Here is a 243793-nt window from a genome sequence, read left to right as displayed (position 1 = left end):
CTTGCGCCCAGGGGGCATGACTACCTGTCGATAACCCTAACATAACCTCTCCTAACGAGGGCCCTGTCCTCGGCCCAGGCATTATAAATGGAGTAGACAAATTCAAGTATTCTATAAAACCAAAGTTAAAAATGTGTGACCCATACCAACACCTAGGTGTGTTTAGCAAGCATAATGCAAAATATAAATATATAAAACTACGAAGTTACAATCCCAGCAAGTACTAGGTAACTAAGTAAAATGACAACAGAAGAAAACCCCGCTCTAAAAAAGATAAAACAAAACAAAAGAAACCAAAGAGAGAGTAAAGAACAAGTGCCCCCCCAGAGAAAGATAATGGAAAAGAGGTGAAGAAGGAAAAAAGGGTAAACAGGGGGGGGGGGGGCAAAATAAAATCATTATTCATACGGTTTAAGTCCCACAGACTATTTAAGGAAGTCCAAGAATTCTTTTGCTTTTTCTGGTGATTCAAAGTTATATTCGGAACTGAAGCGCAGCGTTGCCGGGTAACGCATGGAGTATTGAATATTTAGGTCTCTTCGCCTTATCAAATGCCTTCCTGTTGCAGACCATGGCTTCAGAGAAGTCCTGAAACAACATTATCCTGGAACCCTTGTACATCATGGCCTGGGGATCTTTCCCCAGGGCTCTGGAGGCTTCCAGGGACATTTTCTTTTCTCTATAAAATTGGAGTCGGAATAGAACCTGGCGGGGGCGCTGGTCCGACCCGGTCCTGCATACAGCAACCCAGTGGGTCCACTCCACCTGCACCTGGCTTGGTCCCGAGTCCAACTTTAATATTTGTGGGAGCCATCACTCCAGCAAGTCTACAAGCTGGCCTTCCTCTTCCCATTCGGCCCAGCAATGGAATAGGAACCGTCGGTGTGCTCCTCCAAGGTCCGGATTCACTGCTCGAGAGCCTGGACCTGACCCACGGATAACCTGGCAGCAGTCTCCGAAGCCACGGCCCATTGCTCCACCCCTGTGACACGCTGTTCAAGTTTTTCGATTTCTCGGTCATGCTTCTGCAGCATTACTGAGGACGACTCCCACCTGGACCTGGATTCCTCAATAAAGGCGTCAATCTTCTCTTGACGTTTGTTGATGCAGGAGATCAGACTCCCCTCTGCAGGTAAGTCCCCCGAAGTGGCCACAGGTGTCTCTGCTGCTGTAGGAGAGATCCCTGCCTGTTGTGAACTGCGGGAACTTTTGCCCTTAGTCATTTTAAAAACAACACCAAACTGTTCAAATTTGATGTAAAATGACTAACTATGCTGGGAAAAAGCTATCTTAAATGATTTAAGGGGTGTGGTGAAGGCAGGTGCCCCACTTTGCCAGAGTCTTAGGCAGAGCACTACAGACTCAGATTTGCTGGGTCGCTGCCATCTTGAATCTCCCGTTGTGTGATTTTTAATTTTGGTTTGTCATATTTCAACAATACTGAAACAAAGAACACAAGAACAAAGAGTAGCTGTTTGTACATTTTTTTGCTGTCTGATAAGGTCAAGCTGATGTGACTGTGGGGCTCAATTCCACTCTCCCGAGTGCCCAATCCCCATTAACCATTTCATCCCTCCTATCAAATACCCATCTAACTCTGTCTTGAACAAATTCAGCAACCACTGATTCTGGGGAAAGTAGACTCCACAGCTTATTGTCTCAGTTTTAAATGGGTCTCCTCATATTTTTAAACCAACCTCTGCACCATTCAAGATTGCTCCTGGAGGAAACATCCTCTCAGCATCCACTGTGTCAAGTACCATCAGAGTCTTATAAGTTTCATTCTTCTAAATTCTATTAAGTATTTGCTTAACATTTCCTCATCTCCAACGAAGGTGGGATTATTGTGAAAAGTAAGGCTGATATCTGTATGCATGATTGTGTCTAAAGAGGGTGTCACAATGTAATGTACCACTTCTGGACCAGACAACCCAGGTGAGAATTCCAGCAGTATCAAAGGTGTAAAAAATAAAAGCTTTGACAAAGGGTCAGTTAGACTCAAAACATCAGCTCTTTTCAGATGCTGCCAGACCTGCTGACATTTTCCAGCATTTTCTCTTTTAGTATCAAAGGTGAGTTCTAACCTGTACTATCATAAGACCTTAAGATTTAGGAACAGGAGTTTCTCAAGCCTGTTCCACTATTCAATATAAGCATGGCTGGTCAGACATCCTTCATGTTCACTTTTCTGCCTAGTCCGCACAATCCTTAATTCCATGATGAATAAAGAATATTACCTTAGCATTAAATGTACACATGGACTCTGCCCCCACAAGTCTCCGAGGCAAAGAGTCCACAACCCTCTGAGAGAAGCAGATCCTCCTCATATCAGTCTTAAATTGGGGTCCCTCTAACCTGAAGATATGCTCTTCGTTCCTAAACTCTCCCATGAGAGGGAACAACCTCTCAGTATACAACCCTGTCAAGCTCCTCAAGAGTCCCATATGTTTCATTGAGATCACCTTCAAAACTCCAGTTTGGGTATTCCCTACTTGTGTTATTTACGAGTAGGTCAGCTTCTAATCACCACGTGATGCCTGGCTACTGGTCACTCGCCATTTTCCAGAAATTTCTGATGTGACGCCACAGGCCAACAGCCGCGCGACGTCACAGTGACGTAATAACTGCCAGACGGAAGTGACGAAACGGCGTTTTTTTTCCCCCTGTCTCATTCGGCGGCCGGTGGATGTTTCTAGACCAGGAGTTGGCGGTGAGGGGTAAGGCCGGGCTGCAGTTGACTGGAGCGGGCACACGGAGCCGGGAGGTGAGAAGGAAGGCGGCGGCATAACCTCCCGCCGTATAACCGGTTGCGGGTGCCGTCGACTCGCATTCATGGTGGACGAGGGCAAAGAGGCTGATCTGAGGCGACGGAGTGGGAGGAACAAAGTTGGGGGGGAGGAAGAGGGAGAAAACAAAATGGGGGAAGCGCTACCACTGTGTTTCGGTTTATGTAAATGCAGCAAACGAGGGCCTGTCAGCTGTGGTGGAGTAAAGCTAATTTCGTTTGAGGAATCGGGTTGAGAGGGAGACCGGATACTGACAGATTAAAAACAGATTTTATTCATCCCTAACCCCCCCCCCCAACTCTCTTGCGCGAATTCTCCCAACCCATTCCCCCCCACGTCGTCGCTTTCCCCCTGCCCCCCCCCCCGCTTTCCCCCCCCTCTCCTTTCTCCCTTCCCCCCCCACCCCCACAGCTCCAACCATCCTCCCCGTTGCCCGTCCTTTGTAAACATCGCTGTGCTCCGGTCGCGGTAACCCGAAGATCTTTAGCCCCAAGCGATCTGAAATTTATTAGTGCGACAAAATCGGCCTCATTCGGAGATCGGCATGACCGACCGTTCGGGGCCACTCACTCTCATGTAGTAGACATGGTGGTATTCCGGTCTCCAGTCTTTCCCATACTGATTGCCGACGGTATTCCAGCGTTTGCTGCTGTTTCGATACGTTTTATTTAAATTAGGTGTTTGCTACTGTCGAAACGTTTCCTGGCTACCTTTGTGCTCACTGCAGATCATCAAATAACTCTTCGCTGTTCGTTGCTCTTTCCTACCCCGAAATGCGAAATTTATCGAATGGAACTGATGGATTCTCTCTCTCCTTCCTTCGTGTCGAGGTTTCATCAGGGACATCCTGTCCACTTTGATAATGCGTTAATTTTATGGTGTCGAGTGAGTGTGTTGCAGTTCCTGGCAGTTGGGCTAGGAAATAGGCTTTTAACAATAAATTTCCCATCCGAAGGTGCTTTGTAAGAGTCTCAGGCAACTTTTGACAAGGAATCATGAGTTATTAGGGCAGGTGACCAAAAGGTGAGATTTTATCGATCATCTTAGAGGGGGAAAAAATAGGTGCTCCAAATTAAATTAGCATTTGGAGCTTCAGATTCTGGAACTTGATACTGAATAATTTGGAAATCATAGGTTTGCTTGAGAAGCTTTTTTAATAAGTAGTCACAGATTGGCAGTGAAAATGTTAACTTATGCACTGAAACTTATTTTTACTTGTACATGATCAATTTATTTGACTTAAGTAGGGAACCTGTCTTGCACATGACCTGAATCATAAAATTCCTTATAGTGTGGAAATGGGCAATTCACCCCATCGAGTCCAGACCCACATCCTGTCTTATCCTTGACGTTTCGAGGAATTAAGGGCTATGGGGAGAATGCGGGTAAGTGGAGTTAAAATGCCCATCAGCCATCATTGAATGGCGGAGTGGACTCGATGGGCCGAATGGCCTTATTTCCACTCCTATGTTGTATGGTCTTATGGTGAAACTGTATTTCCCATGGCCAATCTTCCTAACTGCTCTTCTGTGGACTGTGGCAGGAAAATTGGTGCACCTGGAGGAGACCTGCACAGACACGGGAAAGATGTCAAACTTCACAGTCATGAGGCTGGAATTGAACCTGGGTCCCTGGCACTGAGGCAGCAGTGTGAGCCACAGACGTGCAGCCCAATAAATTGTCACTCCCTCACTGAAAGAATTGTAGTTTATACTAGATCTTAGAATTTCTTCCTTTATTTTTCTCAAGACTTCTTGTTTTGAAGCAAAAGTCAATGGAATGTTGGCCTTTATTTAAGGGGTGGTGTATAAAAATTCTGCTAAAAAGGTACAGGCTCCTAGTCAGACCATACTTGGAATACTGTGAACAGTAAAGATTCCCTCATTTAATGAAACTTGAATTGAAGGCAGTCTAGAGAAGATTCACTGGTCTGATTCTGGGTGTGGAGGGGTAATATTTCAAAAACTTGAGTCTGTATTCTGGAGTTTGGAAGATTAATAAATGGTTTTGTTGAAGCATACAAGATAAGGTAGTTGTGGAAAGGTTTTTGTTTCCTGATGGAGATTCCAAACCAGAGGGCATAATGTCAGAATATGAGATCATACACTTGCACAGAAACTCCTCTTCTGTCATCTGAGGGTAGTGAATCTGTGGAGCTCTTTATTGCAGAGAGCTGTAGAGGCTGGGCCATTAGTATATTCAAATGAATTTTTAAAGGACTCCAGTAAAAGAATAGAGGGGTGTGGGGGACATACAGGAAAGAGGACTTGAGGGTTATCTAGTCAGCAATTATCTAATTGGTGGTATAGACTCTAATACCTAGTGTTTGTGCGTTATGCTCTTGTCTGTTCTAGTAGTATGTCTAGAGTTGCCTTTATGTAAAGGTCTGTTCATTTTAATAAAAGCAAATGTGTTGGAAGCACTTGTCCATGTACACTGCCAGACAGAAGTTTAATGTTTCAGGTCTGTGACCTTTCATCAGGGCATCCTGTTCACTTTGTTCAATGGTGTTTAATTTTGTGACTTTTTTTTCCTGGCACCGTTTCAAGTTCTTCACTTAAAAAGTGTTATCTTTTGAGAGTGGAGAGGCACAGATTTGAAAACCTAGGCCAATTTGTAGTTGTGGGTGGTTGGGAAGGCAGCTAATCCATTGAATTATTTTTTTGGACTGCTTTTGAAATTGAGTTTGGGCTGGGAGGTCAACTTAATCATGATTCATCTTCTGCATACCTACCTTTATTGTACAAATGTGATCCCTGCATTAGTGAGTTGGCATTCATCTCTGAAACTGCTGGAGTGTCCTATAAGGCCATTGTCTGGCAAATGAGTTACCTCTGCAATTTTGGACAAGTTTTTTAGCTTGGATTGTGGGTCAGGTTGTAAGTTTGCTTGCTGAGCTGGTAGATTTGTTCTCCGCTTCATTGGAAGCTCATTGATGTTACCTAGCGTGATGATGAAACGTCTGAACAAATCTACCAGCTCAGCCAGTAAACTTATAACTGATTTACCTCTATACATTCAGCCTAGCCCCAGACAATGTTGTGATTTTGTCTATGCAAGCAGAATCTATATTGGGGAGAGATTTACGCTTCGGATCCAAGTTGAAAGGTAATTTGATAAAGAACGTGGAATAGAAGAACTAGGAGTGGGAGTAGGCAATTCAGCCCCTTTAGCCTACTCTGCCATTTAATGATTATGACTGATCTCATTTTGGCTTCAACCCCTCTTTCTCTCTGCTCTCCATATTCATTTAAGCCATTAGTAATTAATAATCCACTCTGGTAGTGAACTCCACAAATTCACAAGCTCTGTGGAAATAATTCTACATCATTTTTGGTTCAAATCTGCCAGTTAGCCTATACAACCAAAGTAAATAAGAAGAAGATTAGGCTGTTCAGCCCTTATGGTTGTTATACCATTCAATAGGATTAAATAACTGATCTAACCTTTCTCTGGTTCCCTTTATTCCCCTACTGATTCTGAACCTGGAACTCTGACCCCACAGCTCTCTGTGGTAAGGAGTGCCAAAGACACCCAGCCCTCATTTCAGTCTTAAATTGATGACCTTTTGTGGTCCTAGACTCCCTCAAGAGGAAGTATCCTGTCAACACTTATACTATCAAGCCCTTTAAGAATCTTTTATTTCAACAAGACCATCGCATTCTTTTAATCTCTTGAGTAGAGCCCCAACCTGTTGAGCTTTTGCTCAGAAGACAGTCTCTTCATACTGAGGGTCAATCTTGCGAACCCTTTCTCAACTGTCTCCAATGAAATGATACCTTTCTTAAATAAAGGGATCAAAACTTCTCCAGTACGCCAGCTGTACTCCCCAGCACCTTGCACAGAAGCTGTAACACTACTCCCTGCATCTGATCCCTTTGAAATAAAGGTCAATTTCCATTGCCATTTCAGATTCCCTGTTGTACTGGTGTGCTACCTTTCTTTTGTGCATAAATGCCCCCCCCCCGAGCATTTTCCTACATTGTACTCCATCTTTCTGAAAACTTTGTATCCCCCTCTCAACTTGTTTTTCCACTTAGTCAAATTTGCAGGCAAGACATAAATATGGTAAATTCACTTTTTTCTCCAAGTCATTAATATATATTGTAAAAATCATCGGCATCTCTTCCCCTCCACGTGCTGCATCTGAAAGGCTAACAGCATTGTGGAAGACCCTGCACACCCCTCACCAAACTCTCTTCCCTCCTGCCATCTGGCAAAAGATACTGAACATTTGGTTTGTCATGACTAGATTGTGCAACAGTTTCTTCCCCCAAGCCATCAGGTTCCTTAACACTGTGATTGGACTTTTTTTTTCATCCGAAATTTTTTGCATGACTTTGTTTTAGCAGGAATTCAATGTCTAATTATCATTTTTATTAGACTGTAGTTTGCATATTTTGCACTTCTATGCAGTTTATGCAGCCTTTTGTATGAATGTGCTGTCCAAGTCGCACCTCGTTCCTCTTGGAACGCTGTCTCATTTTTTTACTGTATCATTTGTATATGGTAGAAAAGACTAAAAATCTATTCTAAAATTGCAACAGTTTAGAGTACTGATTCATGTGGAGCCCAACTGATCACAGGTTGCCAACTTGAAAATGAATCCCTTGTCCCCATCAGTAGTAAATTGGAACTGAATGTGATATTGTTAAGCACTAACTGAATCCTGTACACTTACAATTGGTAAGTTTTATCTTGTAAATTCTTCTACATAAACAACCCATTTGCTCTAGATACTGCTTCATGGCATAGCTTGTGAATCTATAGGGGACTGTGTACTTGTATATGCAGCTGAATATGTGTTGCTGGTTAAAGCACAGCAGGTCAGGCAGCATCCAAGGAACAGGAAATTTGACGTTTCGGGCCAGAGCCCTTCATCAGGAATGTTCCTGTTCCTTGGATGCTGCCTGACCTGCTGTGCTTTAACCAGCAACACATTTTCAGCTCTGATCTCCAGCATCTGCAGACCTCATTTTTTAACTTGTATATGCAATCTTCTTTATGAATAAATATGAATGTTGAATAGTGTAATAATATAAAATGTTCTTCATTCTCCATGTACTTAAACATTATTTGCTCGTCGCAAGTCCCGTACCAGCGCTTCTAGATTTATCTAGTGTGTTTTACCAATATTGACAGTCTTTACAATATATTAGTATCATCTGCAATTTCTCCAAACACCCATATCTAGATCATTTCAAAACATTTAGTACGTTACTTGTTCTTAAACAAGCATAAATGAAAGATTTTCAAGGAGCATCTCATCTACCACCAGATGCAAGTAGACTTTTAATTCCACTTATGCAGCACCACTGTCCCTGTTCTATTTTCCACAGTCAGAGACAAGAATGTGACATTCTCCAAACCATAGAATTTGAATCTCCTGCTTTTGAGTGTCTCAGGAGTTTTTATTATAAACTTTCAAATTAATTAACCATGTTCCCTTACACAAATTCAAGTGGTTAGTAAATGGGCTACGGAATTAAAATATTTTCTGAAGGGTTAATGTTGAAAGATGATAAAATACTTGCAGCTAAGTACGTCAACAGAACAAAACTCCCTTGCGTCAGTTTTCGAACACCAATTTCTGTCGCAAGATATGCAATTTTTTCTTGTTCAACACATTATACATCGAGTAGGTATGACCCTGAAGCATTTGTTACCTTAAATAAAATGCAAAAGCTGAGTAACTTATCTTGTGAAGAAATTTCTATTATTCACTGCTGCAGCAACTGATCAACTGTGTTCTTGGTTTTATCTCTGATTTATGCAAAATAACTGGCAGAATAGGGTGATGAGTATAGTGAGGCCTATCTTGATGCAATCATCCTGTTTTATTTTTCATGCGTTTTACCAGTGGCCATTGAAGATCATAATCACACACCCAGCCTTGTTAACATCAAAACTTGCCATTGTAATATTCAGCCACTGATCTTGCCAAACAAGATTGATGTTGGGGAATATTGATCAAGAAATCAGTGAACACCTGACTGATTCAACTTGTTGCATGTTCAAAAAATCTTGGTGAAAACTGGGCACTAGCATCCTGTGACACTCCATGAACACTGGCTGCATGCACCATGTTTACAGATATTGTCCAAAGTGCCAGCCTCTAAGAATCCACATGACACATATCTGATTCACTTTCAAATCACTTTGTCACGCACCCAGCTCTTGGATGAAATGATGCTGCATCTCTGGGTTTTTGCTTGCTGTCGTGGTACTCGGTAATATCAAAGGTTGGGTGACAGTGAGCGGAGATGTTGCAGGCAATAATGAGAATATTAGAGCCAGAGTCTTGGTGAGAGGTGTGTAGAGCAAGCCGCCTTTGCAGATGGCTAAGACTGTTTTAGCCCAGGTGGCATCTAATCTCCTCCACCTCATCTCAAAATGATCCTTCCATACCTGGGGTCAGAATAGCCAATCTTGTCCAGGCTGCCTCCAGTGCAAGGGCATCTTTCCTCAGGGGCCTGAAACTCTTATTATTCAGCTTTGATCTGACTGGTCTTAACTTTAGCAAAACCTTTTTGCTTTTGGGGAAGAAAAGGCCAACCTTCCTTGGCACTTGAGTGGAATTTGGAGTTGCATTGTCAGTTCTTTCCTTTATAGGATTAATTGGCTTTGCATAAAGCCAATGTAAGAAAGACTGTCTGAAATAAAATAATGTTATGGTGCTGCTCCTTTAACAAGGTAACACTGACATTTTTTGAGGTGGTAAAAGATAAACTCCAAGAAGTTTAGTGGGCGGCACGGTGGCACAGTGGTTAGCACTGCTGCCTCACAGCGCTTGAGACCCGGGTTCAATTCCCGACTCAGGCGACTGACTGTGTGGAGTTTGCACGTTCTCCCCGTGTGTGCGTGGGTTTCCTCCGGGTGCTCCGGTTTCCTCCCACAGTCCAAAGATGTGCGGGTCAGGTGAATTGGCCATGCTAAATTGCCTGTAGTGTTAGGTAAGGGGTAAATGTAGGGGTATGGGTGGGTTGCGCTTCGGCGGGTCGGTGTGGACTTGTTGGGCCGAAGGGCCTGTTTCCACACTGTAAGTAATCTAATTTAAAGTTTAAGGGTTTTAGGGCCAATTTGATTATAGCTTAACAGGTACTGCCTCAGGAAGAAGGCTTGCAAGTTTTTAAAAAACTTGTGCAATAAAAGGGGAGTGGCTAGTTCTCCCACTCACTCGCTCTAATTTGGTTTGGTCAAGTTTTTCTCTCAAAGCAGTTAAGACCGTAGTGTTCTGAAGCTGCTTGACCCAAAGAAGCAGGTCTATGCTGGTACTCTCTAACACCCTTCCTGTAAGACCGTGTTTTAATTTTCTCTTTTGTGCTAAGGGATGTTGATGGGAATTGTTGCAAGTATTTTGAACAGCATAGTTAGGTTGGGATAATCTGGGTTTTGGGACAGGTTGTTATTCTGTATTCTATTCTCTTCTGTTGCTGTTTCATTTGCTAATATTGTAAATAAATCCTGTTTTGTTTAAAAATAAGTGGTTTTACCAGCCGCACATCTCCTGGAATATCCACTGTATACTTTCTTAAACAACTACCAAAGTTAGGACCTGGGCTAATGTTTTGAGGGGACCTGGTCTGTCCTGATAATTGAAATCACCTTCACATAAAATGGAAGAGTGAAAGAACTTTTGAATAATGACTGACCTTGTGATTGTATCGGGCAGCTAAAGCTTGCTTTTGTGTGCCAGCGTGACAACAAAAAAGTCAGTGTTTTCTTCCGTTTGTGTATCAAAATGGCATTTTGAATTTAAGGGGTATAAGGGAACAAGCAAACCAAAAGAGCTTAAAAGGGGTTGGTGGAAGTTTTGACATTTAAAATGTTGAGGTTAAGGTGCACTGTTTAGTGAATAGTGTGGAAGTGGCTGGTCTCATACCATTTGTTTGGCAAATATAGATGTACAAATTCCAGTATTAGGAAATAGTGTTTAAAATTGTCCTATTGGTTTTGATATTTAAATGAATTAAGTTAATATTTGGAAAAGGTTGAAAGGTGTTATAATGATTTTAAGGTTCAGTTTGTGTATGGAGCTGCAAATAGGTGGGAATAATGACCAATGAATTGTATCACTTGTTTTGAACAAACTGGCTTCAATATCATTTGCTGTATTAACTGGGATGTGGGCTGCTTTCCAAACCATAACTCCCAAGGAATGAAACAGGATACTGAGTCTGTGTTGAATGCATCTATAAAAAGAAATACTGTGCAGAATAAATTCAGAATGGTGCACTTAGTCCGAGCCTGTCCATCCTTTCGTTCGGCTGATTTTTGGCATCATTTAAGCATGTTGTAAACCTAAGACTGAAACCATACTTTGACTTGGGTAAAATTTAGAGCCCTGCATCTGAGATGGTCAGTATTTGGGGTGAGGTAAAAAATTGTTCTGATTCGGGATAGTCAACATGGCTTTGTGCGTGGGAAATCATGTCTCACAAACTTGATTGTGTTTTTTGATGAATTAACAAAGAAGATTGTAGAGGTTTACAAAATTATGGGGCATTAGATTAGACTTAGTGTGGAAACAGGCCCTTCGGCCCAACAAGTCCACACCGACCCGCCGAAGCGCAACCCACCCATACCCCTACATTTACCCCTTACCTAACACTATGGGCAATTTAGCATGGCCAATTCACCTGACCCGCACATCTTTGTGACTGTGGGAGGAAACCGGAGCACCCGGAGGAAACCCACGCAGACACGGGGAGAACGTGCAAACTCCACACAGTCAGTCGCCTGAGTCGGGAATTGAACCCGGGTCTACAGGCGCTGTGAGGCAGCAGTGCTAACCACTGTGCCACCGTGCCGCCCACCGTGCCGCATGGATAGGACAAATAGGCGAAGTCTTTTCCCTGGGGTTGGGGAGTCCAGAGTTAGAGAGCATAGGTTTAGGGTAGAAAGATATAAAAGAGACCTAAGGGGCAACTTTTTCATGCAGAGGGTAGTACATATATGGAATGAGCTGCCAGAAGATGTGGTGGAGGCTGGTATAATTGCAACATTTGAGGCGTTTGTTTAGGTATATGAATAGGAAGGGTTTGGTGGGATATGGACTGGGTGCTGGCAGGTGGGACTAGATTGGGTTGGGATATCTGGTCGGCATGGACAGGTTTGACCGAAGGGTCTGTTTCCATGCTGTACATCTGACTCTGACTCTATTTAAGTTTGTGATATTTCTTAATTTATCATGTTCTCAAGATTAGTTTCATACTTCAAAAATGTGAGCCACTTAAAGTTTTTGTATCAGAATGATTTAAAATTGGAGCCTTTTGCCTTTGAGATGCATGAGCAGGAAAATTAATCTTCAAGTTTTGTAACCAAATGCTTGGGAGCCAGCTATCTGGTAATGAGTTTTTTTCTTTGAATTTGATTGCTGTAGTTGGTCTTCAAATATTTCTTCTTTCAACATCCTTGTGTACTTGTCTGGTTTTCTTTCTGTGAAACCAATGCTATTTTGATTGTTATTCGGGCGCAATAGTTTCTATTTTCTTTTCCCTTCTACCACTGCCACTTCGCCAATAGCTTAGCTCAGGCTTTAATATATTAGTTGAGATCAAGTTGGAGCACCAAACAAAGTAAATCTGAAACCTTGTGCTTTGATATTGCATTAAATCCCAGGCAATCTATTTACACTATCATTAGGAAGTTCTTCATGCATTTTAATAATTGATTTCACAACTTAAAATTCATTTACCTCCATTGTTTCAGGGGAAAGTCTTCATAAAGTTTACTAGCAATCTGGGCTGATGCAATTGGTAAACATTTTCCCCAATCAAATTTCATTGTTTTACAGTTTCATTTTGTTTGAGTCAACTGGAATTTTTTTTACCCAAAGTACAGATGGTTTGGCTGGTACTGGTGTTCGTGCTTAAATAAAAATCTTGTCATCCTGGATTAGCTTTAGCAGCAAAACCTTCTCTCCTCTTGCCTTTCTGCTTATTTAGGTTTGTCTTAGTAACTTATTTCAACAACTCGACCACTTTTGCTTTAAGTTTCTTCTGAGTTCTCTTGGATTTATTGATCATTTCAAAGGCTTCCAGTGTGCTTGTTTATGTGGAAGTATTGTGTCAAAACGTTCATTATTTTAAAGGTACCCATTAGGATATCTTCACTTTGCTTTCAGCAAGAAAGCAACCCAACTTGTTCAATATTTGATTGCTGGAATCTTGTAGTTTTGGCATGATCTGCATAAATAATTTTTACACTTTTTTTCTTTACCTTTATTACAACCATATTAAAAGAGTATAACTGCACAATACACCTACCCAGTGTTTCATTCTAGTAGGTACAGAACTACTGGGAACTGCAAGCAAATGCTTTTCCAAAATTCTAGTTGCAAAATTGGGGTTACATTTGTTTCAATCTCATTTTTGTTTTAATCTAAATGCAAATGAAATAACACTAGGGTTGGACGACCTGTGGGACCTTGGTATGTTACAAACATCAAGATTAATATTTTATTCTGCTTAAAGGTCACGTCCTCCGATTTGTATTGTGTCTTTGACTTGTGATGAATTTACTTTTCCTAACTCTAATTTATTGGCACAATGCAGGTCTGGAAGACCTTGCTGGCAAAATAATGTAGCACTTCGGTTTTAAATCTGTAAACTATCAAGTTTGACAGTTGAAAGATGTGTTGAGAATGTTCTCCATATTTCACATGATTGATTACTAATTTGCAATCAGTCTGTGAACAAGGCTTTGCTTCTATTGTGTTATGGTATGTTGCAGAAGAGCATTGAGTTTCTGGCTCTTAAAAATAAATAGAAACTGCATATACAATGTGTACAACCTGTTGCAAAGCAGTTTTTCTATTCAGTAAAGTTTGTACTTGAACTCTCCACTCCATGCCTTCATTATTTTATTTACTGCAGATGTCAGTCAGTGAAAACCACACCCCTCAACTACAGAATTCCAAGATTTATACCCTCAAGGAAAGCTTTCTTTGAATACTAAAATGGCTAGCCCCTTATACTGCGATCAAGCCCTAGTTCCCCATATTTTGATGTACAAAGGGATCTGCATGTCATTGTACACTAGTCAAGGGATTCCTGATGAAGGGTTTATGCCCGAAATGTTGATTTTTCACCTGCTCCTCAGATGCTGCCTGACCACCTGTGCTTTTCTAGCACCACACTCTTGACAGTCAGTGATAGACAGGCAGGTGCAACAAGTAATTTGAATGGTAAATGGTACATCAGCCTTCAGTGCAAACAGTATTGAGTTCAGAGGTAATGTCTTCCTGTAATTATACAGTGCCTTAGTGAGACCACACCTGAAATTTTGCTTTCAGTTTTGGTCTCCTACGTAAGAAAGGATATGCTTGCCTTAGCTGAAATACAGCAGAGGTTCTGGGGATAGCAGGGCAATTGTGTGAGGACAGATTGATTTGACTATTCATCTAGAGTTTAAGGATGAAAGGGAATCTGTTTGAAACATGTATTCCCTGTCACCCAATAAACTTGTGATCTAGGTTGTTGTCAGGATTGGAAAACTGCCAGTGTAACACTTTTTAGATTAGATTTACTTAGTGTGGAAACAGGCCCTTCGGCCCAACAAGTCCACACCGACCCGCCGAAGCGCAACCCACTCATACCCCTTACCTAACGCTACGGCAATTTTAGCATGGCCAATTCACCTGACCCGCACATCTTTGGACTGTGGGAGGAAACCGGAGCACGCAGACACGGGGAGAACGTGCAAACTCCACACAGTCAGTCCCTTGAGGCGGGAATTGAACCCAGGTCCCTGGCGCTGTGAGGCAGCAGTGCTAACCACTGTGCCACCGTGCTGCCCTCAATTTAATTTTAAAAAAAAACAAAAAACTGATTTAAGACATTAATCTTAATGTCTGTTCTGTCTGAAATACACTCTAACAGAATTAGCATGGCTTCACAAAGGGGAAATAATGCCTGACAAATTTGGTAGAATTCTTTGAGGGAGTAATGAGCAGGATTGATAGTACAGTGGATATATTATGTTTGGACTTTTGTAAGGTATTTGGTAAAGTACCAAGCATTAGGCTACATAATAAGAGCCGATGGTGTGGAGATGGATGTTAGCCTGGATAGAGGATTGCTTAGCCAATTGACATTTGGAATAAAGGAGGTGGAATTCCAGGATTGCAACCTGTTGCCAGTGAAGTGCCAAAGGTATTTGCAACTTATTAATGACTTTGAGGACAGTGAATGTACTGTATCCATACTTATGGATGATTCAACCACAAGTGAGGAACTGAGTGGTGAAGATGACAGTCTACAGGGATATACACAGTTTGAGCAAATACCTTGCAGATGGCATATAACGTAAGAAAATGTGCAGTGGAGCACTTTGGCAGGAAGGACATCAAGAGTTGAATAGTATTGAAATAGAGAAATATTTTAGAAAGCTGAAGCATGGACTTGGGAGACCTTGTGCATAAATATCAAAGCTCGTATAAAGTTCAGGTAGTAGGGAAGACTATTGGGACATTGACCTTTTATTTCAAAGGGAATGGAATATGCGAATAAGAACATCTTATGAGAGGCTACCTTAGTAGAGGCTAGACTTGTACTCATTGGACTTCAGAAATGAGAGGTAACCTTATTGAAACATACAAGCTTCTGAGGTGACTTGATGGGGTAGATTCGTACCTAGTCATGACTCCAAATCCACGGTGATGTGATTGCTACTGCGGAGCATAGTTGGATCAATTAGGAATGGACAATAAATTCTGACCTCAATGGTGACGTGTGCATCAGTTGAAAAATAATTGAAGTAACTACTTTATTTTTCCTTTCAGTCCCTTACGTCTATGATGTACAAATCTCTGAACTCTTTTTGATCAGGCTTTGATTTCACCTTTCGTTACATAGCATCTGTTTCTTTTATTTTGAAAAGAGATTTTATATTTTTAGATTAAAATATTTTCATAAGTAGCAATTTGCATATCAGTTATAAACAATTCTGGCTGACTTTTTGTGCCATTGTCTGTCTGTCTGTGTTTTTAAATGACTGGTATAAGTGAAATCGTGAGCCCAAAGTTCCAAGGATCTCATTGAACTTTAGAATTCAGTATTTGAAAGAACCATGTATGGATCTATACTAAGCCTGGTTTAAGAATATAGATGTTGTGTAGCTCAATGCAAAAAAAACTCTGTAAATATGTAACTTTGTTCTGATCCACTTCTGATGGACTCTTTCAGTGCAGCTTTCTTTAAATGTTTCTCTTGCACTGTTTGTGCCAATTCTAAATGTATGGCGAAGTTACACCTAGGTTTGAAGAACAGCATTATTGCTAAATTTTTAATGTGAATTGTAGTTTTTAAAATGTGAACTTAATTTGAATAACTTTGTATCTTCTTTGTAATGCTCCAGGTTGCTTTACAGTGGGCTTGAGCCTAAGAGAAATACACTGGAAAGTTGATTGAGCATCTGGTTCAGAGGTAGGTTTTTAGAAAATAATATGGACCTGAAAAGAGTGCCCATTCAATACTATCAGTGCCAGTTCTACCAATTCTCCCTTGTCCTTGAAAATACTCTATCTAATTTTCCTTCCAATCCAAATTACTTGGGCATGTGATTATGACTTTATTTATGCAAGTGATAATAGAAACCATCTATTGTACTATAATTGTGGCATTTATGGTTTTATTCAAATGCCATCCTTCACTGTCCTTCACTTGCATTCAAACAATCTGCTTCCTGGTCCATCTTTTGTTTCCTCTCCCTCTTCATGATCACAGGTCTTGATTCCCACTCCTTTAATATCTCCAATTTGACATTGTTCAAATGTCTTTTATAGCGGCCTCATTTCTCTCTAATCTCTAGCAGCTCTCCAATTATCCATGGAAATTGTGTTTATTCTGCCTTTGCTTTCTTGTGTGTATTCCTTTTGTCCTAATGTTTGTAGTTGTGCTTTTGCCATGGAGACTTTTGTTTTTAAAGCAAACCAGTGATTTTAAAAATCTGGATTGTCCTGGTCTGCATTTTCTAGCATGATGATCACACCTCATTCTTGATCAAAGAGCTTTTTGTGGCGGATAAAAGTCTGAAAAATCTATTGATACGTGAGACAGAAGCTTGGTATTTCTACGTCATAAATAAAGTCTATGTACTGAATTTAGATATTAATAGAAGAATGTCAAAGTTGACCTAATTTGAGTATTGCTTAATGAAATCTGCTGTGTTGAAGCATTTCATCCTACATTCACCTGGATGAATGCAAGGTTGCCATGTTTTACTAGGAGCAACAATTTCTACTGTACTAGAAAGGATGCAGATTGGAAAGTTGACTACAAAATGTATCGCCACTGATTTGCATCTTTTGTAGCTGTATTACACCTCTATCCTTTATCCAGTCCTGAATATTCTTAGACATCCAGAGTTTCTAGCTTTTGCTCCTCTATATTTCAACCTAATGGGAGCGTGCCGGACCTGTACTCTTCATAATTCCTGTTTGAATGCCTCCCACCGTTCTGTTGTAAGCCAAGTAGCTGTTTCAGTCTACTTTGGCTAGATCCTGCCTTGGATTAATAAAATTGCCTTCTCCCAATCCAGAACACTTGTAAACTATCTTTTTCCATGGCGAGTTTAAAACCGATATCATGGTCAGTATCACTAAAATGCTCTAAAATCACTCACTAAACACTCCTGATCAGCCATAATGACTTGTCTTCATTGGTGTCTATATGTTAACAAAGTACCTGGCTCATTTTAATGTAGTTCCAATTTAAATTGATTGGGCTTTGCTGTTGAAAGCCTAGAATCTTTCATAACTTGAAGCTCCTTTATGGTAGTTTGCAGAAAAATATTTAAATTTAAATCAAAGATTTACTTTCTTGCTTTCAACAGACTTATTTGTACATATTTGCAGAAAAACTGTCCACTTGAATAATGCATATGTATCTGCACAAACAATAAGTGCATCTTTGGGTTTGAAAGATGCTTTTAAAAGATGTCTAGCAATATGCTGCTTGCTGTACATCATACAGTTCACACTGTCACTGCAACATTGGTCAGTGGGTCTTGGTCTTGGATTGTGTTTTTGAGTGTTGGAGCTAAGCTCATCTTGGCAAATGAATATTCTATCACAGTCCTAACTTAGCCTTTTAGGGAGTTAGCATTTTTAGCAGAGTTGAGCTTCCAGCTAGTTCTGGTAGCTGAAATATCTTTAGCTGGTCAGTTCATTTACTAGCTGGTTAATATCCAGGATGTTTGTTCAGGGGGTTTCAGTGATTGATTGGATGTCATTTCTTGACATTGGTTTGGCATAATGTTGCTTACCACTTAGCTGAAGCCTAGTTGATCTTGTCTATGGATATTGAATCCTTCAGTATCTGAGGAGCCACAAATTTTCCAATAATTGACCATTCCACTGATCCTGCAGGGAAGGCCATTGAAGCTCCTAAAGATGGTGGGCACAGGGCATTACCCTAAGGAATTCTTGGAGTGATGTCCTAAGTATGAAATGATTGACCTTCTAATAACACCCTTTTTTCTTCAGTGCTAGGTATGCACCTCTAATTTGGAGAGTTTTTACTGATTCCCATTGACTTTTGCTCTGGCTTTGCTTGGGCTCCTTGATTTCATTTTCTCTCAAATGCTATCATGTCAAGAGTAGCCTTTCTACCTCCCCTCTAGAGTTCAACTCTCTACTTCATATTTGACTGAAGCCTGTAAATGAGCTGAATAGTCCTGGTGGAAGAGAGATTACGCTTCAATGAGCAGGTTATTGCTGAATAGTCAGTTAAAAGGATAGATGACAACCCCTTCCACTTTACTGATTGAGAGTAGGCAGATGGAGTTGTAAATGGCTGGATTTATAGTGTTTTCTAATGACATGGCATACCTGGCTGGTTTGCCACATTGGACAGGTGCTATTGTAGCTTAACCGGAGCAATTTGAGTAGGTAAACAGTGAATTCTGGAGTCTTTCATACTATTGCTTGAATGTTGTCAGCTCCCATAGCTGAAATGATATATTCACATGCTACTCCTGATGATGATTATGAATATTTCAGCCTTGTCTTTTGCAGTGAAAGGCTAATCAGGAATGGAATATTTGTGAAGCCTAATTTTGTTTAATTGTCCACTGTCATTCTTTGCTGGGTTGCTGATTAATTAGTTGTGGGGCCATTTAACTCTGGAGAAAATTTGTTCCACTATTTGGCATGGAAGTAGTCCTAAATTGTAACTTCAGTTTGATTTCTCATTCTTGGATATGTTGGACATGTTCATTGGTATACTAATGACTGCCATCTTTGAGAGCATAGATGCAGTAGACTTGATTATAGTGAATTTTTTTATTGCAAGTTTAAACCTAACTCCCTCTGCACTGAAAACTAGAATCCAAGTTTGAATTTGACATGATGTTTCACCATAGTCTTGTGGTGTATTGTGGAGGTACACCAAATCCTCCTCCTTCTGTAGTCGGGGACCAGCGTGCAAGAGGCTAACAGCTGTCTTCTTGCAGATAACAAAATGTGTGGGAAATCATGTCTCTCAAACTTGATTGAGTGTTTTTTTTTGAAGAAGTAACAAAGAAGATTGAGGGCAGAGCAATAGATGTGATCTATATGCACTTCAGTAAGGCATTTGACAAAGTTCCCCATGGGAGACTGATTAGCAAGGTTAGATCTCATGGACTACAGGGAGAACTAGCCATTTGGATATAGAACTGGCTCAAAGGTGGTGGAGGGTTGTTTTTCAGACTGGAGGTCTGTGACCAGTGGAATGCCACAAGGATTAGTGCTGGGCCCTCTACTTTGTTATTTACACAAATGATTTGGATGCAAGCATAAGAGGTACAGTTAGTAAGTTTGCAGATGATACCAAAATTGAAGGTGTATTGAGCAGCGAAGAGGGTTACTGCATATTATAACAGGGTCTGGACCTGATTGGCCAATGGGCTGAGAAGTGGCAGATGGAGTTTAATTCAGATAAATGTGAGGTGCTGCATTTTGGGAAAGCAAATCTTATCAGGACTTGTACACTGAATGGTAAGGTCCTAGGGTTGTGTTGTTAAAAAAAAAAGACCTGTGCAGGTTCATAGCTCCTTGACAGTGGAGTCACATGTAGATAGGATAGTGAAGAAGGTGTTTTGATATGTTTTCCTTTATTGGTCAGAGTATTGAGTACAAAAGTTGGGAGGTCATGTTGCGGCTGTACAGGACATTGGTCAGGCCACTGTTGGAATATTGCGTGCAATTCTGGTCTCCTTTCTCTCTGAAAGATGTTGTGAAACCTGAAAGGGTTCAGAAAAGATTTACAAGGATGTTGCCAGGGTTGGAGGATTTGAGCTATAAGGAGAGGCTGAACAGGCTGGGGCTGTTTTCCCTGGAGCGTTGGAGGCTGAGGGGTGATCTTATAGAGGTTTACAAAATTGAGGGGCATGGATGGGATAAATAGACGAAGTCTTTTCCCTGGGGTAGGTGAGTCCAGAACTAAAGGGCATAGGTTTAATGTGAGATATAAAAGAGGCCTAAGGGGCAACCTTTTCACCCAGAGGGTGTAACATATATGGAATGAGCTGCCAGAGGATGTGGTGGAGGCTGGTACAATTGCAACATTTAAGAGGCATTTGGATGGGTATATGAAGAAGGGTTTGAAGGGATATGGGCTGGGTGCTGGCGGGTGGGACTAGATCGGGTTGGGATATCTGGTTGGCATGGACAGGTTTGACCGAAGGGTCTATTTCCATGCTGTACATCTCAATAACTCTGACTCTAAAATGCAGATACTATTAACATGTAACTCTACCTGCCATGAAGGATTGTGCAATGAGGGGGGAAGAAAGGTGTCTGCCCCCAACCTCTTAATGTAGATCCAAATGTAGTGAATTGTAATAGCTAGAAGATGGAGTAGGTAATTAGCTTGCTCTACAGCATAATCATAGCTGATCTTATCTTGATCTCAATTCTCTTTTCCTACTTGGCTTCCATAATCCATTACTAATCAAAATTTGAGTGCAAAATAAGGGAGTATATTTCAGACAAAAATGACAGCTCTATTTCTGAAAATTATTAGGGAGGTCGTAAAGCCTACGTAACTCAGTAAGGTTCTCCAATGTGTCATGGTCCTCCTCAGGTTTGTATCTAGTTAAAATTGAATGGTACGTCCAAAATCCAAAGAGGGAAGCTATGTCAAGTGTTATGAAGGTCTGGAGGTGTGCTGTATCTTTTAAATGAGGAAGCAAGCTAGGACTGACAATGCACAGTACAGAACAGTGTAACAATGTCACACTTGGTCTAAACAAAAAGCAGCAGCTGGGTTGCCATGAAACAAACAAAAATTAGAATTTGGCTAATCCATTTAAATTATGCTCCAAGTTACCAAAATCCAATGGAATTTGAATTTATTATTTTGATAATAAAACCAGTGAAGCAATCTGATGTTTTGGGGTATAAAGCTAGGCATTTTGAACAGGTAAGGGGAGACCACCAAATGTAGACTGCTCGCTGAAGAGCTGTCTGAGAGGAGTCTGCACAGCAGAACATAGAGGCCAACTTGGAGATAATCTGCAAAGCTCACTGGCTTTGCAAGGTTTTTTTTGTAAATCTTAATCAGGATTTTCCTTCTCTGACTAATATTATAGCCAGGGAGGTTAAAAGAAAGGAGTTGTAAATAGTTGGTGGTTTTAATATTCTCTGTTGGATTTAAAGAATAAAATTGTTAATTTTTACTTTAGTAACCCCTGGGATAGTTGTTTACTTCAAATTTTAGCAGGTTATGGTATGAGGTGAACTTTTTCTGTGTGGCTGGTTTAAATTGTTGTAACACAAATTAATGTGTGCAACTCTTTGCTTTTGGAAGCTGAGAAAGCGTGAGTTGCTAACCAACCACAGGCTTGAGGAAATGCATTCTGTCTACAGTGGATTTGTTGCTGCTCCACTTGTGGGAACTTAGTAGAAAAACTTTTTTTCATGTACTTTTTTTATTTTCACCTGCTAGTTTGTTTCCTTATAGGTCAGACAGCTTCTGTCAGAATTGAAGGGTTGACTGATTCATCACATTTTTTATCCTAGTTGATCAATAAATAATTTGTGGAGGTAATAGTAAATTGTATTTGAATAGAGTTAAAAAGAAACTAAATTGCCAAAGATCTGTTTTGAATCAAGTAATTTGGCATCTCATAACAAGTAACTGTAACAAGTTGACAAATGTGATTTGAGGGAAGCTGCTTTTCTGTTTTGTAGATAGCAGATTTAAACACCAGTATAATACCATGTTAGATAATCCAGTCGTTGCAACTAACTGCTTTTTAGTTGCAATGCCCACTATTTGCAGTATAGGACCGTTTTATCTTTGTAAAGAAAGAAAGAACTTCTCCTAGTTTACACATTTTACAGAGCAAATGTGAAGTAAAATGACATTCTGGGTTTGTCTTTGTGATTAGGTGTTTCTGATAGAATTTTTTTTTAACTCGTCCTAATTGCCTTGAATTGTGTGGCTTTCAGACTAATTGAAGGCACTGGAAAGTCGGCATGTTAGTGTGGGTCTGGTGTTAGATGTAGGCCAGAATGGGTAAAAATGGGATGTTCCCCTCCAAGGACAATAGCAAACTAGATAGGTGTGTATATATAGCACTCATAATTGTCTTGGTCTCCATTTGGTTCTCACCCTCATACCCCTCTTTATTTCATAACATGTTCACCAAAATTTCTTTCTTCTTTTTAAGATTGACAATGGATTGTCTAAATATAAGCCCTGACTGGAGCTGACTTTTTTTATGAAGTTTGGCTAGAATCGTTTTCTCTTGTGACTAAACCAGTGGTTGGGTATTTGTAAATGTGCAGTTAAATCCATGCATTTAACAGATTCTGCACATTGTGCAAAATAAATAACAACTACAGTTGCTTTGAAATATAACAAAGCTTTGCAGTCTTTTCTCTAGCATCATTTTTTTGCATTGTCTGACCTAAAGTTAGAAACTTCGCAGTGGTCTGTTTGAACAGTGTATTGCAGTCCTGAGGCCAGCTGTTTCAATATAATTAATTTGCTCTGCTTGTTAAATGTTTGCACTTCAAGGATTTTTACATTTTTCATCTACTGTTTCTTGACATTTGAATGTACCAGAATGCTTGAATGAAATTTTTGACTTGTGTAACTTTTTAGGGTTTTCATCCAGAAGAAGTAAATCGCTAAAAATGGTGGACTACTACCAGGTGTTGGGAGTACATAAAAATGCTTCTCAGGAAGAAATTAAAAAATCGTAAGTATTTTATGCTGAACCAATAATAGAATATTCTAGCATTAATCTTATTTTAATGCTTACTGATTCTGTGAAATCATCGGAGATGAGTTGGGTGGGAATATATATTTCAAAATTTTATAAATGAAGCTGATTTATTGTATAACTTTGAATATTTTAGTTTTTGTCCTGTCAGTTTTAATTAAATTTGTTCCAGTTTCCAACGACTTGTTTTCTATACTTGATTTTGCAACTGATTTTTAGTTCTAATTCCCATCTTGTCAGCTAATTGACACTTCATCCTAATTCAGTGCAGTCCCTATAGCCATCAAGCCTGCTGTACTGTTCATTAGGATCATACTAATCACTTTTTGATGCCAGTTTCCCATTTAATCCCTTGATTTCTGTAGCATGCATAATTGTTCTAACCTCTAGTATTCAATATGCTCATTGACGAGATATCCATAACTGAGTAGGGGGTTGCAAAGATTCTGTTTGCCATAGTCCCAGCTAAATAACCTTATCTTCTCATTTCTCCAGTCCCCCAGGGTTTTTAAGAGGTTAGTGTTCCTAAACTACAGCAAATGCTAGGCCTATGATTAGACATTTCTTTTCAAGGAGCACCCTCATCAGCGATTAATCCAGTGAGCCTTATTTCTTAGGAAGACAAACTATACGTTGTACTCGGTAATCTCACCAAAGCTGTCATAGAATTGCAGCAAAACCTCCTTTTAACGTTGCTTTTCAAGATCTGCCATACAAGTTATTGCCTCTGAAATACCATGTAATATGCAATTAACGTGATTCATGTATGATGATTTCAATATCAATATGTGCTAGTTTTTCCACTTAAACACTGCTCTGCTATTGTTCCAAGCAAAATGAATAACTTCACAATTGTGCTCCATTAACAAACTTGATGAGCCTTGATCCATTTTGCGGTCTACGTCCTTGTGACTTGCAGTCATTCCTAGTTTAATCAGTGAATGTTGATGAAGGTGGCTGAGAGCCAAGCATTGATTCTTGTTGATACTCTACACCTTGCAATTTTAAAAAAAAGTTCACTCTTGACCTCTTTGGTATACTATCTAGTTCTAACCCCATGCTCTTGTATCTTGAAACTTATGAACCGACCTCTTGTGTAGCACTTCATCAAATGCCGTTGGAAAAATTGAACTGTTTCATTCTCTGGTTTCCCTCCATGTTCTGCTCATTATCATTCAAAAATACATGATTTTGATTTCATAACTTTTTACTCTGCTGTATCTTGATTGTCAAGCCCTAATAGACTCTAGCATTTCTTTCCCTGTAATTGATATCAAACTGAAAAAATGAAGAGTTTGAAATAATTGGCTCAAGAAGAGCACAGCTTATTCCTTACTTGCTCATATTTTAAGTTTCCTGGTTTTCTTATTGTGTGGTCGTCGAAGCCCACTTTGAGCAGCATGTTTCTTAAAATTCAAATATGCAAGGACAATTCTAACTGGCAAATGTTTAGTTGCCCAGCTATAACAAATTGACTTTTTTTCCTTGTGAAATGCTCTGATGACATCTAGTGACAGAAAGAAGATACTGCTTGTATTTAACCCTAAACCAGATACTGACTTTTAATTATTCCCTGTTTGCATTTTGTTTAGAATTGGCTTTCGCCTTAAGTGGTTGTAAATGAAATTTTGGCTAAGTGCTGTTGCACAGGCTGCTTTAGTTCTTTATTACACAAGTCCAATTGTAAGTTGAATAAGGCTTCTGTCACTAATAGCATGTGAAAATAATCAGGGTTGTCTAATGTCAGTACATATCTATGCTTGTTTATTCCTGAAGGAATCATTAATTGATAAACAGGAAAACTGCAGGGTTGTTTTTTGTATGACAGAGGCTAGCAGCAGTACTTTTTAATGTTTCCTGTTTCTGACGATTTTGGAAATTACTCATAGAAACTTATTAGCAAGTTCTTCTGTTCATCTTTGCAACATCTTTCTAGATATGTGCTTTATTGATTCACATATCTTCTGCAGAGGTAATGCAGGAGGAAGTTTGTTATATCAGCCATAGTAAACTGCTTTTCAGTCTGCAGGCTAGGAAATGGATAATATGGTTAGTTTACATTATCAAGGGGGGAAAAAAATACACCCTTGGCAGCAGCCAGTTTTATTTTGATTTGTTTACGAGAGCTCCTAGGGAGCATAAAGCATCTGGCTACAGACAGCTTACTTTTGCAAGCATTGTCTTGGCTTGACAGGATGATGAATACTTGCTGAACAGGCCTGAGCGTATTCCAAACTGGATGTATTCTATCATGAAATTATAGAAACTTCTACCAAAGGACCAATTGGTCTTTTTGTGTTTAGATCTAGAATTAAGTTTTGGTTTTATTTTCAAGTACAGGGGTTGGACTGAAGGGTCTGTTTCCATGCTGTACATCTCGATCACTCTACAGTGAAAGGTGTACAATATTGCCATTGCTGGTGCCATTTTGGGTGCAAAGGTACCTAGGTGTAAAACCTTGGGTACAAAAATAGAAAAATACAAAAATACGTTAAAGTTTAACACTACAGATGTTAGTATAAAGTAGAGAAATAAAGTGAAGTTAAACCTTAGCCTTGGCTCTGCAGATGCTACATGCCAGGCTTTTCCTTCAAGGGCTCGCTCTACCCCACACTAGGCTAAGTCCTGCCAGGCTTGCTAGCCACCATACTGCCAACTGCCACTTCACATGCCAGCTGCTTTGACTGCCATCTGGGCTTGCCAGGCTTTGCCACTGATCACTGCTTCACCACTGCTACCTGGGCAATGCTCAACTGCTTATCTTGTCAGGCCAAGACAATGCTTGTAAAGGCAAGCTGCCTGCAGCCAGGTCTGTTGGAATCTTTGCAACAAAATCAAAATAAAACTCTGGCTTTCTGAAAACGAGGTTGTGCACCTCTGCTTTACTGTAATTGTGTAAGTTCCTCATTGAGTACTTGTGTGACCTATTTTCAAGTTACTTAAGAAATCTGCTTTTCAGGTTGAGGTTCTGATAGAGTCATAGAGATGTACAGCATGGAAACAGATCCTTCGGTCCAACCCGTCCACACCAACCAGATGTCCCAACCCAATCTTGTCCCACCTGGCCCATATCCTTCCAAACCCCTCCCATTCATATACCCATCCAAATGCCTCTTAAATGTTGCAATTGTACCAGCCTCCACCACATCCTCTGGCAACTCATTCCATACACATACCACCCTCTGCCCCTTGGGTCTCTTTTATATCTTTCCTCTCTCACCCTAAACCTGTGTCCTCCATTTGATAAATGTGGAAGTGCTCCAAACAAATTGTCTTATCAGTAGTTTGATTATTGTAACATTGTTATTGATCCACTTGCCAGAGATTGTGTTTTCACTATCAACAATCAGAACCCTTCATCTTGAAAATCTCTGGATGCATCATTTTTTTAGTCTCGAGGACAGTCCTCTAATGTTTCTGACCATATATAATCTCATCCATGATGTCATATGAGTAAAGGATCTCTATCTGTCTATCAAACAACAAAAGACCAAAGAATAGTACAGCCCTTTGGCCCACCAAGAATATGACACCTTTTTAAATTTAAAAAACCTCTACCTCTGTGGTCCACGTCCTTCTCTTACTTTCCTATTCAGGTATCTATCAAGATGCCTCTTAAACATTGCTGTTGTATCTTCCTCCTACCTCTGGCAGCACATGCCATTATTGGCAGTCTCTCGCAGATGAGAGGAGAGAATCATCTTCTGCATAGGTGGCTGTACAGTCTAATTTGGCTTCAGATTCTGTTACACTTGGGGTAGAAGGTGTGGGAAGGGATGGGTGGAGCATTGGTGTGGCAACACGCTCCTTGTGCTTTTTTTGTTTGGCTTCTGCTATTTCCTAATAGCAAATCTCGAGGTGCTCGACGCTGTCCCAGGTGCTGCTACTGTACTTTGGATTGTCTTGGACCAGTGATTCCCAGGTTTTGGTGGGGATGATGCACTTCACCACCAGTGAGGCCTTGAGGGTATCAATGAGTGCTTCCTCTGCCCACTTGGGGGCTTGCTTGCTGTTTTGGAGCTGCGAGTAAAGCACTTGGAATCTTGTGTGGGTCATGTGGATGACATGTCCAGCCTGTTGCAGCTGATCAAGGGTGGTCAGTGCCTTGATGCTGGGGATATTGATCTGGCAAAGGTTGCAGGTGTAGGTGTCTGTCTCATTCCAGTAGATTTGCAGGAGTGTGCGCCGGCAGAGTTTGGTGGTACAGCTCCAGCACCTTATGTTTGCTGTGGACACAATCCAGGCATTTACCACTTTTTTTGTAAAAATAAAATTTGACACACACTCTCATCTTTTAAACTACTCCATTTTTCCTTGAGCCCTTGTCCCTTAGATATTGACATTTCTACTCTGCGAGAAAAAAGACTCTGAGACATGAATAGAATGGATTTTCAATGTTGTAAACTACTTAGGTTGCCCCTCAACCTTCAACATTCAAATGAAAACATTCCAAGTTTGTCCAGTCACTCTTCATAACTGATACCCTCCAAACCAGGCATCATCCTGGTAAACAGTTTCAGTTCCCTCAAGCCTCCTGTCTTCTTTTGTAAGGTTGTGACCATAACTGCGCACAATATTACAGATGTGGTTTAACTAAAGTTCTGTACAGCTGCAATATGACTTGACAATTTTTCATATTTTATACCTGACCTTATCCATCTGTGTTGCAACTCTCAAGGAACTGTGAACCTAGATGCCTAGATCCCTCTGCTACTAAGGGTTTGCCATTTACTGGATACTTCCCTCCTGAAATGATCTTCAAAGTACATCACCTTTCATTTGTCTGGATTAAACCCCATCTGCCATTTCTATGCCCAAGTCTCCAGCTTATTTATATCCTACAGTATCCTCTGACAAGTCTTCACACTATCTACAGCTCTCCAATCTCTGTCATCCACAAATGTATTGATCAGGCCATTACATTCTCCTATCTATATACATCAAAACAAACTGGGGACCCAACACCGTTCCCTTTGGAGCGTTACTGGTCATCAGTATCCAGTCAGAAAAACACCCTTACACCGCTAAAAACCGAGCAGTCAGTATCCACTGCCTTGCCCACATCAATCATCTTTGTCACTTCAAGTCTCCAAGTTTGAGAAGCATTCTCTTGCCCGCACAAAGCCATGATTCCTATGGCTAATAGGTCCATATTTTTCAAATTACTTACTATTTTAGCTGAAGCGTAACTGGTAGTGGCTGTAAGTTTGCTAACTGAGTTGCAAGGTTTGTTTTCAGAAGCTTTGTCACCATACTAGGTAACATTTTTTTTATATATAACATTTCATGACAATTCAACTTTTTTGAACTCATCAGTTTCCTCTGTCACCATTAATATTGTGTATGTGAACAAAGTCGGGTGTTCAAACTGTATTTATAATATTCTTTGTCTTTGCACAATGCATTATCTAATGGTTGCATTGAACTGTTATGCTTCGTAGAATCAGTACAGGACAGACTCGTTGGCCTGTTGAGTCTGTACCACCAGAAGTACACTAGCTGCACTAAGCCCATAAACCTTGAATGTTTCAAGCACTCATCCAAGTACTTTTAAGATTGAGGTTTCCCACCTCCAATATCATCCATGAAGTGCATTCCAGACTCTCTCCATCCTCTTGATAAAAAGAAATCTTTCCTCAAATCCTCTCTAAATCTGCTTTTCACTTTAAAATTATGCATCCTTGTTCTTGCACCTTTACTAAGGGGAACAGCTGTTTTTTGTTTTTGTTCACCCTGTCCATTTCATCCTGTCAGTCATCTTGAAACCTGTCTTTTTCCTCCTCATCTATTGACTTTGTTTTGTATTTAAATTTTATAATGCTTCTCTCTACACCTGCTCAGTTTAAAACCTGCCAAAAACTGACCCTTTAACACCACTGAAATGGTTTTCCAGTCTGAAACCATTCATCTGTCAAAGAGATCCACACAAAGGGAAAGGTCTGGACTACCAAGTCTCTGCCAGTCAAGTACAATCCCTTAACTATTCTAATCACATTTTCTAGTATTGCGCCCATCAACTTGTATGTACTTGGATTTCTGTCTTAGTCAGTTTTTCTATTCATACTGCTATTTTCATCTTGGGTCTTTTGAGTGGCACTTTGAAATTCCAGAATGCATCTAACAACGTATAACAGGTCTTCACTGTGATCAATTTGTTCTACATTAAAGAATTCCTGCATTTCAGTCTGTCCCAATTTGCCTTTTCTAAATATGATGACTCTTTGATTAACTTTTTGCCTTTCCAAGATATGCCCCAGAAATGGTTTCCAATAACTCCACTGATCTTGGGCTCACTGGCTTGTAATTTTCTGAATAACTGTTTCCCCTTTCTTGAATGGTGCTGAGAACATCAGCTGAACTATCTTTTGCCACTACTGAATGCTGAGGATTGAAAGTTTGTCACCGATGCCTTTGCTATTTCTGTTCTTTAGGATATATCCTAGATTACTGGATAGTAATCAGGAGTAGATCATTAACCAACTTCAATAAGTCTTTTTTAGAATGTCTTTTGTTTCAAATATCTTGTTGCTATAAGCTCCAGCATGCCCCCCATACCTCCACTGCAATAATTCACCTTTCATATCATCTGTGTTTGAAGGTAAATGCAATGACCGGTATTGAGAGTCTCAAACCATCTCTGAAGGTTTATTTCTATTTGGGTTCTTAATTCCAATTCTTTTCCTACCATACTTTTTACTTGTTTCATTTTCGTTTGACGTTGTTTCACCCTTAATCTTAACCTGTTTCCTATACAATATTAATTGTGTTGCCTCTATGCTTTCTGATTTCACATGTGTTATCCTACATTTATTGCAAGCTTCCAATTTTGTTTTAACTACCTATGTCATTTAAAGCACTTCAACTGTGGATATTATGGTAACTTTCCCTTCATTGCCGTATGCCTAGATTTGCCCTGAAGTACCTTTTCTGAATATTGCCTCCTACTCCATTGCTGCTTTACCCTGCAATCTACCTGTGGTCAATTAAATTTCTTCAGTTGAGCATTTTAGCTGACTTTGGTTTTGAATACTGAATGTCGATTAGTTAAGTTTGTACTGACTCCACTTGCCCTACTGCATTTGAGCCGGATTCACCTATTCCTCCCTCCCCACCCCTTTTTTTTTTGAAGTTGAGCTATATTAATTTACTACTTTGCACACTTCAGGAACTATTTGTCTTTCCTATTCTACTGCCTTCAGTATATAGGAAGACCTTGCCCTCATTTTGATACACTTCTTGAAATTTACTAACAATTTTGATTTTGGCTTGAAGTTTATTAAGTTGCATTAACTACTATACTGAAAGTATAGTATTTATTCTTTGCCTTCATTATCCATGTATTAGATTACCTTCCTGCCTGGTGCTGCTTGGATCTACATTTGTCTCCTGCTTTTGTACTCTCTCTGTTCTACTACTGGGCTTTTTTTTTTAAAAAGTGACACTCCCAAAGTCTTGCATGTTGCATTTAGTCAAAGTGGAAGTATATTGCTCAGCTGTTAAGCAATCAGTTTTTTCTTCAAGCTGTTGCTTCCAATTTGGGCGAATGTCTTAAATGTATCCAAGCATATGGATAGTAGGTAATGTAATATTTCTACCTATTTCAGCCACGGTTTTAGCGCTACCAGAAGACTAACTTATCCAGTGTTTGAGCTGTAATTAGAAACAATATCTCAATCATTATGCACTTAATTCTTCATCACCTGAATTAACATAGAGAATTCAAGCTTTATTTGCTAGAAACACTGAATGACCTGAAGGTGGATAAAACACCTGGACCAGATGGACTCCACTCCAGAGTTCTAAGGGAGATAACTGACAAGATAGATCACCACTAAAGCCTTCTCTTTCAGGGAGGGTCCCATAGGACTAGAAAATCACTAATGTGACACCCCTATTTAAAAAAGGGAGTAGAGCAAAAGATGGAAAATTACTGACCAATTAGCGAAATCTTGGTCGTGGGTATGATCTTGGAATCCATGGGGGAAGGATGAGATTTCTGAGTACGGGGAAGTGTATAGTGAAATGGAGTAAAGCCAGCATGGTTTCATCAATGGAAGGGTTATGCTGAAAAAACATTCAAAGAATTCCTTTGAGGAAGTAATGAGCAGGTTACACCAAGGAGAGCCAATGGATTCTATCTACCTGGACTTCAAGAAGGCCTTTGACAAGGTGTCGCACGGGAGGCTACTGGGTAAGGTAAGGGCCCATGGTGTAAGAAGCAAGGTGGTAGCATGGGTTGAAGATTGGCTGTCTGGCAGAAAGCAGAGTGGGGATAAAAGGGTCTTTCTCAGGATGGCAGCTGGTGACAAGTGGTGTTCCACAAGGCTGTGTTAGACCACAACTTTTCACTTTACCTATCTTTGTATCATCTGCAAACTTAGCCAGAATGCCCTCCGTTCCTTCATTGAGATTGTTAGAGGGACAGGTAGCACTGAGGAGGCAGGGTGACTGCAGGAGGATTTGGACAGATTAGGAGAGTGGGTTAAAGTGTGAGGTTGTCTTTTGGTAGGAAGATTAGAGGCATGGACTGTTTTCTAAATGGGTAGAAAGTTCTAAAATGTAAAGTTTTCAGAGTTCTAGTCCAGGATTCTATAATGTAAACTTGCAGGTTGAGTCAGTAGTTAGGAAGGCAAATGCAATGATGGCATTTATTTTGAGGACTTTGAATATAAAAGCAGCAATGTATTTCTGAAGCTTTGTAAGGCTCTGGCCAGACCACATTTGGAGTGTTGTGTGCAGTTTTGGGCTCCAATATCTCAGGAAGTATGTACTGCCTCTGGAGTGTGTTCAAAAAGTTCACGAGAATGGTCCCAAGAACGAAAAGCTTAACATACGTGGAACGTTTGAGGACTCTGGGTATATACATGAGAGTTTAGAAGAATGAGGGAAGATCTAATCGAAACATACAGAATACTGAATGGTCTGGACAGAGTAAATGTTGGGAAGATGTTTCCATTGGTAGGAGAAACTAGGACCCTAGAGCCTCGTCTTAGAATAAAGAGAAGACCTTTCAGAACTGAGATGAGAAACTACTTCAGTCAGAAAGTGGTGAATCTATGGAATTTGTTGCCACAGAAGGCTGTGGAGGCCAGGTCATTGAGTATATTTAAGATTAAAGTAGGTTCTTGAGTATCACTGGTTACGGAGAGAAAATGAGAGAATGGAGTTGAGAAACATCACCCATGATTGAATGGTATAGCAGACTAGATGGGCTGACTGGCTTAACTTCTGCTCCATTGTCTTTATTTTGTTTGAACCTAAATCCTTTTAAGCACTATAATCTATCCTCATGGTAGTGATTCATAGCTTCACTTTGCCCAAATAACCACCTTGCAAGTACAGACAGTCCAAGGCTGAGATTTGTCTTTTTCTCACCAAGGCTGCTACTTTAATTAGTTTCCATTACTGCCTAGCTGAAATAGATTAGAAATTTATTCTAGGATGTTGGCTCAAAGAATTGTTCTGACACTTAATTCCTGATGTATCAAAGGCAAATTGTTACTGTTTCTTATTTTACCCCAATTTTCTCAAAATACCAATCGCCTAACTTTTCATACTGTTTGAATATATCTGAGTCGGTTACATTATAATTCATCATTCTGGAGACCGTATCATCATTTTAACTTGTTCAAACTTCACATTTTCAAAGTTTTAAAACTGTGTTCCAGAGTACTGTTTTTATTGGCTGAAATTGGGTGTTGATATTTCTGTGGCATGTTGAGTTTGTAATTCTACTGAATTAGAGTAAACTGGGCTGTCTGGCAATGAAATGTGTATTCTTGGTCACTTGTTTGGGGTAAAACCCCAATGAGGTTATTCTTGTTAGGGTATCCTAATTAAAGGTTGCTATGGGAGTAGCTAATGCATGTTGCACTGTACAAGCTACTTTGGTTGCTGTAAGTATAACAATTTTTAACCAGCCCTTGAAATCTACTTGGACAACTTCTTCGTAGAGCAATCTGAAATTTATAATTCCTCAGTGCGTTCTGAAGTCTTTTGTAGCAATGCTGGCAAAATGGCTGCGTGGCTGGGAAATCTGATTTAGGATGTAAAATTTGCATATAAATTGGTTTCTTTGAACAATCACTAAATGAATAAAGTTACACACATTTGACTGAGAGGGGTACAAATCTGTGCACTTGACTAAACCGTATAACCACTACTTAACAAGCAAAGTTATAAATTGATGGTTGCATTTTTTTTTAAAGATATCGCAAGCTGGCACTGAAATGGCACCCGGATAAGAATCCTGATAACAAGGAAGAGGCTGAGTCTAAATTTAAACAACTTGCAGAAGCTTATGAAGTTCTTTCTGATGGTAAGCAATATTGGATGCAAATATTTGATCTGAGTGGATAGTTCTGACAGTTGTGAGTGTTGTCAATTTTCTGGTACATTTAAAGGCACTTAAGATCAAATTGTAAAAATCCATAGAATGGGTTACTGTTGGATGGAGATTATCTTGGTGGTGTTGCATGTTGCTCTCTTCAATTAAGTTGACCTCCTTTTATCACTTTTGAAAATTATATTAAACTAGATAAAATTAACCACACTAAAATTTGAGATTCCTAATATCAGACATTTTTAGTGTAGACATATTTGCAGGCCTTCAGTTTGTGGCTTCAATTTTCTACGTTGCAACAGAAATGTTCTGCAACAAGCAGCCAACAACCCTTGTCCACCATCATAAATGTTCAAATATAAACAGTTATTGTGCAGGTACAGCAAATGCATACAAAGGCAAACTGAATGTTGATGCATATTGCTAGGGAAGACAATATAAAAGTTGAAACATCTTGCTGCAGTTGTATAGAATCTTTAATGATATTGCATTTGAAGTTTCACCTTTTGTTCTACTAAAGATAATTACATTAGATCTTGTGAAGGTTCACCTGACTCCTGCCACAAGGGGGGTTCCCTTGTGAGAAAATATTATGGGTTTGGGCCGATACAATTGGGTCCAGAAGAATGAAGTGATTTTATTAACTGTAAATCATGAACTTGGCAAGGTTTGTTCTGAATGTATTGTCCTACCTGGCCCCTCCCCCATCCCTGTTGACCTGCATTTACTACAGCTAATCCACCTGTCCTTCACATTCCTGCACACTATGTTCAATGTAGCATGGCTGTTCTAAGTAACCCATACATTCCTGGCCTGTGGAAGGAAACCAGAGCACCCAGTAGTAACCCAAGTAGAGAAACTCTGCACAGTCACCTGAGACCGGAATTAAACCCAGGTCCCTGTCACAGGCAGTAGTGCTAGCCACTGTGCCACCCTGTGAATATGTAATTCATAATTTACATGAATATATTGTAATATATGCATAGATGATAATTGCATATGTGTAATGAGACTGAGTGAAAATGCAGTTTAAATGTGGGTGTTGCTAGTTTGGCCAGCATTTAGTGGAGTAGAGATTGCCTGCATTGATGTCTGGAGTTAAATGCCCAAACCAGGAAAGGACTAGGTTTTCTTCCTCAAATGACAGAACCAGTTGGTTTTTATGCCATCTGCTAGTAGTTACCTGGCTGCCATAAAGCTAGCTTTTTGTTTCAGATGGTACAGTCTGACAGGTGGACTTTAAGCTCCTATCCCCAGACTATTAACCTGGAACTCAGGGTTTAATAAAGGTACCAGTGCACCACCACCTCTACTCTAATTCCTACCTTGTTTTGTAGATGACAGATAGGCATTGGCAGATCTGAAAGGAGTCTGTAATTCCCAAGCTGTGACCTAGTGTAAGCTATGTTACAAATGTGGGAGATTCAGTGATGGTAAAATCATTGAAGTTTGGGGGAGATGGCTAGATTCTTCTGTTGATAGATGTTTGACACTTGTGATATGGATGTTACATGTGCATTGCTGAAAAAAATTCATCAGGTAATAATTCACAAATATTAATATAGAGGAAAGACGGCATTGTGACTACTGATTGGCAGGAGGCTTCTGAGGATTATCATAAAGGATGCAGCAGTCACTTGTCACTTGGCTGACCAAGTCTGTTTCCCATGTCATGTTGCATGTTAGAATGGATAGCTTTAATATTAGATGTGTGATGAAGAGTAGTGAGTACTAATTATCTGCCAGTATGCCCACACCTGATCTTCAGGATGGAGTAATCAGTGAAGCAGTTGGAGATGGTTCGAACTTGGATTGTAAACCTCACAAACTGCAGTGATTTAATTGAATTAATTTGCCTTCAACACCCCAACCATTTTCCTTGGATATAACTCCAAAACAAGCAGTGATCTTAGACTGCTTCTCGTTAGCTTCAATTAAGACTCCTTAATGCCGCAGAGGTTTAGTTCCTTTGTCAATGTGTTTGGACAAAGGTTGTAAGTAGTAACTCTTGAATGAGTAAGTGCTGCTTTAATAATTAGTCTTTACTGCTTTGAGTAGGCTTTTTGGTTGGTATGTCGTGTTATCAGATGTTTTTGGAACAGGTAGGCTAGTTTTGGACTCATTGTCTCAGCTGTAGTACTGAAGTATTGTCAGGGCCTTGGAGTCATGACAACATCTAGTGCTTTCAGCCATTTTCTTGATGCATGGAATGAATAGAATTGGATTACATTTGACACTTGGGATGCAAGGCACCTTGGGAGGTTAAGACAAATCATCAAATTGGTACCTACCTGAGGATGATTGCTTATACTTCAGCCTTTTCTTAGTGTGATGTCTTTGGTTTCCTCCACTGTTGTAAATAGGGATATTTATGGACTGCTTCCTCTTGTTTAATTGTCCAGCAGCCTGAAGAAGGGCTCATGCCCAAAACGTCGATTCTCCTGCTCCTTGGATGCTGCCTGACCTATTGCGCTTTTCCAGCAGCACATTTTTCAGCATTATTCATGACTGGATAAGGCAGAACTGTTGAACCTTCTCTTGACCCATTGATTGTGGCATTGTTTAGCACTGTCAACTCAATTAAGCGTGGCTCCACAGCAGAAAGGGCTTAACGTTCTGTGCTTGAGTTTTTTTTAAAGTAAATGGGCTCCTGATCAGCTTTTATAAAATTATATATTTACCCAATGAAGCTGACCTGCGGTTCCACGGAGTAATTTCTAAAATCTGAGTTTAGAGCACTGTGGCTTGTAATAGCAGCTTTTTCATTAATGTGCTATCCAGTGTTTAGATATGAAGAACATATTATCTAAAGCAATTACAGTTTATAGCTAAAAATAATTAGCAGTGTTTTACAGCCCTGATACTAATTATCTTTTCCAACGCAGCTTCAAAACGCAATATCTATGACCGATATGGGAAAGAAGGCTTGACTAATGCTGGTGGAGGTAAGTAAACAACCTGAATTTTAAGGTTCAAAATTGATCAAATTAATACTGTTGTCATTTGATTGAACCTTGCTTCTAAGATACTTGTGATTTAGAGTGCTGTAATTATTTTGAAGCTCATCTGGAAAACTTCAGTTTGGTTATTTTAAATGTAGTGTTACAGTCTGTTTTGAGGGGTGAACCTCTGCATTAGTCACAAAATTTGAACTTTGAAACGAAGTTGATTTTTACCAGTTTTGTATCACATAGCTTAGTAATCAGAAATGTCAACCAGGCTCCTTTAGAATAATTTTAAAAATCAGTTATTGCAAGCAAACCTTAAGCCAAGATGTACATTTACAAACTATGCAAATATATATCTATAACTGCCTCTTAAAGTAATGCACCTCTATTGTGTAATGTTATTGTAGTATTTTGACTAAACAATAACTAAATTCAGGTGAAGAATTTCTTGCAAGTGGCCCAATTGTTGATCTGTGGGGATCATATGGTTGCCATTTGGGTATCTTCCTGGATTGTTCCTGAATTTGCTGCTGTGGAGATTGGTATGTTAGTTTTTTGGGCACCCTGCACGTTCATAATGAAGTTTTCCTGTGGTTTTGATGTGTATTGAGGTGGATTTGAGTGCAAAGCTTGTTTCTGTAAAGTTCAAATTCTTCACTTAATTACACAGTGGGTCACATCGTATCTCTGAAAATAGTGCACACTGACTCCAGTTGAGCAGCTTGTGTTGCAAATCCATCACTTCCCTCCTGCAGTTAGTCATCTTTGCCTTCCAAAGAGTCCATGGTATGTCGAGAAAAGTTATTCCAAACTGATATTTCAGATACCATCATGACTACAGTCTAACCTGCACCTGAAAGTGATTTTTTTTTAATCGCTGTGACTTTGTAATGTTTCCTTTTTTCATATCGCCTAAGTTGGCCTTTTTTTACAACCCACAAGTAAATTGTCCAGTGTAATTTTAAAATTCTCTTCACCCATTCCATTGTAAGATTTAATGGGCACCATAAAGTTTTCAGCTGTGATCATTTTATTATGATATTGTACATTGTACCTAAAGGACTTAAGTAAACTGTTAAAAACCAAGTTGGTTTAAGGTTATTCTTCAGTTTGGAATATATCGAAGTGAATGCATGTTTGGCTTCTCCTCCCCAGCATTCTACCATTAGTTAGTATTTGCAGATTACTTTGCAATTTCAAGCATTGTTTCGCTTGAAGCACTTTCAAGCAATAGTCAGAATTGACACTGATGTGTCAACTAATAAGAGCAACCTGCATAAAGAAAGTTGCTTTCAATTCTGACTTCTTGACTGGTGTTAACTGTAAATTCTTTTAAACCATTTTCTGCACTTTTATCCATAATTAGTTTAATGTGTTCTTCACTCCTATTCTAGGATGAAATGCAAGCAAAGTTGAATTGCATTTCTCTTCCCACTCAAATTATTTAATATTCTAATAACCAATGTTGACAATTCATTGAGTTAGAGTCCAAGTTTCTCTGCTCATGATATCGTGCGTTGAATCTGAATTGCCAAACTCCTTCATACCATATTTGAAAGGAAATTCATTTAGTATAATTTGATATTCACTGAAATTCTTAAGCATCAAAAGTTTAATTTAAAACACGTTTGGAAGATATTTGAAATTGAAATCCAAACTCTGGAACAACTGGTGTTTTAATGTAAATAATTTATCACAACTTTTGTGCCATATTCCATTAGGTGGTCAGTTTGGAGAAGGCTTCGACTTTGGCTTCACGTTCCGTAATCCTGAAGATGTTTTCAGGGAGTTCTTTGGAGGCAGGGATCCTTTTGCTGACTTCTTCAGTAAGTCATTTTATTGCTGAATATTTTAAAATGTGGGTATCCTTATAAATCTTACAATAAAGAGCAATGGATAGAATAGCACAAGTTTCACATTTCTAGCTTCACAGAAACAAGGAATAGGACACCTGTGCCATTCTATCTTTTGCTCTCAAACTGTGAAACTGGGTGTCTTGGTACAGTTTGAGCATACCATTGTTTTATGGTATTGGTCCCATACAGTACTATCCATTAATTCTTGTACCCACCTTTTTATTTTAACATCTAATGTAGAACGTTAGTGCAGTGCAGGCTTTTTGGCCTCTATGTTGCACTGACCTGTGAAAATCTGATGCCCATCTAACCTACACAGTTGCATTATTAACCATATGTATGTCCAACGCCCTTAACTTCGGCAAGTCTACTGCTGTTGCAAGCAGACCCTACTACTGTGAGTAAAGAAACTACCCCTAATATCTGTCCTAAATCTATCACCCCTCAATTTAAAGCTATGCCCCCTCATGTTAGCCTTTGCCATCCGAGGAAAAGGCTTTCATTGTCCACACTATCGAACCCTCTGATTTACCTTTATACATCTCAATTAAGTCACCTCTCAACCTCCAACAAAAATCATCTCTGTTCCCTCAGCCTTTCCTTGTAAGACATTCCTTCCATACCAGGCAACATCCTTGTAAATCTCCTCTAAACACTTCCCAAAGCTTTCACATCCTTCCTATAATGCGGTGACTAGAACTGCACGCAATACTCCAAGTGCGGCCTCACCAGTGTCTCGTACAGCTGAAGCACGACCTTGTGGCTCTGAAACTCAATCCCCCCTATCATTAACACCAATGCATCATAGGCCTCCTTAACAACCCTATCAACCTGGGTGGCAACTTGAGGGATTTATGCACCTAGGCACTCATCTCTCTTCATCTACACTGCCAATACTTTTACCATTAGCCCAGTACTTTGCATTCTTGTTACTACCTCTGAAGTGACTACCTCCTACTTTTCCACATTAAACTCCATTTACCACTTCTCTGCCCAGCAGTGCATCTTATCCCTCTGTAACCTGCAACATTCTTTGGCAGTATCCGCAACTGTGCCTGCCATAGTGTCTTCCGCAAATTTATAGACCCATCCTTCTATGCCCACATCCAGATCACTGTTAAAAATAACAAAAAGCAGTGGCCCCAAAACAGATGCTCACATTACACCACTGGGTAACTGAACTCCAGGATGAACATTTCCCATCAACACAACCCTCTATTGTCTTTCAGCTAGCCAATTTCTGATCCAAACTGTTAAATCAACTTCAATCTTTGATCTCCTTATTCTGTGCAATAGCCTACTGTGTGGAACCTTAACAAATGCTCTACCTAAGTCCATATACACCACATCAACCGACTTACCTTTATCCACCTGTTTTGTCACCTTTTTGAAGAACTGTATAAGGTCAGTGGGACACGACTTAACCTTCACAAAACCATGTTGACTATCCCTAATCAAATTATTTCAAACCAGATGATTATCAATTCTATCTCTTCTAACCCTTTCCAACACCTTACCCACAGCCGAAGTAAGGCTCACTGGCCTATAATTACCAGGGTTATCCCAACTCCCCTTCTAAAACGAGGGAACAACATTTGCTATCCTTCAGTCTTCTGGCACTACTCCTGTTGGCAATGATGACGTAAAGATTGAAGCCAGAGGCTCTGCAATCTCCTCCCTGGCCTCCCAGCGAATTTGAGAATAAATCCCATCCGGTCCCAGGGTCTTATTTATTTTCAGATCTTCCAAAATTGCTATAACCAGCTTTGACAACTTCAATCCCATCTAATCTTGTAGCCTGTAACTCCATATTCTCACTAATATTGCCCTTTTCCAATGTGAATGCTGACGAAAAGTATTTAAGTGCTTCCCCTATGTCGTCATATTCCAGACACCGTGTTCCAGTACTATCTTTGATCCTAATCTAACTCTAGACATTCTTTTATTCCTGATATACTTATAGAAGGCCTTAGGGTTTTCCTTGTTCAATCCACCAACAATGTCTCTGGTCCCCTTCTTGCTTTTCTTAGTTCTCTCTCTAGATCATTTCTGGCTAATGTATAGCTCTCCAGTCCTCTAATTGAGCTGTCACGCCTCATCCTCACAATCCGCCTTCCTCTTGTCAAGAGCTTCAACTTCCCTCTCTCTACAACTACCTCCCCGTAGTAGCTGTATCTTGAATGAGCTCCATATTTCGAGAGTGCACTCCCTACAATTTCTTTCCCCATCCTATGCATCCTAAATCTTGCCTAATCGCCTTTCCCTCAGTTATACCTCTTTCCCTGCGGTATATACCTATCCCTGCCCATTGCTATTGTGAACATAACAAAATTATGTTCACTATCGCTAAAGTGCTCACCTACCTCCAAATCTAACACCTGCTTGGGTTCATTCCCCAAGACCAAATCCAAGATGACATCACCTCTTGTGGGCCTGTCCACATACTGTACCAGGAAACCCCACATGTTGAACAAAATCTGACCCATCTAAACTACTTTAACTTCCCCAATATTGACTGCGAATATAATAAAGTACCCCATGACATCTACCTTGTTACTCTCGCTCCTTTCGAGAATCATCTTTGCTATACTTTCCTCTATATCCCTGGAACAATTCGGAGGCATATAGAAAACTCCCAACAGGCTCATCTCCTTTCCTGTTTCTTACCTCAGAACGTATGAGGGCTCATCCCCAATGCTGCTGTGATACTCTCCTGGATTAATGATGCCACCCCGCCCACCATCTGTTACTGCTGAAACATCTAAATCCCAGAATCTGCAACAACCATTCCTATCCACCTGCTAGCCATGCCTCTGAAATGGCCACAACGTTGAAATCCAAAGTACCAACCCATGCTGCAAGTTCACCCACCTTATTCCATATTCTCCTGGCATTGAAGTATACACATTTCAAACCAACATCCTGATTGCCGGTACCCCCTCATGACCTTGTTAACCTATCCCTGACCTCACTACCCTCAACTTTCTGGACACTGGAACTACAAATCAGGTTCCCATCCCCCTGCTGCATTAGTTTAAATCCTCCTGAAGAGCATTAGCAAACATTAACCTCCCTCCCTGTTCAGATGAAGGCCATTCTCTTTGTAGAGGTCCCATCTTCCCCAGAAAGAGCTCCAATTATCCAAGAAATCAAAACCCACCATCCCTGCAGCCACTTGTTCAGCTCCGTTGTATCCCTGTTTCTTGCTTCACTAACACATGACATAGGCAACAAACCAGAGATGACAACTGCTTGTTCTAGCTCAAAGCTTCCACCCTAGCTGCGTGAATTTCTGCCTTAGATCCCCACCTTCCTTACCACCTATGTCATTGGTGGACCATGTTCTCCTCTTCCGTCCCCCTATCACCACCCTGCCCACCTCCTCGAGGATCCCGAAAACTCAGAGACATCATGAATCATGGTACCTGGAAGTCAACCAACCAATTGAGTCTCTTTTGTTCTCATGAAAGCACCTATCTATCCCCTAACTATGCAGTCCCAAATGACTAAAGCTCTGCATCTCTTCCTTCCCCCCCCTCTGAGCAGTAGGGACAGATTCTGTGCTAGAGACCTGTGTCCCATAGCTTACCCATGGCAATGTTAACTGGTGAAATCAGATTGCTGTACAGGATTTTCATATAATTTGCAGAGTGTTAAACTGTAGTATGCACTCAGTTATATATTAAATCCCCACACTTTATTCTTGAGCAGAAATTCAAAGATTTGCCAGAAGTTGATTCGCCATTTTGTCACAGCACTTGGAGAAATGTAATTTTGTCATGTGCATATTATATGGCTGTGTAACCCAGTGTTAAAGCGTTGTTATTTTTGTATTTCATTTGTCATAAAACATTGTACTTTAGGAAAATGTATCCCGTTGCTCTGCTTTGCTCTGCATGCTGCTGGGTTAAGCAGAAGCTCAGGGTCAAAATTGCAAGTCTGTTTGTGTACTGAAAATTTTGTTGCAAATTCTAGTCAACTTAAGCTATAAAATGAAATTTGAGAATATAGAACATGCAATGAACATCCTCAATCCTTCACTTGTATCACATTTTGGTTCTGAAATTGAGGAAAGCTGCTCATAAGTAAAAACAGCAGCACAGCACAGGAATAGGCCCTTTTGACACCCCATGTCTGTGGAGCTTTAGCCAAAATAATTTTAAATTTGTCTAACCAGTCCTCTATAACTGTGCAGCAGGCCATTCAGCTCAAGTTCACCTTGACCCTCCAAACAGCATCCCTCTTGGACCCCACCCCCTTACCCTATCCCTATAACCCTACATTGCCCATGGCTAACCCACATAGCCTGCACATGCCTGGACAATTTAGCATGGTCAATCCACCTAAGCCGCACCTCTTTGGATTGCGGAAGGAAACAGGAACACTCGGACATGGGATGGTAGGTGCAAACTCCACACAGACCATCGCCTGAGGCTGGAATCAAACCTGGGTCCCTAGTACTGTGAGGCAGCATGTTAACCACTGAACCACTCTGCTACCCCTACATTTTTGGGAGCTATGACTTGCCCCAAGATCTCTTTATATATCAATGCTCCTAAGGATCCTGCCATCTATTGTATACTTCCTCTTGCACTTGACTCACTTGTCCAGATTAAACTCTATCTGCCAGTTCTCTGCCCAACCTTATAACTGATGGTCTTGACAACCTTTACCACTGTCCACAATTCTGGCAATTTTTGTCATCTGCATACTCACTAACCAGGCCACCTACATTTTCATGCAAATGAATTTTATACATATTTCAAACGAGGTCTCTGCACTGATCCTTGCGGATTACCACTGGTAGCAGACCTCCAATCATGATAGAACTGCAAATACCCTCTGCCTTTTATGACCTAAGTTTATTTTGTATCCAGTTTATCGACACTCCATGAATTCCTTGTGCCTTATGACCACTGGGAGGAGTTTAGAGGGGAATAGTTGTGCTATTAAGAAGTGGGGACCGATGGAATTCCAAACACATTTTGTAAGAATGTAAGCAAGTAAAAAATTCTTGAAACAATGTTAAAACAAAGAACAGCCAATGTTGTTTGTTGAAGGGTAATAGGGATAATCCAGGAAACAAAAGCTGGTGAGCCTTATCAGTCATGGGGAAATTACTGGAGAAGATTCTTAATTTAATTGCATTTGGAAAATCATTATTTCATTAGGGGTGGTCAATATGGCTAGGTCTTGTGTCTTAAACTTGGTGGTTTTTTTCTCTTGATTGAGGGTCAGGCAGTGGACATTCACTACATGGACTTTAGTGAAAGATTTAACAAGGTCCTTCATAGTATGCTGATCCAGATTATAATTATGGTTCCCAAAATATTCTCCCATTGAAACTTTGATCACCTGGAAGGCTCATTCTCCAATATAAGGTCCCCTTCCCTAGTTGACCTAGCTACATATTGTTTCAAGAAACTGGTAGTCTTTAATTTCTTTGCTTGCAAATTTCAAGAAATATAATGTTTGAAGTTCCATCTGTTCCTATTTGATCTTGAAGCACAACTGTGACCCTTTACACTGAGACTCACGTGCTTCAGCTAAGAGCTCTGCATTGCCAACAGATGTAAATTATCTTTATGCCATAAGCTAACATGTTGCAATGATTTCCTAAACTTTGCAACAATTCTTGAGTAAAATTGAGTTGAACCTTTTGTGGCTGCACATGATTTAGACTGTCAAAGCTCTATTTGCTGTTGAGTAATGCAAAAGTGATTTGCCTTTTAATCCGTCTTTTCTGCACAAGTGTGGGACACAAGTGAACTTTAAAAAAAGTTATTGGTTGTTCCTATCTCAGACAGAGCACCACATGGAGATCTAGCCAATCTCCGGAATAGGATAAATTTTTGATTGAAATTGTTTCAATATTTGCCAGAATTGCCCCTCATAAGGTCTGTTGGTAGCAACTAAAACCTGCAAGTTGTTTGTTTGTGTCCTTTTGAGTTATGTTGCAGAGTCATTGTGCTGTTACTTATTGTATCATGCCAAGTGTATAGATCATATCTCCCAGATGAAAAAGTGCATTCTGCAAGAAGTGTGAAGTTTTGTTGTTTAAATGCAAATGGTTAGTTGAATTAAACGTGGCCAAATAAATGAGAAAATGTTAAACCTGTAAGCTGTGATTTTAGATCATAGCTGCAGGTTAGCTTGGTTCATAGCTGTTTGCAACGCATAATGATACAAACAGCATGGGCTCTGTTTCCATACTGGCTGGAGTTACCATGGAGGGCCCTCCTTTTCAACCTGCAGTATGATGACCCTTGGACTAAACTACTACTAGCTGTCTATGCCAAATGAGGGCAGCCTATGACCCTGTAGAATGTGGTGACTTTATTGTTCCCTTGTCAACCAAACAAGGTTGATTGCAGGCCAGTTGGATCAGGTTTGGCAAAGATTGTGATATACTTTGAGCAAAATCTTTCCTGTTGACAGCCCCACTTCTAGCAATTACTTTTTTTAGTTTTTGTTTTTATTTGGCTGCCTCCAAGCCACTTGATTGGCAGTCTTTGGTTGTTGGAGTGTATGGTAACATGTTCTGACAATTGTCAGCATTTTTCTGCAGTGAATTTAAACAATGTATTTTGACATTTACAAGAGCTTTTAACATGAACATCGTTTTGACTGGATTTGTAATGAGTTGTGCATTGTCAGGATCTATCATGGAGACATTTTAAACCAAGAGAGCCTGCCCACTGTGGAAGATGTTCAGCTTGCATTATTTGCTCAACAAACAAGTAAAATATTAATGGTTTCATCTTGATTGTAGGATCTTTGTGTGCACTGCTTTATTTACTGTGTTATTGTATACTTCCAAGAAATTCAATGGCTGTGAAGCAATGTGGTGTAAAATTGTAAGTTTTTGTTATTGCACCTTTCCCATGATACCACAAAAGTATGTGGCGTCAGTGCCCAGATCTACCTTATGCTTCCTCATGTTCTTCCATTCACTCTGTATTGTCATTGTGCTTGTGTGAGTTCTACATTGAGTTTGTTTCCTCAAGTTATGTATTTTGTGGGTAATAAAAAATGCTAGATAACCTGAAGATGGGAATGTGTCTGGAGCATGCCCTAAATTTTTATTACACTACATTTATGTAAATGTGCTTCACTTTATATTGGCTGAATATGTTAAATATTAATATTTGTTACAGGCTTGATATTTCATGTTCCACTCTGAGGAGCTAAAAGTCTCTTTTTCTGGGATTATTGAATTTATTTTATAATTTTGGTTAAAAATTGCTTTCTGCATATTTTGAAGACTTTCAAAGCTTAAATTCAAAAACAATCAAATCTTCTCTCGTGTAAAATTTGTTGGAGGGAGAATGTCTGAGTAATTTGAGTTTTAAAAAGATTACTAAACCTGAGGGTAGTGCAGTTGATGTGGTTTACATGAGCTCCATTAAGGTATTTGACAAGGTCCCACAAGAAAGACTGGTCCAAAAGGTAAGAGCCCATGGGATCCAAGGCAAAAGGTGATGGAGGGTTGTCTTTATGATTGGAAATCTCTCACTAGCCATGTACCATAAGAATCAGTGGAACTCTTGCTGGCTGTTATGTACATTAATGACTTGGGTGTGAATGTAAATGTTGTAATTAGTTTGCAGATGATATGAAAATTGGTGTTGATAGTGAAGAGGGTGGTCGCAGCTACAGTCTGATCAGTTAGTAAATTGGGTAGAGCAATGGTTGTTGGAATTTTTAATCCTGGTAAATGAGGTGATATGTTTTGGGAGGTCTAATAAGAGAAGGATACACACATTGTATGGTAGGTCCCTATGAAGTACTAAGGAACAAAGGGACAATGTGAACAAGTCTACAGATCCTTGAAGTTGTCACAGGTAGACAGTGGTGGACAAGGCATATGGGATGCTTGTCGTCATTAGCTGGGATGTGAAATATAGGAGTGAGAAGTCTTATTGTGACTTAAGAGCTTAGGTTAGGTCCTAGGTGGGATACTATGTGCAGTTCTGGTGCCACACTGTTGAAAAGATTGCTTTTGAGATGCAATGGAGATTTGCCTGGGAGGGAAAATCTGTTACAGGAAGAGATTGGATAAATTGGATTTCCTTTCCCCAGAGTGAAGGAGACTGAGGGTCCATCTGGGGCATATAAAATTGAGACAGTGTATATGGGGAATCTTTTCCCCATGGCAGGCATGGCCTAAGATGAAAGGGTGTGAGTTTAAGGTAGGTAGTAGGTGGTTTAGAGGAGATCTGAGGAAAATGTCACCTTTTTAAGTTGATTGGAATGCGCTGCCTGAGGGGGTGGTGGAGGCAGGTACACAACATGTAAGAAGCATCTGGGTAAGCATTTAAGATGCATTGTTGTTTGTGGGCCTAGCGCGTGGAAATGGGGTTAATTTATTTGTGTTTGTGGGTTGGCATAGACATGGTGGGCTGAAATGTCTGTTTCTTTCCTGTATAACACTGACTCTGATTTAATTTGCTGTTCTTGGAACAGTGGATGATCCCTTTGATGACTTCTTTGGAAATCGACGAGGTAGACGAGGGGTTGAAAGAAGCAGGGGTGGCGGAGGATCTTTCTTTTCTTCTTTTGGGGGATTTCCTGCATTTGATTCAGGTAAGTAATCGCCATTTAATAAGTATATGGTAGAATATAAATGTCTTTATAATATGAACCAGTTGCAGCAAAGTTGTTAAAACCAAAATATATCAAACTGTTCTGGTGCTTAAGACTACCGACTTTTAACATGAAAGCCCGATCTTATTTTAAAATGTGAAGTACTGCAGTCCTGGAAATTTGAAATTAAAAATTCCTGAGCTGGCTGGCAACAAACAATGATGGTGAAACTGTTTTTTGCTCCTGAGATGTTGCCAGACCAAATTTGAAGTCTGAGACTGTTCACTTATACTAATCTATCAAATTTGATGGTTCTCAATATTTTGTTCAGGAATGGAAATTCCAATGGTTTAGTAGGGTTATTGACTGCTAAACCAAATTTAGTCGATCAAACGTAATTGAACTCTTGGTCATTTTACTGTTGTCATCTTATTGTTTTGGGATAGGTTGTTCAGTTGATGCCCTCTTTAAAATTAACCTGTAGAGGTTCCTGTTTGGAGGACCAACAGTGAAAGTAATTTTTTTTGGATTTAGGACGAACTGCACAATTTATACCTCTTCTAGTTTTGAAAAAAATGTTTTTGCTTTCCACCAAAAGCTGAATTAAAGCATATCAATCTACTGCATAGTATGTGATTTGTGCAAACACTTGAGGATATTTTAGTACAGAAATAATTGAGATTTTTAATTTGTATTAATTTGAAATCACATGTTTTTGTTTTCAGTATTTTAATGGCTTGATTATCGAGCCATTTCAGCTTTACATGTTAAAATGACTGGCTCAGTTGGATTTATTTTCTTGGATCAGAATTTGCAAGCGTTTGTATCCTAACAATTTCTTGATTTTTGACATTCTATTGAGTAAAACGAATGTCACTGTTTCCCTTTGTCTGAAAAATAACTCTGTGCAATTGCTGGTCTTGATGAAAGCAACCACAGCCTTAATGTTCATCAAGGATATGCTCTGAAGTAGATTAGCAAAGATTATGTCCTTGTACGTAATCCCTGAAAGTTGTCACTTATTTGAAGACATGCATTGTTTGAAACTAATTGAACTGTCTTGTGACTCAGTTTTTAATTTGATCCAATTTTGCCTTTGAAACAAATTCCCTTGTAGGTTTTTTTAATAAGATCCAGTTTATTTGAAAATGAAAGTGTTTAGGTGTTTGAGTTTTTGAGGAGGTAGTGCATGCTGTCAGGTGAACTGATAGATGTACTGTGGTTGAATTTCTAGAAGGCATTTGACTGTGCAATATTTCACACTGGAAAAAGACAACAGTGTTGTCGAGGAGAATATTGAGATACAGGCCACTAGACTAGATGGGATTGAGGTTCATAAGGAGGTGGTGTTAGCAATTGTAGAAAGTGTGAAAATAGGTAGTTCCCTTGGGCTGAATGGGATTTATCCTTGGATTCTCTGGGAAGCCAGAGAGGATATTGCTGAGCCTTTGATCTTTGTCGTCATTGTCTGCAGGAATAGTGCCAGAGATTGTTCAAGAAGGTTAATAGAGACAACCCTGGTAATTATAGACCAGGTGAGCCTGCCTTCAGTTGTGGGTAAAGTGGATAAAGTGTTATGATTATAAATCCTCTCTCATAATCCTCTTGAAAGGAATAAGTTGATAGTCAACTTCATTTTGTGAAGGGTAGGTCATGCCTCACAAACCTTAGAGTTCTTTTGAGAAGGTGACCAAACAGGTGGATGAGGGTAAAGCAGTTGCTGTGGTGTATATGGATTTCAGTAAGGCATTTAAGGTTCCTGATGGTAGACTATTGCAGAAAATATGGAGGTGTGGGATTGAGTGATTTGGCGGTTTGGATCAGAAGTTGGCTAGCTGAAAGAAGACGATGGTAGCTATTGGGAAATGTTCATCCTGGAGTTCACTTACGAGTGGCGTACTGCAAGGATCTCTTTGGAACCATTGTTTGTCATTTTTAAATATATAAATGACCTGGATGAGGGTGTAGAAGGATGGATTAGTAAACTTGCAGATGACCGTAAGCCTGATAGAGTTGTGGATAGTGCTGAAGGATGTTGCAGAGAGGCATAGATAAGGTGCAGAGCTGGGCTGAGTGGTAACAAATGGAGTCTAATGTGTGAAGTGAGATGTTTCACTTTGGAAGGAGCAACAGGAAATACAGAGTACTGGGCTAATGGTAAGATTCTTGGTAATGTAGATGAGCAGAGATCTGTGTCCTTGTACATAATTCCTGAAAGTTGCACCCAGGTTGATAGGGTTGTTAAGGCAGCGTACGGTGTGTTAGTTTTTAATTGGTAAAGGGATTGAGTTTAGGAGCCTTGAGGCTATGTTACAGCTGTGCAAAACTGTGACTGGACTGGAGTATTGTGTACAGTTTTGGTTACTGCATTATAGGAAGGATGTGGAAGCTTTGGCAAGGATTAGGAGATTTGCTATGATGCTTGGTATGGAGAGAAGGTCTTATGAGGAAAGGCTGAGGGACTTGAGGCTGTTTTTTGTTAGGGAGAAGAAGGTTGACCAGTGACTTAATTGAGACATAAAATAATCAGAATTATAGGTTGGACAGTGAAAGCCATTTTCCTCTGGCTTGCATAAGGCGACGTATCTATCACCCCTCAGTTTGAAGCTATAGGACAGATGTCCGAGTTAGTTTCTTTACTCAGTAGTGGCATGGTATGCCCTGCCTGCAACAGTAGTAGACTCGCCAACTTTAAGGGCATTTAAATAGTCATTGGATAAACATATGGATGAAAATGGAATTGTGTAGGTTAGATTGGCTTCAAATTGATTTCACAGGTTGGTACAAGATCGAGGGCTGAAGGACCTGTACTATGCTGTAATGTTCTATATTCTAATATTGAGATTTATTGTGAAAAATTAAAAGCGCATGATGTATTTGGTGCCATATTGGCATGGGGTAAGCTTGACTAGCAGGAAAGGCCTAAATAGTCTGCCAACTTGGGAGGATTAACAAATGGTGTAGAGATTGGTGCTGAGACCTTAACTCTGTGATTAGTGTCTATGAATGTGACTTGGATGAAAGGACAGATATAGTTGTGAAGTATTCTGAAACACGCAAGTAAGTTGCAAAGGTGTAAGACACGAGAAATTTGTATAGCCTAAGAAAGTGAACAGCGATCTGGCAGATGAAGTATAATGTGGGAAAATGTGGTTGACAATTCTGACAGGAAAAATAAAGCCTCAAGGCTCCAAAACTCATCCCTCTGCCATTTTAAACCGATTAGACCAACATTAAGGGTTGAGGCTCTTCAAAAGCCATTTCCTGAAAAGATGATTGAAAGATTCATTAGAGATGTACAGCACGGAAACAGACCCTTCCGACTAACTCATCCAAACTGACCAGATATCCTGACCCAATCTAGTCCCACCTGACAGCACCCAACCAAGTTTGGAGCATATCCCTCCAAACCCTTTCCTATTCATACACCCATCCAGATGCCTTCTAAATGTTGCAATTGTACTTAGCCTCCACCACTTCCTTTGGCAGCTCATTCTATACACGCACCACCCTTTGCTTGAAAACGTTGCCCCTTAGGTCTCTTTTATATCTTTCCTTTAGTTCTGGACTCTCCCACCCAGGGAAGAGACTTTATCTATTTATCCTATCCATGCTGCTCATGAGTTTATAAACCTCTATAAGGTCACCCTTCAGCCTCCGATGCTCCAGGAATACACCCCCCAATCTATTTAGTCTGCTCTTATAGCTGAAATCCTCCAACCATGGCAACATCCTTGTAAATCTTTTCTGAAATCTTTCAAATTTCACACCATCCTTCCAATGGGAAGGAGGCAAGAATTGCGCACAATGTTCCAAAAGTGGCCCAACCAATGTCTTCTACTGCCTCAACATAACCTCCCAACTCCTGTACTCCAGTAAAGGAAAGCATACCAAACACCACCTTCACTACCCTATCTACCTGCAACTTGACTTTTAAAGAGCTATGAACCTGTACTCCAAGGTCTGTTAAGCATCACACCCCTAGGACCTTACTATTGTGTGTAAGACTTGCTAAAACCTGCTCTTCTAAAATGCAGCATCTTGCATTTATCTAAATTAAACTCCATCTGCCGCTTCTCAGCCCATTGGCCATCTGATCAAGATCCCGCTGTAATCCGAGGTAACCTTCTTTGCTGTCCACTGCACCTCCAATTTTGGTGTCATCTGCAAGCTTATTAACTATACCTCATGCTCACATCCAAATCATTTATATAAAATGACAAAGTAGTGGACCCAGCACCAATCCTTGTGGCACTCTGCTGGTCACAGGCCTCCAGTCTGAAAAATAACCCTCCACCCACCCTCAGTCTTCAACCTTTTGTGCCAGTTCTGTATCCAAATGGTTAGTTCTCCCTGTATTCATGAGATCTAATTTTGCTTACCAGTCTCCCATGAGAAAATCTAGTCGAGCGCTTTACTGAAGTCCATGTAGATTACATCCACTTCTCTGCCCTACTCATTCCTCCTTGTCTCACAAACTGGATTGAGTTTTTTGAAGTAACATGATTTCCCATGCACAAAGCCATGTTGACTATCTCTAATCTGTCCTTGTCTTTCCAAATAGATGTACACCCTGTCCTTCAGGATTCCCTCCAACAACTTGCCTACCACTGATGTCAGGCTCACTGGTCTGTAGTTCCCTTACTTGACTGTATCACCCTTGTTAAACAGTGGCACCACATTAGCCAACCTCCAGCCTTCCGGCACCTCACATCTGACTATCAATGATACGAATATCTCAGCAAAGGGCTCGGCGATCGCTTTCCGACCTTCCCATAAAGTTCTAGGGTACACCTACCACATCCTGGGGATTTATCCACTTATGTTTCAAGGCATCCAGCACTTCCTCCTCTGTAGTACGGATGTTTTTCTAGATGTCACCATCTATTTCCCTACATTTTATATCTTCCAAATCCTTTTCCACAGTAAACACTGATGCACAGTACTTGTTTAGTATTTCCCCATCTATTGTGCTTCCACACAAAGGCTGCCTTGCTGATATTTGAGGGGCCCCAATTCTCTCCCTAGTTACCTGAATATTTTTAAGGCAGTGGTGGATTGATCTTTAAGATGGTGAAAGGTTATCGGTGGTAAAAGATGATCAGTGGTTGGCAGGAATGGACATTGAGGTTAGTCAGATCAGCTCTGATCTTATTGAATGGTAGAACAGGCTCAAGGGAATGAATCCACTATACTTGGTCCATGTTTATACAATTATGCAAGTTCAAATCACATTTGTGGAACAAAAGCCAAATAATGGTGACCATGTAATCACCATTTGATTTTTGTAAAATCTATCTGGTTTACTAAGTCCTTAGTTACCATCCTTGCCTGATCTAACCTACAAGTGACTGCAGAGCCAGAGCAATGTGGTTCACTCTGTATTATCTTCTGGGCAATTGAGGATGAAAGATAAACATTGGACTAGCCAGTGATGGTGTCATACTCTGAATGTTTTGAAAAAAAGATGTGGCCAACATGTCGTTTTAGTGGTCTCTTCTGTGTTGAAAATCAACAGTCATGTGACTGAGTTACTATCAGCCTTTTAAAATATTGTATTGTTTCTGTCTGCAAAAAGGGCTGAATATCTTTCTTGAATAAATATGACTAGTTTGCATTTCAATGTGGATTTGAGTTGAATTTTCTATTGGGTGAACCTGGTAGGTAATTAAATACATGGACAAAACCTGCATGAAATGCAATTTCTATTATAATGCTTATTTTAAAAATTTCATATAAACATCTTTCTACAGGTTTTACTTCATTCAGTTCATTTGGTAATCTTGGAACAGCATCATTCTCATCCTCTTCGTTTGGAGGTGGCGGAATGGGTAACTTCCGATCTGTATCAACGTCTACCAAGTTTGTTAATGGCAGGAAAATCACCACTAAGAGGTATTTCAGAAATTAATTTTAAGATTCACAATTGACTTTTCTGTCGTAACTAGCTAAATAGAGCTACTGAACTTGGTTTTTGACTAACAACCTTGTAAAAGCTATTGTGAACTTGATGCTTTTTATGCCCAAAGTCAAAGCTGAAGTTGAGTTGCTAGCCTTTTATCAGGTGAAGCAAATTTTGCATGAACTTTTATACTCCATAAATCAGCAAAAATTTTCTCAAATATTGTGAACTTTGCTGTATTATTCTGTCCAATTACCATCGTTTTTAAATTTATTTGCCTCCATGTCAAATTGTTCAATCGAATGGCCACATGAAATATTGACAGTTGATATAATTTCAAGTCAATTTCTCATCCAATACTGCAATCTAACAATGTCAGTTGTTGAGAGTGTGAGTGAGAAGGCTCTCTGGTAAGTTTTATTTAAGGCAAAGTTGTATTATTTGTAATTTATACTATAAATAAAGTATAACAGTGACATGTATATCCCCTGCATTACATTCCTATTGCTTTGTTTTTATACCGATAATGTGCACCTCTTGATTATCTAGAATATTTGAATCAACTGACCTGCTCCTTGTTCCATAAATGCCATTTAATAAAGTTTGCTGTATTTAGAATAATTCTATCATTTTTTGTTAATTTTCTGTTTTGAAAAAGTGAAAGTTGTGGTTTTCTCTTTCAGATAGTCATAGAGATGTACAGCATGGAAACAGACCCTTCGGTCCAACCTGTCCATGCTGACAAGATATCCCAACCCAATCTAGTCCCACCTGCCAGCACCCGGCCTATATCCCTCCAAACCCTTCCTATTCATATACCCATCCAAATGCCTCTTAAATGTTGCAATTGTACCAGCCTCCACCACTTCCTCTGGCAGTTCATTCCATACACATACCACCATCTGCGTGAAAAAGTTGCCCTTTAGGTCTCTCTTATATCTTTCCTCTCTCACCTTCGCCCTCTAGTTCTGGACTCCCCGACCCCAGGGAAAGACTTTGTCTATTTATCCTATCCATGCCCCTCATAATTTTGTAAACCTCTATAAGGTCACCCCTCAGCCTTCGACGCTCCAGGGAAAACAGCCCTCAGCCTCTCTCTCTCTCTAGCTCAAATCCTTGAAAGGGTTCAGAAAAGATTTACAAATTTCACAGCATCTTTCCAATAGGAAGGAGACCAGAATTGCACGCAATATTCCAACAGTGGCCTAACCAATGTCCTGTACAGCTGCACACTTTAATGTATCTATATTTCAAATGCAATTTTGTGGCTTAACCAAATATAACCTTTCTAAATTTCAGGATTGTAGAAAATGGCCAAGAAAGAGTGGAAGTAGAGGAAGATGGTCAATTAAAATCTTTAACAATAAATGGTAAGGAGCAGCTACTACGATTGGATAACAAGTAAATATTCCCTCATATTTAAGAAATGAAAATGGATGAGCATTCATGGGTGAAAAGATTTGAGTATCCTGGAAGGAACTTTGCATTATGCGTTACGTTGTTTAAGTCAAATTAGTTTTGCTGCTTGTTATGGCATCAGTGATCTAATGATGTTTATGCCATACTTGGAGTTTACTTTGACGGGACCACAGATTAGGACCATCTGGTATTGATTTGAGTTTTTGTATTATGAATTTATTGATGCACTTTCCTGTGTAACCATTTCCATTGACCATTTATTTACCTTTTTGAACCTAGAGAGATTCCACTCTAATCCAAATTTTTCTAGCTAAATGAATGCAAATTAGCTTTAACTTACAGGAGAATTTGAAGTGTTAAAATTTTTCTAACTCTTTTGTACTTGCTAGTAAATATAATTAAGACTATTTAATAATATAGTTTGCATTTCTCTTTGCTTGAAATTGCATCTTTTTGTGGTTTAGTTTTGCATGTATGCCACTTCGGTGATATTTTGGGAACTGTTTGTCTTTATGCTGTTTATAACCTGATCACTCCACGTAACATGATGCTGGCAGAATTAAACATTCATTGTTAACAAATGACGTGAAAAGAAATGTTTGTGGCACAACCATTAAAAGGGCATGGAAAAATATATTGCGTCTGTGGTGTTTTGAAGTTTGTTTGCAATTGTGCACACTTCCTTTTGTAGCAGTCTTACTAGCATTAAATGCTTGCTTATCACCTTAACGCGATGGAAAACTTGATTGCCATGCTGAATATATTTCCTGTCTTCTTCAAATTACACAAGTTCAAAATTAGACTCTCATTTATCCAAAGACTCAGGCTTTCACTTCAGTCAAAAATTCATTAGAATGGAGAAATGTACCTTGTATTTTCATTCAATCATTCAATGTTAAACTATTCTACTAAGTTTTAATGTTAACAGTGAGCATAATTCTTGATGACATTCCATGGGAAATATTTACATAATTTTAAAAGCAAGAATCCAAATATATTTGGGATAGTTAATTTGTATATGGCCAATAATTAATCAAAGAACTTTTATCATTCGAATGCTAAGATTGCCAGTTTTGAGACCAGATTTAAGTGTGCACTTAGGCCTTGTGCTCCAAGGTGTCATATTTCTGTTGAGTCACTATTGTTTTAACTATGGCTAATATAGATTCAGTACTACTTGACAGTGCAAATATAGCAACAGAAAATGCCCAAGTGGTCCATAAAATCTTTTCCTTTCAGTCATGTTGCAACTATGCAATGTTACTTTCAAAACATTTTCCTGAACAGTAATAAAGCAAGCTGTTTTTGGAAGGGTTGGTGTCTACAGTGTAGGGAGAGATGTTTTCAAAATGTCTGAAGAGAAATATTACATCAAGCAAATTAATATTACTGGCCTACATTACCCAGTAATCTAGCTATCTTTTTGTAACCTTTTGAAAAATCAGACAAATTGCCACAGGAGAAATATCAGTGTGGTAACACTGCATCCACTAAGTTACTAACTTATTCCACTTGACAGTTCTCATGTGTAAAATATCTTGACGTCTAAATTTTTTAGTTTTATGAATATCTTTTTTAACGTTGAGTTAATTCTAATTGATCTAGTTCAACCATCTTAGATAATTATTTATCAAATACATTAACAGGTTTCCCAGAATTTTGCTGTTCTACTTTAGAAATAGTATGCAGTTGATCTTTCGAGCCTCTTCAGGCACGGTTAAAGGTGCAGCTCAGCCAAACTCTCTCTGCTCACCTCAGTTCTGTAAGCCTTAATCTTTTCAAACAAAATCTCAATTTCCAGTTGGCTAACCACAGCATAGTGTCAGATGATTAACAACTTGGTTGAAAGTGGATTTTAAGACATCTTTTACAGAAGGACAGTAGAATAAAGATGTAGGGTGGTTATTTCAGAATTGATAGTGGAGTGATCAAAGTCTGGATGCCGGAGGCCAGAATTAAAGGAGCGCATTTTGGAAGATTGTGGATCCATAGGAGATTAATTACCGAGATGGGAAGATGTGGAGAGATTTGAAAACTCCGTACTGCTGGCCAAGCAGCTAATGCAAATGAGTCATGGTGAAAGGTGACTAGAGTTTAATGTGATTTTGTGGCCAACTGTGTTTCCAGATGCTTAAAATTGTAGATCAATGCATGTTTTGAAGATTAGTGCTAGCTGTTCCCTTGCTATCTATTTTAATCCTTTCAAAGATGGCAGTCAACGTTTTATTCGATCTAGGACCTGCCCTCCAAACACCATTTTTATTTGTATAACAAGGAGCTGGGAAAATCCCTTCGGTTTTTGGAGGTCCAAATATGGGCAATGTTGACCATGGTGCCTTCACCTATGAACCTGACTGACTTGATCAGATTGGTTTAGCAAGACTAATCTAATCTAAGACTGTCTCTTTTGAATGTTCAAGTTGCATGTTACGAATAACTTAATGCAATACATGTTTAGAGAGATGCTGGATCACCACATCAGTTCTGGGTAATTCAAGATGGAGGACTGTTAAGATTTCTGGCTGTAACACGCTGCTCCTTTTGAGGTATTTTAGGTGGTGGAGGTGATTTTCCTTGAATTCCAGGAGCAGCAATTACTGTTATGTGCTATTGCATTATTTTGGAACTTTGGAGAAAAAGTTGAAACAATGGCACTTTCAAGAGAGGAACAGAAAAAAGCAGCACAAAGCCACGTCAGTACGAGAAAGAAAAAGGGATCCACAGTAACTGTCACAGTAGTGAATCTGTGCAGTTACTGCCATTGCTGTTGAATTAATGGACTTTGGAGTGCACCTTGGAAAATTAGCAAAGTAAAATTCACAACTGATCTTGAAGGCCTGTTTGGGAGAGATCACAGCACAAACAGGTGAATAGTTTTAAGTGTGGCCTTGCTGTAAGTCTGCAGTAGTGTGTAGAGTGTTCTTTATTGATTTTGTTTTATTGAGATGACATAAGTGTTCAGTTATCCCGGAGCAGTGTTTTGTAGAGGAATAAGATGGTGTGACAAATTGTAAGAAGCAAAACTGGCTCTTAGGAGTATTATCTCTTGTCGGATGTGGGAGTTTAGGGAGAGTTTACGTGTTACTCAAGATTATATCTGCAATAAATGTCGAAGGATTTGCAACCAACCAATCACATCAAATGGATCAAGTGGAGTGATAGTTAAAGGCACTGAGGAATTTACAAGAGCAAGGTGGTGTGATGGATGGCAGTTGCAGATACAGTCACATGGATGGGTCAACTCCAGGGAAGGTAAGAGTTGGCAGGTAGTGCATGAGTCTTCTGTGGCCATCCCCATTTCAAACATGTATGCTGTTTTTGAAAATGTAGTGGATAATGGATTCTTGGCTGTTCGTGCTACATTTCCCCCAAGATTCTAGTGTCAAGACTGACTCGCACTAATGCAGTGAAGGGTACATTGAGTTCCAAGAGATCAGTTTGTGTTAGGGGGCTTTCTAATCCAAGGCACAGATGGATTGTTCTGTTCCCAGTTGTGAAAAATCAGAACGGTGTGTTGCCCCCCTGGTGCCAGGATCAAGGATGTCGTAGGGTGCAGAATGTTCTCAGAGTGGAGAGGGCACAGCAGGAGGTAATTGTACACTTTGGAGCTCATGACAAAAGAAGGGAAAAGGAATATAGTGTTAGGCAGGAATTTAAAAGGGAGGTCATCGAGTAGTAATATCTGGATTACTCGTGCTACGAGCTAGTGAGGGTAGGAGCATGAGGATAGAGCAGATGAATGCATAGTGGAGGAGCTGGTATATGGCAGAAGGATTCCCATTTTTGGGTCATTGGAATCTCTTCTAGGGTAGGCATGACCTGTACAAGAAGGATGGATTGTACCTGAATTGGAAGGGGACTAATACACTGGCAGGGAATATTTTATAGAGCTGCTCAGGAGGATTTAAACTAGTAAGGTGTTTTGGGGGTGGGGTGTGGAGAAAAGAGGGAGAAGGTGCAGTGGGACTCAGGGCGATAGTGAGGAAAGAGATGAACCAGATTAGTACAGTTGAGAAAAGAAGCGAACCAAGCAGTCAGGACAGGCAGGGACAAAGAACGAGGTAGGACTGCATTTATTTCAATGTAAGAAGCCTAATAGGGAGGGGAGATGAACTCTGGGCACGGGTAGCAACATTGGACTGGGATGGTATAACAATTATGGAAACATGGCTCAGGGATAAACAGCTTCATGTTCCAGGATAAAATGCTTTGGGAAGGATAGCAAGGGAGGCAGGAGAGGAAGAGGAGTGACCTTTTGGATAAGGGATAGTATTATAGCTTTACTGAGGGATGGTATGCCCAGAAATACAGGGAAATTATTTGGGTGGAACAAAAAAAGGAATGATCACCTTATTGGGGTTGTATTATAGACCCCCTAATAGTCAGAGGGAAATTGAGAAACAAATTTGTAATGAGATCTCAGCTATCTGTAAGAATGGTAAGATAGTTATGGTAGGGAATTTTAACTTTCCAAACAAGACTGGGGCTGCCATAGTCTCAAGGGTTTAGATGGAGAGGAATTTAGGTGTGTACAAAAACCATTGAGTCAGTATGTGGATGTACCTACTAGAGAGTGCAAAACTTGATGTACTCTTGGAAAGTAAGGCAGGGCAGGTGACTGAGGTGTCAGTGGGGGAGCACTTTGGGGCGAGCGACCATAATTCTATTCAATTTCAAATAGTGATGGAAAAGGATAGACAGGATCTAAAAGTTGAAATTCTAAATTGGAGAAAGGCCAATTTTGATGGTATTAGACAAGAACTTTCCAAAGCTGATTGGGGGCAGATGTTTGCAGGTAAAGGTACGGCTGGAAAATGGGAAGCCTTCAGAAATTAGATAACAAGAATCCAGAAACAGTATATTCTTGTTAGGGTGAACAAAGTCTAGTAGGTATAGGGAATGCTCGATGACTAAAGAAATTGAGGGTTTGATTAAGAAAAAGGAAGCATATGTCAGTTATAGACTGGATAGATTGAGTGAATCCTTAGAGCATAAAGGCAATAGGAGTATACTTGAGGGAAATCGGGAGGGGAGAAAAGGGACATGTGCTAGCTTTGGCAAATAGGGTTAGGGAGAATCCAAAGGGTTTTTACAAATACATAAAGGACAAAAGGGTAACTAGGGAAAGAATAGGGCCCCTCAAAGATCATCAGTTTGTGTGGAGCTGTAGGGGATGGGGAAGATAATAAACAAGTATTTTGCATCAGTGTTTACTCTGGAAAAAGGCATGGAAGATATAGAATAAGTGGAAATAGATGGTGGCATTTCAAAAAAATGTCCGTTACGTAGGAGGAAGTGCTGAATGTCTTGAAATATAAGTGGGTAAATGCCCAGGACCTGATCAGATGTACCCTAGAACTCTGGGCCGCTTGCTGAGATATTTGTATCCATGATGGTCACAGATGAGGTGCTGGAAAACTGGAGGTTGGCAAATGTGGTGGTGCTATTTAAGAAGAGTGATAAGTTCAAGCCAGGGAACCTGACAGTGGTGGGCAAGTTGTTGGAGGGAATCCTGAGGGACAGGATGTACTTGTATTTGGAAGGGCAAGGACTGATTAGAGACAGTCAACATGATTTGTGCATGGGAAATCATGTCTCTCAAACTGGATGGTTTTTGAAGTCTCAGGATTGAGGGCAGAGTGGTGGACGTGATCTATATGGACTTCAGTAAGACATTTGGCAAGTTTTCCTCATGGAAGACTGGTAAGCAAGGTTAGACCTCATGGGAGATCTAACCACTTGGATGCAGAACTGGCTCAAAGATGGAAGACCGGGTTGTGGTGGAGGGTTGTTTTTCAGACTTGAGGCCTGTTACCAATGGAGTGCTGCAAAGATCAGTGCTAGGGCCACAACTTTTCGCCACTATATAAATGATTAGGATGTGAGTATGAGAGGTATAATTAATAAGCTTGCAGATGACACCAAAATTGGAGGTGTAGTGGGCAGTGAAGAAGTTTACCTCTGATTACAGCGGGATCTTGATCTGATGGGCAAACAGGCTGAGAAGTGGCAGATGGAGCTTAATTCAGATAAATGTGAGATGTTGCATTTTAGGAAAGCAAATCTTAGCAGGACTTATACACCTATGGTAAGGTTCTGAGGTGTGTTATTGAACAAAGACCTTGGAGTGCAGGTTCATAGTGTCTTGAAAGTGGAGTCAAAGGTAGATAGGATAGTAAGAAAGGGTTTTTTATGCTTTCCTTTTATTGGTTAGAGTATTGTGTACAAGAGTTGGGAGATAATGTTGCAGATATTGGCTAGGCCACTTTTGGAATGTTGCATGCAATTCTGGTCACCCTACTATCGGAAGGATGTTGTGAAACTTGAAAGGGTTCAGAAAAGATTTAACAAGGATGTTGCCAGGGTTGGAGGATTTGAGCCATAGGGAGAAGTTGAGTAGACTGGGGCTGTTATCCCTGGAGTGATGAAGGCTGTGGGGTGACCTCAGGCTTTTAAAGTCATGAGGAGCATGCATAGGATATATAAACAAGGTCTCTACCCTGGGGTGGGGAGTCCAGAACTAGAGAGCATATGTTTAGGGTGAGGAGGGAAATATATAAAAGAACTAAGGGGCAATGTTTTCAGGCAGAGGATGGTACATGTTTGGAATGAGCTGCCAGTGGAAGTGGTGAAGGCTAAGTACAATTGCAATATTTAAGAGGCATCTGGATGGGTATATGAATAAGAAGGGTTTGGAGGGATATGGATTGGGTGCTGGCAGGTGGGACTAGATTCAGTTGGGATATCTGGTCGGCATGGATGAGTTGGACTGAAGGATCTGTTTCTGTGCTGTACATCTCCATGACTCGATCTAATAATTAAAATCTTGTCTTGCCTTTCTTGTAAGGTTGATAATTTATTGGACCCCACTGGGTATCTGGAATAATCTAATTGACTAAACAATTGTAGTTCTGGTAGTCTGTCTCGTTCCTAAATGAGACACTGCATTGGTAAACTGTTATCCATGACCTACCTTTTTTGATTGTACCATCTCTATTCTAAAATTATCAATCCATTGTTTGAGTTTTCTTGGAAAATATTTCTGGTCCAATCTAATTAAGATTTGGAAACTCTGTTCGTAACATTGGTATGATTTTCTTGTTAACTTTGAGAGATATGATTTGTGAAGTGAATGGTTTCAAGTATCTTTCATTTCTACGTAGGATTGATCAATAACTTCAATTAACTTTTCCAGTTGTACGAATTGATTCAAATGGTCTTGTGGTGTAGTGATAGTGAGCTTTCCTCGGAGACCGAAGATCAGTGTTCAGATTCATTGTGCCTCAGGCATGCCATAGCGTGTCTGAACAAGTTGATTAAAATAACTACAAATGGATTTGTTTTTGGAATCCTTTGGAATTTGAATTTTTGTACACTGGTCCAGACCTGTATAGTAAACAGTAGGCCCTAGGGAGTGTTGCTGAAGAAAGACCTTGGTGCAGGTGAGTAGTTCCTTGAAAATGGAGTTGCAGGTTGACAGGGTGGTGAAGGTATTTGACATGCTGCCTTCATTGGTTATGAGTATTGGAGGTAGGACAGCTGGATCTCAATGCTTTCCTAAACATCTACAGCATGTGATAAACCCACCTCTTCCTATAAGCTGTCAAATTTTTGCCCCTACAATTACATTCTTTTGCAGACTCTACAGCCTCCTGTTTTTCCATCTATTTGCATATCAGCAGATGTGGCTTGACTGATTGCTGAGAGAATATTCCCCTCAGGAGATTCTAGGACCAGAGGGCAGAGTCTCAGAATAAGAGGGTGCCAATTTAAGATTGAGATGGAGGAATTTCTTGGGTTGAGGCTTTGGAACTTGCTGCATGGAGAGCTGTGTGGGCAAAGACCTTGTGTATGTGTTAAGGCTGAGATTTTTGATTAGTAGTTGAATCCAGGATTACAGAGAAAATGCAGGAGAGTGGATGTGAAGAATGTCTGATCAGGCATTCTGAAAAATTGAAGGCTGTGGGTCGATTCCTGTTCCAATTTCTTGTGGTCTTATTGCTCCACTAATCCGTTTGTCAGCAGTTTCACCATCTGAAGGGCAGCTAGGGATGGGAATAAGTGCTGGCCTAGCCAATGACTCTTGCAACCATGCAATGAAAAAGGTAGACAGCAAAAAAGGTTACATTGCTTCAAATGGAAATTTAACTTGAATTCAGCTGCAATTAAGATTAAAAAACATCAAGTTGCTGTCAATTAATTTGTAAACTGCATGAGGGAGAGGAGACAGCAAACAACATTTTTGTTGTTGTGGTATCAAACCATGTAAGGAAATATAAACCGAGGCTGAGAAGCTGATAAGGTTTGTAGAGAGGGATCACAAAGTCTTTGGAAATGTAAAGAATGCTTTACAGTTTTGCTTGTATGTCAGGAGAGCATGTTTGACCTATTTATAAAATGTCAGTTGGAAATAGTGTCTGAAGATAAAATATTACTGCAGTTCATGACCATTATTTTTTTCTTGTTCCCTTTTCACATTCATGAAAGACATGAGGGCCAAAGTGGCAACTTGGGGTGCTGTTTAAAAAATAGAAAAATATTAAATCATAATTAAAGCTTAGTTGATAAGGCAGGCATCTCTAACATTTTTCATTTGTGTTCAGAAGGCATTAGCTCAAACAATTGTGTATTCTCGTGAATGCTGTTCAGAACTGGACTTGGGCCAACTTCCAGAGCTTTTTGCATGTGACTCTCTTCTTCAAACTGGAGAAAAGTCATGAGGTTCTGAATTGTAGACTTAATGGCCATACTTCTGCAGTTGGGGAAAGTGTTTCATAGTATTGAGGAGTAATACTTGGAGCACCTTGAGCTAATGTGAGGCAATTGGTGCGGTTTTTGATTAGATTAGACTTACAGATTAGACTTAGTGTGGAAACAGGCCCTTCGGCCCAACAAGTCCACACCGACCCGCCGAAGCGCAACCCACCCATACCCGTACATTTACCCCTTACCTAACACTACGGACAATTTAGCTTCGCCAATTCACCTGACCCGCACATCTTTGGACTGTGGGAGGAAACCGGAGCACCCGGAGGAAACCCACGCAGACACAGGGAGAACGTGCAAACTCCACACAGTCAGTCGCCTGAGTCGGGAATTGAACCCGGGTCTACAGGCGCTGTGAGGCAGCAGTGCTAACCACTGTGCCACCGTGCCGCCCACTGTGCCACCGTGCCGCCCACAACTTTAGCAGGGAAGGGGCCGAGGGTATGTGTGGGTAAGCTTCAAAGGTGTATTTTGAGATTGCAGAGTTAGTAGATAGGAAAGTGTCCTGGATTCCACCAAGGTCTTTTGCTTATGTCCCACAAAATAGGAGGTGTGATGTGAACTATGCGGGGACTTCAGTTATAGTGCAGGAGAAGTGATTTTGAGGTTTTAATAAACAGGTCATGAAAACCAACAGTCCAGCATTCCTTTGACAGGTGCTAGTCCTGTCGTGTCCAAAGCAGAGTGTATTTAAAACTCTTTTGAGATTACATTTGCAGCACCTGTGTTACTGGCTGGGGAATGAAAGTAAAGTTTTAATTAAATGTTACTAACTTTAGATGATCATGAATAACTAGATTCCAGTGTGATTATTTGTATTAGATTTTCCATATTATAATTTGATAGTTTTATGGCTGCATAATTTACTTTTCCACTTAATGTATTACTAATTTGTCAAATTAGCAAATTGTCTCAATTTTGCAGCACCTCACACTCTCGCACTCTCACTCACACTCTCACTCTCTATCCCATCTTCCATGTGCTTATCCAAGGATTGTTTAAATCTCCCTAATGTGGCTGAGTTAACTACACTGGCAGGTAGGGCATTCCACGCCTATACCACTGAGTAAAGAACCTGCCTCTGATATTTGTTTTAAATCTATCGCCCCTCAATTTGTAGCTATATCCCCTCGTACAAGCTGACTTCATCATCGTGAGAGGAAGGCTTTCACTGTCTATCCTGTCTAATCCTCTGATCATCTTGTATGTCTCTATTAAATCCCCTCTTAGCCGCTGCCTTTCCAATGAGAACAGACCAAGTCTCTCAGCCTTTCCTCCATAAGACCTTCCCTCCAGACCAGGCAACATCCTGGTAAATCTTCTCTGCACCTTTTTCAAATGCTTCCACATGCTGCTTGAAATATGACGACTGGAACTATACACAATATTCCAAATGTGGCCACACTAGTGTTTTGTATAGTTGCAGCATGACATTGCAGCTCTGGAACTCAATCCCTCTACCAATGAAACCGAACACACTCTATGCTGCCTTAACAGCACTATCAACCTGGGTGACAACTTTAAGGGATCTATGTACATGGAAACCAAGATCCCTCTGCATATCCACATAACCAAGAATCTTTCCATGGACCCAGCTGTTATTCTTCCCATAGTGAATCACCTGATTTAGCTGCATTGAACTCCATTTGCCACCTCTCAGCCCAATTCTGCAGTTTATCCAAGTCCACCTGCAACATTCTTCCAAATTGTCCACTATTCCACAGACTTTAGTGTCATCTGCAAACTTACTAACCCATCCAGCTATGCCTGTATGTAAGTCATTTATAGATATGACAAATGGCAGTGGTTCCAAAACCGACCCTTGTGGCACAACACAAGTAACTGGACTCCAGGCTGAATATTTTCCGTATAGATACAGCTTCCTAACATTCAAGAAGGTAACATTCTTGGATAATGATTTGGAGATGCCGGTGTTGGACTGGGGTGTACAAAGTTTAAAAATCACACATCAGGTTATAGTCCAACAGGTTTAATTGGAAGCACACTAGCTTTCGGAGTGACGCTTCATGATGGTGGAGAGCTCAATCCTAACACAGAATTTACAGCAAATATTTAGTGTGATGTAACTGAAATTATACATTGAAAAATTGATTGTCTGTTAAGCCCTTCATCTGTTAAGCCCTTCATCTGTTAGAATACAGTGATAGTTTCACTTCTTTCATGTGTAAATCACAAAAGCTTTTTTTTTAAAAGTTGCATTCTCGGGTTAGCTGTTAACAACAATGGTGATAGCTAGACAGTATGTTGAAGGTGTTGGCCCCGTGTTCTCTGTCTATGCTATGATGTTTAGATTGATTCTAATCTAAAACGTGAGATAATGGAGTTTTACATGAATTCATGTTCAGTATTTGAGCTCAGTTCTACATGAATGCATGCAGTTTTTGAGCAAAGTACAATGTAACCCTGCAAGTACAAATTCACCCCACAATGTGTGTGCATGTGGGTCTTTGTCTATGTGTCGTGTGTGTGTGTCTGTCTGTCTCAGTTGAGTGTGAGAAAGTGTGTAGTGAGTGCAGAGTGTCTTAAGTCTGTGAGGGGGAGCATGTATGTGTGTGTGTAGGAGTATCTGTGTGTATAGTGCAATGGTGGTTACCTGTAGTGTGTCATGAACCCAAGGTCCCAGTTGAGGCCCTCCCTATGGGTATCAAACTTGGCTATCAGCCTCTGCTGAAGTCTGCCTTGGAGAGTGGTCACCCGAAGGTCCGAGCCTGAATGTCCTGGACCACTGAAGTGTTCCCCAACTGGGAGGGAACCCTCCTGTCTGTTGATCGTTGTGCGGTGCCCATTCATCCATTATCGTAGCCTTTGCTCGGTTTCCCCAATGTACCATGCCTCCGGGCATCCTTGCCTGCAATGTATAAGATGGACAACGTTGTCTGAGTCACAGGGGTGGAGGGGAGGCGGGGCAACACCTTCTGCATATTGTCTAGCTATCACCATTGTTAACAGCTCACCCGAGAATGCAACTTTTTTAAAAAAAAATTTGATTTACACATGAAAGAAGTGCAATTATCACTGAACTCTAACAGATGAAAGGCTTAACAGACAATCAATTTTTCAATGTATAATTTCAGTTACATTACACTGTAAATTTTTGTTAAATTCTGTTAGGACTGAGCCCTCCACTATCACCTGATGGAGCGTCGCTTGAAAGCTAGTGTGTTTCCAATTAAACCTGTTGGACTATAACCCGGTGTTGTGATTTTTAACTTCATTCTTGGGTAAGATCTGTTGTATGGGATTGAACTAACTTGAGCTCTGTACTTAGTGATTGGGCAAATATTCCTTATCTAAATTAGCTTTTAGTTCTTATTCAGAGCTATTTGGTCATTTCACTTATCACTTTATCTTGTTTAAAGAATTCTGCTTTGGAGTCAGTATAAAGGGCTTCACAATTGATCTCCAGACTCAAATGCAGATACCTGCATGTTTTAAGACGTCAGCTTACCTATCACCATCTTAGTGACAGTTGAGGATGTGAGGGACACTTTGGTCTTATCTGTTGACCCTCAGGGTTGTGAATGGCATCTCAGTGGCTTGGCTAGGTGCGGCTAGGAGGGAACTGCTGATCATTGGTGGCTTTGGCAGGCAATCTGAAGCCAGATGGTGGGCTCTCCCTGATGCAGACCTCCAGCTGCAGTGCAGCGTATGATATGAAAGTCGGATTGCTGGGAACAGCCTCATGTCTAAGAGAAGGAGAGCTCAGGTCAGCATTTTGCCAATCACTCCAGACACTACAGTATTCAACCTTAAGACAAATTTCATGACACAAATTTCAGGCCTCAAAGTAACAATGTTAAAATGAAACAAAACTTAAATGCGCTAAGTACAACTCAAAATGATATCGCAGGGATTTGTTCAGAAATGAGGAACTTGTGGAAGACAGGTATGTTTCTAATACTCAGTCATATTTGGTTGAAAGTAAAGATTTACTTGTATATTACTGATTTTAGATATTCTTGAATAATTAGAATCCAGTGTGATTTTTTTGTATTAGAATTTCCATTTTATAATAGTTTTTTGGCTGGGCAGTTTACTTACCTGCTTAATGCATTACTAATTTGTCAAATTAGTATTGTCTTAATTTTGTTACAACTGAAATGAACCCTACTGTTATACTCAAGTAGGAAAGCATATAGTCCAAAGATGAATCATGGCTATTAAAATGAGATGTTTCCAATATAGATACAGCTTTCTAACATTGAAGGATGAAGAAAACATTCTTGGGTAAGGTCTGTTGTATGGGAATTACAATAAAGCAATAAGCCTCATTGATTACACAATACTTGACACTTCTAGTTAGATCACAACAGCGGATATCATAATCCATATTATGTCACTTCAAGTTTGAAAGAATGCACAAACATGCGTAGCATTGTTGACATCCAAGTTCATCACGTAAAAGGCCAGGCAAATGTAATGGTGTTTACTTCAAAGGGAATGGAGTAGAAAAGTAGGTAGCTTTTGCCAAAACTGTACAAGGCACTTTTCAGACCACAGCTGGAATATTGTGAACAGTTTTAGGTCCCTTTTATTGAAGGAGATATATCCTGGCATTAGAAGCAATCCAGGGAAGGTTCTTTCTGCTGATAACTGGATTATCGATCAGCCAAAATCTCATTGGCGGAGCAGACTCTGGCCAATTTCTGCACTTAGCCTTGTGCTCTGATAGTATTGCTTCTATCATGTACTTTTATTGCAAACTTGTCATAATCAGTTTCTTAATTTTTTTGCCTAATTTTTGAGCAACTTGTATAATTGCTGGTGAAAGAATACCTTTTGCTTTAATAGTTTTTGAACTGGTTGATTCTAGCCAGTTTATTAATTACTCAAATATAACTTTCAAGTCCCTACTTTTCTCTCTTCCTAAGTCTGCAATTACAGAATCAGCTTGTAATGTGTAAAGATTTCATTTTAGTTAACTAGTGTATATTTTACTGTTTTTCCAACTCTAAGATTTCATTACTTTGTGAAGCCTTTTATTTAACTAATTTATCTGCTATTTGTTTCTATTCATGTGGCCAATCAAAAGGTTTACTGTCACTTTTCCATTCTGTTTTCAACACTATATGATGGCAGTTCAAGGCTGTAATTATCTTTAGCAGATCTAAAGTGCTGCAATTTTCAATTTGATCAAGCAAGGCATTTCCATTTTACAAAGAATTGTTAAAAGTTTTACTCCAATCAGTGCATTAATTTAAACTTCTCGCAGGAGACTTCTTGACCCAAGATTTCTCTCTTTAAGAATTAATTTACTGCACAGTAGGTTGCCATTCAATCTCAGGTCTGGGCTAGTGTTTTGCTGGTGCAAGCCAGGACTAATCCTCCTGCCACACACTTTCCTCAAACCTGCAATTTATTTTGAATAAAATGCAGCATTTTGAGGAGGGGGTGATGTAGTTGTAATGTGTGGGAGTATTAATTCATAGGCAAGAAAACCATTGCTGAAAAAGCTCAGCAGGTCTGGCAGCATCTGTGGTTTCCCTCTATAGGGATTGGGAAACCTAGCATATCAGTGCAAAAGCAGAGGTCGATATACATCCATTCCTCTTGAGCCAGAAGTGTTTGGTGGCTGATGCAGCTCATCCTCAGGCGGAGGTTTCCAGCATCGTATGCCAGTCTTCAAGTTAGATTCACTCCACATGATATCAAGAGGTGGGTGACCAGTACTGCACAAGCTGTGGCCTATGTGCTGGCACTAGAACTGACTCTCTACTGAATAGCTGCAAATGTGTTGCTGGTCAAAGCACAGCAGGCCAGGCAGCATCTCAGGAATAGAGAATTAGACGTTTCGAGCATAAGCCCTTCATCAGGCTTATGCTCGAAATGTCGAATTCTCTATTCCTGAGATGCTGCCTGGCCTGCTGTGCTTTGACCAGCAACACATTTGCAGCTGTGATCTCCAGCATCTGCAGACCTCATTTTTTACTCTCTACTGAATAGGACTAGTTTGAATACAGTTGCCCAGATATCTCCTATCTGCAAAAAATAAGAAAAAACTAACCAGGCCCATTGGTAGTCTCTCGCTCTACTCTTAATCATTAATGAAGTGATGGAAAAGATCATTGGTAGTGCTATCAGGTGCCACATACATTGGAATAGTCTGCTCACGTGCTCATTTTGGATTCTGCCTGATCCACTGAGCTCTCCCTAATCATGGACAAAGCAGTTGAACTCCATAGATAAAGTGCGATTGTGCCAAACGCTGTCTAGATGCCAAGGGTGATCAGTCTGGTATCAATGAGCCCTAGATGAAGCAAACTCTGAGTTAATGGAAAAAAACCTTCCACTGATTTGTAATCATCTCCACCATGAAGTAAAATGGTTGTCTCAATTGAAGAGCATCACTGCAGGAGTACCTCTGTTATGTCTTCTGCATAACTGCCTTTATCTGCTTCATTCAAACTGACCCATCATGAGGTGTAGATGTTTCTGATGATTTGACATGGAGTACTATTTGTACCTGCTTTGAACAGCATCGAGGCTTGAGCTGATAGATGATAAGTAACATTTGCATGCTGAAAGTGGCAGGCAAATTAGTCCCCAACAAACTAGAATTGTATTGTTGCCACTTGATGTTCAATGATACTAATATTACCAGATTGCTCATTGTAGGGGATTTGGCAGTTATAGTTGACCAGCAATTGAATTTCAACTGGCCATATAAATACTGGGCGAATGCAGCAAGCCAGGCAGCAGCAGAAGCTCGAGGAAAAAAATATTTCCGTTGACTTTGGTACCACCTGTTGCTGCCTAGTTTTGCAGTGTTCTCCCAGTCTCCTCCTTGTCTACCTTGGATTCCAGCATCTGAACTTTTTTTTTCCCTCTAGGCTCTTCCAGCCTCTGTACTTAATGCAAAGGTAAACAGTACATGCTGCTTTAAAAGATGTACAGACCTCACCACTCTTCCCTCCGCCCCACACCTCTCCACCACCACCAATTCCCCCAAACAGTACCTTCCAAACCTAAACCAACGCTCTTCATTCGCTGTCTCAGGGTCAACATCCTGATATTTATCTTTGAGTATTGTGGATGGCCCTGAACCCAAAGCCTGTAGTGTTTCATGAAGGCAACTCAACACCCTCTTCTCTAGGGCTATTGGAGGTTGGCAATAAATATTGGCACAGCCGATATTCACCTTCAAAGAATAATTGAAAAAAATGTTTGGTCAGGTTTTACTTTGACTGAAGTATCACAACTTGAAGAGGAAACTGTATAAAACCTAATGATCTTTTCTCCAACTAAGTACCATAAAGAATGCGAATTAACAGTCCTTTGAAAGAACGTTAGCAGCTCTCATTACCTAAATCCAACAGTTTGAGCTGGCAGTAGAAAATTATTTTGACCCTCTAAGAAGCAATTTCCCTGTGAAGAATGTTGTCAAGCACTCGCTGGCGAGGTATAGTGTTCCTACTGACAACTGGGAATCACTGGCCCAAGACTGCCAAAGTGGAGGAGGAGTATCCAGGAATGAGTCAGGCACTTTGAGATTTACTACTGGCGGATAAAATGAAAGCCAGGTGAAAACAACGTAAGGAGCGTGCTGCCATACCAAGTGTAACAGCCTGCAGAACCCTAGTCAGTCTGTGCGGGCACCTACGGGCTCATTCTGTGGCTGGAAGGGAGTCCTCATTTGTGAGCAACCGCCAGCAATGCTCATTTGAGCCCTCCGCTAACGTTCAAAGCTTGTCCATGACAAATAATGTCATATGAACTCAGTAAAAAATGGATTTTTAAACCATTGACAACCATGCCAATTGCACTGTCGCCCTGTGTGACCTTTAATGGTATTATTTCTGTCTTTTCCTATAACTCTCAATATTGTTTTTATCTAAATAAACACCCAATGGGTTGTCGTAAAACCCATCAAATTCATAATGTCCTTCATGGAAGAAAATCTGCCATCCTTACTTGGTCTGTGACATTGCTGTGGGTCCAGTATCACAAATAAAGTGGTTGACTGAACTTTGCTCTGGAATGAAATTAGGAATGGACAATAAATGCCAGTTAGCCAGTGACACCCAGGTCACATGAATGAATTAAAACCTAAACTTAATATAGCATTCATGTCCTAGGCTTTATTAATAGAGACACGGCACAGGAACAAGGATTTTCTGCTGAACTTGTAACAGGCGCTTGTTAAACCTTAGTTGGAGGGTACAGTTGTGGGTGCCACACTTTTTAGGAAGGATGTGACTGTGCTGCAGGGAGTGCAGAAGAGTTTGGAAACTGAAGTGATGAAGATACATTTGTGGAGAAATTGTGACTGATTCTCTTGCAGAGGATAAGGCAAAGAGGAGATTTGGTAGAACTTTGCAAAGTCATGAGTAGTCTGGGCAGAGTAGATGGGAGAAAATGTTCCCTCTTATAAAAAGATAAAAAACAAGAGGACATAGATTAAATAAATTTGCATGATAAGTAAATGTGATATGAGAAAGTGACTTTTTCACACAGCAAGTAGCTAAGGTCTGGAATGAAAAAAGAACCTTACAGCACTGGAACAGGCCATTTGGCCCTCCAAGCCTGTGCTGATTCAGGTTGTCTATCTAAACCTGTTGCCTATTTTCTAAGGATCTGTATCCCTTTGCTCCCTGCCCATTCATGTATCTGTCTAGATACAGCTTAAATGACGCTGTTGTTCCAGCCCCATCACCTCCGCTGGCAACGTGTTTCAGGCACCCACCACACACTGCATGAAGGAACTTTCCATGCATGTCTCCCCTAAACTTTTTCCCTCTTGCTTTGAACTTGTGACTCCTAGCACAGAGGAACCTTGATTGTTCAAATGTCGATTATCTGAAGAAGGTCTTAAGGTCCCGATAGAAGCATTACATCAAAGGCGTATTTCCAACACTGATTGCGTCTTTTGTTTACAATGATTAAAAATTAATTCGGCTTACCGAAATGCTGCTGAGAACAGTCCTGGACGTCGCTAGGAGCCCAGGCACTGTCTCCAAATGACTTATCCCTCCCTCTCCCTCTTTCCCCTCCTTTCCCTGACGTTCTATACAGGGGTGTACCCTAACCCCCCCCTTTCCCCAGATATTCTCTCCAACAATGTCCTGTACAAGGCAAAGATGGAACTTGTCAAAAGATTGGTGGAAAAAGGTGTGTGTGTGTGTGTGTGTGTGTGTGTGTGTCCTAATTTGAGACTCGCCCCCAAAGGCATCGGTAGTCTTGCTGTTGGTGTCCAGTCAGGCTGACGGGGGTGGGGGTTGCACTCGATGTGCTGCTGCCTAGTCTCCGGAATGGGGAGCAGATTTAGCAAGTGCTCGCTGTGTCAATCCCATTGAATTGGGGGGGGGGAGCTGGCGGCTTCAGCAATGCTGTAGGTCCCTTATATACAAGTATCTGTCTGCTTAGAAGCCAAACTGAAACAAAGAGAGGGAGCAAGACAGACAGAGTAAGGAAAAGGAAACCTCAGAAAACTCCGAGTCCCAGAGGAGAGGCATTGCAACAATTAACTGAATAATCAATTCTCCGAACGAAATGCTGTCCACCCATCTCATTTGAATAATTGAGTTCCTCTGTAATTGAGTCCTCCAATCTGGGGAAAAAGTTTATTGCTATCCACCCTGCCTACACCTCTCATAATTTTATAGGCCTCAGTCGGGTTCCTCCCTCACCCTCCTCCTTTCCAATGAAAATAATCCTAATTTACTCAATCTCTCCTCATAGCTAACACTCTCCATACCAGTCAACATCCTGGTGAAATCTCCTCTGCATCTTCTCCAAAGCATCCACATCCTTTAGGTAATGTAGCGACAAGATCTGTACACAGTGTTCCAAATATGGCCAAACCAAAGTCATATACAATTGTAACATGACCTGCCAATTTTTGTACTCCATACCCTGTCTGATGAAGAAAAGCATACAGTATGCCGCCTTCACCACTCTACTGACCTGCGTTGCTACCTTCAGGGAACAATGGACCTGAACATCCAGATCTCTGTTTACATCAACTTTTCCCAGGACCCTTCCATTTACTGTATAGTTTGCTCTTGAATTGCATCTTCCCCTGAGGCTGTCAGCTTCATTCCTGATGAAGGGCTTTTGCCCAAAGCGTAGATTTTCCTGCTCCTCTAATGCTACCTGACCGGCTGTGCTTTTCCAGCACCACTCTATCTTGACTGTTCCAAAATGCATCACCTCGCATTTGTCCGGATTGAATTCTATCTGCCATTTCTCTGCCCAGCTGTCCAATCTATCTATATTCTGCTTTATTCTCTGACAGTTCCCTTCACTATCTGCTACTCCACCAATCTTGGTGTCATCTGCAAACTTGCTAATGAGGCAAACTACACCATCCTCCTTTTCATTTATGTATATGACAAACAACAGTGGTCACAGCATGGATCCTTGTGGGACACCACTGGTCACAGGTCTCCATTTTCAGAAACTCCCTTCTACTACTACTCTCTGTCTCCTGTTGCCCAGCCAGTTCTCTATCCATCTAGCTAGAGCACCCTGGACCGCGTGCAGCTTCACCTTCTTCATCAGCCTACTATGAGGAACTTTATCAAAAGCCTTACTAAAGTCCATGTATGCGACATCTACATCCCTTCCCTCATCAATCAACTTTGTCACCTCTTCAAAGAATTTTACTAGATTTGTAAGATATGACTTTCCCTGCACAAGACCATGTTGCCTATCACTGATAAGCTCATTTCTTCCAGATAGGTATATATCCTATCCTTTAGTAACTTCTCCAGGAATTTCCCAACCATTGACATCAAACTCACAGGTCTGAGATTATCTGGATTATCCCTGCTACCCTTCTTAAACAAGGGGACAATATTAGCAATTCTCCAGTCCTCTGGGACCTCCCCCGTGTTCAGTGATGCTGCAAAGATATCTGTAAAACCCCAGTTATTTTCTCTCTCGCTTCCCTCAGTAATCTGGGATAGATTCCAGGTTATTTGTCCACCTTAATGCCTTTTAGAATACGCAACACTTAGTGCTTCTTTATGCCGACTTGACCTAGAGAATTAAAGATCTATCCCTAACTTCAACATCCGCCTTGTCTCTCACCTCGGTTAGTACCGATGCAAAGTACTTGTTAAGAATCTCACCTATTTTCTCTGACTCCATGCTTATCTTTCCTCCTTTGTCCTGGAATGGGCCAACCCTTTCCATAGTTACCCTCTTACTCATTATATATAAATAAAAGGCTTTGGGGTTTCCTTAACTCTGCTTGTTAAAGATATCTCATGACCCCCTTTTACCCCTCTTCATGCATTGGAAGTGTGGTGGAGGCATGTTCAATTCATCCATTCAAGAGGGCATTGGGTGTTTACTTAAATAAAAACAATATTCCAAGTTAAGGCAGGAGAATGGTACTGAGTTACAATGCTCACCCAGACAGTGCAGACACAATGGGCTGTAGTTATTCTGTGATTTATAAACAATGTTTCTTTCATGGTTGATCTCTTAATAAAGTGTTAGAGAGCTTCGAGCAGATCAGCTCAGCTCAGCTCCTCAGTTATTAGGCCAGTTGTTAGCTCCGTCTGTCAGACACATTTGCCACTGGAAGAAACCAAGAATTCCTATTGGACGAATATTGATCAGACTAGCACTTGTTACTACTCGAAAAAATTCCAGATGATCTCTACCATCTAAAAGGGCTCGTGTAGCAGATGCGTATCTGCACAGTTTCCATCAAGCAACACGCAATTCTGACTTTGAATTATATCACCACACTTTCACTATCACTGGATCAAAATACTGGAACTTTCAAATTGGGCTGTGGATGTCCATACACCACACGGACCGAAGTGATTCAAGAAAACAGTTCAGTGCCACTTCTTAATGGAAATTAAGGATGGCTAACAAATACTCAAACAACCAGGAATATCCATATCCCTTGAAAACATTACAAAAGTTTACTATTTGTTGATGATCGGGGAGTCTTCTTGGTGCACTCAACTATATCCTTCCTTCAACCAAATCCAGAGAAAACAGATTAACCGTTTGTGGACAGCAAAAAGCACAAACTAGCTGCACGTTTGCTGAAACTAAACTCTGAAAAGTACTCCAGTACTGTGAAGTTGCATTTCTGTGCTTTTGAGTGTCCCATATGTGTGTTTTTAGCAGTGGGGCTTGTAAAACAGGCAGACCACCATCTTCCCTCTCATCCTATAGTTCAGAAATTGGTAATCCACGCATCATATATAAATAAATATGTAAGGCTCAACTGAACATGTTAGAAGTTTTTTTTTGGAATATTGGGAACTATACAGAGATGTCCTTCAGTGTTCAGCATTAGAATTGCAGCTTATTGGAACGTAAGGCCAATAATCACATGACACCAAGTTATAGTCTAACAGGTTTATTTGAAAAAAAACAAGCTTTAGGAGCATCGTTCCTTCTTCAGGTGCGAGGTTGGACTGTAACCAAGTGTTGTAACTTTTGACATTGTCCAACCCAGTCCAGCACTGACACCTCCATGTTATTGTAATGTATTCAAGTGACCTGGCCAAGGGATTTGCACGATAAAAAGATTACAGACAAACTTCAGGAGGACAGAGAAAAATAGTTTCTACATTTGGAACATCCATATTGAATAAAATGAGTCTACCAAAAGGATTTCAGCTATTCTGCAGAAATGAGAAGTAGTGATAGAGAAAGATATACCTCTCCCTTATTGGAGATAGTCATTGCATGGTACTTGTGTGGTAAGAATGTTACTTGTCACTTTTCAGCCCAAGCCATTGTACAAATCTTGCTGCACTTCGATATCGACTGCTTCAGTATCTAAGGAGTTGCAAATCGTGCAATCATAAGCAACCGTCTTCAAGTCTGATATGACAGAGGGATGGTCATTAATAGAGCAGCTAAGATGGTCGGGCCTAAGACATTGTCCTGACGTAGTGAGATGACTGACTTCCAACAAACCGCAACCATCTTCCTTTCTGCTAGGTATGACACCAATCACTGGAGAGTTTTCCTCTGATTTCCATTGACTCGAGTTTTGCTAGGACTCCTTGATGCCATACTTGGTCGAATGTGGCCTTGATGTCAAGGACAGTCACTCTCACCTCGCCTCTGGAATTCAGCTCAAACCATAGTTGAACCAGGGCTGTGACGAAGTCAGGAGCTGGCAGAATTTGAGCTGAGTGTCAACACACAGATTATTACTGTGCAAGTGCTGCATGATAGGACTGTTGATAAATCTTCTACCATTTTATTGATGATTGAAAGTATACTCATAGGGTGGTGAGTGGTGAAGTTTGATTTATTCTGCTATTTGTATACCAAATATACCTGGCCCTGTTGTGCAGCTGCCATCATTGTCGCAGTATTAGAATACCTAGGTTAAGTACATGCTAAGTTTTGAAGCACAGGTCTTCAGTGCATTTGCCGGAATATTGTCAGGGCCTGTAGCCTTTGCAGTATCCAGTGCTTCTAGCCATTTGTTGACATGGAGTAAATCAAATCTTCTGAAATCAAATACCTATGATGCTGGGAACATCCAGAAGGCCTGAGATGGAGCATCCATTTGGCCCTTCCAGCTCAATATTGATAACCAGCAGGATAGTTCCTGGCCCAGATTTGAGCTGATGCTGTGAGATTTCATTTTGCTTGCTAACTCTCTAAAGAGGTTATATTAAAGGTATTTATGAACACAAAATGTTTTTGAAGCTGCATATAAATGCAAGTTGTGTACAATGCACGTAACCTTTATAGAGGCCTTAAATAGGCACATCTGTTTCCATCTGTAAAGATCGTAAGGTATAGGAGCAGAATTAAGCCATTCAGCCTATCGAGCCTGCTCTGCTATTCATTCATTAGGAGGCTGCTCAATAAGATAAGAGCCAGTGGTGTTAATGGCATGGATAGAGGATTGGCTGACAAGCAGAATCCAGAAAGTAGTGATAAAAGGGTCTTTTTCAGGATGGCATCTGGTGACTAGTTGAGTTTTGCAGTGGTCAGTGTTAAGACCACAACTGTATTTACTGTATGTTAACGATCTGGACAAAGGAACTTAGGGCATTGTTACTAATCTGCAGATGACACGCAAATGAGGAACAGGTAATGTTGAGAAAGCAGGGAGGCTGCCGAAGAACTTGGTCAGGTTAGGTGAGTGGGCAAAGAAATGGCAGGTGCAATACAATGTGGGAAGGTGAGGTTATACACTTTGTTGGGAAGAATAGAGACATAGACTGTTTTCTAAATGAAGAAAGGCTTTGGAATTTTGAAGCACAAAGGGACCTGGAAGTCCTAGTTCAGGGTTCTCTTAACGTTAACATGCAGGTTCAATTGACAGTTAGGAAGGCAAATCAATGTTAGCATTCATTTCAAGAGGGCTAGAATATAAGAGCAGAGATGTACTGATGAGGCTGTACAAGGCTGTGGTCAGATTGTATTTGAATTATGAGCAAATTTGGGCCTCATACCTGAGAAAGGATATACTGCCATTAGAAAGGGGGGGGGGGTCTCTAGAGGAGATTTACAAAAATGATTCGGGGATGAAGAGTTTGTCTTATGAGGAGTGGTTGAGGATTCTGGATCTGTACATGTTGGAGTTTAGAAGGATGAGGAGGGATCTCATGGAGAGACCTGGATAGAGTGCAGGTGGAGAAGGATGTTTCATCTGGAGAGAGATACCAGGACACGAAAGCACACAGCATTGGAGTGAAGGGATGATTCTTCAGAACTGCGATGAGGAGGAATTTCTTCAACCAGAGGGTGGTGATTCTGTGAAACTTGTTGCAGCAGCAGGCTGGGAAGGCCAAGTCATTGAGTGCATTTATGACAGAAATAAATAACTTCTTCCTTGATCCCCATACCAATGGTTTGGGCAGAAGGCAAAGAAAACAGGTTGGAGAAACATATCAGCAATTCACACATTGTCTCCAATTGAGCGATTCACTTGCTGCTTCTCTTGTGTTTTCAATCAACTTATCAGTCTGGTCACATAAGTGCAATGAATCTATGTGATTTTTATTATAATACACATAGATGGTTGAAGTTAGAGAAGTAAAAATTGAGTGTTAGATTTTGGGGTTCACTATTATTGTAAGACCTGAGACAATTACAGTTGGCAGAGCCAATCTAAAATGTCAGCTAGTCCTGATTAATTGTCAGTACCAATTCCAGGTACAAATATGTTTTCACAAGTTTCACAGAATCATCAAAAGAAGTGCAAAAGAAATGATATTCAGTAAAAAAAACATTGGTTTTCAGTCGATTGACTTCAGTACAGCAGCTCATATTTCTGGCTGACTGGACACATGTGGTGATGTTCTGTCGACTACAGTTGTCTTCCTGAGTTGAGTTTTCTCTCCATACTGAACTACAAGAGTTGTTACTTATTAACCCTTGCTAGTCACTACTCACTTTCTGTGTGATTAGAGATATCTGAACTCTAATGGCTTTCCAATGAATGGACAGTATACAATTAATCTCAGGTTGACTAAACTGCATATACCCAATTCCTCGTTGGTACCTTTGAAAGTGTTGGTCATCTTACTGATAACACTTCCTGCAACCTCCTGATTTTCTTCTGTAATGTCAATTACATCTCATTTTTATCAACCTGTCCCTCTTAGTTTACTAGTAAAAAATGAGGTCTGCAGATGCTGGAGATCACAGCTGCAAAAGTGTTGCTGGTCAAAGCACAGCAGGTTAGGCAGCATCTCAGGAATAGAGAATTCGACGTTTCGAGCATAAGCCCTTCATCAGGAATAAGAGAGAGAGAGCCAAGCCGGCTGAGATAAAAGGTAGGGAGGAGGGACTAGGGGGAGGGGCGATGGAGGTGGGATAGGTGGAAGGAGGTCAAGGTGAGGGTGATAGGCCGGAGTGGGGTGGGGGCGGAGAGGTCAGGAAGAGGATTGCAGGTTAGGAGGGCGGTGCTGAGTTGAGGGAACCGACTGAGACAAGGTGGGGGGAGGGGAAATGAGGAAGCTGGAGAAATCTGAATTCATACCTTGTGGTTGGAGGGTTCCCAGGCGGAAGATGAGGCGCTCCTCCTCCAGCCGTCGTGTAGTTGTGTTCTGCCGGTGGAGGAGTCCAAGGACCTGCATGTCCTCGGTGGAGTGGGAGGGGGAGTTAAAGTGTTGAGCCACGGGGTGATTGGGTTGGTTGGTTCGGGCGGCCCAGAGGTGTTCTCTGAAGCGTTCCGCAAGTAAGCGGCCTGTCTCACCAATATAGAGGAGGCCACATCGGGTGCAGCGGATGCAATAGATGATGTGTGTGGAGGTACAGGTGAACTTGTGGCGGATATGGAAGGATCCCTTGGGGCCTTGGAGGGAAGTGAGTGTGGAGGTGTGGGCGCAAGTTTTACATTTCCTGCGGTTGCAGGGGAAGGTGCCGGGGGTGGAGGTTGGGTTGGTGGGGGGTGTGGATCTGACAAGGGAGTCACGAAGGGAGTGGTCCTTGCGGAACGCTGATAGGGGAGGGGAGGGAAATATATCCTTGGTGGTGGGGTCCGTTTGGAGGTGGCGGAAATGGCGGCGGATAATACGTTGTATGCGCAGGTTGGTGGGGTGGTAGGTGAGAACCAGTGGGGTTCTGTCTTGGTGGCGGTTGGAGGAGCGGGGCTCAAGGGCGGAGGAGCGGGAAGTGGAGGAGATGCGGTGGAGGGCATCGTCGATCACGTCTGGGGGGAATCTGCGGTCCTTGAAGAAGGAGGCCATCTGGGTTGTGCGGTGTTGGAATTGGTCCTCCTGGGAGCAGATGCGGCGGAGACGAAGGAATTGGGAATATGGGATGGCGTTTTTACAGGGGGCAGGGTGGGAGGAGGTGTAGTCCAGGTAGCTGTGGGAGTCAGTCGGTTTATAATAGATGTCTGTGTTGAGTCGGTCGCCCGAGATAGAAATGGAAAGGTCTAGGAAGGGGAGGGAGGAGTCTGAGACAGTCCAGGTGAATTTCAGGTCGGGATGGAAGGTGTTAGTAAAGTTGATGAACTGTTCAACCTCCTCGTGGGAGCACGAGGCAGCGCCGATACAGTCATCGATGTAGCGGAGGAAAAGGTGGGGGGTGGTGCCAGTGTAGTTGCGGAAGATGGACTGTTCCACATATCCTACGAAGAGGCAGGCATAGCTGGGGCCCATGCGGGTGCCCATGGCAACTCCTTTAGTTTGGAGGAAGTGGGAGGATTGAAAAGAGAAGTTATTCAGGGTGAGGACCAGTTCAGTCAGTCGAAGGAGGGTGTCAGTGGAAGGGTACTGGTTAGTGCGGCGGGAAAGGAAGAAGCGGAGGGCTTTGAGTCCTTCGTGATGGGGGATGGAGGTGTACAGGGACTGGATGTCCATAGTGAAAATAAGGCGTTGGGGACCGGGGAAGCGAAAATCCTGGAGGAGGTGGAGGGCGTGGGTGGTGTCCCGAACGTAGGTGGGGAGTTCTTGGACTAAAGGGGACAGGACCGTGTCGAGGTATTGGGAGATGAGTTCGGTGGGGCAGGAGCAGGCTGAGACTAACTTACTAGAACTTTATTAAGTTAGTGTGGCACCTGTATAATAATTTGTGCATCTCTGTCTGAGTATTTACTTAATTACCATCTCAAATGTCTCAAGTGGTACATACAAGTATTCTGAAAAATTCCAAACCCTATCAATACCCTTTAACTACAAGAATTATGTGTGACTCCAAAATAGCTGTTGATGCTTGAAGCAAATTCACTAATGTTAATTTCGAAAGACCATGTAGGCTTCATTTATTCTCCAAATGATGCTGTTACATACGTTAAATTACAAAATAAAAACATTTTAAAACATAGATATCTATGAAATGAAAGACTTTTACTGAAACTCTTTCCACATTTGTTACCTTAAGTTTAACTTAGTTCGAGCCACAAAAACAGAGATAAAACTGAAAACTCATTTCCTTACTTTTGACTGGAGCCATATGCCTATCCTTCTGTACAGAAAGTATTTTACAATTAACACTGATTAAAGAGACTATCACTTAATTCCTCACTTGCTTAATCAGATCAAAAATATTGAAAACAATTTAACTCTACATGAAAAATGAAAATTTTAGATCATGTATGCAATACAGTATGCATAATACAGTACAGTCAATTCTTCTATAATGTGATGGTTGTGTTCTTGTACAACCCTGCGTTATTGAAAAATCACGCTTCAGAAACAGCACTTAGTGTTGGGCTGTAATTGCCAACGTACATTTTAAATGTTCGCGCTGTAGAAACAGCACCCCAATTTGTCAATCACATTACAGTAACTTTGTATTTATGAAACACGTGTTATGACAGCATGACCTTTACATACTAATAGATCTTCTGCGATGCTATCAAGGAGTTACCAGGTGTCTATCATTACATGTTGAGAACTGCCATCATCTAGTTTCAACATGCAGAGCAGGAGAATGAGAAATTGAATATCATTAATGAAAAATGACATAATGAGGATGTTGATGTATATTAATGTAGACAAAAAGGCCCCTTCCTGCTCACTAGCGACACTCCTGTCTCACCATTCAACATTTGATTGGGAAATGGGAGATTTTGCTCTGTATGACAGGAAGTTCCTCACTGGCCATCTCATGCAATTCTCCCAACTTCCTTGTCATTCAGGGGCTGGGAAGATTTCACACTATATCTTTTCCATTGTTCTTAGACCAGCCATAAAATGTATTAAAATTTAAACCAACCCTTTTCGGTCATCGCATCATTTGTCAGATTATGCTCCTATGAAATATCTTGAACTGTTTGCTACATTAAAACTAAAGTCTAATGTAAGGAATTTATATATATGCTGCTTTTAAGAGTTTTAGGCTGAATGTCACAGGGTATTCAAGAGACACAGAGTGTGATGGTTAGTAGATTTAGGGAGGTAGTTCCACATCAGGAGAGTCAGATAGACAGAGGTCAGTCAGGAAAGGTAAGAAGGTACCTCAGAAGTGTCCTGTGGCTATTACACTCTAAAACAGATATTCCGTTTTGGGTACCACTGAAGGGGATAGTCTCTGAGAGGAAAATAGAAGTGGCAGTCAGATCTTGAGCAGTATGAATAGAATCTTCTGTTAAGTGGGGTTTATCAAATTTAAAAGAATAATTGTTGGAGCACAGGAAAGAGATTCTATTGCTGTGAGTGTGAATCTAGGATAGTATGTGGCTTTCCTGGTACCAGGTCAAGGATGTCAAGGATGGATGTAGCATATTGTCAAAGGGAAGAGAGAGAAGGCAGAAGTTGTTGTACATGTTGATAGAAATGATGTAGTTAAAGAAAGCATTAAGACTTCACAGAGTAAAGAGGACAGGTAGAAGGATAAAGAGCAGGACCCTCAAAGGTCATAATCTCTGGTTTGCTCCCGGTGCATCAATGGAATGAGAATAGGAATAAAAAGGTAGTGCTATCGTAAGGACAGACTGGCAGGCAGAGGGGGAGGGGTGACCATTTTGGTAAGGGATGATATTCAGTCCCTTGCACGGGGGGACCTAGAATCAAGGGATGTAGAGTCAGTATGGATAGAGCTGAGAAATTCTAAGTGTAAAAAGACCCCCTTGGGAGTTAACTACAGGCCTCCAAACAGTAGTCTGGATTTTGGATGTAAGTTGAATCAGGAGCTGAAATTGGCCTGTCACAAAGATGCTACTACAGTTGTTATGGGGGATTTCAACAAGCAGGTAGACTGGGAGAATTAGGATGGTATTGGACCTCAAGAAAGAGACTTTGTGGACTGCCTCCGAGATGGATTCTTAGAACAGCTAGTGCTGGAGCCTACCAGGGAGAAGGCAATCCTGGATCTGCAACGAACCAGAATTGATCAGGGACCTCGAAGTGAAGGAGCCATTGGGAAGTAGTGACCATAATACAGTAAGCTTCAATCTGCAATTTGAGAGGGAGAGGGTACAATTGGAAGTGACAATATTTCTGTTGAATAAAGGGAACTATGGAGCTATGAGGGAGAAGCTGGCCAAAGTTCAATGGTGCAGTACCTTAGCAGGGATGACAGTGGAAGAACAATGGCAGATATTTCTGGGTATAATGCAGAAGATGCAGGATCAGTTTATTCCAAAAAGGAAGAAAGATTCTAGGAGGAAGCATGGGTGGCTGTGGCTGACGAAGGAAGTTAAGAAACATATAAAGTTAAAAGAGAAAAAGTATAACATAGCAAAGACAAGTGGGAAAACGGAGGACTGGGAAGCTTTTAAAGAACAACAGAGGATTACTAAGAAGGAAATACGCTGAGAAAAAATGAGGTACGAAGGTAAACTGGCCAAAAATATAAAGGAGGATAGTAAAAGCTTTTTCAGGTATGTGAAAGGCAAAAAAATGGTTAAGACTAAAATTGGGCCCTTGAAGACAGAAACAGGGGAATATATTACGGGGAACAAAGAAAAGGCAGAAGAATTGAATTGGTACTTCAGATCTGTGTTCACTGGGGAAGACACAAGCAATCTCCCTGAAGTAACAGTGGCTGAAGGACCTGAACTTAAGGGAATTTATATTTGCCAGGAATTGGTGTTGGAGAGACTGTTAGGTCTGAAGGTTGATAAGTCCCCAGGGCCTGATGATCTTCATCCCAGGGTACTGAAGGAGGTGGCTCGAGAAATCATGGATGCGTTGGTGATTATTTTCCAGAGTTCGATAGATTCAGGATCAGTTCCTGCAGATTGGAGGGTGGCTAATGTTGTACCACTTTTTAAGAAAGGTGGGGGAGAGAAAGCAGGAAATTATAGACCAGTTAGTCTGACCTCAGTGGTGGGAAAGATGCTGGAGTCTATTATAAAGGATGAAATTACGACACATCTGGATAGTAGTAACAGGATAGGTCAGAGTTAGCATGGATTTATGAAGGGGAAATCATGCTTGACTAATCTTCTGGAATTATTTGAGGATGTAACTCTGAAGATGGACGAGGGAGATCCAGTAGATGTAGTGTACCTGGACCTTCAGAAAGCTTTTGATAAAGTCCCACACAGGAGGTTAGTGAGCAAAATTAGGGCACATGGTTTGGGGGCAAAGTACTAACTTGGATTGAAAGTTGGTTGGCTGACAGGAAACAAAGGGTAGTGATAAACGGCTCCCTTTCGGAATGGCAGGCAGTGACCATTGGGGTACCGCAGGGATCAGTGCTGGGACTGCAGCTTTTTACAATATATGTTAATGATATAGAAGATGGTATTAGTAATAACATTAGCAAATTTGCTGATGATACTAAGCTGGGTGGCAGGGTGAAATGTGAGGAGGATGTTAGGAGAAAGCAAGGTGACCTGGACAGGTTAGGTGAGTGGTCAGATGCATGCAGATGCAGTTTAATGTGGATAAATGTATGGTTATCCACTTTGGTGGCAAGAACGGGAAGGCAGATTACTACCTAAATGGAATCAATTTAGGTAAAGGGGCAGTTCAAAGCGATCTGGGTATTCTTGTACACCAGTCAATGAAGGTAAGCACAGCAGGTAGTGAAGAAGGCTAATAGCATGCTGGCCTTCATAACAAGAGGGATTGAGTATAGAAGCAAAGAGGTTCTTCTGCAGTTGTACAGGGCCCTGGTGAGACCATACCTGTAGTATTGTGTCCAGTTCTGGCCTCCAAATTTGAGGAAAGACATTCTGGCTATTGAGGGAGTGCAGCGTAGGTTCACGAGGTCTATTCCTGAAATGGCGGGACTACCTTACGCTGAAAGACTGGAGCGACTGGACTAGTATAACCTTGAGTTTAGAAGACTGAGAGGGGATCTGATTGAGACATATAAGATTATTAAAGGATTGGACACTCTGGAGGCAGGAAATATATTTCCACCGATGGGTGAGTGCCAAACCAGAGGACACAACTTAAAAATAAGGGGTAGACTGAGATGAGGAGAAAATTCTTCACCCAGAGAGTGGTGGCTGTGTGGAATGCTCTGCCCCAGAGGGCAGTGGAGGCCCAGTCTCTGGATTCATTTAAGAAAGAGTTGGATAGAGCTCTCAAGGATAATGGAATCAAGGGTTATGAAGATAAGGCAGGAACAGGGTGCTGATTAAGGATGATCAGCCATGGTCATACTGAATGGTGGTGCAGGCTCTAAGGGCAGAATGGCCTACTCCTGCACCTATTGTCTATTGTCAATAGTTGAAGAGATGGTGCAATGAACAAAGATTCAGATTTTTGGATCAATGGGATCTATTCTGGGCCAGAAAAGACCTGTTCAAAAGGGATGGGTTTCAGCTGAATTGGAAAGGGACTAAATCCTGGTGGGGAGATTTAATAGTTCTATTTCGGAAGCCTTTAAACTCGTAGAATAGAACAGAATAGCAATTTATTGTCACGTGCATTTTTACAAAAAAACATGTGGTGAAAAGTTTTAGAAATCTGTACACCAGAGTGCCTGATTAGTGACAGAAGGCATAAATAAGAAGATTAAAAGTAAATCACAATTCAATTAATGACTCCTGGGTTTGGGGTAAACTTGTAAACCGGGTTAAAGCTGCCATGCAGGGCTGAGTTGAGGCCCTCATGCCAAGACAAGATCTCCACCTTGGGATTAGACCTCCATGCTGGGCCATTGGAAGTTGTGGAAGCCGCCTCCAAAGCAAGAACGAGACTTTTGCACCAGGACTAGGCCTCCATGCTGGCCATGCTGAATGCTGTAATACCAGAAGCAACCAAAGAAGATCTCTATGGCAGGGCAAGAATGCCACTGCAGACAGAGACCATCCTTTCTGGACAAGACTCACATACTAGAAGACTGCCAGACCAGATGTCAGTCAATACTACCATTCTGGGGCTCTTGGGAAGCTGGGCCTGAACTGTGAGAAGATGCCTTCTGCCAAAGTCATTTAAAGAAGATAAAATCCAATAAAAAATGGAAACGTTAAAAAAAACATTGAAAGGAAAAAAAAGTACAGTGGATAGAGTAGATAAGCTCCAGGCTCCTGGTTGAGGAGCCTGCACATTGTGCTGCTACTCCGTCACCACCTTGAGGGGGGAGAAACAATAGTTGGTTGTTGGGGAAAGCAGTTCCTAAGAATTAGTAACGTTGGAAAGACAGGTGAGGATGGTTCTGAATCAGTAAAGAGTGATTTAATGTGAAAAAACAGAGAAGAGCAAGTCAGAGAATGAGATAACTGAAGAATTCAACTGCATTTATTTCAATGCAAGGGGCAGGTGAACTCAGAGCCTGTATGGGAACATAGAATTGGGGGATAATAGCTATTACAGAAAATTTACTGAGGGAAGGACAGGACTGGCAGCTCAATGTTCCAGGGTTTAGACGCTATAGGAAGGATAGAAAGGGAGGCAAGAGAGAGTGGTGTTTTTGATTCAGGGAACCATTAAAACTGTAATTGGAGAAGGATTGTCCAGTAAAATTATGAGTAGAAATAAGAAAAGGGATGATCACCTTGATGAGATTGAACTGTAGACCCTCCCAATAGTCAGAGGGAAATTGAAGAACAAATATGTAGAGATCTCAGAATAATAAAGTGGTAATAATATTAAATGTTTATTTTTCAAGCATTAACTGGAACTGCCATAATATTAAAGGCCTGGATGGTAAGGAATTTGTTAATGTGTTCAAGAAAATGTTCTTAATCAATATCTAAATGTTCCTACAAGTGAAAGAGCAAACCTTGACCTTCTCTTTGGAAATAAGGCAGGGCAAGTGTTTGGGATCAGTAATCATAATTCTATTTGTTTTAAAATAGCTATAAAAAATGATAAGCCTTCCATAAAAGTTTTGGTTCTTAATTGGAGTAAAACTAATTTTAATGGTATGAGATATTTCAAAAATTGATTGGAGTAGACTGTTCATTGGAAAGGGACGACTAATAAGTGGGAGGTGCTGAAAAGTGTGATAACGAAACTTCAGAGGCATTATGTTCCTGTTAGAGTAAAGGGTAAGGCTAGTAAAAGTAGTGAACATTGGATGAATTAAGATTGAGGTTCCAGTCATGAATAAGAAAGAATCATGTATTAGTTATGAACAACCGGGATCAAACGAAACTTTTGAAGAGTACAAAGAATGTTGGGGCATTCTTAAGAGGGAAATCAGGAGAGCAAAGAGGGGATATGAGATAGCTTTAGCAGGGATAGTGTATCATCAATAGCCATGGGTGAGGTACTGGAGGACTAGACAGTGGCTAATGGCCTGTCTTTATTTAAGACAGGCTGTAAAGAGATACCTAGGAATTATAAACCTGTGATCCTGACATCGGTGGTAAATACATTGTTAGAGGTGATTCCAAACAATAGGATTTATGTGACTTTGGAGAGGGAATGACTGATTAGGGATACTCATCATAGTTTTGTGTGAGGGAAATCATGTCTCACAAACTTGGTTGAATTTTTTAAGGAAGAAACAAAAAGATTGATGAGGACAGAGTGGTAGACGTTTGTATGGACTTTAGTAAAGCTTTTGACAAGGTTCAGCTTGGTAGATTAATTAGTAAAGTTAGATCACATGGGATTCCAGGTGAGCTTGTCAATTGGAGATAACATTAGTTTTGATGGTAGGAGAGACAGAAGGTGGTGGTAGATGGTTGTTTTTTGGACTGGTGGCCTTCAACCAGCAATGTTCCGCAGGGATCAGTACTGGGTCTGTTTTTGTTTGTCACATTTATAAACGATTGGGATGAAAATATAGGAGGCATGATAAGTAAGTTTGTGGATGACACCAAAATTGGTGGTATGGTAAACAGTGAAGAAGATAACCTAAGATTACAGAGGAGCAGCACGGTAGCTCAGTGGTTAGCACTGCTGCCTCACAGTGTCAGGGACCTCGGTTCAATTCCAGCCTTGGGCGACTGTCTGTGTGGAGTTTTCACATTCTCCCCGTGTCTGTGAGGGTTTGGTCCGGGTGCTCTGGTTTCTTCCCACAGCCCAAAGATGTGCAGGTTAGGTGAATTGATCATGCTAAATTGCCCGTAGAGTTAGGTGCATGAGTTAGGGGGAATGGGTCTGGGTGAGTTATTCTTCAGAGGGTTGGTGTGGACTAGTTGTGCTGAAGGGCCTGTTTCCACACTTTATCTAATCTAATAAATTGAGATCTTGATCAATTGGGTCAGTGGGTTGAGGAGTGGCAGATGGAGTTTAATTTGAATAACTGCGACATACTGAACTTTGGTAAAACAAAGGTAGATCCGTAGGTAGTGTTGTAGAACAGTTCAGGTGCATTCATTTTTTTTGAAATTTGCTTCCCAGGTTGGGCTAAGAAGGCATTTCGCATGCTTGCCTTCATTGCTCAGACCTTTTGAGTATAACAGTTGGGACATCATGTTGAGGTGGTGCAGGGCATTGGTGAGCCCTCTTCTGAAGTACTGTATGCAGTTCTGGTCACCCTGCTATTGGAAGAATATACTATTAAATTGGAGAGGGTTCAGGAAAGGTTTACCAGAATATTGCCGAGAATGGAGAGAGTAAGTAATAAGGAAAGACTTGATAGGCTACAACTTCTTTCACTGAAACATAGGAGGTTGAGGGGTGATCTCATAGAGGTTTATAAAATCATGAGGGGCATAGATAAGGTGAATAGCAAGGGTCTCTTCCCTAAGGTGAGCAAATTCAAAACTAGAGGGGCAAAATTTTAAGGTGAGAGGAGAAAGTTTTTGAAAGGACACGAGAGGCAACCTTTTCATACAGAGTGTGTTTCATGTGTGGAATAGTGTCATAGAGATGTGCAGCACGGAAACAGACCCTTTAGTCCAACTCATCCATGCCGACCAGATATCCCAACATACTCTAGTTGCACTTGCAAGCACCTGGCCTCTGTCCCTCCAAACCCTTCCTATTCATATACCCATCCAGATGCCTTTTAAGTATTGCAATTATACCAGCATCCATCACTTCCTCTGGTAACTTGTTCCATGCACGCGTCACCCTCTGAGTGAAAACGTTCTCCCTTAGATCTCTTTTATATCTTTCCCCTCTCACCCTAAACCTATGCCCTCTAGTTCTGGACTTGCCCACCCCAGGGAAAAGACTTTGTCTATTTATCCTATCTATGCCCCTCATGATTTTATAAACCTCTATAAGGTCACCCCTCAGCCTCCGACACTCCAGGGAAAACAGCCCTAGCCTATTCTTTTTTTTGTAGATATTTTTATTGAAATTTAACATTTTTGCAAATTTACAAAAATAAACAAAACTCTCAAATACAAACATTGATGTACAATTAAATCATATATACAATAGTCATAATTTAACAAAGAAAAGAGAAAGAAAGAAAACAAAAAAAGAAAAAAAAACGAAAAAAGAAAAAAAAAACTCAACTTTCTACTAATCTAACCTATAACTAACCAGAGTGTATACCTAAGTCTCTTACATGCTCGGAATGTATAAACATCAAATATAATAAACCCGTATTCGCGCAGGATTCCTCTCCCAAGGGGCCCCGGAGCAGCCTGGTCTGAAATCTTCACTAAATAAAAGCCCTTGTTAGGATAGCCGAAATATCTGCATTTATATAATTCAAAAAGGGCTGCCATATTTTATAAAATAATTCAGTCTTTCGGTGCACCATATTTGTGAGGAAGTCAAGGGGGATATATTCCATAATTAATCTGTGCCAATTTGAAAGTCCAGGGGGGCCCTCAGCCACCCAGTTCACCAAAATATTTTTCCTTGCACAGAAAGAGAGAATAGAAAATAGTCTCTTCCCATGCATATCCAGAGATGAGAGGTTCGAAAAGCCCAAAAGGAGAGATACAGGGTCCACCCTAATTTCCATTCCTAAAATTTCTGTCAGGGTATTTGCCACTTTAGTCCAGTATCTGCGGATTTTCTGACAAGTCCACAGACAATGTGCAAGAGTACCCACCTCTATTTTGCATTTGGGACACATTGGAGATGCTCCTGCCTTAAATTTTGCCAGTCGAGCCGGAGCTATATGGGCCCTATGAAGTATCTTTAGTTGGATAGCCTGAGTTCTGTTACAGATAGCAATTCTTCTAGCATTTTCCCAAATGTCATTCCACATATCCTCAGAGATTTCTAGCCCCAAGTCCTGCTCCCATGTTTTAAGCAGGTCATCCATGTCTCCTGAGACTCCATCATGTAGCAAATGGTATATAGTACTAACGGAGGATGCCCCCGCTGGTCGTAAGACATTACGTTCTCTGTCTGATTTATAAAGACTATCTATTAATGTAGTCTTCCTCTGTATATAATCTCGAACTTGGAAGTATCGAAAGAGATCCCCATTAGGTATTCCGAATTTCAGACGCAGCTGCTCAAAGGACATCAGGATCCCATCTTTAAATAGGTCCCCTAAGCATGAGATGCCCCTGGATCTCCAGAGTTTAAAGGTGGCATCTGTAATCCCCGGTTGGAATCCCCATGCGCCTACTATTGGTGCATGGGGGGATGTTTTATGTGAGTTACCCTCATTTTGCCGCATTATATTCCAGGCCTTAATTGTGTTTAATATTATGGGATTTTTACAGTGGTCTGTAATGATTTTCCTCTTATCTGAAAATAAAAGGTTAATAAGTGGGTATTTTACTTGGGAGGCTTCGATATCCAGCCAAATTGATTGTGGATCAGATGAAACCCAATCAGCTATGTAACTTAGTAGGGAGCTTAACTGATATTTCCTAAAGTCTGGGAAGTCCAGTCCTCCCCTTGCCTGTGGAAGCTGTAGCTTCTTCAGCTTAATAAGGGGCCGTCTATGGTTCCAAATAAAGGAGCCCAACCAGCCATATAATTTACGTAGGGCTAGCCTTGGCAGCATCAGCGGGAGCATTCTCATAGGATATAAGAGACGGGGCAGAACATTCATTTTAATTAATGCTATTCTCCCTAGCCAGGAAGTCGGAAGGTCTCTCCATCGCTGGAGGTCCTGCCTTATCCTTTCCATTAATTGTACAAAATTAGCCCTATACAGCTGATCAAATACTGGTGTGATAAAAATACCTAAATATAAGAAGCCCTCCAGGGACCAACGGAAGGGAAAAGGGGATCCGTCCATTAAGTGGGGTATCATAGCCAGACCACCCATTGGCATGGCTTCCGATTTTGAAAAATTAATTTTATAGCCTGAGAATGCACTAAATGTATTAATAACTTGAATTAGACGAGGCACTGACATTAAAGGATTACTGAGGAATAAGAGAACGTCATCTGCATAGAGGGTAATTTTGTGTTTACCTGTACCAATCCTCGGGGCCGTTATATTAGGATCAGTCCGGATGGCTTCTGCTAATGGTTCGATTATCAGTGTAAACAACAATGGTGAGAGAGGACATCCTTGACGGCAGCCCCTACCCACACTGAAGCCATCCGATCTTAACCCATTAGTAATAACAGCTGCTTTGGGGTCATTATACAATGTTGAAACCCATTTGGTAAACACCTGTCCAACGCCAAACCTTTCCAATGTGTAAAATAAATATGACCATTCAACCCTATCAAATGCCTTTTCCGCATCCAATGAAATTACTACTCCTGGTATCTTTCCCTGATGACAGGCTTGGATCATATTCAAGACCCTTCTGATATTATTGGATGATCTGCGGCCCTTAATAAATCCCGTCTGGTCCTCCTTTATAATATATGGCAGTACCCTTTCTAGTCTTAGTGCTAACATTTTTGAGAGAATTTTAAAGTCTACATTTAGTAAGGATATTGGTCTGTAAGATGCACAATCTTCTGGGTCTTTTCCTTTTTTGAGGATAAGAGAAATATTTGCTTCTTTCAGCGTGGGCGGGAGACAGACCTGACTATGCGCAAAATTATACATATCCATAAGTGGGTCAACCAATATTCCTGTAAATTCTTTATAGAATTCAGCTTGAAAACCATCCGGGCCCGGTGCTTTTCCGCTCTGAAGTTGCCTAATTGCCTCAAGTATTTCTTGGACTGTTAAAGGGGTATTTAGGGCCGACACCTGTTCCGGAGTCAGGCCCGGGAAGGTCAAATTTTTAAAAAATGACTGCATCCTCCTAATCCTATCTTCACAATCCTGCGATCTATATAGTTCAGAATAAAATTCTTTAAAGGTCGCATTGATCTTTTTATGATCATGAGTCAGGGTACCTGTACTTTCCTTGATGGTCGGAATAGTTTGAGGGGCTTTCTTTTTCTTTGCAAGAAATGCTAAGTATCTACCCGGTTTGTCGCCATATTCATATAATCTTTGTTTCGCAAATAATATTTCCCTTTTAGCCGTTTGAGTAAGCGCGGTGTTTAAAGCTGTCCTAAGAGCTGTAATCCTCTGCAATTTTGTGATAGAAGGTCTATCAGCGTATGCTGTTTCGGCTGCTTTTAGGCGAGCTTCGAGCAGACGCTGTTGCTCTCCCTTCATTTTCCTCTGGGTCGCTGAATAGGAGATGATCAAACCTCGTGCATAAGCTTTGATGGTCTCCCACATCATTGACGGATTGCTAGCCGTACCAGTATTAATTTCTAAAAAAGTTTTAAGTTCTTGGGAGAAGTACTTTAAAAATTTGCTATCTTTTATCAGGAAGGGGTCCATACGCCAATGCCGAGCAGATGTCCCATTGTTCTTTACCTTAGTTTCCATGTATACAGCGGCATGGTCAGAGATTGCTATAGTACCTATTTTACAGGTTGCTATAGAGTTTAGAAAAATCGATGGGGCAAAAAACATATCAATTCTTGTGTGACATTTATGTGGATTAGAGTAGAAAGAAAAATCTCTACCCTGTGGATGGAGACATCTCCATACATCTACCAATCCTAATTCTTTATTCAGGTCCGCCAGTTGTCTAGATCTGGGAGATACTCCAGCGGCACTCTTGGGAATCCTGTCTATTTCCGGATCCATAATACAATTAAAGTCTCCCCCTATAATTGTATGACGGGCACCAAAGGCCATCAGTTTTGAAAAAGCTTCCGTTATGAATTTAAAGGGGTGTGCCGGGGGGCAGTATACATTTAAGATCCCATATTCCTCTGCATTTATGAGGGCTTTAATCAAAATATATCGTCCAGATTCGTCTTTTATCTGATTTAGAATTTTCAAAGGGAAGTTCTTCCGGACAAGGATAACGACTCCCCTGCTTTTTGAATTAAAAGAGGAAAAAAAGGCCTGATCAAATCCGCCCTGTCGTAATTTTAAGTGTTCTTTATCCGACAGGTGTGTCTCCTGTAGGAGAGCTATATCAACTCTCTCCTTCTTAAGATTTGATAATATTTTCTTCCTTTTAACTGGCGAATTACTCCCCCTGACATTCCAGGTGCACCACTTAACCGACTGTTCAGCCATAATCATCTGGACAGATCCGAGACCCCTCGGGAGGGGAAACCCTATCTAGAACATCCCGAGCATGGAGCATACAAGATTTACAAAAGTAAAGACTCTCTGATACACTCAAAACAATATAACAAAAAACTCTTTCTAAGTATAAAAAATATAAAACATTCCGAATTGGAGATTTTCTCCCTTGTTCCCAGGGAGCGTCACTTCCTCTCCCACAGTCCATCTTACCCTCTTCCAACCAGTGCCCCACCCTTGACCCAGGTGTTCCTCAATAAAATGAGGAGAATTCAAATATAATATAAAGCTAGAGTTAACAGTGAACACCCCACCCCCACCCACACCCACATCTAAATATATTTGGGAATATTAATACCATATATAACTATAAGATTACAATCTCAACATGTAAAACTTAAATATAATACCACAAAATAACAGGGGAAAGAAAAACAACCCCGCTCCTAAAAACAGAAGTAAAATAGAATAAGGTAACCACCTCTCCCCATCAACATTAACCAAACGCCCCAACATATATATATATATATATACACACATAGGGGGAAAGATAAGAAAAGATGAAGGGATGTAAACCAAAATAATGGGAAAGGCAGACCAGCGTCCACAATCTCTTACAGTTTATTTAAGAGAGTCCAAGAATTCCTTAGCCTTCTCCGGTGATCCGAAGTTATATATGGATCCTTCGTGGCTAAGGCGTAGCGTCGCTGGATATCGTAAGGAGTACTGGATATTTAAGTCCCTTAAACGCTTCTTCGCCTCATCGAATGCCTTCCTCTTTCGGACCAAAGCTGGGGAGAAGTCCTGGAACAGCATGATCCTGGATCCTTTGTGGGTCATAGCTTGGGGATCTTTTCCCAGATTTCTTGAGGCTTCCAGGAGCATCTGCCTCTCCCTATAGCTCTGCAGCTGGAACAGGACCGGGCGTGGGCGCTGGGTTGAGCCGGGCCCACGTACTGTGACCCGGTAGGCCCATTCTATCCTTACCTGGCCTGATCCATTATGCAGATTTAAAAGTTGTGGCAGCCAATGCTCTAAGAATGCTGTCAGCTGACCTCCCTCTTCCTGCTCGGGCAGGCCCACCAACCGAATATTTTTTCTACGACATCGATTTTCGAGGTCATCAATGTGGTTTTCTAGGTTCTGGACTCGATTCTCGAGAAAACGGATGTGGTCGGCTGTTGATTTTATCCCAGTCTCTGAGGCTGCGGCCTTCGACTCCACCTCTCTGACTCGGCACTCCAATTCCTGAATGTCTCTGCCCTGCTTCTGCAGCTCGGCTGATAGTGCTTCTCTGCTCTGCCGAGACTCATCGATAAAAGCATCAATCTTCGCCTCCCACCTGGCAAACATCTCCTCAAAGCTCATCTTCATTGGTAAATCTCCTGAAGTAGCTGAAGACACCTTTGTTGCAGCTGAAGAGGGAGAGGGTGGGGGAGGGGTCCCTGCTTTCTTAGAGCCGCCTGTTCCCTTCCCTTTACTCATTTTCCAGCTAGTATTAGACTATTTAAATGTACTAATAGGTAACTATTTAAGGTTAACAACTATTATAAATGGTTTAGTGAGTGTGGTGGGGGTGGATAGCCCACTTTTCCCAAGTTTTGGGTAGAGCACTGTGGACTCAGTCTTGCTGGGTCGCCGCCATCTTGGATCCCCCAGCCCTAGCCTATTCAACCTCTCCCTATAGCTCAAATCCTCCCACCCTGGCAACATCCTTGTAAATCTTTTCTGAACCCTTTCATGTTTCACAACATCATACCAATAGGAAGGTGACCAGAATTGCACGCAATATTCCAAAAGTGGCTTAACCAATGTCCTGTACAGCTGCAACATGTCCTCTCAACTCCTGTACTCAATTCTGTGACCCAATAAAGGAATGCATACCAAACACCTTCTTCACTATTCTATCTACCTGTGACTCTGCTTTCAAGGGACTATGAACCTGCATTCCAAGGTCTCTTTGTTCAGCAACGCTCCCTAAATTAAAATTAAATTATCTAAATTAAACTCCATCTGCCACTCCTGAGCCCACTGGCCCATCTGATCAAGATCCCGCTGTAATTAGAGGTAACCTTCTTTGCTGTCCACTACACCTCCAATTTTGGTGTCATCTGCAAACTTAGTAATTGTACCTCCTATGTTCACATCCAAATAATTTATACAAATGACAGAATGTAGTGGACCCAGCACTGGTCTTTGTGGCATTCCACTGGTCACAGGGCTCAGTCTGAAAACAACCCTCCACCACCACCCTCTGTCTTCTACCTTTGAGCCAGTTCTGTATCCAAATGGCTAGTTTTCCCTGTATTCCATGAGATCGAACCTTGCTAATCAATCTCCCATGGGGAACCTTGTCGAACGTCTTTCTGAAGTCCATATAGATCACGTCCACTGCTCTGCCTTCAATCCTCTTTGTTATTTCTTCATGAAACCCAATCAAGTTCATGAGACATAATTTCCCATGCACAAAGCAGTGTTGACTATCCCTAATCAGTCCTTGACTTTCCAAATATGTGTGAACTGCCAGAGGACGTGGTGAATGCAGGTACAATTACAACATTTAAAAACCATTTGATAATTACATGAATAGGAAAGTTTTGGAGGGATGTGGGTCAAATGCAAGCAAATGGGACTAGTTTAGTGTGGGAACATGGTCAGCATGGACTGGTTGGACCGAAGGATCTGTTTCCATGCTGTATGACTCCATGACTTAAGACTCTATATAAAAGCTCGGGGGGTTCTTTATTTATCACCTGTACTTTTAAACTAACATCTAGTCAGGCAATGTATTGATTCTATAGTTCTTATTCTTGTTTTCAAATCTCTAGTAGCCTCACTTTTCCTTATCACTGCAATGTCCCCTACCTCCACAACCCTCTGAAATCTGTGCTGTTCTAATTCTGTCTTTTCGAGGAACTCAGATTTCAGTCATTCTGTTATTGGTAGCTGTGCTTTCAGCTGCTAAGGCTCTTAACTCTGGAATTCCCTCCTGGAATGTCTCTACATCCTAAACTTCTTTAAGTCACTCCTTCAAATTTACCTCTGTTCAGTTTAGATCAACTGTGCCCATATCCTTGTGTGGCTCAGTGGTTCATTTTGGTTTTTTTATATTGTGGTCCTGTGAAATGGTCACGGGCATTCTACACATGTGCTTTATGGAAACCTTACTATTAGACTGCATAGCTGAAAATGTGTTGCTGGTTAAAGCACAGCAGGTCAGGCAGCATCCAAGGAACAGGAAATTCGACGTTTCGGGCCAGAACCCTTCATCAGGAATGAGGAGAGGGTGCCAGGCAGGCTAAGATAAAAGGTAGGGAGGAGGGACTTGGGAGAGGGGCGTTGGAGATGTGATAGGTGGAAGGAGGTCAAGGTGAGGGTGATAGGCCGGAGTGGGGTGGGGGCGGAGAGGTCAGGAAGAGGATTGCAGGTTAGGAGGGCAGTGCTGAGTTCAAGGGAATCGACTGAGACAAGGTGGGGGGAGGGGAAACGAGGAAACTAGAGAAATCTGAGTTCATCCCTTGTGGTTGGAGGGTTCCCAGGCGGAAGATGAGGAGCTCTTCCTCCAACCGTCGTGTTGTTAGACTGCATAAGCAATATATATTATAAAATGTGCAGTGCTTACCACTTGTGCATTATCATAGGTTTTATAGTCCAAAAATCATGAGTGTGAGATTGAAACATGCTTCAGGAGAGAACTTGAGATCAGGGATCTTGTTATTCAGAAGTGGTGGCTTTCTCACCTTCCTGTACAGTCCATAATGCAAGAGATCATTTTCTATAAAATTTAATTCACTTGCTTGACATAAAGCTTTGAAAATTCAATCTAAGGAAACACACTCCCAATTCTATACAAAATAGTGAACACACCCTTCATTCCTTCCATTCCAATTAAAACACCAAAGACATTCCTGCAAGTTGTGCAAACTCAGAATATACCAACTGATCTAACTCTCTTACTTGAGGCAAAAGTATTTAGTGAAAATCCAACCTCAGTGAGTGTTTGAAGCAGCAGCTTTATTCAGGATAGTAAAAGATATGAAAAGAGATTTCAAAGTATAAATGTAATCATTTTTAAAAATTAATTCATGGATTGTTCGTGTTGCTGTCTAGGTGAGCATTTTTAGGTACTCATGGGATGTGAAAGTCACTAGATAGGTCAGAATTTATGGCCCATCCCTAATAGCCCAGAGGGCAGTTAAGAGTCAGTCACTTTGCTGTGTGTCTGAAGTCACATGTAGGCCAGACCAGGTAATGACAGCAGTTTCCTTCCCTAGAAGATGTTAGTGAACTAAATCTGTTTTTTCTGACCATTGACACTGGTTTTGTTGTCATTATTAAAACCTTGTTTCCAGATTCTTGTTTTTACTGAATTCAACTTCCACTATCTGCAATGGCAGGATTCATACCCAAGTTCCCAGAATATTATCTAGGTGTCTGAATTATTAATCTAGTGATAATGCAATTTGGCCATCACCTTCCATTATTGTTGTTATTGCTATTGTATATATTTATTTTGAATATATATGTATGATTTCTAAGAACCTTGTTTCTGAGAATAAATGCTGTTAAAAGAATGCTTTTTGAACACATTTTCAGAAACCATCTCACTGACTTTATTTTTTTGATGAGAAAAGAAATTGTTGCATCTTTAGAATATTATGTTTGCTATTTAAAAACATCTGATTAACATGGTCAACCATTTATAGGTAATTTTTGGGTAGTAAAATCTTTTTCATGCAGTGAGTGGTTTCGGTTTAGAATGCATTGCCCGAGTGTGGAGGAGGCAGGTTCAATTAAGGCATTCAAAAGGGTAGTTGCAAAAAGAAGAATGTACAGGTGTATGGGCAGAAGGCAGGCAATTGGCACCAGGTGAGATGTTTGTTTGAAGAGCCAATGCATACACAGTGGGCTGAATGGCCTCTTTCAGTGCTGCAACAAATCTGTGATTTTTTTTCACCAATATGCATGATCAGTGTAACTTTAGAAGTGATTTACTAAGTTTTGAAGGATTGACAGAGCAGAGTGGCTCTGTGAAGATGTAGTGTGGGTAAACTAGAAGAATTCTGCAAGTGGTTATTGTTGCCTTTTGTTAAGATCCCTATAGACTAATGTATATTTAGAAAATGAATTTCCCAATGAAAAGTAAACAGAAAGACAAGATTTCACTTTTTAAGACATTCACTGCAACAATAAAATCAACATGTATCAAAGATAATTAACATGAAACTAATAAATCAAACTAAAGGGAAGTAACGATAATTATTACAACCAAAGTGTGCTTCACAAAACTGTTTACTGTGTGCCATATGTCTGGCAGATTTTGAATGAAAGGAGCTAACCCACAATGATTCCTAGCTCACTAAGAGAAATAATTTCTTCTTTCCTTGCCTTGCCAGTACCAAACTTGCAAGTCCTTCACAATTTTTCTGCTCGAAATGAGTTTCTAGGACACAGTAGTCCCCAGGAAAGCAAATCTTCGATAACACCCTGTCCTTTAACTATTCCTGAGCCTCATTTATTGTCTTGTTCTTTTTTCAGATGGAAATTGAGAAGCATTTTGCATAATCACTAACTGAAAGTTCTATCTTCTTTTACAAAGCAGTCGATGCTTTGTTCCTGTGGCTCAGCTATCCCTGGCCCTTTTCTGTGAGATACCTTGAAAAGTATTGAAACCATCACTTGATATTTCAATGAGTGTCTATTTTCATTTCTCATCAGACAGACTGGATTACATGGATATTTCACTGAACTGAGATGTTTATCAGGAATTCACCGTCACTGCATTATAGAGAGTACTACTTTAATTAACAGGGGACATTTTTAACCTGATCACTTTGTAAAGATTGGCGTTTGTGATACTTTGAAGTTTCGTCAGTAGTTTTCCCAACACATGTTCGTAATGGGTCTGTTTCAGTGATTGTTCTATGGGTGAATGTTACCTTTCAGTCTCTTGAGGAAATACCAAGACAACAAGATATCAGACACTTCTCAACATAGCTAGTGTCATACTCAAGCCACTCTTTTCTGAAATTATTTTTTTAAGGGTGTTTGGTAGCAGCCATCATTAATTAATGATTAGCTTGGCAACCCTGGAATTGAGTGATTCTCCCTAATTGAATCCATGAAATTTATTGGTAGGAATATCTGCTACTCAGCTCCGATTAACAAATGCAATAAAGGTTTGGAATTAGAACTTTGGCCTCCTGTGTTTGCATGACTTGGCTACTAACTTCCTCAAGCAGATGACCTACTGGGGAGCTGGCATGATCCAGTTTTACATGATTGGCCATTTTAATGTCAATGTAATTAATGTAGGATTTGTGGTTTCATGAGTGACAGCAGTGCTGTCTTTAAAATTGATTTTTTTGGTATTTCTGAGAGCAGTTGTTGCCTGGAGGTTGCATGAGTCATAAACACTTATAGATTATGAGCAACTATGTGTTCTGCAGTGATTTTAGATGAGTTTGTAAATTATCATTCTGGTTTTGATTCCAAACCAACACTGTTCTTCTCCAGTGCACTTAAGAGTTGGTCACCTTTAAATATCTTAACACAATAATAATCTCAAAGTACCATGGATGCCTGTGTTAGAAACATAATGTATTAAGAGTGCTGTGGCTTAATATTATTTGAGTTTATAGATAAAATTGACAGGCCAACAATATACAATTAAAACCTATTTTGAAAGTCAAATTTTTACACAGTGCCAACTATCCTCCCACATTATTTTATCAGACTATCAGTATGGGTACCAGGGCCTACGGATGATTGTAGCAATCAATTTGTTCTGTTATATTGGCAGACTGGCGTCAACAGCAAAATATATAACGCACAGTCTTTATGGTTGTTTGTGAGTATATGGCTCTTGTTTTACACATTTTGCCCTATTTGTGGCAGATCAAGCTGTTGTACGTCTCTGTCAAACAAGGTAGATACATATAGGAAATACAGTTCAACCTATCCTGGTTCATCCACCTTGAAAATATTTGCTATTTACCTATTTTAGCATCAAATTGTTTTCACCATATTTTGTAACTGCTATCCTTATGTGGTCTGGCCCATGAATTAATTTAAAAAAAACTTCTATGGAATTTTGCCTCCATTACCCTACATAAGATGGGGCGGCATGGTGGCTTAGCGGTTAGTACTGCTGCCTCACAGTGCTAGGATCCGGGGTTTGATTCCCACCTCAGGCCACTATCTGTGTGGGTTTCCTCCGGGTGCTCTGGTTTCCTCCCACATTCCAAAAAGATGTGCAGGTCAGGTGAATTGGTCATGTGAAATTGCCTATAGCGTTAGCTGCATTAGTCGGGGTAAATGAAAGGAAAATGAGTCTGGGTGGGTTACTGTTCAGAGGGTCGGGATGGACTTGTTGGGCTGAAGGATGTGTTTCCACACTGTAGGGGATCAATTCTATTTATTAGCATTCTGTGAAAAGAACTTCCCAATATCCGTCTTTTTTTATTTCTTATTGTCACCTTGTTACAGCTTAGTTTGAAGAAATCCTTTGGATTTACCTTTTTCTATATCTTCATTGCCACTGGGCCGAATTCCTAACAGCATTTTGGCAGCACCTTTAATGCAGCAGCTGCGGAAAACAGCCCACATTACCACCTCACAGTAACAGGCATTGTGTAATAAATGCCTTGCCAATGATGTCCCTAACCCAAATGTGACTAAATATTTTTACAATAAGAATGCCTCTGTCTGTTCTTATGAATCCTAGTGTCTGTAACCATCTCTGAACTCATTTATCTACAGCTTGTAGTTTTTCTTTGCATCAACTCCAGAGGTTAATGCCTTTCCTCTTAATTGGTGACCAGTGTGCAGTTCTACCCAAGTAAGTATGTTACAGTTTCAGTGAAAAATACTAGAATGCTTAATCGAGAGGGTTAAAATTAGAAAACAGGAGAAAGCTGTAAATTGGGAAATGGAGGATAAGGAAGAACTCAAGAAAATTAGAATTGCCAAAAAAGTGGAATTGAGCAAGTTCTTGGATCTGTAGGCTGTTAAGTCCCTAGGTTCTGATGGACTTCATTCACAAGTCTTCAGAGAAATAACTAGTGAGATAGTTGAGCATTCAACTTAATATTCCAAAATTCCTTAAATTCAGGTGAGGTTCCACCAGATTTGAAAATGACAAATGTAACTTCTTTATTCAAAAAGGAGACAGAAAATGTGAAACAAAAGCTGGTTAGCTTAATATCTATCAGAGGGATGATGTTAGAAGCTATTATTAAAGACATTATAGCAGGACCCTTCGAACTATAATCTGGCAGAGTCAAACAATTTGTGAAAAGGAAATTCTGCTTAATCAACTTATTGGAATTGTAGTATTGATAATTGGCTAGCTAACAGATTGCTAGTAACTGGTCAGCAAGAGTAGTTATATAAATGACTTAGATGAAGAGACCAAAAATGTGGCTACTAAATTTGCTGATGACACAAAGTAAGATTTGAAGAGGACATAAAAATGCTGCAAAAGCTTATAGATACTTAAGTTGAATGGGTAAAGATCTGGCCAGTGGAATATAATATTGAAAAATGTGACATTGTCCATTTTGGCAAGAAGAATAAAAAAGGTATCTTAGCCAAATAATTAGAGATTGCAAAGCTCCAAAATGCTGAGAGAGCTGAGTGTTCTGGTAAACGAATCACAGAAGGTTAATATGCAGGTACAGCAAATATTTAGGCAGGTTAATAGAATGTTATTACAAGGTGATTTGTATACAAAAGTATGAAGGTTATGCTTCAGGTATATAGGGCAAAGTAACATCTAGAATACTATATACAGTATTGGTCTCCCTGCTTTTTTGGTCTCCTTATTTAAGCAAGAATATAAATGTGATGGTAGCAGTTCAGGGAAGGTTTACAAGACTCCAACCTGGAATGGGCAGGTTGGTTTTATGAGTAAGGGTTGGACAGACTGGAGTTTAGAAGAGTTAAGAAATAGGAGGTATGGTTAGTAAGTTTGCAGATGTTGCCAAAATTGGAGGTGGAGTGGACAGTGAAGGAGGTTGCCTCAGTACAACGGGATCTTGATCAGGTGGGCCACTGGGCCTAGGAGCAGCAGAAGGAGTTTAATTTAGATAAATGTGAGTTGCTGCATTTTGGAAAGGCATTTCGAGTAGGGCTTATACACTTAATGGCAAGATCCAGGGGAATGTTGCTGAACAAAGAGATGTTGGAGTGCAGGTTTGTCATTCCTTGAAAGTGAAGTAGCAGGTAGATAGGATACTGAAAAAGGTGTTTGATATGCTTGCCTTTATTGGTCAGTGCATTACGTATAGGAGTTGGAAGGTCATGTTGCAGCTGTACAGGATATTGGTTAGGCTGCTTTTGGAATACAGCGTGCAATTCTGGTCTCCCTGCTAGGATGTTGAAAGGATGTTGTGAAACTTGAAAGGGTTCAGAAAAGATTTAGAAGGATGTTGCCAGGGTTGGAGGATTTGAGCTGCAGAGAGAGGTTGAACAGAATGGGGCTGTTTTCCCTGGAGCGTCGAAGGCTGAGGGGTGACCTTAAAGAGGTTTATAAGATCATGAGGGGCATGGATAGGTTAAATAGATAAGGTAAAAACAATGACTGCAGATGCTGGAAACCAGATTTTGGATTAGTGGTGCTGGAAGAGCACAGCAGTTCAGGCAGCATCCGAGGAGCAGCAAAATCAACGTTTCGGGCAAAAGTCCTTCATCAGGAAGGACTTTTTCTGAGGTGGAGGTGTCCAAAACTTAAGGTGAGTAGAGAAAGGTTTAAAAGGGATCGAAGGAGTAACTTTTTCATGCAGAGGTTGGTGCATGTGTATGGAATGAGATGCTAGAGGAAGTGGAGGAGGCTGGTACAATTGCAAGATTTAAAAGGGTCTGGATGGGTATATGAATAGGAATGGTATAGAGGTATGTGAGGCAAATGCTGGCAAATGGTACTAGATTTATTTACGATATCTGATTGGCCTGGATGAATAGGACCGAAGAGTCGGTTTCCATGCTATACATCTTTATGACTTATAAGAGGTGACTTGATTGAAGTATAAGATCCTGATAAGTTTCTTGTGGAAATAAATGTTTTTTCCACTGAGGGTTGTTCATTTTTGGAACTCTTCCTCAAACTGCAATGTTAGCAGAGTATTTGAATCCTTTAAAGGCCGAGATTATTAGTTTCTTGATAGGTGAGGGGGTGAAAGGCTATTGTTGATAGGAGGAAATGTGGCGTAATCAGATCATTCAAGGTCCTGCTCAGTTCAGATGTTCTGTGGTTTATTTGATTAATATCTGGGTGGTTGACCAGTTAAGGGGTCCTTCTGTTTTTAGGGGATCATTTTTTATTGAGTTAGCGAGCTGAAACCTGAGCGCCTGGGGACACTTCCCTGACACCAGGCCACTGCAGTATCAGGTGCAGAGGAAAGTGCTAGTGCTGGACTGACAGCAGCCCAGTCTGTGTATGTGGAGCCTTGCGGTGTACACCTACTCCTTCCTGTCTTACACAAACAAAAAGAGGAACTCACCTTCTTGACAATCATTTTCTGATTGGAATTTGTGCAGTTTAAATATTACAATCAGCATCGCTGCTGATTTTGGGCTGCTATCAAACTGCTGATGGCCTCTTACCATGACAACAAGGACTTCACTTTGGGATAAAATTCATCCACGGTGGGAGTGCTAACGAGGCAATAATGCTCAGCAACACAGTCGTACTGTGAGGAATAGATTGAAGTCAGTTGACAAGATAACCAGGTCATGTGAAGAGCGGTCAACTAATTCGTTACCATTTATTTTGTGCTATCTTGCAAAGTGAATTTTATTACTTTTGCCATCAAAATTTGTGAATGTATTTCAGGAGATTGAAATCATAAAACATTTGGGCTAGTCCTGTACATTTTATGTCTGTAAATATGGTTCACCAAATTTTGTTATCTTACCTCCAGACATTAGAATGGGTGTGGATTTATTAATGTTTTTGGCATTTTCCTAATATTCTGTATCTGGTAGCTCACATCACAGATGATAATTAAGGGAATATTGCTTTAATATATTTGTTTATTTTTATTTATCTAATTTTCACTTGTTACTGAATTAATTCAGTTTTAGCTTACCTGATTTTTCCTTTCACTGTGACTAAATTTGTTGGCACAGCCAGCCTCTATCATTTTGGCTACTTAATTAGCAACCATTCATTTATTCATGAAAATTCTGCAAATTTAATCAATTATCACGATTTGGAGATAGCGGTGTTGGACGGGGTGTACAAAGTTAAAAATCACAAAACACCAGGTTATAGTTCAACAGGTTTATTTGGAAGCACTAGCGTACGGAGCGCAGCTCCTTCATCAGGTGGTTGTGGAGTACACAATTGTAAGACTCAGAATTTGTAGCAAAGGTTTACAGTGTGATGTAACTGAAATTATATATTGAAAAATACCTGAATTGTTTGTTAAGTCTCTCATCTTTTAGAATGGGCATGTTGGTTTCAGTCCTTTCATATGTAAATTCCAGAAATTTCTTAAAGTTACATTCCCAAGTCAATTTCAACAACACGTGCCATGTTGGCCCAGATAATGCATTGAAGGTGTGAGGTTATTTGTGCCCCAATGTTCAGATTGATTCTAATCTAAAAAAGAGAAAACTTACAGGAGCTGGGATACAGTCTTGACCGGATCAAGATTGATGAAGTTGATGTGCTACAAATTTTGGAAAACACTAAGATTGATAAGTCCCCTGGGCCGGACCAGATTTATCCTAGGCGCCTCTATGAAGCGAGAAAGGAGGTTGCTAAGCCTCTGGCGAGGATGTTTGCCTCCTCACTCTCCACAGGAGTCATACCGGAGGATTGGAAGGAGGTGAATGTCGTTCCTCTTTTCAAGAAGGGTAATAAGGAAATCACTGGCAATTACAGACCAGTCAGTCTTACATCTGTGGTCAGCAAAGTTTTGGAAAGAATTCTGAGGGATAGGATTTATGACTATTTGGTAAAACATAGTGTGATTAAAGGCAGTCAGCATGGCTTTGTGAGGAGCAGGAAATGCCTCACAAATCTTATTGAGTTCTTGTGGAAGTGTCAAGACAGGTCGACGACGGTCGAGCAGTGGATGTGGTGGATATGGACTTGAGCAAGGCATTTGCTATGGTAGGCTTATTCATAACGTCAGGAAGTATGGGATACAGGAAGATTTGGCTATCTGGATTCAGAATTGGTTGGCTGACAGAAGGGAGAGAGTGGTTGTAGATGGAAAGTATTCTGCCTGGAGGTCAATGCTGAATGGGGTGAAGCAGGGCTCTGTTCTTGGGTCTCTGCTCTTTCTGGTTTTTATAAATGACTTGGATGATAAGGTTGAGGGGTGGGTTAATAAATTTGCAGATGACACAAAGGTTGGAGGTGTCACTGATAGTATAGAGGACAACTACAGGCTGCAGCGTGACAAAAACAGGATGCAGAGCTGGGCAAATGGAATTCAACCTGGATAAATGCGAAGTGATGCATTTTGGAAGGTCGAACTCGAATGCTGAATATAGGATTAAAGACAGGATTCTTGGCAGTGTGGAGGAACAGAGGAATCAGGGTGTGCAAGTACGTAGATCCCTCAAAGTTGCCACCCAAGTGGATAGGGTTGTTAAGAAAGCATATGGTGTTTTGGCTTTCATCAACAGGGGAATCGAGTTTAAGAGCTGCGAGGTTTTACTGCAGCTCTACAAGTCCCTGGTGAGACCACACTTGGTATATTGTGTCCAGTTCTGGTCGCCCTACTATAAGAAAGATGCAGAGGCTTTGGAGAGGGTGCAAAGAAGGTTTACTAGGATGCTGCCTGGACTGGAGGGCTTGCCTTATGAAGAAAGGTTGACTAAGCTTGGACCTTTCTCTCTGGAGAGAAGGGGGAAGAGAGGAGACCTGATCGAGGTGTACAAAATAATGAGTGGAATAGATAGAATCAATAGCCAAAGACTTTTCCCCAGGTCAGGATTGACTGGTATGAGAAACCATAGTTTGAAGATATTGGGAGGAAAGTTTAAAAGAAAACATCAGAGGTAGGTTCTTTACACAGAGAGTTGTGAATGCATGGAATGTGTTGCCAGCTGTGGTGGTGGAAGTAGAGTCATTGGGGACATTTAAGCGACTATTGGACATGCACATGGATAACAGTGAGTTGAGGTGTGCATATGTTAAGTTACTATATTTTAATATATAGTGTCTCACCAGGGACTTGTACAGCTGCAGTAAAACCTCGCGGCTCTTAAACTCGATTCTCCTGTTGATGAAAGCCAAAACACCATATGCTTTCTTAACAACCCTATCCACTTGGGTGGCAACTTTGACGGATCTGCGTACTTGCACACCCTGATCCCTCTGTTCCTCCGCCGCCAAGAATCCTGTCTTTAATCCTATATTCAGCATTCGAGTTCGACTTTCAAAAATGCACAACATGTGGGCCAAGGGGCCTGTTCTGTGCTGTACTTTTCTATGTTCTATGTTGTATGACACCTCACCCTTTCAGTGCATTATCAACATGGCACCTATTGTTGAAGTTCACTTGAAAATGTAACTTTAGTGAAGTTTTGGAATTTACATAGGAAAGAACTGAAACAAACATGCAAAATTCTAAAAGATGAGAGACTTAACAAATAATCCAGGTCTTTTTCAACATATAATTTAAGTTACATCACACTGTAAACCTTTGCTATAAATTCTGTGTCCTACGATCTTATACTCCAAAACCATCTGATGAAGGAGCAGTGCTCCGAAAGCTAGTGCTTCCAAATAAACTTGTTGGACTATAACCTAGTGTTGTGTGATTTTTTAACTTTGTATATCCCATTCCAATACCGGCATCTCCGAATCAATCTTTTTCATGCAAGCATTCTAGTGGGTTTTATAGTAAAATCAAAACATTAATCGCTGAAGTTAAATAGTTAAAATTGAATACATTTGGAGATCTTGATTTCACATTGAATATTTTGATTGAGGTGAGAATGCATCTATGATGTCAACATTGGGTAATGATTTGGACTGAAACTCATGCAAGTAACTTTAGTGAAGGACAGAATGTTGTGTAAGCTGTTGTTAAACAGAAACAGCTTCATAATACACTGATTGGTTTAGACAATGGGTGCAGGAGTAGGCCATTCTGCCCTTCGAGCCAGCACCACCATTCATTATGATCATGGCTGATCATCCTCAATCAGTATCCTGTTCCTGCCTTATCCCCTTGATTCCACTATCCTTAAGAGCTCTACCCAACTCTTTCTTGAAAGTATCCAGAGACTTGGCCGCCACAGCCTTCTGGGGCAGAGCATTCCATACACCCACCACTCTCTGGGTGAAACAATTTCTCCTCTGTACTAAATGGCCTACCCCTTATTTTTAAACTGTGTCCTCTGGTTCGGGATTCACCCATCAGTGGAAACATGCTTCCTGCCTCCAGAATGTCCAATCCTTTAATAATCTTATATATCTCAATCAGATCCCCTCTCAGCCTTCTAAACTCAAGTGTATACAAGCCCAGTCGCACCAATCTTTCAGCGTAAGATAGTCCCGCCATTCTGGGAATTGATCTCGTGAACCTACGCTGCACTCCCTCAATAGCCAGAATGTCTTTCTCAAATTTGGAGACTAAAACTGCGCACAATATTCCAGGTGCAGTCTCACCAGGTCCCTGTACAGCTGCAGAAGGACCTCTTTGCTTCTGTACTCAATTCCTCTTGTTATAAAGGCCAGCACACTATTAGCTTTCTTTGAAGGCCAGCATGCTATTAGCTTTCTTGGCTTGTCAGTGATCCTTCGAATGGCTCTGCTTCAGTTCGGCATTGCCTGCTGTTAAGCCAAGAGTGCTGGGGTGATGCATTTGTCACCCTGACAGAAGGTTTTTGTGTATACTTCAACTTTGCCTGTTGCACTCAATGTGTTCAATGCCATGGATATTCATTGAACTTCCTCCTACCATTATTTGCCTGATTTAATGGGTTGATGGACCTTTTTCTGTTCTGTAGATCTCTATGTCTCTTCTGACTGTGATCTTACCAAAGTTTGGTAAACAGAGCTGGATGCAGAACTTCAGCTGCATCTTTATGAGTAGATTACTTTTCTGTTTCTGTATTCAATACCTCTAATTACAAAGCTCAAGATCTTACATGCTTTGCTTTGATACATTTTCTACCTTATCGACTACTTCGATAAATTTTCTACCTTTCTGTCTGAGTGATCCCCTGTCCCTGTACAGTATTTGGAAATGTGCCATTAAATGATAGAATCCCTACTGTGTGGGAGCAGGCCATTCAGCCCATTGAGTCCACACTGACCTACCGAAGAGCATTCCACCCCTTTCTCAATACCTCTGCATTTCCCATGGCTAATCCACCTAACCTTCACATTTTTGGACTGTGAGCGGAAACCGGAGCACTTGGAGGAAACCCATGCAGACACAGAGAATGTGCAAACTCCACACAGTCACCTGAGGCTGAAATTGAATCTGGGTCCTGAGCACTGTGAAGCAGCAGTGCTAACCACTAGGCCACTGTGCAGCCCTTTTCTTAGCCTTACCTAAATAATTGGTATCCATGTTGGAATATTACATGCAATTCTGGTCTCCTTCCTATTGGAAAGATGTTATAAAACTTGAAAGGGTTCAGAAAAGATTTACAAGATGTTGCCAAGGTTGGATGATTTGAGCTATAGGGAGAGGTTGAACAGGCTGGGGTTGTTTTCCCTGGAGCGTGGATGCTAAGAGGCGACCTTATAGAGGTTTATGAAATCATGAGGGGCATGGATAGGATAAATAGGACAAAGTCTTTTCCCTGGGGTAAGGGAGTCCAAAACTAGAGAGTATAGGCTTAGGGTGAGAGGGGAAAGATATAAAAGAGACCTAAGGGGCAATGTTTTCACACAGAGGGTGGTACGTGCGGAGAATGAGCTGCCAGGGGAAGTGGTGGAAGCAAGTACAATTGCAACATTTAAAAGGCATCTGGATGGGTATCTGAATGGGAGGGGTTTGGAAGGATATGGGCCGGGTGCCAGGTCTAGATTGGGTTGGGATATCTGGTTGGCATGGACAAGTTGAACCGAAGGGTCTGTTTCTGTGCTGTACATCTCCATGACTGTATGTAGACCATGGCAGTCGAATCCTACCCTCACCATATTTCCTGGTTCTTGGTCCCATTAACTTTCACCCATCATTTTTCACTTCTCTGTATTAAATACCATTGGCCACTTGTCAGTCCATTCTGCTAGCCTATTTATATCCTGTTGCAATTGTTTAGTATTATCCTCACTCAGACATGTCTCCAGGTTTGGTATGACCTGCCAGTTTTGGAATATGATTGTGTATTCCAATATTTAAGTCCTTTATAGATACTTAAGAGAGCTTCTAGATTGGCATTTGGGGAACACAGCTGTTTGCCATTCTCTAGTATGAAAAATAATAATTTATTATGCCTTGCTGTTTTGCACCCTTGAAATAATTTTATTAGCTCCAAGTTTAAGATTTTAATCATGAAGTTTAAATGGCTCAGTATCATTGACAACAATACAAAATAAAATCAGGATTTAAGAAAATATTACAATTGTTTCACACCTAATTGTACCTGTGTGTCATCCCAAATACTGAATGGATTACTCTTGAAATGCTGTTACTGATATCATGATGGCAAATGCAGTAATCAGTTAGTGACTTTTATTAAAGGAAAATATCGCAGATGCTAGAAATCTGAAACAAACACAAATAATGCTGGACAAACTCAGCAGTTTTGCCATCATCTGTGGAGACAAAAAACTTCTGTGTAGAGTTAACGTTTTCAGTCTGGTATGACTTCAAAATGTTCTGAAGAAGTCTTACTAGACTCTAAATGTTAATTCTATTTCTTTCCACAGATGCTACCAGACCGACTGAGTTTCTTCAGCATTCTCTGAGTTAATGGCTTTTATTCACATGGATCACAGAAAGGTAAACAAGAAAGACTTGCATTTATATAACACATTTCACAACCACAGGATGTCTTAAAGCAATTAACAACAATCAATTAAATACTTCTTTCCATATGTAGTTACTTATAATGTTACGTGGAGAGCAGCTCTTTACATTCAGTTAATGAGATTTATGATGCAACAACTTTTTCTGCTCTTGGTTGAGGGATAAATGTTCGAAAGGACTCAAGGGCAAAACTGCTCCATTTTAAAATATTGCCTCAAGATCTGCAAGGATAAATCAATCTTTGCTTATTCAAAAGATGGCACCTCTTACAATCTAATACTCCCTTTGTACTACACTACTTTTTGTACGCAAGTCTCTAGAGTGAAGTTAAACCTATAGCCTTTCTGACTTAGAGGCAAAGGAGCTACCCACTGAGTTTTTCAGCTACAGTTTATTTGATTCCTTAGCACAGTATTTATTTGACAGGAAGGCTTCAGGCTGGCAAATAATTCTCATGGGGGCACAGTATTACTTCTCTGAAGCATTTATGTATTTATTAGCATACCCTCTATTGATGTCAGCATCTTCTTGCTGACACAGTGACATCATTAATTTAGGTTTTTTTTAGGAAGCCTTATCGTTCTGAATAAGAAAGACTTGTACACAGTGAACAGAATGAAGTGTTGTTAGCAGTGCTATAAGGTTTCAGAGAATTGTGATAGACATAGAGCTGGTTCTTTTCTAATTTCCACTTTGAATTTGAATAAGTTTAGACTATTTAATCATGGGATATGAGTGTCATTAACAAAACAAGCATGTATTGCCCATTCCTAATAATGCTAGCAAAGATGGTGGTGAATTGCAGTCTTGAACCACTGCAGTCCATGTGATGCAAGTAAATCATCAGTGTTGTTAGGAAGGGAGTTCGAGGATTTTGACCTTGCGACAATGAAGGAAATAGCAGTATCATTCCAAGTCAGAATGCAAAATGTCACCTCTGCTTTATTTTGCTGTATGACCCTATCTAGCTTGCCAATATTTACAGAAAGAATAGGAATTCTGTTAATTTGGCACCTTAGAAAGCATATGCAGAAATGTCTTATTCTGCTTTTCATACAGTTAATTAGTTACAAATGCCAGATTGCGTACAATTGCAGTTTCCATATGGCAAGATCTCTCAACACTGGTGAGATGACTATTTTCAGTGAATTGGTTAAGGGAGGGTGCCAGGAAAAATTACTTTTCTTTTTTGTCACAGTCCCACGGGGTCTTTAATGGCAGGCAGAAGTTCGTCATTACCACAAATCATTTAATATTGTGCACGCATAGGTGTTTCTTACATATAAGATAAATATGTACATTTCCATACCAATTGTTGAGACAGTTACGGTGTTGAATTTTATCCCAATAACAATGCCTTATTACTGTGCTAAATTATTTACATATACACAATCAACTATTGAATTGAGTTGCACCACAAGCTTGACCCTTAACTTAGGTTTCTTGATATCTGAGTTCTAATAGGACTTCTTAAAAATGTATTCATGTGATGTGACTGTTGCTGGCAAGACCAAGTTTTATTGCCTATCCATATGTGGCTGCTACATAAGATAAAATAACATGTTGGTTCATTTAAAAGCTGTTGTGTGGAACTTAGCTGCTGTGATTGCCTTTTTCACTCTGACTATTTTCAAAGTTAATTCATTGGTTGGAAGGCATTCTGAACTTCTTGTGAATGTGAAACATACCACATAAATTCATGATTATTCTTTTCTTTCTTACATTTATGGCAAGTTCAAGAGATATAAAGAAGGAATTAATTAATATTAGATTTTTTTTTCCTTCTTGCTCTCCATTGAGGTGTATCACAGAAGGTTAATTTGTGTGAAATTAAACCGCAATTTGTTTGGAAATACTGAACAGGCCTGACAGCATTTGAGAAGGTAGAACTGAAATATTAACTCTGTTTTCCTTTTGCAGATGCTGCCAGACCTTCTGAATACTTACAGTAATTTTTTGCTAATTATCACTATCTGCAGTATTTTCTATTTTTGATGAATTTTATACTCCTAACAATATCTGATATCTTTTCCCAATGTGAGCAGCACTGAGGCTTTGTCAGTTATCTAAATATGATCTGGCTATTTTCAAATGATTTCAGTATCTTTATGCAGAGAGAAAGAAGCTGCAATTTTAATAGTATGGTCTCTTCACTCTATCAGACATTTCCTGTAGTATTCACACACAATGTCTTACCTTGAATTACAGTTATTGCTATATAAGGGCATTGATTAGGCCATTTTTGTAATACTGCATTTCAATTCCGGTCTCTATGGTAGACAAAAGATGTTGTTAAACTTGAATGGGTTCAGCAAAGATTTACAAGGATGTCGACTGCATGATAACCACAACAAGCTTCCTGGTTTGTGTATGTGCTAAATGGTAAGACAAGACAGCATTACTGAGAGTCTGATAATCTCTGGCTGAGATAGGAAACCACAAAACGACAAGGCAGGGATACTGTGAGGCTCAGTGTGAGTGAGCCCTTTAACAACAAATAAAGAAACCGGAGATGCAGCCTGGTCCATCCATGAGTGTGATGCATATCCCTGAGTACAGTATCCTTGTTGCAGCATTACAGTGATAGTTGACCTCATAGCTTGAAGTACAGCATTGAGGTGCAGAGGCATTCTCTAACTAGATCAGAGATGTGCCCTTGGGGTCCATAGAAGCTGGCACATGCCTGATGCCAGTGTCTGTGATGAAGGGAGCATGTGGCCGCTGTCCAAGGAGCATGCCCTCAGACGTTGGTGCTCAGTGTCCAACATGGAGGTCCTTCAAAACAAGCAATGAGCTGAAGTCTCCAGGTTACTGCTGTTACGTACATGTCAAGATTTGATGTCCAGCTTGTTCAGCGTGCTTGATAAGATGCAAGTTGAATATTAATGGGGCGAGATGTGCCACTAATTTTCCAAAGGCTCCAAAGAATTGTCTCTTTGTTTTCTGTATTGGTCTGTTTGCTTGAAACAATTGAATGAGAGCAAAGAAGACCATTCATCTTATTATACCTATGTCAGTTCTTTGGCAGAACTATTCAATTCAACACGGACCTCTTCTCATTCCCACAACCAGGCAAACTTTCTGTTATTGAATACATGTTCATCTTGCTTTTGAAAGTTAATATTAAACCTTTATCGATCACCTTTTTAAACAGCACATTGCAGAACATTGCAGTTTCCCTGTGTAAATTAAAGTTTCTTCATCTCCCCTCTGGTTCTTTTCCCAATTATTATCACTACAGCAAAGTTGGCTCAATTGTCATCTAACACACCATTTTTGGACATGCAATTCCTTCAACATTCCTTGTACTAATTATCTCTGTCCACATTTAGCTTCACCAGTAGTTCTTATTGGTGGTTCTCTAGTTTTTTTTTATTGCTTTGAAACATTTGAAAAAGAACTGAGGTTGCTGCTAGATCTATAACAATATAGCTTCATCAGTAGTGATATGGGTGGTTCAATAGTTTTGTTAATTGATTTGAAACATTTGAAAAATAACTGATAGTTACTTTTAGATCAATGTCTATGCCCCAATAGTTTGCGTACATGATCCCTGAATTTTAACCTGTCCCCAACTTGAACCAGATGCTAAAACAAGCAGAGAAACTGATGGCCATTCTTAATTTGAGATCATTTAACAAACAGCTCTGTAAGAGCAAATTTTGCATGACTCATCTGGCCTTCAGCATCGAGACTACGGAAATAGAGTTTGGTCATCACTTCTACAATTACCTCTCCTAGTCATCTCAAGTGGAAAAGCTATCAACTAACTGGTGCTTCACTTGCCGTTATGATCTGTTCCCTGTCTGACATTTTGCCATTATCACATCTGTTGGGTGCTTCAGTGAGATTGACTGGTGATTGATTTTCAGTTTCTATGGTTACATAACAACAGGATTATCTTCTGGCACAATCCCAAATTTCTGCCCAAGGTCACCCTCACTTCGTCAATCCATAACCTTACAGAATTTCTATCTGTTCTTCTGTACCTTACTTGGTTGAGTGCATTTCCTGAATTAAGTTTAAATAGTAATAAATTCTCAAAACCTTTGATTCCAATGTATACCTACCAAGAAGTTCAAATATATTCCTAAATTGTACCTTTTTAAATAGAGTTTAGCAATGCTATGAATAAAGAAGTATTCTCACAGGCCTGCACTGTTTTCTGGTAAACTGACAGCTATGATATTCATCTTGTACTTTTTTTCCAAAGGTAAGGGAAAATTTCTTTTGGATAGGAGCTGATTTTGTTCAGCAGATTTAAATGATATATAAAATGTCATTTTACATTTCATGCTTGCTTTGAAATTTCACCACAGGCAAAGATTTAACTTCGAAATTTACATCAGTTGTAGAACTTTGCGCTTCTTTAACAGGCCAGTCAATGATTATGAACCACAACTTTACAAATAATTAGGACATGGAACAGTTCTCTTGAACATACAAGGAAACAGGATAATCTTGGTTACATGTGGATATTCCTAGGTTGGTTGCCAAGTTATAACATCAGATCATGTTTCTGACTAAATGCAATGTCTGTTGTTCAGCACAAAATCACAAACCATCAACTTCCCTGCTTCCCACTCCAGGCCCAGTAGATTTCTCCATTGGTAGGATAACCTTGGCTAAAGTTGATGCCATGGAAATTGGAGCAACTGCAAGTGGCTGACTAACAGTGCCCAGCCCTGTCTATTGGAGCACATTCACATTATAAAGGACATGAGCATGTGTGTTTTGTGTGCTGGTAACTTGTAGAGGAATCACAATATCAGACAGCCTTTTATGCTGATTTGATATGTGTTCTGCCAGTTTGGACTATGCAAGTCCACTTGGATTTAACCATTCCCAACTGAACTTGCATTTAACTGCACAAGAGATACCTTTTTTTTAACTTAAAACAGCAACTTTCAGATGCAGTCATTTGATCTTTCCTCTTTTCAAGTTTGTAGCAGTGCGGTGGTGTGTTCTTAGACATTTGAGGACTTGTTGGATTTTGAATGAGGTGTTGCTGCAGCCAGATAGGGTGCTGTTGAGATGTTTTCTGCCCTGTCAACAGAAACACTACTAGGCTTATGGGAGCATGAGTTGCAGTTTCTCTTGGGGGGATGTTAGCATGCAAGGAAAATGGTTAGCGGGTTTTGAGGTTCTGCATGAAGCTCTGAATGTAGGTTAGCTCGCTGAGCTGAAAAGTTCGTTTTTAAATGTTTCGTCACCATACTGGTTAACATCATCAGTGAGCCTCCAGATGAAGCACTGGCGGCATGGCCCGCTTTCTATTTATGTGTTCAGGTTTCCTTGGGTTGGTATTGTCATTCACTGTTGTTTTCTCAGGGGATGGTAAAGGGAATCCAAGTCAATGTATTTGCTCATAGAGTTCTGGTTGGAATGTCATACATCGAGAAATTCTTGCGTGTGTCTCTGTTTGGCTTGTCCTAGGATGGATGTGTTGTACCAGTCGAGGTGCCCTTCCTTATTTGTATGTAAAGATACTAGTGAGAATCGTTGTCAACACAAGGCTTTAGAATCAAAGGATTTCAAGTGACATTTCCGCTACTTCCATTTCAGCCAGGGGCAATGAGATGTTTTCAATTCTCTGTGGAGATGATTACTGAACCATGCCAACTCCTTCGACAGCTTCTCACTAGGGCGAGGATTGCATCATAATTGTCTACCAAGGTCACCATTACCTTCAATTTCTACACAAGTGAGCTTTCTGGATGGCAACAAGTGATGGAAAATTTCTTAGGAAAAGATAAGCAAACTACTGCAGATGCAGGAAATCTGAAATGAAAACAAAGAACTGGAAATACTGACTAGGTCTGGTAGCATCTGTGGAAAGAGAAACAGAGCTAATGTTTCAAGTCAAATACAACACTGGGCACAGGGTAATTGTGAATAGTCACACCTGAAAACATGAATAATCAAACTTTTAACCCTTCATACACTAAACATTGCATGAAAGTCCAATAACGGCAATTTTACATTTTTAAAGGTTATAGCTGTGCACTTTGTGAACCCAAGAGAATAGATTTGCCTTTCTTACTGAAAACTGAATGCAAATAGCCATTACGTCAAGTCATAGTACTCCTGACAGTAAGTCTGTGTGGCAATGTAAGAAACAGCATGATATTGAAGTTAAGACTATAAAAGAAACTTGTGTTGATAATAACTCTTTTAGTGCTGCTCTTAAAAAGAACCTCATAGTTTCAGAATATACTTGTTGAAGCTGCCTTGGGTCTAGTTTCCATTCACATTTCTTAATTGAGATGCTTTGACCTATGTGATATCGTTGGTACATGTGTAAATGGCTATTTTTGAATGATATACTTTGAGTGTGAAGTGCCTAAGTCTGTGGTTGAGTTCTGAAAATAGCATTGAAAAGTTTTCTGAACGAAAATAGAGAGTCATACCTGATGATTTATGGATCCTTCGTTTGAAGTGTTTCTGTGCCACAGTTGCCTTGTATTTTTGGAGTGGAGGCTTTTCAGAATCAAAAAAAACAATCTCTTTATGGCTCAGAATGAGGTCTCCCAGGTCCCTGTAGAGCAATCCAGTTAATCCCATTCCACAGCTTTATAGCGTAGCCTTACAGGTTTACTTTCCTTAAGTGTCCCTCCAATTTACTTTTGAAATCATCAATTGTTTCTGCTTCTATCACCCTCACAGGCAGCATGTTCTTCTTGCTGTGAGCAAAGATTCTTGGCCATATGCTTTGCCAGCTACTCTCTCAATAAGTCCTGCCATTTTCAAAGATGTAAGGACATGAACTCTCAGGCTCCTCTGTCCATGCATCTTTTAAGGAGTTTTTTGAAGATGTTAACATTAGAATAGATAAGGAAGAAATGGTAGATGTGGTGTATTTGGATTTTCAGAAGGTCCCTCATAAGAGGTTTGTGGACAGAGTTAAAACATGTGGAAAGGGGGGGTAACATACTCATATGGACTGAGTTAAAAATCACATAACACCTGGTTATAGTCCAACAGGTTTATTTGGAAACACTAGCTTTCGAAGCAATGCTTCTTCATTAGGTAGTGCTACATCATCACCTGATGAAGAAGCAGCCCTTGGAAAGCTGGTGCTTCCAAATAAACCTGTTGGACTATAACCTAGTGTTGTGTGATTTTTCACTTTGTCCACCCCAGTCCAACACCGGCACCTCCAAATCATGAAATGCAATGAGAATTGCTTGCTCAATAGGAAACAGAAAGTGGAATAAATGGGTCTTTTCTGAGTGATAGGCAATGATTATTGGAGTACTACAAGAATCAGTTCTTGGGCCCCAACTGTTCATGATACATATGAGTGACCTGAATGAGGAAACCAAAAGTGATATTTCCAAGTTTGCTGATGACACCAACTGGGCAGGATTATGAGTTGTGAGGAGGATGCAAAGAGACTTCAAGGTGATTTAGACAAGTTGAGCATGTGGGCAAACATATGTGCAGTACAGTGTGGCTTAATGTGAAATTATATACTTTATTACGAAAAACAAAAGGGTGGAGTATTATCTAAGTAGTTATATATACTAGAAAGTGTTGATATACAAAGGGATCTGAATGTTCCTGTGCACCAATTGATGGAAGTAAACAGGCAGGTGCATCAAGCAATTAGGAAGGTAAATGATATGTTGGTTTGGGTTGCAAGTGGATTTGAGGTTCAAAAGTAAGGATGTCTTACTGCAGTTGTACAGGACCATGGTGAATCCATACTGGGATCTTGCAGTTTGGTAGCCATACTTAAGAAAGGATGTACTTAGCAAAGAGGGAGTGTAACAAAGGTTTAGGATTCTATCAGGAATGGCAGTGCTGTCATGTGAGTAGAGGTTGCTTCGACTGAGCCTAGATACACTCGAGGTTAGAAGAATGAGAAGGAATCTGATTGAAATATATAAAGTTCTAACAGGAATCAACATATTGGATACAAGGAGGATGCAATCCCCTAGTTAGGGAGTCTAGAACTAGGGGTTACAGTCTCAGGATACAGGATTGATACAGGAGTGCGATGAGAAAAAATGTCTTCACTCAAAGGTAAGGAACCTGTGGAATTCTCTACCACAAAAGGCTGTGGCAGCTCAGTCACTGAATATATTCAAGAAAGAGATAGATATATATTTTACATGGTAAAGTCTTCAGAGAGTAAAGGGAATGTGGGAATATGACATTGAGATACAGGATCAGCCATCATCATACTGAAATGGAGAGTAGTCTTAAAGGGTCAAATGACCTACTCCTGATCATAATCTGTATGTTTGGATGCAGTGCCATTTCATATGTTTTGCTTTTTCTCCCACTTCTGTCAAACTGCATCACCTCACACTTTGGATATTAAATTCCACTGTTCCTTGTCTGTCTGTCCTGCTCACATATGTTACGACACAGCGATGAACCCCTGTGTTAATTAAACCAAACACCCAGAAAAGCTTACCTTGCCTCATAATCTGTTAAAGTATGAGTGACAGAGAACTCCCAAGTTTCACTATTTAAAGAAAATTACATCAATTTATTTTTAACTCTAAAAGTGAACTTTAAACAACTATTCACAACTCTTAAGTCTCCCTTTCTCTTAATTGCTTATTATCTGCCTCCAACTCTATGACAATATGCTGTTGCAATAAGACACTTATTAAAATTACTTAACTTAATTTCAAAACCACACAGCCACCGTTGTCTTCCATGTCCTCCTTCTTCCAGCTGCGAATCTCCCTTGGTTGTCTTCTTTCTTTGCGGGTATGTTTCATATGAAAAGGTACCTTTTGTAAAGAGTGTTTCCTAATTTCTTGGAGAACAAAATGTTAGTTCTGTCTCGACTGCAGTTGCTCTCTGACCAGTTTTCAAAATGTCTGCATTTTATGCCCCCAACATTGGATTTTCTCATTGGTTTGATGTTGGCAAAACAATAAATTCAAACTCGATTGGTTTTTAGTATCCTGGGGCATAATTTAAACTGATTGGTTAAATTTGAATTGTCAAAACAGAAACCACAATTCAGGTATCCATTTCATAGCCAAATGTTAGAGATTTTCAATTTTCCAGTACACTCTGGGACATACAGCTAGTCATATACACAGGTGCTTGTAATCTCTCTGTTCAGAACAGCATTCACTCTCTCTTAAAGGAACATTGCATGCCTTCAACTTCATAACACATACCTGCTAGTAACATGTCCTGTTGCAGTCGATTAATATCACCGTAACAATTTGTCACATCTCCAAGTTTGGTATCATTGGCCAATACAACAGTTTTCGTTATTAAAAAAAATAGGTGTAGTATTTCCTCTTGGGGAATAGCACTGTCCACTATAATGTCATTTGAAAAACACCCATTTATCAACCATTTTCCTGGGCATTGCTACAATCAAGCCAGGATGATGTACACAAACATTTGTACTATCACCTGCCACAATGAAGTTTTCAATGACTTCTACCTTGCATTATTTCTCACTTTATAAGGTTCACAAATTCTCCTCATCCCGTTCTTGAAGACAATGAGGTTTTTGCATTCAATTCTGGTCTCCCTGCTGGAGGAAAGATGTTATGTAACTTGAAATGGTTCAGAAAAGATTTACGAGGATGTTGCCAGGTTTGGACAGTTTGAGCTATGAGGGAGAGGCTGAATAAGCTGGGGCTATTTTCTCTGGAGCACAAGCTGAGGGGTGACCTTTTAAAAGTTTATAAAATCATGAGGGGCATAGATAGGCTAAATAGCCAAGATCTTTTCTCCAGGATAAGGGAGTCCAAAACAAGAGGGCGTAGGTTTAAGATGAGAGGGAAAAGATTTAAAAGGGACCAAATGGGCAATTTTTTCACCCAGAGGGTGGTGCATGTATGGAATGAGCTGCCAGCGGAAGTGGTGGGGGCTGATACAATTACAACATTTAAAAGGCATCTGGATGGTTATATAATTAGCAAGGATTTAGAGGGATATGGGCCAAATGCTGGCAAATGGGACTACTATGATTTATCTGGTCGGCATGAATGAGCTGGACTGAAGGATCTGCTTCCGTCCTGTTCATCTCTATGACTCTGTATAAATTGATTAGATCTGATAGTCTGGCAATTTATCCTCTTCTTGTCAAATATAACTTTTCACAGTCTGACAGGGAAATAAGCAGGTTCCAAACCATCTACTAATACTTTTAAAATTGTATTATATGTTTTGTACAATACAATATTGGACTCACGAGAAGTTAAAGTTTGAGTTGTATAATTCTATTGTATTTTAGGATTACTGAAAGAGGGCTATGGATTAACGTGGAGATACCATGAACTGGCAGCTCAGTATTTGCTAGAGTGTGAAGTGAAGGTGCTGGAACTGAATGAATTCAGAATATCTTGCTTCATTGGTCTGATCATTTTCTCCTCCTCAACTCAGGCCTGAGCAGTTGTCAGGGCCTTGGTCTGACATTCCCTACACATTGCTTTTACATCATCCAGTACGTGTTCTGATTAGTTAGGAATGATATCCAACAGAGCATGTCCACACCTGCTCAGTGAACCGGATGACTTGGGGAGTATAACAAATAGGCTGCTCAGCACAGGAGCTGCAAGCAAACGTCAAGTGATGTTATCAAAGCTCCAAAAGTATTTTTAGCCAAAGTTGTCAATCCTATTCTGTGTAGTATCTGAGACCAGGTGTGAGTATTGTTGAAAATTCCCCAAAAGTTATGAGGTCAAAGTTCTTGATCCCATAGGTGATCACCACCTTTACAAGTACAGTAATGATATTTGAAAAACATTGCAAACAATCAAGTCTCCTTATACTTTGTGGCTGTGAGCTGCTCTGAATTTCCTGAACACTGTCAGCACGGACACTTCCGATGCACTTTCACATGGGACAACCTATCCCGATTTTGCTATCAGACCATCCCCAGGATTAGTAACAGACTTGCACCCTTCCCATGCTCATGCACTGAAATTCCCCTATTCTGCCAACTACTGGAGGATCATTTATCTCAGAAGCTGAATCTCCAACTAGGGTAAAGTGAACATTGATGGGCCTATTGGCCTTTCTTCCCCTGTATTTTCAAGGAATGGCAACATTGAGGGTGACCTGATAGTGGATTTGAAAATTTGGAAGGATTTGACACAGTAAATGTGCTGACGGTCCTTTTGTGGTGAGACTAGAATCAATATAAGATGTCAGATAGTCACTAAAATATCCAATACAAATTCAGGGAAACCTGTTCCAAGAGAGAATGGTTAGAATGTGCAGCTTGCTATCGCAAGGCATTGTTGAGATGGCTGACACAGATGCATTCATGAAGAATTGAGATAAACACATGAGGGAGAGGGAAATTGGAGGATTCTTGATGACTTTAGAAAACAAAGAGGGTGACAGGCAACTCATGTGAAAGATAAACAATGGCATGAGCTTGTTGGGCTGAATGGCCCGCTTCTGAATTGTAAGTACTATGTACTGAGTACTAATAGTCTGGCAAAGCTGCCCTTAAATTTGCTGTAACCATTTTGTAGGGATCCCACTTTCTGAAGTAGATTACTTTGGCACACTCCTATTATGTACAGTGGATCCATGAAGAAGAGAGAGTATATGTTCTGCATATTTTGTTAATTTCTGCTGCAGAGACTGTTGAATTGCACTCTTCAAACATTTCTGTGGAAACCACAACAGATTTGAGGCAAATGTCTTTCAAGGGTCAATTTTGACCTCAGTCTTTGTGTTTCGCTTTTGCTAATTTCTTTTGAATTGCTTCCTTGATAAGAGATCTAAAACAGAAAGAAAATGAAAAATGCCATTGGAGGAATGTAATGATATTATGAGGAACTTAGAAGGTCAACGATCTTATTCATGATTTAAAATTGTATCTTTTATATCAAAAGTAACATCCAAAGTCTCAGTAAAGAAGAAAACCTATTTAATTTTACCTGATACAAATAGAAATATTATTCTTGATTTCTGAATAAATTTTCAACAGCTTTTTTTAACCAAGTTCTGCACAGTTTTTCCAGTTACAGCTTACATATGATGTTAGGATGTCAACAGTACACTGTCTGATCCTTGGTTGTCTTCAGGCATTGTAAGTTAACTATGGCAGCACTAGAGTCATGTGCGGGTTAAATGGGTTCCAGACATTATTGAACCAGCTAAGTTTGACAGATTGTCAGTGCACAAGTGACTGGATTTTAAATGCATGAATTCATGTGACAGTGGACTAGAGTAGAATGTTGATCCAGATCCACATTAACCCAGTTATTGTTACATGTTGCTTATAAAACTGAGGGCAGGAAGATTATGGTATTATTGGACTTGTAATCCAGTGGCCTAGTCTAATGATCGGGGAACCGATTCAAATCCCACCATGGTAAAAGTTTAAACTCAAATTTAATAAAAAGTTAATGATCATGTGGCCACTGTCAATTTGTGTAAGAGCTGCCCGTTAGGGAAGGAAATCTTACCTAGCCAGGCCTACATGTGTCTGTAGACCCACAGCAATGTGGTTGACTCTTAACAGTCCTCTTCCAATTAGGGATGGACATTAAGTGCTAGCTTAGTTAGCAATGTCCACAACCCATGAAATAATTAAGAAACGTGGACCTCTACATGATAGCTTGTATATTTTCTTATTATACTCTTACCTAGCATGCTGGCAAGGAGATTAACAGCATTAGTGATTGATAATTTATCACTTTTCATTATATGTTGTTATACTGAGAAATAATCTTTCCCAGACCACACACATTTGTTCCTGCAGTTGGGTGAAGAATAATGTTTGCAAAGGCCTAGAGAAGCATTCCTGCCCAGGCTCAAACAAGTTGTTGTGGGGAAGCTAAAAGAAGGAATCATTGCAGGCCTCAGTCATTTTTGACCTTAATAAAAGCTGATTAAAGTTATCAATGGATTTTTGTAACTTCCTTTCTCCTATGCAATAATTTCCACACCTTTGTATTTATTTCATGATTTTGCTTTAACAACAGCGAACTATTAGCTTGCTCTTCTTGTTGCAGATTTTCACTGGCAAATAGTGTCAGTAAACAAAGATTTTGCTACTATCCCTATTTCATTAATTAATAGTGGAATCTTATGTGTTTTAGCTGAATATTGATGAGGCGAGTTGGGCCATCAACAAGGCACTAAACAAGCAATATTCCAGCAGAATTGGCATCCCGCGGAACTGCCTAGAAAATGTAAGATGGTGAGAGATGCTTCTGACAACAAGATAGGCCTTGCCATAGCCCAAGTCACTCAGAACTCTATAAGATTTGATCTAATGAGTTTCATGTTGCTGTGAAATATGTTGAATGCTTGCAGATCAAGCAACTTCATTAAATAAATAATAGAGACTACTCCAAATTACGCTCTTTCATTCATATAAACTTTTCCTGGAGATTACCATTGTAGACTATAAGATGTTAAAATATGGCAGCAAAATTAGGCCCATTTGGCCCATTGAGCCTGCTCTGTTATTCGATCATGGCTGATATGTTTCACAACTGCTTTCTCCCCATTACCTTTGAGTCCCTTGCTCATCAAAAATCTATCCCTGTTTTAAGCACAATCAATGACTTACCCTCCTTAACCTTCTGCAGCAACGAGTTCTACTATTAGGCTGAAGAAATTCCTCCTCATCTCAGTTCTAAAGGGTTGTCCTTCACTCTGAGGCTGTGCCCTCATGTTCTTATGTCTCCTACTAGTGGAAACATCTCCATCTCCATTGTGGCCTCTTAGTATTCTGAGCTGAAAATGTGTTGCTGGGAAAGCCCAGCAGGTCAGGCAGCATCCAAAGAGCATGAAAATCGACGTTTCATGCCCGATTTTCAGCTCTGATCTCCAGCATCTGCAGTCCTCACTTTCTCCTCTTAGTATTCTGTATGTTTCAATTGGATCCCCCTTCATCCCTGGGACCATTCTTGTAAACCTCCTCTGGTTCCTCTCCAATACTGGCACATCCTTCTTTAGATACATGGCCTAAAATTACTCACAATATTCCTAATGCGCACTGACCAGAGCCTTATTCAGCATTAACAGTATAACTCTGCTCTGTATTCTAGCTCTCTTGAAATGCATGCTAACATTGCATTTGCCTTCCTAATTGTCAAGTGAACCCACCTATAAATGTTCAGACAATCTTGAACCAAGTCTTCTAAACTCTTTTGTGCTTCAGATTTCCAAAGCCTTCTCCATTTAGAAAATATTCTTCTTATCTCTATTCTTCTTACCAAAGTGTATAACCTCACACTTTCCCACATTATATTCCATCACCCACTCCTTTACCTATCCTCGCATCTGTCCAAGTCCTTCTGTAGCCTCCCCACTTACTCAAACTACCTGTCCCTTCACCTATCTTTATGTCATCTGCAAACATAGCAAGAATGTTCCTCAGTTCCTTCATCCGAATTATTAATATATAAAGTGAATAGTTGTGGTCCAAACACTGAACCTTGGAGAACTTCACTTGTGGCTGCCATCCTGCCACACTCTAGCCCACTGTCTGACTTCTGCCAGTCAACCAATCCTTTATCCATGTGAACACCTTGCCTCTAACATCATGGGTTCTTACCTTATTTAGCAGCCTACTTGTGCGGCAACTTGTCAAAGGACTTCTGGAAATCCAAATATATCTTGCCTCTCCTTTGTCTAACTTGCTTGTTACCTCCTCAAAGAATTCTAATAGATTTGTCAGATATGACCTTCCCTTGATGAGGCTGTGCTGCTTCAGCTCTATTTTACCATGTGACTCCAAGTACTCCGCAACTTCATCCTTAGTAATGGACTGTAAAAACTAATGACCAAGTTCAGGGTAACAGGTCTTCTGTCTTCTGTCTCCCTCACTGCTGAAACAGGATTATTATATTAGCCATTTTCCAGTCCTTTGGGGCCCTCCCTGACTCAGTGATTCCTGAAAGATCACCATCAATGCCTTGTAATCTTTCAGCTATCTCCTTTGGAACTCTGGAGCAGGAGTTCCTGTGGTCTGGGTAACTTATCTACCTTTAGATCCTTCAGCTTTCGAAGCACCTTCTCCTTCGAGATGGCCATTACAGTCCCCTCTGCCCCCTGACTCTTTTGAATATCTGGTATGTTGCTGGTGTCTTCTACCATGAAGACTGATGCAAAGTGTATGTTGGCAGTCTGACATCCTTCACTCTGAGCGCTGCCAGCCAGCCACTGTCTGAAGGAATTGGACAATGGAATTTCAATTAACCACAAAACCGAGAATCTTGAAATCAACTGTTTAACTACTGACATCATTTCTACTAGTAATGGCTGCAATGTTCTAATATCTACTCTTTACAAGTAACTCAGAGACAGATCTGTATATATTCTGAAAACAAAATACTTTGGATGTTGGAGGTCTGAAACAAAGGTTTCTTTAGAAACTTCTGTTTTTTTATTCTTTATATCGTTCAGATTTTTTTGACTAATAATGAAGATTGAAAAAGAAAGGAGTGTAAAAACTTTATGAGGTTTCTTTCTCTTGTGGGTACTGCTTTGTGGCTGGACCAATAGTCTTGGGAATAGACACAGGCCTTCAAACCTGTCAGCTGAAGCATTCTCATATCCTAAGAGCACCTCAAGCCTCTGTTTCAGAAGGCAGCAGTCTCAACTCCAGTGAGCCCTAACACTCTTGTGTGTGGGTTCCTTCAGAACTCAGGGGTGTGACATCAGAAAGTGGCCTGAGTTGTGATTCCCAAGTCAAATGTAAAAATCTGGCCTTCATGTCAATTCGTCCTTCGGACAAATAGCTGTCGACTGTCACAGTCTCAGATCCTCCATGATGAATGCACTTTTATGGGAATGATAATGGTCCTTTTTGCTCGAGGAATAGAACCCAAATAGTAACATGTGCCTTCAGAAGAAGAAAGGAGTGAATAGGAAAAGTTAGAAAATGTACAAAATAAAAACGTACAAAATTCACAGAACCAAGAATAATGCAGCAAATTACATTTTTTATAAAATGTATTATTTTGAGTTGTAAGTAGGAATGTGGCTAAACAGAGTGCATTACGATAAAGCTCATGGAAAGTAATTAAATTCCAATTTTTAGGTCCCATTGTCCTTGTAATCTGAAATCTATGTATATCGTACTCCCTCGTGTTTCATTTGAAACTAGATTGGAATAGCTCCAAAATAATTATTTGTGTTTATAATAGTCTTCCTCACCTTTCAAAATTGCCTTGAAATCTCTGTGTGCTCTATATTTTAATTTAAATGTCACATGACATAAGCTAAGCCACTATTGTTTTGCTAAGAATACAAGTGCTATTTTAATAGACAACAGAATTAATACTTGCCTTGAAATTTCGCGGTAATATGAAATTTTATCTCATTAGTATGCTGTCTTAATGCAGCGTCTCTAAGGTTAATTATAATAGTACATTGCTATGCAAAGGTTGCGTGGAAATGTATTCATAATGTAGTCAATCCTACTTAATTGTATATCTGACAATTTCACATCTTATTTGCATATATTTCAATGCGCCAAAGCAACATCTAGTCATTATTATGTATAATTTTTTCTAGTGCATCAGCATATGATGTGCCTGAATCACGTACAAAATATCTGAATATATTTACTTTGCCCTCTGATTTTATTAAAAAAGTATTACCTTTTATAAAGTGTAAGAAATTTTAATTGTTGATTTTCAAAATGGAGGCTTTGTTTTAAAGGTTTGCTGTATTGTTATTGTCTTGATAAATGCGACACATACCTAGTATAAGCAGGTCATTAACCGATTAGGTTTGACAAACAATTATAATTCTCCCTTTCATTGTGTCATAAAACCATTTGACAATCCTAGCATAAATTCTCTCTTTCACCTGCATTGTGGAGGGGCTAGGGAATCATCTGGTGGATCACTTTGTGAGTTTCAGTCTTGGAGTATTAGCAGTTTGCAACATATCTGGGGGGAATATTGCCAAACCTGATTCCATCCGCAGCCAAACACCCCCTGACCTTATCTTCACTCAACCATCAAAGCTGTTCTCATTTCCTCCCAAAATAAGCACACTCAGTGTTAAAATTGGCAGATTTGTGTTAGGCAAAGGTATAAAAATTCTATATAGAATAGAATAGAATCCCCACAATTTGGAAACAGGCCATTCAGCCCAACAAGTCCACACCAATCCTCCAAAGAGCATCCCACTCAGGCCCATCCCCCAAACCTATCTTTGTAACCCTGCATTTCCCATGGCTAACACAGCTAACCTGCACATCCCAGAACATTATGGGTAATTTAGCATGGCCAATTCACCTAACTTGCATCTTTGGACTATTGAACCCAGGTGCATTGATGGAATTAACATTAGGGCAGCAAGATCTAAATGAATGGTGGAATGGTACAAGAAACTAACTGGCTGATTCCTATTCCCTCATTCCTAAACTGAGACCAATGATTGTTTGGTCCTTTTGAGAAGTTAACTCAGCCTGAACTATCTTGTAAAGAAAGGTTTGAAATAATGGGAAAGCTTAAAGAACATTCTGAACAATTTAGTTTTCTGCTGGTTCAATTATTCTGTACAGGTATCTCCATTCATATAAAGTAAAATTTGAGGGGAAAAAATCAAAGCTATGCAGCATAATTTTATTTCTATCATATCAATGTATCAAGTTTTGACACTAGTATTTGAGTCATAGAGTTATACAACACAGAAATAAACCCTTTGATCCAACTTGTCTATGCTGACCAGATATCCTAAACTGATCTAGTCCCATTTGCCAGCATTTGGCTCATATCCCTGTAAACCCTTCCTATACATACTCAACCAGATGCCTTTTCTTAAAAATTCATTCATGGGATGTGAACATTTCTGGCTAAACCAGCATGTATTGCCCATCCCTAATGCTCAGAGGGCAGTTGAGAGTCAACCACATTACTGTGGCTCTGGAGTCACATGTAGACCAGATAACAGATTTCCTTCCCCAGAACATTACCTGGATCTCTGGACTAACAGTCTAGCAATTATATCACTACACCATCGTAATTGTACCTGCATCCACCACCTTCTCTGGTAGCTTCTTCCATACATGCACCATCCCCTGTCTGGAAAACGTTGCCCATCAGGTCCTTTTTAAATCTTTTCCCTCTCATTTTAAACCTATGCTCTCTATATTTATGGTTTATAAAAAGATCAGCTCTTATGGATGGGGTAGAGACAGTGTATCTGTCATTGTTGTGATTGTTCTATGTGCAAACGGGTCTGTGGATACAATGACTGTTGCAGAATAAGTGGTGAACATAACTACAAACAAGGTACCTTGACTATAAAAACATAAAAATTGGTTAGGAATTCCAATTTGTCATATTCATGGCGTACTGAACAACAATAAGGTCATCAGTACAATAAACCTTCCCAAAGCAATCTTTGAGGACAATAGTGAGTGAAAATGGACACTGAGCCACTTAACAATGTTAGGATAGATAAACAAGAGTCTGCTCAAAGAGATTGGTTTTAAAGAGCATCTTACAGGAGGAAAGAGAGGCAACAAGATTTAGGGAGAGGATTCCAGAGCTTGGGTCCCAGACAACTGAAGCCATGGCTGCCAATGGTGGAGCAATTAAAATCAGGGATATGCAAGAGACTGGAATTGGGAAAATACCGATGTTTTAGAAGTTTGAAACAAAAACAGAAAATGATGAGAAACTCAGCATGTCTGACAGCATCTGTGAAACAGAGTTAACATTTTTAATCTGATATGAATTCTTCAGAAGTTTGTAGGGCTGGAGGATGCCGCAGTTGCCAAGTTCTGGAAGCACTTGAAAATAATGGTATGAATTTTAAGAATGAGACAATATTGGACTGGAAACCTCATGTGGGATGCCTTGATATTTCTATGTGTTATAGTGCCTTCTAAACAGCAAAATGAATTACATTATAGTTTCATGTCTTTTCCTTTTGTTATTAGAGAAAGCACTGGCTACACCCACTAGTATGCATCTAGATAAACTAAGCACACGGCGCACACTATCAGCATTACTTGTCCAATGCAAGGTTTATACTAGCACAGTTGGTTCTGATACATGGGTCTTGTAGTCATCTGAAAACTAAACTTGCTGAGAATTAGGACTGACATCTGGGAAAGACAATTCTTTTATTAAAATAGTTCTTTGTGTTCATTAGAAACACTGTTCTGTCAATTGATTATGGTAATTCAAAGATGTTTACTATTTAAACAGTGCATTAAAAACTTACAGCTGATACAGGCATGGCTTATCTAACAAGGGTGGCTACTACTATAATAACATGTGGATTGATGTCTTAATGGATATGTGACAAAGGGAATTCATGTTTCTGCTAGTACTCAGTCTGATATAAAGTTGTATGTTTGTCATCCAAAATTACTGTACAGCAAAAAAACTATTGTTTCACAGATACGTTATGATGTCAAAATGCACCTCACTCACACATAGTGGTAGTATAGTGGCTCAGTGGTTAGCACTGCTGCCTCACAGTGCCTGGGACTCAGGTTCAATTCCTGCCTTGGGTGACTGTCTGTGTGGAGTTAGCATGTTCTCCCTGTGTCTGTATGGATCTCCTCTGGGTGCTCTGGTTTCCTCTCACAGTCCGAGCACATGCAGGCTAGGTGGATTGGCCATGCAAAATTGCCATGGTGTCCTGGGAAGTATGGAGTAGTCATGGGATATGCAGGGTTACATGGATAGTGTGATCTGGGTGGGATGCTCTTCAGAGAGTCATTATGGACTCGTTGGGCTGGTCCACACTGTGGGAATTCTATTAGGGCGGCATGGTGGCTTAGTGGTTAGCACTGCTGCCTCACAGCGCCAGGGGCCCGGGCTCAATTCCTGCTTTGGGCAACTGTCTGTGTGGAGTTTGCACATTCTCCCCGTGTCTGCATGGGTTTCCTCTGGGTGCTCCGGTTTCCTCCCACAGTCGAAAGATGTGCAGGTTAGGTGAATTGGCCGTGCTAAATTGCCCGTAGTGATAGGTGCACTAGTCAGGTGGGTTGCTCTTCGGAGGGTCGGTGTGGACTTGTTGGGCCGAAGGGCCTGTTCCCACATTGTAGGGAATGTAATCTTAATAGCTTTCAGAGAGTAGGGAAATATTCAAATTTCACACATACCTTCCAAATGATATTGAAACATCCCAATTTCACACGTTCCTTCCAAACTGTAATGAAGCATCCCAATTTCACATTTGTTAAAACAATTTCCCTTCTTCAGAAAAAAATGCTTTGCTACGTTCATCCTATACTATTCATTTTCATACTGAGTGATTTTATTTTCTTCCAACTACTGAATGGTATTCAGTGTTGCAGCTGTTGGCTACCCCCTTGCTGAAAAACATTTGTCAATGGGCGGTAATGCAGGGGACCTGCCCTGAACATAGAAATTGCTAGACAAGTAAAGACTAAGGTCCTTCCAGTTTCCTTTTTACAATCCTGGCTGTCATATAATACAATAAGTCATCATTGCAATCAATTAGGCTGCAATAGACCTACAAAGGAGGCAAGGCAAATGCCAGTGACTGAAAATTATAGGAAGTATAAGTCCAAAGTTCCTTCCAATAATGCTTACTTACTCCATGTCAAATTCCTCCTTTGGATCCCAAAATCTTACCCTTGAAATAAATGTTGCAGAGTGTAAATTAGCCTTAGTAGGAAAACGAGGATTGGCGCTCATAAGTTCCACTAATAACCTTCATGGGTCACAAAGTGTAGTGCTGGAAAAGCACAGCCAGTCAGGCAGCAGCCGAGGAGCAGCAGAATCGATATTGAGCATAAGGTCTTCATCAGGAATGACACAGGTTAGGTCAATTGGCCTTGCAAATTGCGCATAGGGATGTGTAGTTGGGTGCATTAGTGAGGACAAATGAAAGGTAGGGGAATGGGTCTGGATGGTTATTGGAATGGGTCTCAGAGGGTGAGTGTAGACTTGTTGGGCTGAAGAGCCAGTTTCCACATTGTAGGGATTTTAATGTTGTCTCCCAACTTAGATTTGAATGAATAAATATTATCTATTTCTAACATGTCTTCAAGCTGTTCCATAGATTTACCATTGAAATCATGACTTTCAGTTTAACTCCTTACAAATTCAAGCTGTTTTGTCTAATACTATGGTTTCATAGAATCATACAGAATGAAAGAGGCCCTTTGGCCTGTCGAGCTCATACTGCCAATAATATACTACTTACACTAGTCTCACTTTCCTATACTAGGCCCCATAGTCTTGAATGTTTTGACACTTAAGATGCTCATCTAAGTTCTTTTTGAAGATTCCTGACTCAACTATCCTCCCATGCAGTGCATTCTCAACCCCCATCACCCTCTGGGTGAAAAGGTTTTCTTCAAATTCCGTCTAACCATTCTGACTTATTGAAACTGTGACCTAAGGGGAACAGCTGCTTTCTTTTCATTCTGCCAAGACACACAAAAGTGATGTCCTTTTACTCTGTTACTTATCTAGTGTGGCGAAAATGTGTACTGCAGATGCTGGAGATTAGAGTCAAGATTAGAGTAGTGCTGGAAAAGCACAGCAGGCCAGGCAGCATCCAAGGAGCAGGAGAGTCGACACTCCGGGCAAAAGCCCTCGGATGCTGCCTGACCTGCTGTGCTTTTCCAGCACTACTCTAATCCTCACATTTGCGAATACCATACAGGGCTTGCGTGTTGATAGCCCATGCAGTGTTCATGTGATTATTTGACATTATTAGCATATTCAACAAAGCACCACTCATGGAATCCATAGACATTTGAACTGTAGCACCGTGGCATTGTCTTTGAGACCTGCCACCATTGTGTGAATCAACACTCATTGAAATTATGAACTGAACAACTCACAATTATGTTTAGTTTTAATAACACCACTTATGTCCAAGTGGATGGTGTTGTCATGGGATTCCTGCTAGGTCAAGATCTCGCAGATACCTTTGTTTAATTCCATGAGAAATGTGTCTTTAATGTAATGGCACCTGATCTTCTACCCCTTGCATATTTCTATTGATATGGAGGTTATAATTTTTACTGCAGCTGCATGTGAGAACTTCCTTGTATGGCCTCCATGCTGCACTCAAATGTACCATTGCCTTTTCTTGAGGTCCAGGTTGATAAATTGGCTAGGTGTTCTCTGCTACTAAACACTGCAGGCCTACCTTCTCTGGTAAGTTTAGGCTAGGATTCCTATAGTTTTACAGGCAATTGGCTACCTTGTAACGAACAATCAGAACCGGCAACCGGAAGCAACCGTAATGAAACCAAATAAATTCCAGAAGACAGTACCAGTAGCACATCACAGGAGGCTCCAAAGCATTGAAGATGTGACTTAGAAAGGGGATGAAATGTCTGTAAATCAACTTAAGGCTTGGCAAACACATGCCAACCAGTATCTAAGCTACAAATCTTTACACAAACCTTGAACCTTGTAAATAAGGCCTGGTCCACTTGTTCACTGGACAAGCTAGATGCTGAAAAATGATATATCAGAGCCATCCTGTGGGATATTGGCTACATTGATCAGGTCATTCCTCATTGTTTATCGCACAAAATCATGAACGGGCTGTAAAGCTTTCACTTTGTTTCTAAAAAGTGTCCAGTCTATCCCAGATTACCTTGGAGGTATCTCAAAAGGTTGAATAACACTGCTAACCAGGTTTTGATGTCAAGCTAAAAAGACTTTCTCTCTATCACACAAATGAGCTAAGTGGTACATGAACATTAGTGCTGGTGCGATGTTAGATATGTAAGCTGTACATCCCAATGACTGGTAGATCATAGCAGACAACATCTCCTTTCAGTTGTTTGTAACTATTGTTCACAAGATATTGATTGTATACAACCAGCCTGTGCTTGTAAAATCCAGTGTCCAACTTTAGATGTGATTCTGTAATTGGCCAATGCTTGTTGAACAATATTGAGTGTGCAAAGGATTATGGTGGCAGTCAAGTTAAGATTTGTCAGGCTCGCAGTGTGGCACATTTTAATACGCCGGGCCCTGTTCTTTGCAGACGGAATGAAAATGTGCACACACTGCACCTGTTTCAACTCAACAAAGTAGGTGAAAAACGTTTGAAAGTTTATTTCTCAATGTAATGCATTGTACAGTTGCAGTCAATCATCATCTAAATGGTATTTTCTCCATGACTATGCCTTTACCGATCACAGTCTACTTGCCAACCAATCAGCACTCTTCTCTCATACAGTTTAATGAGATTGTTTGCACTTTACATTAGCATTTCTTATGAATTGCCCTAATGAGGTCAAGACAAAAAGCTTTGATAAAGTATCATTTTTCAGCAATACTCAAGTTCTGTATTGCAAAAATAACTCTAGTCATTGTCATTATTAACTTTGCAATATAAAATCCGAATATATACAGGATATTGCTGATTCCTCAATTTCTGTGCATATTTAATCTTTACCATTTAGTCATTCCTGGATTTGTGAAGCACTTTGCATTACACTGCATTGCATTTCACCATTCACTCGCCTACCCAAAAGGCTCAAATACGCTCAGATCCTTCTCTGTCAGTTCTTGTTCCGTTTTGTGTGCATCACCTTCACTAGCTTTGTATTCATATTGTGCCTGTGACTCCAGAGCCAGAATCTTCTCCTAGAAATGACGAAGTTGAGGATGGGAAGAGTATTTAATTAAATGGGGGTAATGGCACACCTTTACTTGGTTTGACTTACATGTGACTCCAGACCACAGCACTGTGATTCAGGCTTAACTGCCCCCGGGCAATTTGGGATAGGCAATCAGTACTGACCTAGCCAGTGGCAACCATACCATTTGAAGGCTTCCTGTTCACTAGTTCCCTTTAGGAACAAATTCTGCCTTATTCACCCAGCTTGGCCTCAGCAATGTGACTTTTAACTGCCTTCAGAAATGACCCAGCAAGCCATTTAATTCATGGAAATTAGGGATGGACAACAAGCTTGTCAGTAATGTCCACACCTCATGCAACAATAAAAAAGTCATGTGCTTTTTGTATTTCAATGTATTTTTGTACATTAATTAAGCATGGCTGAATAATTAATGTAATAATGCAAATGTAATTTGCAGAAAGTATATCAGAATCAAATGGTGCTGTAAAATTGATTATACTCAAGTTTAAAAACTATTGAGTACTTAAGAATTCTTGGCAACAATAATAGGGGTGCTTGTCACTTACTTTTTATAGTGCTATTTAAAAATTGAATTGATCTGTTTGAAATGTAATAATTGTCACATTAATTCTATACTAAGAGCTCAGTCAATCCTGTTGAATGCTGTAATTCCTGATCTATTTCTTACAAGTTTGTTGTAAATTCATTACTAGGGTAGATATTTGAATTGAAATGGCTACAGCAATACAAGAAATGTAGCATTCAATTTGCATGCAGTGAGGTTCCACAAACAGCAAAGGGGCAATAAACAGATAATCTGTTATGTTACTTATGTTGTTTAAAGGTAAATATTGACCAGGACTTTGGGAGAACTCGACTGTCCTTCAAGTAATGCTAGTCCCTTTTTTTCACATTTGCTTGAGAAAGCAGTTTAGTTTACATACTCCTCTGAAAGTTGGCTCCTCCAGCAGTGCAATACTTCTTCAGTGCCTCAACTGAAACATTAGCCTAGATTTTGTGGTTCAGTTGATGAAATGGCATATTAATTCGCAATCTTCTGATTCTGAGGAGAGGATAATGGGGAAGTACCACATGATTCGGTTTTAATTTTCATCTTGGAGATTCTGCACGAACTGAATATAATTTGCACTGTATACTATCATTCTGTTTCAGGTGTTGAAGATGAACATGCCTTAGCAACAGAGCTTAGGCAGCGAGGACAGCAGGCCCTACCTGGACACGCGGCTTACACCCGTTCTTCACGGCAGCATTCCACATCCTACCCAAGATATGATTACCAGTATAATGTTGATGAGGAAGAGGAAGTCGGATCACCAGCAATGGTCTACAGTGTTCCTGAGGAGGGAACCATTCCCAATCTAGCAGGTATAAATCCAAGACTAGAAATGGGAACAAGAAAATCTGAGCCATAGGGCATTGGTCAAAATAGGAAAAACGGTTAGATAAGGTTGCTCAACTGTATTAACGTTGATCTGGGAGAAACTGGCTCTCGGCTTCCTTGGTTAGTCGTAAGGAGGTTGTCAATTTTAGGACAATGCTAAGTGAGGATAAGAGGAATGCTATGCATTAACTAATTTAGCACAGACTTGCAAAAACTTGGTATGAATGCTCCATTTGACAACCTTGGAAAGATGTTTGGTGCTTTAATGCTTCCAAGAGTGTGGGACTTGGGACATTGTTCTTTTAAAGAGCCAGCACAGGCATCATGGTACAAATGGCCTCCTTCTGTGCTATAAGTTTCTCTAATCCTATGAAATGTTTTTTGATTAAAATACACTCATTCAAGTAGTGTTTATAGAAAAAAATCATTAAATCTCAGCTAAATTCCTTAAAATTACATGCACACTCTTGAGTTGCTATTCAGTTGGGTTCATTCCCCTCTGACATCTCTGCAGCATTCCTAATCAGTGACCTGGCTGTTCTTATTCTAAAATCGTCCACATGCTGATCTTTGGGAAGCTGGAACAGAATAATAACTCTTCAGGTGAAACTCTTGTTAGTCTTGTACAGAAGTTCCTATAAGGAATTGATCAAAACGTGGACTGTGATAAAGAGCTTTGTAAATAGGTAAGTGTTTCAAGCACTGAAATTGTGACATGGACGTTAGAAATTCCCCAACAGCTCAATTGAGCAAGTTAAATTCCAGAACATGAAAATTGGCATATAAAAGGTCTTAATGTTCACAGCTCTCCTTTAAATACAATTTGACGGTTGCATTTTTGAGGTCCATTATTATATTCCTTGTCTTGTACTTAATTATAATGCATATTAGCATCAACTGTAGGATAGCACAGCAGGATATCGAAGGCACCATGAGCATCAGACATACTGAAACTGAGAATATGTGGGTGAATTTGAGAGCCAGAAGCTATTGACCAGTTTTAAAAATTAAATTAAAACAGAACAGCATAGCTGAGGCCCCAGAGAAACCATATCAATGACAACGATGATGGTTTAGGCATTTAGCTTATCCCCAGAAAAATGAGCCATCTTTAATTGCCACATTTCACATACAATGTGAGCTGATGTACAAGGAAATACTTGAACATGCCATGGGAGCATTTGCTGTTCTCTTCACCTACTTCTTAAATACTATAGTAACAATTCTACAACTCTCTGTAACCATATTGAAAATGTGTGGATAGACTATTATTAATTGTTTCACTGCCTTATCACAGGCCATTTTATGAGTTAATGATTTCTAAACTTGATTAGTTTCTCAATATCCCTGATATAGCATTGTTAGGCAGGATGAAATCATTACCTCTGGGCCAGAAGGTCGGAGTTCAATTCCCACCTATGCAGAGGTGTGTCGTAACATGTCTGAACAGATTGATTTAAAAAAAAAAGTTTGAGTAGGAGATAAAAGAATGTGGGTCATGGGAGCATTCACAGTTAAGAAATTGATTATAGCTGTTAGACAGGATGATATATTAAATGAATCATCAAATGAGCCTTTCTAGTTTGAGCTCAGAAATAAAGAAAGAGGCAGCTCCACTGCTGGCAGTGTAATTCAGATTCCCAAATGTAGGAGTGAGATAGAAGGCAAATATGTCAGCAGATTTCTGAGGGTAAAAACTACAGGGTAATAACTGAGGACTTCAAATACCCTAATATCTACTGAAATAAAAATAACACAAAAGGAATAGAGGTCACAAAATTCTTGAACTGCATACATAATATCATAACGTTGTATAACATAGGAGCAGAATTAGGCCATTCAGCCCATTGAGTCTGCTCTGTCCTCGATCATGGTTGTTATGATTCTCAACACCATTCTACTACCTTCTCCCTGTAACCTTTGATTCCCTTACTAATCAAGAACTTATCTTTCTCTGTCATAAATACACTCAGTCTAAGTCACACGATACCAGGTTATAGCCCAACAGGTTTATTTGAAATCACACAAGCTTTTGGAGTGCTACTCCTTTGTCATGTGCAATGACTGAAATTCCACCTCATCACAGTTCTAAAGGGTCATCCCTTCACTCTGAGCCTGTGCTCTCAGGTCCTCGTCTGTCCTACTAGTGGTAACACCCTCTCCACGTCCACTCTGCCAAGTCTTCTCTGTACTTTATGTTTCAGTGAGATTCCTGCCTTATTTTTATAAATACATCACGTACAGACTCAAAGTCCTCAAGTTCTCCTCATATGACCAATCTTTCATCCCCAAAATCATTCTTGTAAACCTCCTCTAGGTCCCATCCAAGGCCAGCATGTCTTTCCTTAGTTACGGGGTCTAATCTGCACATAATAGTTCAAATGTGGTCTGACAGTCTCAGCAGTACATCCCTGCACTTGTTTCCTAGCCTTCTTGAAATGAATGCTCACATTATGTTTGCCTTCCTAACTACCAACTGAACTTGCATGTTAACCTTAAGAAAATCCTAAATTGGGACTTCTAAATCCCTTTGTGTTTCAGATTTACGAAGTCTTTCGCCATTTAGAAAATATTCCTGATGAAGGGCTTATACCTGAAACATTAATTCTCCAGCTCCTCGGATGCTACCTGACCTGCTGTGCTTTTCCAACACGACACTCTCAACTCTAGTCTGAGCATCTGCAGTCCTCACTTCCTCCTCATTGATTTTAACCATTTAGAAAAGTTTACAATTCAATTCTTCTCACCGAAGTGCATAACCTCACACTTTCCCAAATTGTATTCCATGTGCTACTTCTTTGCCCAGTGACCTTGCCTGTCGAAATCCTTCTGTAGCATCCCTACTTTTTCAACATTACTTGTCCCTCCACCAATCTTTGTGTTATCTTCAAACTTAGCAACAGTGCCCTCAGTTCCTTTTCCCAGATTGTTAATGTATAACATGAACAGTTTTGGTCCCAACACTGACCATTTTGGAACTCTACAAGTCATCCTGGAAAAGACTCCTTTATCTCCACTCTCTGCCCTATGTCAGTCAGCCAGTCCTCTATTCATGCCAGTACCTTGCCCCTAGAAACATGGGCCCTTTTCTTATTTAGCAGCTTCCTTGACAAAGGCCTTCTGGAAATCCAAAAAGAATACACCGACTGGTTCCCTTTAGTCTAACGTGCTTGTTACACCCTTAAAGAATCCCATCAGATTTGTCGTGCTCGAAGCCATGCTGACTCAGCCCTATTTTACCATGCACTTCTAAATACTCCACAAACTCATCCTTTATAATGGACTGTAAGATTTTCCTGAAGAAGGGCTTATCGACTCTCCTGCTTCTCGGTTGCTGCCTGACCTGCTGTGCTTTTCCAGCACCACACTTTTTAACTCAGATCTTCAGCATCTGCAGTCCTCACTTTCTCCTGTAAACTCTTACCGACGGCTGAGGTCAGGTTAACCGGGCTATAATTTTCCCATCTTTTGCTTTGCTCCTTTCTTAAATCAAGGTGTTACGTTAGCTATTTCTCAGTCCTCTGGGATCCTCCCTGACTCAAGTGCTTCATGAAAGATTATCCCAGTGACTCCACAATCTCTTCAGCTATCTCCTTCAGAACTCAGGTGATTTATTCACTTTGTGACCTTTCAGCTTTCTCAGTACAGTGATTGTAATGATGTCAGCCAGGTGGACCTCATAGAATATGAGTTCCCTGATTGGGGCTATTAATCTGGTCCAATCAGGGAGGCCTGGCTGACAGATAAGATCAGGCGTGTCGGACATCCTATTCACTCTGAGAGCTGGCTCTAAGGGAGCTGGATCAGTGTCAAAGACTCTCTGTGTGTAAATAAAGGGTGACTTGGTGATGGGAAAACGGCCTCTATGGAGTTATTTCACCCAGCACCCTGTGATGGCCTCTACACTCACCTCTGCCTCCTGACTCTCTTTAAGTTCTGGTATGCTTAAGACTAAAGGAAACTGAGGCTGAAAATGTGTGAGGGTCAATTGAAAGCAGAGCGTAGGAGAGTGGATGGATGGTCCAGAGCAGACCAGGTCAGTAATGGCTAAGTACGGTCCACTAGGCAGAATACAGTGATTCAATCAAACTTTCTCTATCTTCCCAGTCACCAGTCAGTATCTCACATTTCAAGTCACATATTACTAAGTGTAAAGAGTAAGTCTGCATTTTGAAATCATTGTGCTGAATTTACAAACTATATAGTCAAAGAGATGTACAGCACGTTTAACAGTCCCTTCGGTCCAACCCGTCCATGCCAACCAGATATCCCAACCCAATCTAGTCCCACCTGCCAGCACCTGGCCCATATCCCTCCAAACCCTTCCTATTCATATACCCATCCAGATACATTTTAAATTTTGCAATTGTACCAGCCTCCACCACTCCCTCTGGCAGCTCATTCCATACACGTACCACCCTCTGTGTGAAAGAAGTTGCCCCTTAGGTCTCTTTTCTATCTTTCCCCTCTCACCCTAAACCTATGCCCTCTAGTTCTAGAGTCCTGACCCCAGGGAAAAGACTTTGCCTATTTACCCGATCCATGCCCCTCATAATTTTGTAAACCCCTATAAGGTCACCCCTCAACCTCCGAAGCTCCAGGCAAAACAGCCCCAGCCTGTTCAGCCTGTCCCTATAGTTCAAATCCTTTAACCCTGGCAACATTCTTGTAAATCTTTTCTGAACCCTTTCAAGTTTCACAACATCTATCCGATAGGAAGGAGACCGGAAATGCACACAATATTCCAATAGTGGCCTAACCAATGTCCTGTACAGCTGCAACATGACCTCCCAACTCCTGTACTCAATACTCTGGCCAATAAAAGACAGCATACCAAACGCTTTCTTCACTATCCTATCTACCTGCGACTCCACTTTCAAGGAGCTATAAATCTGCACTCCAAGGTCTCATTGTTCAGAAACACTCCCTAGGACCTTACCATTAAGTGTATAAGTCCTGCTAAGATTTCCTTTCCCAAAATGCAGCACCTCACATTTATCTAAATTAAACTACATCTGCCACTTCTCAGCCCATTGGCCCATCTGGTCTTGTAATCTGAGGTAACCTTCTTCGCTGTCCACTACAACTCCAATTTTGGTGATATCCGCAAATTTGCTAATTATACCTCTTATGCTCACATCCAAATCATTTATATAAATGTTGAAAAATTAGTGAACCCAGCACCGATCCTTGTGGCACTCCACTGGTCACAGGCCTCCAGTCTGAAAAACAACCCTCCACCACCACCCTCTGTCTTCTACCTTTGAGCCAGTTCTGAATCCAAATGACTAGTTCTCCCTGTATTCCGTGAAATCTAATGTTGCTAACCAGTCTCCTATGGGGAACCTTGTCGAACACCTTATTGAGGTCCAAATAGATCACAGCTACCGCTCTGCCCTAATCACTCCTCTTTGTTACTTCTTCAAAAAACTCAATCAAGTTTGTGAGACATGAATTCCCACACACAAAGCCATGTTGACGATCCCTAATCAGTCCTTGCCTTTCCAAATACATGTACATCCTGTTCCTCAGGATTCCCTCCAACAACTTGCCCACCACTGAGGTCAGGCTCACTGGTTATAGTTTCCTGGCTTGTCCTTTACACTCTTCTTAAACAGTGGCACCATGTTAGCCAACCTCCAGTCTTCTGGCACCTCACCTGTGACTATCAATGATGCAAATATCTCAGCAAGAGACCCTGCAATCACTTTTCTAGCTTCCCACAGTTCTCGGGTACACCTGGTCAGGTCATGGGGATTTATCCACCTTTAACCGTTTCAAGACATCCAGCACTTCCTCCTCTGTAAAATGGACATTTTGCAAGATGTCACCATCTATTTGCCTACAGTCTATATCTTCCATATCCTTTTCCTCAATAAATACTGATGCAAAATACTTTTTTAGTATCTCCCCCATTTTCTGTGGCTCCACACAAAGGCCGCCTTGCTGATCTTTGAGGGACCCTATTCTCTCGCTAGTTACCCTTTTGTCCTTAATGTATTTGTAAAAACCCTTTGGATTCTCCTTAATTCTATTTGCCAAAGCTATCTCATGTCACCTTTTTGTCCTCCTGATTTCCCTCTTAATTATACTCCTACTGCTTTATACTCTTCGAAGGACTCACTCGATCTATTCTGTCTATAACTTACATATGCTTCCTTCTTTTTCTTAACCAAACCCTCAATTTCTTTCGTCATCCAACATTCCTTATACCTAACAGCCTTTCCTTTCACCCTAACAGGAATATACTTTCTCTGGATTCTTGTTATCTCATTTCTGAAGGCTTCCCATTTTCCAGCCGTCCCTTTACTTGAGAACATCTGCCTCCAATCAGCTTTCAAAAGTTCTTGCCTAATACCATCAAAATTGGTCTTTCTCCAATTTAGAACTTCAACTTTTAGATCTGGTCTATCCTTTTCCATCACTATTTTAAATCTAATAGAATTATGGTCGCAGGCCCCAAAGTATTCCCCCACTGATACCTCAGTCACCTGCTCTGCCTTATTTCCCAAGAGTTTTGCACCTTCTCTGCTAGGTACATCCACATACTGAATTAGAAAATTGACTTGTACACACTTAACAAATTCCTCTCCATCTAAATCCTTAACACTATGGCAATCCCAGTCTATGTTTAGAAAGTTAAAATCCCCTACCATAACTATCCTATTATTCTTACAGATAGCTGAGATCTCCTTACAAGTTTGTTTCTCAATTTCCCTCTGACTATTAGGGGGTCTGTAATACAATCTCAATAAGGTTATCGTCCTTTTCTTATTTCTCAGTTCTACCCAAATAACGTCCCTGGATAGATTTCTGGGAATATCTTCCCTCAGCACAGCTGTAATGCTATCATCCTCCTCTCTTGCCTCCCTTTCTATCCTTCCTGTTGCATTTGTATCCTGGAACATTAACCTGCCAGTCCTGCCCACCCCTGAGCCATGTTTCTGTAATTGCTACAATACCCCAGTCCCATGTTCCTAACCATGCCCTGAGTTCATCCGCCTTCCCTGTTCGGCCTCTTGTATTGAAATAAATTCAGTTTAATTTATTTGTCCTACCTTGTCACTGCCTGCCCTGACTGTTTGACTGACTTGTGTTCTCAACTGTACCAGTCTCAGATTGATGTCTTCCCTCACTATCTCCCTGGGTGTTCCCCCTTCTCCCCCCGCCCCCCCAACCTTACAAGTTTAAATGCTCCCGAGCAGGTCTAGTAAATTACTACTCTCGAGGACCTCCTCTTTAAATATCTGCCTATCTCTCTGTAATCTCCTTTCAGAAGCTCAACTTTTTCCCTTCCTATGTCAATGGTTCTAATGTGGACAATGACCTCTTGCTGGCCCCTCTCCCCCGTGAGAACATTCTGCACCCTCTCTGAGACATCCTTGATCCTGGCACCAGGGAAGTAACACACCATTCTGCTTTTTCGCTGCTGGCCACAGAAACCTCTGTCTCTACCTCGGATTAGAGAATCCCCTAACACAATTGATCTCTTGGAACCTGACGTACCCCTCGTTGCATTGGAGCCAGTCTCAATACCAGAAACTTAGCTGTTTGTGCTACGTTCCCCTGAGAATCCATCACCCCCTACATTTTCTGAAACAGCATACCTGCTTGAAATGGGTATATCCAAAAAAGACTCCTGCACTAGCTGCCTACCTCTCTTATCTTTCCTGGAGCTAACAGTCTATGTGACTGTATCTGAGATTTTCCCCCCTTCCTATAACTGCCATCCATAACATACTGTTGCTGTTGCAAATTCCTCATTCTGTCTAACTGTCTCTCCAACCGATCCATTCGATCTGATAAGATTCGCAACCAATAGCATTTATGGCAGATATAATCCGCAGTCACCCTTAAACTCTCTTTAAACTCCCACATCTGACAAGAAGCACATATCACCAGGCCATTTTTGCTCCTTCACAATCTATAGACCCAGACAAAAACACTGCCTTATTCCTCTACAAACACTGCCCCAAGTTAAATGAATAGTTATGGCTTATATTTTAAGTTTAATCAAGAGACAAAACTCCAAAAACATATAATCAAGAAAGAACCCACTCTACTCACTACTGCAGACTTTCTGTAGGTCACAGTTAAAATAGTAATTCACTTATCTGATTCTGTGCTGTGAACCTCGCCCAAAACGTTCCTCCAAGATCAGTTGTGTATTTCACTGTTTGTTAATTTTCCCAGACGCTCTCCGATGTCCAGTGATACATGAATTCAAACAGCAAAGGCAGTGTCAGTTTCTTTCTCTCTCTACAGCACTGACCTCGCCATGTGCTTCCTTTGTCTGTTCTTCTCCATTTAAAAACTGCTGTTGTTTTGGCTTGTTTTTCCAAAGTTCCAAAACATGCAACAGCATATAAAATAATAATTGCTGCTCCTTGAATTCGAGGAAATCACCTCCACATCTAAAATACCTCAAAAATGGAGCAGCTGTTACAGCCAGAAATTTTTCCTGTCGTCCATCTTGGATTACCCAGATGTATTTTGAAGCCTCACTGACATGCATTGTTTAAGTTTGGAATAAGAATATTTAGGTCAAACTAAGCTTTACTAAAAACCATTTCTTTTCTTGATGGGCACCAAGCAAATGTACTTCAACTGCCATGGTTTTGGAAGCCAATGGAAATGTCTCTGTGGAAGGCCATGGTACCCTTGCTTGCAAAATGAGAAGTTATCTCCCACTCTTAAAGCATCAGGTGGTATCTTATAACTGAATAAATGAATTGAATTTTTGTCATGTGTACTGAGGCACAGTGAAAAGCTTTGTCTTGCGAGCAATACAGGCAGATCACGTAGTTAAGTAGCATAGATAGTAAATAACAGGTAAACAGCGACAAAAACAAAAAGACAGGTACAGGAGAATGTTAAGAGTTTGTGAGTCCATTCAGTATTCTAACAACAGTAGAATAGAAACTGGTGCGTGCGTGTGTTCAGGCTTCTGTACCTTCTCCCCAATGGTAGATGTTGTAGAAAAACATTACCAGTGTGCGATGGATCTTTAAGACTGCTGGCTTTCCTTGACAGCGGGCCTGGTAGTTGGGTTCTATAGCTGTCAGGCTGGCCTTTGTGATTGTCCAGGCTGAGTTCACCACTCACTGTAATCGTCTCCGATCTTGAATGGTACCGTTGCTATACCAGGTAGTGATACCACCAGGCAGAATGCTCTCGCTGGCACACCTATAAAAGTTGGCAAGGGTATTCACTATCATGCCAAATTTCTTCAGCTGCCTAAGGAAGAAGAGGTATTGTTGGGCCTTTGTAACCAGTGCGTCCGCATGAAGAGTCCAAGAAAGCTTGTTCTGGATGACCACTCCCAGGAGCTTGACACTCCACTCATTCCACCTCTGTGCTGTTAACGTGTAGTGGGGCATGAGTAACATCCTGCCGAAAGTCAGTAATGAGTTCCTTGGTTTTGCTGGCATTGAGAGCGAGGTTGTTCTCAGTGCACCATTTTTCCAGGTCTTCCACCTCCTGTCTGTAATCTGTTTCGTCGCCATCTGAGATTCAACCGACTATGGTGGTGTCATCAGCGAACTTGTAAATGGCATTAGTCTGGTATTTGGCAATGCAGTCATGGGTATACAGTGAGAACAGTAGGGGGCTCCAGTATTGACTGTTAGTGAGGATGAAATATATTCCCCAATCTTCATCGATTGTGACCTGTGGATCAGAAAACTGAGGATCCAGTTGCAGAGAGTGGGGCTTACTCCGAGATCACTAAGTTTAGTAATCACTCTTGAGGGGAAATAGTGTTGAAGGCTGAACTATAGTCAATGAGTAGGATTCTTACATAGCTGTTCTTGGTGTCAAGATGTTCTAGGGAGGAGTGAAGGGCAAGTGATATGCCATCTGGCATAGATCTATTGGTCTTATAGGAAAATTGGAGTGGGTCAAGAGTAGTAGGGAGGCTGGAGTTGATTCAATGCCATGACCAGCCTTTCAAACACTTCATGACCATTGAGGTTAGGGCCACTGGGCATTGAGACATGCTGCATGAGCCTTCTTAGGCAGAGAGATAATGTTGTCCCTCTTGAAACAGGCAGGGACAGTGGCCTGCTGCAGGGAGAGGTTGAAGATGTCCGAGAAGACCTCTACCAGTTGATCTGCGCGTGCACTGAGTGCATGATCTGGTACTCTGGTTGGTCCCATCACTTCCCTTGGACCAGACACAAAGGAAACTGACCTGACCTCTGATGCAGTGGAGTAGTTTTGGAGTACTTTTATAAGGAGATAGCGTCCAAAGAAATAGTTTCCTTCCTAAAAGACAACCTGTTATGAAGTCTCAGTTTAACTATTCATATTTGAATCATCCAGCTATTGATTGAAGGATGTGTTGTTCTATGAATAACAGAAATGGGTTTGCTGCTATTGAAAATAATTATTTTAAAATCACAGCTGAGTGCTGGATTTGAATTTACTGTTTCTGTTTGATATCTAGTTTAACAATTGAATCTCTACTAATCTGAATTTCCTTTGCTGCTCTCAAAATGTTTTTTCAACTTCACTGGGGACTTCAAGAGCAATGCAGTTCCTTAGTGTAAAATCTACTTTCACCCTGCAGGATCAGCAGTCATTTTTAATATACGTTCTGAGATGATAGAGGATCTCTGCCAACTGTTATTCATGGAATCTCTTACAGCAAAACAAAATGGTCAGTTCTTTCTTGTTAATGCAAAAAAGCAAAAAAAAATGGCCTGTTTGGACATTTGACCATTACCAGAGAGGTATTTTATATATTAAAATGTAGACATGTATTTCTTTTCATTGTATTTTACTAACTAAAATCTGCAATGACATATTTTAGACCAACGTAGCCTTTTGGGAGAAAAGCAAGCAACACAACTGTCCACTGCAGTGATCAGCCCTCACACTGCAAGTTTCAAGTGATGGACACATTGGCTTGCAATTCCTGTCCAGCATGAAGGAAAGTCTTGTTTGCGCCACTGCAATGATTGACAGTGTACTACCAGGGGAACAATTGTTTAACCCAGTTAGCTGCAAGTGATTTTGTGTAAAAACTGAAAAGCTGGCACATTATAATCTTCAGGCACACTTTCCCCTTGGCTTTTAGTTGACAACTGATTGACTTAAATGAATCAAAATGAAATTTTCTTAACTAACCAGTTGTGTGCAGGCAGGTTGTTCTTGCAGTACCTCTGCTGATATCCATGCAGATTTACCACTGGCTATGGAAACAAGTGCTGTGATGTCAGTGCATGAACTGAGGGATAATTCACCAATTCAGTTTGCGGTATCCAACCCATTGTCCTTTTGCTCATGGTTTACTGACACATTTCGGCATAGACAGGGTTATTCCTGGCTAATAGGCCCTGTGGTTCACATTTCTAGGAGAATTTCTGTATCTTTAGGTAATTATTTGAGCCACAGCTACGATTAAAAATGAAGCAATGCTTATAGACATCAAGATTCCACTTTTTTGATATGTTTCGCCTTGGCTGAAAATAATTTTAGGATGTCTTTTTGAGCTGTATTTCAAACCAAGCCCCTGTTGGTGAGATAACTTTTTTAAAAATTAATTGCCTGTGAAATATAGTTAACACTGTCAGGGCCACATGTACTCCCTATCTGTAGTTTCCTCATAAATCTGGTGGTGGCCATTCCTCTTGAACCACTGCACGATCCACTTAAATTGAAACTAAAATATTTTAGCAGAAAAATGGTATTGGAGTTCTCAAAGGATTAATGTATGAATAAATCATCTTGCTAGTTAAGTATTTCTGTGCTGGCAAAACAATATCTTAGATTACCACAAGGATTACTCTACCATATAGAGTATTGTGCGTCTGAATCCCACCTTGCGAATTGAGGAAATCATTTTCAATCATTTTGATCATTAGTGAACTAGTATTATAAAAGTAATTGTTGAAGTTGCCAGATGTTTCTTTGGTAAGTGACTAACTGGATCACCAATGTCCTCCAGAAAATAGATCTGCTCATTCTAGCTTGCCTGCCCTACCTGTGACTCCAGTCCAGAAAGCGGGATTTCCTTTAACTGCTTAGTGAGGTAGCATTGAAAGTGACTCAGCATTTACAGGTATAGCAGCTTATAAGGCAGAAAAGAAAGTCCACTAGCATCTTCTCAGGGTGAAGGACACTTAATGTAGGCTTCTCAATGTTACCCAGGCCCATACATATATAACTGGTTTGCACCAATCTGAGTTGTGAGATCACTTATTCTGGATTGGAGGAGTCCAGAACTAGAAGGTATGGGTTTAGGGTGAGAGGTTAAGATTTAAAAGGGACATAAGGGGCAACCTTTTCACACAGAGGGTGTGCATGGATGGAATGAGTTTCCAGAGGAAGTGATGTAGGCTGGTACAATTCCAACATTTAAAAGTCATCTGGATAGGTATATGAATAGGAAGGGTTTAGAGGGATATGGGCCAAGTGCTGGCAAATGGGACTAGATTAATTTAGGATACCTGGTCATTATGGACGTAATGGACCAAAGGGTTTGTTTCCGTGCTGTACATCTCTCTGGCTGTCTACTCGCTGTATGACAGTGTAGCTCAGACTTTCCTTTACACCAAAAATATTTGTGGTTGAGAGACAAACAGAATTGTCATAAAAAGCACAGGATGCAAAACAGCATTCCTTCAAATCTCTTCTTCAAGTTCCTTTCCTATTTTGTAAATCTTTCTAGCCTCTTGCTCCCACTTTTCTCTCTCCATTTCTCTTTTTGTAGCTTGGCTGTGAGACTTGCCTATGTTTTTCTCATGCACTGAGACGATTGCTCCCAGCATTCTGAATCGGTTGTAAGATTCTTCTGCTAGGACTTTACGGTGTGTTTTAATGCAAGTCATGTGTCATTGTTGTCAGTGCTGGGCTAGTCTTTGTTTATTTTCTGCTAAAAATGCAAGTAAAATGTTAGATTTTTTTGACATGGTGAAAATGTTTGGGAGATGGGAAATGATCAATCTAAGGGAATTGGTGACTTGATATTACTACAGACACAGAGTCTTAGAGTTGTACAGCAGGGAAAGACCCATTGGCCCAACTTGCCCATGCTGACCAGATATTCTACATTAATAGAGTCATAGAGATGTACGGCACAGAAACAGACTCTTTGGTCGAACTCGTCCTTGCCAACCAGATATCCCAACCCAATCTAGTCCCACCTGCCAGCACCCGGCCCATAACTCTCCAAACCCTTCTTATTCACAACCCATCCAGGTGCCTTTTAAATGTTGCAATCATACTAGCCTCCACCACTTCCTCATAGAGTTGTACAGACCCTTGATCCAACTTGTCCATGCCAACTAGAAATCCTAAACTGATCTCATTGCATTTGCCAGCATTTGGCCCATATCCCTCTAAAACACTTCCTATTCATGTACCCATCCAAATGCCTTTTAAATGTTGTGATTGTACTTCCTCTGGCAACTCCTTCCATACACGTCCCACCATCTACGTGAAAAAGGTGCCCCTTAGGTTCATTTTAAAGCTTTACCCTCTCACCTTAAACTATGCCCTCTAGTTTTGGAATCACCTACCCTGGGGAAAAGACCTTGACTACTTACTTATCCATGTCTCTCATGATTTTATAAATCTCTATAAGGTCACCCCTCAGCCTCTGATGCTCCAGTGAAAATGGCTACATCCTTTCCCTATTGCTCAAACTCTTGAACCCTGGCAATATCCTTGTAAATCCGTTCTGAACCCTTTCAAGTTCCACGACATCTTTCCTATAGAAGGGAGACCAGAATTGAATGCAATATTCCAAAAGTGGTTTCACCAATGTCCTGTACTGCTGCAATACTCTGTTTAGTAAATTAGATATGGAGGTGTCGGTGTTGGACTGGGTTGGGCAAAGTTAAAAATCACATAACACCAAGTTATAGCCCAGCAGGTTTATACACTAACTTCCTGATGAAGGAGCAGCGCTCCTAAAGCTTGTATTCCAATAAACCTGTTAGATTCTAACTATAACTTGTGTGAATTTTAAGTAAATTAGAAACAGCCATTGACAAGTGAAAATGGAAGAAAAAAATGGGATGCCTTTAAAAGGACATGTTTTGGATACAATCGCAGTATATTCCCATGGGAAGGAATAGCAGGACAAACAAAGACATAGGAGTGAATCTTATGCATTTATGGCAAAGTGTGATTTGGGTTATGTTTTATGGAGAGCTTCACCCTATAAGGCTTTACAAGGTTTCTCATCATATATTTACCAAACTTGCCTCATTATCGAGCTCTCCCATCTGATTCCATCCCCATTTTAACATGAATAATGCCCAAAATAACTTGCTTGTGGCTGGATATCTGCTGAAAAACCTGCATCCCTTGCGCCTGTGAAAGGCTGCAGTGTTTCCTGATAAATGGTGGCAACCTTACTGTCCCTCAGAAGACAACATAATAGCTGTGCTCAAATCACACAGCATGGCTGACAGTCGCTCGTACATTCAAGGCCAGCCTCTCACCCGAGTCACTGACTAACAACTAGGCTACACACTTTACTATCCTCAGATGCTTTCTATCTAAACATCCTCTTGAAACACCATAATCCAGGCATGCAGCACTCTACACACTTGGGACTCACAAACAGGTGTTGTGCTGCATGCCGAGAACACTTGGTGGGGAGGAGCTGTCCTTGTGCATGGCAATGTTCAGCTGCATCAGACACTACAAGCCAAACAGGACCTCATTGACACCCAGTTCCATGAGATGAGATCTGAGTGCAGCAGCCCATCAGGAATCTATCCTAATTATTGGTCATAATGTCAGCATTTGGTTAGTGCAGAGGGGCGAACTGCAGCCTCAGTTGATTTAATTTGTGTTTGGTTTAGCTAACTATAGCTTTGCATTTTGAAAATGTCTCATTGCTTGCCTGTATGTGATAGTTTCCTACTGGACAATAACCAGCTGTCGGTCTCCAGTGGGCTTTGGGGACTAAATGTAATATTTCCAAGTTTGTTGATAATGTCAAGCTGGCTGGGAACTAATCTTGTCCCATTTGCCAGTACTTGGCCCACATCTCTTCAAACCCTTCCTATTCATATACCCATCCTGATGACTTCTAAATGTTGTAATTGTACCTGCCTCAACCACTTCCTCTGGCAGCTCATTCCATGCATGCACCACCTCATGTGTGAAAATGTTGCCCTTTTAGTCCCTCATAAATCTTTCCCCTCTCATCTTAAACCCATGCCCTCTATTTTTGGACTCCACTACCCTAAAGGAAAGACCTTGACTATTCATCCTATCCATGCCCCTCATTTTTTATGAACTGCTATAACACCACTCCTCATTCTCCTACACTCCAGGGAAAACAGCCCCAACCTATTCTGCCTCTCCCTATAGCTCAAACCCTCCAACTTGGCGACATCCTTGTAAATCTCGACTAACTCTTTCAAGTTTTACAACATCTTTCCTAAAGCAGGGAGACCAGAATTGAATGTCGCATTCCAGAAGTAGCCTAACAAATATCCTTTACAGGTGCAACATGATCTCCCAACTCCTACACTCGATGCACATCAACAAAGGCAAGCACATGAAATGTCTTCATCACTATCCTGTCTACCTGGAACTCTGCTGTCAAGAACTTTGAACCTGCACCCAAGGTTTCTTAGTTCAGCAACAATCCCCAGGACCTTACCATTAAGTTTATTAGTTCTGCTCTGTTCTGCAATGTAGCACGTCACATTTATCTAAATTAAACTCTGTATGCCACTCCTTGGCCCATTTCCCCATCTGATCAAGGTTCCGTTGTACTCTGAGGTAACCTTCTTCACCATCTACTCCACCACCATTTTTGGTGTCATCTGCAATAACACTGTAATCCTGAATCTGTGCTGTTATAACAGGAGTCAGTTTTCCACTCACCTTTTTAAGAAGTTAAAATCTCAAGTTTAATAAGGATATTTAAGGGTTGTTTTCTGCTCTAGAACTGTTTGCAGGTAGGAAGGAGGGGAAAAGAACATTGGGGAAAAATAATTAGCCTGAAGTAAATGTTAAAATCATCTAATTTAGAAACAGCTATGAACAACTGTATATAAAACTATCCCTTGAGTTTTGCACTAAAATGGGAGACCTCTTCTTTTTGGTTATGTTTTATTGTCTCTTGATTCAATTTACAACTTGCTGAGTCATGTAGCTCCACAATAGTAGATTCATGGCAAACTGCACTGCACTGTCTATTACAATTTCACTGTTTGATAAAGTATTTTAATGTTTTCTCAGGTCAAAAAGAAGGAGGAAAGCGGAGGAAACAACGGCACAGGGAAGAACTGAAGAAGAAAAAGACAGCAAAAATGAAGCATTAATTGTAAGATGCAATGGGTGATCTTTGAACTCCAGCAGTATACAGTTATTTTTCATGTTAATTGGTATAGCTTTATAGAATGTGAATTAAACATGACACAGCATGTGAGTGTTTTCTATTTTGGCAAATTATTTTTAATTGCTTCACAGAGTAACAGATTGATGAGAAAGGATAGATTATGTCATGTAGTACTTGATGCTGGTGAAGCTAGATCATGGAATCACTTCTCTAATAACCAAAAGTCTGTTACGTCTTAGTCGAGGCAAAACTGTTTTGTGGTAACTTAACTTAGTAACATTTCCATGTGCATTTAGTACAAGCATCAACAGTTTGCATTTATGTGGCACCCACACTTTTGGAATGCCTCCCCAAGGTTTCACAATGGTGCAAGGCAAAATAACTGTGAAATGAAAAAGAACAGATTAAAGTAGGCAAGCTGGATGAAAATCTTGCACCTGGACTCTGGCACTAATTCAAAATTTATATATTCTTTTGTGAGACCCCACCTCCCACCCCACCTCCCCTAAACCCCTCACAGTCTCCCATTTCTGCCTGTCACCCCAGGCTCCATCCATTTCAGGACAAGGTAACGAAGCAGTGGCAGAGGGCGACAAGGATGGAATTCCACAAAATAAGACCGTGGTAGCTGAAGGCATAGATGCCATATATAGCTGAAGGGGAGGAGCATTTGGAGTAGGCCCATCAAAGATGGAAATTTAAGCCCTGAATTTTGTTCTCAGGCCTGTTGCACCAAGGTGGGTTACATCCTGGGTCCATGCACCCAGTCTTTAAAGTGGGTTACTCGCACTCTCCATGTTCAGTCCAGGACTGGGTTAGATGTTGTGCCAGGCAACCTGTGAAGAACTGTGGTGGACTGCACAGAATGCTGCCTCATGCCAGCTGTGTTCAAAGCATGCCTTCAGCTTACGTCTCCCATTTTTCCATCTCAAGAAGAGTGTTCCATTCATTCCAACTAATGCCACCTGAGGCTCTCTTACCCATTGCCCATGGCCTTTGATACACCTGTGCTACACTGTACCATGTATCCATCCACCTCTTTCAATCCCTATGCCAACTTAGTTCCTATTTGTACACACTATCTCTTCCTCCTTCAACTACTGTACACTTTTATAGGTGCAACATTCCCTAGATCCCAAAGAGAACTTTGCCAGAGAGTACGGAATTTACATCTGTGATCTTTACTGCTTGTAGCAGTCCTCCTCTCAACACACATTTTGGAATTAAAAGTTGAAAATGTCATGATACCTTGGAGCTATGATCCATTGTCCTGGCAGTTAGCAAGGCCACAATAAAAAAAAAGTCTTTATATCTCGAGTCATAGAATTGAAAATCAGAGAAGTTATATTAAACGTATTAAACCTTGGTGAGATCAGTTAGGATACTGTCTGTGATTCTTAGGAAAATATGGGCAAACTTTTGTTTTTTATCTTGAAAGAAGAAATCTGAGGGTGATCCCATAGAGATCTTTCAAATGATGCAAGCTTCAGATAGAACAGATATAGTCAGAACGTTACCACTTATGGGAAAGAGCATGAGGAGAAGAGGCCATCAGTATAAAGCAGTCTCAGGGAAACCCAATGCAGAATCCAGAAGAGATTTCTTTGACCAGAGCTTAGTGAGAATGTGAAACTCACTACAACAGGAAGTGTGCACATGATGTCAGTGCATGCAAGGGGAAGCTAGACAAGGAGATGAGGGAGAAGGGAATAGAGGTGCATTTAGTTGAGGAATGAAAGAGGAGGTTATGAGAATGAATGGAGTGTGCACATAAACATGGCAAGGTTAGGCTGAATTACTTGATGTTCCACGTGACCCTGTGAAACCTTTGTATTTCTTATCAGAGTGTCATTACTGATTCGAACAGTCAGTTGTAATATTAAGAATAGTGCACAACATTTATAGTATAACGGCAATACTAGTGTATTGGTACAAGTATAATTTTCCCTTCAGCACGTTGATACACAAATAACAACATAGAAGATTCTGTCAGCTTAACTGTAAAAGGTACTTGATGCACAAATGGAAGGTTAAGAACTTTCCAGCATGCAACTGTAACCATTCTGAACAGCGCATGAAACCAATGCAAAGGAAACTTTGCAACAATGTGCCCAGCTCCAGTTTAATCCAGAGGTAGGCAGCATCAGAAAAGGCTAATGCCTAAAACGTCGATTCTCCTGCTCCTGGGATGCTGCCTGACCTGCTGTGCTTTTCCAGCATCACGCTCTCAACTCTGAGCTCCTGTATCTGCACTCCTCACTTCCAGTTTAATCCAGTTTGATCTCCTTTATCTAAAATTACAATTCTTGCCGTACATCATCTATAAGAAGATACCAAAGCATTTTTAAAACCTTAAAAGAAAACTGTTACAAATTGTATCTGATGTTCCTGATAAGAAGATAAGCCTTGGAATGACCTGCTCTTCTTCCTCAAAAGACATCAACCATATCCTGAGTCAAAGCAATATCTCCAGTGGCTGAACAACTAAGCATTCAACATAACCATAACCTGATAAAGATGGAATACAAGGTGATGGCCAAGTTGTTGGAGGGAATCCTGAGGGACAGGATATACATGTATTTGGAAAGGCAAGGGCTGATTAGGGATAGTCAGCATGGCATGGAAAATCATGTCTCACAAACTTGATTGAATTTTTCCAAGAAGTAACAAAGAGGATTGATCAGGGCAGACCGGTAGATGTGATCGATATGGATTTCAGTTAGACGTTCGACAAGGTTCCCCATGGGAGACTGGTTAGCAAGGTTAGATCTCATGTAATACAAGGAGAGCTAGCCATTTGGATACAGAACTGGCTCAAAGGTAGAAGATAGAGGATGGTGATGGAGGGTTGTTTTTCAGACTGGAGGCCTGTAACCAGTGGAGTGCCACAAGGATCGTTGCTGGGTCCACTACATTTTGTCATTTACGTAAATGATTTGGATGTGAGCATAAGAGGTATAATTAGTAAGTTTGCAGATGACACCAAAATTGGAGTTGTAGTGGACAGCAAAGAAGGTTATCTCAGATTACAACAGGATCTTGACCAGATGGGCCAATGAGCTAAGAAGTGGCAGATGAAGTTTAATTCAGATAAATGCGAGATGCTGCATTTTGGGAAAGCAAATCTTAGCAAGACTTAATACACTTAATAGTAAGGTCCTAGGGAGTGTTGCTGAACAAAGGGACCTTGGAGTGCAGGTTCATAGCTCCTTGAAAGTGGAGTTGCAGGTAGACAGGATAGTGAAGAAGGCATTTGGTATGCTTTCTTTTATTGGTCAGAGTATTGAGTACGGGAGTTGGGAGGTCATGTTGCGATTGTACAGGACATTGGTTAGGCCACTGTTGGAATATTGCGTGCAATTCTGGTCTCCTTCCTATCGGAAAGATGTTGTGAAACTTGAAAGGGTTCAGAAAAGATTTACAAGGATGTTGCCAGGATTGGAGGATTTGAGCTATGGGGAGAGGCTGTACAGGCTGGGGCTGTTTTCCCTGGAGCGTTGGAGGTTGAGGGATGAACTTATAGAGGTTTACAAAATCATGAGTGGCCTGGATAGGATAAATAGACAAAGTCTTTTCCCTGTGGTGGGGGAAGTCCAAAACTAGAGGGCATAGGTTAAGCGTGAGTGGGGAAAGATATAAAAGAGACCTAAGGGGCAACGTTTTCACACAGAGGATGGTACATGTATGGAATGAGCTGCCAGAGGGAGTGGTGGAGGCTGGTACAATTGTAACATTTAAAATGCATCTGGATGGGTATATGGATAGGAAGGGTTTGGGGGATATGGGCCGTGTGCTGGCAGGTGGGTCTAGATTGAGTTGGGATATCTGGTCGGCATGGATGGGTTGGACCGAAGGGTCTGTTTCCGTGTTGTACATCTCTATGATAACAATTCACCAATCAGAAGGAAAACCAGTAAAGTTTGTGAATGATGCATACTGGTCGTGTATACTCAGGACAGTGCTGCAGTATGACCAGTTAGGTTCACCTCCAAGTACCACGGTTTATTTGTTGATTTTTCCCCCAGGGAACACCGACCTATTGGAAAAAGGTTGTACAGGCAGGATCAGGTGGAAAAAGGTTCCAGTTTAATTCAACCACAGTGTTTCCTGAAGAAGGGCTTATGCCCGAAACGTCGATTCTCCTACTCCTCGGATGCTGCCTGGCCTGCTGTGCTTTTCCAGCACCACATTTTTCAACACAATGCTTGTGTGTTGGCCTCAGTTAATGACATTCACAGTTCCTCACAGGCAGGTTTCACTGGAGGTGAAAAGGGGAGGTCTTAAAAATCTCTGGGTCATCTTCCTACTGCCTTGTTAACTGCCCTTAGCTGAGTTGAAACCTGATGTGTGTGGACAGTGCTCCAGTTAAGGCCCTTAAGTAGGCAATTATTGGCCGTTTAACTGACCTTTCTAATAGTATCCTGGGAAATGTTTATCCTTCCACTACTCACTAGAGATGGTATTCATCTGGTCATTATCACAGTGATGTTTATGCTACCATGCTGTATACAAATTATCTTTCCCATCTGCAATACAACAGTGGCTACACATCAGAAGTACTTCATTGACCACAAAGCAAGATGGTATGATCTTATGAAAGGCATTAGATGAATGCAATTTAATTCTTTCGTGCTTGAGTAACCCTGATACCGGGATATTACACAATAAAGGATGCCTGCTTTGAAGATACATTGGGAGACATTATGTACGCATCTCAGCATACGTCACCCCTTTCTTGATAGGGAATTGCAGAAGATAATCAGAAATAAATTAGAACGGAGCCTTTGTCTCAACATTAGTTTAGTACTCTAGACTAGTTTGGACTTAGACCCTAGCCTTCATTCATATTTTTACACCATCTCCCAAAATTAAAGCTCTGATTGGATGGATTGCAATTTTGAGCTACTATAAAACATCTCATGTTGTGATAAGGTTCAAGAAAACAATAGCAAGTAGTGTAGCAATTACCCAATTTAGTGCGATCTTTAATGTGGGCCCAGGGATGAATTCCAAATTGAAAAAGTGCAAAAGAAATTAATGACTCAGCCCAGAATTCCAAGTATGTTGCGTTAAGTTCCCATTTAAGGTGTAAAACAAAACCAAGTGCTCTCCACTCATTTGTTTAGCATACTTTGAAATATTGAGCCATGATTGCAGCACCAGATCTTATGGTAATGTGACATGCTGCATATAAAACATTCAACAGTACAGTACAGGAGTGGATTCTTTGGCCCACCATGTCTACAATGACCACTTATGCCATTCTGAACTAATCCCATCTGCCTATATATGATCCTCATCCCTTAATTCCCTACCTGTTCATGGATATGTTTAAATGTCTCTTAAATGTTGCATGACAGCATGTTCCAGACACCTACTATCCTCTCTCTTAAAAAGCTAGCCTCTCACACCTCCATTAAACTTTCCCCCTTTCACCTTAAACTTATGCCTCCTGGTATTTGATATTTCCATCCTGGGAAAGAGACTCCAACTATCCACCATATCTGTGGCCCTCGTAATTTTATGTACTTCTTTCAGGTTGTCTCTGAACCTCCGATGCTCTAGCAAAAACAGTTCGAGTTTGGCCTTCTTCTTGCTAATGCACGCCAATCCGGGCAATATCCTGGCAAACCTCTTTTCCCCCCTCTCTAAAGCCTCCACATCCTTCCTATTGTGTGGCAACCTGAACTGCACACAACATTTCAGATGTGGTCTAACTAAAGTTTATTTGGTTGAAACATGACTTGCCAACTTTTATACTCAATGCCCCAACCAGTGATGGATCTCTTCAGTCTTCTGTGAACAGGACATACTTGAGTAATTTTCCACATTGTAAGGTTGATGCATATTCTTCACCCCTCAATGTTTAATTTTCACAATAGCAAGTTAGCATGTCTGTTCAAAATCTGTTTTGTGCAATTTGAATTATCTTCATTGCCAATTTAGTAAAGAGTAGCCTTTTACTGAAAAGTCTTACAACAATAAGCCAAACAATGCACTAACTCTCTCCATGTTACATCCCAATCTACCACCTAATTCGCTATCAATTTTCCTTCTTCTTAGCCAGTCTCTTGAGTCTCATGTGAACTATGTTAAACTTGGAGTTTTCTGGCCAGTGCTATCTAGCTGTTTGTTTTAATATCAGAAATCACTTCTTTGCCATGGATATGCATCGAGTTCCTTCTGTAATCTTACCCTGTCTGAAGTTGTTGGGGAAAATATCACAATAGCAACCAGGATTGCAGGATGCAGTGACTCAGTAGCCTGTACAAGGTAGGCACATTTTTCTATGTATTTTCAGGGGAAGACCTTAACCTCCTGTGATGAGATAAATCCACACGTTCTATCTAATATGTAAAGGCACCAAAATGTCCTTCCCAGATATTTAGGTAGGTATTTTCTGATATAATGACAGTGAGTAACTGTGCTTCAAACAGAAGGTATATCCATGGATGTGACTATCTGATGAAGTGAAAAAGAAAAATAACGTGCTTCAGCTCAGTAAACCAAAGTAGACAAGTAAGAGGCTGGAAGAACACAGCAAGCCAGATAGCATCAGGAGGGTGGAAAAGACGACGTTTCGGGTATAACCCTTCTCCACCTCCTGATGTTGCTGTGTTCTTCCAGCCTCCTGCTTTTGTATACTTTGGTTTAATGCATTCCAGCATCTGCAGTTTTTTTTTGTCTTGACTCTATAACAGACAGCAATAGCTGCATTTAATTGTAGCTTCTTGGATTTCCCAATTTTTATTGCCCATTATTAGTCACAGTAACTTGAGTTGTCCAGAATGTAATCTCTGAAATTCCCTCCTTAAACCTCTCTGCCTCTGTCCTGGGCTGTCCTTTAAGGCACTCCTTAAAACCTATCTCTTTCAGCAAGATTTTGGTCATGTGTTTTAATACCTCCTTAAATAGTTTGGTGTATAATTTTGTTTGATAATACTCCCACGAAGCACCTGAACATTGTTCACTAGATTAAAAGTGCTGTATATCTGCAAGTTGTTTTCCATTTCCGTGTCAACTGTAGTGTGTAAACAGTTTGATTTCACACTTACACTACAGTTGAGGTGTAAATTGCATCTGAATCCTGAGTATGTTTTGTTTCAAACTCAGTTTAGACCTTCACATTGTCTTCTTGTATACATAAAACAAAACTGCTTCACACCAACCCTAAATTGCGCTTGAATGAACCCTAAGGCTAGTGTCATTAACATATACACAGACCAAATAACCAACCCACAGAAGGTCAGAGGAAATGCATGCATGAAAAGTAATTTAAAGCAGCAGAATTTTAGAGAAATGTTTTGCACAGGGCATTATCACAGTTGCTGTTTAAAAAAAATTTTGTTCAGATCATAGCATCCTTGAGATGAACTGTGATGTGGTGGAACTCTCACCAGCGAAACAGGAGCCTCTCCTAAAACCCTCAGAGAAAAGTGTATGATTCATAAGTAACTTCACCTGATGATGGGCAGTGCTTCGAAAGCTTGTGACTTCAAATAAACCCGTTGGACTATAACCTGGTCTCATGTGAATTCTGACTTTGTCCACTCCAGTCTAACACCGACACCTTCACCTTCAATAATGAATCTTGATTTTCTGTACAGTTCTCATGTAACTTTCTGTGTAATTATACAAGTTATGGTCATTACAGTTTTTGTCTGAAATGATTGTATCCGAAATGTAAAGAAATTGAAATAAGTTCCAGTCACAATAGATCGCATGTACAACAGAACACGCTCACTGCACAATTCTGTGTGTGCTATTTTTATGCAATTGTTAATCCATTTAATAGAAAGAGTGAACATTTTTAAAAATTCCAGCCTGGGATGTGAACATCACTGGCAAGGCTGTTGTTTATTCCCCAGGTCTAGTTACCCTTTTGAATTTGGTGATAAGTTGTCATCTTCACCTGCTGGAATCCATATGGTGAAGATGGTCCTGCAATGTTGTTTGTGTGGGAGTTACCAGATTCTGACCCAGAGGAAATGGAATAGTACTGTTCATCACCTCATGGTGTCAGTAAGCATGTATTAATGATGAGTTACCCTTTTGAAGCTCAGTTATTGTTATACAGACCAACACAGCAGCCAATGTACGCAGAAGGTCATACAAGCAACAGTTGAATCAATAACCAGAAATCTGTTATCTGAGGATGTTTGTACAGAGAGGTAAGTTGTCCTTTGACCTCTGCTGTTTCTGTTCAGATCTGCATTTTTCTTTTAGCCTGTTTAAATATTTAGATAAGCCTTCAGTTTAATATCAGTTGAAAGACAGCACCTCATACAGGAGTGCAACATTGCCTGTTTTTTTTAACTACAGTGACTGAAATCCTAAAATGGAGTTCAATTTCTGATGTTTTGACAGACTGTCAGAATGTTAGCTAAGCATGGGTCATCTAGTCTATGTGTGTTACTGACTCTATAGCCTAAGTGCTACCAGTAAAATAAAAATATTGCACACTGGAATCCATACAGTGTGCTGGTTGTTTTGGACTGTAGAGATTACATCTTGGAATTGTTACCCTAATCTCATGCTGTGACATTGCTTCCTATTCACATACAGCGATAAAAAATAATTGTTAATTTGTGGTAACATTAATTATTTCATGACAGTTAACTTACATTGAATTTTTGTTCTGACATTTTGTTTTGCTAAATGTTCTCTAATTGATTCGTCTAAAGGCAATCAGTGCCACAAGTAATTCGATACAATTCAGGCCTGCTCAAAAATTAAGGTTTCTTTGTTTCTGGAGCTTCTTTGACAAAAGATCCAATCCTTTGTTAGTGTCTAATTCTACATGTGGTTGAAAGTATTTTTTGTAGATCTTCACACAAAACTGTCACTATGTAATAAAAATTTTCCGAAGTATCAAATTATTGAAGGGCTACAGTATTGGGCTTGCAGTATTTTCTCATTTCTATGTGTCTGCTACAATGCACCTTCTGTTTATCAATACAAAGTCCATACTGAATGTAAATACCCACTGAGTTTGATCAAGATGTTACGGTGAAAGGAGTCCACCCTATTGTCAGAAAACTAAAGTGTTGCAGATGGTTCTGTCACATACTTATTAACAAAAATACCTTGGTGCAAAATTCATTTTTAATTTTAAAATTTAATTTTAATTTAAGCTTGCTGCAGGGTAGCATGTTGGCTCAGTGGTTAGCATCCTCACAATGCCAGGGACCCTGGTTCGATTCCAGCCTCAGGCAACTGTCGGTGTGGAGTTTGCATACTCTCACTGTGTCTGCATGGGTTTCCCCCGGGTGCTCAAGTTCCCTCCCACAGGCCAAAGATGTGCAGTTAGGTGAATTGGCCATGCTAAATTGCCCATAGGGTGCTTTAATTAGGGGTAATTTTGGGTAGGGGGAATGAGTCTAAGTGAGTTACTCTTCGGAGGGTTGGTGTGGACTTGTTGGGCCGAAGCACCTGTTTCCACACTGTAGGGATTCTAAATTCTATTCTACGATTCTATGATTCAATTTTGCCCTGAAGGAAGGGTGTAGTTCACAGTATTGGACATAGAAACATAGAAACGTAGCAAAGATAGAACTTCTGTGTAGAAGATGACTGAAGTGTAAAGCTGTGTCTGAACTGTATACTTGAATAGTATGAGATGGCATAGGATCTTTGCTAACATCTATTGATGGGTAAAACAAACAGGAGCGACTGAATGAACAAATCTTTCTTAAATTGTGAACCCTGTAGAATCCATACAAGGGGTGATTGTTTACCATAATGTCCATTTTTAAAAATCTATTAAATCTGTGTGTATTTTTACTTTTTCTACCATCTCATTGAACAGTCCTGCAATAATTTCCTCAACTGCAGTTTTTAGGGTTTGTTTCTTTCAGCTTTGCTTTTAGGGGTCCACAAGCCTTTCTCCTCAGTCTCCAGTCAGCTGTCATTGCCACCGAATAATGGCCTTTAGTGTTCGAAACCAACTTGCTTCTGGGATCAAGATCTAGGACCACCAGGGCAATTGATATGGTTACTGTTACCTTGCAAAAAGCAACAAAATACCCTAGAGATCTGCTGTTTTTGGACAGGCAATCAGAAGACCCCAAATCCAAAAACTATTGTACTGCTCCTGTAGGACTTATTGGCTTGTACAGTGATTAAGGCTCCTGCTCTGGTTCTGGCAATGGATCCTTTACCAAGAATGTGTTAATGAAGACTCGGCCATTACTGGAAATGACCAGTGGATTCAAATCAGCCCAGCTCAGCTTCCCCCAACTCACCCATAATAGAAAGGCAGCAGAAAGCTTACCTATACTTTTCGCAGTGCATATTTCAGTGGGGTGGAACGGTGGCTCGGTGGTTAGTGCTGCTGCCTCACAGTGCCAGGAATCCGAGTTTAAGTCCACTCTCTGGTAGTCTGTGAGGAGTTTGTACATTCTCCTGATGATGTCTGCATGGGTTTCCTCTGAGTGATGTGGTTTCCTCCCACAGTCCAAAGATATGCAGATCAGCTGGAATGGCCATGCTAAATTGCTCTGTAGTGTCCAGTGATGTGCATGCTGAATGGATTAGTCATGGGAGGTGCAGGGTTACAGGGATTGGGTGGGATGCACTTTGGAGGTTTGGTGTGACTCAATGGGCTGAATGGCCTGCTTCCAAACTGTAGGGATTCTATAATTCAATTTGTTTTTACCTCTCTATTAAAAATTCAAATCTTTTATTAGAACCTTGTGGATAAATGAACAACTTGAGACAAGGGTAATTGAGATCCAGAAGTAAATTTCCCTTTGTGTTTTGGAAAGAACTTTTTTCTTATTCAGCAGAATTGTGTAGATAGAGCTTGCATCACAGAAACTTGTTAACCCTCTTACTCAGTTGCTGAGATTTATACTCTATCTGATGCTGTTCCCCTGTGATGCCGACGGTCAATGATGTTGGTGAACTGTATCAAAACCCCACCCCTGCTGTAGGCCCTGTGCTTGCTGTATCTGTAGAACATTGCCTGAAAACTCAACCTCATTGTAAAAAAACATGGAAACCATTTCAGAAAAGTCTGTGGTACAGATCAAATATTTTGTTTCAAGCCCAGTTGCTACTAGCAATCCTTTTCACTCAAGTGCAAATTGGTATTTTATGTAGCGAGTTGCAGTGTTAGTCAGTTGTCACTTCTTTGGTTTGCTTTTGCTTTAGACTCCTTTTCACATTCAACCTTCCATTTTGTTACAAAAGCACTTACTAATAAGGCAGCTGTAGGAGGTGGGGGATGGGAATCATCCTGCTACTTCCTTTTTTCTTATTTTTGATCTTGAAAGCACGGAATAACACTGTAGAATTTTAATGGGACTAAACAGTGTGAAGATCCGACACAAACATCAGTAAAATGCTGCCTGATCTTCTGGAGGTTTTAAGAATCTGGCTGTTTCTGCTGTGTGTGTTGGTTTAGCACACCCACACTGTCTGGCTCAATACTAATCCACCATTCCTCCAATGATATCAAAATACTTCATACTTCAATAATCCAAATCTTGTCAAGGACAATTGGATGGCAAAGAAAATTATAGTTTCTCTAAATCATTTCTAGTACATTAGTTTGCTTAGGCAGTACTGATGTTTTGCTTTTGTATTTTCATTGCTAATTTCCCTTCGCCTTTCCACAGCTTTAACTCACCGCTGTGATACAATTGCAGGACTGGAAATGGTCTCACACTCACCCTTTAATACTGATTATTTTTTGAGTGAGCAGAAACATCAATAATTGAGTGGCAATCAGTCCATTTAAATTGCCCTCCCCCTCCCCAGTCATCCCAGTTCTGCTTGTTTCCATAATGTTTTGTGAGGATGCACAGGTGAAATCCAGCTCCGTGTACTTATGCACATGCACAAACTAACAATGACTTGTATAGTGTTATTAATGTAAAATGCAGCAGCATGGTCACTCTCATTTATTGTAAATGGAAAAAAAGAGGAAACTACAAAGAAGAAAATTGATTGATCCTTGATGCAGGATACTGCAAAAAAACTGCCTGTTTCAGCAGGAAAGGCATCCTCCATGAAAAAAATAAAAGACTCTTTCAAACTACTTACTGTTGGGCTGAATAGGCTGGGGCTGTTTTCCCTGGAGTGTTGAGGGGTGACCTTATAGAGGTTTATCCAATTATGAGGGACATAGATAAGGGAAATAGACAAGTTCTTTTCCTTTGGGAGGGGGAGTCTAGAACTGGAGAGCATAGGTTTAGGGTGAGACGGGAAAGATTTAAAAGGGACATAAGGGGCAACATTTTCACATAGAGGGTGGTGCCTGTGTGGAATGAGCTGCCAGAGCAAGTGGTGGAGGTTGGTACAATTACAATATTTAAACGGCATCTGGATGAGTAAATGAATCAGAAGGGTTTAGAGGGATATGGACCAAGTGCTGGCAAATGGGGCTAGATTAATTTAGGATGTCTGTTTGGCATGGATGAATTGGACCAAAGTCTCTGTTTCCATGTTGTACATCTCTTGTGACCCTATGTTCAATAGACCTGCCAATTTTCAAGCTGAATTTATGAAGTCACAAGTTTGGAAAAAAGATGGGATAGTGGTAAATGTAATTATATACAAAAATATATATGGATAATGGGAAGAAACCTTTGGTGAAGGTGCATTGTAAGGTGCAAGGGTCTGAAGTGGTTAATCATGAAGAGTGCCTTAAGCATCACCCATTATGAGGATGTGATATAAACTTGGGAAGAACAGCTTATGATCTCAAATGTAAGACTGTAACAATATCTGTTGTTTTAATGTAATTTGTATATAGTTGCTGTCATGCAACAAACTGCAAGTCAAGAACCTCTTCTCGTTGCACTACCATGTGGATTTTCTCTATCAGTCTTAAATCAAGCATATTGTGTAGACCCCTACCAGGAAAGAGGATGGTGGTAACAATCTACCAGATAGTTCACGCAGTATAATGAGCAGTGGTGAGGATTCATTTTACAACACACTTCAACAATGTATAGAATACACTGTGATGCCCTATGACTAAAAGAATTTCAACTTACGTGCAGCTATCATTGCTTATTTCAAAACTGTACACATATTGTTGCATTCAGAATGAAAGAGAATAATTCTGTCTGTATGTGTGTGGATATCGCACCCACACTTGCAACCTGATAAAATCCAGGAGATGTACCTCCTTCATTCCTACCCTGCTCTGGCCAAATACTGTTTGAAATTCAAGTAGGAAGGCCATCCTCCCAAGGTGGCCGTGTCTTCTTTAGTGTGTGGAAGTCATTGGGACCTGATCTGCAATTTTGCCTTGAGACTCAGGCAACTATCATGGCTTTCTCAATATGGCGAGCTGGGGTCCTAGTGGTATGGAACTTCTATAATAAAGTATTAATGTAGATTGAAAGTTGTGTATTTTTTTCATTCTCTTGACCATCAAAAGGAGCAGGAGTCCAACCAAGAAACTTTAGATTTGCCCTCCCCAGGGCGTCTCCTTTTGTACCCCTGCCACCAACAGGATTCACATACTGGGGAATGTAGCTCCGAATCCCTGGCAGCAACTTCTTGTCGGGAGAACAAAACAAGCAGTGGTTTTGCACACTGCCATTTTCGCGGGAGTTTGCAAGCTAATGAGACTGGCCTGCTTCTAAAAAAAGAGCACTGCTCACTTTCCTGTGATCCTGACCAGAAGTTAAAATCAAATCATTGAGGTCAGTGGCTTTAACCTGCTCTTTCACTACAAAGAATTGATCAGAGGAGACCTTGAAAATATTTGAATGGCTCCAGCACCAAAAATCATTTGGCGTTGGTAGCCTATCTTAACAACAGTCCTACCACAGTGAAGATTCCCCCAAAGCAAAACACCTAGTTCAAGGTGGATACAATTATGCATCTAGCAATTGAGCTATGAGAACCTGCGAAAATTCAGTATACAAAGACCTGGTGTCCACAGCACTCATTAAAGTTGAATGCTGGACGTAATGAATGAGATTATTAATCATTTGCAAAGGTAGCCATGCAAGCTATCAGCCAAACACAGTAATAACTAAGTATTTTGGAGGGAAAAGTTGCTCCAGCTATTTCTTTGTGGAGACAGCTTTCAGGGCAATCAGAATCCCTGACCCTAATATGCTTTGCAGCAGGAGCTCATTGATAATACATTAATGAGCTGACCCTAATATGCTGTGTACCAGGATCTGTTTGATAAGATGTTAATGAGATGAACTTGCATTATGGCATGGGGCCAGCTTAGTGCACAACAGGAAAACACAATGTCAGAGCTGAATTATCAAACCAACTGACCCAGGAGGGTTACAGAAGAAGGTTAGTCAACATTTCAATGTGAAGGAAAAAGAGCGCTTTCCAAAGTGTAAAGCAGGGTATACAGCAGATTGAGATGAAACAATTAGACACTGATGTGGATTAAAAAAACAACTTATGTGAAATAACCATGTAAATAAAATATCCATCCAGATCCTACAGAGAAAAAGGGCTTGCTTGCCTAAATATTAACAAAGCAGTAGCATCATGGTAATGTCATTAGTATAGTAATCCAGATCCCCAGGGCTGATGTTCTGGAGATGGTGGCATTTGGGTTCAATAAACTCTAAATTAGTGATGCCAATGTACCCATTGTCTATTGTTGTATTAACCCTTCTGATTCATTGCTGTCCTTTTGGAAAGTAAAACTGGTGTCCTCACCTGTACTGCCCTACATGTGACTCCAGACACACAACAATATGGCTGACTCTTGACTGTCCCGTGAAACAGTCTTGAGATCCAGTCAGTTTAAGAGCAATTCATGATAGGTGACAAAAGCCAGCCTAGTGTCTATGTCATATCCAAGATAAAAAAAAGGCTAATGCAGAGAGAAGCTAGAAGGATGGTTACAGGGGTTAAGCAAGAACTAGGATAAACTATTGATGCAGAGGCTATTCACCTCATTTTATGGATGAAATAGGAAGGTTCAGTCAGGAGAGTTTCCAACTTGATTGATACATTGCCTTTACAAAGCCCCCCCCTACCAACAACAACTCCAGTCACTATATTTTCACTGAAGGAAGATGGAGGTGGGATAGAGTCTGGCCCATTGCCTCCAATGGGCAGTCTCAAGATTGCAATGGAGATGGGCAATTTGCAGAACCAAAGAGCCACAATGCCTTTCTCCCTTTACTGAGACTTTGACCCAATCTTAATCTAGAATGTGAGTTTTAATCAGGAATGTCAGGCACTTAAAGCCTCCAATCCATCTCATATGCCCCCCCATGCTATCTCATATTGCCCCATGTGCCCTCCATTCTCTTCATATACCCCACAACTCCTCATGCCACCTGTGTTTCTTCCAATACCAATCACTAAGTATCCGCAATGAAGACAGCTCAGGAGCCATGGTTTTGGAATGGATATTAAAAGAACTTCTCAAAAACTGATAGAACTGTAATTTAAAGACAATCATACTTGGAAGAATATCTTTAAAAAACATTTTAGAGAATGTTAAAAAGCCCTCAGCTGGTCAATCTGTTATAAAATTTTTCAGTTTTTTTTGAAACTCAGCCAAGCACTCATGAAAGAATCAGCTGTGATGACAAACCATGACAGTTCACATGCATCATAGACATTTATATCTCTCAAAACTGCCAGAATAAAATAACGTTTTTTTAAATAAGCTGCACCATAGACTGTCAATTATTGCACACTAACAGCTCATGACTTTTTGTATTCCCAAACAGTACTTTGGTCAGTTTTGATTGTGTAGTAGTAGTTTAATGTGTCTGAACTCTTACACAATGCAGGTGAATATAATAGTCAATTTATCTTTGCAGGACATAATCCTACAATTAATCAAAGCAGCAAACACAAAACTTTATGCTACAGCAACTAAACTATAAGAACAGCTTTTTAAAATGTTTCTCAAAGCTGGAGCTTGTAAGAATTTCAGGAGCAGTTTGGGAACTAGGGCTTCACCTTTGTTTATGCCCCCTCTGAAAGGTAGTGATCTATGTATTCTTACCAAAGGAGCCTGACTCCAAGAACTTGGTGTCGGGTGTTGGACTGCAATGGAATCAGGATGGGCAGATTTGGGAAATCCCAAATTATGCTTGATCTGAGAGACTTGTTCAGTTATTTCAGAGGGCAGTTAAGAGTCAATCACATGTAGACCAGCCCAGGTAAAGATAACAATATAACTTTCCTAAAGCTCAGCAGTGAATTAGATGGAGTTACTACTACAATAAACAATGGATATATGGGTCACCATTAATTCCACACTTTTTTGAATTGAAGTGTAACAATCTGCTAAGATTGAGCAAGATCCCAGATAGCACTGACATCGGGTGACACTTTACAAACTCTGTTTAGCAGATATTATTCTCACATTTCTGATAACCGTTCTCACTTTGCACCTCCTATGCAGTTGTAACCTTGTATGCCTTGTTCTGTCTGAGCACCCTATGATCTGTATGAACTTGTTTGCTATGATTCACCTGTACAGCTTGCAAAACAAAGCTTTTCACTGTATTTAGGTACACATGGTGGGATTCAAATTTGTGTTTCCACAAAATTAGTCTGGGCGCTGGATTACTAATCCATTGACATTACCATGATGTCACTGGCTTGCCTATATTTAGGCTTGCAAACTCATTCTTTTCACAGGATTTGGAGAGATTGTTTATTTACATATTTATTTCACTTAAGATTTTTTTTAACCCATTTCAGATCACAATTGTTTCATTTCAGTCTGAAGTCTTGAATGTCCAGTGTTACATTTTTAAAGGTGACATCTTTTTCCTGTTGAAATGCTGACTGATATTCTCCTGTAATCCCCCTGTCTCAGCGATTGCAATAGATTTCCTTTGTTAAAGGACATTGGTGAACCAGATGGGCTTTTGGAACAGTGCCATTTTTAATGGTTTCCTGTGTTGGTGCTGGTTAATTTTTTTAATGTAAAAGGCAGAGAAAAGGTGCAGACATTAAAATTGATCTGAAACTGACAATGAACATAACCTGCAGCCATGCATCGCTACCTACATTCCCTGCAAACAGCCCTACCCCAGCTCAGGACAACACTCTCACAAACATGTAAAGGACCTCTACTGTTCTTCATCTACAGAAGAATCCATACACTAAACAAACAGTTCTTCCTAGCCATATCAGAAATTAAAGACAGTAAGTACCGAAAACTTTCATGTACTTACCCCCACACTCGTGGTTCCTCAACTGTTCCAGAATCTTCCATCGGCCTCTGCAATCTGTCGGATGCCATTACACACGCAGCCGCTACAGCGCCCACGGCACCAACGGCCGACGATGACCGTGACATCACTTCCGCCCCCACCGACCTCGCAGCCTCCGCGATCGCCGCCCAGACAACCGCTTCCACGATTGCCAGGAAGATCGCCGACGGATTCGCGACTCCCGCGGCTATCGGGAATGACAACGGTTCTTTCATTGCCACAACCATTTCCGCCCCTTCGGTTACCGTCGCTGCAGCCACTTCCGCCCCCAGTGACATCACTAACCTGCACGACCATAACGCCTCAGGTGTCTCCGCCCCCACGCCGACTTTCGTCACCATACGTAACCCCGCCCCCACACCGACTTCCGTCACCATGCCGACTTCTGTCACCACGTGTGACCCTGCCCCCACACCAAGCTTCGTCACCACGTCTAACCCCGCCCCTACGTCGTTCTCCGTCCCCGCCCCGCCCCTGCCACAACCCCGCCCCCACTCCCAGCTCCAGTCCCACACCAGGTCCTAGCTCCCAGCCTTGCCGGATCTCCACCATCCCTCCAGACCTCCCCCTCTCTGAGGATGAAAGATCAGTCCTCAGCAAAGGCCTCACCTTCATTCCCCTATGCCCTCGGATTAATGAGTTCAACACGCGACAAGATATTGAACAATTCTTCCGCCGCCTTCGCCTCCATGCCTACTTTTACAACCAAGACTCCCAACCACCCTCTGACGACCCCTTCTCCCGCCTCCAACACACCCCATCCACCTGGACACCCCGTGCTGGCCTCTTACCCGCCCTCGATCTATTTATTGCCAACTGCCGCCGCGACATTAACCGACTGAACTTGTCCACCCCTCTTACCCACTCCAACCTCTCACCCTCGGAACGTGCAGCCCTCCACTCCCTCCACTACAACCCCAACCTCACCGTCAAACTGGCAGACAAGGGAGGCGCGGTAGTTGTTTGGCGCACCGACCTTTATACCGCTGAGGCCAAACGCCAGCTCGCGGACGCCTCCTCCTATTGCCCCCTTGACCATGACCCCACCTCCCACCACCAAACCATCATCTCCGAGACCATCCATAACCTCATCACCTCAGGGGATCTCCCATCCACCGCTTCCAACCTCATAGTTCCACAACCCCGCACCGCACGTTTCTACCTCCTGCCCAAAATCCACAAACCTGACTGCCCCGGCCGACCCATTGTCTCAGCCTGCTCCTGCCCCACCGAACTCATCTCCGCGTACCTCGACACGGTTCTGTCCCCCTTAGTCCAAGAACTCCCCACCTACGTTCGGGACACCACCCATGCCCTCCACCTCCTCCATGATTTTCGCTTCCCCGGTCCCCAACGCCTTATCTTCACGATGGACATCCAGTCTCTGTACACCTCCATCCCCCATCACGAAGGACTCAAAGCCCTCCGCTTCTTCCTTTCCCGCTGCACCAACCAGTACCCTTCCACTGACACCCTCCTTCGACTGACTGAACTGGTCCTCACCCTGAACAACTTCTCTTTCCAATCCTCCCACTTCCTCCAAACTAAAGGAGTTGTCATGGGCACCCGCATGGGCCCTAGCTATGCCTATCTCTTCGTAGGATATGTGGAACAGTCCATCTTCTGCAACTACACTGGCACCACCCCCCACCTTTTCCTCCGCTACATCGATGACTGTATCGGAGCTGCCTCGTGCTCCCATGAGGAGGTTGAACTTTACATCAACTTTACCAACACCTTCCATCCCGACCTCAAATTCACCTGGACCGTCTCAGACTCCTCCCTCCCCTTCCTAGACCTTTCCATTTCTATCTCGGGCGACCGAATCAGCACAGACATCTACTATAAACCGACTGACTCCCACAGCTACCTGGACTACACCTCCCACTCTGCCCCCTGTAAAAACTCCATCCCATATTCCCAATTCCTTCGTCTCCGCCACATCTGCTCCCAGGAGGACCAGTTCCAATACCGTACAGCCAGGATGGCCTCCTTCTTCAAAGACCGCAGATTCCCCCCAGATGTGATCAATGATGCCCTCCGCCGCATCTCCTCCACTTCCCGCTCCTCCACCCTTGAGCCCCGCCCCACCCAACCGCCACCAAGACAGAACCCCACTGGTTCTCACCTACCACCCCACCAACCTCCGTATACAGCGTATCATCTGCCGTCATTTCCGCCACCTCCAAACAGACCCCACCACCAGGGATATATTTCCATCCCCTCCCCTATCAGCGTTCCGCAAAGACCACTCCCTTCATGACTCCCTCATCAGATCCACACCCCCCAGCAACCCAACCTCCACCCCTGGCACCTTCCCCTGCAACCGCAGGAAATGCAAAACTTGCGCCCACACCTCCTCCCTTATCTCTCTCCAAGGCCCCAAGGGATCCTTCCATATCCGCCACAAATTCACCTGCACCTCCACACACATCATCTATTGCATCTGCTGCACCCGATGTGGCCTCCTCTATATTGGGGAGACGGGCCGCCTACTTGCGGAACGCTTCAGGGAACACCTCTGGGACGCCCGGACCAACCAACCCAGCCACCCCGTGGCTCAACACTTTAACTCTCCCTCCCACTCCACCAAGGACATGCAGGTCCTTGGACTCCTCCATCGCCAGAACATAACAACACGACGGTTAGAGGAAGAGCACCTCATCTTCCGCCTGGGAACCCTCCAACCACAAGGGATGAACTCAGACTTCTCCAGTTTCCTCATTTCCCCTCCCCCCACCTTGTCTCAGTCGATTCCCTCGAACTCAGCACCGCCCTCCTAACCTGCAATTTTCTTCCTGACCTCTCCGCCCCCACCCCACTCCGGCCTATCACCTTGACCTCCTTCCACCTATCACATCTCCATCGCCCTTCCCCCAAGTCCCTCCTCCCTACCTTTTATCTTAGCCTGCTGGACACACTTTCCTCATTCCTGATGAAGGGCTTTTGCCCGAAACGTCGAATTTCCTGTTCCTTGGATGCTGCCAGACCTGCTGCGCTTTAACCAGCAACACATTTTCAGCTCTGACCTCCAGCATCTGCAGACCTCACTTTTTACTCAATGAACATAAGATAGCAGATATTGTGAAAGTGCTTCCTTTAAATATTTGCTGTACATCAGCCCATCCCAAAATAAGGATACCAAAACCATCCATGCCTTTGTTTAAAAAAAAAGAGAAGCAAGTCCTTGACAAACTGAATTAATTAAGAAGAAAATAAATCTCCAGAGGCATATCCTAAATTAATAATGGTTACCAGCAGGGAAATTTGTAAGGAATAGCATGGTGGCTCAATGGTTAACACTGCTGCCTCATAGCACCAGGGATCTGGTTTTGATACCAATTTTGGGTGCCTGTCTCTGTGGAGTTTGCACATTTCAGCATGTCTGTATGGGTTTCCTCCCACAGCCTAAAGATGTGCGGGTTAGGTGGATTGGCCATAGAAAATGCAGCCGTGCAGGGGTAGTGGGGGTGAGTCTATGTGGGATGCTTTTCAAAGGGTTGGTGTGGACCTGATGGGCTGAATGGTCTGCTTCCACCCTGTAGGGATTCTATGATTAAGCATTATGAGAAGTTACTGGACACTTGGGTGGGACCAGTCAATTGTTAGTGCCTATGTTTTCAAAGGAGGAAATACTAGCTTAGGCAACGAAAACTGCAAGAATTCCATGGAAAATAATATCAACAAATAATCACAAATGAATTCAAGGATTATCTGTATCGCATTCACCCAGCAAACATCAGTCAACATGGCTTGATATAGAGCCTGAATAGACATCTGAGGAAATGATAACCTCAATATAATTAACTTCCATAAGGCATTTGATAATGTTGCACAAACAATGTTATTCACCCAAAAGCTGTGGGGATTTAGGACAACCTTTGGGTGTTGTGATGAATCCTTTTTGTAAGCATTCATTGTGCTGGGAAGCCAACATTCTATGGGAATGTAACAATCAGGGCACCTTCAGAGTTTTTGACTCCAGTTCAGCAGAAGTGAAGAATTATAATTCCCTATGAAGGTTAATGAAATTTGATGACCTACTGTGTCATTAATTTGTGCGAATTGCTGAGAGATCCATGGAATCTGTCTTGATCATTTTTACTATTTGATGTGCACAATGGGTGGTGCATCGCAATTTATTTACCACATATTAATACTGTATGTTGGAATATAAGTTATACATGTATTCTAGATAATATTACTTTTCTAACACTGTATAGTAAAGTTTATAGTAGTCTGTTCAAATATTATGACTTTATTCACCAGATATAAGACCCCAGATTTTATACTTCGTCTACTTTACAATGACAATTGCTGGCTTCTAGTCAGGCTGTGACATGACATTGGTGGAATGGTCCAGAATCATAATAGTATGTGTTATGGAATAGACTAGGCCACCTCAATGTGTTTTAAGAAGGTAGCCTAGACCCTCCTGCCTTGGGCAACTGTCTGTGTGGAGTTTGCACATTCTCCCCGTGTCTGCGTGGGTTTCCTCCGGGTGCTCCGGTGTCCTCCCACAGTCCAAAGATGTGCAGGTCAGGTGAATTGGCCATGCTAAATTGTTAGGTGCATTAGTCAGGGGTAAATGTAGGGGAATGGGTCTGGGTGGGTTACTCTTCGGAGGTTGGTGTGGACTTGTTGGGCCAAAGGGCCTGTTTCCACACTGAAGGGAATCTAATCTAATCTAATAATCTCAGCACAAAGTTTCTTCTGAAACAGCTCCTTTTTACAGTCAGCACGGTGGCTCAGTGGTTAGCACTGCTGCCTCACAGCACCAGGGTCCCAGACTCAATTCCAGCTTCGGGTGACTGTGTCTGATTGGAGTTTGCATGTTCTCCCCGTGTCTGCATGGGTTTCCTCCAGGTGCTCTGATATCCTCCCACAGTCCAAAGATGGGCAGGTCAGGTGATTTGGCCGTGCTAAGTTGCTCATAGTGTTAGGTACATTAGTCAGAGTGAAATGGGTCTGGGTGGGTTACTCTTTGGCGGGTCGGTGTGGACTTATTGGGCTGAAGGGCCTGTTTCCTCACTGTAGGGAATCTAATCTAACTTCTTCTTATTTTGAAGGTAGATGTGAAGTACCATGGTCCAGATGTGATGCGATTGATCAAACTACTCAGTGTTAAGCAAAACACAATTTATTTAAACAATATAATTAAACTACAAACAAAAGAAAGATGAATTTAGAAAATCTTAACTATTGGAAAACTTACCTGAATAATAGATTCAGTATCTATTACTAATTAACTGTTCCAATATAGTAGCATCCCATAAACACACCTCTTGGCAAAAAGACAAATTCAGACACAGATTCTGACATGCAGTTCTCCAATCCAGGAGGAAAAAAAAGCGAGAAGATTCAGAGAGAATAGCAGCCAGGAGACATTCACTGAAGCTTCCAACTATTTTGAGACACCAAAAGCTTCTGCTCAAAACTAAATCTAAAAACTAAAAAAGACCTGGATAGCCTGGTAGATGAGAACTGGCCACATCCAGGCTGCTTCCAGTGTTGCAACTTTTAGAAAAAACCCCCAAGGCCTCACAAATTGTTTACTTTTGTAGAGACAGATCATCACCTCTGCCTTATAATGTCTCTTCAAAAAAAAGGACAAAATAACCTCTTGAAGTGACAGCACTGTCACAATGAATATGAGGAGAAGACAATGAGTTACTGTTTGGTTGGAAGACAGCAGGCTGCACGATATACTGAATGAGCTACATTGAGATCATTATTCTTTCTAGTTAACATCAATTAAGTGGTTTAAAAACTTAATGAAAATTCTTCTCATTTGGCAATGATGTCAAACTTAGAGGGTCTGTAGAATGGAGAAGATAATTCAAAGTGGACAAAGCAAAAATGTAATCTGAGCAGGCAGAACAATCGCAAATAAAACTTAATTTGGACAACTGACAAGTATTGGAACAGGTTAACAAAAGGCAACAAGCTTATTTCATGAAGATGAAAGAGCTAGGAGTGTTTGTAGATCTGACATGCAACTGATCCTGTAAATGCAGAGATGCACTCAAACAGAAGTATAGCTAAAATAGTAGAACACAAGTCGGGGGAGGATGTAATCAACCTGCATAGTACTCTGATCAAATAGCTCCTTATATCTTATTCTGTTCACTGGGGAACAAAGGAAACATTCGCAGGAGGTAGTGCAATGAAGAGTCAGGATTTGAGAAAGTAAGGAACATGAGAGAGGCTTGACTGTTGTATCTGGGATGGAGGTATCTAGGAGATCATGTTATGTTACAGTAAATATCATGGCAAGTGTTAATCCTAAATAAACTAAACAGTGAAAAGTATAACAAGAGGGCACAGGTTCAATCTAATTTTGTGACCGACACCAGGAATTTCTTCATGTAGAGAGTAACCAAAACTTGAAAAGAAATCTGGATGTCTGAAAAAACGGAGTCAACACTAGGTTATGTTAGTCTGTGTGGATGCATCAAGATGAACCTAATTGACTTCCTCACACTATACATATTATGTGATTTAGTTTTTTTGGGGTGTCTGCCATTGTACATGTTCTTTGCATTTCCTTCCCCAGTCCACCAGAGGGCTACATGCACTACTCAAAACATGAACCTGAATTAGTGCCTAGGCACTTTTGATAAAGATCCTGGTTTAAACCGATTAGATTTGCAAGTTGTCAGCACATGACTGCAGATATAAATCTAAACTAGTTAGGTTTAATAAAAATAAATACAAGGAAATATTAGCACTGTCAGACTTATCCTATGAGAGCACAATCCACAGTTGTTGCTGTTTTGAGAAGGCGTGTACAATACATTCACCACCTTTTACTCAGGGATCTTCACTAGAGCTGACTCATATTTGAGCCATGCATATAAATCTAGACTCCTGAAGAGAACTGACTTGCTGTTACTAAATATATCAGTGGCATTATGTAACCTTTGACGTTAAAGCTAATTTTAGAGCACATGCCGCTTGGAAACGCATACAACTAAATTAGGCGGAGTGATAAGGATTATAGATGCTGACTCCAAAGTTCATTTCCAGACTCAGATATGTAAACAAATAAGAGATCTCTTAATTGCTTTAAATCCAAACTTATATTGTTTTGAAGCATTAGAATAAACAGCTGAATACTGGGCCTGAAAGCAACGATTTCTGAGGTAGTATAATGGTGATTCATTGTGCAATGAGGAACCAGAGCATGACTATGAGGAGCCGGACAGCAGATAAGTGGGGGCAATTTAATTAAAACATTCTAGTGATGCCAGAAACTGGAGAGGACAAAGGCTGAGCCATGTATGATTGCCACGTGGATCCTGAGATTACATTATACATTTTAAATTGCTCCCTGTGTTCTCATTATTTACACTAAATATGTTTTACATTCCCTCTGAGTTTATGGCCCAGGAAGGATGTATTCCTCTGAAATTCCTCTCCTAACCATATTAATTGAGATATTTACAATAAATGGGTGATTGCCTCCCCTAAAATAGAATTTGGAGGAGTTAGGGGCTTGTGTGCTAAGCATTAGTATTTCTCAGGCAAAATTTCAAGGCGCATGTATTATATGTGAGAATTGGGGAGATGTTTAACATTGTAGATATTTTAATTGGGTTGGGAGTAGGGGGTGAAATCTTTTAGAAAAATCAAGTACCAATGCAATGGCTTCTGCCTTTATGTGCAGTGCAACGGTTGAATATCAGGTGATATTAACATGGATTTTACACTTTAACTTTGAATTCTTGGGTTTCCCAGGTTTCCTGGAACTTGAATGAAAATGAAGTGAGCAGATTGTGACAGTTGCACAGGGGTGGTAGCTGAAGGTACGATGGGAGTATGCCAATATATGTGCTCACTACTTTTTTTTAAACTGCTTGTTTGAAAGGCCTTTGCACACTGGATTGAGCACTTTGAACTGACATTGCAGGTTCAGAGGTCTGAATCTTCTTTGTGATTCTGATGTTTCCATTTGGCATGCACATTTTAAAAAGAAATTCACTTATGAGACAAGGGCATTTATTGCTCATCCCTTGTTACCCTTGAGAAGGTGGTGGTAAGCTCTTTATTAATCCTGCCATCCATGTGCAGTCCATAGGCAAATGCACAACTGCCCTTCAGGGATTGAATTCCATGATATTGGCCCAATGACAGTGAAGAAACAGTAATTCATTTCCGAGTCAGGATGGTGAGTGACTTGGAAGGGAGCTAGCAGACGGGATGTTTCCATGTATAGGCTGTCTTTGTTATTATGAATTGTAGTGATTGTAGCCTTGGAAAGTGTTTTCTGAGGATCTTTGGTGAATTTCTGCAGTGCATTTTGTAGATAGTATGCAATGTTGCTCCTGGTGGAGGGAGTAAATGCTTGTGGACGCCAATTAGGTGGGCTGTTTTGTTCTGGATGGTGTCAAGCTTCTTTTGTGTTGCTGGAGCTGCACTCATCCAGGCAAGTGGGGAGTATTCCATCAGATTTGTCACTTGAGGCTAGTAGATAAGAGATGGGCTTTGGGGAGTCAGGAGATGTGTTACCTGCTGCAGTATGCCTTACTTCTGACTTGCTCTTGTAGCCACTATGTTTATGTGGCTAGTCTATTTCAGCACCAATCAACCACACCGCCCTCTGCCCCAACATTTCAACTCCCCCTCCTGGGCCTCCTTCACCGCTGCTCCCTCACCACCAGATGCGTGAAGGAAGAATGCCTCATCTTCCACCTCGGAACACTTCAACACAGGGCATCAATGTGGACTTCAACAGTCTCCTCATTTCCCCTTCCCCCACCTCACCCCAGTTCCAAACTTCCAACTCAGCACTGTCCCCATGACTTGTCCTACCTGCCTATCTTCTTTTCCACCTATCCACTCCACCCTCCCCCCGACCTATCACCTTCATCTCCACCCCCACTCACCTATTGTACTTTATGCTACTTTCCCCCCACCCCCACCCTTCTGTCATTTATCTCTGCTCCCTTCAGGCACTCTGTCTGTATTCCTGATGAAGGGCTTTTGCCCGAAACATCGATTTTACTGCTCCTCGGATGCTGCCTGAACTGCTGTGCTTTTCCAGCACCACTCTAATCTAGACTCTGGTTTCCAGCATCTGCAGTCATTGTTTTTACCTATTTCAGTTTCTGGTCAATGCCAACCCCAGAATGTTGATAGTAGGGGATTCAATGATGGTAATGCCATTAAATGTCAAGAGTAATGGTTAGACCGTCTCTGATTGCAGATGGTCATTGCCTGGGATTTCTAAGGTGCAACTGTTATTTGCTACTTTGTCAGCCCAAGACTGAATATTTTCCAGGTCTTCTTGCATTTGAACATGGACTGATTTAATAACCAAGCAGTCGTGAATGGTGCTGAATATTGTGCAGTCATCAGTGAATATCCCCACTTCTGACTTTATGATGGAGGGAAGGTCATTGATGAAGCAACTGAAGCTGGTTGGGCCTAGGACATTACCCTGAAGACTTCTTACAGAGATGTGCTGGAGCTGAGATGACTGACCTCCAACAACTACAACTATCTTCCCAAGTGCTAGATCCTTCCACAGTCCAAAGATGTGTAGGTTAGGTGAATTGGCCATGCTAAATTGCCCTAGTGTGCATTAGTCAAGGGTAAATATAGGGTAGGGGAATGAGTCTGGATGGGTTACTCTTCTTCGGAGGGTCGTTGTGGACTTGTTGGGCCGAAGGGCCTGTTTCCACACTGTAGGGATTTTATGATTCTATTCTATGACATGACTCCAACTAGCAATTTAAATGCAACCGTGATATAAAGGGCAGTCTCTCTCACTGTGCATCTATGCTGAGTTACTTGGTATGGTTTAATCCATAGATCTCAAAAAGGCATTATATCTTTAACAAAGCTCAATCACATCACAGCATGTAGTATATAGGGTCTCCATTTTATTCTCAGGCAGCTAGTTTCGCAACAAATTAGTTCAGCAATTCAGTGCACTCCAGTTCAGCATAGTGTAATCAACCTATCAATTGTGTCTTATTCAACATTAACATATATTAGCATAGAACCTAGACTATATTTAAGTCAAAAGTATCTTATTTTAATACATACTTAAGGTTGTTAATAAACTTCCAGATACCTGTTTCAATAAGAAACCAAGACTTTATATTGGCAAACAAATAGAAAAACCATATCAATCATGGTGGCAGCCAATTGGTACTAAAAGCTGATGGGGTAAGTAGCAACGAAACATTAGTCACATTAAGTTGCTGTAGATATCACTGAAAAGGTGATATCTACAGCACCGTTGTGAAAAGATCTTTTCTTAACCATCACCCATAGTCTAGCTGAGTTTAGAGTTGGAGTTCATGTCTAATGACTAAGACTGAGAAGTACAATCTGTACTGAAGCAAGCACCAAGGAGAAACTATAATTAGACTCTTTCTTTTTTGGAAATGAAATGGGAGACCTTCACGTGTCCATTTTTAAAAGAAACACGGCAGTTTACAAGAGGCACAAGTCAGCTTCTCTAACAAAGCATGGGAACAAACATTCTATATATTGTTAGGGTCTTACCTGTACGCAGTCATCAGTTGATTACACAATTTTGTTTTCCTCAGAAATAGAATGAATAGAGAAAAAAGGTGCACAGGACATCACTCTGAAAGTCGCTGAAAGGTGCTGCTCGGCTATAATATTTGTAATAAAAGAAGTATAAATTGAAAGAACATAGCAACTTCTAAAGTAGCAACAAGGAGAGAAACATAAGACCATGAGACATAGGAGTAGAAGTAAAGCCATTCAGCCCATCAAGTCCATTCCATCCTTCAATCAGGGCTGATGGGCATTTCAACGCACTTACCCACACTCTCCCCATAGCTCTTAATTCCTTGTGATATTAAGAATTTATCAATCGCTGCCTTGAACACATTTAACATCCCGGCCTCCGTTGCACTCCGTGGCAATGAATTCTACAGGCCCACCACTCTCTGGCTGAAGAAATGTCTCCCCATTTCTGTTTTAAATTTACCCCTCTAATTCTAAGGCTGTGTCCATGGGTCCTAGTATTCCCATCTGACGGAAACAATTTCCCAGCGTCTACCTTTCTAAGCCATGCATTATCTTGTAAGTTTCTATTAGATCTCCCCTCAACCTTCTGAACTCTAATGATACAATCCCAGCATCCTCAGCCATTCATCTTATGTTATGCCTACCATTCCAGGGATCACCCATGTCAATCTCTACTGGACACGCTCCAGTGTCAGTATGTCCTTCCTGAGGTGTGGGGTCCAAAACTGGACACAGTATTCTAAATGGGTCCTAACCAGAGCTTTATAAAGTCTCAGTAGCACAAGGCTGCTTTTACATTCCAACCCTCTTGAGATAAATGACAACATTACATTTGCTTTCTTAACCACAGACTCAACCTGCAAAAAACCTTTAGAGAATCCTGTACAAGCGCTCCTAGATCCCTTTGTAGTTTGCTTTATGAATGTTCTCACAGTTTATAAAATAGTCCATGCCTGTATTCTTTTTCCCAAAGTGCATGACCTCGCATTTGCTCACATTGAATTTCATCAGCCATTTCCTGGACTACTCTCCTAAGCTGTCTAAATTTTTCTGTAGCCTCCTCACCTCTTCAGAACTACATGCCTGTCTGCCTAATTTGTATCATTGGCAAACTTTGCTGGAATGCCCCCCCCATCTCTTCCAGCTCATTTATATATAAAGTGAACGGCCCTGGCCCCATGTCACTAGCTGCCATTCCGAAAAAGAATGTTTTATTCCCAACTCTCTGCCTTCTGTCAGACAGCCAATCCCTAATCCATGCCAGTAGCTCACCTTGAATAGCATGGGCCCTCACCTTACTCAGCAGCCTCCCGTGAGGCACCTTATCAAAGGTAGTCTAGAAAAAAGAGAAGCCAACAAAAATGTAAGAGAGACATTACACTGCAAATCCAATTCTGTGTGTACTGGCAATTTTTAAAGAGCATAAAGCTGCACAGTAAGGATGGAATACACAAACATCTGAACGTGGATTGGCACTTCAGTGACATTCTGTCAGAATTTCACTAATTCAAAGAAAGAATTTTTACTTCCCATATCAACAGAAAGACAGGCAATCAAACATCCTATTGATTTGATAAACAAAAGTTTTAGATCAATAAAATCTTCTGGTGTTTCTGAACATGACTGCAAAGATCCTGCCAAAACTTTCAAAGAGATCAACTTAAGATCTGAGTCATCTTCAGGATACACAGGTTTGAGTTCATCACAATGTCAACAGCCAAGTGAAACAATCAACCAGTTCGTAAACAATGCAGTCATTACCTCTACGTTCATTAAATCCTTATGAAAGGCACTTCTAGACAAATTAAAAAATCACTCCACCAATATATTCCTGGAGAAAGGGCAGGAGATTGAAGCAATTGTAACAGGACATTGGGGCAGCACAGTAGCTCATTCATTAGCACTGTTGCCTCATAGCAACAGGGACTTGGGTTCGATTCCTGCCTTGGGTGACTGTTTGGAGTTTGCACATTCTCCTGTGTCTGTGTGGGTTTCCTCCAGATGCTCTGGTTTCCTCCTACAATCCAAAGATGTGCAGGTTAGGTGAATTGGCCATGCTAAATTGCCCATAGTGTTAAGTGCATTAATCAGAGGGAAATGGGTCTGGGTGGGTTACTCTTCGGAGGGTCGGTGTGGACGTGTTGAGCCAAGGGCCTATTTCCATACTGTAGGGAATCTAATCTAATCTAGAACAGCAGCAGATACAGATACAAATGGCATCAATGTGGATTTCACCAGTTTCCTCATTTTCCGCTCCCCCATCTTACCCCAGTTCCAACCTTCCAGCTCAGCACGGCCCTCATGACCTGTCCCACTTGTCGATCTTCCTTCCCACCAATCTGCTCCACTCTCCTCTCTGACCTATCACCTTCACCCCTACCTCCATCTACCCATTGCACTCTCAGCTACCTTCTCCCCACCACCACCCCCTCCCATTTATCTCTCCACCCCCAAGGCTCCCAGCCTTATTCCTGATGAAAGGCGTTTGCCCGAAATGTCAAATTGCCTGCTCTTCGGATGCTGCCCAACTTGCTGTGCTTTTCCAGAACCACTCTGATCTTGACTCTAATCTCCAGTATCTGCAGTACCCCTTCTTCCTGACATTTACAGATGCATGACTCTGCAACAACTATTGCAACTGTGAACAGGATCAGTAAAACAGCCAAATCCTGAATGAGGTATGTTCTGTCTCACCCACCAAAACAGCGTCCAGCATCTTGTGATAAATGCCAGGTTTGTTCAACAATTAATGTTTGGACTAAAACATACAAGAATCCCAAACGTTCAGAGAAACCTAAAGAGCAATGCAATGCTCCACTGCAGCACTTGGAGAAAGTCAGTCATTGAATAATGTCAAATGTGTTCCCAAACTTACAGCCAATGAAGTCCAAGTTATGTTACAGATTTCAGACCCCAGTCAGACAGGACATGTCATTGATTTGACACACCATTTGGATGTCATCAGAAAATTTGAAGTCTTTACCTCTATTGAAGAGATACATTCTAAAAGGAATAGACAAAATGCACTATTTGGCATGATTAAGATTGGTGCAAATGGAAATATTCTTCTATCCATCTCAAGAGATATATTCAAGAAATTACTCCAACTGGTACAGCTCACAATAACTCTGGCATCTCATGCTTTGGCATTATCCATTTTATATGCCATTACAGTTGCTCTGGATGAACACCGGAAACTTTTTACCTCATTGATACAGTCGAACCTTCTATTCACTGTTCTAATAGCAGACACAGATTTATGTATTATTTTGATCCATTTGGTAATGAATACATCAATTCCTAAACCAACAATGCCAGACTGCAACATCAAATCTATCCTGACCTGATGTTCTGCTGCTCCGGCAGCTTTTATTCTATTGGTAATGTTAATGACAATGCAGTTTAATATCTGAAAGGTGATGCACTACCTAACATTGATCCTCTTTGTAAGTGTAACATTCACAACCAGGAAAAGCTCAAACTGATACAAAACAGCATCATTCACAAAGTTGTGCAGCTCCATTCCCTGTCTTTTGAAGGAAGATGATACTCTGTGTGTACGTTTAGATCAGAAGTGGCTGAATATTGCACCGAAAGATATCCTCACAAGATTCTTTTCCTGAATGAGCTAATTCCCAAGTTCTTAGATGCCAAGCATTTTTCCAATCTCAAAGGTAAGATCCATGCATCTTGCCCCAAAAATACAGGTACGGAAAACTTCTAGAACTCCTTTTGGTGCATGCTATGTTTTCAGGTTACCATTTAGATGATCCAACAACATATGGATCATATCAAACTCAATCGACTTGATTGTCTCTGTATAATGCATGACCTTACAGTTCTCAGCAAGACTAAGCATAAGCAGGACAACAAATCTCCATCAGCTCATGACAATGACATGGAAGTATGGTCTCATTTTCTATGACAAACTGGTCAACATGAACCAAATCAACTTATTTGAGTGAATTTGCTCTTCAAATGATATTAGATTTGATCCTACCAAAATTGAAAGATACAGAAGATACCTACATCTCAAAGGCAAAGATAACTTACAAAGGTGCTTCAGTTTCTTCAACTCTTTTTCCTCATATTTGCTGAATTTTATGACCAGAATATCTCCTCTATGAGATCTCTGCAGGAGTTCCTCAGGGTAGTGTCCTCAGCCCAATCATCTTCAGCTGCTTCATCAATGACCTTCCCTCCATCGTACGGTTAGAAGTGGGCGTGTACACTCGATGATTGCAGCATGTTCAGCACCATTCACAAAATCTCAGAGGCTGACGCAGTTCATATTCAAATGTGACAAGTCTGAACAATATCCAGGCTTGGGCTAACAAGTGGCAAGTAACATTTGCCAGGCAATGACTGTCTCCAAACAATGTAACCACTGCCCCTTGACAATCAATGGTGTTATTATCACTGAATCTCCCACTATCAATATTCTGGGGGTTATCATTGTCCAGGACCTGAACTTAACGTATCACATAAACATAGTGGCTCTAAGAGGAGGTCAGGTCAGAGGCTAGGAATATTACAGTGAGTAACTAGCGATCAGCTTGCTATGCTTTAATATGACTTCAACCAGTACAACATTTTCCCCTCGATTCCCATTGACTCATGTATTTCCAGCATTCATTGATACCATACTCGTTAAAGTGCTGTGTTGGTGTCAAGGGTCGTTTCTCATTCACCTTTGGAGTTTAACCCTTCTTTCCATGTTTGGCCTGTGATGTGGCCAAGAACCAGTTGGCCCTAGCAGAACCCAAATTGAGTGGAGTGACAGTGACCAGGTCCTTGCTAAGTAAGTGCTGCTTGGTAGCTCTGTGGATGACCTCCATCATCACTTCACTGACTACCTTCAACTATTTCATCATTCATGCCCCTCCATCATAAGGTCAGAAGTGGGGGTGCACTGTGACGATTACACAATGTTCAGCACCATTTGTGACTTCTCAGATACTGAAGCTACCCAGGCTTCGGCTGTCAGGTGACAAGTAACATTCATCCAACACAAAAACCAAGCAATTACCATCTCTAACCAGTGGCATTACCATTCCTGAATCCCTCAATATTAACAACCTGGAGGTTACCATTGACCAGAAGCCATACTGGACCAACCATATAAATATTGTAGCTACAGGAGCAGAACAGATGTGAGGAATTCTGTAGTGAATAATTCACCTCCTGATTCTCCAATGTTCATCCACTATCTACAAGGTAGAGGTTAGGTGTGTGATAGAATATCACCTCCTCGACCCCCCCCCCAACTTGCCTGGATGGGTCCCAAAACACTCAAGAAGCTTGACACCATCCAGGACAAAGCAGCCCCTTGATTGGTGCCTACCTCCACCAAGAAGCAGATTGTGCCATCTACAAGATACACTACAATAGTACACCAAAGTTACTTCTACAGCACTCCCCAATCTCCTGACTTCTACCACCTAGAAAGTAAAGGGCTGAAAATGCACTGGAACAAACCAACTGCACGTTTTTCTCTAAGTCTCAAACCAAAGTGACTTGGAATATATCACTATTCCTTCACTGTCACCAGGTCAAAATCCCAGAACACCCTGCCTAACAGTACCAGTGAGTATACTCTTTTTTTTTAGATTACTTACAGTGTGGAAACAGGCCCAACAAGTCCACACCGACCCACCAACCACCCAGACCCATTCCCCTACATTTACCCCTTCACCTAACAATACAGGCAATTTAGCATGGCCACCCCGAGGTCTAGCAGGAAGGTAGCTCACTACCATCTTCTCCAGAACAGGGATGGGCAATAAATGCTAGCCCAGTCAGCAATTCCTCCACCTGTGATCATATAAAAAATAGGCAGCATCCTTCCAACTCAGGGATGTCAACATGGAATCTTGAACGAAGAGACCTTGACATTTCCAATCATTGTTTATCTGTATTTCCAGTGAGAGGGAGAATTTCATCACTGTCAGCATTGTGGGTTAACCAAGGCATGTGGTAAAATGGCGTGTGGATTGCAGTGATTCAAGAAGGCAGCTCACCACCACCTTCTCAAGGGCAATTAGGGAGAGGCAGCCAGTGACGCCCATGTCCCACTTATGAATGAAGAGACAGTTTCTTTACTGAAAGTAGCTGTATGCTGACTATTAATTTGTATTAAATATGTTTCTATATATTTCTATAAAAGCATCATTTATTGAATTAATTTCTTAATGTCTCACTTGCGCTTGAACATAGCTATGTTATTTGCCTTAATGACTCTAAGTAATGACAAAATACACCATATGCACTGACAACTTAAATTTTACGTTAACAATACACTAGGGGTTGGAAGGTCTGATAACATACAGAAAGCCCAGAAGGAGGTGCAGAGCATTGGCCAGAACCTTTTTAACCCAGCCACTATACCATACTGTTTCCCAGCCAATTCGGGTCATGAAGGTGATGACCCACATGAAGCAATTTTAACCTCACCATTTAAAGGGATACCCCAGATGTACACATTCAATGGTACTCATGATTATCTTATTAAAATATTATAATCAAGCCAAGAGATGGATAGTGTTAAGCGACAACCCTTATTTTCAAACAAACACAGAGAAATCGAAGCAACTCAGCAGGTTTAGAAGCATCTGCTTTGGCCATTCATTGCCCCAGTGATCTGTAATGAAATGTTCTCCATTTCATTCCTAGCATGGACATGTAGCTAAGCCACAAAAGAGGTGAAGGTGAAAAGAACAATTGACGTGGAGGCTCAGTTAAATCATTTCCACCTCTTACTCCCCCCACGCCAATTCTTCCCCAACATCTGTTTTGTCCTGGTGGTCAAGTCTGTACCTGCACAGGGGTAGGTGAGATAGAGTTTGGCAGACCCAGAAAACATCAGCCAAAACCATCTCATCAGTCAGAGCAGGGATCAGCAGCCTGCCACTTCCTCTACCGTAGCCATTAGAATTGCGCCATGTGGAGGGGCTAGGTAAAGGCAGGTTTGTATTTGCACTGGAGGTATGTGTGTGGGTGAGTTCCATAATGTTAGAATGTTAGGTTTCTGTTATTCTGTGCCACATAGTATTATTCTTCTGTATCACGAGCATCTTGTCTATTCTTGGTTGTCAATTGGCCTTTTCAATTGTAGGGTGAGAAATTGGTAGATGTTCATTTGAAGCTAAACATTGTAGAATGTTTCCACAAACCCATGTGTTTGTACAAAGATATTGAATTTGATGCTTTGTCTTGGTTCAAATTGGGATAAGTGTTTGCACAATGTTGATCACAGTCTCCTACAATTCTCTCCCCTCTTTCCAGCAATGCATTAGGAGCATGATTGGGTTGTGAGAGTGTGTTCAGGAGGAACTGCTTGGATCTGACCTCAATAGGGTATGCTAGCATATAGTAGATCACCGTCAGACACGATTTGTTGTGGTGCATCAAGCAGTTAACGAGTCCTCAACTGTGCCACTAGTAATATCTTTGATTTGTTGCATAGAAGGGTGTTAGGTAAAATAGTCCCTCATCCCAATGTAATTTTGCCATTGGACATGAAAAAGTCAGTTACTATCTTGTGCTGCAGCTCAGAAGAAATTTTGGGACGAGTAGGAGTAGGCCATCTGGCCCAATGATCCTGCTCCACCATTCAATAAGATCATGGCTGCTCTTTCATGGACTTCAGTTCCACTTACTCACCTGCTCACCATAACCCTGAATTCCTTTACTGTTTAAAAGTCTTTGCCTTAAAAACATTCAACAAGGTAACCTCGACTGCTTCACTGGGCTGGGGATTCCACAGATTCACAACCTTTTGGTTGAAGAAGTCCCTCCTCAACTCAGTTCTAAATCTGCTCCCCCTTATTTTGAGATTGAGCTCCCTAGTTCTAGTTTCACCTACTAATGGAGGATTCTCTTGATTATTAATGTTAATGGAATTAACATGTTTCACATAACTAGATCAGTTGATTAAAGTTCTTATTGATTTTGGGCCAATGGATGCCTTAAATTGCCAACCACTTGCCTTTTGTGAGCTCATGTGATCTATGTGTAGTTGGTCGATAGCAAATCTCCAAGTAGAACCTGTGGAATAATCACTTCTTTGTCTTTGAACCTATATTCCTAGACAGTCCAAGTTTGACTCTGAATGGCCAGAATTAACAAGCTTGTTCAGGAACCTGGTGAATGTATTTAAGCTACTAGCTTGATGATGGTCTTCTTAACCTGTTGCAGCTGGAGATTATCAAACATAGGTGGTTGAATCTGCTGTGCTTAGCTGTGACCAAAATAATTGAGATCAATCAGGAGAACATCTTTATCAAGGATTCAATAATTTTGACTTGCAGGTCCAATGATACATCTTTGTTTTTTGTTAGATTTGAATGTCAGCTAAGAATATCGGGGAAAAAGTCATATGTGAGATCAATTTGTATTGTAATTCAAAATCATACGCCTGTATCATCGCAAGTGCATATTGTACTTATGGAAGTGCACAATTTGGTAAATCATTTCCAATGCTTTGTTGTCAGTATGAACAATGAAATGCTTCCCAAATAGGTACATGTGGAAGCTTTATGTGAGATCTTTCCTATGTTGGAGTAGTTATCTGAGCTGTAGGGAATTTAGAATCAAATGGGATAAGCTTGTCCTCTTGTCACAAATATTCTCCAAGGCTTCATTGAGATATATCTACTTCCAACATAGTATGCTTGGAGGGATCGTAATATAGAAGAAGACAGCTGCTAGTTTCAGTTTAGGCATGTCTCTTTTGGGGGAGTCGGAGGGAGGAGCCTGTATTGGGGAAGATTTAAAATCAAGTTTGGGGGTTCTTGGGGCCTGGTTTCAGTTCAGCCACATTCCTTTCAAGAGAAGCCAGCAGCCACCCATTCCAGGGAAGCACCCTGCTGACATCATGAGGAAAACGGACTGTGGTTTCTGATTGGTCAGTGCTAGTTCAGGTATTAGTTTGTGTTAACCCATTCATTCCCTTGCTAGATTGCCAACCACTGCTGAATTCCAACTACCACCACCATTTTCCTTGGCAAGGCTGATACCGAGCTGACAGCAATGTCATATGAGGAGACATTAGTTCAACTGGGCCTGTATTCAGTCAAGTATTTATGACTGGTCCAGTTTACTTTTTGGTCTGAAATAATTCATGATAGTTCAGCTTTCTCTCATTGGAAACGGTCATTGTTTGGTATTTGTATGGTACAAATGTTACTCACAACTTAACAGTCCAAGACTGGATGTGGACACAGACTCATTCATAACTGTCAAGCAGATAATGGAAATGAGGAGAATCTGGGACTTTTAATGGAGCATAGGAGGTTGAGGTGTGATCTTAGAGAGATTTATGAAGTCTTGAGGGGCATAGCAATGCTGTGGCTACAGAAGCAGATCAGAAGCTGGGAGGTCTGTAGAGGGTAGCTCACCTCTTGACTCCCAAAGCCTTTCCACCAGCTACAAGGCACAAGTCAAGAGTGTAGGAGCATACTTGCCTGGATGAGTGCAAGTCCAACAACATTTGACTCCATCTAGGCCGAAGTAGCCTGCTTGATTGACACCACATTCACCATTATTTCAACCACTGCCATTCCTACTATCAGCCTAATGAACCACTGTTGTATTTTCTCTATGGCAATTACATTCTAATGCTAATGCATAAAAGCATGCAGAAATGTTTGATTCCTGTTTTAACTATCATGAGAACATTTTAAATAGCTCGTATTGTTCCTCTGCAGGTCCTGGATGAGCGTGATAGCAACTATTGCATGTAAAATGGCATACAGTTTGGAAAAAAACACAATGGCAATGGGATTAAACCATCTTGGGTGTAGGTCAATTGAATATTTCAATTTGTCACTGACGTATATCACAGTGAAACAGATCCATATATGAGACTAATAAGTTGACAGAGAGGGGAAAGATATAAAAAGGACCCAAGGGGCAACCTTTTCACACAGAGGGTAGTGTACATATGGAATGAGCTACCAGAACAAATAGCAGAGGTGGTACAGTTACATCATTTAAAAGGTATTTGGATAGGTACAATAATAGGAAGGATTTTGAAGGATATGGGCCAAATGCTGGCAAATGGGACTAAATCATTTTAGGATACCTGGTTGGCATGGAAGAGTTGATCTGAAAGGTCTCTCGGAAGACTTCGCGACGGCTGGTGGGTAAGTTTGGTCGCTTATTTATTAGTTAAAAATTTAAAGTTTTCCTTCAAAAAAGCGGTAGCAGACCCGGAAGGCGCGCTAGGTTACCTGGGTAAGGTTTTTTTCTCTCTCTCCCCTTATTTAAATGCGCAGGCGAGTCACCCGAGGCACTACACGAGTAGTGCCTCCCACCCTTCCACCTCCTCTAACCTAATAATAAGACCAATTGTGACTAGCGGGTAAGTGCTGCATTTTCCTTGTTTGTTTCTTTAGATTTAGTTGGTTTTTGTTTTTTTTTTAAGGAAAGCTTACTTTTAGAGGGATGGCAGTGCAGAGAGGGCAATGTTCCTCTTGCAACATGTATGAGGTGAGGGAAGCCATTAGCGTCCCTGCTGAGTACACTTGCAAGAAGTGCACCCATCTCCAGCTCCTCCAAACCCGTGTTAGGGAACTGGAGCTGGAGTTGGATGAACTGCGGATCATTCGGGAGGCAGAGGAGGTCATAGATCGGAGCTATAGGCAAGTAGTTACTCCGAAAGTTCAAGATAGATGGGTGACAGTGAGGGGGAGTGGGAGGAGGAAGCCAGTGCAGGGACCCCCTGCGGTCATTCCCCTCAAGAACAAGTATACCGTTTTGGATACTTGTGGGGGGGATGACTTACCAGGGGCAAGCAACGAGGTTCAGGCCTCTGGCACGGAGCCTGGCCCCGTTGCTCAGAAGGGTAGGGTGGAGAAAGGTAGAGCAATAGTTCTTGGGGACTCGATAGTGAGGGGTACAGACAGACGGTTTTGTGGGGGCGACAGGGACTCACGTTTGGTATGTTGCCTCCCAGGTGCAAGGGTACGTGATGTCGCTGATCGTGTTTTCTGGGTCCTTAAGGGGGAGGGGGAGCAGCCCCAGATCGTGGTCCACGTTGGCACCAACGATATAGGTAGGAAGAAGGGTGAGGATGTCAGACAGGCTTTCAGGGAGCTAGGTTGGAAGCTCAGAGTTAGAACAAACAGAGTTGTAGTCTCTGGTTTGTTACCCGTGCCACGTGATAGAGAGTCGAGGAACAGGGAGAGAGAGCAGTTAAATGCGTGGCTACAGGGATGGTGCAGGAGGGAGGGATTCCGGTTTCTGGACAACTGGGGTCCTTTCTGGGGAAGGTGGGACCTCTATAAAAAGGATGGTCTACACTTGAACCTGAGGGGCACCAGTATCCTTGGGGGGAGGTTTGCTAGTGCTCTTTGGGAGGGTTTAAACTAACTCCGCGGGGGCATGGGAACCAGGACTGTAGCTTTAGGGTACAGGACCTTGAGTGTAGGGAGGTTAGGAATAATGCAGCGATCTCTGAGGGTGCCTGTAACCAGAAAGGTGGATTGAAGTGTGTATACTTCAATGCCAGAAGTATAAGGAATAAGGTAGGTGAACTTGCAGCGTGGGTTGGTACCTGGGACTTCGATGTTGTGGCCATTACAGAGACGTGGGTAGAACAGGGACAAGAATGGCTGTTGCACGTTCCAGGGTTCAAATGTTTTAGTAGGATCAGACATGGGGGTAAAAAAGGGGGAGGCGTGGCATTACTTGTCAAAGACAGTATCACAGCAGTGGAATGGACGATGGAAGAGGACTTGCCATCTGAGGTAGTTTGGGCTGAGGTTAGAAATAGGAAAGGTGAGGTCACCCTGTTAGGTGTTTTCTACAGGCCTCCTAATAGTCCTAGAGAAGTAGAGGATAATATTGCGAGGATGATTCAGGAAAAGAGTGAAGGTAGCAGGGTGGTTGTTATGGGGGACTTTAACTTCCCAGATATTGACTGGGAGAGCTATAGCTCGAGTTCATTAGATGGGTCGGTGTTTGTACAATGTGTGCAGGAGGGTTTCCTGACACAATATGTCGACAGGCCAACAAGAGGGGAGGCTATATTGGATTTGGTTCTAGGTAATGAACCAGGCCAGGTGTTAGACTTGGAGGTAGGTGAGCACTTCGGGGACAGTGACCACAACTCGGTGACTTTTACTTTAGTGATGGAGAGGGATAATCGTGCGCCGCAGGGCAAGAGCTATAGCTGGGGGCAGGGAAATTATGATGCAGTGAGGCATGACTTAGGATGTGTGGATTGGAAAAACAGGCTTCAAGAGAAGAACACTAATGAGATGTGGGGAGTGTTCAAGGAGCAGCTACTGCGTGTCCTCGATAGGTATGTACCAGTCAGGCATGGTGTAAAGGGCCTTGTGAGGCAGCCGTGGTTTAGTAAGGAATTGGAGTCCCTTGTGAAAGGGAAGAAGGCGGCATATGTAAAGATGAGGCGTGAAGGTTCAGTAGGGGCGATTGAGAGTTATAAGGTAGCCAGGAAGGAGCTAAAGAGGGAGCTAAGAGAAGCGAGAAGGGGACATGAAAAGTCTTTAGCTGGTAGGATTAGGGAAAACCCAAAGGCTTTCTATAGGTATGTCAAGAATAAAAGGATGACTAGGGTAGGTATCGGTCCAGTCAAGGATAGTAGTGGGAAGTTGTGTGTGGAGGCAGAGGAGATTGGAGAGACATTAAATCAGTACTTTTCATCAGTATTCACTCAGGAACAGGACACTGTTGCTGATGTGAATATGGAATCACAAATAATTAGAATGGATGCCCTGGAAATATGCAGGGAAGAGGTTTTGGGAATATTGGAAAGGATGAATATAGATAAGTCTCCTGGGCCTGATGGCATTTACCCCAGGATCCTATGGGAAGCTAGGGAGGAGATAGCAGAGCCATTGGCCTGGATTTTTATGTCGTCGTTGTCAACAGGAATAGTACCAGAGGACTGGAGGATAGCGAATGTGGTCCCATTGTTCAAGAAAGGGAGTAGGGATAGCCCTAGTAACTATAGGCCAGTGAGTCTGACTTCAGTGGTGGGCAAAGTCTTAGAGAGAATGGTAAGGGATAAGATTTATGAACATCTGGGTAGGAATAACGTGATCAGGGATAGCCAGCATGGTTTTGTGAAGGGCAGGTCGTGCCTCACAAACCTTATTGAGTTCTTTGAGAAGGTGACTAAGGAAGTGGACGAGGGTAAAGCTGTAGATGTTGTGTATATGGATTTTAGTAAGGCGTTCTATAAGGTTCCCCATGGTAGGCTAATGCTAAAACTTCGGAGGTATGGCATTGAGGATACATTAGAGGTTTGGATTAGGAATTGGCTGGCTGGAAGGAGACAGGGTAGTAGTTGATGGATTATGTTCATCTTGGAGCGCAGTTACTAGCGGTGTACCACAAGGATCTGTTTTGGGACCATTGCTTTTTGTTATCTTTATAAATGATCTAGAGGAAGGACTTGAAAGCTGGGTAAGCAAGTTTGCGGATGACACAAAGGTCGGTGGAGTTGTGGATAGTGAGGAAGGAAGTGGTAGGTTACAGCGGGATATAGATAAGTTGCAGAGCTGGGCGGAAATGTGGCAAATGGAATTCAATGTAGCTAAGTGCGAAGTCGTTCACTTTGGTAGGAATAACAAGATGATGGATTACTGGGCTAATGGTAGGCTACTTGGTAGTGTGGATGAGCAGAGGGATCTTGGTGTCTATGTACACAGATCTCTGAAAGTTGCCACCCAGGTAAATAGTGCTGTGAGGAAGGCATATGGTGTACTGGGCTTTATTGGCAGAGGAATTGAGTTCCGGAGTCCTGAGGTCATGTTGCAGTTGTATAAGACTCTGGTGAGGCCTCATCTGGAGTATTGTGTGCAGTTTTGGTCGCCATACTATAGGAAGGATGTGGAAGCTTTAGAACGAGTGCAGAGGAGGTTTACCAGGATGTTGCCTGGAATGGTAGGAAGATCTTATGAGGAAAGGCTGAGGCACTTGGGGCTGTTCTCATTGGAGAAGAGAAGGTTTAGGGGAGATCTGATAGAAGTGTATAAGATGATTAGGGGTTTAGATAGGGTAGATACTAAGAACCTTTTACCGCTAATGGAGTCAGGTGTTACTAGGGGACATAGCTTTAAATTAAGGGGTGGTAGGTATAGGACAGATGTTAGGGGTAGATTCTTCACACAGCGGGTTGTGAGTTCATGGAATGCCCTGCCCGTATCAGTGGTGAACTCTCCTTCTTTATGGTCATTTAAGCGGGCATTGGATAGGCATTTGGAAGTTATTGGGCTAGTATAGGTTAGGTAGGATTCGGTCGGCGCAACATCGAGGGCCGAAGGGCCTGTACTGCGCTGTATCCTTCTATGTTCTATGTTCTATGTTCTATGTCTGTTTCCATGCTATATAACTCTATGATAGATTTCTATTGGAGATATTTTCAAACTTGCTTCTGAAATTCTTGAGAGGACTGGGTTTGATTTTCTGGCCACTACCTGAAACGTCGGGACCATATAGGTAGACATAAGTAAAGATCTAAAGACAGACATCTTGCATGATGAAAAAGTTATGTGCAAGTCAATGACACTTATTGAATGGTGCAACCAATTGAAGACTTGGATGATGAAATTGGTTAGCAGTATACTTCACATAATCTCCATGGACGTGGTAAACCTTCAACAAAGATGAAGATTCATGGAAAAGGACAAGGAGATTACCTCTAAGCATGATGTGTGTGAGGAAACTTTTCAATGCTATTTCTGGTTTAGCTATTACAGTAGATAGTGAAGAGGACTTATTTGGAGAGAGTGAAACTTTGGAAAAAAAGAACACTGAAGACAAAATCTAACCAATGGAAAATGTATGAAAATTATTTATGAATTTCAGAATGCAACAGGGGATTAAAGGAAGAATTCGGACAGCAGTGTTGTTATGGACTAGGCCAGGCCACTCAAAACATTCTTAAGCAGGCAGTCCAGACCATAACTTTGTCATTTGTTTTGGTAAGTGTACAGTGAAAATTACACAGATTAAGTTAGTGAGGTTGACTACCAGGTTTAAAAAAGACAAAAAATGTATTCACAAAATTAAGTAATGAAACATAAAGAACAGAATAAAGAATCACTACTGAACTCAGTCTATCCAAATCAGAGTTGAAAATGTGTTGCTGGAAAAGCGCAGCAGGTCAGGCAGCATCCAAGGAGTAGGTGAATCGATGTTTCGGGCATGAGCCCTTCTTCAGGAATGCAGGAGAATTAACGTTTCGGGCATGAGTTCTTCTTCAGGATGCTGCCTGATCTGCTGTGCTTTTCCAGCAATACATTTTCAGCTCTGATCTCTAGCATCTGCAGTCCTCACCTTTTCCTATCCAAATTAGACTTAAATATACTGTTCTGAATATACAAAACAATCCCACGAAGCAAACTCGCTTTAAAGCACAGTACAGAGGAACCTCGATTATCTGAATGAGTTGGGCGGGCACTGTTTCGGAAAGATAATTGATTATTTGGTTAATTTATTCAATGCCTTTGCTCTGGAGCTCGGAATTTTCTGTTAAGTCTGCTCCCTGTCTGGGAGACTAGTCTGTAGCACACCGCACGCAAGGATCACCCCCCACACCACCTCCCAACCTCACCCAACACCGCCCCCCATCTACCCTGCAACCCTGTCCAACACACCACCCGCCCCGCAACCCCATCCAAAACTGCACCCTGCCCTCCCCAAACCCATCCAACACTACCCCCGCCCGTCCCCAAACCTGTCCAACACTGCCCCCCGCCCGTCCCAAACCCATCCACCACTGCCCCCCCGCCCGTCCCCAAACCCATCCACCACTGCCCCCCGCCCATCCCCAAACCCATCAAACACTGCCCCCCACCCATCCCCAAACCCGGCCAACACCGCCTCCCTGCTCGCCTCCCAAACCCATCCAACACTGGGCTCCCACCCGCCCCAACACTGCACCCCCACCCATCCCCAAACCCTTCCAACACTGCCCCCCCACCCGACTCCCAAACCCTTCCAACATGGCCCCCTGCCCAACTCCCAAACCCGTCCAACATTGCTCTCTCACCTGCCCCCTCAACCCCATCCAAAGTCACCACCCTCACCCACCCCCCCAAAACCATCCAACACTGGGCTCCCGCCCGCCACCAACACTGTCCCCTGCCTATCCATTCCCCAATCCCATCCAACACTGCCCTCGAATACCGCCCTCCCGCTCGCCTCCCCAACCCCATCCAACACTGCACCCCCATGAGCCCCCTCCCCCCCAACCCCTCTCCAGGGCAGCCAGACTGGTCACCAACAATGAGATTGCTCCTGCTGCCTTTTGGGGGTTGAGTCTCCAAACAGTACGCACACACACACACAGCCACACACACACCTTTTTACTGCAACTTTTTGACAGGTTCCACCTTTGCCCTGTACAGGACAATGTTGGAGAGATTATCTGGGGAAGGGGGGTTTAGGGTACACACCTGTATAGAACTCCAGGGAAAGTGTGGGGTTAGAGAGAGACGGCGGGATGTCAGTCATTTGGAGATGGTGTCTGCGCTCCCATCAGTCCAGGACTGTTCTCAGCAGCATTTCAGGAAGCATCACTGGAAACAAAAGATGGGATCAGCATTGGAAACACGCCTTTGAGGTAATGTTTCTATCGGTATCTCAGGATCTCCTTTGGATAATCCGATATTCGGATAATTGATATTTGGATAATTGAGGTACAAAAAAGGGTCAGATGCTTACAGGTTGAAATTAGAAGGGCAGAAGAAAGAGTTTCCACACAGCTCACTGTTGAACTCCTCACCAGATCTGAACTAAACTGCTCAGCTAGAGAGCTAACCACCCTCCTTTCTTTATACGGGTCACTTCTAAAACATTACCATGTTAGCCTCTCAAAATCCTTTTCATCTCTGTACCAAACCAGACTGCTCAGAGCCCGGCTTGGTTTATTACCCCTCTGAGAAAAATCAAGGACAGAGTATCCCTGAGCCAAGGAAAGCTTTTCGAAAAAAAAAGGACTAGCTTTGTGACAGTGTGAACCGGCAGATGTCACTTTATTGTGTGTGAAGTGACTAACATGTGAGAGTGCATTGTGAAATGCACTGACAAATGGGCCCCAAACATCTATAGCTGTCTGACAAACACAATTAAGTTTCTTTTTATTCCTTGCTCATGGGTCATGGGCATCACTGGCTAGGCCAGCATTTATTGCCTGTCTCAAGTTGCTGTTGAGAAGAAAGTGGTGGTGAGCTGACTTCTTGAACCATTGCAAGCATGTGTCTACTCACAATGCCTTTCGGGAGGGAAATGCAGATTTTAACCTAGTGAATGAATGCCAGTATATTTCCAAGTCAGGATTGTGAGTGGCTTTGAGAGGAAATTCCAGGTGGTGGTGTTACTATGTATCTGCTGCCCTTGTCCTTCCATGGTTGTGGGTTTAGAAGATGCAGTCTAAGGGTCTATGGTGAATTTCTGGTGTGCATTTTGCAGATAGAACACAATGCTGCTACTGATTGATCATGGTGGAGGACATGGATGTGGTGCCAATCAAGCGGGCTGTTTTGTCCTGGATAGTGTCAAGCTTCTTGGGTGTTGTTGGGCCTGCTCTTATCCAGGCAAGTGGGGAGTATTCCATCAGACTCCTGACTAGTGCCTTTTAGATGGTGGACAGATTTTTAGGAGTCACTCACCGCAGTATTCCTAGCACCACCGAACTCACCTCCACATACCTTGACACCGTCTTATACCCATGGTCCAGGAACTCCCCACCTACATTCAGGACACCACCCATGCCCTCCACCTCCTCCATGACTTAAGTTTCCCTGGCCCCCAACTCCTTATCTTCATCATGGACATCCAGTCCCTGTACACATCTATCCGCCATGACAAAGGCCCCCAAGCCCTCCATTTTTTCCTCTCCTGATGTTCCCACTGGTAACCTTCCACTGACACTCTAATTAGTTTGGCTGAACTGGTCCTCACCCTCAATAATTTCTCCTTTGAATCCTCCCATTCCAGACAAAGAGCTTATGCTCACAACGTCGATTCCCCTGCTCTTCAGATATTGTCTGACCAGCTGTGCTTTTCCAGCTCAACGCAGTATTCCTAGCCCATGATCTGGTCTTGTAGCCATTGTATTTTTATGGTGAGTCCAGTTGAGTTTCTGGTCAACAGTAATTTGAAGGATGTTGATAGGGGGCGATGCAGTGATGGTAACACCATTGAATGCCAAAGGGCGGTGAGTTAGATCGTCTTTCTGTTATTGGAGATAGTCATTGACCTAGCATTGATTTGGAAGAGTGTTACTTGCCAAATTTGGGTACTGTCTACATCATGGTACATTTGGACATAGACTGCCTCAGTATCTAAGGAGTCACAAATATTACTGAACATTGTGCAATCATTGATGAGCGTCCCCATTTCTGACCTCAAGATGGAGGGGAGGTCATTAATGAAGCAAGTGAAGATGGTTGGGCCTGGGACACCTCCCTGAGGAACTCCTGCAGAGATGTCCTGGAGCTGAAATGACTGACCTCCAACAACCACAACCATTTTCCTATGTGACAGGTAAGAGTCAAATTGTCAGAGAGTTATCTCCCTGCTTCCTATTGACTTCAGCTTTGCTAGGGCTCCTTGATGGTCCCATGCAGGATTGATGTCAAGGGTTATTACTCTCAGCTCAACTCTGTAATTTAGCTCTTTCTCTGTGTTTGTTTGACGCAAGGCTGTAATGAGGTCAGCAGTGGCCCTGGTGGAACCCAATCTGGGTGTCACTGAGCAGATGCTGTTTGATAGCACTGTTGATGACACCTACCATCACTTTACTGATGGCCAAGTATTAACTAATAGAACATAGAACAGTACAGCACAGAACAGGCCCTTGAGCCCACGATGTTGTGCCGACCATTGATCCTCATGTATGCACCCTCAAATTTCTGTGACCATATGCATGTCTAGTAGTCTCTTAAATGTCCCCAATGACCTTGCTTCCACAACTGCTGCTGGCAACGCATTCCATACTCTCACATCTCTCTGTGTAAAGAACCCGCCTCTGACATCCCCTCTATACTTTCCTCCAACCAGATTAAAACTATGACCCCTCGTGTTAGTCATTTCTGCCCTGGGAAATAGTCTCTGGCTATCGACTCTATGTCTCTCATTATCTTGTATACCTCAATTAGATCCCCTCTCCTCCTCCTTTTCTCCAATGAAAAACGTCCGAGCTCAGTCAACCTCTTTTCATAAGATAAGCCCTCCAGTCCAGGCAGCATCCTAGTAGACCTCCTCTGAACCCTCTCCAAAGCATCCACATCTTTCCTATAATCGGGCAACCAGAACTGGACGCAGTATTCCAAGTGTAGTCTAACCAAAGTTTTATAGAGCTGCAACAAGATCTCATGACTCTTAAACTCAATCCCCCTGTTAATGAAAGCCAAAACACCATATGCTTTCTTAACAACCCTGTCCACTTGGGTGGCCATTTTAAGGGATCTATGTATCTGCACATCAAGATCCCTCTGTTCCTCCACATTGCCAAGAATTCTATCCTTAATCCTGTACTCAGCTTTCAAATTCGACCTTCCAAAATGCATCACCTCGCATTTATCCAGGTTGAACTCCATCTGCCACCTCTCAGCCCATCTCTGCATCCTGTCAATGTCCTCCTGCAGCCTACAACAGCCCTCTATACTGTCAATGACACCTCTAACCTTTGTGTCGTCTGCAAACTTGCTGACCCATCCTTCAATCCCCACATCCAAGTCATCAATAAAAATTACAAAGAGTAGAGGCCCAAGGACAGAGCTCTGTGGAACACCATTCACCACAGACTTCCAGGCAGAATATTTTCCTTCTATTACCAGTCGCTGTCTTCTGTTGGCCAGCCAACTCTGTATCCAGACAGCTAAGTTCCCCGGTATCCCATTCTTCCTGGCCTTCTGAATGAGCCTACCATGGGGAACCTTATCAAATGCCTTGCTGAAGTCCATATACACCACATCCACAGCTCAACCCTCATCAACTTTTTAGTCACATCCTCAAAGAACTCAATAAGATTTGTGAGGCATGACCTGCCCCTCACAAAGCCGTGTTGACTGCATTTAATCATGCCATGCTCTTCCAGATGATCATAAATCCTATCCCACAGAATCCTTTCTAACACCTTGCAGACGACAGACTTTAGACTTACTGGTCTGTAATTGCCAGGGATTTCCCTATTTCCTTTCTTGAAGAGAGGAATTACACTTGCCTCTCTCCAGTCCTCAGGTACGACTCCAGTGGAGAGCGAGGATGCAAAGATCTTCATAAGTGGTGAAGCAATTGCATTTCTCGTTTCCGAGAACAAATCTGGTCCGGGCCTGGCAACTTGTCAATCTTAATGTTTGACAAAATTTTCAGCCCTTCAGCTTCGTCTATCTATATCCATTTCAGCACGCACACCTGCTCTTCAAAGGCTTCATTCACTACAAAGTCTGTTTCTTTCGTAAAGACAGAAGCAAAAAACTCATTTAGGGCTTCCCCAACCTCCTCAGACTCCACATAGAAGTTCCCTATGCTATCCCTGATCGGCCCTACTCTTTCTTTGACCATTCTCTTATTCCTCACATAAGTGTAAAATGCCTTTGTGTTCTCTCTAATCTGTTCTGCCAACTTTCTCGTGCCCCCTCCTGGCTCTCCTCAGACCATTTTTGAGCTCCTTCCTCGCCTGCCTGTAATCCACTAGAGCTGAGCTTGACCCTAGCTCCCTCCACCTTATGTAAGCTATGTTCTTCCCTTTGACGAGAAGCTCCACCGCTCTCGTCATCCAAGGTTCCTTTATCTTACCCCTTCTTGCCTGTCTCAGAGGGACATATTTATTCATCACTCGCAACAACTGTTCCTTAAACAATCTTCACATGTCTATAGTGCCTTTACCATGGAACAATTGCTCCCAGTCCATGCTTCCTAACTCATGTCTAATCACATCATAGTTTCCTCTTCCCCAATTAAATATCCTCCCATTTTGCCTAATCCTCTCCTTCTCCATAGCTATGTAGAATGTGATGCAGTTGTGGTCACTATCACCAAAATGCTCTCCCACCACAAGATCTGATACCTGCCCCGGCTCATTTCTGAACACCGAGTCTAGAATGGCCTCTCCCCTCGTCGGCCTGTCAACGTACTGAGTTAGGAAACCCTCCTGAACACATCTTACAAAAACAGCTCCATTCAGATCTTCTGTCGAAGGAAGTTCCAATCAATATTGGGCAAGTTAAAATCACCCATTACAACAACCCTACTACGTCCACACTTTTCCAAAATCTGCTGACCTATGCTTTCTTCAATCTCCCTGCTGTTATTGAGGGGCCTGTAGTAAACCCCTAACAAGGTGACTGCTCCCTTGCTGTTCCTAATTTCCACCCATACTGACTCCGTAGGCAGATCTTCCTCGACAATGGAAGCTACTGTAGCTGTGATACCCTCTTTGATTAGTAGTGCTACACCCCCTCCTCCTTTTCCCCCCTCCCTATTCTTTTTAAATGCTCTAAACCCTGGAACATCCAGCAACCATTCCTGCCCCAGAGAAACCCCTGTCTCTGTTATGGCCACAACATCATAGCACCAGATACTGATCCATGCTCTAAGTTAATAACTTTTATTCCTGATACTCCTTGCGTTAAAGCAAACACACTTTAACTGATTGCTTGGTTCCTTCCCAGGAAAATCTTTCCCACTAGTTGGTCTACCTCTTGCTGTTGCCTCATCTGCATCAACTCTCACCTCTAGTATACAGCTCAGGTTCCCACCCCCCTGCCATACTAGTTTAAACCCTCTCAAACTACTCGAGCAAACCTTCCACCCAGGACATTGGTTCCCTCCCAGTTCAGATGCAACCCGTCCTTCTTGTACAGGTCCCCAGAAGGCATCCCAATTATCTACATATCTGAAGCCCTCCCTCCTACACCACGTGTTAAGCTGCGTCTGCTCCCTGTTTCTTGCCTTGCTATCTCGTGGCACTGGTAATAAACTAGAGAACACTACTCTGTTCGTCCTGCTTTGCAGCTTCCATCCTAACTCCCTAAAATCACTTTTTATATCCTCAATCCTTTATCTGGCTATATCATTAGTGCCAATATGTAACATGATTTCTGGCTGTTCTCCTTGGGCAGAAATTGCCTGAATTGGATTTGTCCTATTTTTTATGCATAGGACATATCTGGGCAATTTTCCACGTTGTCAGGTAAATGACAGTGTTGGAGTGTCATGGGATGGTTAATGTGATCTGACAAATAAGAAAATATTTTTAAAGGAGGATTTGAGCTACAGGAAGAGGCTGATTAGGCTGGGGCTGTTTTCCATGGAGTGTTGGAGGCTGAGGGGTGACCTTATAGAGGTTTATAAAATCATGAGGGGCATGAATAGGGTAAATAGACAAGGTCATTTCCCTGGGATGGGGGAGTCCAGAACTAGAGGGCATGGATTTAAGATGAGAGGGGAAAAGTTTAAAAGGGACCTAAGGAGCAATATTTTCATGCACAGGGTGGTGCGTATGTGGAATGAGCTGCCAGAGGAAGTGGTAGAGGCTGGGACAATTATGACACCTAGGTCAGCATGTACAAGTTGGCACGAAGGGTCTGTTCCCATGTTATACATCTCTACGACGAGGACACTGTCACATTTGCCACAGACAAAGTAACTTTAAGACTATTAAGATGCTAATAGTTAAAAGGAATAAAAGTAAAGTATTAAAGTAAAACAAATTGAAAGATGGGAGAAATTATATTTGGAAAGAAGAAGCACATGATTGATACAGGTAATAGGAGAGCAGGAGAGAGTTTTCAATTTGTGCATTTTGTGATCTTTTCTCTCCATTTATAGGCTCATAGATTTGAGATTAACAGTATTCTAGCAAATTACCAGCCAATAAATCTACTCTCAATCATCGATAAAGTGTTTAAGAAATATGATAAATGGATCTTTTCAAGGTATAGATAAAGTATAGAACTGGCTATTTGGCAATTAGATAAATTATTTAGATCTAAGTTGCAATGGGTGGCGAAGGGACATTGGAGAGAGAGAGACAGAGACAGAGACAGAGACATGGTGCACTCTGATTGATTGTAACATGATGTCCTTGGAGGCGAGCAATGGTGGAGGGGCCTTTCCTTGTTGGAAAGCTGATTTCTTACAGCTGCAAGATCAACCAGGAAAGCTGGAGGAACTCCAGGGCAAGAGTTCCCTAACACTTTGACTAGTGAGCAGAATGCTACTTTCACAAGGTCCTGAGACCAACTCCGTGGCAACCATCCATTCACCTCTTGTGTTAGTCGATCACTCTCAACTGGTGTGGGGATTGTATACCTCTCCTGTCTATATAACTAAGCTTAAAAATGTGTTGCTGGAAAAGCGCAGCAGGTCAGACAGCATCAAAGGAGCAGGGAAATTGACGTTTCGGGCATAAGCCCTTCTTCAGGAATCTGATTCCTGAAGAAGGACTTATGCCCGAAACGTCAATTCTCCTGCTCCTTTGATGCTGCCTGACCTGCTGCGGTTTTCCAACAACACATTTTTAAGCTCTGATCTCCAGCATCTGCAGTCCTCACTTTCTCCCTATCTATATAACTAAACCAGCTTAGCTAACAGTTGCTACTTAATAAACTATAATAAAGTCGCTTCCACATAATCGGCCGTCACTCTCAGATATCAGCAGTAAAATAGACGTTTCGGGCAAAAGCCCTTCATCAGGAATACAGGCAGAGAGCCTGAAGGGTGGAGAGATAAGTGAGAGGAGGGTAGGGGTGGGGAGAAAGTAGCATAGAGAACAATAGGTGAGTGGGGGAGGGTATGAAGGTGATAGGTCGGGGGCAGGGGGAGAGTGGAGTGGATAGGTGGAAAAGAAGATAGGCAGGTAGGACAAGTCATGGGGACAGTGCTGAGCTGGAAGTTTGGAACTGCGGTGAGGTGGGGGAAGGGGAAATGAGGAAACTGTTGAAGTCCACATTGATGCTCTGGGGTTGAAGTGTTCTGAGGTGGAAGATGAGGCGTTCTTCCTCCAGCAGTCTGGTGGTGAGGGAGCGACAGTGAAGGAGGCCCAGCACCTCCATGTCCTTGGCAGACTGGGAGGGAGAATTGAAATGTTGGGCCACAGGGCGGTGTGGTTGATTGGTGCAGGTGTCCCGGAGATGTTCCCTAAAGCGCTCTGCTAGGAGGCGTCCAGTCTCCCCAATGTAGAGGAGACTGCATCGGGAGCAACGGATACAATAAATGATATTGATGCATGTGCAGGTAAAACTTTGATGGATGAGGAAGGGTCCTTTAGGACCTTGCATGGAGGTGAGGGAGCAGGTGTGGGCGCAGGTTTTGCAATTCCTGCGGTGGCAGAGGAAGGTTACCTGCACATCCACCAATATCATTTATCGTATCCGTTGCTCCTGATGTGGTCTACTCTACATTGGGGAGATTGGACGCTTCCTAGCAGAGCACTTTAGGGAACATCTCCGGGACACCTGCACCAATCAACCACACCGCCCTGTGGCCCAAAATTTCAACTCTCCCTCCTACTCTGCCGAGGACATGGAAGTCCTGGGCCTCCTTCACCACTGCTCCCTCACCACCAGACGCCTAGAGGAAGAACGCCTCATCTTCCACCTTGGAACACTTCAACCCCAGGGCATCAATGTGGACTTCAACAGTTTCCTCATTTCCCCTTCCCCCACCTCACCGCAGTTCCAAACTTCCAGCTCAGCACTGTCCCCATGAGTTGTCCTGCCTGCCTATCTTCCTTTCCACCTATCCACTCTACCTTCCCCCTGCCCCCGACCTATCACCTTCATCCCCTCCCCCACTCACCTATTGTACTCTATGCTACTTTGTCCCAACCCCCACCCTCCTCTAGCTTATCTCTCCACGCTTCAGGCTCTCTGCCTGTATTCCTGATGAAGGGCTTTTACCGAAACGTCGATTTTACTGCTCTTCGGATGCTGCCTGAACTGCTGTGCTCTTCCACAACCACTAATCCAGAATCTGGTTTCCAGCATCTGCTGTCATTATTTTTACTCTCAGATATCAGTGAACTCAACGTAATAAAACAAGCTCAAAATGAGGAAAAAGAGTACTCTGCTGTTGAGAGGTAGTAGTGAGATAGGAGGCTTGAGTGGAACATAATGAGCTGAAAATGTGTTGCTGGTTAAAGCACAGCAGGTTAGGCAGCATCCAAGGAACAGGAAATTCGACGTTTCGGGCCAGAGCCCTTCATCCTTCCTGATTTTCAGCTCTGATCTCCAGCATCTGCAGACCTCACTTTTTACTGGAACATAATGATCCCATAAAGCAGTTAGACTGAAAAGCCTATATCTGTACAGGTCACAATTTAAAAATGAAGGGTTGTTCAGTGAAGACGGAAATGAAGCAACATTTTCTTCTCTCAGAGGGTGTGAGTCTTGGGAACTCAGAATCCATGTTTAAGGCAAAGGTGGATATGTTCTTGATGACCAAGGGGATGACGGATAATGGGGGGGAATATGCAGGAGTGGAAGTTAAAATCAGATCAGCCATGATTGTATTAAATGGTGAAGCAGGCTTGAGGGGCTGAATGGCCTACTCTTGGTTCTTGTTTGTATATTTGTATCGTAGAAATTCTATTTTGTTATCAAATGAATATGCTTCTGTAAATCATTAATTGGACTTGAAACGTCAAATGTCGAAAGAGGCTCTGTAGAATTGCAAGTTGATATATTCCTGAATTTTATGGTAAAGGATTGAGGGCTAGGGAACCCAATATCTTTTTTTCATTGTGTTCAGTCAATAATCACAGTGCAGAATCCTGTCAGGTGCACATATGCTATACCTTCCTGTATTAGTTACATCTGATTGTGAAAGCACTGGTTCATTCTGTCATGCCTCTGTGCTGGTGCTAGCTAGGTATTAGTATTTCCATGAAGTGACAATTCTTCATTTGGAAGATTACATTGTGGGGTTTGGGTGAAAGAACACTGTGGTCCATGCAACATCATCTCTTTTTTATAGAATAGAATCCCTACAGTGTGGAAATAGTCCCTTCAGCCCAACAAGACCCTCCGAAGAGTAACCCACTTAGACCCATTCCCCTACATTAACCCCTCTAGTAAGGGTTGGTAGATAAATGAGTGACCCATATTTATATTGCACCTTTCCTGGCCTAAAGGAAAACCAAACAGCCTTACAGCCAATAAAGTCCTTTAGAAGTATAGTTGCTATTACAGTGTTGGAAATGCAGCCACCATTTTGTCAACAAGTTCCCATAAACAGTAGCAAAGAGAATCTTTTTCATTTTGTGATGTTAGTCGAGAGATAAGTGTTGCTCAGGTTACCCAGGAGAATCCTCTCAGGTTCTCCTTCATAATAGTTGGAATACTTATATCCCAGAGCCATGGCTTCAGGAGTTTAACATCTCATCTGACAGATGACACCTCTGATAACATTGCACATCCTCAAACAGAGTCCATAAGGCTTAATTCAGAACAGATGTAGGCCATTTAGCGCATTAAGTCTTCTCCATTCAATGAGACCATGGTCAATCTAATAATCCTCAACTCCACATTCCTTCTTTATCTCTATAACCCTTAATTCCCTTACTCATTCAAAATCTGTCTATCTCAGCCTTGATTATACTTAATGATCTAGTTTCAACAGCCTTCTGCAGTAAGAATCCCACAGATTTATTACCTTCTGAAAGAACAAGATTCCTTGTATGGTGTTCAGGTCCTCCTATGGGCTTGAACCCATGACTTTCAGACACCGAGACGGAAAATAGTGATCAGGAGGAGGAACGTGAACTTCAGGCTAACCCTAGACACTGAGGCTCCATTTTCACCCAAGATTGGAGCAGCCAACTCATCACAAAGTAATAATTAAAGCTAAGATGATTCTGCTCCGAGAGCTTGATTTTCAGTTGGCCATGACCTCATTGGCATGAAAGAAATATTGTATCAAATTGTAAACATGGTCAATTTGCACTCCTGGTTGGGACTGGCCATTGAGCTCACTGATCCTGTTCTATCATTCAATTAGATGATTGGTAGGTAGGATCAAGGAAAACCTGAAAACTTCCTACAGGGATATCAAGAATAAAAGAATGACTAGAGAAAGATTAGGGCCAATCAAGGATAGTAGTAGGAAGTTGTGTGTGGAGTTGGAGGAGATGGGGAAGCACTAAATGAATATTTTTTTCTCAGTATTCACACTGAAAAAAGACATGTTATTGAGGAGAATACTGAGATATAGGCTAGTAGACTAAATGGGATTGATGTTAACAAGGAGGAGGAAAGTGTGAAAATAGATAAGTTCCCTGAGCCAGATGGAATTTATCCTAGGGTTTCGCTGGGGAGCTATGGAGGAAATTGCAGAGGCTTTGGCTTTGATCTTTATGTCGTCATTGTCTACAGGAATAGTGCCAGAAGACTGGAGGACAGCAAATGTTGTCCCCTTGTTCAAGAAGAGGAGTAGAGACAACCCTGGTAAATATAGACTTGTGAGCCTTACTTTGGTTGTGGGTAAAGTGTTGGAAAGGATTATAAGAGATAGGATTTGTAATCATCTAGAGAGGAATAATTTGATTAGAGATAGTCAATATGGTTTTGTGAAGGATAAGTCATATCTTACAAACCTTATTGAGTTCGTTGAGAAGGTGAACAAACAGGTGGATGAGGGTAAAGCAGTTGACGTGGTTGAGATGGATTTCAGTAAGGAGTTTGATAAGGTTCCCCATGGTAGGCTATTGCAGAAAATGTGGAGGCATGGGATTGAGGGTGATTTATCGGTTTGGATCAGAAGTTGGCAAGCTGAAAGAAGACAGAGGGTGGTGGTTGATGGGAAATGTTCATCCTGGAGTTCAGTTGCTAGTGGTGTGCCGCAAGGATCTATTTTGGGGTCACTGCTGTTTGTCTTTTTTATAAACAACCTAGATGAGGGCGTAGAAGGATGGGTTAGTAAATTTGCAGATGACAATAAGGCCGGTGGAGTTGTGGATAGTGCTGGAGGATGTTGTGGATTACAGAGGGACATAGATAAGCTGCAGAACTGGGCTGAGAGTTGACAAATGGAGTTTAATGTGGAAAAGTGTGAGATGATTCACTTTGGAAAGTGCAACAGGAATAAAGAATACTAGGCTAATGGTAAGATTCTTGGTAGTGTAGATGAGCAGAGAGATCTCGGTGTCCATGTACATAAGTCCCTGAAAGTTGCCAGCCAGCTTGATAGGGTTGTTAAGAAGGAATACAGTGTCTTCGCTTCTATTGGTAGAGTGATTGAGTTTTGGAGCCACATGCTGCAGTTGTACAAACCTCTGGTGCAGCGACATTTGGAATGTTGGGTAAAGTTCTGGTCACCACATTATAGGAACGATGTGGAAGCTTTGGAGGAGTTTCAGAGGAGATTTGCTTGAATGTTGCCTGGCATGGAGGGAAAGTCTTATGAGGAAAGGTGAGGGAATTGAGGCTATTTTCATTATAGAGAAGAAGGTTGAGAGGTGACTTAATTGAGACTTATAAGATAATCAGAGGGTGAGATCGGGTGATGTTCCCATGTACCTCCATCTCTGTCCTTGTCCTTCAAGGTGGCAGAGATTGTGGGTTTGGATGACATTATCTTATTACGAGGTGGGAAGAGAACCGCTGTTGATGGGTGTGAAAATCAGGAAAGACAAATTGTGTTGGTTTCAACATCAAGTTCAAACATGAGAGGCATAGAGTTGTTCAACTTGTCTATGCCGGTTAGATATCTTAAATGAATCGAGGCCCATTTGCCAACATTTGGCCTATATCCCTGTAAAAATTTCCTATTCATGTACCCATCCAGATGCCTTTTAAATGTTGTGATTGTACCAGCATCCACCACTTCCTCTGGCAGCTTGTTCCATACATGCACCACTGTCTGAGTGAAAAAGATGCCCCTCAGTTCTGTTTTAAATCTTTTCCTTCTCACCTTAAACCTATGCCCTCTAGTTTTGGCTCCCTCATCCTGGGAAAAAGACCTTGTCTATTCACCCTATCCATGCCCCTTGTGATTTTATAAGTCTCTATAAGGTAACCCCTCAGCCTTCGATGCTGCAGGGAAAACAGCCCCAGCCTATTCAGCCTCTCTCTATAGCTCAAACCCTCTAATTCTGGCAACATTCTTGTAAATCTTTTCTGAACCCTTTCAAATTACTCAACAATATTTGCTATAGCAGGGAGAACAGAATTGAACACAGTATTCCAAAAAAAAAGAAAACGGAAGTGGCTGACATGGGAATGTGAGCAGTGTCTGTCACAAGGCCATTGACTCGACATCACCAGAAAGCATAGTTAGGGGAGGCAACAGCTAGTGGTATAACCACTGGACAATTAACGCAGGGATCCAGGTAATGTTCTGGAACCCAAGTTCAAATCCCGCCATGGCAGATGGTGGAATTTGAATTCAGTAAAAACAGAATCTGGAGTTAAGGATCTAATGATGATCACAAGTCCATTGTTGATTGTCAGAAAAACCCATCTGGTCATTCATGTCCTTTTGGGAAGGCAATTACCATCCTTACCTGATCTGGCCTATAGGTAGTTGACTTGTTTCTGCCCTCTGTGCAATTAGGGATGGGCAATAAATGCTGGCCTGGACAGCAATGCCCTCATCCCGTGAATTAATTTTAAAAAAAGGTTAATATGGAGGAAGCCCAAGAGTGAAATAGAGGAGCGAACACAAGACCCGAGTAATAGGGCAACTGCTGTGAATGAGCCTTTGTTTAACCATCCAGACCAAGAACAGAAGTCAAATAAATCAAGATTACTGAATGCATCCTAATGAGTTAAATGCTCTCCTGATGCAAATTCCCATAAAATTCTATTACAAGCTATTTTAGTGCAGTTATTAACCAGTTTGAAGTAAACAGACTAACAATCGAGTTAGAGAACAAAGACATTTTATGTGGAGATATTAAGCACTGTTACCAGTGAAAATTAAGCTCCTCAGTGCTCTCAGCAGCATCCATCAGCTTGCTAACTGCTTTGCTGACAATTCCCATTCCATAGCCAAGTACGGTGTTCTTAAGACGCATTTGGAATGCAAATTGAACTATGCTGCCTGAACTGCTGTGCTCTTCCAGCACCACTAATCCAGAATCTGGTTTCCAGCATCTGCAGTCATTGTTTTTACCTCTGCACTAATTACCTGACCCCACTTCACTCCTTTCTGAATCTCACGAAAAGAATAATTCTTCTCAGGTAGCTTTCAGCTAGTTATCTTCCAGCTTTTCAATGACACAATAAGCAGAGTTGGAAGTAGGATCAGCTTACTGGTCTCTTTGTGCCTGGCTCACCTGTGGTTTACAGCTTGTCTCACTGACTGGGGATACCATTTTGCTATCTGTGAGAGATGATAGGAATGTAGCTCGGAGTTTGGCGAGGTTGTCGGTTGCCCTGAACTTGCTGGTTGAAAAGACAGATTCTGGAAAGATAAAATCTGATCACAAGCTCCACACCAATCCCTGTCCCCAATCGGTGATACACAACAATCTCTAAAATAGCCTGGTTTTTAAAAGATTTTTTTCATAGGATGTGGGCACTGTTGCCTAGTTCAGCCCATCACTGTTGCCTAGTTCAGCCCATCACTGTTGCCTAGTTCCGCCCATCACTGTTGCTTAGTTCAGCCCATCACTGTTGCTTAGTTCAGCAGGGGTGACATCTGTTTCGGAGCTTCTGAAATTGGGTGTTGTTGAGATGTCAAACTCTTGCTCACAGCCGAAGTTGCCATTTGCATTGGTTGTCAGCTAGAGTTTCCCACTTGACATGATTGATGTTGAGGGTTTGCATGTATATTTCGACAGCATCCTTGAAGTAGAGCCTTGGGTGACCTGTGGCTCTCTTGGTGACTTTGCCTTTACATATGATGCCAAGAATACTTTGTAAACACCGGAGATAGGAATTATTGAACCTTTATTTTTAATGTAAGTGTGGGTTGCCCAGGCTTTGCTGCCACACAACAATGCACTGAGGATACAGGAAAAGCAGTTTGGTTCCATCAATCAGTTTGCTATTTCTTCATGCTCACCATTTTGTTATACAGCCAAAATCGGTGGATGGCTTTCTAATGCGTTTGTTGAGCTCCTCCTTATGGAATGGGTTATCTGTCACCATTGATTCAGTATGGCAGACTCTGCTGACTACTTCCAGTGTTGTCTTGTTGAGTTTAATCAAAAATGGAGCCAAAGCATCTTCCCCCATAACTACAGTTTTCTTGATGTTGATGGCAAGTGAGAACATGACACACACAGGAAGGAACTAATGACCCAAGTCAAATGCAGCCTTCATGTCAAAGGCAGTGACTTTCACCTCTCAAGTTCAGCTGTTTTGTCCATGTTTGAGCCAGGAGCAGAGTGGCCTTGGTGGAACCCAAATTGGGCATTGCTAGGCAGGTGCTGCTTGATAGCACTGTTGATGACACCTTCCATCACCTAATTGATTATCGAGAGAGGACTGATAGGGTGATAATTGACTCGACTGGATTTGTCCTGCTTTTTGTGTACAGGACACACCTGGGCAATGTTCTACATTGTTGGGTTATGCTGTCAAAATTCAAGGCCTCCCTCCTAAATGCGCTGTGGGTGTAACCCATCCCAATGTTTGCAGCACTTAAAGAAGGCACCACCACTTTCTCTAAGAAAGTGGCCCAGAAAATGATGCCCACATTCCAATGAAGAAATATTTAAGAACAAAAGAGGGTGCTGTGTCAAGATCCAACAGGACAGGTAGCTGCAGACTGTCATGGAAAGGCAGAAACATCACTCATCAGTGTGTGGTTTACCATCCGTTGATATTGAGCATCATGTTCCATTGTAATGGACCACTGCCACTGGCTTGCTTGCTGATGGGAATGTTAGTCTCTCCTGGCAGTACACAACCTCTGCACCACTAAGACCTGACCTTTGCCATACTTTAAAGAGCAGGTCTGACAGTATTGGAGGAGAGAGAAACAGAGTTAGCATTTGACTCTGGTATGCCCTATTCTCTCCCCACTTGCTCTTTTGTTGTTAAGGTGCTTGTAGAATCTTTTCGGATTATCCTTAACCTTATCTGCCAAAGCGATCTCATATCCCCTCTTTGCCCTCCTGACTTCCCTCTTAAGCTGTTCAAGAGATTCACTTGATCCCAGTTGTGCATATCTAACATATGCCTCCTTCTTATTCTTGACTAGAGCATTAATATCTTTATTCATCCATTGTTCCCTACTCCTACCAGCCTATCCTTCTCTCTAACAGGAACATAATGCATCTGAACTCTTGTAACCTCACTTTTGAAAGCCTTCCGACTTGTCAAATGCCGCTTAACAGAGGATTCATTTTTGGTGCCCAAGATCTGACTGCACTTCTATTTCCTTCTGAGAGACTATCCCCCTTGACTGTACCCAAAACGGTATCTATTTGAGAAAGGAGTAGCCACAGGAGATTCCGAAACTACCTTCTTACCTCACCTGACAATCACCCATCTATCTGACTGCACCTGCAGTGGAACTACCTCTCTAAATCTACGAACCATCACACTCTGTCTCCTATCTGTTCCTCAGGACTCCAACTACCTCTCCAATCAATCAAAATGGTCTGATATGAGCTTGATCCAAACACGTCTCCTGCAGACATAGTCAAATGTTTCCTAATCTCCCACATTCGACAGGAAGAGCATACAACTCCTTTGAACTGCCATAATTCTCTCTTAAAACTTGTTAATGTGGACTTGCCTAAAAAGACCCACACTTCAGAAAAATTGCAAATCTAATATTCCCACTTTGTCCTCTTCCAAGATCCTCTCATCAAACATAGAAACTCGACTCAATCAGTTGTAAAATGGGAGACTGGTTAACAAGGTTAGATCTCACAGAATACAGGGAGAACTAGCCATTTGGACACAGAACTGGCTCAAAGTAAGAGGACAGAGGGTGGTGGTGGAGGGTTGTTTTTCAGACTGGAGACCTGTGACCAGTGGAGTGCCACAAGGATCAGTGCTGGGTCCACTACTTTTTGTCATTATATAAATGGTTTGGATGTGAATATAAGAGATATAGTCAGTAAGTTTGCAGATGATACCAAAATTGGAGGTGTAGTGGACATCTGCAAACTTACTAACTGTTCCTCTTATGCTCACATCCAAATCATTTATGTAAGTGACAAAAATTAGAGGACCCAGCACCGATCCTTGTGGCACTCCACTGGTCATAGGCCTCCATTCTGAAAAACAACCCTCCACCACCATCCTCTGTCTTCTACCTTTGAGCCAGTTCTGTATCCAAATGGCCAGTTCTTCCTGTATTCCATGAGATCTAACCTTGATAATCAGTCTCCCATGGGGAACCTTGTTGAATGCCTTACTGAAGTCCATTTAGATCACATCTACTGCTCTGCCCTCATCAATCTTCTTTGTTACTTCTTCAAAAAAACTCAATCAAGTTTGTGAGACATGATTTCCCACGCACAAAGCCATGTTTACTATCCTTAATCAGTCCTTGCCTTTCCAAATTCATGTACATACTGTCCCTCAGGATTCCCTCCAACAACTTGCCCACCACTGAGGTCAGGCTCTCCGGTCTGTAGTTCCTTGGCTTGTTTTTACTGCCCTTCTTAAACAGTGGTACCACGTTTGCCAACCTCCAGTCTTCCGGCACCTCACCTGTGACTATCGATGATACAAATATCTCAGGAAGAGGCCCAGCAATCACTTCTCTAGCTTCCCAGAGATTTCTCAGGTAGACCTGATCAGGTCCTGGATTTATCCACCTTTAACCATTTCAAGACATCCAGCACTTCCTCCTCTCTACTCTGGACATTTTGCAAGATGTCACCACCTATTTCCCTACAGTCTATAGCTTCCATGTCCTTTTCCACAGTAAACACGAATGCAAAATATTCATTTAGTATCTCCCCCGGCTCCACACAAAGGCCGCCTTGCTGATCTTTGAGGGGCCTATTCTCTCCCTAGGTACCCTTTTGTCTTTAATATATTTGTAAAATCCCTTTGGATTCTTCTTAATTCTATTTGCCAAAGCTATCTCATGTCCCCTTTTTGCCCTCCTGATTTCCCTCTTAAGTATACTCCCACTTCCTTTATACTTTAATTGAGGTGCTGCATTTTGGGAAAGTAAATCTTAGCAGGATTTATACACTTATTGGTAGTGTCCTAGGGAGTGTTGCTGAACAAAGAGACCTTGGAGTGCAGGGTCCATAGCTCCTTGAAGGTGGAGTTGCAGGTAGATAGGATAGTTTGGTATGCTTTCCTTTATTGATCAGAGAATTAAGTATAGGAGTTGGGAGGTCATGTTGAGGCTATGCAGGACGTTGGTTAGGCCATTGTTGGAATATTGAATGCAATTCTGGTTCTTTCCTATCGGAAATATGTTGTGAAACTTGAAAGGGTTCAGAAAAGATTTACATAGATGTTGCTTGGGTTGGAGGATTTGAGCTAGGGGAGAGGTTGAATAGCCTGGGGCTATTTTTCCTGGGAGTGTTGGAGGCTGAGGGGTGACCTTATAGAGGTTTACAAAATTATGAGGAACATAGATAGGATAAATAGGGGTCGGGGAGTCCAGAACTAAAGGGTGTAGGTTTAGGGTGAGAGGAGAAAGATATAAAAGAGACTTAAGGGGCAACTTTTTCACGCAGAGGATGATATGTGTGTGGAATAAGCTGCCAGAGGAAGTGGTGGAGGCTGGTACAATTGCAACATTTAGAAGGCGTTTAGATGGGTATATGAATAGGAAGGGTTTGGAGGGATATTGGCTATGTGCTGGCAGGTGGGACAAGGTTGGGTTGGGATACCTAGTCGGCATGGACAAGTTTGACCGAAGGGTCTGTTTCCATGCTGTATATCTCTATTACTCTATGACTCCATAAGTAGAGTGGGTTCTTTATTGATTATATGTCTCTGAAGCCACAAGAAATGTTAGTCTGGAACAGTGTAGAAGAAGAAGATAGAGCTGTTTTCTGGGTCTGTTGATTGGAAGTAGCAAAAATGGCCTTTAGTAGAATATACGCTCTTCTTGTCAGATGTGGGAGTTTAGGGAGAGTTTATGTGTTACTGAATATTCATTTAGATAAGTCGCTGAAGTCATAAGTATTAAGTTAGCCTGGAGCAGTGTTTAGTAGAGAAATAAAATGGTGCTGTTTTCTGGGGTGTTTACTAATGATTATATATGCAACAAATGCTGTTGGTTGCGAATCCTATCAGTTCAAATGGATTGGTTGGAGCTACAGTTAAAGTCAATGAGGAATTTACAAGGGCAAGGGGGTGTGATGGATGGTGGTTATAGGAAGGGAGCTGAAAATGTGTTGCTGGAAAAGCGCAGCAGGTCAGGCAGCATCCAAGGAACAGGAGATTTGACGTTTCGGGCATAAGCCCTTCTTCAGGAATATAGGAAGGGAGAAAAGCCACAGATACAGTCAAGTGAGTCCGTTAACTCCAGGAAAGGTAAGAGAGGTAGGCAGGTAGTGCAGGAGTCTTCTGTGGTTATCCCCATTTCAAACAAGTATGCTGTTTTGGAAAATGCAGAGGATGATGGATTCTCAGGGGAGTGTAGCACAAACAGCCTAGTTTCTGGTATTGCAACTGGCTCCAATGTAATTAGGGGTACGTCAGGTTCCAAAAGATCGATTGTGTTAGGGGACTCTCTAGTTAGAAGCACAGACAGATACAGCTTCTATACATCCAGGGAAGTTATTTGGGTGGAACTGAGAAATAAGAAAGGGATGATCACCTTATTGGGATTGTATTACACACTCCCTAATAGTCAGCAGGAAATTAAGAATCAAATTTGTAAGGAAATTTCAGTTATCTGTAAAAATAATAGGGTGGTTATGGTAGGGATTTTAACTTTCCAAACATAAACTGGGGCTGCAATAGTGTTAAGGGTTGAGATGGAGAGAAATTTATTGAGTGTGTACAAGACAATTTTCTGATTCAGTATGTGGATGTGCCTACTGGAGAAGGTGCAAAACTTGACCTACTCTTGGGAAATAAGGCAGGGCGGGCGACTGATGTGTCAGTGGGGGAGCACTTTGGGGCCAGCGACCATAATTCCATTAGATTTAAAGTAATGATGGAAAAGGATAGATCAGATCTAAAAATTGAAGTTCTAAATTGGAGGAAGGCTAATTTTGATGGTATTAGGCAGGAACTTTCAAATGTTGACTGGGGGCAGATATTCACAGGTAAAGGGACAGCTGGAAAATGGGAAGCCTTCAGAAATGAGATAACGAGAGTCCAGACACAGTATATTCCTGTTAGGGTGAAAGGATAGTATATTCCAGTTAGATGTAGGGAATGGTGGATGACTGGAGAAATTAAGGGGTTGCTAAAGGAAAAGAAGGAAGCGTACATCAGGAATAGACAGGATAGATCGTGTGAATCCTTAGAAGAGTATAAAGGAAGTAGGAGTATACTTAGAGGGAAATCAGAAGAGCAAAAAGGGGACATGAGATAGCTTTGGCAAATAGAATTAAGGAGAATCCAAAAGGAATTTACAAATATATTAAGGACAAAAGGGTAACTAGGGAGAGAATAGGGCCCCTCAAAGATCAGCAAGGCGGCCTTTGTGTGGAGCCACAGAAAATGGGGAGAGACAAGATGAATATTTTGCATCAGTGTTTACTGTGGAAAGGGATATGGAAGATATAGACTGTAGGGAAATAGGTGGTAACATCTTGCAAAATATCCAGATTACAGAGGAGGAAGTGCTGGATGTCTTGAAATGGTTAAAGGTGGATAAATCCCCAGGACCTGATCAGGCGTACCCAAGAACTCTATGGGAAGCTAGAGAAGCGATTGCTGGGCCTCTTGCTAAGATATTTGTATCATCGATAGTCCCAGGTGAGGTGCCGGAAGACTGGAGGTTGGCAAACATGGTGCCATGGTTTAAAAAGGGCGGTAAAGTCAAGCCAGGGAACTACAGACCGGAGAGCCTGACCTCAGTGGTGGGCAAGTTGTTGGAGGGAATCCTGAGGGACAGGATGTACATGTATTTGGAAAGGCAAGGACTGATTAGGGATAGTCAACATGGCTTTGTGTGTAGGAAATCATGTCTCACAAACTTGATTGAGTTTTTTGAAGAAGTAACAAAGAAGATTGATGAGGGCAGAGCAGTAGATGTGATCTATATGGATTTCAGTAAGGCGTTTGACAAGGTTCCACATGGGTAACTGATTATCAAGGTTAGATCTCATGGAATACAGGGAGAACTGGCCATTTGGATACAGAACTGGCTCAAAGGTAGAAGACAGAGGGTGGTGGTGGAGGGTTGTTTTTCAGACTGGAGGCCTGAGACCAGTGGTGTGCCACAAGGATCGGTGCTGAGTACACTACCTTTCGTCATTTATATAAACGGTTTGAATGTGAACATCGGAGGTATAATTAGTAGGTTTGCAGATGACACCAAAATTGGAGGTGTAGTCGACAGTGAAGAAGGTTACCTCAGATTACAATGGGATCTTAACCAGATAGGCCAATGGCTGAGGAGTGGCAGATGGAGTTTAATTTAGATAAATGCGATGTGTTGTATTTTGGGAAAGCAAATCTTAGCAGGACTTATACACTTAATGGTAAGGTCCTAGGGAGTGTTGCTGAACAAAGAGACCTTGGAGATCAGGATCATAGCTCCTTGAAAGTGGAGTCACAGGTAGATAGGATAGTGAAGAAGGCATTTATTGTGCTTTCCTTTATTGGTCAAAGTATTGAGTACAGGAGTTGGGAGGTCATGTTGCGGATGTACAGGACATTGGTTAGGCCACTTTTGGAATATTGTATGCAATTCGGGTCTCCTTCCTATTGGAAAGATGTTCTGATCAGGTCCTGGGGATTTATCCACCTTTAACCATTTCAAGAAATCCAGCACTTCCTCCTCTGTAATCTGGACATTTTGCAAGATGTCACCAATTATTTCCCTACAGTATATATCTTCCATATCCTTTACCACAGTAAACACGAATGCAAAATATTCATTTTATATCTCCCCATTTTCTGTGGCTTCACACAAAGGCCGCCTTGCTGATCTTTGAGGGACCCTATTCTCTCCCTAGTTACCCTTTTGTCCTTAATATATTTGTAAAATCCCATTGGATTCTCCTTAATTCTATTTTCTAAAGCTATCTCATGTCCCCGTTTTGCCCTCCTGATTTCCCTCTTAAGTATACTCTTACTTCCTTTATACTCTAATTTAGATAAATATGAGGTGCTGCATTTTGGGAAAGTAAATCTTAGCAGGATTTATACACTTATTGTCTAGATTAGAGTGGTGCTGGAAAAGCACAGCAGTTCAGGCAGCATCCGAGGAGCAGTAAAATTGACGTTTTGGGCAAAAGCTCTTCATCAGGAATACAGGCAGAGAGCCTGAAGGGTGGAGAGATAAATGAGAGGAGGGTGGAGGTGGGGAGAAAGTAGCATAGAGTACAATAGGTGAGTTGGGGAGAGGATGAAGGTGATAGGTGGAAAAGAAGATAGGCAGGTAGGACAAGTCATGGGGACAGTGCTGAGCTGGAAATTTGGAACTGGGGTGAGGTGGGGAAACGGGAAATGAGGAGACTGTTGAAGTCCACATTGATGCCCTGGGGTTGAAGTTTTCCGAGGTGGAAGATGAGGCATTCTTCCTCATCAAGGGTTATGGAGATAAGGCAGGAACAGGATACTGATTGAGGATCAGCCATGATCATAATGAATGGTGGTGCAGGCTTGAAGGGCCAAATAGCCTACTCCTGCACCTATTGTCTATTGTCTATTGTCCTCCAGGCGTCTGGTGGTGAGGGAGCGGTGGTGAAAGAGGCCCAGGACCTCCATGTCCTCGGCAGAGTGGGAGGGGGAGTTAAAATGTTGGGCCACGGGGCGGTGTGTGTGTCTTAGAGTTGTTCCCTAAAGCGCTCTGCTAGGAGGCATCCAGTCTCCCCAATGTAGAGGAGACCACATCGGGAGCAACGGATACAATAAATGATATTGGTGGATGTGCAGGTAAAACTTTGATGGATGTGGAAGGCTCCTTTAGGGCCTTGGATGGAGGTGAGGGAGCAGGTGTGGGTGCAGGTTTTACAGTTCCTGTGGTGGCTGGGGAGCGTGCCAGGATGGGAGGGTGGGTTGTAGGGGGGCGTGGACCTGTCCAGGTAGTCACGGAGGGAATGGTCTTTGCGGAAGGTGGAAAGGGGTGGGGAGGGAAATATATGCCTGGTAGTAGGGTCCGTTTGGAGGTGGCGGAAATGTCGGCGGATGAGTTCGTGTAAACAAAATCATCTGCCACCTCCAAACGGACCCCACCACCAGGGGTATATTTCCCTCCCCACCCCTTTCTGCCTTCCGCAAAGACCTTTCTCTCCGTGACCACCTGGTCAGGTCCACGCCCTCCCTACAACCCACCCTCCCATCCTGGCACCTTCCCCTGCCACTGCAGGAATTGCAAAACCTGCGCCCACACCTCCTCCCTCACCTTCATTCAAGGCCCTAAAGGAGCCTTCCACATCCATCAAAGTTTTACCTGCACATCCTCTAATATCATTAATTGTATCCGTTGCTCCCGATGTGGTCTCCTCTACATTGGGGAGACTGGACACCTCCTAACAGAGCGCTTTAGGGAACATCTCCGTGACACCCGCAGGTTTTACAGTTCCTGCGGTGGCTGGGGAGCGTGCCAGGATGGGAGGGTGGGTTGTAGGGTGGCTTTTCCAGCACCACTCTAATCTAGACTGTGGTTTCCAGCATCTGCAGTCATTGTTTTTACCTTATATACTTAATGGTAGTGTCCTAGAGAGTGTTGCTGAACAAAGAAACCTTTGAGTGCAGGTCCATAGATCCTTGAAGGTGGACTTTCAGGTAGATAGGATACTTTGATATGCTTTCCTTTATTGGTCAGAGTATTGAGTATAGGAGTTGGGAGGTCATGTTGAGGCTATGCAGGACGTTGGTTAGGCCATTGTTGGAATATTGAATGCAATTCTGGTTCTTTCCTATCGGAAATATGTTGTGAAACTTGAAAGGGTTCAGAAAAGATTTACAAGGATGTTGCTAGGGTTGGAGGATTTGAGCTGCAGGGAGAGGTTGAATAGACTGGGGCTGTTTTCCCCGGGAGCGTTGGAGGCTGAGGAGTGACCTTATAGAGGTTTAAAAAATTATGAGGGACATGGATAGGATAAATAGACAAAGTCTTTCTGTGGGGTCGGGGAGTGTAGGTTTAGGGTGAGAGGGAAAAGATATAAAAGAGACCTAAGAGGCAACATTTTCATGCAGAGGATGATACGTATATGGAATGAGCTGCTAGAGGAAGTGGTGGAGGTTAGTAGAATTGCAACATTTAAAAGGCATCTGGATGGGTATGTGAATAGGAAGGGTTTGGAGGGATATGGGCCGGGTGCTGGCAGGTGGGACTAGATTGGGTTGGGATATCTGGCCAGCATGGACGAATTGGACCGAAGGGTCTGTTTCTGTGCTGTACATCTCTGACTCTAGCTGCAGTCCACAATTCCTTTATGGAAGGAGTTCCAGGATTTGGATACAAAAATACTGAAGGAATGGCAATTTATTTCCTGGTCAGGATGGTGAGTGTTTGGGGAAATGTTGCTGGTGGTGCTGCCCCCATGTATCTGCTGCCCCATCCTTCTAGATGCTAGCGATATGGAAGCTGTTGTTTAAGACGACTTGTATTTCTGCAGTGCATCTTGTAAATAGTGCACACTGCTGCCATTGAACATTGGTGGTGGAGAATGAATGTTTGTGGATGTGGTGCCAATTGAGCAGGCTGCTTTGTCCTATTTAGCATCCAGTTACATTATTCACTTGATGTATGCCTTGTAGATGATGGACAGACTTTGGGGAGTCAGGAGGTGAGTTACTCTCCACAGTATTCTGAGCCTCTGACCAGCTCTTGTAGTCACTGCATTTATATGAATAGTCCAGTTGAATGTCTAGTCAATAGTAATCCCCCAAGATGTTGATACTGGAGGAATCTGTGATGGTAACACTATTGAATGTCAAAGAGACAATGGTTAGATTCTGTCTTGTTGGAGATGGGCAATGCCTGGCATTTGTGTGGCCTAAACATGACTTGAAGGGCTCCAGCCTGAAATGTTGATTCTCCTGCTCCTCGAATGCTGCCTGACCTGCTGTGCTTTTCCAGCAACACACTCTCGACTCTGATCTCCAGTATCTGCAGACCCCATTTTCTCCTTGCCACTTATCAGCCCAAGCCTGGATATTTTCGAGGTTTAGTTGCATTTGAACATGGACTGCTTTAGTATCTGAGGAGTCATGAATAGTGCTGACTATTGTGCAGTCATTACTGAACGTCCCGTTACTGACCTTACAGATGCAGAGAACGACGTTGAAGAAGCAGCTGAAGATGGTTGGGCCGAGGTCCCCACCCTGAGGAGCTCCTGTATAAATGTCTTGGGGCTCAGACAATTGATCTCACACAACCACAAGTTATATGCCTGGTACGTCTTCAATCAGCGGCGACGTTCCCCCCATTCCAATAGATTAGAGCCCTTTGATCCCACATCAGGCAGCCGTGATGTCAAGGGCTGTCACTCTCACCTTGCTCTGGAAATAAGAGCTGGGATTTGTTAAATTGTGGACAGCATTTGCTGACATCACAACATGTGAGCTGTGTGCATTTAAACGGTTTCAGGGAGACTGGACCATAACTGTCAGAGGGTGGTCAGGGGCGATGTGACAGAAAAAAATGTGGTGGGGAATAAGTGAGAGCGAGAGAGAGCAGGGAGAGATGGCCCTCACACTTTCTCGCCGTCCTCACTCTCCTTCCCCATCCTCAATCCCCCATCCTCACTCCCCTTCTATCATCACTCTCCTTCCCCATCCTCACTCCCCCATCCTCACTCCCCCCTCCATCCTCACTCCCCCTCCATCCTCACTTCCCCATCCTCACTCCCTCCCCATCCATCTCCCCCTCCATCCTCACTCCCCCTCCATCCTCACTCCCCCCATTCATCTTCCCCTCCATCCTCACTCCCCAAACTCACTCCCCCTCCATCCTCACTCTCCCTCCATCCTCACTCCCTCCCCATCCTCACTTCCCCTCAATCCTCACTCCCCTTTCCATCCTCACTCCCCCTTGACCCTCACTCCCCCTTCAATCCTTACTCCCTCCCCAGCCTCACACCCCCTCTATCCTCACTCCCCCTCCATCCGCAGTCCCCCTTCCATCCTTACTCCCCCATCCTCCCTCCACCCTTACTCCCTCATATTCACTCCCCCGTCCATCCTACTCCCCATCCTCTCCTCACGTCCTCCGTCTCCCCATCTTCTCCTGTCCTCACTCCCCCAAACCCCGCCCTGTCCATCCCACTTGTTCCCCACATTTAGCTGTTTCATTGATCTTACTATTTCAGATAAGCTCTGGCACTTGCATTTACTTGAGAGGAAAATAAATTGCTGAATCAAGTGGAAGGGGAATGATTGAATCGGTTTGATTTTTGTAAATGTATATCTGTATGTGTATGATACATATATGTGTGTATATATATTTGTATGTGTGTGAATGTGTACATGTGTGTATGTGTGTGGTTTGTGCATGTGTTTGTAGTGTGTGTATTGTATGTCTGCTTGCATGTTCGGTTTGTGTATTAGTTTGTGTATGGTGTGTGGAAGTGTGTAGTTTAATGCTCACTTGCTGCTGGCTGTACGAGGCATTTAATCAGACGGGATGGTAGTGAATAGGATCCCTGCTAACCTTTCTGGCTCCCCTGGACAGGTTTGTGACAAGAAGGTGGGAAACTAACAGGGGGAATTGCATGGAGAATTTAATGTGGGAGGGGACCGTCACTCTAAGCTACTCGGTTCCTGATGGAGGGACATGCAATTGGTAATCGGGACTGGCTATTACACATCCCTTGGTTTCGACTCTCTCATTGCTCATCACCCCAACTCCATGATCTCTACCTCACCTTTGTGAGATTCTGCCTGAGGCCTGGGATCAAGCAACTATAGAGGCCTTTGGGTATGTGTAGTGTTGTTAACAACCATTGCTGTCTGCCATACAGTAGAGCTGCTGATGGGGCAAAGACCCCTGCTATAGAGGAAAGTGCCTAAGTGGCAATTCCTGCAATGGACTTCCTTAAAGGGGACAATGCAGAACTCTTAGTGGCTATCTGGCCAGAGAGGAATGTCCCTGTAGCCTCCATTATATACCGCTCTATGACGCCAGATATTTACCAACATGGCTATGGAAATGTAAAAGCTCTCAGGAGTTCTCACTATTGCCTGGCCTTTGGTCACTGGAAACATCGTGGATTTATTATGGACCCACCTAGGGCTGGAAAGAGTTGATAGAATTATCACCCTGGGTCCAAGGCAAACTGTAATTCTCCAGGTGACTGATGCACAGATCTACAAGGTTGGCAGGATCATTCATTTCTCCAGGAGTGCAATAAAACAGCTGCTTTTACAGCAAATCATTTTATTCCATTGCTGCTTTCCCCACAGCACTGGGCATAGTTCACTGTACCTTATTGAGGTAAAGACGGGCACCATCAGTCAATGCAATGACACGTCTCGACCACACAGACCTCTCTCACTCTACACGTCTGGAAAATCAATCTCTTACTGTCTGCCAGTTACTTGGGGAGAGTCAGCTTACAAATCTTTCTCAGCTAGCGCCATGTGCTTCTTCTTTGTAAATAAAACAAGGAGTTGCTTTTGGGGCTCTCATGATTATGTTGCCTTAATCCATGGTTGATTAAAATGAAACTCAAAGTAGATATCACCTTGGGTACATAAAAACAGACATCAGCACGGAATGGAGAATGCAGAGCAACTTCACAGAAAGTGCAGACTGGCTTTTATGGAGGTGTTTGGGTAGACATCACCAGTTTTTCTCTGTTCATTCACAGTATGTGGGTGTCACTGACTAGGCTAGCACTTATCACCTATCCCTAATTGTCCTGAGGACAGTTAAAAGTCCCTGGAGTGACATTTAGGCCAGACCAGGTAATGAGGGAAGATTTCCTTCCCAAAAAGGTATTAGTAAATCAGACATTATTTTTCTGATAACTGACAATGATTTCATTAGAATCTTAATTCCAGATTTTTATTGAATTCTGTTTCCAAACTGATGGCCCTCACTGTTTGTATGCCCCATCCCAAACCCAGGACAGTCTGAGCAAGCATTCCTTAACACTCCAGGAGTCCCTGCTGTCTGATATACACTGGATTAAGTCACTATTTCAGAAAAAGTCTTTCCAAAACATTTCTAACACCCATATGCCACTATTTTGAAATCCAGACTCCGTAATTAAATAACTATATATGTGCATATCACACTTCCAATTCTTCAATCCTCAGTAGGGACTCTGGAAAAGGAACAAGAACCATATACTCCCAAGACCACAAGCAGACTGCATTGTTTGACTTGTCACATGTTGACAAACCTGCCCACCCACCATTGGGTCAAGACCAGTGATGGATAAGGTCCATTAAATGGCACACAATTGACTGCTTAAGGGTCTCATTTGGAGATGGGCAGGATATCCAGCCACAGGCCTTCTGCCCTGACTCAGGCATTCTGCATAATTAGATATCTCTCTGCTTCCAAATATGACATGGGAGAGAACATAAAATTCCACCTCAGGATTTATAGGACCATTCGCACAGCGGGAGGCTAGTTGGCCCATTGTGCCAGTGTCAATTCTTTGAAAAAACAACCAATTAACTCCACATCCCTGCTCTTGTTAAACATACTCTTTTGAAAATTACTGTTTAATCTATTTCAGCCATCATTCCAAATCAAATCAAATCACCAGCTAAATACAGTCCTCATTGTGTCAACCTCTTGGTTTTTGTTTCCGGCTAAACTATCACAAAATAACAAAAGTAGTAAATGGGTGCAGTATGAAAAAACATGTAAAGCAAAACTTTACGTTCGTATATGTCTGCTCTAAAGGGAACACTTGTCAGAGGGAGTATTACAATTTAGCAAGTGACAATTCTCCAATGTGTGTTTTCTTTCAGTTTGTTTGCAATTTAATTCTTCAAGGGATGTGCACATCATTAGTTAGGTCAGCATTTATTTCCCATAGGTAAATATGCTATGCTACTTTCTCTATGCTACTTTCTCCCCACCCCACCCTCCTCTAGCTTATCTCTCCACGCTTCAGGCTCTCTGCCTTTATTCCTGATGAAGGGCTTTTGCCCGAAACGTTGATTTTACTGCTCCTTGGATGCTGCCTGAACTGCTGTGCTCTTTCAGCACCACTAATCCAGAATTTATTTCCCATCCCTGGTTGCAGAGAGGGCAGTTTCGACGAAGCTATGTTGCTGTGATTCTGGAGTCACAAAAAGCCCAGATCATATAAGGATGATAGATTCCCTTCCCTCAAGGATATTATTGGGTAAGAGGGGAAAAATTTAAAAGGGACTCAAAGAGCAACTTTTTCACCCAGAGGGTAGTGCATGGTGGAGGCTGGTACAACTACAACATTTAAAAGGCATCTGGATGGGTATATGAATAGGAAGAGTTTAGAGAGATATGGGTGCTGGCAAATGGGACTAGATTAGGTTGGGATATCTGGTCGGCATGGATGAGTTGGACCAAAGGGTCTATTTCCATGCTGTATATCTCAGTGACTCTATTGAATGAGATGGGTTCTTATGACACTGGCCACCATTCGGCCAGCTCCTTATTCCATATTCTTTTGAATTCACATTTCATCATTTGCCACAGTCGCTTTTGAGTCCGTATCCCCAGAACATTAACTTGTTTGTTCAGTGACATTACCATTACCCCACAACTCAGGCGAGAGAGAGAAAGAGGATGGGACAGAGACAGAAAGAATTGGTGAATGAGAGGCAAATAGAGAAAAACTGTTCCAGCAAAAGACTCACACTTGAAAGACACAGTCTTTTAACTTCTGTCTTTGAACAATACCATGGGACATCAATTCCTGAGTCAAAAGAACAGTTGAGTAGATACAATGCGAAATGAATGATTCAACGTTATTCTGTCAAAGGTTTCTCTTCAGTTTAAAAATCAATGAAACTAAATGCTGATGGAATTGTATCCAACAGATATAGGTGTCTGCAAATAAAAGGTACTATTTATATAGCATAACAAAATGGCATTTACTAGAAAAGAAGAAAATACAATAATGCTGGAAAGAGAGATATGTTGCCAAAGCATTTCATCTTATACTCATCAGGACAAATACAAGAATGCTAAATTTCAAGCAATTTATATGACAGGACAAAGGGGCTGTGGGTTGGCAAACTGTCTTTGATTTATTGGGGAAAGCAACAGGCAATTATCAGCTTCTCGAACCTCCTGCCAGCGTAAAATATGTGCAAGGCTTGAACATATCCCTTTTGGTTTGCAAACAGCAGCTCACTTTCAGAATTACAGAATCATCATTGTATGGAGGAAGAATATTTAATCCATTGTGTCAGTACTGGTTAGCCCAAAGATCAATCCATTTACTGTTCCCTCTTTATTGTTTGCTAGGGCCCTGGGTACTGTGTTGGAAGAGAGCCCTAGGTACATAACTCATTGAAATTTGCATCACATGTAGACAGGATGGTTAAGAAGGCATTTAGCAGGCTTGCCTTCATTGTGCAGACCTTTGAGTACAAGAGTTGGGACATCATGTTGAGTTTGGGGGGGGTGCCCTTATTGAGGTTTATAAAAACATGAGGGGCATAGATAAAGGGAACAAGAAGGGTCTTTTTATAGAACATAGAAAAATACAATGCAGTACAGGCCCTTCGGCCCTCGATGTTGCACCAACCAAGCCCACCTAACCTACACTAGCCCACTTTCCTCCATATGCCTATCCAATGCCCGTTTAAATGCCCATAAAGAGGGAGAGTCCACCACTGTTACTGGCAGGGCATTCCATGAACTCACGACTCGCTGAGTAAAGAAAATATACTTTTCCTGAGGGTGGGGGAGGGCATCTGTTTAACTGAGAGGAGAAAAAATTAAAAAGAACATAAGGACCAACAGTTTTACACAGAGAATGGTTCATCTGTGGAAAGAATTGCCAGAGAAAGTGGTAGATGCAGGTACAACATTTAAAAGACATTTGGTTCATGAATAGGAAAGATTTGGAAGGATATAAGCTGAATGCAGACAGATGGGACTGGATTAGTTTGGGAACATGGTTGGCCGGACTGGTTGGGCTGAAGGGTCTGTTTCTGTTCTGTAATACTCAATGACTCTCTTTTCCCCCTTTTCAAAAAATAGAATAAATATATGCTTCGAGCAAATATAAATGATCATAATTGAAAAAAAAAGCAAATTTAAAAAAGCATACAATGAAATGGTACAACCAAACTCTTTGTACAAAAGTATTGCTGAGCCTGATATACCATGTTATCTTTACTTGCAGATCTGTCACTCACTATCTCCTGTAAAAACTATCTTTTAAAACCTTAAAATCACAAATTACTCAGCCACAGCATAAGTTTAATAACATATACACTCTGCTTTCATACAGTTATTCTGATCGAGAACTATATTAGACCACTCAAAATGTGGTGATGGCACAAAGTAGGCAAAGGTCAGAGGTTGTAAAAGACTTCAAGACTATGTAAAATGGTCAAGTGCAAAGTGGGACGTGACCCTCTCCCAGCTCTTCCCATGACAGGTGGGAGTGCATGAAATAGCTGATTAGGAATAAGTCCCCAAAGCCACTATCTTTTTAGCAGCAGCAATTAGCATGTGTGTGTACCACTTCTTGGAAAGAAAATGATATCGCGTTATAATAATCTTCAGTGCAATGAGGAGCCTGATTTACATATGATTGGTATCGACCAGATTTTGTAGAGATTGTGAAGTTGCCAGCAAAATGGAGACATGTGCTATTGACTGAAGCAGGAGACAGGAGGGATCCACCTGAACAAAACCTTCAGCCAGCCCTCTGTTGATCACCACTTCTCCCTGATGTTGCTGTGTTCTGCAGTCTCTGGTCAATTCTTGCATCAAGCTACCTGCCTCACTAGAGACCAAGCACATGTTCCCCACCTCCCACCTCCTCAAACAACCCAGCCCCTTCTCTAGCCTGCCCTGACTGTCCCCCCACCCCATCATAATAGTGATGAATACTTGAGACTCCCTATCAACAACCTTACTGCTAGTGTTCAGTACTAAACCCCAGCCAGTTACGAAGGGTTTCATGAATTTGTAGACCTTATGGAATTATCTCAACTATGAATGTTCCTGGACACAGAGGGAATCAGATCAATGCCCCCACTTTGCTCAATTTCCCATTTCAGTGAAGCCACAGAAACATAAAATCAGGCAGAGTGCCAACCAGACATCTAGCTTCCCCACTGTGGCTTGAGCTACGTTTGCAGATGATGCAAAAATAAGCAAGGAAGTAAGTAGTGAGGATAACACAAAGCATCTACAGAGGGATAGGAACAGGTTAAGTAAATTGGCAAGAACTTAGCAGATGGGATACCATGTGAGAAAAATGTGAGGTTATGCACTTCAGAAGGAAGAATACAGGAAGCTGAATATTATTTAAACAACAGAAAGACTGCAGAAAGCTCCAACATAACTGGGTATAGCAAACAAATTCAGCAAGTGGAATGATTCCAATGGGAATGGAATATAAAAATAAAGAGGTTTTTCCAAAACTATACAAGGCAGGAGTGAGACCACACCTGGAATACTCTAAACTGTTTGGGTTTCCTTATCGAAGGAAGGCATTGGAGGTAGTCTTGACAAATTTCATGATTTAGAGGAGCCGGTGTTGGACAGGGGTGTACAAGTTAAAAATCACACAACACCAGGCTATAGTCCAACAGGTTTAATTGGAAGCACTAGCTTTTGGAGCGCTGCTCCTGGTGAAGGTTGTGACTCAGTGGGATTGGAGTATAGGTAAAAACAAAGACTGCAGATGCTGGAAACCACAGTCTAGATTAAAGTGGTGCTGGAAAAGCACAGTAGGTCAGGCAGCATCCGAGGAGCAGGAAAATCAACGTTTCAGGCAAAAGCCTTTCATCAGAGATTGGAGTATAAAACTAGGGAGGTTTTACTAAAACTACACAAGGCACTAGTCAGACCGCAGCTGGAATCACGTGAAGTTTTGGGTCCTTAACCATTGAAAGATATACTAAACAAAAACAGAAATTGCTGAAGAAACTCAGCAGGTCTGGAAGCATCTGTGGAGAGAAAGTAGAGTTAGCATTTCAAATCCAGTGACCCTTCTTTCGAACAACCAAATCTGCTGATATTGGAGACAGTCTAGATTGATATTAGGTATAGAGAGACTTGTCTTATGAGGAGAGGTTGAGTAGGTTGGTCCTGTGTTTTGTTTCTGATTCACTTGTGGGATATGGGTATCGCTGGCTGGGCCAACATTCATCGCCCAACTCTAGCTGGCCTTGAGAAGGTAATGGTGAGCTGCTTTCTTGAACCACGCAGTCCACATGCTGTAGGGTAGCCCACAATACCCTTAGGAAGGGAATTCCAGTATTTTGACCCAACGACAAGTGAAATAATAGTGATATATTTCCAAGTCAGGATGATGAATGGCCTAGAGGGGAACTTGCAGGTGGTGGTGTTCCCATACATCTGCTTCCCTTGTCTTTGTGGATGGAAATGGTCATGGGTTTGGAGGGTGCTGTCTGAGGTTCATTGGTGAAGTTCTGCAGTGCACCTTGCAGGTAGTACGCACTCCTGCTACTGAGCATCAGTGGAAGAGGGAGTGGATGCTTATGGATGCAGTGCAATCAAGTGGGCTAATTTATCCTGGATGGTGTCAAGCTTCTTGAGTGATGTTGGAGCTGTACCCATCCAGAAAGCAGGGACAATTCCATAACACTCCTGACTTGTGCCTTGTGAATGATGAATAGGCTTTGGGGAGTCGGGAGGTGAGATACCTGCTGCAGTATTCCCAACCTCTGCTGTTCTTGTAGCCACTGTGTCTGTGTGGCGAGCCCAGTTGAATTTCCGGTCAATGGTAAATCCCATGTTGCTGTACCTGTTGAATTTGCGAAGAATGAGAGGTGATTTTATCGAAACATGTAATTTCCTTCAGATGCTTGGCACAGTAGATGCTGCACGGTTATTTCCCATTTTGGGAGAGTCAAGGACCAGAGGGCATAATCTCAGGATAGGTGATAGGCCAGTTGGGATTGAAATAAGGAGGCATTTTTTCTGTCAGCGGGTGGGGAAGCTGTAGAATTCTTTACCGCGTAGGGATGTTGAGGCTGGGTGGTTAAATATACTGAGATAGACAGACTTGTAGTCAGTAAGGAAATTAAGGGTTATGGAGTAAAGGTAAGAAAGTGGAAGGGAGGTTTATTAGATCAGCTGTGATCTGATTGAATGGTGGAACACACGTGATGGGCTGAATGGCCTACTTCTGCTCCTACATGTTATGGTCTAAGATCCAATCAAGACTTAGAGTCATACAGCACAGAAAGAGAGCCTACAGTCCAACTCATCCATGCCGACCAGATTCCCAAACTAAACTTGTTCCATTTACCTGCAGTTGATCCATATCCCTCTAATCTTCCCTATTCACGTACCTGTCAAAATGCCATTTAAATATTATTAATGTACCTGCCTTTACTACTTCCTCTGGCAGTTCATTCCACATACATACCATCTTCAGTGTGAAAAGTTGCCCCTCAGGTCCCTTTTAAATCTTTCCCTTCTCAACTTAAAACTATGCCCTCTAGTTTAGAACTTCCCCACCCTAGGGAAAAGACCTTGGTTATTTATCTCATCTATGCCCCTCATAATTTTACAAACCTATCTAAGGTCAGCCCTCAACCTCCTAGGTTCCAGTCTATACATATTTAACTACATGAATTTTGTTTGAATTATGAAACCCAATGAAGAGACAAGACTCATACTGTAGGATGCTGAAAAATGTGTTGCTGGAAAAGTGCAGCAGGTCAGGCAGCATCCAAGGAGCAGGAGAATCGACATTTCAGGCATAACCCTTCTTCAGGAATGAGAACTGTAGGATGCCCTGTGTGATTGAAAGAGCGCAGGCTGAAGTAATTTCAGAAGTTCTGTTTAAAGTGCCATTTAATTTGGGTATAAAAAAGGTCCAAAGATTAGAAGAACAAAAGAAGGATAAAGGTGATAAAGAGGTTGAATAGGTTTGATGGTCTCATTAAAAATTACTAGGGGAACATTTGGTGGATCTTGCTTTCAAAAACATGACAGGCAGGAGGACAATGTTCAATATCACACAAAGACAAGACAAAAAATGTAGGACTGCCATTAGGTCTTACAGGTATTTCAAAAGTTTAAGAGTAACTGCAAGTCAGGGAAAGATGCTAAAGGTGGTCAGGTGAAGGGAATAGGTTGACTCCTGTTTATTTTGAGACAGCAGCTGATAAGGTCACAAAGACTTGATGGAAAGAAGGAGGATAAACATTGTAGTCAGCTGAAATGTGGAACTTTTCTCCCAATATTGATAAGCCGGTGAGCATTTCAGAGCAAATGTTAAAATCTCACCTCAGGCTGACTTTTGATTTCCTGTCAATAAAATGGAAGAGAAAAGGGCGCTTGGTGTTGACTGCTTGCCACTATAGTTCACAATGCATGAAACATTTCAAAGAAAGCTACTGAAGTGCTGAGTTTTTTATTGATTGCCAGGAGCAAGGCTGAAGGCAGGAGAGACAGTCTTTTGAAGACAGCAGCAGAGTTTGTATGGCAAGTTAAATGTGGATGTCATTTGGTGTATTTTGAGTTTCACATTGCAAAATATCGCAGGGGATGAGAAAATTGCACTTAAGCTTAGACAATGAGCAAAACTATGGATATTGTGTTGGTCCAGTATAGGGACAGGGATAAACACTAGCATTGTGTCCAGCTACAAGAACTGGTTAAGTGATGGTATCTTTGGGACTAGAGCTGTCCTAAAGGCTAACCTGACAACATGCATCTTTGCTCTTGGAAAGCAGAACTGGATAGAAACCTCAAAACAGGATTTTGAAATTTGGAAGTAAAGATAATAGATAATGTTCAGTCTACAGAAGCGAAAGCCAAAATTGCTGGAAAAGCTCAGCAGGTTTGGTAGCACCCTTGGAGAGAAATCAGAGTTAGTGTTTCAGGTCCATTCTGAGGAATGATCATTGGACCCGAAATGTTAATACTGATTTCCCTCCAAACATTCTAACAATTTCTATTTTTATTTCTGACTTCCAGCATCTGCAGTTCTTTTGGCTTTTACTTTCAACCTACAGATCTCAAGATGTGGAGGAGCAGCGTTCCAAAAGTTTGTGATTTCAAACCAACCTTTTGTTCTATAACCTGGTGTCATATGACCTCTGACTTCACAGATCTCAACACATAGGATATAAATCAAGAACAGAAGTAGGCCATTTAGCCCCTTGAGTCTACTTTGCCATTTAATAAGATATGGCTGATCTGCTTATAGCCTCAAATCTTCATACCCAGCCCTACCTCTGATAACTTTTGACCCTTTTGCTTAACAAGAGTCGACTGACTTCTGCTTAAAAATATTCAAGGGCCACCATTTCAGGAAGAGAGTTCCAAAGACTTATTAACCCTCTGTGGGAAAGAAAAAACACCTAATCTCTGTTTTAGAAGGACTGCTACTATGTTTTCAATAGTGACCATTTGTACTAGATGCTTCGGAAAGAGGAAACATCTTCTCCACATTTACCCTTTCACGATCCCTCAGGACATGTTTTAATGAAGTCACCTCTTACACTTCAGAGATTACAAACCCAATCAGTCCAACCTTTCCTCATGCCAGCCCACTCCTGCCAGCTATTAGTCTAATATAAACCAAGATACACTTTGGCTCACAAATGTCTATGTAACATAAGGGAAAGTACATTTATTCCTATATTGTCCTTGTGATGCACTCTGAATATACAATCAAAAAGCTAACAGTGTGCTGAAAAACCTCACTCTGAGTTGCTTTGTTCTGTGACTTTCTGTATCTTAACACAATGTGAGCTTCACTGAGCAGAAGGCTGGTATAATTGAGTGATCATCATATTAATCATAATTTTTGGATTTGATTAGATTTAGGTTTTATTGTCGTGTGCCCTCAACTACAGGATTCAAGAGTACAGTGAAAGTGTACAAGGTGCCATCTTGGGTGCAAAGTACCTAGTTACAAAATCTTAATTACAGAAATAGAAAAATAAAGAAATACGTTAAAACGTTGAGCACTACAGTCTTCTTAACGTAAAAATTAAAAAAAAAGAAGAAATAAAGTTGAAATGTTAAACATTACAGGGCTGAAAATGTGTTGCTGGAAAAGCGCAGCAGGTCAGGCAGCATCCATGTTAAACATTACAGTCCTTTCTTGAGCCATGGGCCTGTGAATGCTCCAAGCTGGGCTTCCCCAACGGGGCTTGCTTTCCCCCTCATTGGGCCTGCTTTTTCCTGCACTGGGCTAAGACCCATTTGGACATGCCAGGCTTTGCTGCCCCTCGCAAGGCCTAGGCCTGAACTAATACATCGCCACTGACCACTGCTGCCACCATCCCTCATGGCCGATCACTGACGTCATCATCCCTTGCCGTCGACTGCCGTTGACCCCATCCTTCGTCGCCGGCTGCTGATCACCGCCTCATCACCACTGCCATCTGGGCCCCAGCCACTGTCACACTCCATCACCACCTCTGCCTGCACAGCCTTCAAAGCGAAAGCAAGAAACGTTAAAAACTAAAAAAAAAACTGAGAACTAAAAAAGGAAAGAAAAAAGGAAAGCGGGCAGAATGGATGAGATCTGAGTTTCAGAGCACGGATGCTGCCTACCTGACTGCCGCCATCTTGGAAGGTCCGCTTGGCTAGGTATTTTCCCAGCCAGGTATCTTTCTTGCCACTGATTCTCTCCTGCCTGGGAGGCTGGATGTATCCAGCCTGGGAACAGCACTGATACGCATTAGCTTGTCTGCATCAGTGGCTGGGTTTTCATATATTTAATCTGTCACATTTGTAAAACTCAGTGAGCATCCTTCCTGCTGGAGGAGTGTTGGAACTGTCAGCTGGCCTGACTGCCTACTAATGGCCTTCAATGGGCAATTATGGTGGGACTTCCCCTGTGATAACAGTCAAAGTCCCACATTAATACAGTGAATGCTGCTTATACTGTTACATGGCAGCGTGCTAGCTGTCAGTATGACAATCGGGCTTGCCAAAAGCCTTTCAGCCACTGGGAGATAAGGTTGAGCCATGCCATGCTGTGAAAGCCAGCAATACTGGGATGTTTTACATTTAGGCCATAACACCATACAATGTAGGAGCAAAGGTAGTCCATAATCACTCTTCACTGAGATCATAGCGGATCTGATGATCCTCAAATCCACATTCCTGTATTTACCACATAATCCTTGATTTCTTTACTGTCTATGTCGGCCTTGAATATAGTTGATGACCCAGCTTTGACAGCCCTCTGCTGTAAAGAATTCAACCCATTCACAATTTCCTCATCATCTCTGTCTTAATAGGTTGATCACTTACTCTGTGGTAATGCCCTCTGGTCCCAGATTTTCCCACAGTAGGAAACAACCTCTCTGCATCTACCCTGTCAAGCTGCCTAAAAATTTTGCATGTTTCAATAAGGTCACTTCTCATTCTTCTAAACTCCAACCTACTCAACTTCTCCTCATAAGAAAATCCTTTCATAACCAGGATCAACCTAAGCAGCTTTTTCTGGACTGCCTCCAATGCCAGTGTATTTTTCTTCTGATAAGAGGACCAAAACCATTCACAGTAAATGTGTCCTAACAAGTGCTTTGTTTAGTTTTAGCAAGACCTCCCTATTTTCTATGTGCCATTCCCTTTGAAATAAAGACCATCATTCCATTTGCCTTCCTTATTACCCCAGGATGCTGCCTGATCTGCTGTATTTTTCCAGCAACACATTTTCAGCTTATTACCCCATTCAGCTTGTAGCTATTTTAAACAACCCATTTAGGCATGTTACATCTCTGGATCAAGTGCCCAATGGTAAAGGACATTACTACTGTGCCACATGAATCCTCTGCTTGCATGCTAGCTTTTTGTGACTTATCTATAAGGATCTCCAATCCCTTCTGTGCTGCAGCTTTCTGCAATCTTTCCCCATTTAAATTAAAAACAATGGTTAAAATCATTTGGAAAAAGCAGCTTTTTGTTTGGTTTAGCCCTATTATTTGTTACCTGTGTTCAAAATGAGGCAATTGGAGACAAATGTTGGGATATGTTCTTGAGAAGAATCACCAAGTATTAAAGGTAGGCAGATTTCCAATGGATGATGGGTAATTTTAGAGGCCTAGTTATATTTGGAGTAAGGCACTCTTCAGTTTCAACTTTCTGAGAGGGTTTTGTGAGGTTGAATAGTGGATTGCAAGTTGATAGATCAATAAGAAGGAAACTGTAGTGATTGAAACCAGGTAGACCTCGTTGACTACGAGGTTATTGATTGGGGTTATTAACCTGGCCAATCGGGAAAGCCTCGGTAGACCAATATAACCAGGAAAGCACTGCTTGTCACTGGCCACTCAGGTGTTTTTTCTTCCTGGTGGTGGTATATGAATAAAGTTTTCTGCACTCGATATTTCTTCACTGTGTTCGACACCTACACCCATACAACATGGGTGCTGGAGAGAGATAAGCACTACTGCTGTATGGCAGTAGTGGCAGGGGTGGGGGAGGGGTTTTAAAAAAATCCAGGAGAATAAAATCCTGGAAAACATATATAACCAAGAGAAGGGAGAGATGGGTACCCTGAAAAAGAAACAACAAAAAGGAAAAATATAGCCAGGAGATTAGAGTCTCCTCAGCTGAGGACTGACACCAAGCTGACTGGCCACAACCAGTGTACTGTGCACTAGTGAATAGTGACTTGATGATGGGAACCACCCTCGGTGCATGTATTTCAAAACCATAAACTTGGATTGACATTAAAAGATTAACGTGAGAAGGTTCCAAATTATTTTGTGTGAGGTGCATTTGTAAGAATGTAACTGGCTATTGAGTTAATCACGACACTGACGAGCTAATTTGAGGAGATTCCATGATCCTGCGTCCCCTGGGAAGATTGTTACTGGCATGGAGCACAATTTGGAAATTGGGCTATAACATTTCCTGATGAAGGGCTCTGGTCCGAAACGTCGAATTTCTTGTTCCTAGGATGCTGCCTAACCTGCTGTGCTTTAACCAGCAACACATTTTCAGCTCTGATCTCCAGCATCTGTAGACCCCACTTTTTACTATAACATTATAGCTCAGACTCGTCAATATGTGAGCAGAGCTGGTTGGACGGTGTTGCAGAATCAATTTCTTAATGAGTGAAAAAATCAACAAACAACCAAATAAGATTAGAGCATATAGTTCCAGTGTAGGTGTGGAAGGAGGTCTCCATACCAAGAGACCAATTAGTCCAGGCTGAAATTAGTTTGAGTGCATTTTAAACTATGACCTGTTGCTGAGAGCTGGGGATACTAAAGCTGAGAATGAAGAAGAACTTGGAGTTTTAAGAGCCAAAAGCAAACATTGTTAGGGGACCTGAGGGTCCTTAAAGCAGCAAAGAATGAAGAAAGTAGGTATAAATAATAAATAAGTGAGTGAGCTGAGCAACTGAGACAACACCAAAGGATATCTTTCTCTAGGCATCAACACGGGCTGAGCTGAGAGACTGGAAAAGGTAAATTGTGAGAGTAACAGCTCTCCATTCACTGCACATATTGTCTCCGCTTGTTTCCACATCCATCATTAGCCCCTTGACAATTCCTCTGTCCTAGTACCCTGACATGTTAGTTGTGTGCCATTTATCAGAGGCAAGATACTGAGGTACATCATTGAGCCGTTTAACTCCTTTACAGGCCTAACAACCTCTGAGATATTGGAGTTCTCCCTACTGACAGGATCTCGCTGTCAGAAGGATTTAATCGCTTACTCCCTTTTGTTATCATTATTAAAACTTTGAAAGACATTTCTCAGAAGCAACACTTCTGAATCAGGTCTGAATTGCACTGATGAAATTAATGCTGAGCAATCTTACAAAACTGAGACCAAAACACTTTCTAAAATAGGCTGTTCAAAAAAAGTCAGTTCAGTTCGAACTGGGAGCCCATGTTCTGACATGTTACCTGCTGAAAATGTAGTGAAATAATAGATTCTGAGACTGAGATGTTTCATTTTGAAGTTTACGTTTGGTAGTGAGTATCCCAGATTGCCAAGGGCTAGGTTAAATGCAGTTGCATGCTTTTTAATTTCATTATGGGGTAATAGAGGAAATATCTTTTTTTTAATTCACTTGTAGGATTTGTGTGTCACTGGCTAGCCAGCATTTATTGCCCATCCCTAGTTGCCCTTGAGAAGGTGGTGGTGAGCTGCCTTTTTGTAGGGTTGGTATTGTGGCCGAGTGGTCTAAGGCGCTAGAGTCAAGTTCCAGTCTCAGTTGAGGCATGGGTTTGAATCCCCCCACTGCCAGTGATCACATCATTCATCTCATGGAATACAGGAAAAACTAGCCATTTGGATACAGAACTGGCTCAAAGGTAGAAGACAGAGGGTGGTGGTGGTGGAGGGTTGTTTTTCAGACTGGAGGCCTGTGACCAGTGGAATGCCACAAGGATCGGTGCTGGCCCCTCTACTTTTTGTCATTTCCATAAATGATTTGGATGCGAGCATAAGAGGTACAGTTAGTAAGTTTGCAGATGACACAAAAATTGGAGGTGTAGTGGACAGCGAAGAGGGTTACCTCAGATTACAACAGGCTCTGGACCAGATGGGCCAATGGGCTGAGAAGTGGCAGATGGAGTTCAATTCAGATAAAAGCGAGGTGCTGCATTTTGGGAAATCAAATCTTAACAGGACTTATGCACTTAATGGTAAAGTTGCTGAACAAAGAGACCTTGGAGTGCAGGTTCACAGCTCCTTGAAAGTGGAGTCGCAGATAGATAGGATAGTGAAGAAGGCATTTGGTATGCTTTCCTTTATTGGTCAGAGTATTGAGTACAGGAGTTGGGAGGTCATGTTACGGCTGTACAGGACATTGGTTAGGCCACTGTTGGAATATTGCGTGCAATTCTGGTCTCCTTCCTATTGGAAAGATGTTGTGAAACTTGAAAGGGTTCAGAAAAGATTTACAAGGATGTTGCCAGGGCTGGAGGATCTGAGCTACAGGGAGAGACTGAACAGGCTGGGGCTGTTTTCCCTGAGCGTCGGAGGTTGAGGGTGACTTTATAGGGGTTTACAAAATTATGATGGGCATGGATAGGGTAAATAGACAAAGTGTTTTCCCTGGGGTTGGGGAGTCCAGAGCTAGAGGGCATAGGTTTAGGGTGAGAGAGGAAAGATATAAAAGAGACCTAAGGGGTAACCTTTTCAGGCAGAGGGTGGTACATGTATGGAATGAGCTGCCAGAGGATGTGGTGGAGGCTGGTACAATTGCAACATTTAAGAGGCATTTGGATGGGTATATGAATGGAAGGGGTTTGGAGAGATATGGGCCGGTGCTGGCCGGTGGGACTAGATTGGGTTGGGACATCTGGTCGGCATGGATGGGTTAGACTGAAGGGTCTGTTTCCATGCTGTACATCTCTATGACTGTACGACTCTATGGCTGCAGCCCACCTGCTACGGTTTGACCCACAATGCCCTTCGGGAGGGAATTTCAGAATTTTGACCCAGCAACAGTAAAGGAAAGTTGACTATTTCTTCATCAGGATGGTGAGTGGCTTGGAGGGTAACTTGAAGGTAGTGACATTGCCACTTATCACAGGAGACTTCACTGTGCAGATGGGACTGGGAAAATCAGGTTGGCAATGGATCCCAAAAGAGGAATTCTTGGAACGTCAACGAGATGGGTTTTTGGAGCAACTTTTTAAAAACGTTCACTCACAGAATGGGGGCATAGCCAGCCAAACCAACGTTTATTGCCTATTAACCTAATTGCCATTTGGATTATAGAACATAGAACATAGAACATAGAAAAATACAGCGCAGTACAGGCCCTTCGGCCCTCGATGTTGCGCCGACCAAAGTCTACCTAACCTACACTAGCCCAACAACCTCCATATGCTTATCCAAAAGCATTAGTTTACCTACAGTGTGGAAACAGGCCCTTCAGCCCACCAGTCCACACCAACCCTCCAAAGAGTAACCCACCAAGACCCATTCCCCTCTGAATGATGCACCTAGCACTATGGGCAATTTAGCAAGGCCAATTTACCTGACCTGCACATCTTTGGACTATGGGAAGAAACCAGAGCCCTCAGAAGAAACCCATGCGGACATGGGGAAAATGTGCAAACTCCACACAGACAGTTGCCTGAGGCTGGAATCAAACCCGGGATGCTGATGCTGTAAGCAACAGTGCTAACCACTGAGCCATCGTGACACCCTAAGGGTCAACCACATTGCTTTGGGGCTGGAGTCACATCTAGGCCAGACCAGGGAATGATTTCCTTCCAAAACAACAATAGTGGGCAAGGCTTTTCCTCAACAATGGATTCATGGTCATCACTATACTCTTAATTCCAGTTTTTAAAAAAGATTGATTTCAAATTCCACCATCTGCTGTTGCAGAATTTGAATATGGGTCCCAAGAACAATACCTAGATTGCCAAGTTAATACTCAAGTGCTAATGCCACTAGGCCATCCAGATTCTCCTGTAGCTTGTAGTAAAGCCCACGAGGGTCTAAGCAATTCTGGATTTGGTGATGTGTAATGAGGCAGACTTGATTCAGGAGCTTGAGGTGAGGGAACCCCAAGGGGGCAGTGACCGCAATATGATCGAATCCATCACGTAGTTTGAGAGAGAGAAGCTGGAATCAGATGTAATCATAGAACAATTGAATAAAGGTACAACAGGGCCAGCAATAGCTTAGTGGTATTATTGCTAGCCTATTAATCCAGAGACCCAGGTAATGATCTGGGGTCTCAAATAAACCAAAGAATAAGAGATGCTCGAATTCAGAAATCAAAATTGCTGGACAAACGCAGCAGGTCTGGAAATCGTGTTTACATTTCGGGTCCAGTGGCCCTTCTTCAGAAGTTGAACACAGACCTGCTGAGTTTGTCCAGCAATTTCTGGACCTGAAACGTTAACTCTGCTTTTCTTCACACATGCTATCAGATCTGCTGAGTTTGTCCAGCAGTTTCTGTTTTTGTAATTGTTAATGTTCTGAGGACAAGGGTTCAACTCCTACCATGGGAGATCTTGGCAGAATTTGAATTCAATAAAAATTGGGGAAATATGAGTTAAATGATCACCATGAAACAATTGCTGATTGTTTGGGGAAAGACCCATCTGGTTCACTAATGCCCTTCAGAGAAGGAAATCTGCCATCCATACATGGTCTGGCCAACATGTGACCTCAGACCCACAGCAATGTGATCAATTCTTAACTGCCCTCTGGGCAATTAGGGATTGGCAATAAATTCTGATCCAGCCAGTGATACTGACAACTTCACAAATGAATTTTTAAGAACAGATAACTACAAAGACATTAGAGTGGAGCTGGCCAGAGTTGATTGGCTGGGGAGTCTAGCAGAAAAGATGATGGAGTAGCAAAGGCAGGAGTTTTTGGAGGTAATTCAGGACATGCAGCAGAGATTCATCCCAAGGAAGAAAAAACATTCAGAAGGGGAGGACAAGGCAACCATAGCTAACAAGGGAAATGTTGGAAATATACAAGGGTTAGGAAGTTAGATATCATTCCATCAAAGGTGTGCCTCTCCTGGAAGCTAACAAAGACATTTGAGAATTGGGCCTGTGGGGATCCCATGGGGACACCACCTATTTGGGCAAACGTGGTGCTGTTAAAATTGAACTCACTTGTATGGGTTTCTAAGTTCATAGGTTCAGTGTAAATACCAATTGGCATAATGGTGGTGGTTCGAGGTTTCTGATGTAACGCTGGAGCACAGATGTCTATAGATTCCTTAAATGGTGCCTTAGTTAATAGGCTAGCAATGTCAAGTCAGCACATGGACACAGCATTGCTATCTATAGACAAAACAAGGACTTGGGTGTCTGGATTGCTAGTTCAGTAACATGACCATTATGCCATTGCCTCCCCTCACATTGCCCTGTACTCGTATCTGCTCACCAGGTCAATTGATTTGAGAGGAGGGGGTGGTGGTGTTGGTGGTAATGATTATGAGGAAGGGTCTACAGCACAGCCTGTGACAAAATAGTGCAATCCAGAATTTCAGTGTTCATACTGCACTTGTGCTAAATTCTGAAGTGTGTCACATTCAGTACAGTAATGATGGCAATTGCTGACATCCCACCATGAAGAAGCCAACAACTTGTGTCTGAATGAATAGGGTTGGCAAACTGGGCTGATAAACGGAAGTGGCACTTGCTGGCAAATGTGATGCAATCAGACAATGAAGAAGAAAACTAAACAGTGGGAATAGAACTGAAATGCCTTGAGGTTCCAGCAAAGGTTAGAAATCTTAACACAGTGACGGATGTCTCAGTCAAATCAACTGTGCAGTTTTTGGCTGCAGTGTGGGAAACAAATAAGATCTCAGGCTTTATGCCAAAAGGACGTGTCACAATTCCCAGGAGATTTAATGAGCCAATGGAAAGTATTGGCATGGCTGATCCTCATGCTTGTCAAAATTGCATTCTGCTGGAGAAGCTATAATTTCAGCTTATTTACTTCTACTTGACGTATAGCTTACATTTCAGAACATCCTATCTAGCTTTCGCATGCAGCTCATTTGGCTTTGAATTTTCCTACTTGTTGTTCACCTTGGCTTCTGTTTCTCTGCCCTACTTATTGAAAATGCATCAGCAGCTTGAATCAATGGTTTCCTTGCAGTTTCAGTGCATAGGATTCCGATTCTGAGTCCACAGAATCACAGAGGTGTTACGGTGCAGAAAGAGGCCAATTAGCCCCTTGTGGCTGTTCCAGCTCATTAAATGTGCAGCATTACCCAGTGCCAACCTCCTGCAGTTTTCCTATGTCCTTGCACATTATTTTTATTCAAATAATTATCCAATATAATAAAATAGAAACAGAAATTGCTGGAGAAACTCTGCAGGTCTGGCAGCACATATAGCAAGAAAGCAGAGATAAGGTTCTGCGTCCAGTGACCCTTTATCAGAATCATATAGTGCCCTCTTGAATGCCTCAGTTGAACCAATCTCCACACATTTCAAGGCAGTGCATTTGATTCCCTCACTACTCGCTGTGTGAAAAAGTTTTTCCTCATTTTATCTTTGCTTCTTTTGTCGATCAGCTTAAATCACTGCTCTCTTGTTTTTGCCTCTTTTCCAACAGGAACAACTTTGTCTTTTCTACTTTGTCCAGCTTTGATTTTTTTAAAGCCTCTATCCAATTTCCTCTCATTCTACTTCTCTCTAAGGAGAACAGTCCCAACTTCTTCAATCTTGCCTCAACTGAAACTCCTTATCCCTGGAACCATTCTTGTAAATTGATTCTGCACTATCTCCGATAGGTTCACATCCTTCCTATAATGTGGCATCCAGAACTGTACAAAATTTTCCAGATGAGGTCGCACAAGTGCCTTTATGCAAGCTCAACACCATCTCCTTGGTCTTGTACTCTTTGCCTCTGTTAAGAAAGCTGTATGCTTTATTAATTGCTCTCTCTATCTCTCCTGCCACTTTCAATGAACTGTGCACATGTACACCCAGGTCCCTCTGCTCCTGTACCCCCCTTTAGAATTGTGCTACCATTTCATAGCATCTTTCAATGTTCTTCTGACCAAAATGCATCACCCTACACATCTCCAAGTGTGAAAGTCCATTGGCAACCTATCGGCACACTCCACCAACTTGGTTGTGACCTTCTGGAGCTCTACACTGTCCTCCTCACAGGTTACAATTTTTCAAAGTTTTGTGATATCTACACAATTACAAGTTGCTCCCTGCACACCACATAAACATCGGAGCAAGAAACAAGAGCAGGCTGTTTGACTTTCCTAGCCAGCTCTGCCTTGCAATAAAATCATGGCTGATCTGGTTTTAACCTCAACACCCACATCCCTGCATGTCACCAGTAAACTTTCATTCCCTCAGTGATCAAGAATCTACCTATCTCTGCTTTAAAAATATTTAAAGATTCTGTATTCACTGATACATCCCTCTGAGAGAAAGTATATTTCCTCATCTCTGTTCTAAATGGGTGTCCACTTATTTTAGAACTGTGACTCCTCATTCTAGATTCTCCCACAAAAGTAAACAAAATTCTCCCCCATCAACCTAATCAGCACCTTCATCAGTTTCCAAAAAGAGAAAGCCATTTTGTGACACCAAGGGACTCCTGCGCCACCTTCCTGTTTTCTCTTGGGCTGTTTGGCGGTCACCTATTCCCTTCTTTCCTCCAGACCTTTAAGTCATCATGTGACCATCTCTCTGGCACGTGATATCCTCGTTACTCTCAGTCATGTGGATGTGCCACAGTGTCTCAAATCATCAGGCCAGCTCCGAACTTGGAACTCAACTTTCTGGAGCTGGAAGCACTTTCTGAACATGAGATCATCCAGGGTCCCAGTATTGTCCCTGACTTCCTACACATTACAGGCCACACATTCTACTCAACCGATGCTGTAACGTCTTAATTGTGAACTTACTTAAACTTAAACTTGCTTCCCTTGTGGCAACTTTGCTTCCCTTATTCTCTTTTGCCTACTTAAATTACATTATTATGTTAACCTCATCCTGCTGTCTCTTCTTTCAGAAAAAAATGCTTTTTAGATCACAGACCAATCCACTTGCCTACTTCAGATACAATGAAAACTAATCAGTTTAATAAATAAACGAGGCTAGTTTTGTATTAAAGATTTATTAATTCCAGCAGCCAATGTGGTGGGTATTAGTCTAGGCCTCAGGCTTATTTGTGCAGTATCATTACCATGGCATCATTATCATCACCCTTCCCTCCCACTTAACATTACATTTCTTGTTACCAATTCCCCTTATTTAATCTGAGGCCAGATGTATCTCAGTTGATGTTGTGGTTCAATTAACTGAAGTAAAAATGGATCATTTGAATCCAAGTCACTGAGCAGGAAGCCTATAGGTTCAGAGTGAATGCCATTTTTGCAACAGTGACTTCAACAGGAAACACCTTATTGAAGCAGAAAACATTCTAGAAAGCTGGATTGACATTCAAAATATACCAGGCACAAATTATAAAGTTCACATTTTACAGCAGGAGATGAGCGTTCATCCCCTGCCTCAATAATTTCAACTCAGTGTCAGTCATTCAGTTGAATGTAGTAATTAGAACAGTAGCATTCTTGGACTAGGAAAAAAAGCTACTTCTCTATAAAATGCTGCAAGTCATTGAGGTGGGCTGCGTCACTGCATCTTGCATGATTGACCCAGACTAAGTTATTCAACTATGTGGATAATTTCCCAGCAAAATAAAGACGTGTGTATAATCTATGCACCCTGTACTTGCAACTACCTGACACAAATCATTAACATGAATGTCTCATAAGTGCTTTGCAAATCTCAGTCTGAATGAAGGCGCAATGTTGGTATTACCCCAAAAATCAATGCAAATGATGGACATGAATTCTTCTGGCCTTTGGGATCCATTGCCAAGACGATTGTGTCCAACTCAGGTCATTAGATGGAATTAATCAAATATCTTGGTGATAAATGAACTCCCTGATCTATTGTTTACTTCGGGATGCCTGGGTCGTCAGTGTCAGCAATCTTGATGTAAATAAGCTCTATTTCCTTTCCAAAGACTTCTCAGAGGCTGTGTCTGAATGATTCTGGGGAGTATTCTCTCTTGTCCCTTGGCCATTGGGTACAGCATGACGACATGGAGTGTTTGCTATTTTGTAAAAACGAGTCCTAACAAGTGACAGAAATTTCTCTGCAAACACTATTCAAAAAGCTGCTCTTGTTCTGTTTATGATGCCTCTCACACACGATGACCAGAGGAAATGTTGTTCCCAAATCCCCCATGCTCCTGACTTGAACATCAATATTTCACTTGTGATGGATTGGCTGAAGCCTCACTAACCCGTGGATGAGTACAAATGCTTTATTCTAAAGGTTACTCATTGATATTTGACAATATCATGACAATACAATTTGAAAGTGAGGAA

The 243793-nt window shown here is 41.6% G+C and overlaps 1 protein-coding gene across 3 annotated transcripts; it reads left to right on the top strand.

Annotated features, from left to right (window-relative positions):
• Positions 1-2632: 2632 nt before the first annotated feature.
• Positions 2633-151245, top strand: dnajb6b (DnaJ heat shock protein family (Hsp40) member B6b). Of its 3 annotated transcripts, none has more exons than XM_060825124.1 (11): positions 2633-2717; positions 16146-16213; positions 22883-22979; positions 33212-33321; positions 36231-36290; positions 38015-38119; positions 46616-46735; positions 52489-52630; positions 53937-54007; positions 134610-134822; positions 151051-151245. In XM_060825124.1, the coding sequence occupies exons 3-11, from the start codon at positions 22915-22917 to the stop codon at positions 151131-151133; spliced, it is 969 nt and encodes a 322-aa protein (XP_060681107.1). In that variant the 5' UTR covers positions 2633-2717; positions 16146-16213; positions 22883-22914; the 3' UTR covers positions 151134-151245. The 3 variants fall into 3 exon arrangements, with proteins under 3 accessions (XP_060681107.1, XP_060681106.1, XP_060681108.1); XM_060825123.1 differs by having other exon boundaries at positions 2638-2764; XM_060825125.1 differs by lacking the exons at positions 134610-134822; positions 151051-151245 and having other exon boundaries at positions 2647-2764; positions 53937-54690.
• The last annotated feature ends 92548 nt before the right edge of the window (positions 151246-243793 follow it).

Source organism: Hemiscyllium ocellatum, chromosome 5, assembly GCF_020745735.1.
Source record: "Hemiscyllium ocellatum isolate sHemOce1 chromosome 5, sHemOce1.pat.X.cur, whole genome shotgun sequence".
NCBI lineage: Eukaryota > Metazoa > Chordata > Chondrichthyes > Orectolobiformes > Hemiscylliidae > Hemiscyllium > Hemiscyllium ocellatum.
The sequence above is the reverse complement of the archived record's forward strand: the minus strand, read 5'-3'. Positions and strand labels throughout refer to the sequence as shown.

Bases quoted from the DNA above. Each gene is read 5' to 3' on its own strand.
- dnajb6b (XM_060825124.1), top strand. From the start codon at position 22,915: ATGGTGGACTACTACCAGGTGTTGGGAGTACATAAAAATGCTTCTCAG. The intron at 33,322-36,230 runs GTAAGCAATATT...TTTCCAACGCAG, and splicing joins TTATGAAGTTCTTTCTGATG to CTTCAAAACGCAATATCTAT. The intron at 46,736-52,488 runs GTAAGTAATCGC...ATCTTTCTACAG, and splicing joins ATTTCCTGCATTTGATTCAG to GTTTTACTTCATTCAGTTCA.